The sequence below is a fragment of the Ictidomys tridecemlineatus genome, chromosome 6 (genome assembly GCF_052094955.1).
Source record: "Ictidomys tridecemlineatus isolate mIctTri1 chromosome 6, mIctTri1.hap1, whole genome shotgun sequence".
Classification (NCBI taxonomy): Eukaryota; Metazoa; Chordata; class Mammalia; order Rodentia; family Sciuridae; genus Ictidomys; species Ictidomys tridecemlineatus.
Window position 1 is genome coordinate 154267239 of NC_135482.1, and position 288358 is coordinate 154555596.

General features: G+C 38.1%; 2 long non-coding RNA genes and 1 other non-coding gene across 4 annotated transcripts; 2 read left to right on the forward strand and 1 right to left on the reverse strand.

Moving 5' to 3' along the window:
* Positions 1 to 13644: 13644 nt before the first annotated feature.
* Positions 13645 to 13804, forward strand: LOC120888833 (U1 spliceosomal RNA). The gene has a single exon (XR_005732504.1). It is a non-coding gene; the product is annotated as a U1 spliceosomal RNA (small nuclear RNA).
* A 2425-nt stretch (positions 13805 to 16229) lies between these two features.
* On the reverse strand, positions 16230 to 78570 carry LOC120888432 (uncharacterized). Its single transcript, XR_013423334.1, has 7 exons — positions 78440 to 78570; positions 56840 to 56999; positions 27932 to 28017; positions 26155 to 26245; positions 19032 to 20210; positions 16574 to 16701; positions 16230 to 16483 (listed from the first exon to the last, which is right to left on the reverse strand). It is a non-coding gene; the product is annotated as an uncharacterized LOC120888432 (long non-coding RNA).
* A 13288-nt stretch (positions 78571 to 91858) lies between these two features.
* LOC144378415 (uncharacterized) lies at positions 91859 to 215931 on the forward strand. Of its 2 annotated transcripts, XR_013440070.1 has the most exons (4): positions 91859 to 92062; positions 166914 to 166981; positions 203851 to 203907; positions 215629 to 215931. It is a non-coding gene; the product is annotated as an uncharacterized LOC144378415 (long non-coding RNA). The 2 variants fall into 2 exon arrangements; XR_013440071.1 differs by lacking the exon at positions 166914 to 166981 and having other exon boundaries at positions 91861 to 92062.
* The last annotated feature ends 72427 nt before the right edge of the window (positions 215932 to 288358 follow it).

The following is a 288358-nucleotide window of genomic DNA, read 5'->3' on the forward strand; positions in this document are numbered from 1 at the left end:
AAGAGCATACTATTCAACATCTTTTAAGAGAACCCTTTGCTATTGTCTCTAGGATTTTCTTTCAAGCTACTCATATACATTCTTCAAGATTTCTTGGAAGGTTTTCAGGCTAACAACCTCATATTCCTTTATCAAAGAGTCCTTAAAATGGAGGGTTGAGATATCAATGGATTGCACTTTTCCAGTTATAGCTCTAAGTTCAAGAATACACAAACTATGACAACCATGGCAAAACTGTTTCAAATACTGTTACACTGTTAGCTAGAAGATGGTCTGATTTCAGAGAAGTTAAATTATGGGGGTAGGTGATGACACACTCATCTTAGAATTGATGAAATATGACAATGGCAATGAAGAGCCAGTGAAGTATGTAAATTATTAACCTGGTACTTTATAGCAGCTGTACTAATTAAATTAACCATGGCTGAGAACATACACCCATGGGCCATCAATCTTTCTCTTTCTCTACCCTTCTCTCTCTTTCTTTCCCTCTCTCTTGTTCCCCTTCATATCCCTCTTCCTCTTTCTTACCTGAGTGCAAACATGCTTTAAATAGTCCAAGCATTAGAATATATGCAAGCAATATTATCAATATTGGAAGACACTTTTCTCAAACTAGGTAGTTTATTTCCTCAGTTTATTAATGTTTGTAATTATATATCAAATCATTCAACATCAGTTATGCTCTGTTGCAAAGAAAAATTTGGAAGGACAATCAAAATATACATCATGGCTGGTGTGCACACCTCTTATGTGTGTTAAAGTATAAACATTTGAATACATGATTTCTATTTCTCCCATCACACTGATATCATACGTTCTCACAAGAATGAGCTACTTTTAATGGCAAATTTGTCTCTTGATTTCTGGTTCACAGTGGTCTCTGAGTTTTGCCTAGCCAACGGGGTTTAATCATATCTCATTGCTTGAATGGATGTTGGTTCCTCTTAGGAGGCAATAAGGCCTGTTTCCTCTAAGAATTAGAAAAGCAAAGTATCACAGGGTCATTAGTAGTATTATTGGGGGGGCAGGCTATAAATAAGAAATAAATATACATGGCTCCACATTACACTTACTGAAAATGAATACTCAGGAAAAAAATGCCCAACTGATCAGTAAGAAAATATGTATTTACTTTTGCTTGCTCAAGCTTGGGAATGAGTGCAGAAGCAAGCTAGCTCTGGGACCAATTTCTCTCTGTCCTTGCTGCCCTGCAAATGACATTCTTACCAGACCATTAAGAAAACTGTTATAACTTCTAGTGAGACCACCTGCTAGGTCTCAGTGCTGGGACGATTACATCTATCGGAAATAATGACCCATAACTAGAATAAAACACATTAATAACATCACATTTACCCAGGATAATGCATTTCACCATTTTATATTGCAAAGACCAAGTTAATCAGTAAAAGCATTACCAAAAAAACGAAGCAACTAACAGGCACAGAGTAGATAATGAATATAAAAGCTGAATGTTCAGGCGATTTTTTTTTTTCCTTTAGAACTAAGTGGATGTGTAATGGGCAGTAATGGATGGAACACTGAGTAAAAAAAAGGTGATCCTGTCTTCTGGCTGTGGCTTGATATGCTAAGGAAGAGCTGCCTGTGTCTTCCTCTGAACATAAGAGAAATGGATAAGGCTGAGAGGTGTTATAGAAAGAGTCCTGGATTAAGAGTTGGGAGACCATGGGTCTTATTCCAGCTGTGCTGTTAATGAACTGTGTGACCCTGGGCAATTCACTTCACCCTTCTGGGTCTCCATTTCTTATCTGAAAAAATGAACAGCTTAGACTAGGTGATCTCTGTAATCCCTTTCAATTCTTATATGTTGTGATTCAAAGCAGAATGTCAGCCTGGCATGGGAATGCTGTGGAATGTAATAAAAATGCCTATAAAACCTTGGAGCTCCATGGTGCTTAGAACTGAAGGCAGAAAAGATCAGATCACAATGGCATCTGACTCAGTAGACTGAAGCCCTGGTAAAACATGGGGACTTTATAGAAGAGCTGCATATGGATCAGAATAGGACAGGTTTATATTTCTATTACTCGCTTTTTTAGGCAAGAGCATGAGTTGATTTTAGTTCATTTCAGGAATTCCCATATCTAGCATAACAAGACAGAATTAGTCAGAAATAAACCTGAGCAAATACGACCTAAACAGACCCCAAACTGTTACTATATATAGCCCACCCGAAATTTAACAATTCAAGGATGCTAGAGGTTAAGGGAACACAAGAATGGAAATTAGTTAAGGATCTTACAGTCCAAAATCTCTTTTCCACCTTTCCACTTTATTTCTGGAACTGAGCACTTTGATCTTAGAAGAAAAAATATTTCCTCATTCAAACCAACAGCGTTTCCACTGAGATTGAGGAGAAATATATATGATGAAATCAGATATATAAAGATTCCCAAGACCAATGCCTAGTGTATGCCTAATTTTATTCATCTTGGTTTGTAGATAGTGTGTTCTTATGACTGTTATCAATATTATGGAGGAAAAAAATTCATAATAACCTTTTACTTTTAACCAAGTTGCAAAATATTGAGCTGATGTTAGGGAAAGGACATAAGTAAGTACACTATGTGGACATTTTACCCCCCAGAGCCACACTGACACCTTCCCACAATTATCTGGGACACAAAAATCCAAATCTTGCTACATAATACTATTCATTTTAGCTTCACATTTTTTTACTCAAATGAAATTTTAAATTAGTCTACTTAAAGACCAAATTACTAAAAGTTTAATTTTTTTATTCCATCAAATTCCACTATAAGCACAAGTCATCTGAAACCAAGTGAATTATATTTTTTGTCCAAATGAAAGTGAAATAAAATATCAAACACAAATTCTCCCTCAGAAGAAATGTGCAACCTTTTAATACTAACAATCCTTGGTTGAGTCATTATTTTAGCCAAAAATAATCAGAAATAATCCTTAAATCAAACACTCTTCTTCTCACTCCTAAATAGAATATTGAAGATGGTAGAAAGGCTGATAGTTTCTTATCATTATAAGGGGAAAAGTATTGGAAAAAAGACAGGAAAGTTAATGATATCTAGCTAACATCATTTCAATAGACAATGGCTCTATCAAGAAGAAGAAGCCCTAACAAATGTGTTTCATGACAGAAATATATTAACCACTTTTCGTCATCTGGAACTTTCATAAATCAATAAGAGATAATATTTACTCTATCCTGCTGGGGTGACTTTTTGTATTTCTAACAGAATTCATGTATTTCTGGTCACCATAGTTACAACAGAATTTCAGAATGAATTTGTTTCATCATAATTGCCACATGTTAGTATATAAACAGCTGACCTCTACCTTCAACCAGCAGCACTCATTTGTGAATAAAGAAAATCTCTCATCACAAAGTAATTGAACCAGAATTCAAAATATACCATTGAGCGCTTGCCCTCTTCACAGAGTTCAAAAGTATTTCTTAAACTTTTTTTTTTTAGCATAGCTATCTCTGAAAAACACACCAATAGTACATGAAGAATTTAGAGGAAGATTAAAAATGTGTAGAGTGATGTGGAGATTTGTAGAATTTGAAACAATTTACTCTTGGCTTGTACTATAAGGCACAATACAATTTTTGAACTTTAGGCTAATGGGCAAACTGGAATCTATCTTTATTACCAGGTACCCATCAGATATTAAATTTGAAATATATTCTTTATCAGCCAATTCAGTGTCAATCACTTCAATATCATTTTATCTATTTAAAAAGCACACCAGACAGAGAAATTATATTAAATCTGATATCTTTTTAGCATTAGTTTAAAAGGTCACAAGTAAAGAAAAGGAAAATCATAGTTTTCCTTGATAATTCTTTAAGGCAACAAACATCCAGAAAATATAGAATCAAAGGGAATAAGGACATCCTGCAATTTGAGAAGCAGGGTATTTATAAATCCTAAAAAAACTGAAACAACATTTTCATAGACAAACAAATCTATGGCCAAAGCAATTAAAATGTCAGTTAAGTTAAAGATATAACCCTCTTTTTTTAAAAAAAAAACAAAAATCTTCTCATTACCATTAAATCTTTTAAATTTATTGTCCACCTGTAAAATTCTACAAAGCTGCCTCTTAAATACAAAAAGAATATGTCATGAGAATATGGAAGGATGAGAAACTTCAACTAAAATCATCTTTTCACATATGGCAGCACAAAACAAATAGTCCTAAGTATGCTAATTTGAGAGGTTATACAATTTTTAAATAACTGCAGAAACCTCAAGCTATTCTATAAATGAAAATAGAAGTATTTTAGCTAATTCATCTTACACTTATGCTCTTTAGTTAGAAGTTGACTTTCAATATGTTCCATCTGAAACTATTTTATATTTTTAGTATTTATTGGTTTTTGATGAAACCAGTTTCCCGTGTGTGTTAGATTTGAGTCATGGACATTTGCATGAAATTCTATTAAAATGTATGGTTTTGAGCAGGAACAGAACAAGACAATGTGTTAATAATTCAAGAGATACAGAGATAAATAAGACAGTACTTGCCTAAAGGAACATGTATTAGAAGAATGCAGCAGAAGGATGGGGAGAGATGTTAAAATAAGTAACACTGTATAGTGATATAATATGAGCTGGTATGTGAATGTGATAAAGAAAGAGGACCCATGCAATGAAAATTAACACATAAAACATAACAGCTCTTTGAAGCATCAGAAAAGGTTTCAAGAAGTGGTAATATTTGAGCTGTTTGTTCTGTTTAAGGGAAACTCAAAAGTCTAAGATTAGTAAACTAGTCCATTTTGTTACTAGAAAAAAATATCTGAAATTGGGTATCTATGAAGAAAGAAGTTTACTTAGCTCACATTTGAGAGGCTGAAAGTCCAACATTAGCCCAATTGGTTTAGTCTTTGGTGAGGGCTTAAGGGTAAATGTCATCATAGTAGAAATGCTTTACAAAAGGAAGAGATGGCATGATGAGACTGGAAACCAGAGCAAGAGTAAAGGTTCAGGTTATTCTTTTTATAAAAACCTTCTCATAAGAACTAATTCAGGGTCCCATAAAAACTACCTTAATGCTTTTCAGGGGCATGCTTGCGATGACCTAATGACCTCTCAGTAGGCCTCATCTAAAGATCCCCTCTGCTCTTAACATAGGCACACAGAGGACCAAGTTTCCAACACATAAGACGTTGGGCGACACATTCAAACCATATCCAAATCAGCAGATAGGGGATATTCTGAAAGGAGAACCTTGACAAACTTTTAGTAGATGTTAATATAAGCAAGTACAGATTATTGGAATAAACATTGTGATTTTCAAATACTCATACAACATTTGAAATTTTCTATTTAATTTTTTTTTAAATTGAAGGTAAACCTTATTCCATTGTGTAGGAAACTCAGGAAAGAAATAGCAATGTCTGACAGATCCCATGTAGTAGTTGGAGAGGTGGGAAAAGGGCTTCAGGGAAAACCTGCTTCTGTGGTGAACACTTGCTCTGGGTGAACTAGAATGTTGCTTAACCTCTTGGCTATAGTTTGAATGTGTCCCCAAAAGTTTACATATTGGCTACTTAAACCTCAATTAAACAGTGTTGAGGGGTAGACCTTCACTACATGATTAAGTCACAAGGACTCTGCCCTGATGAATGGATGAATGCCACTGTCATGGGGGTGGTTTAGTTATTTTAGTCTAGATCTTCACAAAAAGATGAACTTTGCCCCTTCCTTTCTCTCACCCTCACTTTCTCATTTACCTGTTCTCTTGCCCTTCTGCCTTCTTCCATGGGATGAAACAGAAAGAAACCCTTGATAGATACAGGCATGGACTTGACAGCCCCCAAATCTGTAAGATGTACAGTTCTGCTCTTTATAAATTACCCTATCTCAGAATCAGCAGGAAGTATGATTATAAAAAGGGGATTTATTAGATTGTCATAAAGCCACCAGAAACTGGAAAGTCCCCAATGGCTGTCTGCACTCTTGGAGAGCTGGGAGAACCAGTAGCTGCACAGTGCCAGAGGCTGAAGTACCAGAACAAGAGGGATCAGCCCTGCTACCCTCCTCCAAGACTGAAGGCTTCTAGAAACTCCCTGGAGAATCACTGGCACAGTCCTCTTTGAAGAGTGAAGAAGTGAGAGTTCAAAATCCTTAGATGAGCACAGCAGCAATTAAGAACTCATTCAAGAGGAATCCAGCTGCTGTTGCTTCCTTGTCCTTCCAACTTTTATTCCATCCAAGCTACCTATTAGATGGTGCTGCCCACCTGGAGGGAGCGTCTCCTCTTCGGTTTGGTCTTCCACATGCCAATCATTCCTAGACACACCCTCCACTGACATACCCAAAAGCCTTTTAATCTCTGGTATGTCTTAATCCAATCAAGATGGCAATTCAAATTGACCATTACACTCAGATATTCTGTTATAGTAGCACAAAATGGATTAATGCACCCTTTGCATATTTCTAATATAAAGTAGGACTATTAATAGTGCTTACCTTCTAAATCAACACTGAATATTAAATATTAAATAAATATTAAATAAAAATACATGCAAAACACTAAGACTAAAGCCTGGCAAGTGGTAAGCATATGTTGTTAAGTAGAGCAAGGCTAAAAATATGTGATTTCACATATAAATTTTTTAAAGCATTTATGTAAGTAATTTTATCCTGAGTTGGAATATCTAAGAATTTAAGCAATGGAGGAAAAATAAACTAAACTGGCCAATTAAAGTTAATGCCCAATTTAAAAGTCTCCTTCAAGTTTCTTTGTCTTCATTGCAGTGGAACTGAGATCCTACTGCACTTTTTAATCATGTGAAGAACTCTTAAAAACACGAATGCCAGAATCCCACCTCCAGAAGTTAATTGGTCTTGGACTTAAGGAATTTTAAGTGTCCCAGGTGATTGCAATGTGGAAAAAAAAAAAAAACTTAAAACCACTGATCCAATGGGTAATTATCTGCCAATTTGAAATTCAAAGTCCCTGTAAGAGCTAGTTTACCCTTTTTCATCTGGTTTTATTCTTCCTATACTCCTTATTCCTCACATGGTATGGGGAAAATTGTGACTCCTCATAGTGACAGATCTCTGACTTGGGTCTTAACTAGTCTCCTTTATAATAGGGTTGGTCTACTTTTACTCCTATGAAGCCTGCACTGATGTCTACCACTGTCTAGATATGGTATGAGCCCAGGCTGCTCTGCCCTACTAGTAGCCCAGGTAAACCCACCTGGATTTTATAAATTGTTTGCTGAGCCTGCTATTGAGGCCCATAGCCATACACAATGCCACTGGCTGTGAAATAAACTTTCTAGCCTGTTTATTCTAACACCTAGACTGTCTCTTGAATCCCTGGTCCTCTTAATTCCTCCCCCAACTTCACGATGAGAGGCAGGCATGAAAGGATCCCAGGTGTCTTGTAAACCAAGTACAGATCTTGGGGGTTTGGAGTCCTTTTATAGACATTTAAATAGACTTTTCTTCCCCTCTTCTCTTGCTCTTCTGTAGTTCCTGGGACATCATGGATGCAAAGAACTGAATAGTCTGAGACTTTGGTCAGATTTGCATAATTTTGTGACTGAGACCAATAAATAGGGACTCAGATGCATCTCATTCTAGTCAGTCTTCCTCTAGTGTATGTCTTTCTTCTTTATCCTTACTCTTATTACATTTGCTTTAGTTACATTCTTGATCCTTTTTATACTACAGTTTAAAGAAAATTCTGTGATCCCAGTCTCCTAGGATTGATTCTGAATGTGGAAAGAACAAATTTTTGGATTTCAGAAAAGTCTCTTTTCAGTAAATCCTGGCATATTTTCTCACCCCAGACTCAATCACTTCATTTATAGCCAAAATTAAATAGTAAATTTTTAATCTTTTTTTCAAGCTCTAACATTCCTGACTAGATCCTTCCTGAGGCAATGGACATATCTGGATAAATCAGGGGACAGTCTCACACAAGGAAGTATAAATAAGAAAAGAACAGAAATATACTTTATACTATATTATTCACATAATATTCACAGCTGAAAATAATTCCAGTATGAATTTTCCACTTATCTTGAAGTACTTACCTTCAAGTTTACTGGACAAGATATACATACACATAGAAGAATCTAAACATATTTTTTCACTACTGATAATCTATCAAGATATCTGAAGTTTTGGAACTTAGTTTAAAAAATAAATTTCCTTTCCCTTTGGCTTCCTTCAATAGTTCATGGAACGTATCAAATACACTAAAACTCTGATACCTTTCTCGTTAAGAATCACTTTCTAGAGAACTAAATTTCATACTCTCTCACTTCTGAAACATAGAGGAAACTGACTTTACAGCATACCTCATCAAAATTGCCACTCCCTTGGCTTTAGACCCTTGTTCCTTTGTTCCTCCCTAGAATATTATGGTAAGGGCTGGTCTTTCACCTTAATGTCCCATTGAAATTACTCAGGGATTTTTAGAATGGGAAAGAAATTTTTCTGTTTAAGAAAACCTAAAAATTGAGAAAAGAACAAACAAGCAAAAATATAAATAAATAAATATCCAGTGGTTACCAATGTTATCATTTTGGTATATTTCCTTTCATGAGTCCTGAAAAATTGCAATCAAATATATAGCTGCTTTTTTTTTTTACTTTAGAATATATTTTGAAGATTTACTCGGATTATAAATTTTTCTTTGAAAGTGTTTGTTTCCACTAATTTTACTCTTACCAATAAAACTATAATGAAAACAACAGCAACAATATGAAAAAAAAAGTCACTTAAATTTATAATTGCTATACACAGGCTAACTCTTTAATGTGCATTATGCACATAATCCTCACAGAAACTTTGCCAATCAGTTGAGAAACCAGCCTCTACCTCAGAGCAAAGCCTGTCTAAGGAAGGGGGTGTGATCCTTGTCCTTGGAAAGACCCACAGAGCACTTCTAGGCACATACCCACCCTGCTGAGTTGTTTATCTACAAATAACAGGAAAGGTCTGCAGCGCCAGGTGTCCCTGACTCAGTCAGGCTAGGTGAGGACCCATAGCAACCCCCTAGCAACCACCAATCAGCATGAGACAGGGAAAAATACCTGGGATGCCAGATGACCCCCAGTATTTTATGGTGGTTGATAACATGTTAGGGACCATGTAGTTCAGCACATACAACCCTCGTGGCTTAAACCAATCACTTCAAAGGAATCCCCTTCTTGTACTAACCAATCACCCTTACCCGACTTGTTCCCGCCAGTGAATATGCTAATCATGTTTTAGAGTTGTTTTATGATATTCCGGCGGTGTGTGATGATTTGCTAAGAGATGCTATGATGTATGTGAAGTCCCTGCCTTCCCCAAAGAGTGTGTAAAACTGCTGCAAACCCTGGACTCAGGGGCCTCTCAGCGTCACCAGTTGCTGTGTGTGCACGTGGAGGACAGAGCTAGCTTACAATAAACATCTCTTTGTGCTTACATCGATCTTGGTCTCTGGTGGTCTTTTGGGGGTTCCGAATTCAAGCATAACAAGTAATAGTATCATTTGCAATTTATAAATGAGGAAACTGAGAGTTGGATTGATTAAAATAATTTGGCCTTTTACACATGACAAATATAAATAAATGGATTTTGTACTAAAATATAGTTCTACCTGATATCCCATCACCTAGTACATAATCTTCTTTTCATAGGAAAAATATCCCCAGAAGTGACATCAACTATTCAAAACATTTGCGCTCCTTTGTACTCTTGATAGCCATTGCTAAACCACTTTCCAGAAAAGCTTTTAAAAATATTTACAAGCCTAGGAGCAGTACATGAAAACTCCTGTTGAACAGTATTTTGTCCTCAAATTGTTGCCAATCTAGAAAGTGAAAAATTGCTACTCATGGTGTTTGAATATATTTTCATACTTACTCTCCATTTGCTTTTTATCTAAAATGTCTTTTCTTTCTAGTTTTCTAATAAGATTTTACTCTTGGTTTTCAGAGTTTACAATATTTTAAGGCTCATAATCTTTTGACTGCCATGCATATTCCAAATTTTTTTTCTGTTGCCAAATTTGCTTTAAATTTGGAATTACATATTTTAGATATTTCTATGTTGTACTTGATTTTATATTATATTTTATTCTTTGGTTTTTCAGTGACTTTATGCCTACAAAAATTCTTTCCTATCACAAGAGTGCTATTTGATAACTTAATTTCATCCTTTTCTATGCTTCAATAGGGGAAGGACAATAAGGCGCAGGCTATTTCTGTTCTTCACTAAGATGGTCTGAGTGGAATCCTAGACCTGCTCCTTATTCACTAAGTCAGGCCAACTCCTATTCTGAGACACAGTTTGTCTTTATTCTTAAGTTGGGATAATACCTACTTCTAAAAGTTGTTGTAAATATTAAAAATATGCACAGGACGCCAAGTAAACATTTAAGCTAATGGCAGTGATTATTTAATTCCCTTGAAATTAATTTTTGGTATAGTGACTAACATAGATAACAGTATTTAGTGGACTCAGTGACATATGCCTGAAATCTTGGCTACAAGGGAGGATGAGGTTGGGGGAATTGTGAGTTCAAGCTCAGCCTGGGAAATACAGCAATACCCATCTCCAAAAAGAAAAACAACAAAAAGAAACTAATTTTTGCTCCAAATATTTGATCAGCTTAGCAGTATTATATATTTTTAAATCTTTCCTTCTAGAGACCAGCCGAATAGATCAAGAAGATCAGGAGGATGGAGAAGTGAAAGGAAATGAATAGAAAATTATATTGATCAAATTGTATTATGTGCATGTACAAATATAGCATAATGAAACCCACTAATGTATACTTACAATGCACCAATTAAAATAATAAAAATAAATAAGCAAAGGACAAAATGTCTGAAAACTATTTTTCCTTCTGTGACTGTAAAATGACAGTAACATTTTATAGTTATTAAATTTCTATTTGAGTCTGCAGTGGAAAAGAGGGTCCCTATTTTAAATGATTTTTGCCCGTGTTCTCTGGTTCATTCTAATGTGTATGTGGGCTCTTCTTCACAGAATTTCAGATAAAATAGCCTGGCAATTCTACCCAAGGGAAGGGTGAATAGAGCCAAGGGCAGCCATAGATCCTGTCTATTGGCAGCACCATAAGTGAATACACCTTTCTTCACTCCAATATGCTCAGAAGGCACGACCAACCTGAAAGAGTAGCCATACCAAGTGCCACATGAATGGCTGCAACATCAGCTGCCCCACCTATTCTGCCCACAACACTGCCAGAGAAATCTTGATACAACACTTCATCCTCAGTTTTCTGATAAAACTTGAGTAACAAGGATAAGGCAGTACCAAGGATAAAGCAGAAAATTATTCTACACAATAGGCTGCTGCTTTTCCTACCACATCTATTCTCACCTCATCCAAAACATATCTTGAATACTTTTTTTTTCCCAAATGGAAGTAAGCCCACTGCAGATGGTCCTTCTAAGTAATCAAGTTTCCTCTCCATGAAAGCCTAACTTGTAGATTTTTGAAAAATATTTTCCTACAGATATTTAATTTAGCTCCTATCCAACAAAAGGAAAAGGAAAGAAAATCTCCACTAAACAATATGAACAACTGTAGGTAGAATTTTTACATTTGCTTCCAAATCTAAAAGAAAATAAGATTTGAAGGCAATTTGCAATGATATAGCACTGTATCTTCAGACTAAGATCTGAGTCACTGTGAACACCCAATTTGAGCACAATTTGAGCAACCCTGGATTGTTGACAACTTAGGTTAGATAACGTCTAACATTCTCTGCTTCAATTTCTATTCACCAAGGATTACCATAAATTTTTTATTCCCAGAATTCTGCGGCTGATTTCTGTGCCCTGGCCTCTGACTTAAACCTGCCACTGTGAGGTTTGTCTTGGTTCATTAATTCCCACGTAGGTTTCTGACTTCCCTCCAAGTCTCAGAGAGGATTTGTGGCTCTGTAAGGCTCATTAGAGCACCTACTCTGTGAGGGCCCTTGGCTGTGCTGTAGACACCTCCACTGGGGCATTGTTGACTTGGGTTTCCTCTTGGGTCTCAAGGCCAGTCACTGAATGAGGCCCAAGACCTTCAGGCTGAGTAAGAAACTCAACTCCTCTGGGATGAAGAAAAGCCTATCAGCCGTTTTACCTCATTTCTCAGTTCTTTGGAGGTAGTAAGAGGTCCAGCAAAGAAAGACCATTTATCTCTCCTCTTGGTAGGGTTTCTTGACTAATAGTAAAGCTGTCTCAAATATAGCAGCTTTACCCAATCCTATTTCTGTACTCATGGCTAGTGGCTATGCTCTCCCACAGTTAGCACAGACCTGTCCAGTCTGCTAGTACATGCCACTTCCTTTTTTCATTCTTAAGTCTTGCCTGCCAACAGACTCAAGGATTTCTATAAAATGTCACTCAGATTTCTCTTATTCCTTTCTCACATATGTAATTTGTTGAAAAGAAAACCAACTTTCAACATTGAAATAGTTACGGGAAAAAATAAAAAAACTATAGTCAGACAATAGAGATGATATCATTACCATCATCTCTAACAATTGCACCATCTTACAATGTGCCTAGTGCTGATATAGCCACTTTACGGCCTATGAAATTTATTTAATCCCTCTAACAACCTAATAAGGAAGATAATCATATCATCCTCAATTTAAAGATAAGGTATCTGCGGCACCGAGAGAGTAAATAAATTCTGCAAAGTCACAGAAATAGTAAATCACAGAGGCGTTTCCAAAGCTGACTCCAGACCCCCTGCTCTGACCCCTGACACCTTCCTACACTGTCAGATCTCCAGTGGTTTCCGGAAACACTATTATCTAGTGTACTCAAACATCTGCTTCTATGCAGTTCACTTCTGTGTCTACTATGGTAAAGGTACCACTGAAGACTGACCTAGAGAGAGAACACAGGTAACTATAAAAACAGACCATATGGAAATTAAAGTTGAACTTCTACAATAAAAGAGGAATTTTGATGATTGTACCACCAATATGTACACTAGATCAGAAACTTTTAAATAACAGTATTGTCCCATTTTATGAAAGAGGAAACTGAAGCTCAGGGAAGTCAAGGATCTTCACCATCATCACACAGGCAGTAGTAGAGATATTTTAGTGTAATACCCATAATTATATACTCCAAAAATCTTAACCTTAATTCTAGGGGATTGAGGCTTAATCCTAGAAGAAATTCTCTTCAACTATCAACATGTCATGTTCTAGAAAAGAAGTCCCAACACCTAAATGGCATTCTTCACTGAATTCAGATGACCCAGCTGAGCCATTTGAATGAGGGAAGTAGCCTAAGATGGAGATGCGGACAGGGGTCCAGCTACCGTTATACAGAGACAGCCTACTCTTGCATATCTTGCAGCCAACCTCTTAATGTTTTCTGCAATTCCACAAACAACTTAAATTCTTTTCTTCAATTCTAGTTAGCTCATTCAATGACAGAACACCGAAATTAACATCTCTGCTAGGTGATAACTAATTAGTTTATCCAGAAATCACTTGTAAAGAGCAAAGTTTAACTATTTCCACTCTTTAAAGTTATTATACTGTGAAGTACTAAAAGAGATCAAGAAACAATTAGATTCAAATCCAAATTAGGTCATTTGCTGAAAATATCCAGGTTTCAGTAATTCATTAAAAAAAGATATACTTACCTGGCAAGGGAGGTACTATGATCACGAAGGTGGATTTCCCAGGGCAAGGCTTATCCATAGCACTCAGGATGTGCTGACCCCTGCAATTTCATCAAATGTGAGAAACTTGACTGCATAATTTATGGTAATAGGGACTGCATTCATAATCTTTTATTATGGTATATTGTTAAAACTATTTTATTAGTAGTAGAATTATTGTTAATTTCATTCTGTGTTTAATTTATAAATTAAACATATATATATATATATGAAAAGTCTTATTACATATAGGATTTGGTTTGATCCATAGTTTCAGGCATCTTCTGAGGGTCTTGGAACAGATCCCCTAAGATAAACAGGGACTATTTACATTTAATGTTCTATATAAAATGAACAATTCCCTTATAATCAGAAAATACCAAATTTAACTCAAAAAATAGGAAGACCTGAATCCTCTATATCGATCAAAGATTGAATTTTTAATTTAAAAATCTTCCCACAGAGGTATCTCCAGGACTGAATGGCTCCACTGGTGGATGCTATAACACATTTTTAAAAAATCATACTAATTCTATGCACATGTTTTCAGAAAATAATGTAGGAAAGACTAATTCCCAAATCCCTTTAGATCTTAGTTTTACAAATTCAAGGACCATTCAGATAACAAAATTAGACAAAAACATCACAAGAGAATGTAACTATAAATCAACATCCATTCTGAAAAATGAATGCAAAAATTTGAACAGAATTTAACAAACCAAATACAATATATAAAAATATATTGAATAATATATGTGTATATATATATATATATATATGTGTGTGTGTGTGTGTGTATCCCCAAGAGTGAGTCATTCCAGGAATGGCTAGGTTGGTTTAACATTTAAAAATCAATCAATATATTTCACTATATAAAGATGATGTTGTTGGCCTTTGAAACAAGTTATGATTAAAAAACTCTGAAAACTAGGAATAGGAGAAAAGTTTCTACACTTGTTCAAAGATATTTATGAAAATATGCAGCTAATATCATATTCAAATGTGTAAGGATCAGTGATTATTAGCCAAGATCAGGGACAAACAAGATGTCTATTCTTCCCTACTTTTTGATAATATTGAACCAAAATCCCTAGCCAACTCAATAAGTTCATAAAAAAATTAATAAAACTAATAAAACGCATAAAGATTGGAAAGAATGAAATAAAACTGTAGAGTGGACATGGTCATCTTAAAAGAAAACCTAAAGGAATCTACAAAATAAAATGTACCAAAACTAATAAGTGGTCTTGGGATACAGGCTCAACATAGCAAAAATCAGCTTAAGTTTTACATATGAGAAGTGATACATTAGAAATGAACTTCAAAAAAAAAACTCCATTGAAATAGCATTAAAAATAATTAGTGATAACTTTAACAGAAATATGCAAGAACTGGGCACCCAAAACTACAAAACACTATAAATGAAAATTAAAGAAGATCAAAATAAAATGAGAGAGATTCCATGTTCATGGTTCAGAAGATTAATATGGTCATTCACAAGTTGGATACATAGATTGAATGTAAATTGATAAGAAATTTTAAATTTTATACAAAAATGGAAATGACCTAAAATAAACCAAACAATCATAAACTCTTGAATAAGACTAAAACACTTACTTTATTTACTTTCAAAACTTTTTACCACAGTGGGTCATTTTTTACCAGCTGCAATATGGCAAATGTGGCATTTGTATAAGTAGAGAATGAAACATAAATAAATACATTCATGGTCAACAGATTTTTTAAAAAGTGTCAAGGCAATTCAGTAAATAAAAAAATATATTCTTTTCAACAAATGGCTCTTACATACCTGTATATCTGTAGGAAAAAAAAAATCCTTAGTCCTTACATCCTTACACATATTTTAACTCCAAAAGGATAACCTACAAAAACACAAAAGCTAAAACTGTTCAACTTTCAAAATAAAACAAAAAAGAAAACTTTTGTGACCTTGGGTTATGCGAATATTTCTCACAAAACCACTAAAATAATGATATGATAAACTGGACTTCATCCAAGTTTAAACCATTACTCCTTTAAAGATAGGAAAAGATCATAATACTAGTGAATGGTAAACTGAAATTCCATTTCAGGCAAAATAGTTCCTAAATCCCAAACGGTTACTATTACTTCTTGTGGTCTCTGGTACTTATTCTGGAATATTCTGCTCAGAAACACAACATAAATCGGCATGCATATCTAAAGAAGCCTAAGAACATTCTTAAAAAAGTAGACCAAAGGTCAAGGAGAGTAGCCACCATAAACATTCTTCTCAGACTGGAGTATGAAGCCAAAAGTTTCCAAAAAGTGGATACCTTTTTCCTTAGCATGTTCCACATGAATTCAGGAAAACACTTAATAAAGTGAAGAATGACTTGGAATGGAAGATCATGACCAGGGACCTGGGCCCTAGTCTTAATTCCTCACTGAGGAATATATAACCTTGAATTTCTGCACCTGAGAGAGTCCCTCTGTCTAAAATACAAAGGCCTTGACTTGGGTGATCCCTCATGCCTTTTTTTGGACTTATGACATTAATGATAAAAGATTCTCCAGTCCTTTAGTCAACAACGTTTATTGCCAAGTTCTAATGGTGCGCAGTTCCTGAGGGTGAGTGAGGCCTGGCTAGAACAAACAGAATCCATGCGCCAGATCTGAAGTCAGGAACATCATGATGGCGCTCCCGGTTGGCAGCTGAGCTGAGCAGACCCTGCTGGGACACCGTCTGTCACAGCTGTGTGAAGTCAGAGGAAAAGAGGTAGGGAAATGTTCACCAGCTGTAGTGGGTCATTTTTCACCAGCTGCAGATGGTTCTGTGGGAAAAATATAGAGGAGGGGGGTCTCAGTGACTAGCAAATTATCTCCAACAGCGTCACCAGAGATGAATGAGATCTCTGTCTAACCTGGGAACTAAGCCTGCAGATTCACTTTGGGGAGAGTCCAGCCTCCTCTGTGTTTTCTGACAGTCTCCATCCAAATTCCCCGCAAGCCTGCAGTGTCTGGTACTGCACAATCTCACAGCTCCTAGGTACTTAAGGCATAGTAATTAATGATGCAAGGCAGTGACTAAGACTCATCCACCCATTTTAGAAGTCCCTAAAAAATAACAATGTGTACCTGACCCACAGTGGGTGCTTGAAGATACTTATCAAAATACATTTCAATGAGAAGTCATTCACACCTAACATGGAAAATTACACATGAAGCTTATTCTTTCACATCTATACAATATTTTATGGGGGGCAGGAGGGAGGGGGACATAAAATATAAAAGCCTAAACCTGATTCAATCTTGTGTCTCTGTTGTTCCAAAACCCCTTCCATTTTCCCAAATTCCTGTTTTAATTTTAAGCTAACTGAAATGGATCTCTTGTATTTCCAGCACAGCTAAGGTAATGGGAAGGTCTAGAATTAACCACAGAATTTAGGCTTTGGTATGATTAAATGATGATATTTGTTTGGGACATCAAAGTATCTCCTTTCTGCTTCAGCCACAAATACCATCAATGATTCTCTCTCACCTCTTGATAAACAAACCAACAAAAAACCTAGCTTTTAGGAAAGGTTCTGATATTTCTCATCTATAACCCAGAGTTAAGTTTTCAATGTGATGGTATTCTAAGAAAATTTACAACCTAAGGCATTATTCTAATTGTTTCAGAGAAAGCTCAGCCACCTGTACAAGCAATTCAGTAACTAGGGAATGCAAGGGGAGGGCCTGGGCTGTAATGCAGAGGATGCATTATCTAAAAGTAAAATTAGCCTTAACTTTTTCGTGCACTTTTCACTACTACTTCTTTTGACCTTTAGCTCATCACACACCTGACTTACTGTATTACTGCTTTTGCTGCTAAAATGTGAAGTGGATAACTAATGACTTAAAAGAGCTACTGCCAAGGAGTGATTAACAGTCCAGGAAGAGGCAGACAGAAAGCACCAGGAAATACACCTGTGCATGCAAAGAGTTAATGTATTTCCAAAGGTTTCCTCACTTGGAAGGATATTCCTCACTTTGAAGTATTAAAAAAAAAAAAATCCAGGTGTGCCTGAGGAATGCCAAAAGAAAAGAGACTGCTTTTAGGAGATAGTGAACTCCAGACCTTAAATGATTTAAATGCATTCCCCATGTGCAGCTGCTAAACCAAAGCACCTCACCCCAGGGAAGAGATGAGAAATTTTGAGGGCGATTGAGCACTGAGAATTCTCATCGTGGCTTAGCAAAAAGTGACTTAGCACATGTGTTTCAGTAATTACGAAGCGTCAGGGTGCTCACTGGCTCTGAAACGCAGAGTCACCCGTGTGACAACTCTGATGCTGGCGTAAGAGGCAATCAGATGAGGCAAGAATGAACACCTTTTGCCTGTGCAATCTGCTAATGCTCAAGGCACCTTTTCTTCCAGGAATGGATGTCTGAGTTGGGCATTCACACTAAGATTATTCATTGCTTTTTCAGATTAGGTGTGCAGAGCTAATCAGGGGAAAAAGAAGGAGATGGAATGCTTATTAGGCAGCTACCATGTATGCAGCACTTACTCAGGGGCCTGGAATTTTACATACACTTCTGAAAAGCAAAAGAAAAAGAAGTTTTCATTCTGAAATCTCACATACATTACAGAAAGGTATAGATAATGGCAAACTCCTCTCCAACTCAGTCCACATCATAAAACAACATTGCCAGGACTTCAGAAGGCCTCTGCAGTTCTGTCCCTCAAAACCGCCTACTCTCCCCTGAACATTAACCTCACATGTGACAATCCTTTTCTTACTTTGCTTTGAGGATGTTTCATGTAAGCAAACATTTATAAATTCTATTGTTGGTTGTACTTCTTTCTGATCTTTATATAAATGGAATCAAGCACCATGGATTTTCTGGTATCTGTTTTCTATCATTCAACACCACAGTGATGATGGTCTTGTCTTTGTAATTGTAGTTTGTTCATCTCTTGGCTATCATATTATACTACATGACTATACCACAATTTTCCTTTCTATTGTTAATGAGATTTAAATAGGAACTACTATGAGTAATATGCTAAGAGCATTTTTATACACCTCTTTTGAGGCAAAGGGACATGTATTTCTTTTAGATACCTACCTAAAAGAAGGTATCTTTTAGGTAGGTATCTAAAAGAGAGAGTCATGATAGACTAGGGGCCTAAATGGTCAAGTCATATAAAAGGAAGAGTCATTATGTTAATGATACCCATAGAATATTTATAAAAAACTATACACAAGCTATTTGGAGTCAGGAGTTAATCAACAAGTATTTGAACCTTCTCTATGTTATGCACCATGTTAGACCTGCAGATGGAAATTCACAAAAGGTAATCAAATCTCACAAAAAAGATTGTTAGTCATTTACCTGTTTTTTTCATTGAATGTCAACCGTGGACTAGGTCCTACATTGTCCTCTGTAGTAGAATATTCTAATAAGAAATAAGAATTGGAAAATCACAACAGTTTATAACTGAATAGACAGAATAGAGTTGAGATCATTTATTAAATAGATGAAAAGCATAACCACAAATAAGTAAAGGAGTTTATTCAATATCTACAGAGCTCTGTAGAATCTAGATTTCCTGACTATTGGATCTAGAGAAATCTTTTCTGAGGGAGAAAAGTAGAATCAAGGAAAAGGAAGCTGTGAGCTCATATTATTTAAATTCTATTTCTTCCAAGATTCTATTTTCTTTTCTTCTCTATCCCAAAGCAACAGAGTCAAAATCAGAAAATAGGAAATTGACCAAGTAATAAAGATTGGTTCTTTTCGTGGTCTACAAAGACTTTGCTCTTAAATATTTGACATCTTCCTCCCCAAGGACCTATTCTAGTAACTGGGAGGTGCTTAAGAAACTTCATCTCACTTTCCTAAAATACCGTTGGTTTTGTTAACTCTCCAAAAATCCCAGCCTTCTCAGCTTCACCCACCATGTTGACATGGGAACCGTGGCATAAAAGAACTACAACTGGAAGCAAGATGTACGGTTCTCAGCTCAGATACCCTTTTTATGGCATATGAAATTTACAGTCACTTTAGCCTCATTAAAGCTACTTCAGGCCTTACCCCTTCATACCTTTCTCAAAACCTTTCAACAGTAACAATTCAGTGATTCTAGAAGATATTTTGACCCATTTTCTTTTTCTTTCTTTTTTTAATAGGACAACTCTATTTTCTTCCAAGACGCCATTAGTGCTTTTGAGTTTCATCTCAATAAGAATTAGAAAGTTCAGTGTGCCAGGTAGAAAGAGCATGGGATTTGGGAGCAGAAAATAGGATGCAAATCCAGGCTTCCAGGTGAACCATCACCTCTGGGTCAAGGTTGTTTCTATATATAACTTATATGAAAAGTGTTTCATGGTAAGTGCTTAAAAATGCTACCCCCTTTATGTCTTTTTTTTTTCTTTTGTGTGGATTGAATTCTGGGGAAAGTACTACTTCAACTCATTGGAATAAAATGGCTTCAAGTTCTGATCAAGTTCTGAAGAGTGCTGTGCATCATTCTCATGACAGATCCAGTTCCTAAGCTGAATGTACCAGCATCTGAAAGGAAAGATCAAGCCAAGTTTAGCTTCTTCATGACAAATTGCCACCTTTGTGATTCACTTCTTAAAACATTTATGTATTTCTCATATTTATATCTTCCTATACCTCCCCAACATGTCTTACTTTAACTATGAAGGTGTGAAAAGGTACAAGACAGTCTTTTAAAATTCCTGTATCATGAGTGTAATGACCTTACACTCTCATAGGCTAAACCCCACACAGCATTAATTGAAAGACAAACAAACAAAAAAACATGACATACTTAGGTAGGCTATAATTTTACCTTTGGGTTAAAAAAAAAAAATCAATGATGGAAAGCACTGGAACATGGCTTGTCCTTCTGTGAAAGAACTCAATCAGGACTCAACCCACAGCGGAGTTAAATTAGTAGAATGCTTATCTTTGAAAGTGTTCAATTGGGAGTGCTCAAATTTTGATGCATTTTAGTTGAGTACTAATTAGCAACTAGCTGACTGTTAAATGGACTGTCACCTTTCCTTTTGACAATTTACTGAAAATTAGCCCCTCAATGTTATTTGAACATGGGGGAAAATGGGTTGGGAGGGCTGAAGCTAAAGATGGGATTTCATTTGGTGCATTTATGCGAGAACTTTCAGTGTGCTGCTGATATTTAAGGACTTCAGTAAATGCACAAGAGGGGAAAAGGTTGGGGATGACAGACAGTGAGTTCTGCTCAGCTGGCGTTGACGCTATAGTCAAAGTATAAATGGATCCAGTTCTTTTTAAATGTTAATAAGTTTTTTCACTGGGGACCTATTTCATATGTATTTGCTGTAATATCAGACATTGGCCTATTCTGTGGTTACACTGTGGATTGGGTGTTTAAATTGATTCCAATACTAGTTGAGAGCAAATCCAAGAGAAGTGTTTAAATGTGAATAGAAAAAAATCTGAGATTTGAAAAATAAATAAAATATGGTGTTTACTTCATCCATATTGGTTTCTTAATCAGTCTTATTTTATATAGGATTGAATTTCACTCCGTCATGACAAGTTTTACCCTAGTCATAGAAAATGCGTGAAGGGTGAGCATGAGCATGTGATGAGGTAAGCGCATACTCCGTTTTGTGGTGCTTACACAAAAGGGCTTTTCTAAGTATCGGTGATATTTCAGGGTTTGGATCTCAAAGCTTCACACTCTTCCCTGACTTCCTAGTTAGCAAATGTGGAAGGAACAAAGTGACATGAGATGAGACAGAGTAATATTAATTTGGACCTCACAAAAATTAAAATAATATTTGTCTCAGTTTCATTTAAAAAAAAAAGTCAAATCCATTAAATGGAGTACCCAGGACAAAAAAAAAAAAAAATGGTCCTTATCAAGTTGTTTTAGTCAGCTTTTGTATTGCTGTGACCAAAATACCCAACAAGAATAACTTAGAGGAGGAGAAGTTTAATTGGGGCTCATGGTTTCAGAGGTCCCAGTCCATAGATGACCCACACCATTGCTCTGGGCCCAAGGTAAAATAGCACATCTTGGGGGAAGAGCATTGTAGAGGGAAGCTGCTACCCTCATGGCATCCAGAAAGGAAGGAGAGAAAGTGAGGAGGAAGGGCCCATAGGGAACCCTTCTGGGGCTAACTCCCAGAAACTCACCTTCTGCAGCCTTGACCTACATGCAATTACCACCTAGTTAATCCATTCAGCCTAGGATGGACTGACTAAGTCACAGTCTCATAGTCCAATCATTTTATTTCTGAATAGTCCTGCAATAACAGGAATTTTAGAGAGACAGCTCATATCCAAAATATAACAGGGCCTTATGGGAAACCAATCAACACAGTTGCAGAAGAAACACTTGCTAGCTACCCACACTGATCATAGTATGAATGGACAAACGATGAGTACCAGATAGTTGAGGAAAATCAACAGCATGAAAGAGAAGTAGCAAGATTAATAAGAACTGCTTGGAGGGAAAAAAGGCAATTCAGGAAACAGAAAAGAAGAAAAGAAAAAAACTGAAGAAAGAACTTTCATTAAAGCAACAATAAAAATGGGAGGCTCTAAAAAGCTTAGAACCAGAGAGTCAGAAATAATTCTATAACATTTAACGTCTGATATGAAAACCAAACAAGAAGACTGAATAAAAGCATAGGCCAAATGAATGATCTAGAAGATAAGGCTCAGGAAGTCTATCAGAATTTGGAGGCAATGGAGATGGAAATATTGACTTATTTCCAGGACAATTCTATCCTCCAACCACAAATGTGGGTGAGTCCATTGTCTTAAAATGAGGCTACAGCTCTCATAATCTAATCATTTCACCTCTGAACATTCTTACATAATGTTTTCAAAACATTAACTTTTCACTGGACATGATGACATATGCCTGCAATCTCAGTACCTCTGGGGGTTGACGCAAAAGGATCTCAAATTTGAAGCTAGCCTCAACAACTTAATAAGACCCTGTCTCAAAAAATAAAAAGGGCTGGTGAAACTATATATTCCTGATGTCTACTGTGCTGGAGAAATTCAAGAAGGGACGAGTTACCTATATCACAGTAATCTGAGTATAGATACTCAAGGTAATCACATGAAATAACGGAGTACCTTTTTCTTCCCCCACTAGCTCCACACAGTGGCTGCTAGAAAAGATGACCAAAAGAACTGGATCAAAGGCTAAATCACCTTCTCCAGCCTTGCCCCACATGCAATTACCATCTAGTTAATTCATTCAAACTAGGATGAACTAAATAGGTAAGAGTGAGACAACAACCATTGTAAATGAAAATTGGTCCCAAGACACTTGATTTCTCTTTCCTCTCCTGAGGAAGAAGTTGGTTGAAAAGAAAAAGAGGAGAGTCAGGGTTTGTGGAAATATCGCCACTCCTGTTGCGTCTAGCTCTACAAGATTTGGTAGCTCCCAAAGGCAGAGAAAACTAACAGTGCTTCTTGTTTGCTTCTCCATAAATGAAGAAGACATGGGATATGATAGATTTGGAGACAACAGTCAGGGAGACGACAGACAGTGTCAAGGGAAGATTCAGGAAGATAATTCTTTCTACCCTATACCTTCCCCCTAAAACAAGGACCCAGATTTTCCTGTACCTGTGGTATGCATCCAAAGTGAGACAGCAGAGCTGGTTGAGCTCATAAGGTATAAATTAGCCACCACTGTTTTTCCTATCCAAAAGTTCTCTGGTGTAGCAGCAAGATTCCAGCAGTACAATTAAGAGAAGGTGTGCTTGCTGGGAGTGAGAGGCACCATTATGTGCAGAAAGCTGTGCAGGCAGCCACTTAAAGGGTCACCACTAGGAGCCAACCTAGGCGGTAACTTGCGATGGTCACAGGGAACAAGGAAACCCTGTACTCTTGAAAAATGGATGCTACTAAGCAGAAAATGAGCAAATAAATAAGCAACTACCTTACCCAAAACTCTGCTCATGTATTTTCTGATATGCAGATACTTATCTGCTTAAAAATAATAAACAGTGACCTAATAATAGCTAACTAGTTATAACGAACTGCCCCATTGGAAGAATGAGACAAACATTACTTATCGGAAGAAAGGAACTGGAATTACATTCTGTCCTCACCAGGCCAGCCTGCTGCCCACATATCACTGCTGCCCATATATTCAGAGTGACCACAGAATTCATTTGGAACCTTTTGAGAGTAAAGAATGTGCTACTAGTGATTTTGCTAGAACCTGGTATAAATAACTTCTGTCCAGAGCAACAAGGATTACATGGTTACTTTAGTAATACCTGAGCTCTTTCCACTTGAACCTGGAAAGGCTTTGTAATAATAAAAGCTGCCATGAAGCAGTGCCAGCCAACAATGCCAGCCAGGTGCTTTACTATGTCATGTCATAGAATCCACACAGCTATTGTATATAGTAAGTATTGTTTTCAGTCTTATAGAAGAGGAATATGAAACTCAGAAAGGTTAAATAACTTGCCTAGGATCACACAGCTAACAAGGAAAGATTTCATAAAAGAAACAAGAGAAGATTTCATCAAGCTGTTAATATAAGTCTTTTGCTAGCTATTTCCGCATTTGATGTGTTCTGTTAATTCTTAACCTTTGAGATGGAGATAAGGATATTTCTTTGCAGATAAAGGAATAGACTTTCAGGGGAGTTATTAAGTTATTCAAAGTCAGCCAAGCCAGGAAGTGCGGAAATCCATGTTGAACATAGGGTTTTCTGAATCTGTCCTATGGGGTTTTCTGCTTCCTATTCTACTCTTTAAGAAGCTAATAGAGGAAGTTCTGAGTCCTTGGTTACTGAATTTGTTTTGTTAAAAACAGGGTAAACAGACAGCCAAAGATAACATTCATCTTTTTCATTACTTCTTTTTACTGGAGCTTTGTACCTGTCCTTAAATATATTTTTAAAAAACTCCTGAGGGCGGGGGGGAAACTGATGAATTTAAAGCAGCAACATACACAAGTATGCTGCTACAGCTTTTAGAACCAGGACAAATCTCAGCGCTACCAAAATGAGAGAATATGTGATCATGTGCCACATTCCCACAAGGCTTCCTGCAAGGCACACCACGGCAAATGACTCACAACCAACCCCTTCTAATTAATGGCTTCCATGAAACCAGGACAAGCACACAGCCCATCTCTCCAGCATTGGTCATGTGGCCGTAAACCCTTTTAGAACCCCAGGTCAGTTAATAATGAGTATTGAAGCCTTCTTAGTTTGTGGGTAGCCAAAAGGGATTCAAGGTGGTTGAGCAGTGAGCCAAGAGTGCAGAACAGTGCTTCAGGCTGCCTCCCAAGGTGACCCAAGGGAAACCAGTACAGTTGATGTTGCAATCTATCCCATTGCTGCATGGGTTAAGGTAAAGTTCTGCATCCCATCAAAGCCTGACAGGACAGGTGAGGCAGTCCTAAGGGAAAGGCCACAAAGGATCTAGCAGTGGGTAAATTGATGAAGGGAAACAGAGATTCCCCAGGACAGCTTTGAAGGTGTACGTTCCACTCTGAAAATCAGTTCACCCTTCAGTTTCCCAAATCATCTGCCTGAACAAGAGAGTAGAAGAACCATGAGCTTTGCTTTCAGGCAAAGTTGTGTTTTAAAAGCTGAATTCTATCACTGAGTGGCTTCTCTTACCTTGTGCCATTTCTTTTACCATCTCTGAGACTCAGTTGCTTCCCCTTTAAAATATGATCCGAATGCTGACTTCTTACAATATCACAACCGTGTGTCCAAGACAGAGAACATAATGTGGAGCCACAGAGTGGAGACTCTGTGAAAGTTAATTTTATTTCCTAACCTTGCTGCAAATGTTTGAAATTCTGTGAGTTGCTTAATTTCTCAATGTCTGCGTTTCCTCAATTGCAAAATATGGATAATAAAAGCTATTGTATTAGCTAAGAAAATATATAAAATACCTATCACAGTTCCAGGCACGGGATAAGTACACAGTAAATATTAGTGTATGTTCGTCATGTGCTGTTTCCTAATGCAGACTTTATTTCTCTTCAGCTGCACTGTTTTATTTTATATTATGTTTGCACACAGTTTGCATACAAGTAGGGAAGTTAAAATAGTGCTGCTATTCACAAAAAGTAAAGAAATCCCTGGGTTTAGTTATCACACCATTTGAACCAACCTAGAATCTGTGGACTTTGCAGTACTCTGAGCCATACTGTCTACTCCAACCATGCAGCAACTGAGCCCAGTGACCCACCAACTGCCTGGGCTCATTATCATAGAGATAATGATTCAGCATGCTGGGCCTTGCTAGTAGTTTTCCAGCCATTCAATTCATGCTTCTTGTGGCAAATAATATTTGACTTTCAATTTAAAATCCAGGATACTGTAAAGCAAAACCTCTGTGTAATCATAGTGATAAATCAGGAACACATGTAGTTTTGACAGGCTGGATTTTTCTAGTTTGTCATGAAGAATTCTTCCCTGGTGCTTATCCACGCCCAAGCCCTTTCTCCACCTTCACCCACATACCTGAATATGATAGAAATTTCACCCATCCATTCCATCTTGGACTCGTAAGATCACAGCCAGCCCTGGGAAGCTGCTTCAGAGTGTTATGGTCCTATTGAAAGTCAGGGAGTCTTGGTTAGGCTTGATTGACTGAGTGTGAAATGAATAAAATTAGAAATAGAAAAAAAAAAGTTGTATCTCAGCAATAAAGTTTTCATCTTATTTAATCAAACACAAATTTGCATATTTCTTTGGCAAAGACATTCTGCCATTGATGAGCTAAAGCAAAATCTGCCAAAGGGAATTGTTTTGGTTCTCCCTCTTGAATAGGAAACATTGACTACAATTTTTCAACATGAACCTTTGGTGGCTATTGGAGATATTTTCAAATCCATTTGGGTGTCATTTGGTTATTTATAGTTAGTTCCAGAAGTACAATCTAAGATTATTGTAAGTTCCAGAAGAACAATCTAAGATTCAGAGTATTTAGAGGAGGGATCATTTCAATAGCACTTTCAATTGCATGACAGTTTGAAAAGCTTGAACAACTGTGAGTGGACAATCCAAAAGTGTTTACATTAGGCCCAAGACTACAATGGGTACTTACATTTGAGTGAGGATGTTGGACTTGAATGAAGATGTTGGAACTGTATCACAGAAAGTCCTTGATGCTTTTCGCATCTGGGAATTGGGAACCTTAAAATCAGCTACAAATAAGGGAATTGTTTAAACCTAACTCTTCCAAGTTTTCTTCATGATGTTTCTTCATACATAATGTTACTATACTGATTCATATATTATTTTCTCTTGTAATGTTTTCTAGTTGGAAAGTAAACTGTCAAAACAATCCAAAATAAATTCGGATGCTGGAAACAAAGTGCCAAAAACATAAAACCCTCTATATGTGTAATAAGAATTGGAGTGCATTCCGCTGTCATATATAAATAAAACTATATAAATCAGCTTACTATTAGAGGTATGTAAATTTTAATTAAAATTTAGTCTAACAGATATATTGCAAAGAAAGCTTTCAAATACATAGAAAATTGGCATTTGTAAATATTCGACCTCATCCCCATGCCATAAATTTAAATAGTAGACAAAAACACTTGTTTGCCCCAGTGACATTATAACCTAGAGAAAAAAGCTGTGTGTCTCATCTCCAGAAGAATTAGTCAGTCAGGGACTCCTTCCCCATATAGTCTTCTCCCAATTGCCACTGATTTCAAGGGCCCCTCGCTTCCTCACACCTTCTGGTGTCTCTTGGCCATGATAATTTTTATGACTTGAGAAGAAGAAATACTGTCTTGACACACAAGAGGTTCCCAACTTTAGACCTTCAGAAGCTGCCCCAGGAAAGGAGAGTAGGGATGAAATAAAAAATTACAGACTTCCCAGATGTGAGCAGCACTACTTAGTGCCTTCCCCAACTTCCGGAGACCAGGGGAAGTCTGTTTCATACACTTTGATCAGAAAGCAGGGCTGTGCTCAAACAGCTTCTTATCTCATCCATTCATCTTGAGACTTCACAACTGAAACTCAACAAGTGGTTGTTTCTTAAAGGTTAGTTGTAATATGGAGTCTGAAATTGTGTCCGTGAACTTTTTATACTGTTACATTAAACATCCACTGTTCTCCCTTGCAATTTGAATAGAACCTTTACCAATGTGTGACTTTCTAATACCATATATTAGTCATCTGGAAAATCTTGAATGAATTCATTGTACTGAATCAAAAAGAGCATCCATTATTATTACTACATCTCCTGGGAAAGTCTTAAGTACTGGAAAAAACTCACCATATTAGAAACGCATTTTCCAATATTCTCATTCTTGCGTGACAGCTCCTTTTTGTCACTGGCAACAAATGCTGTCAATTGTTTTCCTTCAAGAGACAGGCACATTTCACTCAGTTTTGATAAAATGTCAGCCAATACAAGTCTGAATAATCATAATTTATCTGCTAGTAATTCAAAGTTTTGAGTAAAAATTGCTTCATGAAAAAAAAAAAAAGACGACTAGTTCAGCTTGTAACTCAAACCACTGTACAAGTACTTTCTCTGGAGACAGCCATTGTCCTTCAGTACACAGAAGTGCTTCATGCAAGCAAGCCATTCTGCCGTGCAGAATATTAAAAAGGCATACACAAGGGTTGAGATTTAATCAAATTGATAATTTATTTTTCTGCTTCTTCAAGGATATTTTAAAATAAAACTGGTAGTCTTGTCTTTAACTGAAAATATGTGACTGTGAAGAGCATAACACCTAGTATCATCTGGTGCCACCCGCCTTAATCTGTGCTAAGACACCATCAATTTCCTCTCTCATTGCTTTTGTACCATTAGTTCTCATTTCAACACACGTAATACTAAATTGCTGAGGGCCATTACCAAGTAGGAATGACGCATCGAAATTTCCTTGCCAAGCATCCCCCATGCTGCTTAGAGGACATTGGATGGGACATTGCATGCATGCTTTAATAAGGTGACCTTGCTCAAGGACCAAGGCGGATCCAGGTTTAGAGCTGATCAGGTTTGAGGAAGAAACCGGCTCCTTGAGTTTAAGGCGTTGCCAGTTTAAGACAAAGGGTTTTAGGGAAGTTAGAGTTGAAGATTATTGCTGGGATTAGGGTGTTCCTGCTGCTTGTTCCCGGCTTGTTCCCGTTGAGTTCTCGTGAGATTAAAATGGTATTTGGAGATAGCCTCGTGGAGTAGGTGAATTGTGCGGGAGACGGCAGAACGCGATTGCCCCTGGACCTGTGTGGAGGCGGTGTGAGAGCGGGAATAAAGAATTGCTGTTTGAATCTACAAAGTGTGGGTGCCTCCTGAATCTTGTGCCAAGCCCAGACATTGGCACTAAATGACATTATGAGTATAAAAATAGTTTGGACCTCATGGACCCTCTAAAATAGTCAAGTAGTCTCAGGAATATCCAGGGCTCCTTAGACCACACTATGAAAAGTGCTGACTACTTCTCACAGGGAAAGGTTTAACCAAGCCCCAGAGAATAGAAAACAAAAGTGACACACTTGCTCCTCCCTCCCCTTCCCAACACACACACACACACACACACACACACACACACACACTCATACTTATACAATTGGCTTCTGTTAAATGAGTCAGATTTGGTTTTTCAATTACAGTTCTGAGCTATGCTTTATAATCTTTCCATAAGATGTCACCACCTTTCTCTTCCCTTTGCCTGTGTGAAGGCCCTTCTCCTCAGTCTTGGGCACTCTACTGTGAATCACCAGTACATTTCTTACTTCCTATTTCTGTCTTTCCCTGTGTCCTAACACTTTGAAAATCTGACGACTTTAATTTTAGGTTCATAGGTAGACAATTTTCTTCTAGAAACACTGTTTGAAAATAATCTCAAACTGAGCATTGGACACAAAAGTGATTCCCAAGTGAAAACGGCTGCCCATCGGGTCCTCCCATCCCTTGCTCTTGGAAATCACCATGGTGGGAAAGAAACTACTACGGAGAATTTAGAAAATCTGTATTTTCAGAATTTGAGGAAGAAAGGTAAATATTTGAATAAACATGATTTGAGCACTTAAATGTTTGTTTGAATTGATTTATTAATGAAAATAATAATAATTTCATGGTTTGAAGTTCTACTAATCCATCTTTTCTGTGTTAAGGGCCTAAATATGCAAACACATCTAAGTTGATTGAAGGTCTCTCTACTATTTGTGGAGGGTTGGGAGAGGAAGAAGTGAGGAGGCGTAATAACTTTGGAATGTGAAAAGAGGGACTATACAAAGAAATGAAAGTAATAGGAATTTGGGCAAACAACATGCAAAAAAGATGAAAGGAAAAGATGCCAAAAACATTCCATCTACTTAAAAGCCTTGCCTTAAGTTCAGATCTGATGTTTAAAAGATATGGGTATAAGGACATCTCTCTGCTCCTGACTTTGAACTGCATGGCCTTAACTGCAGGTGACAAAACTTAGGTCTCTGTCACCATCCTTCATTATAAGTAAGGATTAAAGATTCTTTGGGTGCCAAATGAAGAACCAAATTAACTTACACCAATATGTCTGCAAGCAATTGGTTCTATAAGACATAGATTTGGAGAAGAGATTCTCAAAGCATGCAAATTGACAAAGGATCAGTGTTCCCAATGAAGTGGATTCTAAACTGACTTACTCAGATTTTGCATGTAACTCTCATGTTCATTGAAGATTTTTTTTTTCTTTTAGGATGACTTTGATTTTGTTTTTCTGTTCCCTGTTTTGTTTTGTTTTGTTTTTGTTGTTGTTGTTGTTGTTTTTAATTTATTTAAGGAGCCAGTGTGTGTTGGGTGCCACATCAGAAGCTCACTATCCATGGATAAGTAAAACAGAAAGTCCTCAGAGTATAGCCAAGTCATTCATTGTTGAGACAAAAATGACGGCATTTAAAGAAAGAGAAAAATATAAAAAGATGATAAAGAACAAGAATTTGGTCGAGTGTATTTTCTTTCAGATAGTGTATTTCGGTGTTTCTCATTACTTTCTAATGTAATTCTGATTGCATTTTAAAAGTCCTCAAGTAATGTCTAAGTCAATCAGATACAAAAGAAATTTTTCAAAGAAGTTATTCTAGAGTTATTTCTTCTCCCAATTCTCCTCTTGTCATGCACAGCAGTCAGTCAGTCAGCTGACTTGTTCATATTTATGCATTTGCAGGGTTTAACCTCTTCACTGCACCAGGAAGCCAGGCACAACCATCAAAGTGTCATTGTTCTGCCCACAATCTGTACGATCTGTATTGTCCTCAGAGATGGCACTGTTGGCGGTTGAAAATGGTCGATGTTGCGTAATACTCACTATGCGAAAAGTACTCAGTCCCCCGCGCCGCCTGCCTGCCATTCTCCAGAGGTTACACTTTGTGAAGCTCATGCCAGAACGTTCTGCTTCTGCTGAGTGCTTAAATGCTCTTAGCAGGAAGAAAGGATAGGATCTGTTCCCCATTGAGATTCTGGAAATAAGTAGTTTGCAGAAAGTGAAACCTCTCCAGTCAGCAATCTGTGCTGGGGAGTGAGTCCTTGACCCACTGGAATTTGTTAAAATTACTTTCAAACTCTTCATTTTTTAAAAGTTTTCCTCTTGTGGTTGTAGAGAGTTATTTCATTTGATGCATCACTAGCCATCTCCCCTGCGTTTTTTTATTTTTTATTTTTTTACCCAGGGCGGCAAACTGCACTTTGTCTTCCAAATACAGACTGTCATAGCCACAGCCTTTGCCGCCAACCCACCCAGCAGGGCCCAAAGCATTTGCTCCTTCTGGTGAACCTGATCCAGTTCATCTTCCATCAACTCAGTTCCGAACTCAGCCCCTAAATTAAATTTAAAAAGCAAGTTTCTGCAGGCCTGGGCCTAACACGGCTTCTTCCTTTGTGTAGTTTCAGTCCTGATGTTAGACAACATTTGAAAATGACCCTTGATCAATTTCTCTCTTTGGATTCATTTCCAGGCTCTTCAATTCTGGCTGCCTTCCTGCAGCTTCCTCTCTGGCCCCTTGGAACAACAACTGACATTTACATACCAGCATTTACAAAGTGTTTCCACCCGCAACAGGAGGGAAAATAGACAAATCACTTGCTATGAGCCAGGCCTGGGCAAGACACTTCACAAGAATTATGACAGCTGATCTTCAAAACTCTCTGTGGGTTTTACTATTCCCATTTTACACGTGAAAAGAAAATGAACTATGCATCTCCTAAATGGAATTTTGTCTCATGATTTTTGCACGAGCTTTATCAAAATGCATCATTCCCACTATCTGTTTCCTAAGAAGATTTGTGATGGTTGGAATCCATCTAGGTATTTATGATTCTTTCTCTTTTGTAATTGTCTTGTTCATAACTAATTCAACAAGTTTTTTATAAAAAAAATTATTGAGTCTATTCGAAGCATTCAACTTCATATTTATGAAAACATCATTCTTTCTTTTTGAGCACATATTTCAAGGGGCTACATAATGATAACTTAAGACATGCAAATGCTGGAATAGCAAGTGTAAGTGGCATAAATAGGCTCAGCTGACTTTTCATAAGACAAATTTCAACCAGTGGGTGCAGGAGAGTGGGTGCATACTAGAGGGTACCTTTGAGTCCTCAAGTCTCAATATGAACATTTCAAAAAGCAGAGATTAGAGGTTGTACTGCTAATTAACGTGTATGGTATGATAATGCCCTTTTCTCGTGCATATGCCTCTATTATTATGAACAAAGCAACTTCCCTACACAGAGAGTTTATTTTTAAAATTTTTACAGATTGACCTGGGTTTGTTCTTTTAGCTTAATTCATCCCAGGCTAATATGGGGGTACAGTTAGCCCTCCGTATCTGTGGGTTCTGCATCCATGAGTTCAACTCTACACAAACAGAAAATATTCAGGGAAAAAAAAATGTGTCCGTACTGAATATGTACAGACTTGTTTTTCTTGTCATTATTCTCTCAACAATAATATAACAATTTACATAGCTTTTACATTGTAATGGGTGATACACATAATCTAGTGATGGTTTAATCTGTATGGGAGAGTGTACAAACACTATTACTGCTGTTTTACATAAGAGATTTGAGCATCTATAGATTTTGCTCTCTAAGGGGTTCCTGGAACCAATCTATCACAGATTCTGAGGCAAGACTGTGAAATGGAGGAACACTGGTAGGGATAAGGTCCCTGGAAAAGGCTGAGTGGTACATGTCCTTTTTTTTGTTTTGTTTGTTTGTTTAGTGTTAAGCATAGACTGTGGCAGAATTCAGTTTGTACAGAAGCAAGAGCCAAAGGTACTAAGCTATTTCCTAGTAGATGAAGTACAAACACTGAGAGTACTCTGTGGCCTGGGTGCTTTGTGAATGAAATGCCTTCATTCTTCCTTTCATTCAACAATATTTACAGAACACCTTTTTATCTTTTAAGCGAGTTTACTATTGTATCCACAATAGTAAACAAAACCAGACATGGTCTCTCTCTCCTGATCAGACCTTTAATGGGCTCCTCAGAGAAACAAAAAAAATAAATTGTCACTACAACTAGTGCTGTGCTGGAGAGCTACTTGGGTGCTTCAATTTTATGTAGTCAGGAAGGTCAGCGGAGGCATTCCTGAGGAAATGGCACTTAAGATGATAAGATGGCATAGAAGCCAGCTAGGTTACCAGAGAAAGACACAGGTTCAAGAAGAGGGAACGATGTAGAAAAAGACGCTGCTGTAGATGTGACAGCAGTTTCAAAGCAAAGGCGTTATCAATAAAGACAATAAAGCATCTTTAGTCCGAAGGGATATCCCCAGAAGAATACTGGGTTTGGAAATCGGCACCTGACAAGTTGTAAGAGGCTTGCAGACCTTCCTTTGATGATGTCTGGCACGTCAAAACAAAGTAATAGCATTGCATGCCTTCAAGAGGGATGTGTGAGAAGAATTTGACTCAGAGGATCAAATTCCTAAGGCACCAAGGTAAGATAGGTGGTGTGTAGGGAATGAGAATAATCACACAGGTCCATGGGAAGATTGCTAGGCTGCATGTCAAGGATCCTGGGTCATAGCTAGTTCTGCTAAATGGCAATTGTGTGACATTTGAGGAGTCACTACTCACCCTGGATCCATAGATACTGATTCAAAGTGCTGATCTGAATTGTGACTCTGCCCCTCACTGGTATATAACCTTGAGAAAAAGGCACAATTAATATGAACCTCAGTTTTTCTCTTTATACAGGCATAAGAACCCCTTCCTCGTAGAACTGTCAGGATTAAATGAGATACTATATGTAAAGTGCTTAGTTCCAGCAGATGCTATTGGTACTCTACTCATTATCTCATAGCTGATAGATTCCAAATGCCAGTACCTATATTTTGTACTTAGGAAACTTTCTCCAAAAATCTCAAAAAATCACTTTGCCCTTGCAAAATCAACATCTGCCTGCCTTCTACAGCAGCCGTTAGGCAATGGCTCAGGAATTGCACATAAGTGCTTCAGTCTCCTCAACCTTTACATAAAGTAATTACAAAGTTCAGGTTTTATTTCTTTTCCCAGATTTTCCCATTGGATGAAGCTCCAAATGAAATATACCACTTGTATTCAAATCTTTATCTCATATCTCAAGGCTTGCTCCCAGCCTAAACTAAGACATTATACAACATGTATTATATAGTAATCACTTAGTGAGGATTTGATAAATTAACAATTTATTATTATACTACTATTACTATTATACCTACTTAAAAATAATTTTTCTGGTAGAACTCTAAAGATTGTTCTAGCACAAAACTTGAAATAGAAAAGATTCACTGTTATTCCCTTATATATATAGAAAAATAGCAACATGGGTTAAGGTAACTGGATCCAAAGGAAAAGTCATCTGGACTATTAAGAAAGCCCAACAAAGACCTGAAGATTGTAGCAGATATTGTCCATAAATTATCTGAAGGAGCTTAAAGGAGCTGCAAATAGCAAAATGGTAGTGCTTCCCCTAGGAGACAGCCAGATTCCTGTTACTACTCCAGACTTGGTAGGAATTGGCCCCTCTTCCTGTCTTCCAATATTTCAGATTAGTCAACTATATAAAACTGCAATATATTGAATTTATATAGAATTTAGGTGAACCCATGGAAGTGCTGTCAAAACATGGCTTAACTAATCAAGAAGAAGAAACTATGAGTTTCTGAGGATTTGTCACACTTATAAGAAACTTACATTCACAGCCAGCTACCTTGCATTGTCAAGCCTATCTTGGGGATAGGGATAGCTGGTAATGGTGGCAAACTCTAGACATGAACAAAAGCGAGTGACCCATGCAACCCTGCACCCAGTGGGTCGTGTTACTTCAGAACATTCATCATGAGCTTAAGCCACTGAATAGACCATAGAATAGAATGTATTTCACAGGTATTTTTGTGCAAATTAAAGTCAAAAGAATAAAACTAACTCTCAGACCTTAACTTAATCTTCAAAAATAAAAATTTTCATCACCACTTAATAGGAAATAGATGGTGCAAAAAAAAAAAACCATGTCATCAGTGCCACAGGTATGCAATCAGCAAAATAACAGATTATGGGAATCTCTGCTAGAAAGACAATCAAGTTTGTTCTGAAAAATAGAAGAAAGAGAGGAGGAATGTGTACGTGGGTGGAAGAGGGAACCTATAGATTAGAGGATACTTAAGGAAACATATGAGAAAATAATCATTTTCACTGTTTCCAGTGTGGTAGACCCTGGTAGAATATTTTGTGTGAAATATTTTATTTATTCTTGCAAACATCCTCTGATGTTAACAATGACTGTACAACAAATCACTTCAAAACTTAGTATCTTAGCATAATAACCATTTTTTTATATTCCATGAGTCCGGGGCCTAGCTATTCTGGACTGCCTTATTTCTGTGGGGCTTGCTCACATGCCTAGGGCCTCGGCTAGGACACCTGGACTGACTTGGCTTGGCGCTGCTGCACCTGGTATCTCATTCTCCAGGAGGCTAGCTCAGGCTTGATCTCATGGTGCAAGCAGGGATTCCAAGAGAATGGAAGATGGGCTTTTAACTGGCACATCTTTTGTTCTACCACAATGTGTTGCCAAATCAAGACAAAAGATTAACCCTGATTTGGGAAGTAGAGGGAAAAGATTTCATCTCCCAATGGGAAAGGCTACAAAGCCATATTGCGGAGGGCAGAGATACTGGGAAGAGCGAATAATTGTGGTCATTTTTCAATCAGTGCACTTCTGGTAGCAGATGTGATAGAAAAAAAAAATTTCTGTGGAAATTTCAAGCTCTGCAGGCCTTTGCATGCAGTCAGGGCAGAGATAGGGTTAGAATTTCATAAGACTCTCCTCTTCGTGCAACTTTTTATTTAACTAATGAGATTTTTTCTTTGTTTCTCTGGTAAGTGTCCACTTAGCCCCTGAAGGCTCTTCTATATTCCTATAACACTCTCAAATTCTTCATCCATTGCTCTTATCATATAGTACCGTATTTATTTGTTTAACTTCCCAAATTCCTTCCAAAGGGATCCTTCTGAGGACATCAGGTGTCTTCTTCCATACTATACCAAACACACCTTTATTGGCAGTGTCTGGCAGAGTTGCCACGTAATAGACATGATATTATTTGCCTGATGAATGAAAATCAAGGAAAATGCAAATGAAAATAATAATGAAAGTCACTGTGTGACTGAGAATACACAGGCACAGCATGACTGTCATGATAATTCAAGAGAAGAGATGGGAATTCCCTGTGACAGAGAAATCCCTGCACTAAATTCTGGGTAGCACTTAGCCAATCCAATTCTTGCTCTTTTCCCTTGGGAGTCTCTCTACTACCTAGAGAACCATAGCATTTTAACACCATTAAAAAAAAAAGGCAGTCATTTGTCTGCAGGCTTCTGTACAATTGAAAGCTAAAAGTCTATCACAGGGTTCTAAACAAGGGTGCATTTCTTGATTGGATTTCTGTCTACCACAGAGCTTGGAAATAAATTGTCCCCAATTTTTGGTGAGGAATACAGATCTGCCCAGCCATTTTCTTTTCAGCCATGTTTCCAATCACTACCTAATTATTTTCTCCAATTCCTACCTAATAAAACTTTATTTGGATCAAAATTAGATAGCTGCAGTTATTGGAACTAGATCTGAAAAATATTGGATTGTTAGAGAATATATTAGAAGATATCAGGGTTGCCTTGTTATATATGACTAGTCTACACAATTAACTTCAACTTAAAATACAATAAAAGTTAAGACCATGACCATTTTGTTAAAAAATAAAATCATGTGATATAGTTGTTTTTTCTGCAGCCATTTTTACTGCAGTATTTTAAGATTGAGCAAAAAGTATATTGAGTAACAAGTGATTCATTAAAAGTTTTAAACTTGCTGATTACACATTTATAAAATAAAAATTGATGTAAACTTTAAGACACTCAGAAATTTAGCAAATGTATTAAGCCATTCAACTCTGAGAAATTAGTAATGATTCCACAGGAACAAAAAATGAATAAAAACACATTACATTTGACCAGCAACACAGGAATTTATAGATGTCCTTTCAGATGTTCAAAAAGGTGCACATTGAAGAATACTTGTTGTAGTATTTATAATAAAATATTAGGAAAAAAATAAACACTCAATTAAAGGCTAGTTTAAAAGTCCAGTGTATATAAACAATGGAATATTATGTTATAGTAGTTAAACACAGCAACACACACAAACTCATATGTTAATTAAGTATAAAAATAAAAAGAAAAGAAAAAAGCAATGAACAGCATATTTCATATTAAAACCAGTATCACTTTAATTAGTTCAGATATTTGTGTTTTCTAGAAGGGTATACCAGAAAATAAGGATGAATATTTCCCTGGGTAAGAATCAGGTCTATGGAACACAGCAAGAGAGTTACTGTTCACTTTATTTTATGTCTTTTAAATTATTTATCTTTTCTTGCATTAGCTAGTTCAGAGCAAACTAATAATGCTCAAAACAAAAACAAAAGCAAAATGTATATCTGTAAAGAAAAATATTAATGCAAAGGCTTAATTATAGTCAATATTTCAAATAGAGACAAACCAGAAGTTAAAAAGAATGAATAGCCCTTCAACATATGTATACAAGTTACAAGGACAATTCTTAGTGTATCTAAGATAACTAGTTATAACTCAAGAACTAGTTTCAGTGAAAAGTCACACTTTCATTAAGGCCAAGTATATGATTTGCATCTTACCCTAAAAGAAATCTTATATACTAATCAAGAACAGAAAAGGACACACACACACACACACACACACACACACACACACACACACACGAAAGTCAAAATGTGTCACATGCTTAATAAAATGAAGGTATTCCTTGCCTATTTTAGAGCAAAAGAAATATTCAAGATTCTTAAGTGGAGATTCTGTGGTTTGAAGAAGAGAGACTAAAAACAATAAGTGCTATGTTAAGTAAAACAACTAATTTTGAATAAAAATATTAGTTTGCCCTTCAGAGTAAATGAAACAGTTCATCTGAAAAATATTCAGGACAGGATTTCCATTTCTCACAAGATAGATTAGAGTGTGACTCGTCAATTCTCCTGGTGATATCAACTATAAAAGCTGAATAAAATACAAAACAACAACAAAAACCACTTTAAAGGCATCAACGAACAGACAAAAAGAAAAGGTGCTGTGATCCCCAAAAGAAGGGAAAATAGACTGAGCTGAGCCCAATTTCTTTGCCACTCTTTCTCCTAGATTTTCTTAGAGACACAGATAAGGCTTCTATGCAGAAAGCAATGGCTCAGAGTTTTAGCTTTTCTCTTGTAATGGGGGGAAGTTGAAGTCCAAAGTTCTTAAAACAATCAGGATGGAGGAACTAAGGCCTTAGAAAAAAGATGGCCTCAGAGAAGTCCTCACTTTCATTCTTTTCCTCTCTGATCATGCTACTACTGACTAACTAGTACCACTAAACTAAGCAGATAAAAACCAGCTTGGAAGCTCAAAACTTAAACCAGAGCTTTCTCAGGAGTCTCCTGGTGGCAGGCAAATAAAAATTGGAGATCAGAGCCCACTATTGATAAGATGCCTCCATAACTACCCCACTTTAAATTAAGCATGTAATAGCTGGGCCTGGGAGAAAAGGTGCATAGGAAATAGACAAGCTCTCACAAAGGCTGACACCTTGCCTCAGATCACTGCAGTCCCTATTATAATAGCTATTTAATTTTAATGGAAATTAAATACTCTATGGAGAAAAATAACATCCTGCACCTCTAAAATTCTTAGTCACTATTACTAAGATTTGTTTTTTTAAAAAAATAATACCAGAAATGTCAAGAGACAAAGACAAGACTGACCATAGTTTTTCAAAAATGCCAATGAGAGGAAATAGAAAAATCTGTATAATCATCTATTAAAGAAATTAAATATGTGATATCGCATCTTGCAAAAAAAAAAGCATGAGCTTTGATATCTATAATTAGCATCCTCACGTTTGGTCAGTTTTAAAACCTGGATGAGACTATGATCTCTGATTTGCAAACCCAGTTCCTTGGAGAATTTCCAAGGGAATGAGCATTTGTTGGAGCTTTCTGGCTGCCACTCTACCTTTCTCAGGCAATATATCTCATTTCATTGCCACAACCTGCACAGTTTCTTTAAAACAATACACTTGAAAAATGGCACTATTTTATTTTCTTTGATATAATTTTGAGTGTACTGACACACATTGTAGTGGCTAAAATTTAAGAGACAGACAATACTAAGGATCAACATGGATGACAAGAATGGGAAACAACTAGAATTCTCATGCTCTGCTGGTGGAAATGGAAATAGACAAAATCTCTTTGGAAAATGTTGTACAAGATAAACTGAAGCTGGACTAATCTATACTGATCTCATATTTGCATTTCTTTTACAAACAAGATAAAGAGTCTTTATATGCACCAAAACACAGATATGAGAATGTTCAGAGAAGAATTGCATTTTTTCCAAATCACAAACTGAAAACAATCCAAATACCTTTCAATGTAAAATAAATAAATAGAGCGAGGTACACTTGTATAATGGAATCTGTGTACAGAATACAGAAGATATTACTGCTAAATATAATATAGAGTATTGTTTTTAAGTCAGAAAATCAAAGTGGACATGCTGTATGATCCCATTTAAATAAAGTTCAAAAAATAAATCTATAGTTTCAGTGAGTTAGGGAAACTGGGCTGGTAAAGAGTTCCCACAAGACAGCTCTCTCTTTAGTCTTCAGCCACAATTTCAGGGGAACCAGGGATACCCTAACTTTGGACCAGTTAGCTGCAAATTCATGAGTCTCCACAGCTAACCTCAGATTTTGCAATTTGCTAGGACACACAGAACTCAAGAAAGAGCACATGTTTATATTTTTATTAAAAGAAGGGGCACAAATTAGAATGGGCAAAGGAAGAGTAACCTGGGGAGGAATCTGGAAGGGAATGAGAAGCCTCCATATCCACAGGAACTCTTTGCTGTCCTAGAATAGATGCATCAGAATGTATGGCATGTGGCCAGCCAGAGAGCTTTGATGTTTAGAGTATTTATTAGGACAAGACATATATGGCCTATATGGTTGACCTTTAATCTCAGCTACTCCTGCAGGTTTGGTTTGATTCCTTTAGTCCCCAGAAATCAAAACTGTCTCTAAACCTCATGTCTCTAATCATTTTCTGACTGTCCTATGGCCAAAATCCAAGGGCCAGCCACACCCCTGCTCCCAAGCAAATTATCAAAGACTCCAGAGAAAAGCTAGGTAAGTAGCCAAAATAAATTTCAGACCTCTTTTTGGGTGACCTTAGTTCTTCACTACCTAACATTGATGGCAGTCAGAATAGCAGTTACTGTTAAGGGCATGTAATAGCCAGGAAGATGCAGCATGCTGATTCTAGATTCTGGAAATGTTCTATTTGTTGACCTGGCAGTAGTTACACAGGTCTGTTTATCTTGCAATATTCATGGAACTGTACTTTTATAATTTGTGTGTTTTTCTGTATGTGACTTATATGCCAAGAAAAATATATACTTAGTGGGGGGAAAAAATTTAAACCAGAGATGCTACTCAGCCAAAGTAGATATTTAATAGTAGGAAACAGGGAGTGTTATGCAATTCATGGCTTCTACCCAGTAGGGAAGCACTTTTCAGGTTGAACTCAACATAGAAGCTGCACTCTTCCTGCCAAAGAAACAGCTGCAGTGAAACCTTTCCTGCTGCTAAGGTGCTGAAAGACCATTGCAACCCCAAATTGTGTAGGTCATAAGTGCTGTGTGGCCCAGAAAACATCAATGAAGGAAAGAAAGTTAGAGTGAGGAAGGAAGAGAAGTGGGAAGAAAGGAAAGGAGGGGGAAAAGGAAGAAACAGAAGGAATAAGTAGAAATATTTCTTTAACTGAATATTCACTGATGTCTTAGTTTCCCAGAACAGTCTCTGATACAAGGATATGTGTGCAAATGTATCAAGGAAAGGTTTCTTAGAGGAATGGTAAGAGAATGTGGACATGGGACAGGGAAGAAACGCAAGAAGCCAAGCCAAGCTGTGAGTTTTAGGCAACATACCAGGCTCAGACTGAGCCCACAGGAGAGCTCTAAAGGGTAAATTATACCTTAGCATTTGTCTGCATTTGTGATAAAGCAGCTGGGTTTCAATACTCCTGGTAACTGCCCTTTGCTAGGGGCCACATTAAGGGACATGTAAACTCCTAGGCATTTCTAACATCACAAGTGCTAGCAAAAAAAAAAAAAAAAAAACTCTAGACTTTCTGGGCATGGTGGTTCACACCTTTAATCCTAGCAACTCCAGAGCTGGAGCAGGAGGAACACAAAAAAACAGACAAACTTCAGCAACTTAGAACCTGTTTCAATAAAATAAAATAAAATAAAAAGAGCTGGGCAAGGATGTAGATCAATGGTAAAGCATCCTTGGATTCAATCCCTGATACCTCCCCCCCAAAAAAAAGGTGGGAGTAGGAGGTCTTTAGTATTTTGAGGAAAGTCCTCCAAAGAGAATTTCCAATGTGAATTGTTAGAAAGTAAAGTATGTGGAAGTCAAGAGAGGAGCCTACAAATGGTGGAAAGATTCCAAGGCAATCTGTGAAGTAGTAGCTACTCATTATGCCTGGATTAGAAATTAATACAAAAACTATGCTATACATTTTTACATTTCTGTATAGATCTCCTTGGTTGTTAAACCTTTAGTATTCCACATTCAGTTATCCTTCCCAGTATAATAGGTCTCATTTTCAGTCAACATTTTATAATGTTCCAAGTTAGAAACTTTTATATTATTGCTAAAAATGTTTTACTCATATTTTAAAACCCAAATTCCACCCAAGAATTGCAATCACTAGTTTTCAGGGCTCAGAGAACAGAAAAAGAGGGATATAAAATGCTTCTGACCTGAATGTAAACTAGTACAGCCATTATGGAAAACAGTATGAAGGTTGTTCACAAAAATAAAAATGGAAAGATTAGATGATTCAGGGATCTATTTTACTACCTAATTCTTTAAGAAAGTGTCATCAAACATTTTATTAAACAGTTAAATAGTAAATATTTTACACTTTTCAGGTCATATGGTCTCTGTTACATATATCTCAGTCTCTGCCCTGGTAACAGGAAAGAAGCCACAGACAACTATAAACCAATGTGCTTGACCACATTCCAATAAAACTTTATTTACAAAAGTAGTCACTGGGCTGTATTTGAACTGTGGTTTGACCTGTGGTTGTTGACTTCTGTGGTATTGTGTAATATGTTCTGCTTAGAACTGAAAAGATTAAAATATTGCTTTTGAGTAGTTTCTGTTGTATCAGGTATAAGCATACAGTTTAACCATCCGTGAGTGGTTTGAGTATTGCATTCCCCACAACTTCAGTTTCTTCATTTGTAAATGGAACTACTCCTTACCTTTAACTATATAGTCACATAAAAGACATTCACCTGCACTGAGTAGATGAAGAAAATGTTTGATGAACTTGCTTTGTAAAGTTCTGCTCAAATGTACTACATTTCTACAGAGTGGGTTTTTCATGTTATTATAACATTTACCACATTGTCTTATAAGTTATAATTTGACTTTCTTCTTTAGAATATAAGTTCTTTAAGGGTAAAGACCCTTGTATCACTAGAACTTAGCATAACTTCCTTGCTCACCACCTTTTAAATGAATGATTATGTAGCTCATAGCCCACTTTGACAGGTCTAAGGCTTTTCCAAGCACCATAAAATGAGGGGTACTCTCTGCCAAGATTTATTAAGGTATACTTGACAAATAACAATTGTGTGTTTTTATGGTGTACAACATGATGATTTGATATATGTACATACTGTGAAATGATTGAATCAAATGAACAGATCTATCACCTCATATTTAATGTTTTTTCTAGTAAGAGCATTTAAGATCTAATCTCTGAGCAATTTTCAAGAATGTAAAAATACATTATTTTCAGTTACTGTCAGTTATATACATGTTGTATAACTGATTCCCAGAACTTCTTGATCCTAATTTAAACTATTTAACCTTTGACCAATATCTATGCATGCCCTACTCTATCCCCAGCAATGCCTGATAATCACCCTTCTACTCTCTGCTTCTGAGTTTAACATTTTTAGATTCCACTTATCTTTTTGTACTTATCTTACTGTGCTTGGTTTATTTCACTTAACACAATGTCCTTCAATATCATTCATTTTGTGGCATAGAACAATATTTCATTCTTTTTGAAGGCTGACTAGTATTCTGTCACTTTTTTTTTTCTTTATTTATCCATTGATAAACACTTAGCTTGATTCCATACCTTGGCTACTTTGAGAAGTGTTGCAGTGAATATGGGAGTGTAGCTATCTCTTTGACATAACCAAATTCATTTCTTTTGGATATACGAGGTATAAAGTATGAAAATAGAGAACACTGCCCAGAATTCACTTGTAGCTTTAAAAGAATTCCACTATGCCTCTATATTTTGAGGAGCTAGGTATGTGTGTCATTTCCTGTCTAATATGCTAAAATTCCCAGAGGCAGAGGTTATGCCTATTTATATTCTTTTCACTCACTACTCTTAACAGAGAAATGTGAAATCCAGTCCCTTAAGAAAAATTCTTGTGATGACTCCTTCGTCAGCGTATTAACAGTAAATTCAGTAAATGCTCAACAATTGCTCACTGGATAAACTGCCACCATGCATTTCTGTAGACCTGCTAGATTTTTAAAGGTTTCTTAAAGAAACCTTTAGACAAACATACAGCACTCAGGCTCAACATTCATGTATACAGCAAAGGCCTTCTGTTGCCTTCAACAGATGGTTGAAGATTATCGGTCAATCTGAAGGCAGTGAAATACCACCTCATAAAATGAAGGAGATTGCTAATTGAATATTTGAGAATGATGGTTAGAATTAGAAAAACAAAAAAAAACAGTAAGATAATTTTGATGCAGTCCGATATGCTAATTGGGTCTGCATTTATAAAAGACAGAGTTGGAAGAAAATATCACAGCCTTCAAAAGAATCCATGAAAAAAAATGAAAGGGAGTTAAATGTATTCGAAGTAAACCCCAAATTTTGGAGGTCGGAAAATCTGTATGTATTTCACAAACATGCCAACAAATTTAAAGGCATTAGTTCCCATTTTATATGGAAGAGAATGGATTTAAAAATTCTGGTGAATAAAGTTCTTTAAACAGAAAAAAATAAGAAGAGTAGGTTGATAGTAATTAATAACCAGACTGATAAAAATTTTACTCTTGTTTATACAATTAAAAACTCATTCAAATATTTCAGAGTCAGTTTGTCTTTAAAAAAGAAATACTGCAATCTATATTTATCATTTACATCTCTGAAGGGCTCTATAGTTCATGTGGCATGTGAATATCATGTCCAGTTTCTCTAAAATTCTACAATTTATTTCCATGTGAATTTCTCCATAATTTTGTTTAGTTTAGCAGCATGTCTGTCCTTATTGAAAATTGATTTATACATAGGTCTTTGGCTCTCCATTATCAGGTAAGAGAACGTATACGCTCCAAGAATAATTAAAGTCTTAAATACGTTCTTTACTTTAGAAAAGTGTCAAAACTCTTTGCGATTTTGCTTTCTTAAATTCAGCTACTATTTGTACTATGTAACTCAATTGCTAATAATTTAAAAATGTACACATTTTGCATTTTAGTTGAGGTTTAGTGGGAACTTTTGACTTCCAAGATAGCATCATGGTCTCACCTCCTCATGAATATGCTTCCTGAGTTGCTCAACATTCCTTCTTCATTTTCTGTTTATTCAGATACAGAATTTCGTTTTAAGAAACTAAACTTTTCCATTAAGTTTTGCTTTATTTAGTTTTCTTTTGAACCTAACAAATAGCCTTCAGCATGGAGCATATGGACTCCTGCTCTTTTTATGAACCACTACCAAGAGTCTTGGGAAGTCTCCTTAGGCCTTGATAATGAAAGCAAATCCTTGAAAGCTTTGACCCCATTCATTAGCATAAATCCAAACCCCCTACAATTAGCAGCAGGGCCAGCCCTCAGCTGACTCCCTTTCCAGTCAATATCTAAATAAGTAGGAGGTCTGTACCTACAGAATTTGAATTATTACAGCAGGGAACTGAGTTCAACCCATAAGCAAATAGCTTGCTCCCCATAAAGTTGGTCCTAGGTAGGAAATCAATTTTCCTCTCTGCAGAAAATGACCAGTCTTCCAACACCTGGAAGGTTTGTTTGGAATAGTGCCAGTTGAATAATGGGTGCTTGATAAATACATTTAGGATTGTTCCAGTCAAATCCATTATAGGTTTTTCAGGATAAGTCAACATATCAGCATGACCTTTGACTTTATTCTCTTGGGATCTATCTTGCTTCCATAATGCAAGGACTTCTCTAAAATCACCCAGAATTTTGGCCTAGTGCTTTCTTCTGACTTGGCAGTTCATCCCCAAAATCATTTCAATAATTAACAGGTTCTGCTCAGGGTATTTTTTATAACTGGACAGGGAATCCCATCTGACCAAAACAATTAGGTGCTATCTTTACTACAGGTCAGAGACCTAAAGTAACTATATTTTCATTGCCCTTCCTTATGGCCCCATGATTTTCTGATTTAAAATCTAGACATGAAGTTAATGTTCTAGGAAGAAATTTTTCTAAGCAGGCTCTTCAATAGGCCTGTCATAGTCACTCTGTACAGAGTTTATGGTTTATATATTAAGAAGTACCCATTACCAAAAAAAAGTCAAGTAATAAAATTATTTATTCTTTTGACATCAATCTTTTGTTCTCTCTTTGCAACAGAAATCTAAAAATCTTTTGAAGCAGTAAGATAAAAATGTTCTGTCTCAATTTCCATAAATGGAATAATTTAATTCCTGTATTCTTATCTGTCATTCACAACTTTTTATATTCTTCTTCTCATCTCTGACCTTATAAGCCCTCCAATATGGTATCAGTTTTACAGATAAGAATTTTAAGTACTTTGAGGCCATGGACCAGGTTTTATGGATAATATTTTCCCTATTCCCCTCCCCCACTCAACTTTTTCCACTTAGAAATGTTTTCACTAATTATCCCATTTTCTCTTAGAACTCTCATTATCATTACCTTCATTTTAAAGATAAGAAAACTCAAATGTATATGCTTATCCAAAGTAACACAGTAATTCATTCATTCATTTAGTAAACACTGAACTCAGACAAAGGTCTAGTCTTCCTTCTGCTTAAAATTCCTTGATGTCTTCTAGTTACTCTTAGGACAAAGCCCAACATCAATGACTTGGATGTCAAGGCCTTGACCATTTGGCCCATAACGCAATCTCCCACCTCCCTCACATAACTCTCTACTTCTTCCCATTCTGGAACTGCAGAGAATTGGCAATCCCTGGGCTCCAAGTCTCTCTTCCAAGGCACTCTGCATCTCCTGTTGAGGACAACTATCTCCCACTACCTAATAAGTGTCTCTTACACTTTATTTTTGACTTAAATTTTACTTCCTCTGGGAATCTTTTCTCTGATCCCCATCAAACTACAAAGGTCTCCTTCATATATATTTTTATAGCACCTAGCATTTCTCCTTATACATTAATCAAAAGTGTTCTCTAATAATTATTTGCTTAATAACAAGCTCCTTGAAGGCAAGCAAGTTCAGATATTTTACACAATTATATCTGAACGTGTGTGAATAAATAACTATGAAGTGAATGGAATGCACGAAAAATTAGGATCCACCCACTAGAGTAATAATCTTCTAATAACATGACTCAATAACTGAAAAACATTTTTAAAACTTAAAGACTCTGTTCTTTTCATTGAATTTCCTAATTTGGCTCCTAATCATTATTTTCCATGTTTAATAACCATGGATTAAATTATACCATCATGTATATCACCTGTTCTCATTTTACTCTTATCTGCTTTTTTTTTCATTTGTATACATCCTTAGAGATTATCTAAGAAAATATGAAAATTCATTATATTTTGTGTATATTATATATATATAATATAATAATACATGATTATTATATGAATTTTACATAATGAGCAAGCTATTGTTTAGATTTCCCCAAGGAAAAACAGACACAGTATCTGGGAGGCTTTGAGTATAAAGTCCATGTTCTTAATCATGATATTGAACCCTCTTCTCAAAATGTTTCCCAAACATTTATTTAGCTGTTATTAAATATCTTGATATGTGATATGAGAAAAGTGCAAATATACTCTTAAAAATCTTAATAATTGTGCTATGCATTATTCATCATTATTGTATGATTATCTAGGTTTTTTTGGTCTAATGAAACCTTATAGCAATTGTCATGAGTTAATATTTTTATAATTGTATATTATTATAATCAGATACTATCATAATTGAATACATGTTTTGCTTTTTAATTCAATTCACAATTTGTTTATTGAACATGACCTTACATATCATTGTAATTCAAATTAAGCATGTTTTATAAAACATGTAATATGAGATAGTCAATAATTATATATAAGTAAAAAATCAGAGAGTCTATTTTGGATAGGAAGAATATTAATGGAGCAAATGGTTTGCATTTAGTTCTCCTTCAAATCACATCATAATTTTCATTTGAATCTTTTACTTGGCCCTTATATTTTTCATACAATTTTCTTTTATGTTTTTTTCTAAATTTCCTGAACTAGACTTTACTCCCCTGAAATCATAGTATATGTTCTGTACGGCTTTTATATCCCAAGTAAGAAATGGCAAAAATTAATATTCAATTAGTATTTGTCCACTCTCTGTATAGAAACAGCTTAATACCAGTTGCAAGGCAAAACCTCTGAGTGCTTTTGAGTAAAAGAAATTTTTCATGACTATAATGTTTCAGTAAGATTTAATTGAGGGCAGTGAAAGAGTAGACAAGGGCAAGAAAGACTAGATTCAGGAAAATAGGTTTAGAAGCTTTCATAATAACTCAGAAGAAGGTAGTAGTCTGAGTAGAAAGAGAAATGGAGCAAAGAGAAATTTGCAGGGAGACCTAAAGGACTTAGTGACTGATTTGTGAGATGGAGCTGAAGATAGCTCCTCAGTCAAAGAGAACTTCAAGGTTCCACACCTAGGGAATGCAGACCAAGGCTTGATCACTTCTAGCAATGGAACATTAGGGAAGGACATCAGTTTGTAATGTCAGATAGATAATGAGTATGCTTGAGACAAGAGAAATAGCAGTTAAAAATTAGGTAGTTATAGTTGGAACTTGAACCTGACTCTTGAAAGGAAAACCAGATTAGAGATGCAGATTTGGTAGTGAGCCAGACACAGCTGATAACTAAAGCCATGATTCAGTTGAATAAATAATAATCCTCAGCATAAATGCAATACACATTTTCTTTTAGGTAACTATTTCTAGTTTCTTAATAATTTGATAATGTTCCATTACCTACACAATATAAATTAAGAAAAAATTTTAAAAATTTCTTCTTGTTCTCTCATTTAAACATGCAAGTTTATGTTCCTTAAAATGAACTCAAGTGTTAAAACATTAAATTTGGAAGAATTTTACAGTTTTTTTTCCCTGTGCTGGAAATTATTTACAGTATATTAGTCTTACCCTCTAGTCTAGAAAACCTAAGTGCTACACTGGGTCAATTGGAACTGAGTTTTGCTTTGTCCTGTGTTTTCCCTAAACATTGCTAAAATGATTAATGAACTGAACCAGAAAATTTAAGTGCTGTTTTTTTTTCCATTTTCCTCCCACTGTGTATGGATGAAAATGCAAAAGTCACTTTAAAAGACATTTTCTATCCCGATCTTTTCACCCTACCGAAGAAATGTACATTTCTCGAAGTTACACATTTTCTCTGGTGTCATACTTACTCCCAAAGAATTTTCCACTCCAGAAAAAATATGTTTTCTATGCAAATCTCCATAACCAATATAAATTTTAATAGCTTCAATATTGTGCCATTTAACATGTCTACTACAATATAGAAGTGCAAGGGTAACCTTTAAAGATTCTTACATTTTTGGTGGAACGAACTCCTCTCTCGTTGTGAAAAACTATAACCTTTTTTTTAGATATATTTAAATGATTTTTCTTGACTTCCTCTGACTTTTATGATAGCTTCAGAAGCTGTTCACCTTTTGTTCTGCCTTTGTTAAATCCATTCATCAAGCACTGGCTACTCAGCTGTGACCAAATGCAACCAAGAATTTTATGTGGTACTCTTAGTTTTTAAATCAAACATTATGATTGGTAGTGATTAAAATAGATCAGAAAGAAAGACAAAAATATAGCTAGAGTGGTCACACCTGTAATCCCAGTGACTCAGGAGGCTGAGACAGGAGGACCCAAATTTTCAAGGCCAGACTCAACAACTTAACATGACCCTAAGCAATTTAGCAAGACCCTATGTCAAATTTTTAAAAATTAAAAAGGACTGGGAATGTGGTCTAGTAATAAAGCACCCCTGGTTTCAAACCCCAATACCAAAAAAAAAAAAAGGAAAAGAGAAGAAGAAGAAAAAGGAGGAAGAGGTGAGGAGAGAGAGAGGGGAAGGAAAAGAGATGGAGAAGACAAAGGATGGGAGGAAGGGAGGAAGGGAGGGAGGAAGGAAGGAAGGAAGGAGGGAGGAAAACATGAGCCTAGGATACATCTACACTTCATGTTATACTTAAAAGACAAAGTTTGGAGGGAGTTTGTGCATATATTTGGAGTTTGAGCTATTTGGAAGAAAATGATGCATCTTACTGGGCAAGAACTGTGGCAAAAGAGTTGGTCTAAAATGGGATTATCATTTGAGAATAAACAGATTGTGCTAATTGATTCACACAACCAATTCTTAGAAGATAATTATTGATTAATCAGATATTAACCTACAGAGTATTGATCAAGAGGATATAAACCTAAAGTAGAACTGAAGCAATTAAGCCTAACATCCAGGCATCTGCAAATAGTGTCAAAGAATGTGGAAAGGCAATTTAGCAAACTAAAGGTATTTTTGTTAAATCAAGAATCAAAAATAAAGAAAGCTGGGTGGTGATATAGGGTATATAAATTCTATTATATTTGAAGTTTAAAAAAAAGAGTTTCCCCTTCTAGCCGTTTTTTTTTTTTTTCTCTAAATAATGTCTCCCTTACTTTTGAATAATTTAAGGGTAATTTCTGTTGTGGTCTCACCCCTCAGTTCTCATTATAGTATGTACCATTAAAAAAGACTGACTTTTCCTTCATTTCTCATAATGTGATAATTCTAAGTTCACAGATGGCGTGGAACTTATTATATTTTAAGTTAGTTGTTTTCTGGTAATATAAATAAGAAAAATCTTTAATTTGTCCAGAAGATATTGCATTTTGCAATGGAAGTTTCTGGTGTTCTGCTGAAAACTTGTTCATTCAACTTGACTTGCAAGGTGAGGCAGCTCTCTTTATTAGGCTGTCCATAGGTAATTGCTTTTTCATTTTAATTTTCTCTGATAATTTTAGGAATCTATTCACTTATTACAATTCACGGAATGAATCTGATTTACAGATGGGCTCCCCAATGTATTATTGACCCAATTCAGAGAGAGAAAAGCCACAGGGGACCACCTGACACTGTCAGTCACTTAGTCAGCGCATACTTGTTGATGGCCTATAAACATGTACAAAAGTTTAAAAATCTTCTGGCCACAGAAAATTTGCAAAATAGAATGTGAGAGCAATACACAGAAAGCTAATATACAAGGTGCTGTCATAGAGGAAATGTCAGAGAAGCACAATGTGCCGTAGAGGACTTAGGGAATGAGAAAAACTTCTCTGAAGACACAGACTTTGAAGAGCATGATTTTGACTGGCACAATTGGGCAAAGGCACATTTCAGATATAATTACTTTTTCTTCTGGCTTCAGGCAGAAAATAATTCTGTGTCTTTTCATTTATCAAAGTCAAATTCTCAAATGTCTTACCAATATTTTTATATATTTTTATTCATTCTATTTACTTGATTGATCGAAACTGCCAGTGATATTTGCATATTCATCATTTATAGCTTTCAAAGTGTATTGACCCAATTGACCACACTATCCTTTTCAGTGTCAAAATTTTTAAATATTTTTGTTTTAAAGTTGGTCAATGCTTATCTTCAAATTGTCAGTTTTCTGAATATAAGACATAGTTTATAGAATGCCACCTTAGAGCGAAGGGAGCAATTGTGGAGACAGATGGTAAGAGTTCTCAAGAGAAAGCAAAAGGAAAATTCTTTCATGTAAATATTAGCTGCTGTGAAGCTGCTTTGGATATTGTAGGCAAATTCATTTGTTCCTTTGTAAAGCTCTTTTTCACTTCCTGGAGATAAATATAATACTTATTCTGAAAGATTGGACTTTAGAAGGCAACCTTAAATTTGAACTTTGAAATTTGAACTTTCCTAGTTCAAATTTCCAACTCCTGTACTTATAATATCTGAACCCTGGGGGGTTATCTAACATCTCTTAGTTGCCCCCATCAATGAAATGGGGACACTACGGATAGCAGCATCACAAGTGGATTAATGAGTCAGGCATGATCAACACTCGCAACAGTGTACCTAACACATTGTAAACCATCAGTGAAAATTCTGAAACTCAAGCATCATCCAAATAATACTCCTACAGTAATCATCATCATCATCTTCTTCTTCTTCATCATCATCATCATCATCATCATCCTACAGTAAGCATCATATGATAGTTTTCTCTTAGAATTACTATTGCTACAAATGTTAGATATTTTTAAGAAAAGAGAATTCCAACTGTCCATAGCCCAAATTGATATGGCAGAAGGGTTAATAGGATGAAAGAATGCAATTTATTATCAGCTTGTCAGGTGAAGACATTTCCAGGAGAATAAAACTTTAAATGTGGTTGATTCTGTAAGTCAGAAATTTACAAGTGGTCTATGGCTCATTAATGAAACACTAAATTGGACAATCAGCACTAATGGGGATTGCACAGTAAAAGCACTGCACATCAAGTTGAGGCTCTGGACTAAATGCATAATCACACACTTCAGCAATTCAGTTCCAAGCACTCTCAGTGTCATCCTTCAGACTAGATGGATAGACAGATAATCTTTATTTGTATGGGACATCTTATTTGTCATATATTAATTACATTTTACCTTCTTCAAAGGAAGAATTATGATTAAAAGCTAAGACAGTTAAAATAGATGGGAAAACATTAAATTCAGTAGTAAGACAGAATAAAATTAATCAAAGAATTAGACTAATAGAGTTATTGTGTTTGAATGTAAAATTGAGTTGAAAACTTCCTGGTCATCAAGGATAAGAGTGAGTGTTTCATATTATTGGTAACTCCTTTAGCAAGAAATATTGTAAGACCTACTTCTCTTGTATAGCTGACGTTTTTATCTTTGAAATATGCAGGAAACACTCTGTAAATGACATGCTTTATCTACAAAATATTCAGGAAACTCTCTCTAGCTGCCTCCACATTCATTCTCTCACTGCTTTCAAGTTTTGTTTTCCTTTTATTTAACATGAGGAACTGGCCATTTGTTGCAGAGGTTTCTTTATCACATCTCCTAGGAAACCTAGCTAATCCTCAAGCAAATAAGCCTATTTGTACAACTCCTAGAGTCCCCTACAGAGAGATGAAGAGTAGCAGTCTGCACACTACCCTGCCTCGAGGAGCTAACCTTTTGCTTGTGAGATTAGGCATCTGAAATACATCTCACTTTCCTTTTACAGCTTCTATTTCCGGGACGCATGATTGACATGACACCTCACAGTTTAACATCATGGAACAGTCAAATCCAACTCCATTACCTGTCGAATTTAGTTTCTTAATCCCAAACACAATATGCACACAACTTAGCCCTATCCAGCTTTTATTTAAAGCTCATGTCACGGTGCTTTATGTGGAGTCAAGCAGTATTAAATGGTGTGGACTGGTGCAAATGGAAAGATTAATTTTGCAATGTGACACTAAAAGGACACTTTAAAACAGGGATTAAGGGCTGGGTCTGCTCAGGGAAAATGCTGAAATATATCTATTATAAGCACGGATACTTCTGTGTACTACCATGAGAAAACCTAGTTTTATAAACATAACTTCTGTATTCACAGGGAAAAACATACCTAGACTGAAACTAAAAGCTCAACCTTTTTGGCTTGAAGTAGTCTGGTATCTTTCAGATTTATATTCCCTTCCCTATTCCTTTAATCAAAAGTTATTTGAACAAAACTAAAATATAATTTTTAAAGAAAAAGAAAGAGAGAAATAGCAATGAGTGTACTTCCAAAAAAATCCAAGCTCCCAGAGCTTTCAATCAAGTCACTACCTTCAGAAACAATCACTACAACCATTTTTGAGAATATACATATGTCATGTCTCTTCTTTGAGCAATACAAAAGAAGTAGAATAATAATTTAGTTTTGATTTTGTTTCATTGCTTATGTTTCCTCTGATGTTAATTCTTTTGAACACAATTAAATGGAAAACATTCATTTTCTAAAAAAAAATTAATCTATAATGATAGCTGGAAGGCCCATTATGTTGTCTTGAGGAACCGCTGAAGGAGGACATAAAACTTCCTTGTGTATGAAGGGCTATCACAAAGAACATTTGAAAGACTCAGTGAAGAGAGTAAATGGCACCAACTATTCAGATAAGAAGCAAGGGCAATTTCCTGACAGGTAATGTTGATAAACCTGAGGATGTGTTACCAAGGGAGGCAGAGAAATCTCATTTTTTCAGAAGTATTTAAAAACATGATAGATTCTCATCTCCCTGAACAACAAAATTTATTGGATTTCTATTCTATGTAGAGCACTATACTAGAAAGTCTGGGGAGGATTCAAAAGAAACAGAAAGCATTCTCTAGCTTTGAAGAACTCTGAGATAGGAGAAATAAAAACACAACTATAAAATGATTTTTAAAAAAATAAACCAAAGTAAAGTTGCTGCACTGTTAAAGTTGGGTATTAGATAGTCATGGCAGGTATCTCTTCTTAATTAGCCAATAAAAATACACACAGATTGACGGCCTTCCAAGCCAAAGGGATCTTATGGGAAGGATAGAGAGAGCCTCAATGACTGTGAAAATATAAACAAACCCCATAAGAACAACATCTGTGTTTTCTGTTTCCTCCTCTGAAGAATAGTAATAATTGCACATGGTTGTAAAAGTACATAATATATATAACATATATTATGTATATATATTATATATATAAAACATATATATATAAAGCAATATATAGAGAGAAGAAAAAGAATAGTAATAATTGCACGTGGTTGTAAAAGTACATAATATATATAATATGTATATATATTATACATAACATATATAAAGCAATATATATATAAAACATTGATTAAGAGCTCAACAAATAAAACTATTCCTAATAACCATCATCATCATCATCACCTACTTTTATTTTCATGCTGCATTCTCTACCACCTGTATCAGAGTTGAACTTCGTAGAAGCAGTCCCTAGGGTTTCACTTCTACTATGATATGCATAGAAGTTGTTTCTCCTAGTCAGCTCCCTCCCTTGCTGGTTAACAGACCTAAACTTTGTGATTCCTGCAGTGTTAAGCAGCACCTGACAAACTCTAAATTAGATTCTCTCCTTTCAGTCTGTGTTTAATGGGAGTCACCTTTGTCTGCACCCAGGAAAAGTAATGCCTCAAATTTCAACTCCTGGTTAGACACATCAACCAGAAGTCACACTCACGTTCAAGATTAATTTTTACCTGGCATTTCCTCAAAGAAGAGCCTACATTTATGTGAAGAATATTTTTTCAGGTTTTTTTAGATTCATATTTATCATTTTCATGTGGGTGGTGAATGATTTTATTAGTAGTATTCATTCAGCCCTATAATTTGGAAACTTTCAGCAGATATACTCACTAATTTATCATTGTGAGTTCCATCTTCAATCAGAAGCAAAAAGTTCATTACTGCATTCAAAATAGTCCTTAATGAATGTGCTAATTGGGAGCACATTAGCACATTTCATTTGCTTCTATGTTTATTTCTAAAGAAACGTAGTAAATTTGCTTTCCTGTGTATGTTTAATGCTAAGTGAGTTTCTACTGTAAGAAAACCATTTTCAAGTTCCTCACCTCAGAAGCAAAGAATTGGAAGGTAAGAAAAATTCCTCACCAAGATATTTTTAAATGTGATATTAATCAAAGGAAAATTGTTATGACTTTCAATTAAAATGGCTGAGGACACTATAGGTGTCTTCTACCTTGTTCCAAAGAGGAGGTGTTCACAATGTTGGCCAACAGAGAAGCCTCCTGAACCCTGAAACTCAGCAAAATCCCACACAGTCTCAAAATGCCTAACGAAAACTCATGGGTTCAATGCACTAATATTTACTTAGATGTTTACTGAAGGACATTTCACAAAGAAAGAAAGGATACTTTTGAGAGAATTCATTCATTTAAGTCTCTGTCCAGTTCTCAACCCCAACCTACAGATTACAGGCATTGTTTTGGGGGCACAGATGTCTGATAAAATGACTTCCACTGTTGAAACAAAAAATCCTGATTCATTCCTTTTCCCACAGACTTATTTTTATTTTGGACCTGAATAGTTGGGGTGGACTTAAGTGGTCAGTGAGAAATAGGACACTCCTAATGGCGTTGAATTACAGATTTTATCCCCATCCTCCCTTAGGATCTAGTAATCATTCCATCTAATGATGACTTGGAATTTTATTACAATTCAAGAAAATGAGGATGAGAAAAACAAACCAAACAGTATTAGTCTGGAAAACAGAACCAGTAGTACATGTATGTATATGTGTGTGTGTGCGTGTGTGTGCGCGTGTGTGTGTGTGTGTGTGTGTGTGTGTTTGTGTATATGTGTATGTGTATCCCACAGTTGATGAACTACAAATTGGAGAACCAGGGAAGCCACTGGTATGACTCAGTCCAAGACCAAAGACCTGAGGACCAGGGATACTGAAGTAAATCTCAGTCTGAATCCAAAGGCCAACGACTAGGAGGGTGCAGAGCCAGCCAAGCCCTAGAATTCTAAGGCCAGAGAACCTGAAAGGTCTGAAGTCCAAGGGTAGAAGAAGATGAGTACTATCTCAGCTCCAGAAGAAGAGGGATCAAGAGGGGTGGAGAAATCACCTTTCCTCCACTTTCTTCCTCTATCTGGGCCCTTAGGCAATTGGTTGGTGCTCACCTACTGTGGATGAGAGAGAATCTTCTTTAATCGATCAACTTCCATACTTGATCCACTGGAAACATCCCACAAACAAATCCAGAAATAATGCTTTGTAATCTAGCTAGGGATCTCTTAATTCAGTCAAATTACTGCCTAAAATCAATCATCACAAATAACAATAAAAAACCAGTGATGTTCTGAATTTTAAAGGGATACTTTGGTTTAGTGTAGTGAGCAGGGACCTCTTGTTAAAGTTCATGAGATTGAATCTCTTCTGTCTCTAGCTATTAAAACCATGGGTAAATCTCTTAACTTCTTTGATTCAGTTTGCCTTTATTTGTTAAAGTACAAAAAAATAATAATTCACCTCAAAATGTTACTTGAGGACCCACGAGATAACATATGAAAGACCTTAACAAACTACCAAGCAAGGAATGAATTTCAGTAATGGTATGATTAGTCATAACAATATCATCAAAAAATGAGATCCTCTTTATGATTTCAAAGCAACAGAAAGCCTACCCTATTTGGGTGACCCATGAGAGAAAATAGCCGTAGAATATAAACTGAGATTCAGATCTATTTTTTTTCTTACCGTTCATCTCTATCCATCCAAATATTACCAGCCTTCTCTTTTCTCTTCTCCTCTTCTCTCTTTATTTTTTTCCCACATCTCCATACATGTATTTTGTATAGTGATGAGGGTCTCCTTTCACCAAACATGCTATTCCTCTTCTTCTCTCTTTAAAGCAACCCTAAGGATGAATAACAAAAGGTGTACTAATTGGTCTTTTAATAATATTTTTAAGAGGGAATCAAGTCAGCTTCTACCAAAATCACTAAACCTCAACTCTATCATTCAAAACCTATTTTTAAAATATATCACACCTACCACTTAAGAGCATCATATGTATATACAATATATTTCTAGCCTCGACTGAGTATACTGCAATCCAACTCAGTTCTGTTTCTAATTACCTGTAATTATCACAGCCCCCAACATGTTAAGGACTCGTATTTTTACACTGACTGCATTTACTTCAGATGACAGTCATACTTGGGGATCCCCCAAACCACCTTCACAACGGAACAACTGCCCGTAAAGTCAAGGATCTCCACACCCCTGTTGGTTCCCATAATTTACCAGAACTCCAGAATTCAGGAAAGTCCTATGCCTGTGATGATAATTTTATTATAAAGGACACACAGAGAGGTGAGGCCCATGAGAGAATATAGGGCGTTCATACCCTTCCCGCGTGGAATCGGGGGCCATTACCTTGTGTATCACTGTGTCCACTGTCTTCCACCAAGCCTTAACGTACAGAGTTTTTATTAGACTTTCATTATATAAGCAAAATTAATTAAGTCATTGACTGCACGACTGAAACCAATTTCCCACTCCCCATCTTTCCCTGAAGACTGGACTGACCCAGAGTTCCAATCCCTTCATCACCTGGTAGGATCTCTTGTCACTAGTCCCCATCCTAAAGCTATCTCCTGGCCCTCCATTAGACACCTCATTATCATAACAAGAATACTCCTAAAAAGCTCCATGGGTTTTTGAAGTTCTATTCTAGAGAGGGATAGAAGATATTTATCTTCTATCTATAAAAATGTAAGTTCCATGAGGTCAGAGACCTCATGTCTTATTTACCTTTGCACTCTGGTACTCACAGGTAGCACATGGTAGATATTCAGTAGGAGTGAATGAATGGATGAATGGATGGATGAATTAATCTCTATAGCTTTTTTTAATATTTATTTTTTTAGTTATAGGTGGACACAATATATTTTATTTTTTTTTATGTGGTGCTGAGGATCAAACCCAGGGCATCAGGCATGCTAGGCAAGCACTCTACCACTGAGCCACAACCCCAACCCCTTCTATAGCTTTGAATCTCATCTGTCTCATCTGTCTTTCAATCTTAACAGATTTAGTAGTCTTCTGGCCTTTCCTATTAAAATATCATGTCTGTGATGATGATTGTTTATAAACTATGAACAAATAACACATGGACTTGGACAGACTCATGATGGGCAAAAAATTCAATTCAACACACATTTCTTGAGTACTTACTGTGTTCCAGATGCTATTCCAGGCACTACATGTTTGACAGTTGGCCCAGGTGAAGTTTTCAAACTTTAGCAAGCTTGAAAGACACTGTGTTCTTTCAGTCTGCTTATGTAGCCTATTACCATCTCATGTAGGACTTGAGGTTTAATCCTCTCAAACTCCACTGTTGTTATATTTCTAGATCAAATAGATGGCTAATGGATCAAGTTTAAAATCTATCACATACCAACCAAATTAATCCCTCCCATTCTCACCACTCCCTGAGATGAATGCTCTATTTTTCATGACATCAGAATACATCTTACTAACTCCCACCAACAAGCTCTTGCTCCTTTATCAAGTCCTCCAGAAATGCTCCTCTCTACCTTCTCTATTAGCCTGTATCTGGTTTATCTGTTCAACACAATCCAACAGAAAGTCCCTTTTTTTTTCATGGCTTCCTCAATCTTTCTGACCACAAAAACTCACAATTTTCACATATTCGTACCGTTAGCATTCATTTGGCACTTGTGCTACTAATTATATAAATTTCATGAATGAACTATAAAATATTATTACTAATGTATTTTGAACTTGAGTCAAATGTTAACTGATTCCTTTAAATTGCATTCTCTGTGTCTGAAAAAGAGCTATGAGATGTTGAACTCTTGTTTTGCATTTTCCTGAACTATTCTTTTAAGTACTTAGATACCTAGAATTTATTATCTGAACCTAACTTTTACTATTCTGTAAAACCAACTAAATAAAGAGGAAAATATCCATAGACACTACCACTTATAACCATTATTATAGATTTTCTGTTAATTCTTTCCTCCAGAATTTAACTTAATAAGGGAAATCATATTCTTTTTTTCTAATTTTTAATACTTTGAAATAGATACAGAAACAGTATCTATAGTCTGCAGTTTTAAAATATATAGAGCCTTGTCTTGGTTTCTTTGAGGCTATTCCAAAGCAAGTGGAGTTATGATAGAACTGCACAATTGTCACCCACAATAGAAAATTATGTGGGCAGCTTTCATTAGAGCTGGATAAATTTAAATAAATGAAGGATGTCAACTTAGTAATTACTAAATGTTATATATAAAGCAATTAAAACATGAATACTTTTAGACACTGCTGTATCTGCAGGTTATTTTTTTGTGAATTGTGATTCTAAATAATAAAACCTGGATTTAAAGTGACTCAGAGGAAGAACAAAGATGAAGATACCCCAGAAACCATTTCTGTTTTCTTGATTATCTTTTGGTAATCAAGGAAAAACTATAAGATGACATTTTATCATGACATTCTCTTCCTTTGTCATTAAAAAAAGTAATATATAATAATACTTTTAATATTCCTAAGAGCATAACTGAGGCAAAGATATTGTACTTTTATAGATTGAACTATATGATTCCACACTAAGATAAGAACTCAGAACACATACATTACATATTAAAACATATCCTCCTGACACCCCAATATTAGACTATTTCTCAAAACCAGCAAAGTTTTGAGAAATTCCCTTACAATAAACAAAATAATACAAAGTCTGAATTCCCCTATAATGAACAAAATACAGCACACACAAACTTGTTGGCAATAAGGCTATTTCAAACAATAGTAATTTACAGATGGTGTCCTAAAGTGAGTTGATCAATACTCTCTTTTCCTTGTAAATATGTTGGAGTAAGATCAAGCCATGCATTCATTTTGTTAAGCTCTGTGAATTCTCATCAGTTCTGGGAACTACCAATTTTACCTATATTGATATTTGGCTCTAACTTAAAATGAAAAATCAATATTTTAGAGAAAGTATGCCTTGCTCTTTAAATATTCCTTAATAGAGAAGTCACCAAAAACTCTTACCTTCTTTCTCCTTCTTCTCCCTCTCCCTCACTGCCCTTCCCTCTCCTGTCCTGTCCAAAACAAAATGATAATTAACATCTGTTGGTGACTATTTTAAAATCACTCAGTGAAAGGTATCCAGTTTCTAAAGATCTGTCAGTTATGCCTGCCATTTGATTGTTCCTTTTCAATGCTATCTCTACTCAGGTATATAGCTCCAGAGTTAAGGCTATATGGAAATTGGTGACAGAAATTATAGGTTTTTCCCCAACCCCTGATTTCTAAACTGGGCACAAGGCTGCCCAGATAAAGCAACATTTCCCAGCGTACATTCTGTCAAATGGAATGTAAGCATAAGTCAAAAGTACAAAAAAAATAAATAAATAAAACAAAACAAAAAAACCCTCCAAGATATTTCTTAAGTGGACATTTATTCCTCTTTTCAAAACATTTGTGCTTCGCACACTCTCAAATGAGAATATGGCAGCTGGCTGGGAAGCAGCCATCTTGGATCACAGAGGAAGGGACATGCATTGCTGATGAGGCAAGAAGAAATAAAGAAACTGACTCTCCAGTGACTGTGGGAGCACCATCCAAGAATCTGGCTGATTAGCCCTGCCTTCATTTCCATGAAATAAAAATCAACCACTACACTAATTAAACAATTGTTACTTGGGAGTTGTGCCCAAACTTATCCTAACATACAAATGTAAAAGAACAGTGGATCTTTGTCTTTTGTTTGGATGCTGTATTTCCAGTATCCAAATGATGGGTATTCTTGAGAAAAGAATGCAAATTCCATTGTGCTTGCTATTTGATTAAATTGATCCTTTCTGGTCACCTCTTCTGAATTCTAATATTTTAAAATATGTGTCTAAAATAATCAAAGGCAAAAAAAAGTTCCTTTCTTTTTTTTTGGAAGAAAAAGAAATCTGTGTGATGCTGATAACACTAAACCTATATACTCATGCATTTTAGGACCACATTGTAATGTCCTGATTTTATTTATCATTCTTTACAACACCCAATTCATTAAGCATATTTACTTACAAATACCTATTAAAATTCTAAGCAATTCTTAGTAATCCAAATATCTATCATCTGAACTTCTTCAAGAACTCTTGTCATCCTGAGACACCTTTTCCTTGAATGTGCAAATAAAATAGCTGTGTTTCTATCCAACCCAGCATCAGCAGGAAGTCTGAGGAGTGAAGAGTACTTAGATTCCTCTTCATCTAACACTCTCTAGTTTCTTGTTTCCATGGACTCTGGACTCTCCCTCATCTCGCTTTTTGAGCACCCTCCCAACCAACCAGCTTTTCTTTCTTCCCTTCTGTACACTGGGTACCAAACCTATTGAAGCCAGATTTAAAGTTAGGTAGTCAGTGTAGTTAGGTAAATCGGGTCTAATACCGAGTGAAATCTAAAATGGAGGCCATGCTGGGAATGACTCAGGGAAAACACAGGACAACTCATGGAATGTTAATGAAGTCCCAAAGAGGCCCTAGGCCAAAGTCCACTTGGAAGAAGCATTAATGAATAGCCCCCAGCAGATTTGAAGATAGCCCATCACAAAGAAGTGGTAATGAAGTCCTTCCTGCTCAGACTACTTCTTTGGCCCAGCTGGGTCCCACCCCTCGGGCCTTCCCACCTACATTCCATCACCAAAACTATAAAAAGGGGAAACAACCGCACTTCCATGGATTCCACCTTTTGGGTCCCCTTCTTCCTCCAGGAGAAGTCTTTTCCGCTGTCCTTTAATAAACTTCTAATTTCTACTCTGACCTTGCCTCGGCGTTCTTCTTTGGTGTTATTCTTCAACACTGGGGAAGCAAGAACTCATCACCGGTCAACAGCGGCAACACTATTCTTTATTTTAAGAACTTCACACACAAGGCATGAGTTTCAGGTCAAATTTTTAGTCTCACACCACCTAGAAGTTTTTCAATCCCCAGCCCATCATTTGCATTCTGACTTCCCTTCTCTGCAGATTCTTCTTTATCTTTCTTCTCTTTTCCTCATCTTCCTGTCCCTGGGAAACCATCTCTTTCTCCAGTTCTCAAAAGACTCTCCAATTCCTATTACTTAGTTTGAAAATCAGTGTGGTCTTCTTTGATGTATTCTTTATTGTGGAGTAAGAAGTGGGGAGTTCTTTTTCTTCATATAAAATTATTATTAAGGTAAAGAAGAAAGCTAGGGATATAGCTCAGTTGGTACAGTGCTTGCCTAGTATGCACAAGGTCCTGAGTTCAATCCCCAGAACCAAGCAAAAGTAAGAAAGAAAGAAAGCAATGATGGCGAAATGTGATTGGACATCATTATCCAAAGTACATGTATGAAGACATGAATTGGTGTGAACATACTTTATATACAACCAGAGATATGAAAAATTGTGTTCTATATGTATAATAAGAATTGTGATGCATTCTGCTGTCATGTATTTAAAAAAATAAAAGTGACTAAAATAAATAAATAAATAGATAGATAGAAAGTTTATATTGGGAAGCATTTTTTTTTCCCTTGGTGAGAAAAATCTCTTGTGAATGAAAGGGGTGACTGTAGGGCATCTATACTCCTGTCCTTCAGTCACGACCCACACTGCAGATTGTTCTTTTCACTATTTCATGTGCTCATTCCATAGCCAAGTAGGAATGATGCATGGCATTTTTGGTTGGAAGGTGACCCCAGCAAGCCTTTGAGATGATAATGATTATGTTAAGATGTGCATTCAATTGGAGATTAGACCCCTGCTGTCTGCCTAGGCCTGCTACTTTGGAGCTCTCCTGCGGGACTCCAGGAGAGTTCCCATTGGTGGGGAAGTGCGGTAGGAGGGAATTCCAGAGGAGGGATTTCCTGTTGGAGTAGGGTGTCCCAGGAGGAGCCAGGTGGCATGGGTCAGCATTTTTTCCCGGGAGTGTATGTGGAGTGTGCTGGTGGAGTTCAGAAATAAAGTTTGTTCCTGCTTCAGTGGCTCGTGATTTGTGCCCAGCCAGACTGCGGCACTCATTGTCCACTACAAACACCATCCAGGTCTTCTAGGTGATTTCTAGGGCACTGCTCTTTAATGAGAAGCCTGTCTCATTCCTTTGAGTAAGAGCATAGCCAGACTGCATCTGCTTTTACCGCATAAAGGCAGTTTCTCATCATCACCTCTACCTCCAATAATCCTCCTACACAGAGCTGAAATTCTTTCTTACCCAAAAATCCTAAGGTCAGATTCCTACAGAAGATTCAATCCCAGAATTTTGAGAATCGTTTTAGTTTTTTTTAATAATCATCTATTGAAAACCTTTTATCACCCTGGTTATAGAGCTATTAAAAGACAACTAAGATTTGATTAGAGGAAGAAGAAAGTGGAAGAAATATGATAAAGGCATGATAAGGAGCTATTTGAGTGCAAAGAAGGTGACTTTACCCTGGTCAAAGGTATCACATAAAGCTTTACAAGGCAGGTGATATCTAAACTGAATCTCCAAAGACAAAAGGAAATTAAAGTTAGCTAGAAAAATGAGGAATCAAAAGAATTTTATGTACAATGAACAATATGAGCAAAGATTTGGAGAAATCAAATCTCGGGTGCAAGTACTTTAGAATTGCTGTAGTATTAACTGCTAAGTGATAGATGGGATGACAAACTGCTATTTACTTTTATATTTATTTTCTTACTTGTGTTTTATCCATCTCATCCATTAGCTTTATGAGAGTAAATTGTTTTGTCTGGTTTTTTTTAATACCTATAGCAGTTTTGGCCACACAGTAGGTACTCAATAAATATTTTTGAATGACTGAATGACCCTAATGTCACCAGAGAGAAAGTGATATCGCTTGAGGATGAAGAATATGAAGAACTCTGCTCCAAGGACATTTGTGTGCACATGCATAGGAAACATATACACAGTAGCACTGTTCACAGTGACTAAGTCCTGGCTACAATCCAAAGCCCATTCATGGAAGAATAGATCAACAAAATGTAGTAATATTTGCACGATTGTTTGCTTTGTAATGATCAGACTATGGTAATAAAGATCAATCTTCACAATATGTCCCAAAATATTACATAAATTGTGATAGCTTTTTTGAAGTAAAATGCATCTAAAATAGAAATATATATGTTTTAGGGAGACATATGATAGCAATAAGACTGTTTTTAAAAGTAAATTCAAAATGATGGTTACTTCAGGGAACTAAAAGAAAGAAAATAAAGTGGATGGATCATATTTTTAGGTTCAGAATATTGTCAAGGGCTTAAGTTGTACATTAGATAGCATTTTAGAGTATTTATTATATTATTAAAAATAATAATATCCATGCATGACAATATTACATGTGTCGTAAAACTAACACTAAACCAATTTTGTGCAACTGTGGCCCAAAAAAGAAAAGGAGGGGATAAATGTGCTCCTAAGCATTTTCTTTCTCCTGGTAGTGGGGAACAGGGGCAAAGAATATTCTGTGTTCTGAAATCAAACCATGCAGGTTCATATTCCAAATATATAGTTCCCAGCTGTTTGATCTTGGACAGTTTCCTAAAGGCTTTGTACCTCAGTTTCCTAAATTATAAATGGCAGTAAAAATGGTATCATAAATTTAGGGAAGTTTTGGTATGACATTAAATATTTGTAAGTGCAAGTCCATGGCAAATAGTGCTAAAGAAATGTGGTGATAAGTCCAGAGGATAAATAATGTCTGCCAGTTATATAAGACCAGAATGTGGAATAGTTTCTATTTTATTTTCAAGGGCTATGAGAACCCCAGAAAAAAAGTTTACATGGAAAATTAACATGATTTTTGGTCTCATTTTTGACAAGTCCCTCTAACTCCAATATTGAGAAGAGGGTTAAAACTTTCATCAGGGAGGCCAACTGGTATATTATAACAATAATCATGATAAAAGATGATAAAAACCTGTCTAAGGTGTTGATAGTAAAGCAGGGGGACATAAAGAATGAAATATTAAGGAAATAGAATCTTGGTGCACATTTGTATATTGAATAAGGAGCGTGGAATGGTCTCAGAAATTAGATCATGGAGTGAGTGAATGTTAGCACAGAAATAATGGAGATTTCTCAGCCCTAGCACAATTGACATGTTGGTCACAGTAAGCCCTGTAAGTACAAAGAGAAAGTATTTACCTGAAAGATAATGAGTGAGCTGTTGGATATGTTAGATACGTTGGTTTTGAGATACCTACAGGGCATGCAGCAAGAGCTTTCCAATAAAAACTGGATGTTAAGAGTGTGCAATTTTGAAGAAAAGTCAGAATTTCCGGTATAGATGTGGGCTCTTAATTCATACACTCTTAAGTCATAGGAGGCAATGAATTCACTTAGATGGACTTTTATCATCCATTTCTTTATGAGACAGAACTAGCACAGGCATCTCAAAAGCCAACGTATCCAACACTGTACCACTATCTTTCCCAGTACACATGCTCCTTCTACGTGAATCACATAGAATAAGAAGGTAAAGTATGGAGGACATAAACCTGGAGAACTCTAATTTGAGGATGAGAAGAAAATAACCAAGTAAATAGACTTTTTTTTTCTTCCTGCACTCTCTAGGACCTCACCATGGAGTTATACTGTAATTGTGTTACCAAGCTCTATGTGCTATTTCCTAATATGTACAATGAGAATGCTTCTAAAAGTTTCACCATGTAGAATGGTGCTTATGGAGAATTTTCACAGATACCAAGGAGAGACTGTTAAAAAGCTTATTTCTGTGGAGATTAAAAAAAATAGATGAGTACCAAGAACATAGGTGGAAAGACCCACTGGAAAGAAGGAGAGTAGAAGAGGGTGTAGCTCTTTCAGAAAGAATGGAGAAAGTGATGGTTCTTGGCATTTTTCTAATAATTATTTATTTTTTTATTTAAAAATATCTTTAGCTTATTTAGTCTAATTTTCGTGCCCATTCTACCAATAAAACCAGACCAATATATTCCCCTGTTAACTTACAGGTTGAGGGAATGGAGAACAGTTTCTACCTAATAGTCTCCAGGTATTTTGTAAAGTAGTAGGTTATTGGATGCAAGGGCTAGAAACTCAAAGCTTTATTCTTATGGTGCTGTGAACAAGGCTGATTCCATTTAGAGAAAACAACCCTTAAATGTGATTTTCCTCCATGTTTAAGTTAAATTCCATTGTTGCTAAAAAAAAAAAAACTCCAAAAATATTTGGAAATTCTCTTCAGATTGAAATGAAATATCCTCTCAGAGAAAATGGAAGATGGCAAAATACATAATCTGGATGGGAGAGATTGGAGGTTGTTAAAGTATAGCCCACAAGCCAAATTCTCCCATTTCTCTAGAGCCTGTAGGCACCCCTTGAGCAGTCTGGCACAATGAGCCATGTGAAGACCAAGAAGGGTGTCCACACAGTGCCCCATGCTCCACACTTAGCATTTGCTTCTCCATCAGGCAGCTGAGCCTTTTTGTCCTGGACTCCTCACCCCATGAGTATTAAGGGTTTCGCTGTTAACATGGAGTATTGGAATCAGTCCAGGAGTCAATTTTGAAAGCCCCACCTTCTTGAGCCCGATGCACTTTCTCCAGAGAATGCTTCCACAGAACCACAGCTCCCTGGAGGAACTGTGCATTTCAGGCAAACTTAAGGGATGTGACAGGAGTTTTCTCTCTTGTTATATAAACATCTTTAATTTCACATCTTAGCCCCAAAACACCTGAAACAATTACTCTCTGGCACAGAAAAAGTTTGCTGATCTTCAGTATATAGGTCATTTCTTAGAAATTGAGTAAGGGGAGGAGCCAAGTACAAAAAAATATGTTCTAAAGAAAAAATACAGCCATTTTTCTAGCTATGGAAAACACACTCTTTTCTTCCTAGGTGAACTGGATTACTAAATGTGAACAACTGGGCTTTGTTATGGTTAAGGTAGTTCAGAGTTTCTCATCTGTGGCATGATCAACACTCGATAAATCCTGACAAATGCATTGAACAACATTTGGAGATTTTCCTGACCTCTACTGACAAGTATAGATAGCAAACTTCTGCTTTTCCCCAATACAGTTATGGCGACCAAAAATTCCCCTAGATATATTACCAACTGTCCCTTATGAAAAAGGGAAAAATCACTCCAAGTTGAAGAATACTGGAGTAATGAAAAGATAATGAACTCCCCTAGATGTGACACCTTCTATTCTATCAGTATTTTAGTTTTGTAAAAATTATTTCCTTATTTCTTGGAAATTATTTCAGCAGTATTCTTTCCTTAATCAGTACAAGAACTGGAACATCCATAGCAGAATGCTCATATTATGGTTTGCTTCTTAGATGTACCCCAGAGGCACATGTGCTAAAGGCTTGGTGGCCAGCCACCGGAGGTACTGGAAAGTGGTGAAACCTGTAGTAGGTGGGATCTAATGAGAGGTGGTTAGGTCTTTGGGGGAGTGCCCTTGGAGGGGATATTGAAACTCAAACCCCTTTCTCTCTCTCCTTCTCTCTGTCTCTCTCTCTGCTTCCCAGCCACCATGAGATAAGCAACTTTGCTCCACCACGTGCTCCCTGCCATGATGTTCTGCTTTGCCATAGGCTCCAAAGCAATGGAGTCAATCAAGAAAGGAACAAAACCTCTGAATGCATGAGCCAAAATGAAGCTTTTTTCCCATTAAGCTGATTTTTTTCCTCAAGGATTTAGTCACATCAATAGAAAGCTAACAGACCTCCTTTGATGATGTATAGGGGGTAGGCAAGAGGGAATTGGTGCAAGAAAGGAAGTCAAGGAAAGAACCCAGCCAATGATGGTGCTACCCCCTCCCTCCTATGCTGGAAACATGGAAACCAAGCATGGAAGTAGAGTTAGTTGCTATTGTCTAATAATCTAAAGGAGTCCAGAAGTTTCCCCAAAACACAAAGGACAGAAGCACAGATTACAGCTGGACCACAGAGCCAAGAAGATGATAGCAAGCATAGAACAAAACCCACAATTGAGGAAACATCCAAAACAGTAGCATTGAAAGACTTCATTGCCTATTTATTTATTAGCTGCCAAATGACATTTGAACTGCCTAGCAAATTTGGAAGGGCCAGAGAAAGTGCTAGCATATTGCTATGATCTTACTGGCATGTAAGATAAGGGAAGTAAGATTCTTCATTTAGATGTCACTTCATGAGACAGAAGACACAGTGATGCACCTGTGCTTAGATGAAAGCAATCTTTGTTTCCTAAAGCTTCAAGTTTTCTGGCATTCACAGAAAAGGGGCTTACTTTGCCAAAATGTCCATACCTAGCTAAGATGGAACATGTATTGGAAGGGGTCTCAGAGTAGCTGGGGCAAGAAAATCCAGGAGCAATGAGGTTCTTCCTGTAGCTTTCTCCCTCACTACTGCAGCCCACTGAACATCTAGTTTAGTCTCTTTTCTACTAGATGTAAATTTGTCCAGATATTCAAGATCTGCTTCCCTACGAGGCAGACTATCCTCTGCAGACTCTGGTTGTTTCGGTCACTGTAGCAACCTCCACAGTGCTGAGGTAGCAATGTACTGCATTACAGATGTCTCTAAATTTTACTGTGTATTTTCAGTACTTTCTGATCTGTTCCTCTTATTTTTATTAGAAAGGCTTGTTCCTATGTAATTCCCTACTGTGACTGGGACAGTTGTCTGCAGCACTGTAGGCCCTCAGTAAATGCTGACCACCTGCCTGACCACTCAGACAAGGACTCCCATGCCTGGCATATTAATGGCAGGACTTCTTCTGAGATGACATAGTTGTTGTGTTATATCTATGCGGGAGATTCTTTGAGTCTCTGTTGGTCTCTGCCTCATTATCTCTTTTTCTAAAGGCTTTATCAGTCATACACACAAGAATTCTAGCCATGTCTTTCCCCTAGGAATGAGGACATGGACCAGAATAGCAAAATGAGAGTGAACTTAGAAAAGTACATAGAATTTTTCCTAAGAGAGCCAAGAAATAAGGGGAAAAAATTCAATGGATTGGAGAGAAATACATTTAAAAGAAAGAGAGTAGGAGACAAATAGCAGAACAATAGCACCTCTTATAATGGTATGCCCTTGAACGCTCTGGATGGATCGATTTGTGCTCATCTTAATGACAGACCATGGTCTCCTTGTCTCCTCAACAGCAAAGGTTACTGTTGCGTTCCGTGTGTCATAACTATGGTATACATATCTCTGCATATACATATAATGTACACTACCTCTGCATATATATTTAATAAACAGCAATGGCCATTCTATTTCCTTACTGTTCCCCTAGAATAACAGTGTTGGGAGATTCAAGGACCATTTCCTGTAGGTGCCTCCCACCCAATAGCATTGTTTAACTCTGTTTACACAGCATGCCCCTACTTTGCTCCAACCTGAATCTTTAATCTTATCACTCCTGTTCTACTCCCTTGCCAAGCTGAGAACACAGCTTAAATTGCAGGGTGAGGTAGAAAAGGAACTATAGCAGCAGCCAGAGACTGCTATCCAAAATGTACCTCCCCTCCAGTCCTGTAATCTTACCAGGGAACAAGAGAGCACCAGCCAGGACAGCTTCTTTCTCCCCTCAAAGCAGAAAGCTTTCATTAGTGGACACAGTGAGGGACAGAGAGGATGAAACACACTCGCTTGCTTCCCTGTGACTTTCCAGAAAGCCTTCCAGAAGACTCCAGAAGGCAGCCTGAGGCCAGCAGCAGGGCCATGTCCAGTATTGACCCAGGCAGATATCTACTGGGATCTGGATGGGGCTTGACAGCCAAATGGCTGTGTCAGTCAAAAGAGAATCTTTAAAAGAAAAGGCAGGGAGAGGAACCCTGGGTCACTGTCTTTTCCAGTAAAAACAATGACTACAACAAACTAGCATGACCTACCCAGCCAGGCCACTCACTGGGCTTCCTTTTGGCTCTTTTTATTCTGTTTGGAACCCATGAGTGACAGTTTCAGGATGAAAAAAGGAAAAGACAAGTCATGACATCTGTTCTTTTTCTTCCTTCTGTAATATAAGCTTCAAATCCTGCAGAAAGGCCAGAAGTTATACTATGACTCTCTGTACTGTCTGCTGTTAATGAGGCCTCCAGTGACATTTCCCCACTAGACATCGAAACAGGTAACGATATTGGTTCTGAGAAAGGGTCACACCTGAGGCATCCTTGATTGTTTCCAGCAGCCGACCCTCACCTTGGGAGGACCCTGGCCCTGACAGGTACACTAATCATGGCAGTGTGGCTGGGATCAAAGGCCCCAGGTTACTGGCGTGGTGGCCATGCCAGCCTGCAGAGCTTTGTGTCGACACTCACCTCAGGGATTCTTGGAGTGAGTTACCTGTGCAGTGAGAAGCCCTGGCATCTGGGAGCCTCTGCATTCTTTGCAGCACTTTGGCCACTTGCGGGGAAGAAAGTGACTCAAAGATTTGCCTCAGGAATTTGTTGACACTCAGTCATGCCACAGGTGGGCTAACCTGACTTCATCTAGTATCTAAGCTGTGTGCAAAACAAAACAACCTTGTTACCAAGACTGATTTGTTTGGTTTCCAACCGCTGTCACCAGCTGAAAGCCTGCAAGAAGAATGTACTCAGAAAATGCTCCCTAAGATGGCGGTGTTCATAGCTGCACCCTGAGTGGGGTTGATGTGCGTGGGTAGGCAGCATGTACCTTTCATCTTTCTCTCCATCCTACAAAAGGTATCATCTCTACAAGCTAACACACGCAGCTGGGTCCCAGCACAAAAGTTCCCATTTGTGTTATCCACAAACTGGTTCTTTCACCCACTCCATTTTACACTCACACTTTTTTTTTTCCCCTCTAGCTCAGTGTATCATTACATTCAGAGCGATTGCCACTTCCCTGACTATGATTGATCCCCACTTATTTCATCCTGCATGCAAAGTATTTGATTTCAAGTGTGGTTCATTCTGCTCGGTGAACTCATTATAAAGTCAAGCTGAACATCTCACAGATGTGAAGCACCTTGTCTTTGAGGTTCAGCAATCTAATTTGGAATCTCATTATAGACCTTCTACTGGTGGTAGGCACAGGGGCAACTACCTGGCTGGCGTGTTCCTGCCCATCTTCTATCCCATAAAGAAACTGTCATTTCAATACAAGCACACCGGAATATTTCCCATTTTGGAAAATAGCTTTATTTATCTCTCCACAAATGCCTGTTGGCACTGATGAGAGAGTAATACTTTATAGGCTATTTTGTTAAGCATCTCAGGAGGTCAGGTGCTGAAAGAGACAGCTCGCAGCTGTTTGCCTCCCATCCATTTAGTGGGCTTCTCTGTGGATCTTATGTTACATTTTCTACAGTTTGCAGTGTGGTTGCCATTTTGCTGGGAATTTATATACCAAGAATCTTTGCTCGGCACTATACTGCAGTTTAACTCAGGGAGGGCTGGTTTCTGGTATCTCTTTGGTGGATGAGGAGAGAAAGGGGTTGAAATTGAAAGTTAGCTTTATTTGCAGAGAGATGCATCGATTCTGAAAGATTGATGTATTCATTTTTTTTTCGCCTATTTGGTGCTTTCAAAATCAATGAGCATCTCAGGCTCAGTTCTGGCTGCTAATGAAGTTTTTATTTCTCCACTTTTCTATCTTAAAAGTTTGGTAAGAGAGAATATTTGTTTTTCCCATTGCAATTGCTTTCATTCCCCTACAAAGCTGACTGACCCTTCATGAGAACTGAAACTTTGTTTCTTAGCTATAGAAGGATAAAAAGATTTCTGAAATCACACGGAAAGAGAATTGAGCTGACAGTATTACATAGATTAATGAAATTGAGATAGATTAATGTCGCTATGTCCAGCCACATACACAGATCTTTCTCTTGCTTTTAAATTCAGCAAAATCACACGTCTGGGGTTTGATTTAGAAAAGGGATCCACAAACCACAGTCAGTGAGCCAAATCCATCCCACTGCCTATTTTTGTAAATGATGTTTAGAGCAGAGTCACATCATTCATTTATGTCCATTGCTGCTTTGGAATTGCCAATGTAGAGTTAAATAGTTGAAAGACACCATATGGCTCTCAAACCTAAAGCATTTACTGTTTGGCCCTGCTCAGGGAAAGTTTGGTGATGTCTAACTAGGAAGAGAGATCTTATGTTTCTACTTAATTCATTTTTAACAAAGCATGTGTTTTGAAAATAATTTTCAGTAGGATAACTGAGATGGGGATTATAATGAGCACAGAATAAGAATATGACCCCGGTGAACTTTCAAGAAGGTTTTAAGAAGGCTTTTAAAAACTCTTTTCTTTCTACCCAAGAGAGGTCTTTGGATGGAATGGTTAATTAATAGCAAAACTCTGTTATAATTTATTCATATTTTCAATGATATTTCTTTACTTGGAAAACTCCCTGTCCACTGGCTTTTGATTTCCACTTGTGGACTGGGGAATTAATTATTTCATTTTATTTTTATTGCATTACATTTGGGTCAGACACATTACTTGGGCAAGGTAGAATTAGGAATAAGTGATAGTAAAGTTTTATAATATATCCATCCCATAAAATTGTCTCATTGCCATATTTCTCCCCTTTTGGCCCTCCCATCTGATAGTTTCTCTTTGGTTTTAGAAAGTACTGACAGCTTCAGAGCTGGTAGACTACAAGGAACAGCTCATATCACACACCACTATGTGGTTGGAGAGATATCAACCATCCCTGACTATTGCCTCCTGGATTCTATTCTCAGACCAAGAATTACAACATCATTTCAAAGGGTACAGTGAGGCAGTGATGGACAGCTGAGTGACAGAGAGAGAGAAAGAGAGAGAGAGAGAGAGAGAGAGAGATGATAGATAGATAGATAGATACATACATACATACATAGAGCAGAGAGACAGGGGAAAAATCTTAGGGCTAGAAATGAAAAAACCCAATGCTACTGTTTGGATCTTGAATCTCCCCCCAAGGCCCATGTGTTAAAGACTTGGTCCCTGGGGTGTTGATGTTGGGAGGTTGTGGAATCTTTAAGAATTGGGGACTTATTGGGAGATCTTTAAATCAGTGGGGATTAGCCCTTGAAATGGCAGAGAGACCCTGCCCTTTTTTCTCTGTCTGCTTGCTGACCATGAAGTGATCACTTATGTTTTACCATGTCCTAATTGCCACAGCCCAAAACAACTGAGTCTATTGGTTGTAGACTGAATTGAGACCATGAGCCAAAGTCTGGCACAGTGGCACACACCTGTAATCCCAGAGGCTTAGAAGGCAGAGGCAGGAGGGTCACAAGTTCAAATCCAGCCTCAGCAAGTTACCAAGGACCTATGCAACTTAGTAAGACCCTGTCTTAAAATTAAAAAATGAAAAGGACTGAGGATATGGCTCAGTGGCTATTCACCCCTGGGTTCAAGGTCTCCCTCTATGCTTCTCTTAGACAAGTTAGAAACCTCTTTGGAGACTCAGTCTCGGAAATATAATGATGTATTATAAGATTCTTACAGGATGTTTTAAAGAGAAAATATGATATGTAATAATATATCTGAAGTTATAAATTTATAATCATAAAGTTATTAATATTGTGACAGAACTAAAAATTAATCTTTACATGAACATTCACAACCTCTCCCCTAGTCCAAGGAAGGGAATTCTGGCATTGCCTAGGCTAACCCTCTCCTCCCTACGGCTTTCTTGGTTTGGTACCAAGGGCTGAACTCAGGGGTGCTTCACCACTGAGCCACATCCTTAGTCTTTTATCTTTTATTTTGGGACTGGATCTCAATAAGTGGCTTTGGGTCTCACTAAGTTTCTGAGTCTGGCTTTGAACTTGTGATCCTTCTGCCTCAGGCTCCAGAGACTCTGAGATTACAAGCATATGTCACCCTGCTCCCACCTCCCTATAGCTTTTGAACAGAAGGAGGTTTATGCAGCTGGATAGGACAGGTCAATGTGAATTGTGAAGGAACACAGTAGATAGAGACAGGAGGAATTACTCTGGGTTCAGAAATTGAAGTCTGTGAGCTACAGAGAATTCTCCAGAGCAATTTCAAGTGTGTGGTGGAAACAGAGAAGAGAAAAGTGGGGATTTTCCTAAGTGCTGCTCAGTGATATATCCTACTACCCTTAGAGGATAAGCAATGAGTTAGAGATTTATTTCCAAATTCATTGGCTGCTGGAATTTGTTTCTTTTAACTGGAAAATACCAATGAGACTGAATAGTAGAGTTCATCTAGATTTTAAGGGTGTTTTATTATTATTTATGGGCCCCTGACCTTTTTCATATAGTATTGCTTTTAGTCAGGCCAAATTTTTATGCAAATGTGTGATCTTTCAGGTGCATTATAGGTATACACAAAAAGTTTTCTCATTTATAAAGCTCTTCCCCCAACTCATAGATAAACTGTCATTCCATTTGCCAGACAATGTCAGGGCATGGTTTCTAGTGAGTCAATGTTAGAATATTAGTCCACAGATTTTCAAATTGGGAGATATATGAGGTGTTCTGAGTGTATAGCTTGAAAGAATATACACATAGCCAACTGCCAGTGTCTCGGCTTGGCACTGAATCACGAGCCACTCACAGCTTTGTAGATTCAAACAGCAATTCTTTATTCCCCAAACTCACACGGGCCTCCACACACGTTCAGGGGAAATCCAAAATCTCCCAGCCCAATTCATCTACTCCACGAGGCTTTTTTTCCAAATCCCATTTGAACAAGCAGCAGGAACACCCTAATCCCAGCAGCATTAATCTTCAACCTCCAACTTCCCTAAAACCCCTATTGTCTTAAACCGGGAACACCTTAAACTCAAGGAGTGGGATACTTCCTCAAACCTGATCATCTCTAAACCCGGATCCGCCCTGGTCCTTGAGCAAGGTCACCTTACATGCAATGTCAACAGCGAAATTCCAAGGCAAGTCCATTTAACATGGGGTACGCTGGCAAGGAAATTTCGATGCGTCATTCCTACTTGGCAATGGCCCTCAGCAGCCAACCTATTATTTTCTTAAAATTAATGAAAGGAAACATAATACATATCCTCTAGTCATTCAGTGATATGAAAACGACAGAGCCAGAAAGTTCACTGAGGATGAAAATATTCAAAAATGGAAATTTTTAAAAAGAGATTGAGAATACTGTGTGTCCGTAATTAGGAAAGTCTCTGGGATTGAGAAACATAAAAAACTGAAGGAACTGAGGCAAAAGTTAAAGTTTAGTGGAGGAAGAAAAAAGCATTTATGAGAACCAACTACCTGCAAAAAACCAAAAATGTATTTTACGTATATTATTCCATTTAACCCACTCAGTGTCTTCTAGAGAATGTGTAATGATCTTAACAGAATGGAAACAAGGCTGAGATTTACCAGCCTGCTTTTGATTTCATATCTACTAAGGGGAAGAGGTAAGATTTGTACCCACAAGCTTTGGTTTCAAAACCTTCATTCCATCAAACCGTCTTTACTCCAGGGTAAATAGTGGTGCTAAGCCAACTGGCCTTCAGGTGAGGAAGTGCACAGTCTAACTGGAAGTGTACCAGCTTCATCCAGGAGATTCTGAGGGGCTCGGCAACTTTCTCAGGGTCACATAATTAATTAGCAGATGTCCTAGGCTGCTAATCTCCTGAATCACATTCACACTTTTTATATTTCAGGGGAAAGAAAACAGGCCAATAGGAGCATCAGAAAAGACTTGTTGGCTTCCACTAATAGTTTTGCTTCTTAATCTTTTTCAATCAGTATCTTTTGGTTATCTTGCCATTTTTTTTTCCTGTTTTCTGTATCAAACAAATGTACTTCAAATTCTGGTTTTGGTATATTATTCTTTTCATGGTTTCTAAAGAGAGTCCAGCTATATTAGTTTCCTAGGCTGTCACTAAAAAAAAATTAGCACAAATTTGGTGACTTAAAAAACAGTAAATTAATCTCTCACAGCTCTAGACACCAGAAGTACAAAATCAAAATCAAGGTGTTGAGTTGGCTTAGTTGATTCCCTCTGGAGGTTCTGAGGGAGAATATATTGCATGTTTTTCTCCTGTCTTCTGGTGTCTCTGACTAATTCTTGGTGTTCCTTGGCCATCTTTATGTGGCTACTGTTTGTTTGCCTTCTTTATTTTTATTTCGTATAAAGATACTTGACTTTGGATTCAGAGCTCAACCTAAATTCAGGGTGATCTCATCTCAAGGTCTTTAACTTAATTACATTTGCAAAGATTATTGCCAAATAAAATCACATTCAAGGATAATGGTTTAGGACCAGGCATGCCTTTAGGAGAACACAACCCACACACTACACCTACAAGACATCATGACCCATGAGGAGCTTCAGGCCTGAACACTCTGTGCCACTCTTAAACATAAAGAGAGTCATCATCCTCAGCTCTCAGAATCATGAACCTATGTGCCTCCATTTAGGTCTCCAAGAATTCAGTATCTCACACTTGACTGTGATGAAATGGGAAGAGGCAGAGACTGTGGTCTGAGTTCCTGTGGTTTTACCACTGACCTGGGGTGAGTTGTCCTTAGGCTTTTGTTTTCTCATTTACATAATGAGACAATAATAACATCTATATTCGATTTTGATTGTTACTTGAAAAAGTGCTTTGTAAATTACACAAAAGTGTGTCTTATTATTAACTTGTTCAGTGTCCCAGTAAATGATTTCCTTTCTTTTTCTATTTCACTTACTTTTTTCTTCTATTCTTTAAGGATAAGCATTAGTCCTCAGAATATTTTATGAAGTCTTTAATGTCTGTCAGACCCTTGGCACAAACTAAAATTTTTTTCTGTGTTTTATATTTATGCTGAAATGATTACATGCAGGTGTATATATGAAAGCAGAGGTGATATTAACAACAGTTAATTTGTGAAATCAAGTATTTCATAAAAAGGAGATATATCTAAATATTTCACTACATTTATGACTCACAATATGGCTTATGCCAATCGAAGATAAATAAGAAAAATGTAGGGAAAAGTTAAATGTCTTTGGCAAATACCATGTAAACTTGTCCTTCTGAAAGCATTTTCAAGAAAATGAATAATAAAATTCAAAAAAATATAAATAGATGATCATATTGGACTGCAATGAGAGCAGATGTTTTAAGTTATGTAAAAATCTTACCCCATCTGGTAAACAGTAAAAATGTCTCAACAACAACCCACAGATGAAATGTTGCCAATAAAGTGGGTACAGTGAGCTTGGGTAAAAGTCAATTTTACTGGGTTACTTCATAAAATGCTTAAAGGCTACTAATATGCATCTAATAATTTTACCTCTTTCAGTGATTGTCACCACAAAAATTATTTTCAAAAATTTTAGAAATTTTAGCAAGCTAATTTCATGATAAATTTTGTCATTAATCATACTTGTTAAACCGTTTCTCCCAGAGGACCTTGATCCTAGAAACACATCCTGGAGTGATTATGTTTAAGTTAATTGAAATATTTATTCTATCTTCAAACTAATCAAGATGTGTACCAATAAGAATAAAATTAGAGATGGACTAGACTCCCACTGTTGCAGTTCCCGTTCTATTTATGACATGTAGGTGGATCTATCATGAGCATTTGGTTTATGTCAGTTTGCCTTAGAATTAGGTTTCATTGTGTGAACTATTTTCAGCCTTTTCAGCTACAAATATGTGGCCTTCAATATAAGCTTGCTGCATTATTACCAGAAAATTTTTCTAAAAGTAATAGAATTGAATTTCTTTAAGCATAAAGTCTGTTCTTTTGACTCTCCCTAATTTTTACATCTAAAAGTTGTTATTCCTATCACATTTCTTGTCCATTCTTTTCATCTGCTTTAAATAATAAGTGCCACTTCACTTATTTATTGTTAGTGGAAGAAAGATCAGCAAAGGTCTCTGAGACTACAAAAAAATCTGAAAACGTTAAATTAATTATTTCCAGGTATGAGCAGACTCCTGCTTTGAACAATAAAATATATATATATTTTTCCATTTATGAGGGGTAACCCTGGATGAAGCAAGAAACAAAGTAAAGGGAGGAGATTTTTAATTACAAGGACAAGTTATTGTGCTATTGTATTTTAAAACATATGTTCTATGAATTCAGTAAAAGGAGTACCCGCACTCACATAAACTCCTATCGTCCTTATTCTCCAATGTTCTATTTATACTTGAAGATAGCTTGGCAAAACCTGTTTCATATATTAGTAGAACTGAGACAATTAAAACTAAACCAGACGAGATAATAAACATAAAAGTATTCTTCTGTTTTTTTAATATCTGCTTGTTTTACTCTATGAGTCCTTGAACTCTGCAGATATTTCACGTGAAGAAAGATCATTAAAAATCAACCACAGTAAATAAGCCTTAGTCTTTTGAAGAGATAGTTTAATGCAACAAATACCAACATTACCTTTGAAAAACATGAATCACACGATAGCTTCCCCAACGGCTCCCCACTGCAGTTGAAATAGAGTCTCAGCTTCTTGTCCTGATCACCTGGCACCTGCCTATCTATCTAGCTCCAACTCCTGCCTTTCCTCTCCTTCCCACAAAAATGATTTCTCATCTTGCAAACAACAAGCTGTATCCTGCCTCAAGATTTTGTTGATCTTACTCCCCAGAATGCTCCATTGGGCCTGCCCCTCTGGCCATTTCCTATTCCCTTGGCCACCACTACAAAGACACCTGCTCCTAAACCTTATTTAATGGAATTTCCTTTCTCCTAGAGACTCTCTTATCTCAAAACCTTTTGTTCGCCTATGCGTCCTATTTATTTTGTCTCCTACCAGAATATAAACTCCATGAGAACAGAGATTATGAATGTCTTCTCTAGTTTTCTCTAGTAACTTATTAGGATGATTCAATAAATGTTCTTTGGATGTTCTAGTTTCTGAAAAAAGACATAGGACTGAAAATGGTTCGTTTTCTTCCAGAAACTTAAAAGTGTGAAGAAGAGCGGGTATAGAAACACAACCAGAATGCAGAAAGGAATGTGGAAATGTTAAAACAAGGGAACGGAAGCCAAATATCTAGGAACAGAAAATAAGTGGTAATGATCTGAAAAGGGTTATGAAGAAGATAACAATTGTCTTGGGTCATTGAAGGTGATAAGAGTATCAGGAACAGAGGCAAGTGGAAGAGGTAAGTGGAGGAGAGTCTTCAGGTCAATGGAACATTTGGGATGGATATGACACTGGGCACGAGTGGAGAACTCAGATAGAACAATGCTGAGAAATGGATTGGGTGAGCAAGGCAGAGAACATGAAGGCTTTGCAAAAGACCAAGCTTTGAGGCCTCTCAGGGAATTGTCACCTGAGGTTGTCCATCTGGAAGTGTGTGTTTTAGGAGAGCCAGAGCTCAGGAAAGCCAGTGGAAGGCTTCGCCAGCAGAGTGTGCTTTGGTGCCTTGATGAAACCCTTTCTTCATCGCTTAATCTCTGCTTGCTTCAGCAGCTCGGGCTCTTGATTGAATAAGCCCTCCAGAGATAATGCTTCTATCAACCATGCCTCAAAAATGGAATCTAACATCTCCCTCTCTTTAAGTGCATTTCATTACAAGCAGTTACCCACCCCCTTCCAATTCTCAAAGGCTCTAGCGAATGATAAAGGAAGAGAAGTAAGGACTTAGGTATTTGAGGTTTATGTTTTTAAGTGATGTTTTTAAACTCATGTCTAGTTTTATCAAGAAAAGGAATCAGGCAATTTTTGCAGGGCGAAGATAGTGGCTTATGCCTGTGGCAGCCAAAGGATCTCTGGTGCCCTCTCTCTTTTTCTGGTTTTAGTGTCGACTGCAGCAGCTCGAAGCCCGGTTAGACAAAGGGTGATACTGTCAGCAGACTGTTTCACCAAGATAAGAGCCAGGGTGAGAATAAGTCTTTATGCCTAAGGCACATATGTTTTACTCTATGATAGCAGGAAGCCCATCCGTTAGCATTCTAGAAAGCGAGTTTCTAGTTGACGTAAAGGAAAGAGATTTTTTAAGTCATCAAAAATAACAAGAAAAATCCCTTGAGGAAGACCTATGATCCTCCCAGATTCCTCTTTAAATCTGCCAGTAGTTTAACTCTTTACTGTTATATAATTTTAACATGGAAAGTTTGAATTATCCTGTCTCTCTCTGCTGACATAACATATGTCACAGATGATCACAGCATATTTGAACATTATTGGTGAAGTAAAGCACTCATAGGTGAAAAAGACTGTTATAAGTTGATCAAGCTATAGTGCCAGGGCTGTCCCTTAATGAAATGAGCTGAGCTTCAAACACACGTGTGCAGGGGCCCATACACACACGCACACACATAAGATGCATAATAACCTCCACAATTGTTACATGGGACTTTTGTAGCCAGGCCTCTAAACTGCTTAAATATTAAAATATGCTGCCAATCTAGAATCCTGGAGATGGAGAGTTCTTTAAGGAAATTCTCATGACTCTCAGAGTCAAAGAATTGCTTCCCCATTGAACACCTAGAATCTCTGAACTCCAGGTTAAAAGAACATGGGTCATAAATACGAAGATTTCTGGTTTTGTGTGGTAGGCCCTCCAAAAACCAGTAAGCTTCTGTATTCTTTATGAGTCCATAGTTACTACATAGAAAATATAGTAGATACTCAATAAATATTAGATTGAGTAGTATGAGAAGAAGAAAATTTGAAATCTTAGAAGAGCTTTGATTTTGTCAAGACTCCAAATCATATCAATACGCTGAGTATTTTTAGAAATGCAGAGGAAATACGCTTTCTAAGATCCTAGTCTGAGCATATCTTCCCCTACTTAAAAACTTTCAGTAGCTGAGAAGTGCATTTAGCATAAATTCACACATCTTCGCATGACTATGGAGTCCCTAGGTCCATCTCACATTGCCCATGCCTTCTCTCCTGCAAGGTCTAGTTGCTCAGTATATCTCTGGTGCTTAGAACATACCTTAGTCTTTCTTACCCCCAGTTGTGCCATTCCCTTTGCTTGGTAAGCTCTCACCTTTCCACCCCAGTATTCTCATGACTAGCACCTCTTATTTCACATCTCAACAAAAAGGTCACATCTACATCAAGACTTTCTCTTATTGCCTAAATTAAGTCAAACAATATGTTAGTTTGATGACTTCCTTGTTTTATAATCTCAGTCTCTTGCTGGTTTCCTCCATGAGCCTTAAATACAACTTGCCTGAATTTCCTCCTGTCAGCCCTGACTGTGTGCGTTTCCTATCCACCATGTCTGAACCCTCCATAAACACAGCGCCCCTTTCTGTCCTGCTCACCATTACATTCCTGGCAACTAGCTCAGTGCTGGAGGATGTCTGCTGATTTTAGCATTGAAGAGTAGGTCCCAGGCAACTTGAATACTACCATCTCCGCCTAAGCCTCCATCTCTAGGGGAACATTTTTAAGTAAAATTATTGTAAAGCATCTTCTGACCCATGTTTTTCACACTGTTCTTGGAGCAGTGAGTCATTAACAACTCTAGTCTGAGGATCAAGTGATTGGCACTTGGACGGTTGCACCATTTAAGTACAAGCCATTTGTAAGTCATTCTGGTGAATATAAAATTGCATACTTAAAGGGAACGTTCCCTTTTGGAAATCTGGCTCATTAATAACATGGAGGAGTAATGGAGTGTGATCAGAGCATCAGTACTTCTCTCAGAGCCAGTGGTGCCTGGTCCCCTATCTAATAACCAATCCTGACTGGCTAGCACCAATGCCCCCTACACCCACACACCTTGGGTCCCCAAAAAATCCTGCCTGAGGGCAACAGCCACATGCCTTGCTCCTGGCCTGCCTCATTCGAAGACTCACAGATCATTCTTCCAACTTCTGAAGCACACTGTTGCTTATTTGGATAATAAAGAGCAATCTAAGTATTAACCACATAAAATGTTCAGAGTTAAATGCATGCTCTTAGCTGTCAGAACACACACAAAAAAACTACCTCTTTATTATTAATAGCTCTCCCCCACCCAACCTTCTACATTTATGTCTCAGTTTTGTGTAAGTTGATAAATTTGGTTAGGGTTCATTTTCACTTCTTGACAGTTGCTTTGCTTGTTTAAAATTCTCAGAAGCACATACCGTATGGAGATGAAATGCAGAAAGTCCCTAGGAAATTTAACTGGAAAGGCAATGGCTCTGTCTGTCAGTTTTTATCAGAAATCTCAGTTCTTCTTCCTAGCTCTGTATGTCTTGCTTTGAGAAGTGCACGAAAGGTCAGCTGGCATTCAAGTCTCATCAAGTTACCCCTAATCGTAAAGAAGGCACACTTTAGATTTTGAACCACTAACAAGTGTTTTGGCACTTCTCGTGTTGCTAGCAAGGCAGGTCATGTTTGTTGACAGTGTAATAACCGCATAAAGCTACTTCAGTTGTCCAATTGAAACTTTATCGAATTGATGAATTTTTGAGTATACTCATGCTCTCAGAAAAGTTCGACATTCTAAAGCTGAAATAAAGAGTTAGTATAATTACAGCATTGAAAGGGCATCCACACAGCATTTTCAACACCATTAGCAGCATCAACAGAGAAGCAACACTAAACATCAAACTTCTAGTTAGAGGGAAAGACATGCGCATTAAAAGTTAAAAGACAAAGTAAGGGAAGAACTTATAAGAACACGAAAGTACATTCTTCCCATTCTTTAAACTCTGCAATGGTATCCCACTGCATCTAGGAAAACAAAAAAATCAAAGCTCATTACCAGGACCTAAACAACCCCATGTTATCAGTCAATACCACTTCTGTATCTTGTTGTCCTCCCACTGTTTCCTCACCCGCTCCATGCCAAGCTTGTTTCTGTCCCAGGACCCTTGCACTAGCTGTTCTGACTGAAAATTCCTTAACCCGATGGTAGAGAACATCTCAGCTGCCAGGATATCCCCCTTTTCTCACCACCCCTACCCCTGCTTTGTTTCCTTCATAGTGTTTATAGTTTTACAATAATCTGAAATTTTCTCACTTACTACTTTGTTTACTTGTTTCTTATTTGTCTTTGTACTCTAGAATGTAATTTCCATGAGGGAAGGGACTTTTTATATTTTACTTCCTGATGCATACAGTCCTGTCTCTCAGGATCCATGGGGGTTTGTTTATAGGACCTGCGTGAATACCAGAGTCCACAAATGCTCAAGCCCTTTATATAAGATGGTCTAGTATTTGCATACAACTTATCCACTTTAATACCTAATATAATGAAAATGCTATGTGAATAATTGTTATACTGTATTATTTAGGCAAGAAAAAAATCTATAAACATTTATGCAGATGCAAGTTTTGAATATAGTATTTTTTTAAACCATGGTCTCACTATATTGTTCAGGCTAATCTCATACTCTTAGGCTTAAGCCATCTTCTTGCCTCAGTCACCCAGTAGCGGGGACTACAGATGCATGTCACTGCACTCTGGTCCAATGCAATATATTTTGATCGGTAGTTGGTTGAATCTGCAGATACAGAACCTATTGATCAGAGAGAGCTAACCATATAGAGAATTTACATCTGCCACAACATGTGTTTGGTAGATTTTCATTGAAAAGAGAAATTCATAATGAGCAAAATATTAATAATAGTAGCAAACAGTTTAAGACTTTTGATATTAAGGCATTCAATAGTGCTTTGAGGACAGCACTAGATGGGTGCCTGGAGAACGTGTGCTGATTGAAATATGAGTAGAATAGATACAAGGACTATAGCAGTTCAGGGGAGATGGAGCTAAAGAAAACCCATCAGAAAAGCACCCCTATGTAGGTGGCTGCAAAGAAAAGTTGAATTTGCGTACAGGAGGCTAAGAGGAAGGAGTTCACTGAAACAAATAGGAAAGAAGAAGTAATGCATATAGTATATTGGGGTTGTAAAAATCAAGTCGAAATCATAGGACCAGGTTCAAGTAGGAAAAGGATGGGAAATGAGATCAGAACCTGGACTGCAAAAGGCAGTGAATGCAAGGTAAAGGCAAGATGGTGTGAGAGAGAGAGAGCATGCATGGTTGATAGCTAGAAACGTAGATGATAAAGCTATAGATGAACAAGGATTGGTCACCATGATTATCAGAAAGTCTGCCTGTAGGTAAGGAGGTGCTGTCAGAAGGTATGTGATCATAGGGGCAGCACAGGAAGCTTCTAGAGTCCTGTAACCTTCTGTCTGTTTGTTGAAGACTGGTGTTTACATTATATATAAACATGTATGTATATGTTTATATTATATGTGTACATAAATAATACCTTGTGAATGCAGTCTTTCAGAATAAAATATTAGCTTTTTAAAGAGTTTGGGAGCATAGGCACTGTAATCAGACTACCTGTATATTAATGTAAGCTTTGCCACCGACCACAGTTGTGTATTCTACAGCATGGTTCTCAATTCTTCTGAGCCTCAGCTCTCCTCTTGGTAAAAATGGAGGTAAAGTGCTATCAACTTTAATATGGGTTTTCATGTGAATTAAATGAAGCAAAACAGGTAAATCATTTAGTAGAGTACCTGGCAGACAGTTAACACACATTATTGGTATCTATTCATACTAATTTTTTTTCTTTTTTTATTATTAGTCGTTCAAAACATTACATAGTTCTTGATATATCATATTTCACAGTTTGATTCAAGTGGGTTATTAACTCCCATTTTTACCCCGTATACAGATTGCTGAATCACATCAGTTACACTTCCATTGATTTACATATTGCAATTCTAGTGTCTGTTGTATTCTGCTGCCTTTCCTAACCTCTACTATCCCCCCTCCCCTCCCCTCCCCTCCTCTCATCTCTCTCTACCCCCTCTACTGTAAGTCATTTCTTCCACTTGTATTATTCTTCCCTTACCCCTCATTTCCTCTTGTATGTAATTTTGTATAACCCTGAGGATCACCTTCCATTTCCATGCAATTTCCCTTCTCTCTCCCTTTCCTTCCCACTTCTCATCCTTGTTTAATGTTAATCTTCTTCTCATGCTCTTCTTCCCTACTCTGTCCTTCGTTGCTCCCCTTATATCAAAGAAGACATTTGGCATTTGTTTTTTAGGGATTGGCTAGCTTCACTTAGCATAATCTGCTCTAATGCCATCCATTTCCCTCCAAATTCTATGATTTTGTCATTTTTTAATGCAGAGTAATACTCCATTGTGTATAAATGCCACATTTTTTTTTTATCCATTCATCTATTGAAGGGCATCTAGGTTGGTTCCACAATCTTGCTATTGTGAATTGTGCTGCTATGAACATTGATGTAGCAGTGTCCCTGTAGCATGCTCTTATTAGGTCTTTAGGGAATAGACCAAGAAGGGCAATAGCTGGGTCAAATGGTGGTTCCATTCCCAGCTTTCCAAGAAATCTCCATACTGCTTTCCAAATTGGCTGCACCAATTTGCAGTCCCACCAACAATGAACAAGTGTACCCTTTTCCCCACATCCTCGCCAGCACTTGTTGTTGTTTGACTTCATAATGGCTGCCAATCTTACTGGAGTGAGATGGTATCTTAGGGTGGTTTTGATTTGCATTTCTCTGACTGCTAGCGATGGTGAGCATTTTTTCATGTACTTATTGATTGATTGTATGTCCTCCTCTGAGAAGTATCTGTTCAGGTCCTTGGCCCATTTGTTGATTGGGTTATTTGTTATCTTATTGTCTAATTTTTTGAGTTGTTTGTATACTCTGGATATTAGGGCTCTATCTGAAGTGTGAGGAGTAAAGATTTGTTCCCAGGATGTAGGCTCCCTGTTTACCTCTCTTATTGTTTCTTTTGCTGAGAAAAATTCAATGAGATTTTGGATCCCAGTTTGTATTTATTTGAATCACATATTCACTATGTTGTCCATCCATAAACCAAAGAGCATGTCGTGTTACAGCTGAAAATGCACTGATAACTAAGGATACTCAGTTGACAAAACTCCTTCCCAGTGATCTGCATTGTAGGTGCTCTCTTGTATGCCTCCACTGTATGACAGAAGACCCAGTGACTAAAGTTTTAAAGATTCGTGCACATGCTTAGGCCTTCAAGATGCAGTTTTTTTGTAAAATGAATTACTACTGCACTACTGATCTTAATCTCAAGCTCAGTCATAGAAACTATAGGATAATCTCAAGTTCAGTCATACAAACTATAGGATTCATATGCCAATTATAATATTATTAAGAATTTTCTTTCATATCCATTCCATGTAAAAATCATATCAAGTCATACACATAAACCCATAACACTGCTCTTAGCAATAAGTAGCTTTTTAAATTTAAAAACTACTTATTCTGTTTACATGAAGGCATTAAATAATGCTTTGAGGAAAACATAAAATGCATGGAATAGATATAGGACTTGGTACTTCTATGTACCAAGCTTAGATTTAAGCATTTAACAAATATCATAATTACCCCGAGAGGTATTAAAAGTTAGAATATAGGGAAGTGACAAGAGTACAGTTTGAAGATCAGCATATCAGAATCACCTAGTATATTATTTTTCTAAGGCAGCTGTAGCAAAGCACCACAAACTAAGTTACTTGAAACAACATAAATATGTTGTTGCATAGTTCTGGAGCCTGTTGAAAAATAAGTGTAATTTTACATGCCAATGTTTTTGCATGGCAGCATCAAATTAGTTATTTGAAAAGGGGTTTTAGTCAGAGAGCAGACACATAAAAATATGCATTTTCCATTATTCCCAGAAAAATGGAAATTTCATCTTGGTCCTTCAAACTCCTTAAACAACAAAACAAATAAGTGAACTGAAACATACATTCATAACAAGTTCCCACTGTTTAAAGTCTTTGCTACAAGCGTATTTCTCTATACATTTACTTGAATGCTTAATAATAATGTTAGCTTTCCATCACCTGGACAAAATACCCGAGATAAGTCAACTTGTGCAGAGAAAAGTTTTGTTCTGGCTCACAATTTCAGAGGTTTCGGTCCATGGTCACTTGCCCCTGTTGCTTTGGGTCTGTGGCAAGGCAGAATATCAATGGCAGGAGCACGTGGTGGAGGAAAGTTGTTCATCTCATGACAGCTGGGATGTGAAAAGAGAGAGGGGAAAGGACCAGGATCCCACAATCCCCTTCAAGGACCTAACACCTCCCTCTGGGCCCCACCTCTTAAAGGTAATACTACCTCCCAATAGTGCCACCATGGGCAGGGGGACCAAGTCTTCAACACCTGAGCCTATGGGGGAAAGGTAAGATCCAAACCACAGTAATAATAAGTGAAGATAAAATATTTTTAGGTAAACTCTCCTGCTTTCCTGGCACAGGAAGGTGAAGTCTGTGAAACTAGATGTATTGACTCAATGTTAATCATATAACATGTTTTATCCTTTGCTTGTCATTTTCTCCCACTCCTCCCTAAAATAGATGTGGCAACTCAGCCTTGTATATTTTGTCACATTTTCTATGAAATCAAGGTCCATTTGAAGTGGCACCCCCTTTCTCCACAGAAAAGTCTTATAACTGTGTTTCTCCAAACATCTTCACCGTGGCTGATTTTAGGACCGTGAGCAAAAGAGTCTCTACAAAAGAGTTCAGTGTAGATAAACTTCCAGTTTTCGTGTTGCCCTATCTTACTTGGCCACTGGCCAGGAAGAAATCGGCACTCCAGGTGCTGGACACCCCCTTACTAGTTTTTCACAGACATGTATCCAGTATAGTAGTTTGTGGAAATGTGTAAACAAGGCCTCTGGCCTTAAGCTGGGGCTTCACAGAGATGTCTACATTTCTAAGATAAGAGAAGTTACCAATTGGGCTCCATGGTCACACCTGGCAGGGGAGGGAAGAAAGGGGAGAAGAAGCTCTCCCTTTCTCAGGTATTGACTTTAAAGGATTAATTTGCCCAGAAGAGTAAAAGAAAAGCTGCTTTTATGTGAACTTCTACAGAAGTGAACTTTTGAGCTCCTCCCCTAACATGCTGGGTATAAAATTCTGAAACTACCTGAACTCGAGGTTCAGGGGATTGATTGATTACAGCAAAAGCTGGGCCCTCTGAACCTGGCTGCAGCTAAATAAAACTGTTTCTTGCTATCTTCAGTGCCTTGCCTGGTCTGTCCCTATAGCACATTGATATCTCCATATCCCATGAGTTACCAGGTATCCTTGCACAGTTGTAGATAAGATAAACAGTCCAATGATACTTATTTTCATCTTGTTTTAGTCTGCAGAATAATTGACTGTATAAAAAAAACCACAGTAAATAATTTCCAACCGTGTAATATGAGATTTCCCCCACAAATCAATGATCATAATAAACAGTAATAATAAATAGAGTTTAAAAATTTCTCCCAACTCTGTCTTATACCACATGAGGAAGCAGTAAATGTTCTCACCACTTCCAAACGTTTCTGTTTTTAACAACCTCTGTAATCTCAAGGAAAGAACCATTTTTCTTATGCACTTTTAAAACTTAATAGTCTGTAATACATTCCCTTTCTGAGTGTGAGAGAATGAAATACAAAAACAAATGCTTATTTGTTCACTCTGCTGAAAATGTCTAACGTTAGAAGAAACTTTGGTTTCCACAGAAAATATTGGCTTCCCCATTAGCCATCTGCTAGATGGCGGAATGTTCTGTGTGGCTTTCTCAGCTGGAACATTTGGGAAATGAATACATTGTTGCAAAAAAAAACTCACATTGTTGGCCATAATGTTTGTGATAATGTTGTTGACTTACCAGATGTCCTGGAAATTCCTGGGGTGGAAGTATTTCTAGTTGCTCCAAGCTCCAAGCTCCTGAGTCGGTAGTAGAGTGGTGTTTGGTCTATGAGACTCTAGCTATTTCTCATGATTTACGGTGGAATTTTTCGTTCAGTCAGTCATTCTGCAGACTAAAACAAGATGGAAATAGTTTCCATTGAGCTGCTCAGCTTATCCCCAATTGTACATAAATACCCAATACAGAAAAAGATCTACTATTTGCCATTTCTCAAAATAATTCCTTCTCCAACCGAATCTATGTGCATCTATTCTTATGTAAAATTAAATAGCATGACCTTCCCTACACTTGTCTCCAGCTGGTGAAGAAGCAACAGAGTCTAACAGTTGAATGCTTTGCTCACTCATTATGCTTATGGAGTTTGTTTGAAATGTGAATAACTTGTTTTCAGCCTGAATCTTCCCTTTTGAAATTAGATTAATGGAGTGACAATAAAGTGAAAAGTACTACACACTTTGGCATGCAAATAGATTAGAATTCTTCTCTTGCAAATGGAATTATCTCTTACCAGTCTGCTTCTCTACCTGTTTTCATTTAAAGCAACAGAATTCTCTGTGCAGAGTGAACACTTGTTCTAAATGGGAATCCATTTTATTACTCCATAGACTTCTGACAGTTGTACCAATCAGAAGGGACTATATGTATGTGGGATTTTTTTTTTATCTTTTACTCCTATCAGAATGAAATAATATAATAATATCATATCTCAATGATATTTAATGGATGCTTTAATTTATATTCCACCATGCAATTGCAGTACATTTGTTCCTTAGAGTTTACATAGTATCAGGGCAAGGTATGGACAATCCAGTCTATGTCACTCATCTTTATAAGCATGTCCTGGCCTGGGGCTTCTGCCATCAACTTGCACAATTGCTATTGAGACAATCCTGCCCCAGAGACTCCTCCAGGTTTGAAGATTCTTGCTGTTGCTTAGATACATGGGAATATCTGACAAGCTACCTATGCCATGTGTTCTTAGGCCTTATAGCCGTCCTTCTCTGGGATTTTCTACTGTGGGGTTCTCCATCTAGAAAAGGCATTTAATCACTGTTTCCCTTAGGCTTCACACATCTCTTTTAGGTTGTGCTCCTTCCTTGTCACTCCCCATCACTTTTTGTATAAAGCAAGCCCAAATTCCCATCTCCTGGGCCCTCCAAAGTCTGTGTTCTCATTTGCCCTTAATTTCTCTTCATTCTATTCTTCACTCACTTTCATTCTCCTTAAAGGAACCAGGTTTAAGGGACTCAAACTTGTGTATGCCTTTTTCTTTTTTTCTATCCTTGCCCAAAAGTGCCAATTATGAAGCCAATTGCCTGCCTGAATATAGGAAGGAGGGTGAGGAAGGAAACACAGAAGGAACTTCAAATCATCCGTTAATATTTGAAAATATTAAGCCACCATCTAACTAATCAAAACAGAGAGATAAACAGGAGAAAATGCTGAAATAGAGCACGCAGGATTGGTAATTCTATCAGCAATTTTTTGTTCAAAGAACTCTTCTCCAACTACCATTCTTAGAGGGTGATATCCATGTGACACTTCAGAGTCATGGTCCTCAACTATGCTTTGTCCCAGTAAACCTGACCGACTCTGAATTTGATAAAAATTGCAAAAGTTATTCCAATGTAGAATCAAATAAATACAAAATGGTGGCAGAAAAAAATATTGACCATTGTATCATCATCCATCAATACCATGTGTTCTGATGGAAAGTTTTTCTTATTAATTCAGTGTCTTCTATCTTAGGAATATCTCTATAAGAAAAAAAAACATGAAAATTTAGAGTGGAAGACACTTAGAAATTATCTCATTCACTGGCTTTCAATCTTGACTATATATGTCACAACTATATGCATGCCCGGTCCTATCTTGAACTTATTGGATCAGAATATGTATAGGTGAATGCCAGCCACTGGTATGTTTTAAAGCTCCCAGGAGGTCCTAACACACACGGGAGGTTAAACTTATCATTCCCACCTGCCTTTCCTATTTAGGCAGGTAGGGTTCTGATTTCTCCAAGGTATATCATCCTAAGTAGAAAAGCAATGGCTTAAAACTGCTCCTTCCAAACCTTTATTATCCATTCTTTTCACCATACCCCACTGAATCTCAACTGCCCCAGGAGTCTTTGCAAAAAGGTTCTGCTCCAGTTTATTTAAATGATGAAGAGAACATGTAGAAGTGAATCACATTTTATTGACATGGTTTTCCCATTCCCCAAGCTCTAACTTTTCTTCTTTCCCTAAAGAATGTCTCCACATCTCCCCAGCCCCACTCTGTCCACTTGTTTGATAAATGTTAAACAACACATTTATGAGAGAGCATTCCATTCCAGATTGACATTTTAAAGCCCTGAAGTTTAATTGCTGTGGATAACCATCGATCATCACTGGGATGCCCCTGGGATGGTGGACTTTGAGGGATGCCATCCATCTCGTGGCAATATTGTGGCTGGCTGCCTTCCCCTCTTCATCACTGGTTGATGGGACTGATGGAGATCGGCTGCTGCACTTTCAAAGTGCCTCCCTGTTCTCTCACCTGCTCTGCATGACTACTGAACTGAGCCGTGTTGTGACAGTCTGCTTGCTCTTCCCTGTTCAGATTAATGAATACAGCTTTAGCTGTTAATTCAAAGCTAGTCAAGCTTATATCCAACAATTACAGACCAATTTTCATATTCAGCTTGAGTGTATATGTGGAAGGGTGTGGGAGAGGAATGCAATTTGGAGTGATTCTTTTATATCTAGGGGGAACACAAAGAAGGAAGAGTAAGGGATCCTGAAGACAGTACCTGAAACTCTCATCGGGCCTAGCTACAATAAAATGTTTCAAGCCTCAACATCTTTGCGAGCTACAACAACGTGACCCTGGGGGTTTGAGCTTCCTGCCCTGCAGCTAGACTGCAATCCATCAAAAATAACAAGCACATGGCAGGCCCCAGTGCACTTCTGCCTTCCAGGAGGGCCAGCAGCTAAGCCAGCATTTGAAGAGGCTCCAGAGCCAGAACTCTGACTCTCCTCCTTTTCCTTTCTTCCTTCCTCAATAAGAAATGAAATGTTTACTTCTACACAGAATTATGTAAGTGACCTCATATGCCCCCTTTCAGGATCATCCAGGGCAATGGAAACTGAAAGCTTTGGTCTCAACTCTGGCCTGCCCTCCCTGATAAAGCTACAGGGACAAATGCCCTGTCTTGCATGGAAAAGCTGTGCACGGACCTCAGATGCCAAATACTGTCAAAATGTACTCTTACCGGAAATCTTATTTACAGAAAGGGGGAAACAAGCCTGGCCAGAGGATTCCTTCCCCTGTTTACCTATGGTAGAGGTCCTTCAGTGGAACACATGTCTAGCCAAGGTATGTAATCTTAGCCCTGGGATTCGAAATTTCTTCTTAGTCATTTTGACTGGTCTTATTTTTGAAGCATGTAGCCCATAGTTGAAACACAATGACCAGCAATGGGTGGTAGTTTTGGTAGTGGCAATCACTCTAGTTAATTTTCTTTCTGAATTTCTTTTTGTTCTGCCTTAGTATTTAGCAATTGGCTTTGATATAAGCCTAGCTCTGATGTACAAGGAAGGATCAATACAGAAAGGGTCATCATTATTTGGGCAGTGTACCTACAGGGAACATGTAGATGGTAGTGATAATCACGGTTGGAACATCTGCCTTCAGGGGATAAAACTTAGGCAAAGAGTCAGAGGTAACACATGCAAGATTCATTTTCTGTATCTCCATTTTGCTCTAATGCTTGGATTCACTGATGCTTTTAAAGGATGACTATTAATCTGCCTATAAACTAGTGCTAAAAAGATGTAACTTTCACAGTTGATGCTAGGAATAAACAGGATAAGTATAAAGTATGTGGAACAGTGTCTAGTTCATAGGTAAAATTTAATAAATGGTAGAGTGGAAAATATATCAACAATAGTTGCTATCTTCCTAATTAGGGACATATACTTTAAAGTTTATATCTAATCAGGGACATATATTTTAAAAAATGGAATAAATGGGTATTGGTTGAGTAAAGGATAGCTATGATAGAAGTTGAAATAATACTTTATTAAAAGTACTTTAATAAAAAAATAATCAGGAACAAGAGACTCTGAATAAGGTAGTCAGAGAAGCCACTGAGGAGGTGATATTTGCACCAGAGAAGGAGACAGGATGTGAGAATGCCTCTGGGTACAACAAGCAGAAATCATAAGATCTATGAGGTGGGAAAGAGATGAGAGTAGCTGGAATGTGGACAGGCAAAGCTAGGAACCAGGTGAGGTGAAGCCAGATAGTTTTGATCTGACTCAAAATTCATGCTACTCAAAATATGGTCTGGACATTGCCCAGAAGCTCACTGTAATGCAAAAAAATTCAGATCTTTCCCCAGAAACTGCATTTTGACAAGCTCTCTGGGCAATCCCTTTGTGTTTTTAAGATTAATAAGCACTGGTTTAGGAAGCCACTGAAAAGTTGGAACAATAAAATGGTATGATCCACTTAACATTTTTAAAAGATTGTTCTGGATGCCATGGTGAGCATGGATTAGAAGACTATGTTTTTATTGTTATTTTATTATTATATATGATGCTTCTGCCTAGTTTACTGCCCCATCTCCTTCCAAGGCAGTCCTGCTGTAATTTGGCCATTTTCTACCTGAAGGCTCACCCCAGGCCTCCAGCATTAACTAGTCTTTTTCTGATTTGTGTTGTGCTCAGTGCCACTGCCCACCTGCCTTGTACTTTCAAGTGTCATCTGCTCCTGTATTCCTCAGAGCCCAGCTCTGATCGCCACATCAGGAAGCTGCACCCTGTTACATCTTGATGGTCTCCTCTGTAGCTAGAGACAGCACCTGCCTTTGATATTGTACCCCACGCCTTAAGCTGGTTCTTCCAGACCCAGCCTCTGCCTCAGCGGTGGTTTTCATGCTATGGCCATCTGTTCCCACTGTGTGCCCCTTCCATGCCCCAAGAAGGACCAAGTTAAAAATGATCATTTCCAAGTGACTATGATTAGATTCCAAAGATGAGAAAGGAGTTCATATGTAAATGCCAGCCATCTTCACATGAAAAATAAAACTTTTTAATCGATTGTTGGGGGGAGCTGTTAATGAGCTAACCACTTTTAATTCAATATTTGACAGTAATTGCAACAAAATTATATTTAACAAGACAGGAACCTCTATGGGTTTTTAGCAGGCAAATGAGGTAACAGAATAGTGTCTGTTAAGGAAAAGAAAGATAATCAAAGGAGCCTTCATGCCTGTTGCTGAGTCTGAGTGACAAGACTACCAACAGTAACCCCCAAAGACAGATGATACTGGCTGTCTGGAATAAGAAATAGAATAGACAATTTCCCTGTGCTTAGCATAGAACAGTCTAAACGCCAGGCCTGATGGAGCACGTTGGTTGTTGGGAATGGCTGGAGATCTTGCTCAGTTAAAGCTGTCAAGGAGGCTGCGAGCCAAGGGGAAAGAGCTTAATGACTTCTAATAGAAGTTAACAGGTAACTTTTTCAGTGAGGCTACAAGTAGCTACAATCCCTCTTCATTATGTGGCAATGGCAAGGAATACTTTTTTTCTCATTCTGTGTTCTGCTCTGCGGAGAAATCAGTTCTTGGTGCCGCTCAGCATCCTTTTGGAATGGCATCATGAAACTTAGTCCTTCTATTAGCAGGGCTCAATCAGACCCACGAAATGAGGGCAGCATTAAAGAGAGGTGTTGAGACTCGGGACGGAGGAGGGTCAGAGGGAGCGTTGTGAGGTTTTAATCAGGTCACCATGCATTTCATCCTCGGGCTGCTCTGGAGATCTGAGTTAGGCAGCTGGGAGTACCACAGAGGCATGGCACCAAAATTGTCTTCATTATGCACTTTCTTGAAACCCTCTGAAGAAGCGCACCTTTGTCACCTCAAATGGCTATGTCATCACCTTTATTTCTGTTCTAACTCTGGCTTTAATGGATTTTCTGAGCTTCTAACTTTGAAACCATATAGAAAGAACAACCTCAACTGAGCACCATCGCTGTTAGGCAGATCAAATGTCATCAGTCCTTGGGGACAGCTTTAACATCAGAATGATGTTCAAATTTGGGTGATTTAAAGTCAAGCAAATAGAGTCTATATATTTTCAATGGTTTCTAAAACAGTCTTCAGGAAGAAGACTCATTTTCCCTCAGTTTAACACTGTATCCTTTCTAAAACAAAGGAAGACAAAATGCCATTTTTATACAAATTTGGGGTGAGGGAAAGAATGTGAAAGGGAAGGAAAATAGCTAACAAAACATTCACATTGCTATATAAGGAAAAAGAACCTTTGGATACAAAGTTCATATTTGACAGGTAATGTGACAATAAAAGGGGAAAAACATGAATTAAAATGCAATGAAAAGTTCATACTCTCCGTGCACAGAGAAACAAGTGAATGTCTTAAAATTGATCAGCTCTCTGGCTATAAGAAGGGCTTCACATGATTGATGAATGCATGGTGCTCTTTCTTTCAGGTGCATGTTAAACATAGTGATGAGATTAATTTGAGTCCCTCTTTTTAAAAGAATATGCAAAAATGCATGTTTTGGACTGTATTTTGCATATAGTGGAAAATTAAAAGTACTTTTAGACAAACTCAAAATCAAGTCTAGGTTTGTGGTAGATTAAAGACTCTAACTATTTAATATAAAGATCAAATGCTCTAAATATTGAAATTCACTTGAGAGTTAAACCTATGGATAGAGTCAGACTGAGAAACATGGAAGGGAGATCCAGTAACAGTTCTCATAGTCACAATCCACCAGGCAAGGCCTCAAGTTATCTTCAGTAAAACCTAGTAGGTATATATATATATATATATATATATATATATATATATATATATATATATATAATGCTCTCAAAAAATGTAGTTGCTCTGTTGGATTAGAAGACTTTTATCTTGTAGAATCATTTTGAAGAAAAATGCATTTTATGCTTGTGTTAAATAAAACTGCTTTAAAACAAAAACATAAACTAGTAGGCCAACCACTAAGCATACATGACAAGAAATGGGTTTTAAAAACGTTGGAACAGAAACAGGTTGTGTGCAAAAAGTGTAGTTCTCCAAATTGACTGTTCATGAAAATCATATAGGAAGTTTCTGGAGAAAAGAGACTCTGAGATCCACTTTAAAATCTCTGAATCAGAATCATTGTATGGACCTCAGATTGTTTCCTATAGTTAGAGTCTCTGCTTCTTTTTCACACTGAGTTAGCATGCTTTTGAACAGAGTTTGAGAATGAGGCCTCCAATTTAATGCCAAAAAGTTTGGAAGCCTCCATACTTACAGTTATAACAGCTGCTGAATGAGGAATGTAGCAAATGTAAATGGACCAGGGCTCAACTATTGGGAATCATTGATATAGAACATAAGCTTCATGAAGACAGGAACTATCTTCTCCCCACTGTTTAACTAAACCCTTACAAGATGCATCACAGGTGATCACCAAACATTCTTGGACTAATTAGGGAACTGGGAGATCTCTATCAATTTTTCATTCTCCTTCTCTCACTCACTCACTCTCTCTCTCTATCTGAATCTCTCAAAAATGGAAAATTTAATAATGCCACATCTCATGGTAATACAAAAGAGTCTGTTATGGTTTGGATCTGGAGAAGTCCCCAAAGGTTCAAGTGCTTAAGGACTGGTCCCCAAAACAGCAGTGTTCAGAGGGTCTCTTGGGAAATGATTGGATGTGAGGGCTCTGGCCTCAACAGTGGATTAATCCATTGATGGGTTCATGGTTTTGTGACATTATTTGGAGGTGCTAGAAACTATAAGAGATGGGACCTAGTTGTACGTATTGCATCCTTGGGGGCATGCTCTTAGAGACTACATCTTGTGCCCAGCACCTTTTTCTCTCCCTCCTTCTCTCTGTCTCCCACTTTTCTTTCCCATGCCATGAGCTGAGCAGTTTTCTTCTGCCATGTCCTTCTGCCATAATATTCTGTCCCATCTCAGACCCAAACCAGTGGAACGGGCCAACCATGAACTGGAACTTCTGAAACCATGGCCAAAATAAATCTTTCCTCTTTTGTTTTTCTTTTCTCATTTATTTTGTCACAGTGACAAAAAGCTGACTAACACAGGATTGGAGTGAAAGTCCTTCACTGGGATATAAAATCCCCTAATTTTATAATGTCTTGGAACATCTGGATCAAACAACTTTGCCTACATTGACTTTTGAGACCTATGAAATTGCTCAGCCATATATCTTCCTTTGTGCTAATCACAATGATAGGCTCACAGGAGGTGTTCAATACATAGCATTCATTGAACTAATCAATGCATTCTCTTTTACAGTCATTAAGATAATTCAGATTCATTAGTTACAAGGACAAACTTTATAGTGTGCCTCTTATATTTTTTTTCAAAATAAATGGACACTAAAACGAACCTATGAACTATAACTAAGCTATGTGAAAGTCACATTAATTCACCCAATTCATAGATCAAGAGAAAGCTGTTTCATATTTCTTAAATTACAGATAAAATTTTATCAATCTTTTATTAAGTCCATAATACCCATTTCTGTGGATTTGCCAGCTAGTCAGAGTGAGAGGTAGAATCATATTTTTGGATTTCTGGCAGCCTATGCTATTGGACCTCTCCACCAATTGACAGAGTTCTGTCCGATGGGAGTGAACCCAGTGTGGCCAACTGCTGCACTGCCTTACAAGTGAAACTGTCTGTCCTTGCCTCTCTCTGCCTTTTCCACTGGATGGCATCTGGACTTAACAGTGACCCAGCATCAACTAAACAGATATGGAAAATAGCCCAGAGAATGACGGAGCCACAAGACTGAAGGAACCTGGGTTTCCAAATGATTGCCCTGAGCTGTGGCTTTTCCTGTTCTGAACTGCTCACCTGTGGTCTTTTATATAAGAAAGAAATAATTTTCTCCTTGACTAAATTCCTGCATTTATGTGTTTTTGTTTTAGTAGCTTACCCCCAAATATTATATTTCCTTCTTCAAGGTTCTGTGATTCCATTTTTATCCAAAGGGGCAAGCATCTAATATTTATCTGCAAGGAGTATACTGTTTACCAGTTTTCCCCAAAGGGGATAGCATGGGTTAAAGCAAGTATTCTACTTTGTTATCCTACACAGCTGACAACCACCAATAGAGAATGTTCTCAGGACAATTGTGCCAAATAATGAAAAAAGGTGAGACCAAGAAGCTAAAAATATTATGATACATAGTTGTTTTTGACCTGGATATATCATCTGAAGGTGCATTTGGTTTGGCGTATTGTAAACACATTCTCAGTGACAGAAACAATATTTTTTAGTCTATTTCTGGGCATGTGCATAGAGTTAATTAGCAAACTCCCAACTTACTGTGCATGCAAATTCCAAAGTTCAAGAAGTGGCAATTTGCCCACATAAACCTTATGCAGTTTTTATTGTTTTGTCAGATCTGCTTACTTAAATGCATAAATTAAGTACTATGTGTTGCACCTACTTAAAAATATGGCAGGATTCCTTGGGAGAAGTGAAAATTAAAATGTCAGTAAGAAAAAAGCTTTGCCATCTCACTCTCAAAACCATGCCATGGGAGGAAAGTCAGTTTTGGAGATATGTTGGCTGCCAGGCCAAATGTAGCAAAAAAGTCTGGTGCCACTCCTAGGTCCACCCCACCCCAACACCCTCACATTCTCTTGATACCAGAGAGACCACATGCAGATCATTGAGTAGACATGAGCTTCAGCAATAACAACTAAGCCCACCTCTCCTTTATCAAGTATTTCATTCAACACTTCATATCCAACCAATCTTTGCTCATGGGGTTCAGAATATCCTTTTTAATTGTTCTATACAAAATGACCCACTTTGTTCTTATTTTTGTCTGAACTGTCTATGCATTCCTGCTGAAAGACTACATTTGCCTTTGCCCTGCCTCCTTCATGACAGGGACTATCCCTCACTAAAAAAAAAAAAAAAAAAAGAAAGAAAGAAAAGGTTTTCTCCCATAGAACTCTGCAAAATTGCTTTATGCCATAGTTATACACTCAATATTTTTTAAATATTTGGCTTAGGACTACTTTGAAATACATATTCCTTGTTCTTATTCAATGGTTTATAGCATGGATTTTAAGTCACTTAGATATTCTTGAAGGCATTGAAGATGCTCTGCCAGTTATAGTTGGCATTTCAAAAACACACAAACATACAAACATATGCACACTCATATTTACTCTTGATAAGACAGCACAGGTTAGCAGGTACACATTGCTTTGCTTTAGGCTGGAATTATTTTAATTCAGCGTGGCAGTACTGGTTATCTTGTTACAAGCTGGGCAGGAGCTCTATCAACAAATAATGATATTTATATGTGTGTATACATATATATGAATGAATTCTTAATGCTGTTTTTGGTAGACGTATTTTTTCAAAACTATGGGACTCCTGGAGAGTGAAAAATAATAAAGCTTAGAGTTGCTTAAAATTAAGATGAACCTATCATTTCCTCTGGAGATTTAAAAATTCTCTCCCAAGGTGACTTAAACAATTTCTACATAATACTGTCAAGCTATCAAATAGGATAATCACGCAAAATTTTGCTATCTTCCACCCATCCCTACTTGATTTTGTTGCTAGAGCAGGTGACGCTCCCTTATCATCAGTTGCCAAAGAGAAAAGCAATCCCTCCTATTTCATCATTTACTACTCAGAAAAGTAATCAAAATAGAACTCATGTCAATTTGTTCTCCTGACACTTTTCTATGTATAAAAATAAGGGGGAAATCCTCATTATTGCCTAGTCCATTCTCCCTTCTTCCTTATTTTCATTTTAAAATTTCAAAGTACATTTCTGACTGAATAATTCCTACCCCATCCACATTTCCAGAGGCAGTTTAATAGAACATAAAAAGAGAGGATGCAGCATCATATTCTATTGTCACTGTGGCTCTCTGCTCCAAGCTCAGCCATCTGAAAGATATCCACATCTCTGGGTCTCACGTTGAGTGTTTACTTTTTATCATTTCAAAGTGTTTCTCTCTGATAGCACTCCTGTCAAATTTATGAATAAGTCTGGAAATTTTCAAGATAAGCTGAAATCGGTCTTATTTGTTGGCTTCTGACTCACATTCCCTCTACCTCGTCAGGGAAGAAGTTTCTGATTTTAGAATCCAACTGCTGTATGTTTCTTTGCCCCAACTCTAGCTGTAAATCACACTTGGTTTCACAGATTTGATAAAGCCTGTGAGCTTATAATGTCCCTGCCAGAACTAGCCAAGAGTTACTTCCTGGGGAATGAAGCCAGGCGGCAGCCCTTCCAGCCACATAAATATGACCCTATTAGGTGGAAGTCAGTGGGCCTGTCTAACGGTGGGGATTTGCCCAAACAACTCCACAAAGTAGCATGATCAAAGTGATAAAAGAAATTTTCTAAAATGACAGGAGGAAAAGAAAAACAACAGAAGCTTCTGTTTTGATTTTTGTCCTCTGCCCTCCAACTCTGCTTGGATTCCACAGCAAGCAGGATTTCCTACCAATACATGACCCGTTTCTATGTAAGAACGCAAGCTTATCCGCTAATACAGACCATCTCTCACACCTCAGCTCCTACATCACATCACAAGCTGCTGCTTTGAAAAGCAAGAGCACAGAGACTTAAATAGGTTTTGACAGTGGTGGAAGAAGGGGCAGAAGTTATAAAAATGCAGATATCAAGCTCACACAATTCATGTCTTTCCAATTTTAAAATATACCCTTTGATGGTGCTAGTGAAGACCAATGGTAATGGCAGAGAAGAACTATGCTGTCACAATGTCATATATTTTATCCATGAATAAAAAGGCTATCTATGATACAGTTGATAATGCTTTGTTATCACAAGAGCTGCATTGCTCTGTTGGCTCTTATTTGACTATCAAAGACCATCTGCTAGCATGGAAATATGTGGTGTGAGTATTCACTCAAAATTTCTCTCTCTCAGTATATACAGAGCATCTACTACATATACATACTACATACTACATGCATTTGCCTTACATATTATTGATACACAGAATGTACATGTATGGTTTTGAGGAGGAGAGGGAAAGTAAAAATAAAGACTTCAGAATTCCAGAGAAGTTTGATTATTTTACCTAATGTATATGCACATTATTCCAGTTTATTGTGTTTCACTCTATGCATGAGCTAAGGAACTCTATACTTTGAGTAGTAACTTATGATATTAATGTTAGCAAAACTATTCTACATAAATAATAATGATAGCATTGTTTTTATTCCCTAGTATTATCTTTAACAAAACAATTTGAAAAGAAAAATGCAGAGGAAATAACAATCTGAGAGGAATTTTAAAGATTAAGTAGTCCCCAATTTTCATCTTATAGATGGGCAAACAGACTTTATGGTTTGAATTTGTTAGCATTGCATAAATAGTTGCTGTGGGATATGGAAATTACTAATTGGCTCTGGGGATTGAGATTGCACCCAGTTTGACTTGTTGCTATCAGAAAAAGAATGATTGTTCAGACTCATGCATGTGTTATGGGTCTTCTTTGTTCAGGTGCTTTGGGAAAATTGAATATATGATTAAGATAGATTTTTCTTTGAGGCTTTGAAATGGTTTTCCTGACAGGGGGAACTTACTTTCAAATTTCTCTCTCAATATGGTCTTGACAAATTAATGGATGAAACTAAGATTAAAATATCTCAAATTAGACACTAAATTCTATGAATTGTTTTCACTATGTAATTAGAATAAAAATCAAAATTGGGAAACTGCCAGTTCCCAGAGCTTTTCAGGTCTCTACAAAGGGGGAGCTCACTGTCTCTTCATCTTTGTAGTAGAGACAAAAGTCACTGGAGAAGCATCGCCAGCCTTGGATAGACAGTAATGGGTTGTATTTCATCATGTGCAAGGACCCTCCAAAGAGAACAATCACCTGGCCGCTATAAGGAGACAACATAAAAAAAAAATTAAGTAGGCATTAGTGGACCGAAGGCCACTCATCTCGTCCTTGGGAAGCTGATGGATATGACTATGTCACTCAATAGCCAGCTTTGTGCCAAGTTGCTTGACACAGAAAAGGCCATTCTGAAGCTGTCATTTAAAGTAGATCTCCTCTGGCAGACCCTCATATAAGGCATCTGCTTCATAAAAAGACTCCTGTAGTACAAAATATAAACCCACTGCAAAAGAAAATGACCATGTCAGTCCAAAGAATAAATAAAAGTGGTAACATAGTATGTTCCCATTTTCTTCCCATCACCCATGCCAAATAAAAAAAAATGACTTGGAGAACAAAAGGCACAGTGAAGAATTTTCATGGAGATAACTAGTATAATCTCAGGAGAATACACCAAGAGAACTGTTCCCAGGATGCTCCTGTGGAGATTCCATCTTCCAGGAGCAGTGGTTGAAATAGGTCAGCACGTCCTGAAATGACTCAATTTATTTACATTCTGAATCCAGTTTCAAATATTTACTCCACGGGCTGCACTGAAGAGAGTGGTGACACTTCTCCAACTGCCTTCTATTTAATAACTGGCGAAGGTGAAGGGATAATCCATTTTTTCACTCAGCCTACAAAATCAATTAATAGAATCCACAAACCTGGGAGAATTGCTCTAGTATCTCATGTTCAGAGACAGCTGAGAGCGAACCAAATAATATGGTTCTAAAATGGTCAGTTTGAGATACCATTTTCAGGTCTGTGAATGTAAGTTTATTCCTAAGATTAGATTAGAGAAATATCTGTCTTGGTTAACCATTATTTCTACATTTTTGTAGCACTTTCTAGTTTTCAAATCATTTCTACACTTATCACTTCATTGAATCTTCATAATATCATGACTTACCCATTTTCATATAGAGAATGAGGCTCAGAAAAGTGGTTCCCACAAGCCACACAGCGGGGCAACAAGGGACATGCTCCAATCCACATGCAGCAGACTTGTCACGTTTTGCTCACCAGCATTTAAAGGACATCTCTAAATGGGGGGGTGGAGTGCAGTGGGAATTTGCTTTTGTGTGTCCCTTGGGAGAAGGCATCAATTCTCCAACTTTGTCAAACATAGTGGAGTCAAAAAAAAATTTTATACTTATAAATGCACCATAAATAACCAAACCCTTTGGAGAGCCTATACAAATTCTCATCAGCCATTGCCTCTCATTGTTGCCAATGGAAGTTATCAACTTCTTCATGCACTAATTGTCAGGGAAGCAGAAGAATGTTGATCTCCTCTCAGCTCTCTGGTAGGTGCAAGCCCACAACACAGAATCAGTCAATCACAAGTTTCTTCCCTAGTCCCTAAAACTTGAAGAAAGAATGCAAGGAAAGGGGGGTTTCACAAAGTCCCCACAGCAGTGGCAGAAACAATCAAGATGCCTGGAACAGAGCTGATGAGTGCTTGGCAGAAATGGCTCCAAGCTCAGAGATCTAAGTTCCCAGCTCCCTGGTAGCCCAGGTTCCCTTGGCATGTGTTTGTTCTGTTTTGGCTTGAGGATTTTTATCTGTTCTCTAACTCCTGCAAATTTCTTTTTTGGTAAATTGAACAGGGTCAGTTTCTATTGTTTGCAATCAGGAACCCTGTATAGCACACCCAATTGTCTAACTTTAATATGAACAGTTTTCCAATATCATTGGCCTCTTAAAATAATTAAATTTGGTATTTGAGAAGATTCTAATACCTAATGTCCCCGTTTTTGACAATCAAAAAAAGAACTATGATGTCTTATATTCAGAATGCTGAACCAGAATATATATACGTTAATATTCTCAGCATTATATTATATGGAGTTAAGCTAAGGTGAGGCATAAGGACCAGTAATTATTTTTTTTTTACTAAAATTTTCTAAGAGCATTCCAGCATGCAGTAAGTACTTCCTCCCTGGAACCCATAATATTAAATGTGTAGCATCATTGGTCAAGAAATCACCCAATGCCTTAAAACTATTCTCGTATTAGTGTTATATCTTAATTATATTCTTAAGTCTGGCTCTTAAGTTTTTTATATAATGTGATCTAATTTTCCTAATTATAATTATGATAAACTAGAAGAGCAAAAACTGAATACATTTTTTTTTTGTTTTCCCTATCAATCCCACTAGAGATCGAATGCCTATAAAAGGGACCTACTCTTTTGTAAACGCTATGCAAAAATGCTTCTAATTTGAACTTAGTTAACAATTCTGTTTATTTACATGCCTTGAAACTTTCTTTATCCCCCAACTCTGCTATTACAGTGACTTACACATAGTAGATAAATAATAATAAATATTTGAAAATCAATGGTTGAATGGTTGACTCAGAAAAAAAAAATCTTGTTATCTATGGCTGCCCAATATTATTAACCATTAGTTGACATAAAATGACCAAAGAAGTGTAGAAAGAGGATGACAATAATTTTAAGTAAATACACACACAGTGTGTTTATACATTCAAAATACTCAGTAATTTCATATTCTTCATGAAGAGACCCTTTCCTTCTTGTCTCCTTTTCCCTGCCCGAAAACAAATGGACCACATACAAAAAGGAGATGTTGGTAATTGTCATTTTTTTTTTTTTTGCCTTACACTGTCTTGTCTAGTCATAGCCATTTCTAACAAAATAAAACAGAAAAGTCTTTGGTAAACTTAGTAAAAGATAAGGAGAACTTCTAGTAGGAAATTGTTCATGGTACATGCATATTTTAAAAACATCTTTTTCAACTGCCAGTCGCCTTGTCTAATCAGGGCACCTCTATTCTGAAGGAGCAAATATCAAAGTCAAGATGGAATGTAAATGCAGCATTATAATATATGGCATGTAGAATGAAGATATGGCAAAGGTTGACATTGATGATGATTAAACCGTTTGGGATTTGGTCTTAGAGACATGAGGACAGAATCCATAATCACCAGCCCTCCTCTCATCTTTATACAGTACCTGCTAATAATATACACCAGCTTCATAATTGCCTACTAAAAGATAGGTGGGGAGTTCATTAACCACGCTAATTACAAGAACAATTTATGCTAAATCATCAGCAGGAATGTTTAAAACACTCCTTGAAAGCCAAAACAATGTAAAACCGACCTTAGTGGATGCAGAACATCTGTTCTCTGGGGCTGAATAAAAGAGAAAATCATAAGAAAACAGAATGGATAGAAGCAGAAAAAATATTTTCTTTGTCATTCCCAGCTGAATGACAGGTGCAAGCCTATTGTGTGAAGAAAACGGTGTGTATGAGAGATGATGACCTCACAGGGAAAGGGGATGGCTGGCAGCTGCTGGCTCCTCTGGGCCTCACCACTTGTCACCCAGAAGTCCAATTTGTTATTGTTCAGAGGGATTCCATCTCCGGCTTCCTCCTCTCTGAAGTGTGAGTCAGATGGAAAAGAGCAATATTCCAAAAGATTTTTTGAGATGTGTTTTAAATGTCATGTCCATTTTTACCAGATGTTCAGAAGTTACAGAACAAAAGACGATGGCTGACTAATGACTTGATGGTGCATTATCGAGAAGTTTAATTGTGAAATTAACAGGAAAAAAAATCATCGCAAAATTTATTTTAAGACCTCATTTAGTAAGTACATATAAGCATCAGGAGATAAATTTTACTGAAGGGTTTCTTTGAACCTTAGAGTTTTAGGACTATTATTATTTCATAATTATGAAATAATTCCTTATGATTAGGCAGTGTCAACTAAGGATTTTTTTTTTAACAAAAGTCAACCATATCTAAATGCATATAATTACCTTTTCCCCTGTAGGAATAGAATTTTTAAAGGGGGAAGTGATTCAGGTAATGTTTTAAGATCTCTTTAAAATGGAAATGCTTCTTTGGAAATTTTCCACACATTCGGCATCAGAAGTCTCCTCTGTTCAAGCTTCACTAATTAGGGGCATGCACATGGAGTCTGCCATGTAAGGTGAAGGGAGAGGAACATTAATGACCCAGGCTATGATATCATTTGTGAAGAAGTTCTTTCCACTGATCCGACACCAATTGAAGTTCAGCTTTCAATTCTGTCTTTGAAGCCAGATCCAGCAGTGTCACGGACACATGTCTTTTGTGTTAGACTCATAATATTTTTTCCTAAACTATAATGGACTGCCTAAGAAAGGAAGCATCCACCCCAACAACTGGCCCTAGGCATTGTTTCAAACTCAGTTTTCATTTGACATAAATACTACCAGGGCAACTTTTGTGACTTGGGACAAGGCTACATTATGAGAAAATGATAAACAATGACCAGAAAATTCATTTTCTATCCAACTCACTTCTCTTTCCCCAGTTCCTGGCATGCTTGTGGAAATGGCCAGTAGATGAACTCAAGAGTGCTATGCAATCGGTGTGATTCCAAGGATGGCAGGTCATTACGAAATTTCTCTTGGGCATTGAGTTACTGCTACTCTTTTCACTGTACAAAACATAATTAGTCAGTCTTGAGAGAAATAAAGTAGTAGGTTATTGGCAATATTCTGCCTCCTTAGTTGGCACCACTTATCAACAATTGAACATGCACCTGATACCTAGGCCCTTCTAACAGCCTTTTCCACCTGTCTCTGCTTATTACAGTAAATGACCATTGATGTACAGCAGATGTTCCCAAACACCTCAGGTGGGAGATATTTAACAATACTACTGCCTGGGCATTGGCCTTCTTCTTATTCTTTTTTTAAGATGTATCCATAATATTTTAATGTTCACAGAAAATTTAAGAATCACTGGAATATTGCTATTCAAAGTATGGACCCCAGACCCACAATACGGACATTACCTGAGAGCTTGTTAGAAATGCAGAATCTCGGGCACTTGTCAGACTTATTGAATCTGGATCTGCCTTTTAGCAAGAAGCGCTACTCTAGAGCCAAGGATCTTATTAAACTTAGTTACATGCAAGACTTCAAAGAAACCTGTGATCAGAATACTATATGTTTGTGTTCTCGCAGTTTTTTTTTCTTTCTTTTTTTTTTTTTGCTGGGGAAATGTCCAGTATTTTTTATGATATTCTTCAAAGGCTTTGTGACCCAAATAAGATGAAAAACCAGCAGTAGAGACGAGACCAGACCTCATAACCTCACTTCCAGGAGACAGACAAATGAAATAAATGAGTGAAGGGAATGAGAAATTGCCAAATAAGTTTGTAGAAATAATTCTGCACAGAACAGTTTCCTTTCTTATTCTGAACAAAATACATTGCCTTACTTCTTCCTCTTTAGTTTTAACTCTTTTGATAGAAGCATGCATTCAAAACAATTTTTCTTTACCGTAAAAATGGAAATGCACCTGTTTGGTGGTACATGACAGATGACACAGCCTGAGAAGGCGGGAGGACAGGATGAGAACGCTGGAGCTATGGCTTGGCTCCAGCCAACTGCTGGTGTGGAAGAATACAAGACCAGCATTGTCAGATCTTCTGATTTCTAAAGACAGTCCAACACTTTAGATTTTTGATGTAAAATAAAACCTTTAAATGTGGCATCAGTATTTTTTTTTTGAGACTGAATAGGACAAATGACTCTTACAGAAGCATATCTAAATAGTTATTCACCAGTATAAAACTATTCCCTATGTCTTACTTCCTGGGAAACATCTTTCTAGAGCACATTCTGGTGAGAATCAATACTCCACAGAACAGGTCCTACAATTATAAGTTTGCATTCTATGAATGAGAAGCCAGAGGGCTGGAGTTGTAGCTCAGTGGTAGAGCACTTGCCTAGCATGTGTGGGGCACTGGGTTGAATCTCAGCACTGCAAATAAATAAATAAATAAATAAATAAATAAATAAATAAATAAATAAACAAATAAATAAATAAATAAACCAACAGGCCCATTAACAGCTAAAAAAAAAAAAATTAAGGAAAGAAAGAAAGAATGAATCAGAAGCCAGAAAGTTGAGCTGTCTTGAGGAAGTTCAAAGTGAATTAATCTTGGTTAATATTAGTGTAGCAGTGAGAGTCAAGTCAGCAAAGACAAAGGTAATTTAAGCTTCTCAAGCAAGTCAAGATTTAATACAGGAAAGTGTGTGATAAAAAGGATGAAAGAGTGGGGTGTGGGAAATCTTCTTCTAGTTCTCAGACTTGTTGATAGGCTTCAGAGTCAGGAAACTGCCTGGCACTTGAGAAACTGCAAGCAAGAATAGCAGCTGCCTGCAGCAGTCAGGTAAGTACTTCACAGGGAAATGCCCAGAGGCATTTTCTGAATCCTGCCACCCTCCCTCTACTAACTTAGGAGTGGTAGGATGTTTTCCGCCTCTTTCTCACTTTTTGAACTCCTGCATTGATGCCTCTTATGGGCAAATCTAAGCTAGAATCCTTTTGACAAGGGATTGTGAAAAAACACAGTTCACAGGCTTTCAACCCCTGAAATCAGAAGCCGGCCCAGAAGAGGAGCAGGGACAGTGCTGAGTTAACCATAGATAACTAGGCACAGCCAACTTATTTAATACTTTACCTTTGCTGATGTCTGGTTTAGTCTAAATTTTACACAAATTGTGACCTAGACTTTTTTGGGGGCTCACATGCATGAGAGAACTAACAAATCTGTTGTCTAAAACAAACTTTATTCTACTGAGATAATGGTTTCGGGAAGCAAGCCAAAATAACAAAAAAGGAAAACCTTTATTAGAAATTCACTCCTAAATAAGAAAGGACAGATCAATAAAAGATCATAAGAATAAATTTATGTATATGAAAAACCTGAGCATCAGAACTATTTCTACCTTAATGTTAACCTTTTTACTAAGCTGCACCTTATTGACAGCATGTATTTTATATCAAGGGAATAAATAAAAACATATGTGCATATTAATGTCAAGGAGATACAAATAAGAGCACAGGTGTTTGGACCCAAGTCAAGCTCAAAACAGTCAAAACACAGAAGTAGAATTTGAATTTCTTAATGAGTTGTCTCTTTTCTTCATAACTTACATCTCTTGCATAAGTAGATATTTTCCTTTATTGCATTCCTTTAAAAACTGCAACAACGGTATAGTGAGATGATAGTTGATAAATGGATAGATTGGTTGATGTTTGATGGATGCATTACAGACTCCTCTAACAGATGTTCAACTCAATTATATTGAAAGGCACTAAAAATAACAGGAAGAGAGAAAGTGTAAAGATAGACATTTGTTGAAGGTCACCATATTGAAGGGACCTCTGAACTCTATTCAGTTCCTTTCTCAATTGCGGTACTATTTCACTTCGCATTCTGAACTTTAGTTCCCCACAGGTAAAATGAAGACTTCATCATAGCTTGATTATGATATTATAAAGCATGTCTGTTTAATGAAGCGATAATAGGAATAAAGACATTCATAAGAATCCCGTTGAGCCTAAGCCAGGAGAAATCAATGCTGTCAAGAGAGCTGCATTTTGTCTTATGCCAAAAAAGTGCTTTGCTGAGTTGTACACATTTGGGAGAAGGTAACATCAGTAACTGCTTCAAAACACAATGTGGTACATAAATGGCTTCTCAATGTTCTTGTCAGTCAGTCCTTCTTGACTGAATGACCAGAGAGTGAGTGAGGATAGAGAATATTTCCACCTAATGTCATGCAGACAAGGTACAGTCAGGCCATGGAATAATAATAGTAACAATCTTCTGCACTTTGAGGGCTCTGAACATTGTTCAAAAGAGTTCAAGTGCAGGTATTCATCCATTTAAACCTCGTAACAACCTTGTTAAGGAGAGTCTACCATGACCTCCATTTTAAAGGCAAGCAAACCCAGACACCAGAAGGTCAAGTAAACCACCAAGTCACACAAAGACAAGGACAGGACCAGGTTTGGGAATAAGTCTTTCTATATTCTTAACCACTTCAGCCATATGATTTTCAATAGCGTTGTATTAGTTTGGCTATTAGTAGAATTTTCCCCCAAGGTTTTGGCAAATGTGAGTCTTAGTTCTTAATGGGACTGTGGAGTTCGCCTTTCCAAATATAAGGATAGCAATTTTAATGAGAATTTTGGAGAAACTACTAGCCAGAAATCATTTAAAACAGGAAATCACTGTTTTAAATGTTTCTTTATATTCCAAGCCACAACTTTGGCCATCTCCCATTCCCTTCAGTGATTTAGACCCACCCCTACAGCAACAAATATCTTTCAAAGAGGAACAGCCACAGACTCAGACATGGAATACAATAATGTTGAAAATATGTCCCAGAGATTTCATGTCCCAGAGGCGAATGTTCCTTTGTTTTCAGAAACAATAATTAGGTGTCATACAAATCCCAACAGAAGAAGATAATGAACAGTTTGGGAGTATAAGTTCCTTTGTCAGTAAAGAGGGCAAAAGAGCACACAGAAAGAAATATAAATATAAAGGGATTGGAAACCTTAGGGACCTTGATTCTGGATACTCTGATCAACTTATCCACAAGCACGTTCAAAGTGGGAAGGTAAGAACTCTTGACTATTTTGTCATCTTCTTTCTAGTTTAAAGTCATCAAGATTTTCAGACTGTGCCATGAACATGAAAATGCTTTAAGTCAAAGTTCTTAAAGATATTCGACTACTTATTCAAAGTTAATTTTTAAAAATAGTAGGAATATATATACTTATATATATATGAACATTATATACATATATATAAACATTAGTATTTTTACATATGCTTAGCATGTATTTTAATGGAAGTCCTTTATTCACATACCTAAAAGCCCAAGGGAGTCCAATTCCCAAAGTTCAGCAACCCCTTTCAACCAGCTTTTGAAGTGCTGCCCCTGTTTTCTCAGAGTTCTGGCTGAGGTATTCAAGAAACTACAGTCACTCGTACAAAACTATTCCTTTGCTCTATGAAGTGGGAATCGTTAAAATCAGAGGTATATCACAAGGTAAGAGGGATATTTTTTTTTATCCATATGCCATGTATTTATTTCCCAGAAAACACTTCACCAAGCTGACAGTTATCTGCATGACCCCTTTCATCAGCACCAAATTCACATTTCGAGGAAAAAAGGAAAGTGATTTGGGTTTGGAAGGCTCTTTCCCCAAAACCACACAAGTAAAAGCCACTTCAGTCTTTTCACCTGCTTTCAAACCCTTCTGCTAAAAATCATTAGGGAAGGCTGAGAGAGAGAGCATATATAAAACCAACACTCCCAGCTGAAAGAGTCCTACTTTGAACGACATTTTTCTCTCCCAGCTTCCAAAACCAGTAATCCAAACAACAGAGAAATTGGTCCTGAGTAAAAAGATTGGATTTAAATTATAAAGTTCAAAATTTACTAAGCCCTGTGGATACCAGTCCTGATAATACTGAAAACAAGTAGAAAAGCAGTTATATAAAGACTATTTGGGCAATATTGCTGCCAAGGAATTCCCTGTTTTCATTTTCACAAGTCGAAAGAAAAGATTGTTTTTTATTTAGCAAAAACTAAAGTACATAGAACACCTCATACTTGTATAAATGAATAAATATCAAAATAACAAAAAAGATGATTTTTAAAGTTTTTCTGAAACATAAGGAAAAGTAAAGGGGAAAAGTAGTAAATATTCACTATAGAATCTCAAAAGAAACAAAAGATAAACCTCTTTTAAGATTTGAGTACCCTAGAATATTGATTACATTTTGAGAGAGATTCTACAAAAAAAATTAAGTTCAATATATAATTATATGTATGCATATATATGCATGTACATATATTCCTTTAAGTTGCCTGAATTAACAAGAAGAAAAAAAATAAAAGAAAATCTGTTTGAATGCCTGAGCAATCCTCTCTCTAATATTACATCTGTGCAGCATAGAGAAAACAGGAAAGTATGTTAGCTACCTGATTTATTTAAGTTATGCTAACAGCCCAACCAAATATTTAAATTACAAAATTAAAAAGCCCCAAACTTTATGTGAATCAAATTATTTAGATTACCTATTTACAACTATCAAAAATCAAAAGGACTACATTCCATCACCACATTCAGTTTGTAAGATGTGCTAGAGAAGAGGAACTAACTGGAAAAAAAAACTGAGATGCTCAGATTGGCACATACAAATCTAAAGCTCTGCTAATGCATACACACACACACAAGCATGGAAATGTAGGCATTATATTCTTTAGGAGAATCCAGAAGCAAGTCTGGATCTTCTTCATAGACTCCATGAAAGAAGTCCTCAGGTACTCCACTGAAGGGTCATGCCAATGCTATAATATTATTTTGCTTCACATAACCAATGTTAAGGGGAAAAGATATATATATATATATAGTTTTTTTTGTTTTCGTTTTTGTTTTTGTTGTTTTTTTTTTTTTTTTGCATAGTGCCTCATTCTGGTTTTCTTTGAGATCCCAGATACTGGTGATGGAGGGTGGGGGAATCCTTAAAGAAAGAGTATATGAAACTATTCTGCAGAAATATATTATTTTTGAAGGTAGTTGAGCATCTTGGCAGTGGTCATTATTCTTATGAAGAGCTAGAAAATGTTTGCTTTTCTTCATTTTTGTGTTCCAATTCTAGTTTAAGAGATAGGAAAAATAGCTTATTGATCGATTATTAATGAATATTCATCACAGGCTGAATGATTACATATCTGATTCAAGCAGAATGATTAAAATCCTACTCTCCTCTATTGACTCTGATTCCTTTGTTTAGAACTGTTGGTTTCTTTTGTGAAAGCAAAAGCATTTGTTTGAGAGAAATTTCCTGGATTTTTAGAGAAACATTTACATATTGGCCTTTTCTATGACAAAGTAATGTCTTGAATGTATTAATAATACCAAAGTATCCATTTATTTCCATATTGTAGCCACTCATTGGCACACAATCCCAAGCATAGCTGCCTCTTAACATTATTTGAATGATTTGTGTTGCTTCCAAGAAATGCAAAATTAATTCCATAAAAAGGTTTTCAAAAATACAAAAGAAATATCTTCTTTTCCATTGCCTAAGTCTCAAAGTAGATGCCGATCTATTCCTGGGAAGAGACTACCGGCCAGCTGTGCAGGCACACTTAAGGAAATTTCCCTTATGTCCTTTTATCTGGAAATGCCCTTTCTTGTTGCTGCTTTCCAGGGAGAGGCCTTTCTCTGGACTGATGGAAATTTCCTTAGTGGACCACAGCTGCAACTCAGTCCTGGGTCAGTTAGCTCCCTTGTAGGGAAACCTCCCACTAATAAGGAACAGCTCTGTACTCCAGGGGACAATTTTCAGACTATTCTTGGTTTGTTAGGGGTCCTCAGTAAACTGAGTCCCATTTGCCTTCAGAATTAAATTACTCTTTAACAAATATTTTACTGCTTTTCTCTTTTCCCTGTTTCACTTTCTCACAGTCTTGCTCTCAGGATCAGCACTCGGAGGAACCCACCTAAATGACTGTTGCTTGCACTTTAACCAAACTCTATCTGTACAGCTTGGCCAAGAAGAGCACCAATGTGGTTATACAAATTCCAGAGCCAATGTAGCTGAATTCAAGAATCCCAGTTAAGGAGCAATTAGAAATGGATGCAAAGGGTTTGGTTATTAGAGGCTTGATCTAGGAGCCAAGGGGACTAGATGATGTCTTTGGGAATCTTACACCATCCTTGGTCAAGTTCAAACTTAGTTCCTAGACAGTTCTTGACAATAAATAACCCAAACAGAAGGGAACCAGGTCTAAATGACCTTTGACCTTCTCTTCTGTAGAAACCATCACATCCCCTCAAATAAATTCGACTCATTGAACTCACTCAATTCACCAGACTTTGTTGTGCATAATAACAGAATTTTATCTGCCAACCAAGCAGAAAGGGATCTATAACTCTCATTATGGCCTAAAGGAATATTCTACACAATGGCAATGTTCGGATGGAAATTGGGGGAAATCTATCTAGATTTTCCAAATAAATTGAACTTTAATTCAGTAATTTTATGGTGAAACATTGTAATGCATTTCTATAATCAAACTGACTCAATCATAAATTTTCTTCAACATTAAGGCTCACTTTTTTATACTTTGGCTGATATTTTTTGACATAGGCAAAAGGTTTTCAAAGAAAAATGCTGTTCTGAATCTGGTGATTCATTGGAACATCATTCTGAGTATTAGTTCTTTCAAAATTGGGTCTTTCAAGGAAATATATGTTTTTCAAAATAATTGTCTTTGGATCACTAAACGTGAGTATGTAACATCCTCCTTGTCACAAGGCTGCAAAGATTTTAATGTTGTGGAAGGAACTGGTGACAGTGGCAAACTTAATAGGATACTACTTAAGAAATAACTGGACATTTCTCTTGTTTTATGAGGCAATAACTTTACTCCCTAGTGAGTAAAGACTGGAAAAAAATTGGATCCTTGCCAAAGACATAACCTATACTATATTAAATACTCCCATTACATTTCTCTTAACTGCCTCCTGGAGGTTGTATGGCTGCTTATAGGGAAAGCTTTTCTGATAACTTTTTCTGAAAAATCACATTAAACAAATACCAGACTAACAATGCAAAGATTCAGCATTCTGTCTTCCATATATGACTTATATAGCTAACTTCCTAGGTTCCAAAATTCATTATCCTCATTATAACCATGCTATATCATTGCCTCTTATGTAAATAACCCAGGCAGCATTTAAGTCATTTGTACCACTGTGTGTACACTGCAATATGGGAGAAGTTCTGGATTCTTGAACTGAAAAATCCCATTTAAAAGAAGGGAATTACTTTGCATTTGTTTTGTGTTGCTCAAAATGAATAAGCATTAAAAAGAAATATTTTGAAAGACAGTAAGTCAAGTTTTTAGCAAATACATTGCCTACCCAGATTTAAATCCTAAGAGAACCCTTCTTGAAAAGCAGCTATTGGATGTATTCCTTCTAATCCAATACAACAGTGAACTTGACTATACATTAACAAGCTTATGATACATAAACTGGCCTTACAAAAGTATACAGGAAAGTGACACCATCTAATAAAGCCACTAGCCGCATCAATCCCCTAGAAGAGCAGTCTTTCATGTTCTCCATTAAACAAGTGGCACCTTGGAGACCTCTCCAAGTCACTGATTTAAATTTTCTAATTGTAGTTGTTGACCATGATCTAACAAATATTGGCACCAAACAGCAGAAAATTTCATCTCTAAAGTGAGTCTACCTTACACATGGTTTGCCCACCGGGCTCAGAATAAAGAAATCAACTCATTTGAACTAGGCTATATCTGAGATTAATATAAGTGCCAAAATTTTTCAATATGCGTTAATTTTGCCCACAAGGATATTTTACCGGGTAATCATGAGTTTCTAATTATAGTGCTGTGCTTTGAATTTGCTGATTGACGTAGATTTAAAATCTTATCATAGTTTTAACTCATTTGCCCTATTTAATAGGTTGGGGGTTGATATTATTATCCTCCTACATGTCTAAATACTTAGTGCAGCTGAAAGGTTAAGCAACTTTACCACCAACACAGGAGGAACTCTTCTGCTTCATTCAAACCCATTCCCTTCCTGCTCCTAGAGACTGCTTCTCCAATGCCCATTCTCAATTTGAACTCAGTAAGGACCCTGGTCGAGATCTACAGTGCTACCCTGAAGAAGGATCTGGGCATTTCTTGGGACCTATGGAGGATACTCCCAGAGAATCACCATGGGCCTTACTTCACCCAGCCTATAAGACCCCCACTTTGTAAAATGGAAGTATATTCAGGGAGCCCATCTCTTCTCTGCTGTCCTCCTGTCATTAAAACTGTGAAGTCATAGCCAGCAGAATTAGGCCAACCTAGGAAGGCAGAAGCTGCGGCTTTGTGGTGTTTTCATCTCTCCTTCTGCCTTCCTTACTTTCCAAATGATCACAAAACCTTCTTTTCTTTCTCTTATTCAAAATTGCACTGGGGGATTTGGGTGTAGCTCGATAGTAGAGTGCTTGCCTAGCATGCATCTGACCCTAGGTTGGATTCCCAGCACAGGAGAAAAAAACAAACAAACAAAAAACCCCACTGCATTGTATCACTGTATCCTGCTTGTGAAATTTCTGCTTCTACTTCTTGCTGTGTTTACTAAGTGGATTCAGTCAGTTCACAAAACTGAGTTGAGGAAAAATCCTTTTTTTCCTTTTTTGGTATCAAGAGTTGAGTCCAGGGATGCATAACCATTGAGCAACATCTCCAGCCCAGTTTTATCTATCTATCTATCTATCTATCTATCTATCTATCTATCTATCTATCTATCTATCTATCATCTATCTATTTATTTTGAGATCAGGTCTCACTAAATTGCTTAGGTCCTCACTAAGTTTCTGAGGCTGGCTTTGAACTTGCAATCCTTCTGGCTCAGCCTCCCAAGCCACTGGGATTATAGGTGTGTGCCCACACATTCTACAAGACCTTTTCCCTTTTACATGCAGGAAAGAAGGAGTGTAAAAGGAAGATATGGTAACTAATTATAAGCATAAACTTGGCTGGGCTATGATGCTGGGTATTTGATTCAACTTTAGGCTAAATATTGCTGTGAAGATATTTTGTATATGTAACTAACCTCTAAAGTCAGTTGATTTTAGGTAAAGGAACTGTCCTTTTATAAATTGAACGGTTTCACCTAATCAACTGAAGGCATGGAGAGCAAAACCTGAGATTTTCTAAGGTAAAGGAATCTTCCATGGGACAGAAATATAGAAATCCTACCTGTTTCAAACCTGAGTCATACTCTAGAGATTTCAGACTCAATACTGCCACATGAATTCTTATCTGAGAATCTAGCCTGCTGGCCCACCTGACAAATTTCAAACATGTCCCTCCACAGCTGCTGCAGTCAATTCCCAATTTGTTAAATCTCATGTGTACACATACATGTACAGAATCCTAATGGTTCTGTTTCTTTGGAGAACCCTGATACAAAAGATAACTACCATCTTTGTGACATTCTGACCATGTATCAGGAGCTATTTTAAGCAAGTTACATATATTCATTCATTTGAGGAATGATACTTTCCATAACCAAACCTACAAAAGGGTCTGATATGTATTTTTCAGTTGTCACTTTCAATGACTGTTCCAAATATCTGAGTCATCTCCCACCTTTCCTTAGTGAAAGCCACATGATAAAATGGCCAATCATAAACATTACTCCTGCCCTAGGGGAAGAATCTAAATTCAGCCACAAACCCACAAGAGTTTGAGTCCTACTATAAAAAATGAAAAAGAAAACTCTCTGATAGTCTTCTATAAAACACAATATTCAAGAATGAAACATAAAAAGTAAACAGTGTGTACTGCTAAATATTTAAAAAGATAAAAAACTGCTACACAGATTCCATTTTAAGATACATAATTTCACACTTTCTAGAGGGAGAAAAATAGGAATAATGTAAAATGTTATATAAAAAAAAGGAGGCACTTTGCAATTTATGTATTCTCTGAGGTCAATTTCACATAATTTCCAAGAAACGAAAGAATCCCAGTACCTAGTTAGAGAGAAAACTAAAGAGGTGGAGTGGTTTGCATGCCATTAAACATTTGCCTGAAGCAGAAACCACATTTTACTTTATTCCAGGGAGAATAGAGTCTGGCAAAAGGATGCAGATAAAAGATTTAAAAATCAACAGCATAATTGGGATTTGCTTTGGTGCATTTTTTCCCAAAGAAATATAGAGACATTTTACCTTCTGATCATCCTAACATGTGTTATGGGACCCCAGGCAGAGTCAACTTTGTAGTTTCCTCTTAAGGAAAGACAGCACCTAGTAGCAGACTCCAGAATATCAACAACCACAACAAAACAAACAATGACAATATCAATAATTGTAAAACAGTTTACTGAGAAAGTCTGTGTACTCTGTTTTATATTTTGTAAAAACTTCTACAAACCAATAAAATATAAACTACAATTAAAAGGTAGGGAGAGCATATTAAAGTTGCATAAAAAAATAACTGACAAATAAAATGTAGGGTGGGGAGTTCAAATTCACTAGTAATTAAAACAGGGTTCCATTCATATTGTGTTTGTTTATGAAAATATCCAGGTATGTGAGAGTGGGAAGGATAGGTACATTCATCCATCAGCAAGTTCTGGACGTTGGTGAGACTCCCCCCAAGAGGACAATTTGGCAACTGCAATGAAAACCTTCATAATCTGAATCTTTTGATCCAGAAAACTCTTTTCTTCAAAATGATCCTCAAGAATGATCATCATTTGTATAGATATTTTTGTATAAGGATATTTAGTATAGAGTTTATAAAAATGAAAGCATGAATATAACTTAAATGCACCAAATGGATATTCAGTTAAACTATTCTGGCCCATGCATATGATGGAATATTGTACAGGCTGAAACAAACAAACAAAAACATTTAGAAATAAAGAAAAATACTGAAATATCTTCCAGTAAAAAAAAATAAGTTCAAAAAGATAGGTTATTCTTCCGGTGAATATGGCTTTGCACAGCATGATTAGTTTTCCCTAGTCCTCTATTTTATTATCTTTGAAATAAGAAAGATGGGCTGAGTGATAACTGAGATCTCATCCCAATCCATAGTTCCAAGGTTCACAATGTTTTGGTTTTGGCTTAGAAAGTTTCTCCTTATATTTAAGTGATAACCAATGGCTTCTGACACTTTCAGCTCTTGATTAGATCTATGGTAACTCCATCAATAGATGCCCTACTTTTAGTTATAAGAAATAGTATAAATAGATGGGAATATGGAGCATCACCCTTGGAGCTTCACATGAAGGCAAACTTAAGTTTCTCTTGAAAATGTTTATTACTTTTTCACAAATAGTGTTTAATCTTAGCTTAAATTTAGAAGTTAGCCAATCACACTACCAATGGTAAATTTGAAAGAGTTTAGGTCAGTCAGGACTCTCCAGAAACACAGAGCCAATAAGAGATAGAGGATAGATATATACATATATAAACAGGTAGAAAAACAGATGATTGATTGTTAGATAGGTAGATAGATTGATATGAAGTGATTAGCTTATGCATGTGGGAACTGGCAAACTCTAAATCTGTTGAGCATGCCAGCAGCCTGGAAACTCTTCATCAGGAGCTGAGTTTACAATCTTGAAGCAGGATTTCTTCCTCTTCCAGGAAACCTGAGTTTTTGCTCTTAAGGACTTCCAACTGATTACAGGAGGCCTACCCACATTACCTATGGTAATCTCCTTTACTTAAAGCAAGCTGATTGTAAATGGTAACCACATCTACAAAATATCCCATAGTAACACCTAGATTAGTGTTTGATTAAATAATTATGTGCTGCAGCCTTACCAAATGAAGATATATATATATATATATATATATATATATATATATATATATATATATATATATTTTTTTTTTTCCCTCCCAATACCAGGCTACAATCAGTCCCTCTTTAAATTTTTCCCCCTTTAGGTCTGCAAGTAAGTGACAAAAAAAATTGGAGAAAAAAATAGCAATTTTCAAAACTCAGTAGCTCCTAAGGAAGGCAGATTTAGTCATAATGGTACAGTGGAACATATGGGACTGAGGGTTTAAGGGTAGGAGGGACTGGGTTGTACTTTAGAAAACGTGTAGAAACAGAAGGCAATGTGTATGCCTAGGAAATGAAGACGCATCATGTGGAAAGATAGAGACTGGACAGGGGGGAAAAAAAGACAAACAGGCTGCTGAAATTTTGTGTGATGGTGTAATAGTAGCCATCAGCCCTAAGAACCATCTCCTGCTGCCTGGGCTTGCCCCTACAGGTTGCCTGGCTGACCTTTTCACAGGGCTAGAAGGAGTTTCTTTCAAAATAAACTTATCAGGCTTAGGGATGCAGCTCAGTGGTAGAGCACTTTCCTAGTATGGCAAGGCCCTGGGTTTGATCCCCAGCACTGCCTAAGTAAATAAAAATAAACTTATCAGTTTTGTAGAAAAGAGAATTATCTTTCACCAATTAGGTTTCAGGCATGCAGAGAGTCATTTGAGTTTGAATCCTAGGGACTGATTAGAACTATGCCTTCTTTTATACTGTCAGTATTAAGGGATTCATCGTATTCTTTCAGCATCGACATATTCCCTTCCTGTACGTTTAATATTCTGCCTATAGAACTCTTTCTTCCTCTATCTAACCAGCCTTTCAGACGCATTAACTGAGTGCCTACCATTTCACTAGCAGTAGAAAAACTTAAAATCTCAAAATCATTCCTCGCTTTCTCCTCCTGCCTATCCCATCCCCTATATCATCAGATTTCCTATTCACTACAAAGTGACTGATTATTGATTAGCATGTTTTCTCTTTTAAAAGAAACTATATCTTCCCTTTCTAAATCCTGCTTCATGTAACAGGAAACATCAGAAAGCACATCTCATACATTTCACTGCCCTGCTCAAAACTTTCTGCTGTTCTTCTTTTTCTATAGAATAAAATTCACATTCCTTAGGAAATTCAAAGCACTCCCTCCCTCTCCAGATCCACTTCCTATTTTTCCATTTGATGTACACTCTAGCTTGAAAAAAAATTCTAGAATTTTCTACCCAGATGCCTTTGCTCAAGCTGCCTCCTATCAGGATGTCTCTGAACCTCAATCTTATAATCCACATCCCATGCACAAGTCAGCCATTTTTCCAATGCAAATGGAAGAAATACAATGAATTCCATCCTAAACAATAGGAAAATTATTGCCTCATGTAATGGAAAATTCCAGAAGTATAAAATAGCTTCATGTCTTAGCATGGATCTGGACCTAGGTATGGTTGTTAGTTAGCTGATCAGGAATCACTCTCCATTTCTTACCTTTGATTTCTTTAGGTGAGCGTTACTTTCTGGCATATTCTTCATACATTTGCAAGTGGAAACTTTGCTTATGTCAATAGACATTTTACAAGATGTAAAGTCTGTATTCCACTATGCTTTTATTACCAATAATCTTGCCTTTATCTTAAGAGCTCTCCCTGACTGTGCCACATCAGACCTGTACATTTTCTCTGGCCTTGCCTTGTCTTGCTAAATCCATACACTCAAATGCATGAATCAGTGTGCTTTCTGGAGGATATAGAAGTTAAAAATGAAGATTAGAGCAATGAGAATAGTTTGAATTCTTGGAAACATGTCGTACCAAGACAATTGCTATCACTTATTACTATTGTTTTTTAATTCGACTGATAGAAAATTATTCAGCTTTGGAAAAATTTATTTTGTAGTTTGATTACCTTGCCACTTGGTAAAAGGCATTTATATGTATCAATGTAGAGTATAAAACATAAGCCCTAGATGTATTTCATTGATATCTTTAAAAAGAGTCTTGGAACTTGAACTTTCAAGTTAGTAATTAAATGTTTTCCCTTGTGTGTCTGTGTATGTATGTATATGTAGGTGTATATAGATAAATTTCACATGCATAAATATTTTTCTATTTATAATTTCATACATACACATATTGGTTTACCTCAAGTAATCACTAAATGACCAATAAATTTTAAAAAAATAAAATCAGGGGATCCGAGATTTGATCGTTTTCTCACCATTTCTTACCTGCCTTTGAATTCTTGGATTGGAGCCTAAATTCATCCTCAGCAGTTCATCCTTAATATCTCTCCTAGCTCAGCACCAGTGTCCCTCAGCTGCTTATCTCTCCATTGCTGGATTATGTCTCCCCAGCCACATAGCCTATGTTACCTGCCTGGCCAGTACAAGATAATCAAAGGAGAAGGATTATTTTGCCTTCTCATTAAGTCACATAATGTTTCATTTGGCAGGTCTCTTGAAGTTTTCCTAATCCAACTCCTTATTTTATGATTGATAAAGTTAGGCCTGGAGAGGTCAAGGAATTAATCTATCAACACTCAACTAGCTAGAGGCAGGGAAGAGAATAGGATAATCACGCTGGGAAACCAAGTTACATAGAGCTTAAGCTGAAAGTCCAATAACCAATGGAGAGGAAACTGAAAACAGTAAAGAGAAAAGTTGACATCATACTGAATAAAGGAAATCAACCCCCCACCACCCCCACCCGGCACTACCACTAGATTACCATTCAATTGTTTCACCCACCTTCTTCTTCTCTCCTTGGTAAGGGGAGGCTCTTGGTAAAATTGTGCTCTTGTTTTCCCTGTGATTGGTAGGCCAAGTGACTGGTAGTCCTCATAGGGCTGGGAATAGAAGTGACATGCAGCTTATCACCTGGTCCATAGTGAGTTCACACTATGGACCACAATACTTGTTCTTCCTACTTAGTTCCCATTGAGTTGGAAGAGACATTTAGCCCATCCATCTGAGTTCCTGAGAAGGACTATGGAGACATGGAGTGAAAAATCTCAGCTGATCCATGTTACAACTGTAGGGTATAAATAAATGTCTTTGTTATTTGAAATATTGCTATTTAGGAGTGCCTGTCAATTCCATTACAACTTAGCTTACTCTGATTAACGCAACCATCATTCTACTAAAGGGTTATTTTAGTTCATTTCTTAAATTCAGGAATCTGCAAAGAAAGGAAATAAGAACAATAAGAGCAGAGAGTTTGAGTCAAAGCAGCATTCTGAATCTGAATTATAGTCCCATCACTTACTACTGTGTGGTTTTAACAAAGTTACTGAACCTTCCTAGGCCTCAGTTTCCTACAAATTAGAGATACTAATACCATTTGAAAGGACATTATGAAGATTAAATGACTTGAGATATAGCAAGCCTGAGACTGTTGAAGACATCAAAGTAATGTTGTTTCTTACTATTAGCATTAGAAATTGGTTCTTCAGATTCCCAAGCCATTGCTCTCTCCATGAAACCAACCTTACCTCACATTCTCTATCTTCACATCTCTGCTTCTTTTCTAATTATGCAACAGATAGGGAAGAATAATATCATACTACTAAGACCTAACACCATGACACCCCCCTTCCACCCCGGACAGATTTTTAATCTGTAAACTAAAGTCTTCAATTTTCCTCTTTCCTTAGCTATTATATATAGGCCAGTTGCATATAAAAATTATATATATATATATATATATATATATATATATATATATATATATATATAGGCAAGTCTTACATATTACTACTAATAGCTTCAGTAGGCTAATAGGGTAACCAATGTTTCTTAGAAAACCTGTTTTTAGTGAACAATGTTTCTTTTATATAGAAGAATACCACTTGAATGAGGTTTTAACCAGAAACTTAATTTAAACAGAACTAAGCCGACAGAGAGATATCAAACAAGGTGGATTTTCTTGATTAGAAAAGAGAGACTGACAGAGAAGATTCCCAGTTAATAAATCTTCCCAGGAGAGGAGAATGGGATCAAATGATTAACTTAATGATGAAAGAAATCATGAACTTGGCCTTCTCGAGATGTCAGGAGTTTAAATTACCTTGCGAATGATTACCCAAACTGTTTCAGCCCACTTACTTCTCTGGGTCACAGAATTTGCATTGACTGGACACTTTCCCATCAATATGAAGTATGGCATCTCCACACAATAGAGTAGGGTACCTTCTTTCAATGAATAGTTTCCTGTGAACAGATGGTACTGGGTGATCCAATTCCATGTCTGTCTCTTGATAAGTCCACCCTGAATGGCTTAGGCACTGGATTCAATGTTTATTTTCATGACTAATTTGGATTATAACTTTACACATTAGCTGTTTTAAAACTGAATTGTATTATATTGGGTTTTCCCCAGTCCTTTCAACTTTTTATTTATTTAGAGGTAAGGTAATGTTTAATATGATTTAAAGGAGACTCTGATTGGAAATGACTAAGTGACTAATAAGATGTCACATGAAAAATTTCTTTCACTAGAGCAGAATTTCCCTAGAATATTTTTTTTTCTGTTTTTCCTGGGAATATAGGTAGGAAATAATTTATTCACACTCTAACCAAAATGGTCAGGAATAATAAGCTGTCTGCAAAACCTAAAATTCTTATGACCTCAGAGAGAGTTCAACTCTTTCATATTAAATTAAATTTTCCCCAAGGATTTAACCTCTGTCCAACACAGAAACATACTCAGATTTCTCCCTGGTCATAGGACATAGCCATTTACCTCATTTACGTAACTTCTTGTGATATTGCGTGAGCACCCAGAAGATGAGCCTATAGTAGAGATGAGCTAGTGTCTCAGCTTAACTTGCTTGTGCTTCAAATTGGGACTTTTGGTGCTTTTCCTTCAACAACAGCAAGATCATAAATATGCTGTAATCATTTTCTTCTCCTTACTGTGTATGTTTCTTCACAAGTGCTAACTGACTGACACTTTTCTAGAAGTTTACTCACTTGACTCAGTTTGTTCCTACCAAAGGTGACCAATAATTTCTGTTCATTCAACTTAGTGTTTTCATTTATATTGATGTTCAACATGTGAAAACATAGTGATAATAGACAATTCTCTAAATAAAATATTCTGGAAATGTTCAATATATTCTGGGAGGAGAGAGGGATTGCTTAGTTTTACAAAGTTTGGGAAATGTTGGGTTAAAGATTTTTTAACTGTCTTTACTACAGGTCTTTTCATAGTCTTTAAACTGTTATGTACAGTGTAAAACCCATAAAGGGCAATATAAAACATAATTCAAGACACCCTGCAAAGATGGTTCTCTTTCCTTAGTTTACTATTATAGAATAACAATTCTATATATGGAAAAAAGTAAAGTAGCAGTCACTTCAAGATTACTAAGTAATATTCCCTAAAATAGCCTTACTAATGACCGATAGTCTTTTGGCTATAATAATTATATTTGTTTATGTCATTCTTAAGACCAAAAGAGATTTATTATGTAAAATACTACAAGATCATTAGCCCAGCATGCTTGCACATGCCTATAATCCCAGTGGCCTGAGTGGCTGAGGCAGGAGAATGGCAAGTTCAAGGACTGCCTAGGAATTTAGCAAGACCCTGTCTCAAATAAATAAAAGATACAGGGGGGCGGGCGGGGGGGGGGGGGGCCGGCTGGGTATGTGGCTCAGTGGTTAAGCACCCCTGGGTTCAATCCTTGGTACTAAAAAATAAAACAATACTATAATATCAAAATTAAATGAAAACAGACATCAGAGTTTAAAAAAAAAAGAAAAAGAAAAAGATGAGAGCAATGCAAAAGTAAAGCCAGAGGGCTTTAAAAAACAGGTAAAATATAGTCTAGAAAATCCAATTCTATGCAAAAGTCAATGGGATGAATACTGTATCTGAGATTAATAATAGTCAAATCAAAAAAGGAAAAATAGTTATATAAAATTTATAATGTCCAAAAATAGTTATAAGATTTATAAGTTCAAAAGGTAGCAGATGCTTTGGAGAAACCTAATATTATTTCCTGATTCCATAGGCTGAAAATTTTACTCTTCTGAATCTTCATAGAGGAAACAATATGTGATTTTCACAAAGGCTCCCAAACCCAGCTACATATTAAAAACCACCTGGAAAGAGGTATAAAATGCATTCATTCTTGGGCTGGGGCTGGGGCTCAGTGGCAGAGCACTTGCTTAGCATGTGTGAGGCATTGGGTTCAATCCTTAGCTCCACATACAAAAATAAAATAAATAAAGGCATGCTGTCCATCTACAACTATGAGAAAAATACATTCATTTTTCTTTTTTTATTATTTTTTTGTAGTTGTAGATGGACACAATGCCTTTATTTTATTTGTTTATTTATTTTTATTGGTTGTTCAAAACATTACATAGCTCTTGACATATCATATTTCATACTTTAGATTCAAGTGGGTTATGATAGTAGAGGATAGGAAAGGCAGCAGAATACAACAGTTACTAATATGGCATTATGTAAAAATGTGGATGTGTAACCGATGTGATTTTGCAATCTGTATATGGGGTAAAAATGGGAGTTCATAACCCACTTGAATCTATTTGTTTATTTTTATATGGTGCTGAGGATCAAACCCAGTGCCTCATGCATTCTAGGCAAACACTCTGCCACTGAGCTACAGCCCCAGCCCTCATTCATTCTTCTTAGCCCTATCACATAGCTACTAAAATATTTTGAACACACTCCATAGGTGATTCTTCAACCAAATGGGAAAATCAGAAATCAGAAACTCCTACTTTGATGGACAATTTGTTTTAAAATGTCCTTACCTCAGTGGTTCACCTTCACAAGAAAACATACACTTAGTCAATTACTTGAAGATATTCCTTTAATGTATTTCAATTGCCCCACTCTTCAACAGCACAGGAATTTTTTTTTTTTACAAATAAAATTATATTCAAGCACTAGCACTCTGAAAGCCTGTGATTCCATTATCCAACTGAAGTATTCAATAAAGTCAGTGACTATTTCTTGGAAAACACTCAGCTACGATAAAACACAACTTAGAAACAAAAACTTTCATTTGTAAGCATACTCTCTTCTCTCTAACTCAAAGCCATCAACATTAATTGGTGACAGAATTCTCCACTTCTGAAAGCTATATAAACAAACACAGATGTCAAAGAAGAAACAAATTGATAGGGTACACAAAATTATCTCAGTTGCCTTACAAGGTGACACTGAATATATTAAACAAAAGTTGGAAAGAAAATTTAATTTACAAATCTCACAAGAATCTTGGTTTCATAGTATAACAGCTAGTTCTTACATGATGAATTTTCCCTCAGCAAGGAAAACACCAATGGAGAATAATCTCTAGAAGTTTTCACACTCTTGCACAAAACAATAAACAGATAAGAAATCATCTAATCAATGTCAGAAGAAATGTCAAAATAAAAGCACAAATTTGCATTCTTTACAGGGCTGCTTATAACTTCCTAGTTTTGAAAGAGGAGAAATGGAGAGTTTTTTTAAGGATAAACTCAACAAACAGGAGTTAAGGATGGCCTCAAAGAAGGGCAAAAGTGTTTGGGGGGCAGGACTCTCTTCACAAATGGCTGCTATTAGGTGAAAACCTAAGAATCACAAGGATATTGTTTTTCTTAGTTATCTCAAGTTTGCAAAAAGAGTCGAGAAAGAAAAGCCATCAATGGTGAAAGGGAAAGGAAAAATAAAATGTGGCTCAAATCAAAAGCAAACTCTAAAATAATTAGACACGAGATGGAGTTTACTGACACTAGGCAAGCTCAGAAAGGAGGCGATGGACCATTTGACTGTGACATGTATAGCGGTGGTTCTCAAGATTTAGTGTGTGTCCCCAAATCACTGAGGAGGTTTAAGAAAATAGTCTGCTAAGCCAAATTTCTAGAGTTTCTGATTCAATAAGTCCAGGGTGACAACCTAGAATTTACATTTCTAACAAATTCTGAAACAATGCTAACTCCTAACTCCATTGGCTTTGGGCCAAACTTGGAAAGCCGTGGTTGCAGAGCATGATGACAAATTTACATGGCTTCAGGATTTAGACAAGGTTACTAAGCTGAAACTGCTGCACTGGGGATATGCAAGTTAAACATAAATCAGAATTCCAAGTTTTTAAGTGAAATCACTAGAGTTTTAAGTATTAGCAACAGATTTTTTTTTTCAAAAAATGTAAGCACTGAATGAGAAAAATTTAAATACTGAATGAGATTCATGGTCTTGATGAGTCCTGGGGCTCAAAGCCTCCAGTCTTTGTTGTAGGATTCATGAATCAGGGTAGAGAGTTTTGTCTCCAGACTTCGTTTTCAAAAGACCCTCTAAACAAAAGGTTGAGTTCCAAAGCTCAAATTATCAAAAATTATATGTATATGGAAGTGACAAATAATAAAAAACATATATCAGTATCTTGCTTTTATTTCCATTTATTAAGTACATTTTACACACCCTAATTTTATCTTTGAATTTCAAAATCTTAAAATTCTATTATGAAAACTTGTGCTGTATTTCTGTAGAAACAACTTTATATACTTTTTCAGATTTTTTCACAGTCATATCTAAAATATCTACTTATAACAACTGGGAAAATAAATATTTTAAAATTCTAACAAATGTCAATATGAGTTGGGGTTCAATTTGACCCAAGAGCAGATGGACTGGGCAATCACAAAAATAATCATCAGCAATGACATGTAGTCACTGAGTAGCACTAAATTCAAAACACGGGGCTTACTAAAATAAAATCTCTTGTAGAATTTGGAGAATATATAAATGGCCAGGCTCTTCTCCTGAGGATTCTCACTCTACAAGGTCAGGAGACAATGGGAAGAGACGGTTTTTGCCTCTATTATTTTTTATTTTTGCTTAAGAATGCCCAAAGAGACTGAATTTTGATGAAAATTTTTGGTTCCACTCTTTTCAAGTTGTTCACAAATTGTGACCACAAACAGAAAAAAACAAGTTTATTAGAGAGAGCTATTCGTGGTATCTCTTTCTGTGCCCAGAAGATGCCAGTGGCAGTCCCCTACACACAGTTGTGACATCCCAAGATGTCTCTAGACATTGCAAAGTATCCCCTGGAGGAACTGAGGGGAAATCTTCCTCAGATGGAACCTATACACCAGCGCTAGTGGTAAGAAATGCACTTGACTTTTCTTGCAATTCTGACTACTCATCTGAGAAGAAAAAAATAAAGAGATTGGCCTTAAATCTCTGTCTTTAAGTCTTAGTCATACAGGGCATGAAGTGGTATCCTCAAAGAAATGGATGACCCAGTCTCTCAGGTGGTATACATTTGTAAAACACAAAGACAGAAACAAAAGAGCAAGTCACATCTCTGAAATGCTTTCATCTTCAAGCAGACTTAGAGATTATAACTTCATTAAAAAGTCATTGTCTCTCTGTCTCCCTCACTCCTTCCCCTTTCTTCTTTCCTCCCTGTCTCTCCAACATCAAGCATTCTTTTGGCTCATTAAATTACTTTGGGCCTCAGTAAATAAGTTCATAAAAAAATACTAAAAGGTACAGCTTCATTGAGAGCATTTCTGATGAACAGCATCGAAGAGAAATTATCTTGAATAAATAGATTGTTGTTTTAAACTGAATTCATGATACTATTACGTTTTCCACCTCATAGTCTGTAGAGGGGGCATTTCAAAGATAAACTATCTTGATATTTTCATTTTGAAGACAGGTAATAAGTGGAATACAACAATTTCCAGAGAACTCCAGACAGGCATAATCTACTTTATGCAACCAGTCACCATTCTGAGGCTTCTGAAAGAGGTTTACTTTATAGTCATTCTGAGAAGCTGCAGGATTTGTGGTGACGGCTCTGCCTACACAGTAAAGATGGATGACCTGATTAATAAATTCAGAGAGAAGCAGATAAGAGGGGAGGACAAGGTGAAGTGCAGAACTAAAATGAAAAGATAAAATAGGTAAGGGAAAACACCGTCAGGTGGGAAGGGAAAAGAAAAAGCAGAGATGATGGTCCCTTTTCACGTATTGAATATTTGGATACACTTTATTTCTGAGAAAATGTGATTGTGAAAATAGGAAATATGCTCTTCTACCTGGGATATATTGTTCCTCCCTCTCCTAACTTATTTTATAGGCAACAAATGTCCTCAAAGATATATAACACTGATCTACCCCGACTACTGTCTGTGAGACACATGTCTGTTCAGAGCCAGCAACAAGGAAGTGTCCCTGTGCCAAGGGAACCCAGAATAATGGGAAGGGAGAAAAGTATTTGCATCACTCCTGTATGGATAAGAAAATTGAAGATTAAACAGAGCACTGCTCGCGCTCTGGACCTTGTGGTTAATTTAATCAGACACTCCTGTGGTTCAGGGTCTTAATGAGAAAAAAGCAAATTCCCTTGATAGCTGAACTTACTTTTTTATTTTATTTTTTTTTTAAGTTAGATAATTGTAGGCCTGGAAAATGCAGAGGAAAATGCACTTCATAGGAGGATAAAATGCTGCATGAAAAGGTAGCAGCAGCATTTCAAGAATATTTAAGAGCTTCACAGAGTTGGTGAGGATTGAGCACCTTCTTAACAATGTTAAAAAATATGCATGCAGTGTTCTGGCTTGAAAGACAGCTGGACATGCCCTTGTAAAACCCTCTATCTGCGTGACCAGGAAGGACAGGAGTCTCCTCCTTCATTGGCCTTAGAGATAGAAAAGGTATCTGTTTACCCAGTCAAGCCAGTGCTGCTCAGTGTTCCAGAAAAGGAGCAGTAAATGAGCAAAGGTGACTCACAGGCCCTGAGGCACATAGCTTGAATGTAGAGATTAGGGAAAGGAGGGTGAGAGCAAGCTCCTTCCACTCTGAGCTGCCTCTGCCTGAGCTGCAGCTTCCCTCCCTAGTGTCTTTCATTGTCCTCCCCCTTGTCTTCCCTCCTGGCTTGGGCCTCTGCCCTGTCAATCAAGTCCTCCCAAAGTTTGACCCATCACCTCCTGTCATGTACATGAGGAATGGCATCTCAGTTAGAGAACTATTTAGGAGCAAAGAGCCAATGCCTCAGTCACAGCCTTGCCTCAGGACCCTGTAATAAACAGATCTCCCCTGGCCTCATTTCGCTCGGGACTCTCCCTGCCCTCTACCCTCTAGTCAAGCCTTATAGAATCCCACATGGAAAAGTATTGTTAACAACCAAGTTTGCCAGTGTTAACATCTTCACCCAATGAAAAAGACAACTGATTTGATATTCACAACAAACAAGGAGTCCTGAGTAAAGTGCCTGGAGTCAGTGCCCTTTGCTCAGTTCCTGATCTCTCTGGTTCTTTGGTAAACAATGAAATGCAGATTCATACTGCCTTAATACATCTCAGACAATCCCAGTGGTCAGAACTGCTTTGATTTGCTGTCTGCTGAAATAGAGGCCATACCAAATGCAGATTTTCCTTAAATCACTAGCTAAGTTAGAGACTGTATTTAAAATGCCTTCCATGTCTTCAACTATGGATTACAATATGGAATGTCTTTTTAGACTCTCAAAGCCCTAATAGTATAGCCCAAATCCCTGTACTCATGAAATATATAAAGTAACAGAAGTGGTTAGCTACTTTTCCCAAGATCACCCAAGTTGTGTTATCTTTATTTTATCAGTGGCAAGAACTTTGAAGGATCTGACATTTTAACCTACTTGAAAGCTAACAAGTTAGCCTGCTACATTATCATGAATGCTGACAGAAGACATAAGACTCCTGGGTCAGAGGCAAAGGTCTTTATTATTCATAGCAATAACAGTGTCCAGAGTATCAGTATTTTCTTGTTCCAGTTCCCTAAGGTCCAGTTTCCACAGGGAGATTTGGAGAGGACAAATTAATACCAGCAGACATAGTTGATTGAATTATAGGAGTGGCACCCTGAGTTTAGGGAATCAGATTATTATATAATAGACACTAAACATGACTGCACTTTTCTCCTGAAAGATAGCTATGATCATCAGGAAAGGTAGGCATGACAGAGATAGGCCAGAAGGATGGTCATTACTACCTCTGATTGCAAGTTGTGCAGAAATATCAGAGATTGGAGAGAACTATCTTCCAAAAATACTCTCTTTTTCACATCATCTCTTCTGGTAAATTTTTCTATGACTATCCCAACTAATCAGTCTCTATGATAAATCATACCAATGGAGGCTGAGAACAAATCTGTCAATTTGTCTCATACAATGTTTAATGAAGGTAATATCAACAGGACTCTAGGTAGTAGGATGAGGCCAACCTGTAGTATTGACCTTAGCCATGCCTATGTACCTATGATCGTGATCTAAGTAGCTTGAACGAAGCCCATAAACCATCAGGGTGCATTTTAAGAAACAAGGTTAATTTCTTTTTCTTATGTTTTGGTGTGATTCTCCATCTGGTTTTAAGTATTAATCCAGGAACAGCACAATTTACTTGTGATGACACAGACTCTGCCTTAGACCATAGGAGGAAACCTAGGGCAGTTTTGTCATCCATAATAATTCAGGCCAGTGTATGAAGGTTGACCTGAAAGTGAGGGGTTAAAGACAACCTCTACTCTGTAGGGTTCCCAAAGCAAGGATAATTGCCCAAAGAGCAAGCATAAATAATGAATCAGTTATCTCTCTGGAAAGACTAGAAGTGGTTAATACCAATTCTAACCTAGAGCTTTTAGAAGGGTGAATTTGTCTCCTTCATGTTGTCTTTCCACTTCTTAGCTGCACCCAGACTGTGAAAAGCACTGATGAAGACAGGAGCATGGTTAAAACAAGACTGAGTCCCTGATTCACCTCACTGTGTAGAAGCACACTGTATTACCCATGATTCTCCAGAAAAACAAAGGCATAGAGTATACATTTTAGAAGCGAATGAGAAAGAGATAAAGAGGGAGATATTGGAAAGTATTGGCTCATGTGACTATGATTCTTCATAGTTAAGAAGTCTCCTGATCTGCCATTTGCAAGCTGGAGAGTTGGGAAAGCCAGTGGTATAATTTGAATGCCTGAGAGCTGGAGAGCCAATGGTATAAATTCCAGCCCCAATATGAAGGCATGGAAATCAGAAGCTCAAAGGGATAGAGAAGACATTCCCCAACTCAAGCAGTCAAACAGAGAATCATCAAATCCTCCCTTCCTCCATCTTTTTGTTCTGTTCAGGCTTGGATGAGGCCCACCCACAGTGGGAGGGCCATCTGCTTTACTTAGTTCACCTATTCAAATGATAATATCTTTCAGATTCATCCTCAGGGACACACCCAAAATAATGTTTACTAGCTATCTGGGAATCCTGTGACCTAGTCAAGTTGACACATACCCATTGACATGCACACATTCTTTAGATTCTTATGTGTGCAAAAACTTCTTTGTGCCATCACAGATTAGCTGACTTTCAGCAGTGGAGTCTATGCTAAATCATGACACAGCAAATCCCCTTTTATGTGTTCACTCCAAAGAAACACGTGCATGTACAAAAGAAATCCCAGTGATGAGAACTAACAAAAAGAGTTAAAATAGACCATGATTGATTCAGACAAATATTATATAATAGTTAAAGTATGTTAGATTTAGGTGCATCAAAATGCTTCAGTCTCAAAAACAATACTGACTGTGAAATGCAACATACAGACAAATTTGATGTCACTTATAAACCATAAATAACATTATTTTTTAATTTCTTGATATCTACACAGCAAGCAAAAGTTTAAGCATTCGTGTAAGTGACATGGGTCAACCAACTTCAGAATAGAAACTACTTCTGGAGACAGGGAGGTGGATGTGACGCAAAGAAGCATTAACTGGATGAATAATTATTTTATTTCTTTAAAAGGACATAAAGACTAAGAAATCTGATGCAAAATAATATGACATAAAGTTAATGTCTATTAAATATAGGTTTGGGGTCAATGGTTTGTATTATATTATTTTCTATGATTTTCTCAATGGTTGAAATATTCCATAATTAAAAATAATCTTTAAAGCAATATAGGGATATTTATCTGTTCCCAGAGGTTTCTCACTATGAACTCCTACAGTTTATCTAATCCACTTGCATGCGAAAATCTTTGGGGAGAAAGAGGCATAATTTGACTAAAATCAGGATGTTATAGAATTCTTTCTCTCTAGGGAAATAACACACAGTAGCTGCCTCAGATGCATAGTCAACAGGGAGTCATCCAATTTTACTCATCTTCAGCAAATGCAGAGAATCAAATGCAAAAATTTAACACTCTAGGGCCATGTTGTGAAGCCACGGAATTCCCTAGAGGTCTGCAGGTACATAAAATAATTAATGGACTAAGCTCACCCATAACTAATTTTCTCATCTCTGAAACAACTTATGGGAAATTGTCTTAGCTTAATAACTAATCAAAGTAAAACTCACTACAAGTTAAAAATATTCTTTACATTTTTTACTATCTCAGATCACTGTTCAAATAGTATTTTAGATAAAATGAAATTGTTTATGGCTGATCAGACATGGGAATAAAGTAGTAGATGTCATATCAGCAGAGGCTAATTCCCACCAGCTCTTTCACAGAAAATAGAAAGCTCCCACTCTACTGGCCTGTTAAATACTATATTAAGTAAATCTATCAGTAGTTTCTATTTATGTGATTAGCAAACACTTACTACATTTTTTAATCAACTGCATGTACCTTGTCTCAAATATGTTTGTATCTCCATAGCATTTAGTACAATCCTTACACAGGTTAGATGTGAAAAATGTTTTGCTGATATCTGCAATACAAAGTTTGATTTTAAGAGTAAATGATGTGTCCCTTGGATTGAACCTTACCTTCCAATCCAGTATCCAGCCTGTGACATATGGCCATTTTTTTCCTGACAAATCATTCAAATAAATCTATAAATTAATCCAAATGCCTTACACAGTTCAGAATAAGGAAACACACTTTTTGATTTTAAATGATGAGGTCAAAGGTGGAAATTGATCATTTCTGCATTTAATCTTTTCCCTTTCCTTCCACTGCTTCTATAATGAATATAAATCATTTGCTAACTATGCTATAGCACAAATAATCACCTCTGAGCTGTGTACTATGGCAGAATATTTTTTAAAAACTTGCCTGGAAGAGAAAATTAAGAGTTAACTGTTCATGTAGCATCCTTTACCTGAAAAATAAATAAATAAATAAATAGAAGATGTAGTTAGAACATATCTTAGTAACAAGTATAGGTTCACAAGAAGGGTAGACTGTATATCATCTAGAAAGTTAGGTCACCATAAACTGTAGCAGATAAGTATTCCTCAGGAAGTTGTAATATAGTTACTCTGACATGTCCATTATTATCCAACCACAAAATAACAAAACACTTATGAAAGAAATTGAAGAACTAGTACCTCTGGGCTAATGAGCAGAACATCTACAGGGGGTATCCAAACATGGCCTAAGTCTGAATCTCTACTCTGTCTCAAACCCACAGGTGAGACAACTTTGCTCATGTTATTTGAAAATGGTGATGAAGAACAATGCACTTGAAAAATAGAAATAATATGATTGTGAATCTTAGCCCCAAATCTTGCTCTCTACAGATCACATGCCAAAATTACCAAAGGTGTTGATTTGAGTTTGGACAGCGACATACCCCTCTTCAGAAGTCATCAGTGGTTCCCTTTTGCCTCAGAATAATGTTCTGCCTTCTAAGAAAGACATTAGTTATTTTTCAGGTTCAGGTCTTGATTTATATTTTGAGACCAATATCCTACTATATCTCTCCATTACCCCTGTAATTTTAACACTCCAACCCAGTTTCCAACCAATAGTAGAAAACATTTTTTTTTCTACCTATCGTTCTGCTTACACAGTATCTTCAACCTGAAAGGCTCTTCCATATCTTCTTTGCCACTCAAAGAATCATTCTCTAAGAACCAATTCATATGGAACCTTCTGTGGAACCTTTCTGATTTCCTCCATGCAAATTAAATGTTCTCTGTGGAAATACAGCAAATCAAAAGATTCAACTCTATTAACAATACATAAAAATACATCTTGTGTAACCAAAGACTATGTTACTGTTTTTTTTTCTTTTCCTATGATTTGCTTCTTGTGGCTCCCAACCACAAGAAGAGAAATATAGTGCTTACTGTATTCTTCTATACTTACAGGGCCAATGAATATTTGTTCTATGATTAAATGAACACATGAGAGTGTAGAGCTGTTTAGTTTGCAATTTTAACTTTTGATTTCATAATATATGTAGCCCAATAAGCTATAAAATCAATAAAACCAAAGGTAGCAGGATGACTAGAAACCTACAGAGCAGATATTAAACAAGAAAGAACAGAATAGAGACTTGAGAGCCAAACCTTAGTGTAAAATTCATACTTTAGTGCAGTGTCAAGGGAAGAACATTCATTTGGGGGCTGTTAGACCAGAATTCATATTTTTCCCACCACTTAACTCATTTGGATCTATTTTCTCATCTACCAAGTGGAAGCAGAAATCTTTACCTGGCAGTGCTATAGTATAGACTAAATGAGATAATGGGTAGGGACAGGGGCAAGAGGTACTATTATGAGATTATTTACCCATGTGTTTTCTCTGCATTAATATAAACTCTGGTCAAGGGATTCATGAAACAAAAAGAAGAAGAAGGAGGAGAAGGAGGAGAAACAAGAGGAGGAGGAGAAGGAGGAGAAGGAGGAGGAGGAGAAGTCAATCCTTGAGTTTTCAATTTCAGGAGACTAAACTTCCATAAGGAACACAAAGAAGTCATGTGTATCTGCCATAAATTTGGAAGAATATATGGCGACTAGGAGCAAACTTCCCTTTTTCCCCCGACTCCTGAGGCTTCAATTCCTGGTTAGACAAAAAGCTTTAAGCTAAACAATGAAAGAGAGCTATAGAGGAACACAAACTAATGAGATGCCACAGTTCAGAAAATGTAGATGCTTCTACAGGAGCCTGTGGCCAACCAAGCTTTGGGAAGAGTGAAGAGGAGTACTGGATAGAGTCATAGGTTTGGAGACCATTCAGTGGCCTGTGTCTCATTTCTTAGGAGTCAGTGAGATCCCTGTGAAGAAATGATATGAGTCTAGAACAGAAAAGAGAGAGTTTCACTATATTCCCTGGCTCAGTGTAACCAAGAAGCAGTAGAATGCTGCATGTACCTATAGGGACTCTGAAGCAGATGAGGCCCCCCACACGTTAAATCCCCAATAGGAGATATATTACATTTTCTGTAAACCCCAGAAGGACAACAGAAAAGATACAAAGACACGCATGCCAAAAGGGGCCTTCAGAATAGGAACAAGACCCAAGGTAGCAAGACCTTCCTGGGTGAGTGAAAATGACCTAGAGGGAGTGAAGTTGATGATATTGATCAGATGCAGCACAGCCTACGCAAAATCTTGGTACTGCATACTGATTCTCATCCAGAGGACAAATAAAACCTCAAGAAAAGAAGAGATAGTAAAATTGAATTGACTGAGATTAAATATTTTATATCTAAGAGAATGAGATTTTGTTAAAAGAAATTATGAGTAAAATTATCTTATATTTTAAGTTTCAAAAAGCAACATAAGAAACCGCACTGCTTATTCTTCTGAATATGTAGACCTGGGTTTTATTTATGTGCAGTGTCCAGTCCAGAGCTATAAGAAGTGCTCAATGACTCTCATTTCTTTCCTTCCATCCATTATCTCTCAGATTGACATAATCTGGGTTTTGAACAGATATTTTGTATCATATGTAAAACACTGTTGTTGACAAACTTTTTCTGTACCGATCCTATATACTTCAGGTTTTGCAGGCCACAGACTCTGTTGTAACTACTCCCTTTAACCCTTGTAGTGCAATCGCTGCCATAGACAATGCATAAACAAGGGTATGATCGTGTTCAAATAAAATTTTATGTATAGGCTGGGTGAGGTGGTGCACACCTGTAATCCCAGCAGCTTGGGAGACTGAGGCAGGAGGATCACGAGTTCAAAGTCAGCAAGCCAGCCTCAGCAATTTAGTGAGACCCTAATAAATTCAGCGAGAACTTGTCTCAGAGGCTATTAAAAGTGCCCCTGGGTTTAAACCCCAGTACCTAAATAAATAAATATTTATTTATTTATAAACACAGACAATATCTTTGATTTGGCTTGCAAGCCTTCATTTGCTGACTATAGGAGGGAAAAGAGGCTTAAAGAGGCTATTAAAATAATTATGTGCTAATAAAGCCCTGCACTAAGATGGCAGTTGTAGGAATGGAAGGCAGAAATAAATTAGGGAAGAGGAGGCAAGAGGTTACAGGATGAGGGATAGGTGAACAATGCAAAGATGATTTTGGAAGAATAAGGGGTTCCTGATGAAAATGGAGCAGTTGAAGAAAGTTTGGAATCCCTTAAGAGAATATAAATATCTCCCTTATTATAAGGGGTCTTAACACCTCCACACATATGTAGAATTCAAAGGCAGAAACAGGTTCCTTAAGGTTGAAGCTCTGATACTTCGGCAGTCCTAACAGTGTCATTTAATATTTCACAAAAGCTCTCTTGACTCATTGTTGAAATCACAGAGAAGAACTCTCGATCCTCCTTGCAAGTTATTTGTTAAACCCTAACTCCCACCACTTTGCTTGTCTCATCTCCACTCTCTAAGGTCCTAGGCAACACCCCTATCTCCTCAGGCCAGTTACCAGATAACTAGAGACAGCATCTGCACTGCAAAAAGGAATTGCTGAAATTAGCCAATCTCCAGGAAGCCTGTTTAACTTGCTACCCCAACCCTCTTTGCCAGACACAAACCACCTTCTACATTTCCAATGTACTGATGCCCTGTTCCCATGTACAAACCCTGCAGCTTTCTCTCCTTGGGAGCTGTAAGTAACACAGAGTTCTGTCTCTCGTTTATCCAGGTGTCATTGTGCTGTGTTCCACCATCAAAACTATCTTTAAATCTGGTAGCACGAACAGTTGCCTTAACATTTTGATGGGAGTGGTAAGGGGAGGAGAAAATTTCAAGTCTGATTTCCATCCAATACCTATTTCAATCGAACAGTGGGTACCAACGCGTACACATAACGGTGCTTGCCCAAACATTTTTTTTTTTTAAAGAGAGAGAGAGAGAATTTTTAATATTTATCTTTTTAGTTTTCGGCAGACACAACATCTTTGTTTGTATGTGGTGCTGAGGATCGAACTCGGGCCGAACGCATGCCAGGCGAGCGCGCTACCGCTTGAGCCACATCCCCAGCCCTGCCCAAACATTTTTAAACAGGTTTCTAATGCAGAAGCAAACATTTGGGTAGAAAATTTGAGGAAAGGGGTTTGCCATTAGACTATCACACTACATCTGTGTTTTAAGTCCTTGCCACAATGTTCCTATCAGGAGGTTATTGTGCTTCTCCCAAAATATAATCAGCAAATCATGCCAAATGAGTCAACAGATTCTTACTGGAAACTTCGTTAGCAGGTGCTTTCTGCCCATGACTGTCACATGTAAATCACCTTCGAGGGTCACGAAGCCCCCTGGAAGTGAGAGCTGTCCCTGCAGGATGTCCATTCCACAGACATTGGTGATTTGCTGTCTGTAAACCTTGTTTCTTGCCATCTGTTTTGAATTTGTCACCCTTGGTTTACATTACCTAAAACTGTAAACTAGATTGACATCAAGCATGAGATTTAAACCCTTATTTCTATGAATAAATTCTCTCCTAACCACAAGTTCAGGTTTCACATGGCTCCTCCTGATTTTCCTCTTTAAATAACACAATGGCTGTTCCCTCACCTCTCCTGTTTCCTAAACATTCCGTGACCTCCCCTTCACACTCTGTCCAGCCTTAAACCACTGACTTGTTGCTTTCCTATTTATCCTTCTGGATCTTTGGCTTCATTTTCTGGGCCTTGTCTCTTCTGCAGCCATCCTAGCATTTTCTTAATTTCATATTTAGCATCTCTTGGTGTTTGACCTCTTCGTTAAAATAAATCCTCGCATCTTTGTTCTATTAAAAAAAATTATGGAAGATTCCATCTCCAGAATTAACATAAAAATTATGAAGTTCAGAGTCTAGGCCATAATATTCATCAACTGAATGGCCTTCGCCAAGTTGCTTACACTTTCTGCTTTGGTCTCATGTTGGTGTCCCATCCCAAATTCACATATTGGAACTTTAACCCTTATTACCACCCTTTAGCAGATAATAAGGTCACGAGTCCCTATGTTCTTGAATGGAATTAATGCCCCTGAGAAGGGATGGAAGAGAGCTGACTTCCATGTCTGCCATGTACGAACAAAGTGAAAAGAACCATATTTGAAGGAGAGGAGGACTTTACCAGATGCCAAACCTACTATTGACTTGATCTTGAACTTTGAAGCCTCAGAATTATGAGTAATAATGTCCGTTGTTTATAAATTACCTAAGGTATTTTTATGGCATCAAGAACAAATCAAGGGCTGGGGATGTGGCTCAAGCGGTAGCGTGCTCGCCTGGCATGCGTGCGGCCCGGGTTCGATCCTCAGCACCACATACCAACAAAAGATGTTGTGTCGCCGAGAACTAAAAAATAAATATTAAAAATTCTCTCTATCTCTCTCTCTCCTCTCTCACTCTCTCTTTAAAAAAAAAAAAAAAAAGAACAAATCAAGATGCTCTCTAAACCTAAGTTTTCTCATCTATGAAAAGGAGATAAGGAAAGTTACCTACTACACAGAATTAACAAGAGGATTAAGTGAGAGGAAAAGCATCTAACATAAGACCAGGTACAAAATGGTGCCCAAGAAGTATTATCAATTTTTTTTAATCAATAATTCTTACTCTAATCCCTGTTCTAATTGAATCTAAATTATGATTTATTTACCACTTACAAATAGAAATTTCAACACTGCTTTTTAAACTGTTATTTTATTAATCTATCATATTCTTTTACACTCATGTGTATGTTTTGAATATATGTTAAAAATTTTTTTAATTATAAGACCAGGGTAGAAAAAGAGGTGGAGTCTTCAAAGTGAAGAGAAAAGCCACTCTTTGGACCATAAATGGGGTCTTCATTTAAAAACCACCAGTTAAAAGTTAATTTGGGGGAAAAACTTAATTTTGGAAATATTAGAAAATTATGTTTAAAAAATTTACATAAAAAATTATATTGCATTTTGACACTCATGGAACTCTGATATAAGCTCAGAGAATTCCAATCCTCCAACAATGAAGGTAATATATTCAGTCTGGAGAGGATAAAACAACGCCATTTCTGGAATTATTGGTACAATTGTGCAAGGCAGTTTGGGGAGAAATAGTATTTAATTTGGAGTAGTTTATTCCTTTTGCCCTTTTCCCATAATCTGTCTTCAAGTACTGCCCCAAGTGAGGAGAGTTATCACTGAGGACCCGGAATGGGGTCTTCATCTAGGATTATCCTGCCTTTACTCAAAGCAGCCAGCCTACAGTACATGTTATTATGGTTTGAATGTGAGGTGTCCCCTAAAAGCTCACACATGAAATAATGTAAGAAGGTTCAAAGGGGGAAATGATCTGATTGGGAGAGTCTTAATCTAATCAGTGAATTGATCCCTTGATGGGATTAACTGGGTGGTGATTTAGGTAGGTAAGGTGTAGCTGGAGGAGGTGAACATAAGAGAGTGGCTTTGAGGTATTTTGCCGCAGTCTTGGCTGGGCACAGAATCAAGAGCCACTCACACTTTGTAGATTCAAACAGCAATTCTTTGTTCCCGAACTCACACCGGCCTCTACACACCTTCTGGGGAAATCCAAATTCTACCCGCCGCCAATTCCCGTACTCCACAAGGCTTTTTATCCCTATTCCCAGCAGGAATAACCTTCAACCTGGAACTTCCCTAAAACCCAGATTGTCTTAAACCGGAACGCCTTAAACCCAAATTATCCTAAACCGGGATACTTCCTAAAACCTGCAGGATACATCCTAAACCTGGATCCACCCTGGTCCTTGAGCAGGGTCACCTTTCTCAAAGACACATGCAATGTCACAGCAAATTTCCAAGGCAAGTCCATTTAACATGGAGTACACTGGCAAGGAAATTTCGATGAGTCATTCATACTTGGCAATGGCCCTCAGCAGTATATATTTTGTATCTGGTGAGTGCAGTCTCTCTCTCTCTCTGATGCCTAATCATTATTGGAGCAGCTTCCCTCCACCACACTCTTCTGCCATGATGTCCTGCCTCACTTTGAGCCTCAAGGAATGGAGCCTACTATCTATGGATTGAGACCTTTGACACCATGAGCCCCCAAATAAACTTTTCTTCCTCTAAAATTGTTCTGATCAGGTCCTTTAGACATAGCAATAAAAAATCTGATTAAAACATATGTTTTTCATGAATCTTCTTTAGGGGACCAAGGAGAAATTTGTTTTTATCCAAAGGCCTTTTATTGTCTAGATTCACTTTAGTGTTTCTTTTTTTTTTTTTTTTTTTTAAGGAAGAGAATCAAAGCCTTTAAAAAATATATAATATACACATACATTCATATATATAACAAAATAATTATCATAGTAATAAGCATTCCAATGTAGAAAATACTATTAAAATTCTACAAAGTATATAAAAATGACTCCAAACAGACTACTCCTTAATAATGATTAATTATGATAATTTTAGTACATTTCTCTATAAAGCTTAGTGCACACACACACAACAGCATACTGTGAATTGAATCATTCATGCATTTAAGCATTTAACTTGTGCACGGATTTTAGAACCTATTTATTGCCTTCCATAAGATAAATCTCCCTACTTCATTAAATTCTCGGAACAGCAAAGTGTTCTATTTAATTGAATTAATGTTTAGAGGCTTAATAATTCAAAGAGAGGAAAAGGGCTTGAAGATAAGCAGGTACATTTTACAATTCTTGATCCAACTATCTCCAATTGATTTCTAGATACCTGGTAGTCATTTTAAAGAAAGAATGGTTCATATTCCCAAATATACACATATAATCCTTTCTTTTAATCCAAAGGCTCTCAAATTTCAGATTGTGTAAGAATGAATTACTGAGTAGCTTGCATATATATAAAATTATGTGTATTATTATTTATGGATGAATTAAAGTACTTCTACTCATAATTTTGACTACATATGATCCAGATTAATAGATTAAAAGATGACTTAATCTTTTATAATAAAACTTCATTGTATGTACACATAAATTTCTTCTTATACAATATATATTCTTAAATAACCCAATTTAATATAATACAGACATTCTTCTGTATTATTAAATGCTTATCTACAGCATTCTTTTTAATGTCTGGGTAGTATTCAAATCTATGTATATACCATATTATCCAATACTCTATTCTTGAACTTCTTATGTTGTCTTTAAGTATTAACTCCTCCTTTTGTTAAGTAGACCAAAATATGATTTTAGGTCAGAGAGAGAGAGCAAAAATACTCAAAATCATTCTAAAAGAATTAGGACAGCTACACAGATCTCCTTCTCCATCTTATAACAAGAAATAAAATGGAGACTCCAATCCCAGGAAAACACAGATCAATTATGTTTGAGGTAATTTCATGTTCTTGACAGAGGTACTTTCTCTTCTCTACAGTGTGTGTGTGTGTGTGTGTGTGTGTGTGTGTGTGTGTGTGTGCATGTGTAGTATAATCTTTCTTTCTTGGGGGAAAGCAGAAAGAACTGCCTTATTCCTGATTTTAGAGGAAAAGTTTCCAACTCCATTGCTCTGGGCCTAAGGTGAGCCAGCATGTCAGGACTGAAGGGCGTGGTAGAGGAAGGCTGCTTAGCTCATGGTGGGATCAAGAAGCAGAGAGAGAGTTAAGGGTCCACAAGGAAGATGCCCCCTTCCCAGGCACACTCCCAGTGACCTACTTCCTCCAGTCATGCCCCACCTGCCTGCAGTTACACTCAATCAACCCATTGAAACTAGAATGGACTAATTAGGTTATAGCACTCAAAATCGAATCATTTCATCTCTGAACATCCCCTACATTAATACAGGAACTTTTGGGGACACTTCATATCCAAATTATAATACTTCCTAACTTTAAAACATACTACAAAGATACAGTAATTGATGGTACAGTATGATACTAGCATAAAGACATACAGCAATGAAACAAAAAAAAGGAAACTCAGAAATAAATCTATATGTGGTCAGCTTGTCTTCAACAAGGGTGTCAATAACACACAATGTGAAAATGATAGTCTCTTCAACTCATGGTGTTGGGGAAACTGAATATCCTCGTGCAAAACCATAAAAGTGAACCCTTATTTTACACAATACAAAAAATCAACACAAAATAGATTAAAAACTTTCATACAATACCTGAAATGATAAAACCCCTAGAAGAAAATAGAAGGGGAACGGCTTCATGACATTGGAGTGGGTAGTGATTCCGTATATGTGATACCAAAAGCACAGGAAATAAAATTTAAAAATAGATGCCAAGGTCTCGGCTTGGCACCAGAATCACGAGCCACCACACACCTTTGTAGGTTCAAACAGCAATTCTTTATTCCAGACTCACACCGCCTCCACACAGGTCCAGGGACAATCGCATTCTGCCGTCTACCCGCACAATTCACCTACTCCATGAGGCTATCTCCAAATCCCATTTTTATCTCACGAGAACTCAACGGGAACAAGCAGCAGGAACACCCTAATCCCAGCAATAATCTTCAACCTCCAACTTCCCTAAAACCCATTATCTTAAACTGGCAACGCCTTAAACTCAAGGAGCCGGTTACTTCCTCAAACCTGATCAGCTCTAAACCCGGATCCGCCTTGGTCCTTGAGCAAGGTCACCTTATTAAAGCATGCATGCAATATCCCATCGAATGTCCTCTAAGCAGCATGGGGTACGCTTGGCAAGGAAATTTCGATGCGTCATTCCTACTTGGTAATGGCCCTCAGCAAATAGACATGTGGAATTACAACAAACCAAAACGTTTCTGCACACACAAAAAAGGAAACAATGAACAGGTGCAAAAGCAATCTACGGATTGGGAGAAAAATATCTGCCAGCCATATATCTGATACGGAATCAATATTCAAAATAAATAAAGAACTCATCCAACTCAATAGCAAAAAACAAGCTGACTTGAAAATAAGCAAAGGATTACAAAAGGCAATCCTCCAAAGAAGATACGCAAATGACCAATGAGTATTTGAAAATAAGTTTAATATTATTAATCACCAGGGAAATGCAACTCAAAATCACAATGAGATAACATTTTACTCCTATTAGAACATCTCTTATCAAAAGGCAAATGATAAGTCCTGGTGAGGATGTGGAGGAAAGGAACCTACACAAACTATTGGTGGGAATGTAAATTAGTACAACCATTGTGGAAACCAGAACATATTTCTCAAAAAATAAAAAGTAGAACAATCCAAAGTCAAGTTTTTAATCCAAGAGAACTGAAAACAGGATCTGCATTCCATATTTCTTGAAGCCTTATTCATGATAGCCAACAGGTCAAAATAATCCAAATGCTCACGGATGGATGAATGGATAAAGAAAACATGGTATATACATACAAACAATATAATATTAGTCTTAAAATAAGAAGGAAATTCTGTCATCTGCCACAACATGGATGAACCTTGAGGACATTGTGCTATGTGAAATAAGCCAGTCACAGGAGGACAAATACTGCATGATTCCACTTACATAAAGTATCTAAAGTAGTCAAGTTCATGGAAGGAGAAGGTACAGTGTGACTGCCAAAATCCAGGAGAAAGGGAAAAATACCAAGTTGCTGTACAATGGGTATCAGGAGTCAGTTACACACGATGAAAAAGTTCTTGAGTTCTGCTGTACAACAATGTGAGCATAATTAGCAATACTGTGCTGTATACTTCAAAGTTTAAGAGGGTGTGGCTAGGGATACAGCCCAGGGGTAGAGTGCTGGGTTAGCAAGGATGAAGCTCTGGGTTTGATCCCCAACACATACTAAACAACAACAACAACAACAACAACAACAATGTAGATCACATGTTATATGTTTTTAACCACAATTTTTTTTTAAAAAAGAAGTAGACAAGATCTTTGTCTCACTTATTACTTTTTGTCTAATATTTAATTAACCATAAAATCTCAGTGGCATATGACAAATAAATCCTTACTTTTTGCTTACACATCTGCAGACTAGCTGGGGGTTCTGCTGATCTAGGCAAGACTTGGCTACAAGCTGGGGTTTGATTTCAGGACAGGTCTATATATCATTCAATTTTCTGAGATCTAAGAATTTTTTTCTCATGTTAATGGCAGAAGCTCAAAAGGACAAGCCCAACAGCTCATGACATACCTGCTAACACCCGTCTGGCCTCAGCAAGTCATGCAGTGAAGCTCAAAGACTTAGGTTGGAAATAAGCTCTTCTGAGGAATGTTAGAGATGATAAGTTATATACCAGTCATCTTTGCAATGCTCCTGTGAAACAGAGGTCACACTTGATTCTAATCATGAATAAGCAATCAGACAAATCCCAAATAAACAATATTCTTCAAGTTAACTGGCCCAGATTCTTGAGAAAAGACTTTGACATAGAAAACAAAGAAAAGCTATGAGAAATTTTGTAAATTAAAGAACACTAAATGCACAACCTGAAATTTGATTAGATCCTAGAACTTTTAAAGATGGCTATTAATGACAATTTTAGAGAGCTAGGGAAGTTGGAAAATTGGCTATATATTAAGTAATAGCATATGATTCTTACTAATGGTGATTAATAACGAAGTATCTTTATTCTTAGGAGATCAGTGCTAAATATTTATGAGTGAAACACATTAATGTCTGTAATTTATTTTCAAGTAGTTCATAAAAATAAATGTAGTTCTATATAGATGGAAAAGTAAACAAAAGTATGGTAAAAAATTGATTAATGTTAACAATTGCTTGGTGCAGGCAAAAGACGTGAATAGTTATTATACTATTCTTTCTTTCTTTCTTGCAGTATCCTAAAATTTTAACATTAAAAGAAAAATAATGAAAGGATTGAATTAAGTACCTGGAGAATTCAGGACAATTTTAAATCACATTGAGGAAAACCTGGGGGTGTTCCACTCATTAAGCAGGCTAGGGGGGCTATAGGGATTATGTTTTCAGAGATTGCTTAGTGAACTGTTTTAGTTAGTCCCACACTCGTTGTAAGGTTTGCCATAAACCTAAAAACACTGAGGCTTGACGCAGAGCTTGGCCAATTAAAGCAGTTATTTTGATTTGGTGAAGTAATTAATAATGAGAGAGATAAGTAAAGATTAGGGAAATATTCGCAGTTAGATACTAAGAACCCCACTAAGGGATGAAAATAACTTCTAGGTCAAAAGAAGGCAGGGCTGCCAGAGGCACGGTGTTCCCCCACCAACTGGTAATTTTGACACCACATATGCTCTAAAGAGCCCACTTATATGGTCATTAATCACCCCACACTACACTTTCTGGAAATAAAATATGCTCTGAATTCTGCTAGTTACTTCTCAGAACAAATGCATCCTTGAGCCAACTTGGAGTTCTTCACCAGGTCCCCAAGATCCACAGCTCATGTTTCTTGTAAATAAGTTTGATAAGGCTCATTAAGAATTTGATCCTTTTCTAGCATCAGATTCTCACTCTGCTTCTGATCCCAAAAGAATTCCTCTTGTGGCCCTGGGTCCCTGCTCAGGGAGGAGCAGGTGCAAAACAAGAGAGAACAAGAACAAATTTGAACTTGGCTGTTATTATGCATATCCCTGGAGTGACTATTTTCTAATCTACATACAATAAATTCAGCAAGCATTTTCTGTTCTGCATCCTCTTTGGGGACCAGCAGTCCATCCTGATGAGGAGTCTGCTCATTAATAGGAAGAAAAGTCTAAAGATTTTTGTATTGTTTAATTCCCATTTTTCTACAAAACAGAGAAAGCTGGTTTTCTAAATAAGGCAGAAAATAAAGTTTATCTCAAAGACTCACCATATTTTTATTTATTGAAGTTCTAGTAGCAATATTGCTTTAGTCATTCTTTAGCACTTATTTAACATAGTTTTTGATTCCAGAGGCAACTGCATTGTACAACCAATCTCTGAGAAATATTCATGTGGTCAGAGATGGCTTTATCTATAAGGTGAAGTTGGGAGACTTCTGGGGTTTTTTGTTCCTTTATCCTACCATTGCCTTATTAATTCATCCCTTTATTGTACATCTTTTCCATTTCAATTCTTTTATGAGCTTCTAGTTGCCTCCTAAAGTAATTCCTAAAACCATAACTTTCAAAAGTAAATCAAGATTTTGCTCTCAGAGGAGAGCACAATCAACAAAATCCCTAATTTCCCACCCACACCCACATTCTTACACATCTACACCTCTCTCTCTCTCTCTCTCTCTCTCTCTCTCTCTCTCTCTCTCTCTCACACACACACACACACACACACACACACACACACACACACACACTCCGAGGCACTCTGTCACTCTACACAGACTTTCTAGGGCCAAACATATTTTTTCAGACCAGTCCCAACCTTGACCCCAAATTTCAAGTTTTCAGGGCCTTCACCACTATCTGTGGTCCAGGGAAACAGGACTAGGCAATTTTACCTGTAATGGGAAGTATACTTATCCTGGCATTATTTAACTTCTGCTGAGAAAGGCTCCCAAGCCTCCTATGCAAGACCCAAGTGTCACTCCATCCATACCTTAGATAAAAATCTTTGTATATGTTTGCTTTTGGGACAAAATAAGCCTTACTTCCCAAGACCAAGAATAGACAAACTAAATCTAGGTGGACTTACAAAAATCCTGGAAATACAGACAGTCTTGCCTCTAAATATGCTACCTTCAACGGCCCTCTAGTGCCCCATCAAAGGGGAAACTATAGCCAGAGGAGACCCTGGGCAAGGGAATTGAGCATAAAACAACCCGAAGAAAGCTATATTTGGACTTATTTGTTCTTAAATTACAGAGGAGAAAGGCCCAAGGGGCTTCTATTCACAAAATTATTGGATAGTAGAGTTCAAGATAGAATTTAAAGTTCATAGTCCTGCTCCATCATTCCATGCTGCCTTCTCCTTCTACTTCTTCTGACTTTATTGTCCATTTTAAGTATACAGTTTTATATGACAAAATCTGAAAAGAAACCTAGCATCCATCAATATGCAAGAGTTTGACCTGCCCACATCAATATTTTTATTCCTCTATAATTGCTTTTTAAATGATGAAAACTGCCTTAAACATCTATAAATAAAAGGCTTTATTTGCTCTCTTCTGATTTCTATAATAAACTATTGTCGTCTACCTCTAAATCAAACATTGCCCAGCTTCTTCAGAACAAGTACTGATATATTGTTCCTCCTTAGTCAATACTATCAACATGGTTGGTCACATGAAAAAATACTTTTCTTAGAGCTTCAACTTTAGGAGGATCTGAGATTTCATGAGACTGAACTTCCTTATTATAACACTATTACTATTTTTTCTTAATAAGCATAATAAAAAAGGAACCTGGGTATGTGTGAGATATATATATATATATATATATATATATATATTTTCACTATAAGTCCATAACATACACACTATACAAAAACATATTTGATAAGCTCTATGGATAAAAATATGCATCTTAAAGACAAAGAGGATATTATATAATGGCTGTCTTACAAGTTCAGCAGTCAGAGAACCACAAAAAAATTAACATTGGATTAAAATATTAAGAGTTTTAAATCTTACTAATTTCTATATAGTAACACATATTTGTAAGTTATCTATGTATATAAAAACTGTCCTTAATATAAAAATGTACTATAATTCATAAAATTGCTGCATAATTTCAGCCCAATTAGAAAAATAGTATTTTGAGACTCTGAGCTTCCTGGTTAAAAACTGTAGGTGTTAAAGTCATAAGCTGTATTGAAAATCCTAAAAAGTAACTGTATGTGTGAAAGAGGGCAAAGGGCTGTTTCCAAAACAAAAGAGACCTTCAGAAAAATAACTCTCCAAAACTATATGAAAAGTATTCCAGGCTCACACACAGACAATGCAATGCTGATTTGGAAAATATAAGTGTAAGCACGGACAATGACAGATTAAAACTCATTAAAATTAAATCAGCTCATTGTGTATCCTTAGCTAAAAGGAAAATGATTCTTTTGTAAAAACATGTATGCTCCTTCTTTCCCCTTTATATGCAATAATCCAGCCAGACATTTCTCAGGTATTTTAATATTTATTCCTCTTCCTACAGTGTTGTATTCTACAGGAAAAAAAAAAAAAAAGCGCAAGGCATCCAGCCATCCAGGACATATGAGAAACTTTTTAGAAGAAACTTTATTTGACCATCAGCCACTGGGCTGAAACAAAAAGCAGACAATACTGTCATCATGGTCTCTTTGGGGGTTTTATGTGGAATTCTAATTAACCAACCCTCATTTTCTTTTCAGATATCGAAAAAACCCAATCTGACTAAAGTTCCTAAGGAATTTGGAAAGAAAATATGAATTTATATGTGGCATACATTAGAGGGGGCTCCCTGCAGATTCTTCAGGAAGACTATTCGAGCATTGCTTAAAAACATTTCTTTAAGTCTTGAAATTGAAATGCCACTCACCAGAAATCGAGCCCTCTAGAATATATCGACTTACAAAACAGAAACTGTGCATTTCTTTGTCTTGTGGGTTGATGAGAACAAAGTCTGGATGATAAATTCTTGAAGCACAAATCCCCTTTGTAAGTCCATATTTAATGGCCAACCCCTCTTGGATTCTGAAGCTGAATGAAGGACATGATAAGGTTAATTTGTTCGTTGCTCTATCCCAAGAATTAGTACAGTGGCTAGCACATAGAAGGTAATCAACAAATATTTTAAGTTTTTTCTACTAACTTCTTTCTAGACACAGAAAGAATCTGAGAAATCTGCTTCAAGATCAGCAAACCTCGGGCTGGGGTTGTGGATCAGTGATAGAGTGCTTGCCTCACATGTGTGAGACACTAGACACTGGGTTCAATCCTCAGCACCACATAAAAATAAATAAATAAGAAATTGTGTCCATCTACAACTAAAAACTGAATTATTTTTAAAAAGGATTAGCAAACCTCAACAGAGGACTAGGAGGCTTTTAACAGAGGAGCAGGAAGAGAATTCAGAGCAGTAAACTCTCACCTCTGTTCCTGCTCATTAGACTTTACCTCCTACTTTTTGCAAGGAAAACTCACAATAATAACAGTAGTAACAGTGGCATGAGAGGGTGCACAGATAAGTTTACCAGGTTTCCTTTGATTCTTAATGAAACATCACATTTGTCTGTTTTGGTCCAGAAGTCAATAATCTGCTGGGAAATCAGTGAATCACTTACTTATGTATTTTTGAAAGATTCTTAAGTCATCAATCAACACAGTGTTGAACATCAGAATTCAGTGTTTGTTGTTAAATTGTCTGTCATGCTCACATTTTAAACAGCACAAAGTCTGCTTAGAAATTTGAAACTGGTACAGATGTGCATACACATGATGAGAATCATGCAATGTAAAACCCAACTTAGCCTATATAATGTTTTGGTTTCATGCACCTGCTCATTTGGAAAACATCTGTGGCATGTTTGACAACCAACACGGGTGAAATACAGAAGCCTTATAGACTCCCAGACAGGCTGGTGTCTGTTCCTGCCTGCAATTATTCTGAGACACTATTTTGATGTTAACATGCTTTCTCTTGCTTTGGTAATTATTCCACTAGGCTTCATAAAGCCTGTTTTCACTTGGGACACAATTACCATAGGTAATTACGTGTAGGCAAATATCCGCCCTTCCATTGGGTAGTCACAGCATCGTCCATGTTCCAAAACACAAAATTCCCTTTTCAGGGATACACTTGACATGTCATCACTGAAGTAATTAGCATGCTGGGCTTTTTTTTTTTTTCCATACACAAAAGCATCAAATTTCCATCAGAGATTTTTTTGTTCTTGTGAAACTCTCCACCATAACAACATGGGAATTACAATAGAAGGTAATTGGAACATAGTGTGCCATAGGAACCTGTTGAAACATGGAGCTCCTTCTCTCGGCAACATTAGCAAGGGAGACAGGTGCAAGTATTTCCAAGCTCTGTGTCTTTCTGTTCACACTGTAACTAAACAATTTCAAGTGCATGAGCCTGAGCTAGTCACAATGGAATGATGGTACAAGCACACTGAAACAAGGAGCATTCTGCGTAATTCAAAGCAATTCAAAGCACAATACAGAATACAGAGGTTTTCAGTGCTCACTTATCTGCACTGATAGCAGCAGCAACAGCCATATCTCCTTTATGTATTTGTTTGTGTCTTTATCCAAAAGCTGTGACTGTACCTTAAAAAATACAAATAATAAAATAGGACTTTTTAAAAAGCAGAACTCAGCAGTTCCCTCAGAACTCCAGCAAAAAAAAAAAAAAAAAAAGAAAGAAAGAAAGAAAGAAAGAAAGAAAAGAAAAGAAAATGAAGTCAGAGGTGAAATTACACAAAATGCATGCTAGGAAATCCAGATGTGACACTGAACTTGATAAAAACATAAAGAAAAACATGACCAAATTCAAGATATCCTTGTTCAGGAGCAGCACAAAAATTTCTGGTATGCCAGATGACAATTCCCAAATTAATTCTATTTTTGTTTAGAAAGGTGCCTTGTGGTTTATATTTTCCACTGGATTTACTTTCCTACATAGTCTTGATTTTTCGTTACAATATAAATAGTTTTATCTATGAACATACATCTCCTAGATGATTGTTATTCAAATTTTGGATCATCTAATAGCAGGTTAAAAATATCAATAATTTTTGGTCATAACTAATAACATTTTTAAAAAATGATTAAGGGCTGGGGTTGTGGCTCAGTGGCAGAGACTCTTGCATAGCGCGTGCAGAGCACCGGGTTCAATTCTCAGCCCCACATTTGAATAAATAAAATAAAGGTCCATTTACAACTGAAAAAAAATTTTAAAACAGAAATGATAAGAATGTATCACACATAGGATAATTAGTTTCATTACATTTTTAAATTACTTGTATATATATATTATATATATTTCTACATATAATGTGAAAGTTAAAATACATTTCTTATCTTAGATTATCGTCAAACATTTTTGAAAGGCCCTGAGCTATCCTGATGAAGTCTCTGCTTGCTTATATTGGTCAGCCACTGGAAAGCAGACATGGAAAAACCCACTAGACAGAGCTGAGACAGTGGTCCCTGCATCTGTGCTTTGCTGAGTGAGGACAACAGGTGTCAGTAGCTCAGGCAGATTCTCTGGAGGATTCTGAGATTTCATAGTTGCAGCAAATCCCAAAAGACAATGATCTTCAACTGCTCTCTTGCTATTAGTTTTGATGATGAATTTTAATTGGTAGTATTAAGAAGAGAAGACAATAGATATTCCAGTTATCTTTAAATAACAATTCAAATGATAATACTGACACTGCTTCAGGACCCAGCGTGGGAACCTGGAGCTGTATGACCTCTCCATCCCAAACCTCCCAGGCAGAATTAATGGTTCCTCCATGATATCCTACATGCCTTGGATGGAGCCTTGATGGCATCTTCATATGCACAGCCATCTCTCTCATTGGACTGAGAACCTTCAAAAATACAGATTGTGCTTTTCTAGGAGCAATTGCACTGCGATTTTCTAAAGCAATCAAAATGTGTTCTTAAAATGATGAACACTAGACATTCCAAGATTCTACAAGATTTTAAGAATTAAGAGAGAGAAGAGGCTTTCCTGATAACTTCATCTAATCTGATTTTTTAGATTAGTCATTTAAACTGATCAAGGATATCAAATCAGCTTTAATTCATATGCTGACACTTAGGGACTGGCAGTAGCTCTCTGAGGCACCACATGAGATATGCCAAAGCTGTCTCTGGGCTGAATGGGCAGAAGTGAACACCACAATTAATGAAGGGTGTACAAAAGGAGATGACAATGGCCACATGTCTGCCATCTTTGAATAACTAATCAGAGGACCAGAATACCCATCTGCACTGGGTAATGAAAATTGATTTTGTTTACAGTAGCACTTCCATTGTCTAGCTTCCTCCTTAGAAATAGTTATGTGTAAGAATTTTAGGAATGAGCAAGGTAATGGTCATGTTCCTGTTTCACTCGTTTCCTTGTTGATACTAACAAATTGGGCAGCCATTAGTTCCCAAGTGGGAGAGATGGCAATGGAATTTATTAACAGAGTCACTTCTTCCCAGGATAGTGCAGAGAAAGAATAGCCACATAAAAGTGTCGTTCCTAAAACAGGTACTTCATAATTACTACTTAACAGCAATTTAAAGGAAAGAAAAATGAAGTGAACAGCTGTGGTAATTATAGTCAACTTGTCAAAACTTTTCAGTGTTTGTTAATTTTTGATAGGCAGTCATTCCTTTATTTCCTCCAGGACCCGAAGGGTTGGAATAGGGTAAGCAGTTGTCTTAAAGGCTACACGAGATATACATTTCAAAGAGGGTCTTTTGTTTTGCTTCATCTTTCTTAGATCCATGTTTATATCCACGATTGCTGTGAAGTAGAAAGCAATGCACTCTAGAGGAAATTGTTTGCAAACCAAAGAGAGAATTCAAAATTACAGGTCAGAGCCATTTGCTTGCAGTTATAATAAAAATTCATGGTTAGATTTCAGAGCACTGCTTGATCATGAAAGCATTGTTTGTGGTGCCTTACCTGAAAAATTAGATAATGGGCTCTTAAATCTCACATCTCCAAGCTGTTCTGAAGACAAGTGAGTCAGTAACATTCAGAAGAGTCCTACGAATGTCCTCTAGGTGGAGAAGCTCCTTGATGGAGAGCAGGCGCCAGTGGAAGATACAGCATCCCACTCTAAACTCAGCCATGTCAAAGAGAGCAGAATCCCAGAGCAGGTGTGCTAAGTAGGAGACACTGCCGAAGCCCACAAGGTGTGCTGCACCCTGATCTGGGCAGAGAGGGGCTGTGTACAAAGCATTTAATGAAACCTAAGGGGATAATATGCAGGGCTCACTCAGGGAGGCATTTAGTCTTGAGAGAGCTCTCCATTGTTCAACTCCCATGTCCTTGGACTGCAGACAATGTGTGGAAAGCAGCACTCAGACATCAAATTGTAACTGAAAAGAGAGACTAAGTGGTTCTGGGAAGGAGATTGTGGAGAAATAAAACATGTGGTTAGAGTTAAAATGAGCGGGAGAGAAAGGGAACGACATGGGAACTATATAAATACACCATAATCAAATGAAAAAAAAAGGAAAAGAAGAAAATGCTAAAAGAAAAACTGACCATGGCACACAAAGACAAAGAACCCAAATTGGCAGGATGGAGGGAAAAAAAATAAAGTACTGAACACAGAAGGAGTTAAGACATGCATCATTTAAAAATTAATAAGAACAGGATGTATGCAAAATAAGTGTCCAAATTAAGTGATAAATGGCAATGACAGAATGAAATGAAAGAAAATATGATAAACTAGGAGGAGGCAAAAATAAAATGCATATGATTAACACTTAAATGATTCATTTAAAGCAGGGGGTCTTCAATTTTCTGTAAATGACCTGATTATGAATATTTTAAACTTTGCAAGCCACAGAGTCTCTGTCACAATACTCATCTTTTGCTCATGTGACCAGAAAGCAACCATAGACAACATGTAAATGAATTAGTATGGCTATGTGCTATGTTCCAATAAAACTTCTTTTATATGTTCCAATATAACTTCTTTTTTTTTTTTTTTTGGTATCAAGGATTGAACTCAAGGTACTTGACCACTGAATCGCATCCCCCAGCCCTATTTTTTGTATTTTATTTTGAGACAGGGTCTCACTGAGTTGCTTAGCACCTCGCCATTGCTGGGGCTGGCTTTGAACTTGAAATCCTCCTGTCTCAGCCTCTGGAGCTCTGGGATTATAGGTGTATGCCACTGCACCTGGCAAAACTTCAGTTATAAAAACTGGTGGTGGCCAGGCACGACAGTGCATGCCTGTAATCCCCCAGCTCCGGAGGCTGAGGCAGGAAAATCATGAGTCAAAGGTCAACCTTAATAACTTAAAGGGCTGGAGATGTGATTCAGTGGTTAAGCGCCCCTAGATTCAATCCACAGTACAAAAAAAAATAGTAGTGGAACAGATTTGGTCTGTGGGCTATAGTTTGACAATTCCTAATACTGAGAACTAAGCATGTATAAATTTGGGAAAAGATTCAGATATAAAATTCAGGGAAATTTCATGGTAATAAATAAAGAAGCAAATTTCCAGGTAAAGAAAAAAATGCTAGACACCACTGATTGATGTGTAAACATTATACAGGTCATCAGAATGACACTGTTTAATACTACAGATACAGAAGTATGTAGAAATCATGGCCACACTTTGGAGTCATAAGACTTGGGTCTAAATCCTGGCTTTGCCACTCACCACCAAGATCTGCCGTCTTCTATGTGAATTACTTCACTCATCAAATAAACACAAATCATACTACTTGCAACCTCAATAAAATGGCACGAGGGGTTAAACATATATAAAATGCTTAGAATAGAACCTAGACACACTAATTGGCTATTAGTATCAAAAGCAAGACACATCTAATTGAAATTATAAAACTTCAAATTAAAGAGGAAAAAAAATACCCATTCAGGTATCTGAGCAGAAATGATACCCAGATGGGAGAATAAGGTTGGCTTCATGCTTTTCCACAGCAATAGTCCATTCCAGAAGACAATAGGAAAATGTCTATAACATACTAAGAATGCATAACCCGAACTGTACAGCAAGTCAAGTGCTGTACCAAGACAAAAGGCTAACATTCTCAAAATACAAAAGAACTTGGAGATGAAGAATTTACAATCCCCTTTCTAAAAAAGTAAAGTAAATAAAAATTTCTAAACTACAGGACAATAAAATCCAACCAACCAAGTGATAAATTAAAAAGTAAACTTAGTAATGGAAAAGTCATGGTAAAAGGACTAGCACCGAGCCACGCTTCCATTTAAATAGAGAACTCATAATGATCAGCAGAGGGAATTATGTTTGCAGAATAAAATGTAACGCTACAACGCTGACAAGGAAAAATAATTTGAAACAAAAATGAGGAGGGACAAGGAAGGAGGAAAAGAGAAAAGAAGATTTCTAATCACAGCATCTTTTCTAGCAGATTTCCTATCCAATTATTTGTGTTGAAATATGTAATTAAAAATTCTTCTGACAATGATCTCATAAAAGTCTTTATGCCATTAGTGGGATGGCATAAGAATTACTGACTCCTATTAATGAAGCAGCATTGATCCCCTAAATATCACCTCAGCTTCTTTTTCTTCTGAAATTTAAATGAGCTTAAATAAAATTTAACTGAGATAAAACTGAAGGAATTTCTAGGCATGGAATCATTGCATTATTTCAATATTAGTTTTCACTTATCTATTTAACCATTTTCAATTTTCTCTGTATCTGTCCAGGAAAAAATGTACAGAAAAATGTTCATGTATTATTTTTAGGTAGAAGAATTTAGGGCAATTTCTTGCTTTTTTACTTTGGACTTAATTGTGGTTTTTGAGAAGCAATGGATGCTATTCCTGCTGCCCCTAAATCCTTTCTTCCTTCTGGCCACACTCAGGGTTAAACCATGTTTCCAAGCCTCTCTTACAGCTATATGTGACCACTTGACAAGTTTTTTTTCAACAGAAGGCAAACAGAAGAAAGGTTCGACTCAACCTGGCATGATCCTTGATGACTATTTTTGTTCCTTCCTGCCTGATGACCAGAGGCAACTTAGGAAGTTTATATTATAGATGGCAGATGGCAGGCCACATGTCTGTGTGGGGGACAGAGCCACTCGACAGCTACAAACACTCACTTTGGTTGTGTTACATGGGAAAAGAATAAAGGTTGAATTATTTATACTATGTTATTATGTTTCCTTATAGAGCATCCTGTTCTTTTAGTAGAACAAATATAAGCATGCTTTAGTTTATGAGAAAAAAATAAATAGTAAGCCAGTATCTAAAAGTAGAATCAAATCAGTCTAAATATATATATATATATATATATATATATATATATATATATATATATATATATATATATATTTAAATCCAGGAGAAACTCCAGAGTGCATAAGTCACAGATTCTGCTTGATTTGGCAATAAAGTAAGAACAAATGCAGTCACCATCATCCTGACTGACAAACTGAAGAGCGGTGTTCACAGGCTGAGAGGGTCAGTAGTAATTAGTACTTAAACCATGCTCTCGTGGATCATCTGCATTAAGTTCACCTTTGAGACAGAGCAGTTTTATTTTAATAATTTTTGGAAAAATCTAATTTTAATATTTTAGATTCTATAAGACAAAATGCATCATCCTCTGAATTCAGAAGGACACTGATGTCATTACCCTACTATCCCACCAAACATTTCACTTCGTTCTAGGGAAGTCTGTTGGATCTAGACCAAGCTGTCTTCTCTAAACACTCTTTCATAGCAATTCGAAAATTAGTTTTGACACAGTACCCTTTTTATATAGATGAACTCCTTTGTCCAGAACACAGTCCAGGAAACATCACAAATATACAGCTCATTGGGGTTTTGACATGTAATAAGAGATTATGAGCCAGGTGCGGTGGCACACACCTGTAATTCCAGTGGCTCAGGAGGCTGAGAGTTCAAAGCCAGCCTCAACAAAGGCAAGGCACTAAGCAACTCTCTGAATAAAATACAAAATAGGGTTGGGAATGTGGCTCAGTGGTTAAGTACCCTTGGATTCAGTCCCCGGTCCCTCCCTATAAAAAGAGAGAGAGAGAGAGAGAGAGAGAGAGAGAGAGAGATTATGAATCTATACTAGTGTAGGGCTATTGAAAGCTACAGCCATCACTTGGTTCACTTGGGTACTCAACCTGGAAGCTAAATATTTATTTTAAAAAATTATCTGAAAGCAGGAAGGGGCATCGAGAGACCATTTGGCCCAGGTTCTTCTGAGTTAGGTATCAAACATTTTTCTTAAACTTTTTAATTACACTGAAAGATGACAGGTTTCCAGATTTTATTTATCACCACTGAGATAAATGGTTTACAAATAATCACTGAGGAGGGGAGCGTGGGAGGTTAAAATAAAAACTCTTGTTTAGTTCTCTTCACACATCTGCCCCTGGAAAATCTTTTTTGAACTCCAAAAATTATTTTTAATTTTATGAAAGAACGAATTGGAATATGAAAGGCATGAGAACACTAAATGTCTGGCTCACATCCTCTCGACAAATAAAAAATCTTTCAACAATGTGTTTACAAGTTAGTAGCCAGACATAAACACTAATTTTTCAGTCCAGAGATATCCAATTTCCATTATAATGCATTTAAATTTCTGCAAACTAGAATGTTTTTAGAAACCATGCCAGTCAAAGATGTCTTAAACAATGTTGCTTGATTCTTTTCCTAAGTTAGCTTAATACCAATTAGCTGTTATTTCTAGTGAGTACTCAGCCCCCTCAAAGATAACCATTCCACTCTCTTTATTCTTGACTATCTTATTAATTTTGACATTTTTCCTTTTATACATTAAGGTAGCAATAGCAGCACTATCAAGATCATCAAGTAGAGAGAGACACTTCCAACTTGAAATCTAATTAATTTTTCATGTTCATTATCTTTTAAAAGTGTTTCTTACAAAAGGACATTATCAGCTCTCTTTTTGTTGTAATTGATGTATTTCTTCCCCAACCTTTTAGGTTTTTTTTCCTAATAGGTGAGGAAAGTCCTTTAATGCTTATACTTACAATGACTTTTTAAAGGATAAGTATTAAATATGTCATTCAAGACGCATAATGAGTTACAAAAATCAGATTCATTAGAATAAGAAACTCATTAGAGAGTAAGTTTAAATAGTTTACAGAAGTACACTGAATTGTTAAGATGAAATGTACTAATGTGCATTACCATTTCTTTTTTAAATAATTTTTTTACTTGTAGTTGGACATAATACCTTTATTTTATTTTTTTATTTTTATTTGGTGCTGAGGATTGAACCCAGCGCCTCGCATGTGCAAGGCAAGCGCTTAACCGCTAAGCCACAACCTCAGCCCCACCAATAAGTTTTTAAAGAAATCATATAAATAAGAAAACTATTTTGGTGAAAAAATAACAAGTCACATATTGAATATTTTTCAACACTGGCTCCCAATTGCATACCATAAACTAGCCTAAAGGAAAAAATAAATATTAGAAGAAAAGGAATGAGTGTGTGTATGAGTCGGTATGTGTGCATATGTGTCTGTTCATTTGTGTTTTAAGGAAGAAAAGGAAAACAATCTGGATAGTTAAAGCTTCTTTATTCACCTAAAGAACTAGCTGTGCATTGAAGATATATGAATAATAAATCTATATTTTGTATAAAATTCTAATCATTTTTAATGCTAGTATTTAACAATTTGAAGTGAGTGAAAGTTACCCTTTGGCACTGGAAAACTATGATATACTTTGTGAGTCTGCCTTCGGAATGTCTGAGACCATGAAGAGAGTCTGCATCCACTCCCAGATGATCTACTCTGATGGACCAGAAAGCCAATAGTCACCAGTAATTCAAGGAGAGTCATCAATTGTCAATTAAAAGAAAATAGAAAGATGCTTTCCTAAATCCAGAGAAAAGTAGAGATAAGCAGCTGAAATGAATTGAACTCCAACCATGGGGTTGCCAGGTCCCTTAAAACTTTGCCTAGGTTTAAAGGAGAAAAGAAAAACAAAGTGGGGTTGGGGGAGCAAACATCAGAAGGCAACTTCTTTCAAACATGAATTCATGAAAGTATTTTTCTCTTTAGAGACATGGATTAATTTGAATCCCAGAGAACTATTAATTCAGATCAATCCAGTTGGCCTAATAAGTCAAAAATGAAGAGACTGTCTCATACAAAGCTACTAAGACTTGCTAGTACTCAACTTTTCACACTCACTCTCTAATTAACTAGCTGTGGTATGCAGGTACTAATCCTTCCTCCTGTGGAATAGGTTGCCTCCAGTTGTCTCCTCAAGATGGAAGCGAACTCTCCCACATTTGAGAATCAACAGAACATATGAGCACACTGAAACCATAGCTTTTGTGTAATGAGGGACATTTTTCTCTGAAAATTTAGCTAGTTCATTAAGTAGGATCGAAACCATATACTCAGCTTCATTAGGCACACGTCTATTCAACTGAGCTATCCAGCCCAAAAAGATATTGAAATGCATGCAGTATGGGCAGAACAATTCCGAGGATTCAAATAAACATATGACTTTGATTTAAAATATTAAAAAGAAGAAAACTGAAGGGAAGAAGAAAACATCTAACAAGAAGAAAAAGTGAACCGGTCAAAAGGAAATTAGAAAATTTGAAATCTTTACCTGAATTAATCCAAGTCTCGTCACAGCAGGAGGACAAGGTTCCACAATGTTCTGCAGAAGGTCCATGGCAAAGCTCCTGATGGATGATCATAGTCCTATGCCCAAGAATTCACACTGAAAATAAAACAGCCACTCAGCAGCCATAAAAACTTTTTAAAGCTGACTTAGAACATAATTTTAAGGCTTTCCGAAATTATAGGGGGTTTTATGCATTTGTCCTACCTCTAGCTACTTATATCTCAATTGTTTTTCTCTATCTTATAAAAAAAAGTAAGCAAATTTTAGAAAAAGAGGCTAAAAGGTGAGCTGTTTTATAGGAATGAATAAGCTAACATTCCCTTGGTCATGACTTCCTGTGCTATACAATTTGAGGAGAGAATAAAATGAGTCTCATCTTCAACAGATGAATCTTCAATTACATTCTGAATAAACCCAATCACGACACCATCATCTTCTCCATTTAGTCTTCAATTAGATATGCAGAGCTTAAATGATCACCTTTCCTTAGGAATATGCATACTCTCTCCCTGTAAGAAATACTATTTCCTGTCTACATTTTGTTGATACTTCCTTCAGGGGAGATCATTTCTGTGTCCTACAAAAGTGGTTCTGCTTGCATGATCATTATCATCATTAAGCATTTATGAAGCACTTTAGACTTATTTACTAGAACTCATGATGATCCTATAAGATAGGTTGATATAATGGACTTCTTATAAATGAGAAAATGGAGGTTAAGTAACTTAGCCAAGGTCACATAGATAATTTGGATAAAAGACTCAAAGTCCCTGACTTCCCGTTTAGTACCTCAATGAAAACTCTTAAGTGGCATAAAAAGTTATCTCTTCAAAACTTTATACTTCCACTGATCCTGGATATAGTAACAAGAGATTTGATTTTGTGTGTGTGTGTGCTAACCCTGTGGCTGACAGCATTGTTTCTGTGGATCTGTGATGACAGGGCCAGTGTCTCCACAGTTCTCTTGGTCTTCCTTCTTGGTCTGAAAATTACAGGCAATCTATCTGTATTCAAGACAGTAAGAAGGGAAGAAAGTATGTTACCAGCCATGTAGAGCCCCATCAGAAAAGCAAAATCTTTTCTAGAAAATCTTCAGCTCAAATCTACTTATAAAACTTTATCAAGAAAGGTTGATAATTTGAACATTTAAGCTTCTATTGTCTGAAGTATAGAGGGTAACAACAAAGGAAATCAAGGCAATTGTGCAAGCCAACTAATGATGTCTGCCACAGTTACTTGAAGAATTTTCTGTTGAATATTCATTTGCTGAGCATTCCTTGGTTACATTATATGCTAGCATTTTTACCAAAACAGCACCATTCAGATCCTAAATATTTGTTTAAAATTTTAGACTGAGATAAAACTAAGTTGAGAAAATTTTATCTCTATACTTAATTTTGTGAGAAGAGGAGAAGAGTACAATGATATCCACGTGTCGATTTTGGTGAATTAAATCCAAGGTCTAGTTTATTGTGTTCCCAGAAGGTATAGCTTGAAAATTGCTATTTTAGTATAAGTGAGTAGACATTTTCCAGCATCCATGCCCTTCCTTTCTTTGTATTAATCCCTCACACATATATCTCCTTCTCCTCCTCTTCTCCTAGATTTCAGTGTTTGATTTGACCCCAAGTTCTTTTGTGTATACCCTCTATACATTTAGCCCAAGGCTATATCACCTATGTACGTGACAATTTTATTGAGATACAATTCATATTCCATACAATACAAGCATTTTAAGTACCTAATTCAATGACTTTTTAGTATTGAATTACTAAAGTAGTGGGCAACTTCAATCATTTGACATTGAATTTATTTGACATTCTGCACAACTTTATCTTTCTGGAACATGGACTTCCTGCTATGAGAGCATTTACCAATTATGAAAAGTTATGAAATAATTTTTCATTTATGTTTGCCTTACATCCTTAAGGAGAGTGACTTCTCTTTTGTATCTATGTGGTGCAACAAACATTTCTTTGGCACTCAATATGTGTCAGTTAAATGATTTACACATATTATCTTAATGCTTGTAACTCATGGAACCAGTAAGAGGTAATTCAAATTCAGAGAGGTTAAGCAACTCACTCAAAGACACACATGGTAAGGTGATAAACACAGATGTAAATCCATGCAATCACTTTTAATCACTATGTTTTTAATTATTCTGCAATGGAACAAAAGAAGGAGGGGAAAAAGTAAAAAGGAAGGAAAAAATGAAGACTTAGAGGAATGTAAGGAGGCAAACAGGTAAGTAGGGAGGCAGCACAGATGTGTATTTACCATAAGACTAATAAAACTTATGCTTCAGGGCTCCTCAATTGCTTAGGTCTTCCCAAGACCTTAAGAGGACACAAGTTCAAACAATCTATTATATTTTTCAAAATGACTACAAAAGAAGAATATAAAATTCCTAACCCATAAGATGATCACTGTTTGAAGAGATGGAAATTCTTATTACTCTGATTAGATTGTTATGCATCGTACATATGTATCACATGATCATAATGTACTCTGAAAAGATGAATGAATAACACGTCACCAAGAAAAGAAGCTCTCTAGCAATGATTTGTAATTATGAGAAAATTTCAGAAGCTATTGTAACTGCAATCAGCTAAGACCTGTCTCTCTTCACTCTGACTGCCTTCTCTTACATGTGTCCTCGTGGGGAGTAGCATTGTGGTGGCTGTTGGTAATTTCACATCCACCCAAGATTAAGTCAAGTTTAGGATTTATTTGTTTGGACTTTGCAGAATATATTTAAATAATATGAAATCATTTGCATGTATAGTTGTTATATATACCATCCTCATATAGGAATGACTTTTAGGAAAATTCCTTCTGCCCTTTGTGTCAACTCCCCAGCCTCATTGTAGAAAGGTCTCATATACCAGATAATGTCACCATATGAATGTGGCCTACAGTGCCTGGCTCAATAAAGAATTTTAATAGTGAGTGAGAAAGAGGTTGAAATGTATGGAGGCAGAGCTACTCTTTGAAAAAGTCTTTCAAGCATCAGATACATAAAATTGTAAGCAGAGAGTATGTTTAATACCTAGTCAAAATGTAAGTTCTCTCTTCTCAGGAATATTTTATTGAATGCAGACTATGCCATTACAAAGCATCTTATATATATTTTTTTCTTTTAATGAGAATTGTACCAAATAAAATTTATCAGCATCCCTATGTTTATAGGGAAAAACCTATAACAGTGCTATAAACAGTAAATATTTCTGTGAGTGGATCCAAATGTTTTATGCATTCTACTGTGCCTTATCACGACACTGCTGATAACAAAAAGTATAGCAAAAAGAAATTTTCTAAAGTGTTGATAGATACAAATTTTCATCAATTGTGCAAGGGGAAAGGATGAATTTAGTTTTCCTCTCAACAAATATAGAAAGTTACATGATTTTTTTCCCATAAAGAGGCAGTTAAGGAACATGTAAGCAAAAATGTAAATAAAAATAAATATTACCAAGAAATAAGTTAATAAAGAGATATGTTATTTTTCTAAATCAATGATTGTGATTTTGTCCAATTTTAAAAATTGGAACTCGCTGACATTTCTCTTTTCATTTTAGATAAATATTAACTTAGTATTTATTTATTTATTTTGAATTCTTTTTTTTAAAGAAGTCTCAAATATTGCCTAAGCTTTAGGATTCCTTATAATGTGGTTCTGACCCTGAAAGAGGGAAGAAAAAAAATAACATTGAATCAGTACCTAAACATTTCCTTAAGCCATAAACAACACATTGTGTGACACACTACAGGTGTGGCCAGTGAGAATGTCAATCACAGTGATGAGAAAGGCACCTTTTCCCCAGAATGGTCACTGTGGAAGCCTCTGACGGAAGCCTCCAGTAGAACTCAGGGTTATCCAGATCCTTCATGAAGGAAGCTGGGTAGGAAAGAGTGAGAACAGATTATTTAGCAATTTAACTTTTAAAGATATTCAATATTTGTCAATCTACAACTTTTAGTGCAGAATCAAGCATACCAACCTTAGTGCAGTAATGGAAATGTGCAGAAGAAGCAACAAAATTTTTAAACCAGCTAATGAAGAGTTCAACATTTGCAGCTGAGACGATAGAGACAGATCGTGGATGCTTTCAGCAAGACAAAGTTGTCCCGGTGACTAGAAAAGAAAGCACTCTGTAAAGATAAGAAACAAAAAGATAAATGACAAGAAGGTGAGCAAGGAGTGGTCAAAAAGATTATAAAGGAATGACAGCCTAGCAGCGATGTGGCACAGCTCAGTTAAGCATTGCTTCTATGCACACTTCTTCTATTGGAGGGTTTATGGAGCTAGACAAAAGAATGGCAACGTTGCAGGGTAAATGGCCCGGTTGGACTAAGTTCATTGTCACTCCAGCTGGCACAAGATACAACTAGAAAAGAAGGGAGAAAGAAAAAGAACTGTGCTTTTATCAGAGGATGTTGACTGAGTGGAGAAGAATGTTCATGAAGTGAATTTCCTGGCTCTAGCCCAGGGGCAACCAGTGATTTTCTAGAAGAAGGCAGAACAAAAGGAACCAAGGTATCTTGGAAGGACAGGCCACCTGCCTTTTACTAGATATGCTCAAATAGAAAGAATGATAGTAAACACTGGTACTGCATGCGTGTGTGTCCCGGACCAGGTGTTAGGCTAAGCACTTTAAAAACATGTAATGCCCACAATAATACTTTGAAGTAGGTGTATTATTGCAATTTTATAAGTTGAAAAAATGCAGATCTAGAAAAGGTTTTTTAAAAAATGCTCCTGATCACAGAAATGGCATTGGTGAAATTTTAAGGTAGTCTTTGTGCCTACAGAATTCAGATTCTTTTAAACAAAACCAAATGGTCACCCTGACTTACATAACTTTGTACAATTAAAATAATAATTGCTAAATGAAAAAAATTTCAAACTTTGTCATAGTACCTATTGCTAAAAAAAAAAAAATCCTTAACTCCTACATTAGAAGCAAATAACCTTTATTTATGGTTTTGCTCACTTAAAGCTGCAGATAAGATGGCATTCCCACTCTCCATTTTCCTGTCTTTTAATTCACCCACGGACATCTGTGTCTACAGGGAAGGCATTTCACCGCCTCACTTCCTCAAGCAGAAAACATTGTAACAGTCTATTTTGAATCTCTCTTCTTTCCTATTTCTTATTAGAAAGAAACATCCAGTCTTGATGCCAATCTCCTAGTAAGTGCTCCAGCCAAAACTAGACTCAGATTCGTGGCCCTGTTTTGTATCCCACCACAGAGGGCAAGGACCTCAGGTTTCATTGATGAATACCCAATGGCTTTTAGCATTCCATAGAATCTATGTGTACGGAGTGTTCATTGAAGACAGCTGTTCTGCATGCAGACTGGAGATAACTGTGCTGTGGTTTAAATCTCTGTATCTTGCCGGTTTAGTGCATTTATACACTTATAAAAAAATAGCTAAGGCACTAATTTCCATTAAGAACTAATAGCCCACAAAATTTCTTGTTTTAGCTTGAAACTGTGTTTGAGTTAGAAGCTATTAGATTTCTCTTCACTCCTCTATATCTTAAAATATCCAAAATTGAAATTATATTGTTTTTACCATACAATGTGTAGATTATTTCATTGAAACTGTGTTTGGGTCAGAAGACATTAGAGTCCTGTTTACCCTTCTGTAACTAAAAACACCCAAAGTTGGTATTAAATCATTTTTAGCATTCAATATATAGATTCTTATATTTACAAGCAGAAAACATTAACAAGTTTTAATTTTTAAAGAAATCTACCAACTCTGGCCATATTATAAACCCTCAAAGCAGAGAGTTCTCCAATGTTCTGGTGAGTTCTGACTTGATATTAAGGTCATTTCAAATGTATTTAAAACCTTGCTGAAAGGCAAGCCCTAACCCAGGTCTGACAGATAGCCATCCTAGGAACTAATGTTATTTTAAACACTAATAGCCTGTGGCTCATGTTCAGGGTATGAAATACAAGGTTACACATCAGGACCAATGCAGAGAATTCATGTTCTGAGTGAAGGGCAGTGGCCCCTTGGCTGCTTTAGCAATCTGTGAGAAAGTGACTAGAACCATTTTGGGTGCTTGGATTTGGAATCATATATATCAAATATTGACCTTGAGCTTCAGTATACCACTTAATCTCTGTGGATTTCAGTTCCTTGTCTGTCAAATGGGGGTACATGATGCCTGCTTGCATTGTTAGTTGAAAACTAAACACACTGTGTATAAAGCATAATGGCTCATGCCATAATTCATCTCCTTTTAAATATCTTTTGGGCACTTCAAACCTAACACATCCCAAAAGTGAATGTATCAACTCGTCTTCCTCTACTACCACCCTTTCCCTATTCCAGTAACTCATATCCAAATCACAGGAACCATTACTAACTCCCCCTTATCACTGAGTTTTTATATCTAATTGGACCTCAAAATGCTGTCAAACTGTCTCCCTAATATGTCTAGTCTCTGTCCCCTCTTCTCCTAGTTTGGGTCTTGCTATAGTTTGGAAATGGTTGGAGTGTGTTTCCCAAAATGTTATGTTGCTGGAAGCTTGGTCCTTGTATGATGGTGTTCAGGTGGTGGAACATTTAAAAAGTGGTTTCTAAAAGAAAATAATTACATCATGGGGGCATGGTCCTTGGGAGGCATTAAGGGTGGTCTCTCAGGTGAGTTAGTGCTCAGGTAATAAGGTTATTATAAAGCCAGGACATCTCACACACTTGATCCTTTCTGCCTGTGACTATTTCTCCTTTTCCATTTCTACCATGTTGTGGCATAGCCAGGGAGGTTTTCATTCAAGGATGAACAGACAGATCTCCCAGTTGTGGACTTTCAACCTCCAAAACAGTAAGTTAAATAAACTTTTTCTTTATAAAGTTACTAGTCTCAGGGTTTTTGTTAAAACAACAGAAAATGACTAATATGGGACTTCATGCTTTCTTAACTGAGTAACAGTAAGAATGACTAATCTTTCTACTTTCTGAATTTTCCCCTTGAAGTTAATTCTCCCTTCCACTGGTAGGGGGTTATTTCTAGGTTGAAAATCTGATACTGCTACTCTCCTACATAATCTCCAATACTCTTATGACTCCAGCATCAAGTCCAGGCTCCCAAGACAGAATAAGGCCTTTGATGGCCTTGTGTACATGACTGTGGTTTTCTCTTTCCTTCTAACACTCCTCACTCTGTACAGATTAGCAATATTGGACCCCTTACAGATCCTTACCTGTACTCCCTACTCAGAACATCCCTACCCTAGTTCTCTTCTTCACGTAGGTCAGTGCCACTTCATCTAGATCTAGAGCAGTCCACAGCAGTATCTTAGAAGAAATGCAAATGCACATTCCCCTTCCCACATAGACAAATTAGATTTTAACATATTTTAATATGTTCTATATGTAATTCTGGTACATGCTACAGTTTGGAAAACACTGGCCTAGGTGGTTTATTTATCATTTAAAATCCAAACCTGGTCCCATCTCCTCCAGAAAGCCCTCTCTGAGGTCCATAGCATGAATTAGGTAAATGCAAAGCCTTCTTATGAAATCCCACCATGTCCTATTCATTATGCTTAATATGTCAGGGACAATATGTATTACTTATTTTCTTCTATGAATTGTGAATTTCTTCAGGGCAAAGTATATATCTCAGTTAACTTTGATTCCCCAACACCTAGTATCTCACTTTTAATACTAGTAAGTAATACTTGTATGGTGCTTATTTTGTGACTCTTTCTCTTCTAGCTCTTTCCATACATGAATTCATTTTATTATTACAATAACCCTAGAAGATAGATACTATTATTATCAAGTCCATTTTGCAGATGAGAAAACTAAAACAAGATAGAACAAATAAATTTTATCCAAAATAATCCAGGGAATGAATGTCAGAACTAGGATTCAAAGTCAGTCAGGGCCAATTCTGGAGTTCCCAGTCCATGTTCTCAACCACTATAAGACACTGCCTCTGCAGAATTGCAAATGAATAAGTACTTGGATTGCCTGGCACATGATTGCTCAGTAAATGGAGCAACCATTCTCATTATCATCACCGTCAGACTCCCACAAACGAAATTACTTGCCTAAATCTCTGCAATAAACTCTTCTCACTCCTGCCTCCTCTTTGGCTCAAACACTCTCCTTGTAGTTCTCATATCAAGATACATCAGGGTCTCATCTGATGCCAAGGGCTTCCTGGGGGAAAATGTAGCATCAGCTCCATCTCTTGCCCCCCTTTTCTCACTTCTTAAAAGATATGGAATCTCATAGAGCCTAGGGTCTGCCACTTCCAATCACATCCTAGTCTAAAACTTCACCAATAGAATTATTTCCTTAGAATGTCCCCAGAGTGACAATGTAAGAAAATGATGAAAACTTCCAATTCCATTTAAAGCCATCAAAATCAATCATCCAAAGAGTATTGACAGCACTCTCACTCCATCCTAATGTGCAAATATAACATTATGAGATAGCAAGAATATTTCAAATACTTACTGGTATATTTTCCCTTCTTGGTAATTGTTTTAGATTGAATTGTGTATATACCTCTGAAAAAGTTTGTACACTGAAGTCCTAACTTCTAGAACCTCAGAATGTGGCCTTTCTTGGAGACTGGGCCTTTACAGGGGTAATCAAGTTAAAACTGAAACCAGAATGAGACTGGCAGTCAGTACAGGTAAGTAAATCGAGTCAGGCCAATTTTGAGTGAGTCCCCAAGTTGAAGACTGTGCCCTGAGGGATTGAAACGTTAATTCCTTCAGAGCCCTTCCTCCACCCTTAATCAAGAACCTGCCCCTGCTCCAACCTGTTGCCAAGATAACCTGTCCCAGGAATTGCCCCTTCCTACAGGGAGCTGTAAGGTGGTTAACGTGTCCTGGGCTACTCCATCCTGCCCTTTCCCCTTCAGCCCACATGTTTCCCACCTTTGGGCCATCCCACCAAGCATTCCTGAACATTCCTGGGCCTAGTCACATACACATGAAAGAGAAAGATAAGGGGGGAAAGGCAGGAGAACAAAGGAAGACTAGGACATATAAAAAGGGCAGAACACCTTGCTTCTCTCTTCTTGGGATACCAGGATAGCAGCTATGGCTCCCTTCTCCATCCCAGGAGAAGTCTATGTTTATTATATTTATTTAAAAAGTCTACTCCTTTTTAAATAAACTTTGCTTTACATGCTTGCCTCAGCATGCTTCTCTAATGTTCAAACTTCAACATTTGAGGGAGCAGAACTCATCACTGATAACTGAGTGGTAACAAAATGAAATCACTAAAGTGGACCCTAAGGCACTTTCACCTGTGTTCTTATAAGGAAAAGAAATTTGAACATAGCCACATGGAAAGGGAAGACAATGTAAAATACAGGAAAAGATGACCATCTACAGTATATAAAGAACAGCCTAGGACAAATTCTCCCTCACAACCCTCAGAAGGAGCCAACCCTACCAACACCTTGATTTCAGACTTCTGACCACCAGAACTATAAGACAATAAAATTCTATTGTAAAATCTATTCAGTTAGTGACACAATTGTTTTCCTTATCCTTAACCTTATTCACTTTTTATGATTTTAGTTACTAGCAGTCAACTATGGTCCCAAAATATTAAAAAAATTGAATAATTTGTGTTAAGGTGCACACCATCCTGAGCAGTGTAATAAAATCTTGCACCATTCCATGCCATCCCACCAAAGACTTGAATCATCCTTCTCTCCAGTGTATCCATGCTGTATACACTACCTTCCCACTAGTCAGATTGGCAGTTGTAGTATCACAGTGCCATGTTTGATAACCATTATTTTACTCGATAATGGCCTTCAAGGCACAAAAGTAGTGATTCAAAGGAACCACCAAGGCATAAAAGATGAAAGAGCAGATTTACTCTGGTACTATTTGGCAATGTTGCAGGATATAAAGTTACGGAGAATTTGGTACTGTGCAGTCTCAGACATCCTCTGGAGGTCTTGGAACATATCACCATGAATAATAGGGTGCTACTGTACTTAGTTATAAGAGTCCAGGCAAACTAAAACAGGAAGCCAGCTTTCTTCCCTAGGCTCTTTCACCATTCCTATAGTAGGTGAAAGGATAGAGGAGGACCTTCCAAGGAAAGAGAGAAGAGACTGAAAGGGAGCCATGAGCCCATCAAAAGTCAAGGGAAAGAGCTGAGTTGGGGGACAGATGGGGGAGAAAAGAAGAGAGAAGAAAGAAGAATCAGGAATATCTTCATTTTCTATCATCCTTAACTTTAGAGTTGAACTTCTGAGGAGTCTAATAGAATGGTCCCTTACAGGTGTTGCTCTTCAATTCTCTGTAAGTTTTCGAGTTCCTTAAGGAAGCCTTGGGTCGCTCAGAGCAACATGTCTTCTGGGATGGGGGTAGAAGTGGGACTGGCGGGGAGGGGGATAGTACCCCTGATTCCTCACAACCCAGGAATACAGAAACACACATGCTCCAGCAGGGAATATTAGACTGTGGGGCAAGTCATGGACTAAGAGAGACCTGGGCAAGGACAGAGGCCACAGAGTAGAGTAAGAGGCACAATGATCAGAATGGATCATGTCCTTGACTCCAACAGGTACTGCCAACACAACCCAAAGCACAGGAGGGGCAGTCTACATCAGTAGACAGCCTCTTGCCTTCTCAATGATCATATGGAATGAGGTGTCTCTGAGTACACAGGCAGGCAAAATACCAGAAGACAGTAAGTCAAACAATGGTCCCGCCCCTTCCCTCTTGTGAACACTCAAGCATCTCCTTGCACTCAAATGGCACCTTTTGGGGAAAGTCCTTTGGTGGGAGAAACATACAAGCATTTCAACTTTGAATGGGCTATGGTTACTACAACATAAATTCCACTGTGTATCAGATGGAACTCTGACTGGAAAATCGAAATTTTTACAGAGCTATTACTAAGAAGGAGGCTCCCAGGTAAAGCAAATTTGGTTATTGTTACTAAATTGTACTGAGTAAAAACCCTAAAACCACTTCTCATTCATTCATTTGATGTAGCGCTACAGTATGCAAGAAGGTGCCACTCTGGGTTCTACAGGGATTGACAGATGCCTCATAAAGGAGATCTGCAAGGCCAGCCACCCCCTAGTTGTTACTGTTCATGGGGCACCTGAGGCAAAATTTCCTACTGTACAGTGACAACGTTCATCATCTAATTTGCCCTTCTGGTGTACATATACAGCTAATCAGAGGGCCAAATCCTTACAAAGCTTTGAAAAAATGAACTGGAAAGAGAAATATTACATACGTGGGGCCAAGGGTGAGCAGGGTAGGGTAAGTCATACATGAGATAATCTCTACTTTTGGAATCAATGAAGTTTGTGGTTTACAACCCTGTTTTAGCTCCCTGTGCAGCCATCCCACATCTCCTAATCTGTATTCAGGTAGTGATTTTGAGTATTACGTAGCTTGAAAACTTGAAGTGAATTTTCTGGGTGGTTAATAAGCTATCTGTACAAGTATTAATGAACAGTGACCTTGCACTGAAACAAACGCTCCCTAAGTGTTTGTCTCTTCATTGCTTTCTCTAATACCGTAGCATCTCGCCTTCCTTACTTTCCTGGCTGATTACTGTGTGCTGAGGTTTCTGCCTTACAAAATCAGACATGCTAAGTGGGTACACATACCCACCCACCCCTCCAAAGCCACACCTGAAGGATGTGACCAAACCACGGAGATGTTTTCTTTAACTTCCTTCACTGTCCAATATGTACTCATACAGTGTGGAATATTCTTAATAGTTATGGAGATTTTAAAATAGATCAATCTTACTGTTTTATTGAGAGGTCAATATGTGCCATATGCTACCCTAAATGTCAATAAGATGAGAAATGATGGAGAATATAGTCCCTATCCTTAAAAATTATTTACAGAAATTCTGATTATTTTACATCTAAATGAGATTGATATTTAATAAAAACATTTAGAATGGAAGATATATAGATTGATGGATAGATATCTATATCTATATATATCTATATCTATATATATATATATATATATATATATATATATATGAGAGAGAGAGAGAGAGATTACCACACATTTTTAACAATTGATTCCTACAGCCATTAATTAATAAAATTAACTCCATTTTGCAGATGAAGCAAATCACCTAACATCATGTTGCTGTTGAAGTGTGATGAACCTCTATTCAACAAAGGATAATCTAACCAGATCCAAAGAAATACTATTTCACATACATTTCTATTTTTTAAAACACTACACACACACAAAAATTGTAATGTAGTGTAACATAGTCTCTGAGCCAGCCAGTTATCAAAATGGTCTGAGAAACTTTTCTAACACATACATACCCATATACCTGAGTTTCATTCCTGCAGATTCTATTGGGTAGACCTGGACTGGCTTACAAATATCTATTTTTATAAAGCTACCAACCCAATTTCAGTGACCATTTGGGTTCAGGAGTTATTGCTATAAAATCTATAAAGGCAGCATCTACGCAGACCAAAGAGAAGAAGTTCTAGAAAATATCCAAATTATTAAGGATATTTTTAACCATTAACTCAGAACAAAAATAGAAATTAAAAAGAACCAGGAATTCCAAAATATTTTGATTAGTGAAATTTGTTAGAGGAAAAAGTCATATAGACAATTCTATATGCAGCAACCAGAGTGTCACAAAGAAACACTTTGGCTTGCGGAACTTGAAAATAGTTAACCTCTTATCCCTTGAACAGTAAAAGGAATGGGCTCACCAGATGGGCTTTTCCTAAATTGGTTTCCCCTGAGATTTTCCTGCTGGGATTGGGTATCCATAGACTGAGATTAACTTTAAGATAGTCAATAAGGGCAAGACCCTGCCTTGAGTTATAGTTGCACAGCTACCTGTGTGGTGTGTGGAGCCTGCAGAGAGAGGAGGAATTGCCTTCTGTATGCTTCTGCTTCCCTCCGGCGGCCCAGGTCATGCCCTGCTTATGGCGAGTACTGCAAAATATTTGTGAATTTAGAGTGTCTTCCTCCTTTTCCTCTCTTGGAATTTATTTCTCTGAATTCATAACTTCTATTATCAAAGAGATCACTGAGCCACATGAAAAAAAAAGGATAATTGATTAGTAACAATTAAGGCAACACGATTATTTTCTAGTCTTAATGCTAAGTAGATGGAGTCCAATTCCCACCCACATTCTTGCCCTTCAATCCAGGGGTAACTTGCTGTGGATTCAAATCATTTCAAGAGTGGGAGGCAATCTTCAGTTGCTTAATTATGTATGTAGAAAAGATACCAAAAGTTCTTCAGTGTTGTCTATCATGTGCATTAAAGTTAGAAAATGAAATGAGTTTGTTGTCATAGACACTGCCACCAAGAAGAGATTTCTCTTAGTCTGTCCCTAGAAAACAAGATAAAAACCAAAATGTATAAAAGTATTTGGAGTCTTCAGTTGAACTTAACTTGAACACTATTGTTTCTCTGCTCAAATACCTCATTAACTAAAGCCCCATAAGCCTCAAATGTCAATTCTGAAAACTATTATACAAGCACCAGTTATTGTTGCTTTAACTTTACCTCTGCCTGTCAAACTCTGAAACTCTCTCACTTACTCATATTTTCTTTCTGCTTCATTTGTAATTTCTTGGCTAAGGTAGATGAGTAACTATGATGAAGTAAACTCCCAAGTGTCAGAAAGAGACTAGAAAGAAAGCTAGCCTGCACACACAAATCACTTTTATACAGTGCAACTTGTCATGATGAAGGACCTCTCTTCCCTGTCCCCTCTAGATACACAGACTTTCAGTTCTGCCCCCACTGCCTCCTCCCAGTAAGACTGCAGAGGTCAGGGAGAGAGAATGCAGAGTCTTTTCCAACAGAAAGTGAATGTGCTGAGACTAGGTAGCTCAGGAGAGAGGTAATGGGTTGTAGATGCAGGTGCCTCAGGTCACTAGGTCTGTTCAGGCCCAATAGAGGAGTCTGCACCTGCTCATAATGCGATGCCAAGATTTGGAGTAACTTTCTGGATAATGTAGTTTCCCTTTTGAGGAAAAAAAAAACTTTTTATTATGTTGAGAAAAATAACATATTAGTTTTAGCTGGATTACCAACCTGTTCTTTTATTTCACAAAGCAAGAATCTCTACTGAGGGTGTTACCTTGGGGTGACTCTATGTTAATCGCTCCTGTTAAGACATGCTATGCGTAAATATATCAGTGGACTTGATTCACTCTCCTAGGTTTTATGTGGCGTGATAGAAATTAAGCATAGTTTCAGCAGTTATAATTCCACTGGAAGAGAGAAGAGCTCTAATTATTGTTTCTTGCCCTGAGAGGATTTTAAGATTCACACCAAACTTTATTCATTCAACAAACATTTTTGGGGTACCTAATACAGCCAGGAAATGTGCTAGGTCCTGGGGCTACTGCAGTGATTAGTGCATAGTAGATGTGTTCCCCATCCTTCTGGAGCCCATGATCCAGCAGTGGAGAAAGACAGTTACACGGATAATAGTAATCAGGTGTGATGTGTGCTGTGATGAAAAGGTTGAGGGAGCTACAGGCACAAATGGCAAGAAGAGCTAACCAAGGCCTGAGGCAAGTGAAGTCTCTCAGCACAAAGACCTGAAATCAGAGTTTTCTGGACGTAGAGCAAAACATCTGTGAAGGTGAGAGGTGAAAGAGAGATTAGTGTGCCTGTGGAGCCAGAAAAAGCTTGGCTGGAAGTGGAGGCAGAAATGGACAGATGAGAGGCTGGTCTAGCCACAGGGCCAAGCTGTGGAGGATGGAACCACCCACAGGACTGGCAGACCTCCTGCAAGTCCAGGTCTGGTTGAAACTCTCCATTATTTTCCATCCAGAGTATTCCACACCCTCATTCCTTGCCTCCTCTCTTGCTGTACTGAAGTGATTCCTCTTGCACAACTCCAAGGGTTGTGTGTGTTTATTCAAGAATACACAGAAGTGGAAGGTAGAGTTAAACTGAGAAGCCCAGATGGAGCATCCGTGGGGTTTAAAACTCGGCGCTAGGAAGTGAGTGGATACAATTATGGGAGACAACTTCAACCATCAGAGCTAAGATAAATAGCCACTAATAGCTCTCACTCACCCAGAGGTGTTGGGGCATGAAGTTGGAAGGGCGGGGAGTTTGGGGGAAGAAATGAGTGAGTGAAGGGATATGAACCTGGATTTAGAGAGAGAAAGGCTCTGCTGGAGATGTGGTTGGCACCTGTTTCTTCCTTTTCCATTTTTCCTTCTTTCTCATTCTGAAGTAAAGTGAGAAGATGGGAAAATAATGTGAGAGGAGGTGTTTTTTGTTTGTTTGTTTTTTTCTGTGTAAAAAGCAACAAAACAGAAGAGGACGAGAGTGAGGCTGAGGACAAAAGGCAAGAGGGTGACTTCGCTCTGGGCTCTGAGAATGAGTATAAAAGGAAGCCCCAAGGTCTCTTCTGCCCAGAATACCAGAGTCAGGAGCAAACCGGAGTCCAGGGAACAACAAAAACAATTGCCAAAAGAAAAGATGAAAAGAACCAGGTTGATTGGTTAGTGCTTCAGGATTGTGAGATAGTGACAGAAGAAAATTAGACTTAGTCACAGAATCAAGGAAGCAAGGAAGCAAGGCAGACACAAGGAATTGAAAGGAAACATGACTAGCTGTGGTACCAATTATGAACCTTTCATTACAATTGACTGATAAGCTAACTCCAATTCACTTCAGCAAATCAAGAGATACTGTTGAGAGTCAGTATTTCTCCATCTTTCAGTCCAATTCTCCTCCACCTGGCTTTATTTTCAGGTTTCACGTGGTGATAAGATGGCCCCCAACAGCTCCAAAACCATAATATCTTGGCCCTCAGATTCAACTGAATAGTACACTTCTTTTTCTTCACGAGATGAAAATAACTGGCATAGCTCTTACCCTGTGATCAATGCTGGTCTAAGAGTTTACTCTGTGTTAACTCCTCTTATCTTCACAAAAATCCTATATTATACCAAGACACAGAGGAAAGAGGTAACTTGCCCAAGTCACTCTTCTAGCTATTGACGGAGGTAACATGAAGATCTGGACTCAGATGTGGATTCCTCATCACTGCCTTCAGCCTGATGTCAGCAGGTAGAAGTGGACCAGTTGTGTACGGCTGCACCATTCACCTTGAACTCAACACTTTAGCCATATCTGAATCACAGGCCACATGTTGCCAGAAGCAGACTTAATGATCATTTGAACCCCATGCTGACAGTGGGCAGGGTACTTACCCAGAAGGAAACCAAGGTGCCACCTGCAGAAAAGGGGAGAACAGATGGGCAAGAAACAACATGCTGCCCAAGCCTCTGGCCTCATTCCCACCATTTTCTTCTCTCCCTTTTTTTCCTTCTTCCCCTCTGCATCTGAGACACAGCAGCACTGTGTGTACTAAGTGCCAGACACATGGATAGAACAGTAAGTAAAACAAAGTCCTTGCTCTCACAGAGCTTAGGCCCTAAAGGGGGGAGTAACATACACAGTTAATCACATAATATTCAAAGCAAAGTTAGGATATAAAAATGGTAGAGAGAGGAAGGAGGAACCCTTTCCTGTCTACACAGGGTCATCAGTGGAAGCCTCTGGATGAGGGGACATTTGAGCAAATATCTGAATAAAGTGAGAGGCATCCATTCTGGAGGAAGGAAGATCTAAGGCCAGGAAGAGCAAGCACAAGGCTCTGACGGATGAATGTGCTCAGTGACTTTCTGGAATGGCAGGGAGTAAACTGAATAAAAGGAAGTAATACCAGGACAGCATCCTGAGCCTGCTTCTCCAGGACCACTTCAGCCCTACTCAGCTGCCCTCTGTAAGGAGAGGGCTGGAATCTGGATCTCTCTCCAATGGGATAGTCACTATTTTCAACCACCTCATTTGAAGAGTCCCAACAGCATCTCAAACTCAACATGTTGAAATTAAAATCATCCTCTTTGACTCAGACTTAACTCTTCTCCCTACTGACTGGGGTCTACACAAGCTCCTCGCTGTCCAGACGTCACCACCTTGAACCTCAGGCCACTTTTCTCTCTCCTTCACCCAACAAAACCCATCCAAAGGGCTTTTATTCTTATTTTCTTCCTGCAATGTCTTTCAATCCACTCCTATTTCCATCCTGGGGATATACTCATTGCTTCTGATTACAGACAATTGTGATGATTCCTACTGATTCTCACATCTCCCACCAAGCTCCTTTCTAAGATGGAGGACAGTACAGAGCTGGCAGACTCATCTTTTGAACACAACCCTAATCACTTCTGGTAAAGTCCAACACAATTAATGCCTTTATGATAAAAATATAAACTCTCAATGTGGACCTAGTTAATGTCCAAGATCTTTGATTAGGATGATCCCAGTATGCATTTACCGTCTTAGCTCCTATTTCTAATCAGCCTAGCCAAATCACTTGTCATGCTGGTCTTCTCTCCATGCTGCCTTGTTTACCATTTTCTTCTGTTAGCACGTATAATCCCAACACGACTAGTCATGAAAATCTTCTCAGCTCTCTGAGGCTCCATCGACACGCCTCCCATAATGTGAGCCTGTCTTTGTTCCCTCAACTGGAAGTGATTTCTCCACCATCAATTCTCAAGACCACTTATTCCTTCTCACCTTGTTTCACAATGCCAGTTTTTATCTCTCTAAATCCTCTTCTTAATTTCCTTCATCAAAACCACTCCTCCTCTACTTCTCCCCGTCTCAGTAAATGACACTGGTGGAAAACAGCACTCTTGGTCCTCCAGGGAGCCTCAAGTCAGCATTGCCAGCATTAGTGGCATTGCCCTGATAGTGGCAATTGCATCACTGAAGGGCCCTGGGTTTAAGTTAGGCTGAATTGATCCTTTTGCTGTGCCACAGGTGTGTCATGGATATTTTGTTCATTTGGGCTTTTTCTATTGCTGAGGATTAGGCCCTTTGTGGTGATCCAGCCATCCACAGCACATTGGTGCCTCGGGAATGCCAGGTCCACAGCCTAGAAGCTGGTGAAAGGAAACCCTCCTCTGCCTTTTCCTGCAGGGCAGCCACCCTGCCCCTAACTCTTTTTTCTCCCCCCACCCCTTGGTACAAATTCCCTCTCTGTGTTTTGATCTCTAGCTGCATAAAATCCTAGCTTTCAGTTTCTGTGTTCGTCTCATCACTCATAGTATGGACCTTCCAGCCCTATAAAAAAAAAAAAAAAAAAAAAAAAACAGTTTGTTATCAAAGAACAAATAACTAACACTGACAGGAAGCCCTTGCTTGTGGCTAGGCCATGCTGTTTTGGACACGTTATTCTGAACATCTCTCGTTCACCTCATTTTGGTAGTGATCTGTTTTCTTAAACAGCATGAGATGGCCAAACACACCTCCCAGCTTTGGAAATTGGCATAATATTACTGAAATGTACCCACGGTCCAGGGTAGATGCAGGTCATGAAGGGCCACTTGGAGGACAGGTTTTTGTAGCAACAAGTAGGCGCAGTGACCCCTTGGCTCCCATGAGAAGATGTAACAGGTTTGCTGAATGATGTCACAGGCAGGGATGTGGAGCCTGTTGGGTTGAGGGTTGGAGGTGGTGATCAGCTGGTCCAATCCATGAAGGAATTACCAGGCTGGGAAGCCCTCACAGGCAGGTAGAAAGGATATCTGGCAGCTGAGGGACTCAGGCCTTTGGACACTGAGAAGCTTAACAAGGTCAAAGTAACACTTGCATCTTAATTTTGGCCTTACCCAAAAGCTCTCTCTCCCAAATCTATTGTGACTCTCATCCACTTCTTATACCCCCATCTCAACCACCTGAAAGCCAGTGCTTACTCCACCCATTCACCTGTACTTCTCCAGTAGCCTCTGATGCAATTTCTCCAGCTTCATTTCTCTCCAATGCCCCTCACCACCACAGAACATGATTTACCTACCCAGCATCTACAATTAACATCTGCATTGCTTACACAAAATGCATTAGAATACAATTGGCCCTCCATACGTGTAGATTCTGCATTCATGGATTCAACCAACCATGGATCCAAATGTTCAGGAAAATAATAGTATCTGGTCTAAACAAGTGCAGACGTTTTTGCTTTGTCATCATTTCCTGAACCATACCGGATAACAACTATTTATATAGCACTTACATTGTATTAGGCATTATAAATACTGTCGAGACAATTTGATATGTATAAGTTATATGCAAATATTTTATATAAGGAATTGAGCATTCTCAGATTTGGGTATTTGTGAGGATTTCTGGAACCAATTCTGTGCGAACACTAGGGGATGAATTTATTCCCATCACCCTCCTCCTCCTCCTCCTCCTCCTCCTCCTCCTCCTCCTCCTCCTCCTTGTCCTTCTTCTCCTCATGACCTAGAAGGCCCTATAATATATGTACTCCACTTCCTTTCCTATCCATTTCCTGATGCTTTTCCCATTGTTCACTCTACAGCAATAGTGGGCTTCTTCCTTTCCTTCCAATGTGTCAAGCTTATCCTGATCTAAGAGTACTGACTCTTCACATTCTCTCCACCTACAGTCACTGACCCTCTCCAAGGTGTTTGTAAAGCTACTGCTTCTTATGATTCAGGTCTCAGCCCAGACATCACTGACTGTCCTTGACAATTCTTGCCAGGCCTTATCTTTCTCCATAGAATATATCCCTACTTGGTAATATATTGCACTTTTATTGTAATTTGTGTAATTTGCAGTTTCTACTAGAATACATATTACAAGGTGACAAGAACCTCTTCTAATTTTATATTATGTCCTCAGCATCTAACTGTGCATATCTAACAGGCACCCAATGAATGTTAAGTAAAATAACAAATGAATAAAGGATGAATGTTAAAAAAAAATGAACAATGGAATTGTCAGTACCGATAGCAGAGAAATATTATCTATTCTCATGAGCATTAATTAGCATTAGAGGCCAACCTTTTCTTAATTATGAGAATGTACCAGGGTCACATTCTAGGTAAATTTATTTGTGATTATGCTTTACAGTCCTCTGAGAAATGGCATTCTGCTTAATGTCAGGCATCTCATCTTTATTCTTATTTCTCTCCAGCAGATACAATAAGCAAACAATAGGTGATTAATAATGAGGAAAAACACTTACTATGTGCCATTCCCCACCCGAGGACCAAACATTCATTAACTCACTTCATCCTTACCACAGTTTGTGATACTGATGGATATTATTGATATCCGTATTTTCCAGATGAAGAAACTGAGGCATAGGAAGGGTGATATATTTTCCCAAGGTCAGCTCAATGCACAGATTTATTAATTAGCCAATATTCTATCAGAGAAATAAAACAAAATCCGAGAGAGAGGGAAAGAGAGTATAAGGAATTGGCTCACATTGTGGACAAATCTGAAATTTTCAGGGCAAACTCATAGCAGAAGAAACACTCAGGCAGTTGCAGCCCATGGAGGAATTATTTTTCCTCAGGGAAACCTCAGTTTTGCTCTTTTGGCCTTTCAAATGCCTAGAAGCAGCCCACCCAGATTATTGAGGATAATCTCCTTTACTTAAAGTCAGCTGAATGTGGATGTGAACCACATCCATCAAATGCCGTCACAATAACACCTAGCTGGTGTTAAATTGAATAACTTGACCTAGACAAGGTGACACATAAAACTAGTCATCACAATAAGTAACCCACAGGATTTGAACCCAGCCTTCTGACTCCAAGCATAAATTCTTCACATTGTGATATTCTGCCTTCCAACCAAGATTTGTTGAATGGATAAAAAATGAAAGAAAGACTCTACCATGACAGCACACAACTCTTACTCCCTCTGAAATAACTGCCTGCTCTCCCTCTCACCTGTCCCCAGCCTTGTGGAATACCTCAATGTGTGACTTGTTTCCAGGATTCTTTGAGCAGAGCTGTTTAAAACATATTTGAAAAGAGATTTGATGTGTGAAGCTCACTTGCTTTCTAGCCAGAGGTCTCTTTCTATATTTGGGATTTGTAGTGGAAAACCCACAAATGGAATTTCAGCAAATCTGAATTCAAATGTCCTGGTTGCCTGACAATAGGATTGGCAGCCTAACAGCTTTCAGGATGACACTGGCTTGCTTTCCTGGGGAGAATGACTAAAAGCAATTTACACATTACAGAGGGTTTAGAGTGTCTTTTCTTTATCTGCTATATGGAGCACAGTAACCAATACCACTACAGACGTGCAGCAAGCTTCCTCTAAGTCCTCCTTTCACTGACTGGAAAGCTGGATTTTGAGCATCACAGGATCTTCTTTTCCTCCCACTTCTTCTTCACCTGCTTCAAGGCTGCCATCTTGCTTCCTAGCACCTCTAGTCCATGCCCATTCCTAGGTACTGTCAGGAATCCATGACACAGAGAAAGTACTAATTAAAACCTTTGCTCATCTACTTGCCTGTCCTACTCCATTTCCTTTTGAGCCAATCAACTGTTGGCAGGTTGTGTAGAGTAGATTCTTGAATAGGGAAGTCCAGAACTAGAGTAGATGTGAGAATCTGCATCTGAAAATGAATACACTGTGTTGTCACTGTTTGAGCCTGTTGCTCTTTCTAAATCCCTCGGATACTATAGAGTGCTACTTAAGTTTGTCACTCAATTTTCTTTAATGAAGAATATAAATGAATTCAGCAAATATTTACTCAGTGTTTACCTCATGAAAAGTCTTCTGAGGGATAAAATGTTGAGCAGAGTTCAGGCCCTTGAAAAGCTTCAAATCTAACAGGGAAAGAAAATGAACAAATCTAGGCTTGGTGCCAGAAGCTGTGAGCATTCATGAAGGAGGGAGCATTCCAGATTCTTCCCTTCAAGCAATCAATAGCTATAGGCCGGCCTTGAGCAGGCACTGGGGATCCAGTGAGCAGTTAACAAAACAAAACAATATCCTTCCGTAGGTGGAGGAAACCAGACAATAAATAAATAATAAGTAAATAAGAACTTCAGCAACACAAGACAGACTGATGGATACAGAGTGGCTGGGCATGGTGATTAAGGAAGTCCTTTCTGCAGAGGTAACATTACTTACTCCTGAGTTTTTCAAAGCAGAGATTTGGGGCTAATTAGATTCCCACACAATGGAACTACAAATATTAAATCTTGAGTATAAGCTCCAATTGTTCAGGGTCTATAAAAGAAGATCCAGGCACAGTAATAAAAGGAGCAAGGAAATAGGAGCCGGAGGTGGAGTCAAAGAGGCACCAGGGATCAGATCGCCCAGAGCCACTGGAAGCCTCTGTAAGGTGTTAAACCAGGATTGTTCTCATGGCTGCTGAAAGGAGGATGTTCCATGTGGGTCACAGATGGAAGCAGAGAGACAGAGAGGGGCTGGCTTCTCTGGCCACCCAGGCCAGGTGATGCCTTGGATGAAGCTGGTCACTGGGGAGATGGGGAGAAATTTTTGGAACATGAGAAAAATATTTGCCAGTAGAATTGACATGAGTCACTGATGGATGGTGGAGAAATGAAAAAAGAAGGAATCAAAGATACCCTCTATGTTTTCATCTAAGGCACCTTGATGAGGGATGATGCCTGAATTGGGAAGTCTCCCAGGATATACTGACATGGTGCAAACTTGAATCACATTTTGGAAGGAAAGGAACACAGGGAAGGGCCTGGATACATGAAATAGAGCAAAACCCTCAGCACACAATTGATGAGCATTTGGCTGCAAAAAACAATGTGCATGTCAGGAAGCCAGGGGAAGCCAGGCTGGTAAGCTGGAGGTCATATATGGAGGCTATAAAATATTGAAGGCCATGAATGCCTGGACAGGGTGGAGAGAACGGGTATGAAACAATGGAGCCACAAATAATCAAAAATTAAGAAAAAAAGAGAAACTAGAAAATTCTCACTCTATACCTTTGATGCCTTAGGAAATCCAGAAACAAAAGGGGCCCAAGGTAGCAATTCATAAACCACATAGGCCAAGTACAGGATGTACCTATAAACCATCAAAAACTACCAGAGTCTTGTTAGACTCCTTGGAGGTGCCTTTTATGTACCCATTTGCTCTGAACAATGATCTTCATAGTATGTGGATCAGAAACTACTTATTTAAGATTGATAAAGCAAAGAGTCCCTTCCCTATCATCTTGTTGTAATCCAAAATCTTAGTTCACATCCTTGACAACAAGGGTAGCTATCAGGAATAAGCTACTTGAACTCAATAACTTTTAAAAAATGCACTTCAAATGTTTAAATTTAAGGATACCCGTGGGGGGGGGGTGATCTAATGCTTTTGCCGACATGATTTTCTCCACCTAAAACAGGACAATGATTTTCAAATATAGAAGGAGAAACCACACCCTCTTCTCACCATGAGGTTATATCAAAATGACCTGAGAAGCTGTTCAAAGCTCTGCCTTCCAGAATTGCAGAGTTACTGACCTACCTCAGGACCCCACTAGTGGTGTATGGGGGTCCCCACTTCTAGAGGAAACCCCTCAGAAAGTAGAAGACTGAGGATCTCTGGGTTAAGGGTTCTCATAGGCGTTTGTTTTTAATCTCTTTAAGTCACTGATATGCAATTTCATATCAGGTAGCAGAGTCTGGGGAAAAGAAAAAGGATCAGACAGCTTTTTGAAACCAAATTATTGCCTCTCTGACAGATATCACTGTGCTGCTTACAAGTATTTTTCCTATTAAGTTTTAGCGAGTGCAAGGGCTATGGTAAATAACCTTTCATCTGCAGAAGCTTTTCAAGGAACAAATAAGGAGTAATGCAAAGTAATCCTGGGGAAGTTTAAAGAGAGATTGTATCAACTGAATTTAAAGTAATAGAATAGAGAGAAAAGGAGAAAACGATACAATTGCTTTCTGGGGGTATCCTTCTTTCTAATGTATAATTTATATGCAAATTTTGTTATTGTAAAAATAATTAAGCTGATTTAGACTGAAAAAAATGTGTGTGAATATGCATGTATGTATGTATGTATGTATATGTATATATGTGTGTACACACACACACAATTTCGTTTAAAGACAGGAGACACAAAAAGGCCCTGAGATTACACAAATCTATTAGAGACATTTAAAATGATTTTGGTATCAAACAGTTAATGAAGAATTTAGTTTTCACTTTTTTGAGTTTTTCTTTTTTTTTTTTTTTTGTCTGAGCTAGATGAGAGACAGATAATTTCTTTGGCATCGATGGTAGGCTTGTTGTGAGGTGATAGTTTCATTTTTTTTTTTAAGGCTTAACTAAACTTTTTTATGCAGTAATAACCACATTTCCAGGAGAAGTTAGGAGAGCTTATAATATTGCACATGAAAAAGAAACAAAAACCGAGAGAATGCTGTAGTTTGCACTGGTTTGAAACAAGCCGTGCATAGCTAATCAGTCAGAAAACCCTGGATTACAACCAAACCACAACAGAAGAATATAAATGAACACAGGGCATGTGAATGATTCTTGCTGGGGAGGGGGAACACCTTGAATTATCAAGTAGTTTTCTGAAAATTGGAAACTAGAAGACACTCCATTATTGGCAGCTCACGTCCTCAATTAGGCAGATCTGTGTGTCAGTCAACCAGAATATACAATAGAATAATTTTGGTTCATTCTCTCTCAATCTACAAACATAATCATTTTCACATGGAAACTTGGCAATGTCACACCTCATTTCTCAGCAGACTTAAGAACAGCATGCAGTCTTGAGATGTTTTGGATCACCTTTACAGAAAGAATCCCAGTACATTTCCACTCCCCTTACAGATTGTTATCACGTACAATTAAAGTTAAACTGCACTTGTCAAAACAAGATAACAAATCACATTCTGCAGTAGCCTTAGATTTCTTTTTAATCATCCTTTGTCACTTCCTCAAGAAGTTTACCAATTGAACCCTTTGCAATGCAACCCCAACGTTAATCAGGGAAGTAGTCATTATTATAGCCAAAATTATAACTTTAAAACTTTAACAAATAATTAGTACTTAACAGCTTTATAGGATATTTAACAAAGCATTAATAACTTACCAGAAACAAAAATAAAAATTTTGAAAAGTGAAAATCTTATGATGCATTTTTTATTACCCTTAAGCCCCTATAGGAGATTGGATAAAATACTAATATTCATTGAGAATTGAACCAAAAGGTTGGGATATAGGTCAGTGGTAGAGTGTTTGCCTAGAATAGCCAAGGCCCTGCATTCAATCTCCAGTGACAAAGATGGGGGGGGGAGAGAGAGAGAGAGAGAGAGAAAATGTGTGTGTGTCTTGGACCAAAAATTAACAAAATAATTTCACAATTACTGCACCAAGAATTTGAGAGCAGCTTTCTTGGGTATTTAAGGAGGATTTTTATTTTTACCTTCTGTTTCAAGACCTCATCCACAGCAATTTGGTCTTTCCCTCTTTTGTAATTTCTATGTCCTTTCTCCCTTCCACATTGGTCTTTATAAATTCTATCAACTAGTTTCCAAATGAAGATGCTCCTTTCTAAGTTCTGTTTATATGATTGACAGATGCCTTCATCTAGGACAACTAATTGTCTGGGTTGTACACACAGACAGGTCAGATGTCCAGATCTGATCTTACTCATCCTGACATCCAGTCATTTTTGTCCTTCTGGAGAATCCCAAATCTCTCCATGTTCTACTCTACTTATTAGATTAAAATTAAACCCACTGTCTGCAGCCATTTAAATTATTTGAATGAGTTGCATACCAAAAATAGAAAAATATAATGAAAGCGAACATCTCTAAGTGCTATGCCAGGCACTGTTCATAGAACTTACATGTATTAACTCTTTCATCTTCACAACCCTATGAATTAGGCTTGGTAAGTATCCCCATTCTCTGAAGCATGAAGAAATGGCACTAGTAAGAGGCATCACTAGTACTAAGCCCAGCACCAGTCTTTTACATGTCACAGAGTCATTTCTCTACTTTGAGCCCAGGTCTCCAGGATCATATGCTTAGTTGGGACCACCACTGCCCAATGACAAAATCCAAATTCTAGACTTCCTGGTGGCACCAAAAGGAGAAAATATGGAGTTTAAGAAACATTTATTTTTTTATTCCTACATTTCATAAATTATGTTCCCCCAAAGATATTTATCACTGTCTCATATTAGAAATGGAAAGATTGATTCTGGTGCACATTAAATTTGAGAATCACCAAGCTAGAGTCTGGGAGCTGTGAGGGTAGGGAACAGATTATCAGGGTGATGGGAAAATGAATGCACAAAGGCATTGAGCATGGAAAAACAACCAACACTTTGAGGAAATAGGAAGGAATATTCCTTGAAGAGTCCAGAGAGGCAGGGAGAACCAGCTTCGCCAAGACTGGGGAGGCAGGCAGGGGCCAAGCCAGTGCAAGCTTTAGTAAGAGAAGCTTTATCCCACCAGCTATAGGAAGCTACTTCAGGCCTCTACATAGGAATGAAAGAATATCAGGTTTGCATTGTGCAAACATAGCTGCAGCTGTGTGGAGAATGGATTTGAAAGAGAAAGGATAGTATGAGGAGACCCATCAAGGGAATATTGCAGTAGAAAAGGTAAGATGAGACCAAAGCGGGGATCCAGAGGTGGCAGAGAAAAAGATAGAAATGAGCACATCCAAGAGCTCAGTTGAAGGGGGAACCCTCAGTACATCTTCCACACAGCATCAAAATTGGAAGGGTACATTAGATCCTGTCAGTCCTCAACTTGATTGCTGCAGAAGCTTCCTAGTGTCTTGGGATGGAGTCTAGAATCCTCCACATCAAAACTGTCCCCTGCTTTTCTCTTTGTGTCTACACATGAGCCTCAGACACTCTCTTTGTTCCCACCTGAGAGTTTTCCACCTGCTAGTCCCTCTGCCTGAAGCACCTCTTTGGTAACTTTCACATAAAGACTCCTCCTCATTTTTTAAGACGGAGCTTAGATACCTATTTCTCTGAGGAGACTTCCTGCATCACCCAGTTGAAGTACGTGCCCACACTCTTATCCACCTCAGTACTTCACTTGCACCATCGGTAGGCTTTACATCATTGTGTTATTATCTGGTTTTCATTGACTGCCTTTGTTTGTCTTGAGGAATGCAAGATCCATGAGACCAAGAACCCCATCTGCTTGGTTATCTAGCACAGTGCCTGCCCTTACATGTGCCACCAATTCACAGTAAATACATATGGGCAGTTTGACAAACTCTAGGTTTCACCATAGGCTAGGTGATGGTGTGTGTGTGTGTGTGTGTGTGTGTGTGTGTGTGTGTGTGTGTGTGTATGTGTGAGTGTGTGTGGTTTAAATTAGTGTTCTTTTTTTTTTCACATTCTGGAGTAATTTCTATTTGCAATGCCCCTTCCAATGACTAAATTTTATCATTCACCATAGAAGCCAAGGTTTAGAAAATTGTATAATCCCTATATTCTAAATCAGGAAATTGAAGCAGAGAGAGATTACCTTTGCCAAGAAAGAGAGTGGTTTTGTGGCTGAGTCGGTTTCAAATTCAGAGTCTATCCCAGGCTTTCAACACTCTGCTAATGAACTGTGTACTATTTTCATTTCTGTTTGCTTACGTGAGTATTCACCAAGCCACCGGCACCATATGAGATCAGTATCCAAGTTATAAAGGCTTTTCAAATTGCTAACACTAGACATAGTTCAGACTTTAAGTACCAGGAAGCAACTGGGAACAGCTGCTTTTGAATCAGACATAAATCTAAGCAATGTTACAATATAGCAAAAGGGGGAAAAAAAGACCTTGTCTCATTAAATAGCTAACAGGAGAGTGTATCTGATAGTAAAATCTTGGCAGAACATAAAATACCTGTTTACTGCCAAATTCTAGTCACACAACATTAAGGTTACCTATTTAAGCACGGAGCACTGGCTTCTCATCATATATAATTCTATCAAGGAGTTTCCCTCATGAATCTTAGTTGCCTTTAGAGTGAGTAGAAACACTATTGCCAAGATTGCTGGGACCTAACCTCACAGGGATTTGTAGATAGAAAATTAATCCCTCGAATTGTGCCCAGAAGCAAGTCAGTGACTAATGGAGACCAGCAAGCAAAGGCATAGCCAAACCCTCAGAGCCTGTAGCAGCCAAAGCTTTTTGAATATTTTTTCAGGGTAGCTCCTTAATAGAGCACATAGACAAAATCCCATCTGGGCATTAGAAATAGGAATTATACAGGCATAGTCTGTTTATTTTCCCTTCATCCTTTGTTATGGCTCTTCTCCAATTAGATTGTATTCAAGTGTCTGGAGTTTGTTATAGGGTGACCACCTCATGCCCAGTAAAAAGATTTTTTTTTCTTTCTTTTTTTTCTTTTTTCTTTCTTTTTTTTTTTTTTTTAACTTTTGCACAGCCAAATGGTAATGTCAAAAAAAAATCCTGGGGGAAAATGTCCCATGGGATACTTTTAATCAAGTAACACACATTTCCCATATAAATGTTGCATAGAGACGGCCATGAAAATAACCCATTAAGTAAAATATTCCAAAATCGAATCTAATAAAGCTCGATAGAAAAATCCATTCTTCTACTTTGAAATAGAATGTATAATAAAATCAGGGAAATGTTCTTATGGCATTAAACTCTACAAGCTTAGTGTAATCCAGAGGCTTCACAGAAAAGCAGAAAGTAAGAAATGGGAAAATAAAAGGGTGATCGCATTCTAACACAGCCACAATTAATAGATCTACCTTCAAATAAAAGAAAAAGAAAATCAATTCAGTTGGAAAGATGTCAGGATGGAGCAATTACTCATGGCTAATTACTTTTTAAAAGAAGATGACAATGGGTTAGTTTTCACTGATATTGATGAAGGAAAACCTTTGGGGAAAGCATTTGTAAAGGTTAGTAAGGATATGAATTATCCTCCAGTATGTTGAAAGGCAAAGAAGAGGGAAGAATAAGTAAAATACTAGTACAGTCTAGTGAAGGTCATCAAGACAACTGAGCTGATACTATAAATTACCATTTTCTAAAATCCGAACCTGTCATCAACATGTCTCACAGTGAATTATTTCCTAGAAAAGATGATTTGTTATGAAATGTTCAGTAACTCACCAGACAAATGACTTTTAAATAGTTTTATTCAGTAGTACATTGTGAAAGGCAAAATGAGATGTAGTTGTTCTACCTATGAATTAAGAATCCTTTTGAAACAATTACTGCAGAATTGCTGGAATGTGTGGTCCTGGTATTGGCCTTAGAAAAACCAGTGGTTTTTAGTGATACCTGATCACTGAGTTCATCCACAAAACCAAAAATACAAGAAAACCTTCATGGTTTTCACAAGCAATCTTTGAATATGTTAATTATTATAGCCTACAGTTGTCATCAAAGACCATGCATATTTGTAAGAAATGAACACACTGGTTCATTCATTTTCATCAACAAAAATATCTGTGAACAATAAGAAGAAATGCATATCAATAAAAATCCTTCCCCTGCTATGGCAGATCAAGGGCTGTATACCATACACCAAGATTTTTACCAACCCCCTTTAAAACACATATACATGTATACACACACTCTACAGGTGCACATGTACATATATGGGTTCATCTATAAAGCCATGTCCTCCCCCCCACAAACACACAAAGAGATCCCACTGAAAACCATTAACAATGGCTGATGCATAGACACATTTCAAACAGAAAATATGTTTATTTGCTCTCATCAAAAGCGTGGTGAACAAAATAAAATCTATTAGCTAGTACTGTTTAGTCATCTAGTCTTTGATACTGAGACTTGAATCAATTACTAAGACATCAGGGTTAATTCCCACTTGTACAAGAACATATTTATTCTGACTTGCCAAAACCACAGCTGAAAATCCTAGTGTGAATGATTTCACTGGCACTTCAATAAATGCGTCGTCTTTCTTCTGTGATTTCCCACCACCCCAGGTTGACCGAACTCTTCCCTGCCCTTCCCACCCAACTCCAACACCCTTCTCAGTGTTCTGCTGATGTAGTTTCAATTGTGCCAATCTCTCTGCCTGCAGAGTTTTCTTTCCCTCATCACTCATTTATAGAAGGCCCTACCCATACCTGTGCCTCAGAGTTATTATAGTTCATTCATACCTCATTTATCAAGCACAACCCAGGAAGCCTTGTCTGACTGCAGCAGCCCACAGTGAGCTCACCATCCTCTGGCAGTTTGTACTGTCAGACTTGACATCCTCTTGCTACCTCATGTGAGTATTTGCCTTTAATAATTATGTCAGTTATAAACTGCTTGCAGCAGGCCAATACTTAGCAAATCTCTGTGCCCTTAAAAATGATAACATCATATCTTCTTTATAGTAGGTGATCAAACAATGCATTTTGGTTCATGAATGGGTTGATTTTTAAATGGCTTTAAATGTTTCTGCAGATTTTATGTAGGCAAATTAGCTGAGAAGCAGATGGCATTCATGTAAGCAACTAGGTGAATTTCTCTTAATCATAATGCATACACTGGAAATCTACATCATGATGTCACTGGGTAACAGAATTCATCAAGTCCACAGTGTAAAAGACAAAATGTAGAAAATGATTGTCATTATCTTGGCTCAAATTTGCCTTTATTTGGGTTATTATTTTGAGTTAAGAAATTTGATGGTCAAGAAAAATCATACCGATAAGTTAATTATCCTTCCACGTTTTTAGGAATATTCTTTCATTCCTTTATAGGAAAGCCTAAGAAAGGGAAGTTAAAGACAAAAGCCAAATCAAGAAGGCCTTCAAAGGAATGTAGTTGCCCTGAGGCGACACAGTATTGAAGTGCCAAGATTGCCTTCTTCCTGAAAAACATACCTAGAAATGGGGTAGGGAAAGAAGAAGAAGCAGAGGGAGGAGGTGGCAGAACCTAACTCCCCCACATCTGAGTACAGAGGATAATGAAATGACAAAGTGCACCTGGTCAGTCTCAGCAGACCTTTCTGGAAACATCTTTTAGTCACTTCTTTCCTTAAACATGTGACTGTTCTGCAAGTGTTGCTTCATAGCAGGACATTTTAATTCAGTAAAGAAAAGAAAGGCAAAGGTAACCCTCCTTTTACCATCTTAACAGAATTAAGGCATTAATAAAAATCGAATTGTCATGGTCCAGAGGGATTCCCAGAACTGACATTCTATGCTCAGTTCCATCAGGGAATTTCACCATATCTATTTGTTAGTACATATTATAGACACGCTCAATATCTTCTGTGAAAATATCATTCTAACCAGCTAAGGGCATTGGTTTTCAAACATTTGGAAGTGTTAAGAAGAGCTCAGGTGGCCTCTCTTTTGAATAAAGGAGCGATTACTCTGATTGTTCTTCCTAAAGAATACTTTCAGATTATAAATGCATTGGATCACGTGTGTTGTAACTCAACTCGACTATCTTTCATAGGTATCTAGAGGGCTCTTAAAAACACAATAACATTTGAACTAAAATTCCGCAAAAACTCAGATAAGATAAAATTACCTATCTGAGAATCCTCTTTGGAGAGTGTTTTAGAGGGTTTGAAAAGGGACATTGATGGATTCCTGCGGACAAAAGTTTAAAAAGTAATAATATCTAAGCTGGGTGGAAAACAAAAAACAAAAAACAGAAAAGATGCTGAAGTGTTCCCAGTGTATTCTGCTGATACTTTAAGTTCTGCACTGCAGTAATTGGAATGGGATTTCATTACAAGAAGTTTTTACCCAGTCACATCTACAGCATCCTTGTAAGAGAGTGATAGAGACCAAGTGTACCTGTTATGATCATTACCACCATGTCTCCAAGGAAACAACTCCAGAAAGTTATCAAAGACGCAAAAGTGGAGGGGAAAAACATAAGGTACTGCCAGACAAACTCAACACTCCAGAATACTTGAAGCTTTAACATAAATAAATAAATAAATAAACAGTTCCTAGCGTTCCTCTTAAACGATGGGAGAGAGGTGCCCTACTTCCTTTTATATTTCAGTTTTAACACAAAGAACAACACATTTTCCTTGAAAAAAAATAGTTTTGATGTTTCTTACTTCTTCAAAGAACATAGAGGCTCAATACGATTGTCAAGTGCCAAGCAGTTAAAAGTGTAGGTAAAGTTAAAATTAGCCGTGGACACAGGTAATTTCTTCAAATTAAGTCCTTTAAAAATAATTGTTATTCGTGCCTCTTTCCCATTTCTACATTACCTTAGAGAAGTATGTGCTAAATCCTAGTTGGAAAGACATGTTATAGAAATATGTTACCTATGATGACAAAATTCCCATGCTCCATCTCTGTACTGGGATGCACATTTCCCTTCTCATCCAGGGCTGCCTTTGAAATTCATGGGCTCTCATCAAGGTGTGATAATTCTCAACCCATATCCTGTCTCCATCCAGGAAGCTGAAACACCGATGATCTCTGAAGGCGGGGAAAGAAGAAATCCTCTGATCCTGGAGCTCATTTCTTTTCCATTTTAAGAGTATTCTTCTTCTTTATACATCTATGTGTTTAGATTCTACCCTCAGTCCATTCTCTTCTCACTCCACTAACTCTCCTAACAAAAGCTCCAAACAATTGGCTCCAACATCCAGGGTGGACTCAAGTTTTATAAGGGCAGAACTTCATACAATTAAAAAAGAATATAAATTTGAAAATAGAAAATTAGATATAAAAGTAACGGTTTATGAAGAATGAGACAACACAACACCTTAGGGATGTCATAGCTAGTCTCAGGCACCACCCAATCAGGACCCCCTCCACTGTCATAGGTTATAGATCTAAGCTGTCACTGCCAACAAAGCTATGATTCGGACCTTACTCCCACTCAGTCCATTTTCATGTAATCGTGCTTTAGAAAAATTACTTCTTTCACAAATAAGATGCCTGGTCAGTTGGGAGAATTCACCAATGCTTGTGAGTCTTTTGTGCAATATTTCATTAAGCATTTGCAATATTCTGGTTGATAACTAAAGGAAGAAATGAACACAGTTATGTCTAGCAATGATTATAAAAACACAATAAAAATTAAAATCCTCTGGACAAATCTTCAGTCTTTTTCCAAGTTTTTGTTTTGCTCTGTGTATGTTTCTTAATCACAACCATATATTAAAATTAATTTTATTTTATTTTATCTACTCTTTAAAATGCACATAGATTTGCAAGCTAGGCAAAATATAGACTACAAATACTCTTGGTGGTTAAAATTCAATTGTGCTGATGAAATTAAAGGAAAAGGTTCATTTTCTGATGCCGTCTTTGGGTTTTCTGAAATCCTGGTTGCTGGCTTACTCACTAATTTGGTAATTTGCAATAGGTTTCCAGTCATTAGAGCAAATTAGCAAGGTTTAGCCATAATGTGAATATTAATATCTTCATTTAGAACCATTCCACGTGCCCTCTCTTGGTTTCTAAGGACAAGTTGCTTTTTTCAGTCTTGGAGAATGGCTATATGAAATACATGAATATGATGCTTATGAAAAGGCATTTGATAACCAATGCATTATTTTTCATCTTCTATGAATAAAATGTCAGTGACTTTGCTAATATTGTATTTCAAAAGCCCCAAAGACTGACAGACAGCCTCAAGCACATATTGTGCTATATTAAAGAAATATTGGTCCTGGGCTAGAAAGGATTTTCCAGCCCAGACTGAGCAATAACCACTTGATCACACATCTCTCCTGCATCTAAGCTCTGAATGGCAAAGCATGTGCCTCTCATTGGCTGGTCCTGAGCCCTCTACTCAGCATCCCGAAGTCACTGGGGCTGTGTGCCTCCAGCTACATGACTTCTGGGGCACACAGCAGAAATGTTACCTTCTGTCCGTGACCCTTTTAAGACCCTTTAATGTCTACCAATGTTGTCACCATGGCACTCACTTGCTTTCATAATTCTCCCTGACAACCACTCCCCCTCAATCCCTGCTCTCACCACAGTGCTATAATTTAAGTGCATGCTAGAGACCTCCACTGTCAGTGTCTTTGTTCCTAACAGAAGCAACATTGGAATTTTTCCTGTGAATACACCAAAACTACCCACATAGTAACTCCTGCAGGATAGCCCTCCCAGGTTTCGTATCTAATCTGTGCTATGCCTGACTCAGGCTTCAGAGAATTCCACAGATTTCTCTCTACTTCTTTCCTAACTGTAGCATTATTTAAATTGAACACTTGTCATCAATCAGCTTGGAGGCAAGAATAATCACATGAAATAGTATCCTCATGAAAAAGGAAGATAAATTTGCCAGCTGAGACCTCCAAACAAGAGGCCGAGATGGATGGTGGCGTAAGAAATCAGAGTTCTTTATTTCTCTGAATTATTTCACTTTCCACTTATGATTCTACTATTCCAAAAATAATCCTGAACTTTGGATTTTTATCCATGCTTTCACCAATGTGGATAAACAAAATATGGATTTTAATATTGCCTCTAGTAAGCACTAGAAAGTAATATGTAAAATAACTAGCACAGAGTCTGCCATTTATTTGGGCCTAAATTGATAGGAAAGTTATTGTCATAATAGAAGTCATCGTTAAAGGGGCATACAGCCAAGCATCCATCTAGGTTCTTTCTGGGGCCCTGGAGTTCACAAACAATGAAACAGACATTTACAAGCTTTGGACTCCTAATCCAAGTGGAATTCTGATCATAAGCAGCATAGCATATAAGAAGCCAAGGGAAAGTTGACTCTGGGCTCTTCAGGAAATTTTGAGACTCAAAAAAGAAGATGATTGCCAAGCGTAGTGGCACACACCTGTAATCCCAGCCACTGTAGAGGCTGAGATAGGAGGACTGTGAGTTCAACGCCAGCCTGGGCAAAAGTGAGATGCTAAGCAACTCAGTGAAACCCTGTCACTAAATAAAATACTAAATAGGGCTGGGGATGTGGCTCAGTGGGTTGAGTGCCCCGAGTTCAATCCTCTGTACACAAAAATAAATAAATAAAAATAAAAATAAGATGATTATCCACACTGAATCCAAAGGATCAGACTCAGAAAAATATTGGCAGGGCCAATATTTTAGAATCGTGATAGAGACAAAATCAGAACAAGAGCAGATGGCAGCCATCTTGGACTTCAAATACAGGTGCCCATCCAGCTCTCCCTTCTGAGCCAGTGGACATGCCCTGGGTAAGGAGGGCAGGTGTTAGGTTCTGAAATGGAACAGAGAGCATAAGTGATATGAGATATGAATGTTTTCAGCCCCTTTGCATTACTTATAAAGTTGCATAAATACCGCTCTAATACTACCACCTTTGGAAAACACCTACCTTCAAAGCCTGCCTACCTGAGACACCACATTTTTCTGAACAAGAGTCCTATTTCCTGAAAATCAAGCACCCGATACCAGAAGGGAAGCCACACTCCCAGCTGTGCAGAGGCAGCCATCAGATCCAACAGCTGCGTGCACTTGAACTGTGCAGCAAAACAGCCCTACAGGGGCAGCAGGGCTCTGTTGAGTGATCCTTGGAATCACCTCCGCATGCCCTCTCCAGCTGCAGCCAATCTGTCAGCAGCTTTTATTGGGCACTTGTCTAATAGAGAGCTTGTCCTCAGGACTGTAGGCAATTGTGGAAACCCATGTGGGGCTCTTTCCAGAAGAGAATGAGATGTTGTGTTCTCTATGCAAATATGTAAGGGAAGCTCCTCACAAAGTTAAAGGACTTTCTTCCCACCCAATCTCTTTTTTTTAAAAAAAAATTGTTTTTCGATATACATGATAGTACAGTGTGTTTTGACATATTATGCATACATGGAGTACAACCCATTCCAATTAGGTTCCCATTCTTGTGGTTGTACATAACACAGAGTTACATTGATCGTGTATTCATATATGAGCATAGGAAAATTATGTCTGATTCACCCTAATGTCTTTCCTATTCCCATTTCCCCCTCCCTTCCCTTCATTCCCTTTTGTTTAAACTAATGAACTTCTATTCTTCTCCCTGTTGTAGGTTGTCATCTACATATCAAAGAGAACAATTCAGCCTTTGGGTTTTGGAGATTGGCTTATTCCACTTAGCAGGATATTCTCTAGTTCCATCCAATTACTGGCAAATGCCATAATCGCATTTTTCTTTATGGCTGAGTAATAATCCCATTGTGTATATATACCACATTTTCTTTGTCCATTCATTTGTTGAAGGGCACCTAGGTTTGATCAATACTTGGCTATTGTGAATTGAGCTGCTATAAACATTGATGCTTGCATTGCTGTAGTATGCTGATTTTAAGTCTTTGGGGTATAGACCAGGGAGTGGGATAACTGGGAGATTCCTTAGAAAACTTGGAATGGAACCACCATTTGTCTCAGTTATCCTACCCAATCTCTTTTATATTTCATAACTTCCCTCCAGCCACCATTCCAGTTCGTCTGTAAATTTTTGATACTTTCATGGAACATCTTTCCTCTTTAGACTCCTCATACCTACTCTTGGAATCCATTGAACTCCTTCCCTTAGAGTTATCACATACTTTCTGCAGGTCAATGTGCACCCACTTCAAAATTTCATTTCCAGAGTAGGGCTTAAGAGCTTAGCCTAGGAAAGAAAAATAAATAAATAAAAGTAAAGAGAGAAAGAAGTGAAAGTGTGAGCCTTATGAAAAGGGAAAATCAGAACAGATTGCAATGAAGCTAAACTGTCTATTCATTTGAATCAAATGCTATAAATTTCTAAGCATAATGTTTGACAGTAAACTGTCATCAAAGCAACAGACTCATTATAAAAATGCTAAGGGTATATAAATCTCATTGACTGCTTATCATTAACTGCACAGGGTGCTGATAGGAAATGCCTGGTTATAATTTATATTTCACTAATAAGGTCCATTTTAGAGTATAGCTGTCAAATCTATTACTCACCTTTCCCCAGTCTTATAGTTACTCTGGACAGCACTGAAATTGAATGTTAAAAGTGTGGTTTCAAGCGTTATCTTTTTCTTTAATATCTCATCCATGCATATGGAAGCATGCCTCACCTTTAATCAGAACTCAACAGCCAACAGCCAGATTGTTTTCCAGAAAGTAAAGAAGGGGAAAGAGAGAGAGAAAATATTCTCCACTTTTGAAATTTTAAAAGTAAACATTAATGATTCAGGGGAGGCCTTCGGGGTTTGTTTTGACTTTCGTTTTTGTCATGATGAAGAAACCTGCCAATGAGTCACTATTCTGTGACATGTAGCATGTGGCATGTGGCAGACATGAAACCAAGCATTTCTACTTGGATCGGCTCATTTATCCTTAGACCAATTTAAGGTACTCCAAGCAGTTTAATCAAGTATCGTGTCATATCTCCACAATCTCCTAGCAAACCAGGAAAAAAAATGGAATTGGTTGAAGGAAAATATTAGTACAAACACTAAAACAAAGCAACACTTTGATGAGCTTCCAGCATATGTTAGTGTCCATAGCCTTGATATGCAGAACACTGGGAAAGTCTCAGGAAACTTTGAGAGAAATGTTTTACTATTCGGGGCATAAATTGAATGATATGCCATATTACCAATGCACCAGTTCTTGCTCACTAGAGGCTTCCAGGGTATTAAGGAACATAAAGAAGTTTCCAGAATGTGCTAAGCTGTGTTAGACAAGGATATAAGAAGGTGGTAAAGGACGAGCTTTGTCAAAACATTGAACAAATGAACAATAGGTTCATAGACATCATATCAGAGAACTACCGAGAGTCAAGACTAGCTCTGAATGGAGGAGCCCATGTGTGATAGGTCTAAGGTAAAATCCACAGAGCATTGAGTTGCTGTCCTTGGCCAGGTGGTTTGGTCTGTGAAATGCTGCCTCTTGATGGCCATGTCCCCTGTGTGTTTTAAAGCAGTAGTACTTATGAGTGATCCCTGGCAAAGGAATGTGCAGGATAGGAATAAAATCACTGAACTGCGGCACCTTTCCAAAACATCCCCATTCTCAGAGTCAGTGCCCTTGGACCTTCTGGCATATCTAAAAACAAATGCCATGGTTAAGAGGACCAGTGGGAACTGTGTTCCACCGAATTCTGCCATAAGGGCTCTGAGTTCCCACTTGCCCAGCTAGATCATTCAGATCAAACTCCACATGATAGACGATGGAGAAATTAGCTGTGAGTGTCCATTAAGGCTTAATGCTACCATCCTAAGACCACTTCCTTTGAACTGTGCTGCAACACTCTAGAAAACTTCCCCTTAGGCAACAGCTCTTAAACCAGAAAGTTTAGGACTTTAAAACCAGGAGTCTTAAGACTCCTACCAGACTTCTGTCTTAAGTTTTTCTCTAGTATTTCAAGGGTTCTTTATTTTCCCTCCAGATCTGCCCAACTGCTCCCGTTCCATCCTGTGAAATCACCCAGCACTCAGCTTGTCACTTCTCTGTCTGCTATAAATCCTTATCTGCCCTGTCCCTTTTAGTCTTCTTTGCAGCCTTTTAGTGAGATGAAAAGAGCACTAGTGCATTTAGTCAACCTCAAACATCACTAGAGATTGAACCTGGGGGGTGGGAGAGTCACTTAACCTCTCGGAGCCTTTTTTTCTCATTAGTAAAATGAACATGTAAATCTGATCCAGTATGCCCCTTCTCAGATGCATTCAGCACTTCATAACTGCCTGAGCAGTAATCTCAGCTCTTTTCCACTTATATTTGACATATTCTCAAGGGCACATGGAGCTTTTATAGTCACTCGGGAGGTTGCAGCTAGGCTGTTGGAGACATGTAATTGCTACCCTCCAAATGCCATTTGTTACAATCTCTACCTTGATGAAAATCTCCCATAGTGCACAAAAGCTAAATTCCTTTGCTTGGCATCCAAAGCCCTTCATAATCTAGCTGACCCGGCCTGCTGTCCCACCTCATGCACAGCGTCCCTCCAGCAAACCCCCCCCCCCCCGCCCCCGAAGCACGCACACACAAACCATGATGTTCTGCCTGGCCACAGGCCCAAAATAATGGGGCCCAGTGACCTTAGGCTGAAACCGCTGAAGCTGTGAGTCAAAATAAGCCTTTTCTCCTTTTAAGTTGATGTTTTCAGGTATTTTTTCTCACAACGACAAAAAGCTCACCAACACAAGCAGTTATAATTAGCAAGTGTTTATTTGCAAGTCTGGCAGCACTTAGATGTTAAACTCCTTAAGGGGTTAGGCTCCTGATCTCAACTCTAGGAAACACCACAGTGCCCAGCACGGGATAGCTGCTCAATAAATATTAGGGGAATAATGTATGTTACCAATCTCTTTTATAAAATCCTCTCCAGAAACTTCAAAAAGAATCGTCACTTATTCAATTTGTGACTACATAAGTATGGCAAGGGTCTCATATATATTTTTCTGGCAGTGCAAGTATAATGAGAATGGAATAACAATTTTCTCAAATCATCCCATGCCAAATGTAACTTCATCTGGAAACTTATCAAAATTGACCACCTCTGAGAAGTCACATAACCCTTCAGAGTCGGGGCGGGTCAAACTGTGCAACCATTTAATTCACATTCATTGGAGTCACGGACTCCATTGAGTAGGGAATGAAGGTAAAAGATGAAGATAGCAATTCAGTGGCCCTGGGGATCAATGAGCATTACATGAGGAAAAACTCAGCTGCTTAATGTCTGGCCACATTCCTAATTTCAGCCAGATATTTCACCAAGGTGAGATAGCACATACCATAAATTCATCCCTATGAGTCAAAAAAAATTCAATGCATATATATCATGGATGGAGGAGTAATTAATTATATGACTTCCTAAATGGAACCTAAAAGAAACACACACACACACACACACACAGAGAGAGAGAGAGAGAGAGAGAGAGAGAGAGAGAGAGAGAGAGAGAGAACAACTAAATGCTCCTAGATAGTCTAATATAGTCAGAATACAGTCAGAATAAAGCCCAGTTATGAAAAGCAGTGCAAATATCAGAAATAAGACAATCTTCCTCTTAGTTTAAACCCACATCCATATTATTACAAACTAATGATAGTATGCAGTTCTATCAATAGCCCCACAAAGATAACAACAGCCCAGCAAAGTACTCCTGAATCTCCAAATGTTCTCAGCAAAGAAAAGCAATTTTTATTTGTTGCTGATAAATGGTTTAATCAAACCTAACAGATGAGGCAATATATTTTGAGAACATTTTGTTGCTCAGATCATGAGGTCAGTAATTTTCTTTGGTACAAACACATTACAGTGTAACCGAGTATGTGTTGTGGGAGTGAGCTGGTGAGGAGGAATGACATAGATTTTCTGCAATAGGTAGTATATAATGTTCTATCTAGAAAATATATTCTTATAATTCAAAAATGCTCTAAGAGGAGAAAAGCATCAGAATTGGTAGGTTTCATGTTATCTGGCAGAAAGAGAATAAAATTGCAATGCAACGTTACGCTTCACAAAAATAAATAAATAAATAAAAATTATAGTAATGAAGGAGTAAAAGTTAAATTTCATTGTAGCTGTCAAAATTCAATTCATCTTGTAGACAGTACAAAGCCAACTTTGGCAAATGTCACTAAAAGTAATGATCACATAGTCAGATTACTGTAATATAATTGAACAATTCAATTCTGCAAAAGAGAAGATCCCAGGCTATATCTTAAAAAGATACTACTTTTCATGGCCAGCTAGCTCTGTGTCACAGCTGGGAGCCTCCAACATTTGCAGCTGTGTATCATGGGCTTGTGGATTTGCTCCATATTTCTGCACAGTCCTTTTTATGTGCTTGAAAACAGACACTTCTAGAACCATATTGACTATAACTTTTGGTGGAAAAAAAACTCAGCCTGTGGTCATATAACATTACTGTGGGATAATGATGGTTCCTCACATTTGCAGAGTACTTGTGGCTTTCAGATCACTCTCTCCTGCACAATTTTTTTGAACTCCCAACTATCCTGACACATATGAGAATGTGCTATCTCATTTTACAGATGAAGAGACTGAGGCTCCGAGAGGTTGAACAGCTGGCCCAAGGTCAACTAACTTGGGATAATCTCTAACTAGGTTTTCCAACTCCCAGTTCGTGATCCTTGCCATCTTCACAGGTGCTAGGAAAGACAGCTTTGCAGGTACCCTGTCATGGATTTGAGTTTCAGACTCACCAGTTACCTCACAGAACCGCTTAGACTTAGCTACATCCTCCTCACAGTGGAGTATGCTTTAGGAATGGGGAGGAAGGAGTGGACATTCCAGGAAGGAATTTTAAATGAAGAGATGTTTTAGCTGGAGGAGCTTAGTCAAGTATATATAGAGAGGGAAAGGGCTAGAACAGAAAGTTAGGAGGCAAGACAGTGTATGGTGCATTCTGGGTATCAGAGAAGGGTATTCAAGAGAGAATCCTTGGGAGATGGCGCTAGAGATGTGAACATGGCAGACTTTGTACCCCGTGCTAATGCATTAAGACCTAATGCTGTGAGCAAGAAGGAGCCATCAGAGGGTCCTAAGTAAGGGGAATGCATAACCAGATGCACTTTAAGGAGATATCCTCGCTTCAATGTGAAAAATAGATTTGGGAGAAGGAGGAAGACTGGAATCTAGCAAGACTGAAACAGAGCTGTAAACCAAGTGAAAAACGATGGTGGCTTGAATTAAAGTAGTAACAGTGAGGATGAAGAAAAGTACACAGATTTTAACTCTATTAAGGTGGCAAAATAAATATGATATAGGGGTGCATTTAATGTAGTTTATAACGTAAAGGAAGGAATCCAGGATGCCAATATATATATAGCGTATCTGTGAGCTTATATTTCTCATTCTGAAAGAAGTTGTATACCATACACACAAATTTCACATTTTGCCTGAGTCATAAATAGGAAAGCTTGAGATTCTATGGCCATCCCCAGCTATTACCTTTTAAAACTATCCAGGCACACCATGGAGTTATATGCACAGATCAAAACTATGCCTTGAACAGCTAAGTTCATAGCCAAAATAATATATCCCCACCCATTCATCCATCCACAGACATTTACCATTAGCTTCTCAATGCCAGTGGCTGGTCTAGACACTGGGAACAAAAAGATGAATGAAACAGAGACCTTGCCCTCAAGAAGTCCACAGCATAGAGGGGGAGATTGACAATAAAAAGGAAATTACAACACAATGTGATTAGGTAACTGCAGAGCCAAGTGGGAGCACACAAAGAGAGCAGTGTTCCCAGTCTGGGGGATCATGCTTCATGAGGGCTTCTGAAGATTTCTCCAGGCCTCTCAGAGTAGGTTATATATGTCCATCTCATTCCATCTCCCTCTTCCAGTGAGTTCTTCACAGGAAAAAAAAAAAAAGACTGTCTTATTTATCACAGAACCTTGCACAGTAGGTGCTCAATAAGACTGATGGATGGATGAATGTCCAGATAGATGGTGGATGAAATGAGTAGGATATAAATGGATATTGACCTGACCTCAAAGGATGGAGAAAGAATGCCCATCAATTCATGGAAAATACCAGGTAAATAGTGCCTTATGGTGAAAAAGGATTTATTGAGAAGGTACTGGATTAAATGGGCCATTGGTTCAATTTTGTTTTGTGGAGTTTGACCCTTATCAGTAGATTCTTGTTGTTTAGTATTTATTGAGCCAGATTTTCTCTGTACTTAAGCTACTCCCTAGGAGGAGGTTAGACACTTCTGGAAACTGCATTAACTCTTTCAAGCCACCAGGGTGCTATTCAGTGAATTACTTTTCAGTAATTAAAGATGCTGCAACACAAAAACACAATGTGCTGAGAAATAGAGAGCTAATCTCTCTGCCTGCCTTCCCCAGTCGCCTATTTCTGATCACTGAAAAGATAGGGTGCAAATATGTGGGGATTACACAATGACAGTCAGCCCTGTTCCATATAAGAACCTACAGTAGTCTCTTCCTAAAGCCCATGAATTTTTCACATTAGAGAACAAAGATTAGCAGGATCAAGTGACTAAAGCACTTAACGGCTTTAATCCTCATTCCTGCACAAATTCACTCTGTGGCTTTGTACTTATCTCCTTCAAACTCTTTCCTTTATTTGCCCCTCTCTGTGCATCTGCAGGATGATAAGAGCAGTTATGGGATCTGGACAACCAATATCTCTAATCTTTCTTCTAACATGTGAGGAAAAAAAAATAGAGATGAATTTGAATGACTGCCTGTCTCTTTTTGGTATCTGTATACATACCTAAATCAACTCATTAAATAGAAAATGGACTGCCCTTACACCCTATCCCCACCTCTTTAAAGCTAGCAATATTCACCTTCCATTTTCAAAAATCTTGTGCTATTGGTTTGCATCTTTAATTACCCAGGGCACTGATCTTGTTTTATATGACTTACAACAGGCAGTTTTGCCCTTAGTTCATTTAAGCAAAATCATCCCTAGTTTGAGCCAAGACATACTCAATATACAATTACCTGGTGGGTCAGGGCTCTGCCGTTTTGTCATTTTTACTGGCATTTTCTCCATTATTGCTAAGTACTGAGCAGTATAAGCTGTCAGAGCCACATGGCTGGCCTGAAACTTAATTTTTCTAAATTGCACAATTCTTCAGAAACAGCTTACCCCCCAAGCACAGTCCCCTTGACAAAGGGCAAATAGGGTTAAACTTCAAACTGAGTTATACAGAACATACCCAGAGCAACCGTAGGAAGGAAGCAATTAAGCAGAATTTGGGTTTGCAGGGCAAATAAGACTTTTAGACAATGCAGAATTCTGTGTCAAAGTGGCCGCTCCAAAGCCTTTGAGTAGCAAGAGGTTTTAGATCAGGAAGCACTTTTGTGGAAAGAAACAGTAAAGGCTAGGGAAAGACATGCCTGCTGAATACCCAATATGTCAAATACAGTGTGCCAGGTATTTTTATATGCATGTTTTTTTTATAAATTCTTATAATAATCCTTTAAGATTGACATTTTTATTCCCGTTCTACAGATGGGAAAACAGAGGTGGAAAGTTCAGTGGACTCACCAAGGACAACACGACCTATAAGTAAGTTAGTTTCATTCAAACCATGTCTTCTGAATCCATGCATGACATTCCTTGCATTAACCCACCCTGGAGATGGTTTGAAAACAGTTTTCTTGTAGCAAAGGACTAGTAATCTAGTATTATAGTCTCCCTGATTCAAAGTCCTGAGACGTAACAGAGAAATACAAAATGCCGAGAATTAATCCTTCCCTACTTTCACCCCATTATCCTCTGTGCTACTCATCTGCCTCCTGTCTTGGCTCCAGGTGATCTTAGAGAAGCCTCTGCTTGGTCTATCCCTATTCTGTGTAGCATATTAATTCCCTGCACTCGCTTCTCATGAAGAGAAGCCCTTTGAAGTCCAATAAGCTACCCGGTCCCTATCACCTGGAGAATTTAAGAAAACACAAATCAGCTTAGCCTCTTGCTGTGCATTAGCCTCAAAGACAAACTGACTGTTTCAGCTTTTATGGAAGAACCGCACAAGATTACTGACTGTCCTCTAAGTCAGATTGTATTGGTGAGCAAATGCAGACCTCCGAGGATATTAAAATGCAAATACTAATTATTTGAAGGTAACCTGACAATTTTTCCAACTCAAAATCTCTCCCTCTCTCTCCTCCCCGACCACCACCACACACATGACTGCACTGGAAAGGATTGAGTAATATGAGTTTGTTTCAGCAGCATTTATTACTCTGACACCAGCATTTATTATTCTGGTTTGGGTTAACAGCAAAGAGAAACTTAAGGCTATGGATTCACAGCCATTAGTAACTTGCTTGGGTGTCAAAGCTGACCAAATGCACTCAAAGCTTCATTCCTATTCAGGTAACAGCTCTCACGGGGCTCTAGGTAACACACGGTTCAGCACATGCAGGTCCAGATCCTGGCAGGTGGCCAGGTTCCCTCCCAGTGTCACGCCCTGTCACAGCCTGACTTCACACAGGGTTTCCATATCGACCCATACTGCCAAATGCTTAGAGAAGAACAAACCACACCCACACAGATCTGGCCTTTATCCAGCTTCTCAGAAGTAACCTCCAGACAGTTGGAACTGCCCAGCAATAGGGGTGACTTTGTTAATCACAGGGGTCCCTCACACCTCACATGATCGTTTCTAACAAAGAGATGATGCAGAGTGGGGCCAGTCAGTGGATAGGTTTAGGGAGAAGCCTGGCCATGCTAGAAAAATCAACCTTGTGATTAGACTTAGAGATTTGGGCCATGTGAGATCAACCTGACCTCTGGGGAGGAAAGAAGGGCCAGAGGTTGAGTTTAATCATGTGAGCAACAATTCAATCAAAATCATGCCCACCAAATGAAACCTTGGTGAGACTACATACTGAAGCAAGGATAAGCTTCCTGACTTGGAATATTCCCTAGGTTTCCTATTGTCGCACATCTGTGCCAGTAAGGTGACATGTCCCTAAGAACATGGAAGCTTCCTGTTTGGAACCCTCCCAATCCAAATACTGCCCTAAGTGTCTGTTCATTTGGCTGCTTCTGATTTGTATTCTTTTTGTTATAATAAAACTGTAGCTATAAATTTCTTGAGGTTTCTAGTTGCTACGGCAAATTATCAAACCTAAGGGATTTTATGGAGAACCCCCAATCTGTAGCTGATTGATCAGGTCTGAAAGGTGGCCCGTGTCAGAAGTGTTGGGCAGCCATGGCAGTAGGATGGACCATGTCCTTGACCTCAAGGCTAGCTGATGCTGGTTTAAGACCTGACTTTCTGCAAGCCATTCAAATCCAGTTCCACATGCATCTTCTCCTGGCCCTGAATCAAGCCTCATATCTTCCTCATTTTCCCACTCAGTCTTATCACAATACTCCATTTAGTGTCTGGGGATGTGCCGTTCCCAGGCCTATCCTAGAAGTCAAAGATAAAAACCTTTTATTTATGACCACTACTCCCTCTGTCAAAAGAAAATTGTTTAAATGACTCAAATAGAGATTAATAGCTTTCTTCAGCCAACATGCATCCAAAAGCCTCTGTTGACCAGAGAGCTGTCTGAGTGGAAGAGAAGCCGGGTTGTTGTTGTACAGGGTAAGGAGATGAGAGGGGAAGATGTCTTTGTGGTCTGGCTCAGGTAGCAGTTTTTATCTTTAACTGCTCTGAAACTCAAAATTGCAATGTTGCTCAGCCATTGGTACAGTCCCACTTCCTGAAGTGACAGAAGAGTGTTCTCCAAAGATGTTTTTGCCAGCTTTGAAGTTTGTAGGATAGTTAAGGCTCAGGGGTATGGAAGGTAGCATAAAGGAAACAGGAGAAAGGAAAAGGAGGCAAGGTTAAAGGTAAGGGTAACTTAGGACTCTCTGTGTGTCTGTTCTAATCTTTGGAAACTTCCTGCACCAGGCTCTCAACACCTAGGCTGAAGTCCTCTTGGTATCACCCTTTATACCTCCTGCCTCCTTAGAGCAGGTAGCTACTCATTGATATCAGAGCTAGAACTTTCCTTCATGAGACTGAAGGCACCCTCCCTGTAGACCTGTGTGCAACATAAACACATGCTTGGCTTGTCTCCTGGGATCTCTGATGTGACACACGGTGCCTTTTGGCATTTGTTTAGAGCCTTAGGAATGAGTGTTGTTGGCTGCCAGGCTCTTCTGAGCTTTAGGAATGATGATTTTGCTTTTTTGTACTTTCTGGAAAAACAGACCTATCACAGCGCCAAGAACACTAGCCACTCACTCGCTGCAACACTGCTTCTCCTACCGTCCCCAGTGCTCCAAAGGCAACTTCCTCCTGCTTCTTCCACTCCCTGGACAATCAGGGCAGGGATGTTTACTGAGCTGTCGGAAGCTTGGAGCACTAAGGACCCTTGAGACCCTCCAATGCTTGTACTACTTTCTTTCCACTCTTTGTTTTGTGGGAAACAGTCAATTCTCTGCAGAAGATGTCAGATTAATCTTCCATATAAGAAAATGGGAGGACTGGGAAATTAACAAAAAAAAAAAAAAGAAAGAAAGAAAGAAAGAAATCTTTGTAAAACAAGAGAGGAAAAAAAACTGAAAAGAAAGTCTTGCTATTTTAAAATGCCACATGGAGTCTCTAATGCCTTCATCGCCACTGCTCCTCTCCACACCTGATAGAAAAGTCTCTGGAGCAGAGGTCAAAAGACCCAGAGTCCAGGTCCAGCCCTCTCCTAATTAACTGTGTGACCTCAAGTGGGTTGCATGACCTCTCCAGCCCTTGGCTTCTCTTCTATGAAATGTACAGATGAACTCTGAGGTCCCTTTCAGCTCTGCGTTTTCATGACAAAGAACTCGCAGAGGAACGCATGCTCCCCCAGGGAGGAGGACCAAGGACCAGAAGTCAAACATGAGAGAGTGAGCAATGGGAAGGAGGCCCTTTATGTATGACTGGTGCGAAAAGAGAATCCGATCCCTCCCCTCTTTTTTTTTCATAAGGGACTGTCATGTCTGGAATGACCCTGAACACCTCAGCTCTGAGAAATATATTAAATATCTGAGCACTGCTATTATTCTAAGTGGTAAAATAACCACTGAGACTAGAGTGCAGGTTAAATTGAAACCAACCCATCTGGTTATGCTGTCCTTGACAGTGGACATTTGAACAACCGCCTGAATGGGCCTAACAGGCCCAGATATTTTAAAGTAGCGATAGTTTTTATTTAATAGTGAAATAAACCATTATAAATCTAGAGAGGTCATTCTGATAGTGGGAGGCAAGGTAGTTTGAGACGATTGTATTAAAATTAATTATCCTTTTTCATTTACATTTTAAAGTATACTCTTCGGATATTAAAGTTACATGAGATATATAATTTGATATGTCAGCTGCAAGTATCACTCAGGCATTGAAAACCCCAAACAAGGTTTGGAAACATTCTCTTTAGTGTCCTGGTTGTAGTTAAGGGTGTATCATAAGCTTTGTGGCTAGGAAAAAAAAAAAAAAAAAAAAAACCCTTCTAAGGGCTGGGGTTATGGCTCAGTGCTAGAGCACTTGCCTTGCACATGTGAGATATTGGGTTCAATTCTCAGCACCATTTAAAAACAAATAAATAAAATAAAGGTTAAATTCTTTAAAAAAAGAAAAAAAAAGCCCTTCTGAATTGAATCTATATATTTTTCATGCATTCTGAACTGCAATGAGAACATAAGATATTCAAAACATAAAGAATAAAACAAATTAAATTAATGATCTATGCCAAAGATGCCCTGAACTTTTACAATTAAAAGGATCCTTGAGATCCAACTTCCACCTTTCAAGTGGGAAACAGCAGTCAGAGACATGTCCATGGTAGAAGTGTGCCTGTCTTTCTTCTTGGCATCCCCAGCACCATTTTTCTTTACTTTCTTAAGAAAATAAACACTATTTCTGAGTTCCTTTCACTTGAGCATCATGTAGATTCGGTTCTAATTCAATGTTCACATTAGCAAATACTCTGTATTTGAGATTTTGTGGGATTTCAACAGATTTTAGTCTTTAAGCCTCAAGTAGGATGGCAGTGACTTAACAAACCCAACCATCTACTATGTTCCAGATGCTAGGCTAGACACTGGAATGGGAGAAAAGATGATAGGAATTCCCGCCTTCCTTAAGAATACAAACGTACAAACAAACAGAGAAATACTGGAAGGCAACAGCAGTGCAGAGGGGAAACTAAAGGAACTGGGAGAGAATTTCTCTGCACAACTCGATACTTTTATGGAAACAGTATACATCATATATTCAGTTCCTAACTACAGCAAACATATAGCTAGCTGCAAAGGGTCTCTTTAAAAATATGCTGCCCAGGTGTACTGCACACAGCCCTTCTGACCTCTTGAAATGGTAAGGCTGCAAAATTAGAAAAGCTCCCATTCTGAGAAGTGGTTCATGAGTAAAAGATCACAAGAGCACATGGTGAATTAGAGGAGGCTCGGGAGGATGCATTGTGCACCTACCAATCTTTCTGCCAGTTAATAGCTCACACGGAAGGAAAACACACTAAGAACTTCCATTTTGCAGACACACTTCTTCCTACCTCCCAGTGGTGCAACTTGCCAGGTATCAAAGGTCCTGCCAATAACAGAGGCACAGCATACCTACAAGGAAGAAAACAAAGAGCAAGAATAAAACATGATGTTTCTGTGAGCCAGACAGCACAGCTTTCCCTGGAACCCACATGACTGCTGAGAGCTACTGGGGAACTTTAAAAAGCAGGTTGACACTTGCTATTTAGGATTGCAATAGAAGGCCCATTATATTAGTTGTTAACATTCTGAATAATACTTAAAAACAGTAATCTATATATAATTTATCTTCTAATATAGCACTATTATTTCTGGAAAGCTTGCAGCTAGATGAAAATGGCCTTATTCCAACCACCAAAATCAATTCTTTTCTACAAATTTGATATAGGCAGCCTGTGTACCATTTGAAAAAGCTCACTGACCTGTGAAGCCTGCCATTTGCACCATAAAATTTAGACCTTCTTTGATGAAGTTATTGAACACTGTACTTACTTCATTGGAGGTTTGAAAGCAGTTGTACATAACTTCCACTTTTTGTCTTTAGGAAAAAGTTTGGGATAAGCAGCAAATCAAATTGCTTATGCTTTGGAAATGAGAAAAGACACAGTCTAGACTGCACTTAATGAAAACTATAAGTTAATTTTGAGTGTGATGCTGGAGGTTCATTGCCAAGTTAAAATGATGGAGATTATTTTTAAAAGGCTTTAGAAGTGAGGGAAAAATACATAATGCAAGATCTGAATATGAGTCTATTTTTTCACTAGATTGCTAATTAAAAGTTTATTTTTATATACTCTAATCTTAAAAGTCAGGGGAAATGAATGATGCACAAAATCTATCTGCTGTGTTAAATGGAGATAATAAAGAATAAGAATATCCACCCTTCTTAATAATCGGTTTTAACATTATCCATCCACAAATGGATGTCCTGATTTTTCTCTGCTAAATTGCAGCCAACTGTGGACATTGACTCTTAACAGTAAAACAAAAGCAGTCCAAAATCTGCTTGAACCACTTTCTCCATTAAAAGAGCAGACTTAGCTGGAACCATATTTCAGTGTTTAGCAAGATCATTAAAATACTAGTACATAACTGACTGAACCATGGGTAAGAAATGTCATGCACAGCTCTAATCTCACCATAGGTTCCTGTCATTGCTGAGGGCTCCCAGCATCTAACTCAGGCAACTTCAGAGAAGATGGTATATCATCATAAGCCTTCAAGGCTCAAATTTTGGCTGCAATGTGGCAAAAGAATCAAATTTTTCAAGAATATCCTGATATTCCTTGTAAAATGGGCATAATCTTTTTTCTTTCTCTTTTTTTTTTTTTTGAAACTGGGGATTGAACTAAGGGACACTCAACTACTGAGCCACATCCTCAGCCCTTTTTTATATTTTATTTAAAGACAGGGTCTCAATGAGTAGCTTAGTGCCCCCACAAAGTTGCTGAGACTGGCTTTGAACTCATGATCCTCCTGCCTCAGTCTCCTGAGCGGCTGGGATTATAGATGTACTACATAATGCCCAGTGGGCATGATTTTCTTTAAGTTCAATCTATCAGCTTGAAGAAATCTTGCCAAACCAATAAAGCAGATACTTAATATTTTAGATAAATCCTAAGGTTTCAACTCGATAAGCAACTTCAGAAGTATAATTATAGTCAATAAAATTCATGTCATTTCTGAAATTGTGACTGTTTCTACAAATCTTCACACTGAGTGACTGATTCCTGTAAGTACCAGTTGGTTGCTAATAGAATTATTCATCTTCACTACTCAATTCACAGATATTCTTTGAGTCTGAATATATGCATATCTCATATGGTATGTGTGTAGTTGGGAACAACTGTAATATGACCTCTGTAAGCATGAAAATAAGGTAGCCTTCTAAGACTTATGCTATAAACTCAGCACACAGAGGGGGACAATTTTTTTATTATTACACTTTAACACATAAGCATGCAGAGTCACCATAAAGAGGCAGAATATCTCTTGGGCCAGCAATTCTGGCCCATAACCCACTGTGGGGTTGTTAGCCAGCTGTGTGCTTGAACCTGACAGGATGCATCATGTAGTCATAGACTGGTGCTATGAAGCATAAAGACAGAAGTACCTCTTCCAACACCATGATTACCAGGCAGGTGCTAATAATTTGGCTTCCTATGTAGCCTGTCTACAGGTGAGAAAAACTAATCAAGCCAATATGAATGTGTAGTTCATTTAACATTGCAACTACCAAAGTAAATTAAATAGCTGACCATCATTGTTTACTCCACACCAGACAACATTCTAATTACTTTATATATATTATTTAATTCAATCTTTGCCATAGTACTGAGGCTAAGTCACTTATCCAATGTTATACAGTTAGTGGAGAAGTTAAGATTTAATTCTGTCATGGTGGCACATGCCTATAATCCCAGAGACTCAGGAGGCTAAGGCAAGAGGATCTCAAGTTCAAGGCCAGCCTTAGCAACTTTGCAAGACCCTCAGCAATTTAGTTAAATTCTCTCAAAATAAAAAATAAAAATCAGGGGGATGCAATGCTGATTGTAGCTCAATGGGATCAATTTTCAGTATAAAGAAGTTAATTTGAAGATAGGAAAACTGCATCTAGAGTAAGTACTCTTCACTGTTATGCTTTCAGCAATCCGAGTTTAATCTCAGGGTTGTTGGGAGCTTTGATATCACTGATCAGCATCCAAACACATGCTCATTTGTAAAGTTTCCAACACTGAAAGGTTACATTAAAACCCAGGAACCAAGAAAATTTCTCAAGGAAATGCCATCTTTTTGAGTGAATTGCCAAACCATGGTCCCCGGGAAATACCACATACACTGCTATCCCATGCATCTTATTTTTAAGTACAACAAATGAAATTCTAACTATATACTATATTTTCTGTTTATTTTTTGTTTATTTGTTTGGTTTGTTTCTTTTTTTCTGTTTTCTTTTGTTTGTTTGTTTGTTTGTTTTGTTTCGTTTTTCTGCAGCAGTTTCAGTTTGTGTTCAAATCTGTGGAATTCGAGGAAGAAAGTACAGTCCCCTATTAAGAAAGTGCACTTCCCACTGGGAGTCCAAAAGGGATTTCTTATATGCATTTAATGCAGGATGTCAGTGGCTTGGCCTGTTTGTATAGAACAAATCTCCCAAGTCCACTTTGAGGTTTTCCAAATATTACCCAAATTGTGGACAGCTGAAAACACAGTCATGAGAATCATGAGAATTCACAGCATGATCAGTGGCTCCAACATATATGGAAAGAGGCCTCAGGATCCTTCTATTTTTGACATGAATAAATAATCAAAATCATCTCCTCCCATCGCTTTTTTTCCTGATCCCTTATCTGAAATGAAAATAGCTCATCCTTAATGGATCAACTCTCTAAAACACCTTAATGATATATAAGTAGGTAATTCTGCTGTTTATATCCTAATAGTTAAAACATACATTTCTAATGTGCAATATGGCATCAATTTAGATGCCTGGTTTACCTACTAACTCCATTTTGAATAGGTTTTTAATAAGGTAATATGTTATGATTTTGAAACATAAAGTGTGATATAAATATTGCTTGTCATAATTTCCCAAAATGTATTCTGTAGAACTTTAATTGCATAGACTATTAATAGAGCTAACCCAAAAGGAAAAAAAGACTTCTGAGGCCTAGGTAGAATTGAAAACACACAGTTAAATAGGTCTCTTCCCTATGCAAGTTCTTAGGGTCTCTGGTTTATTATATATCATGTATTATGAATCTCTAAAGAACAATAGTAATACATCAGTACTTTTCTACCTATGAGGCAGGATCACTATTGGATTTTTCTCCTCAATTCATCCAGGAGCATTGTTTCAGTAAAATGTAATAAATGTGCCTGGCATAGCGGCACACACCTGTAATCCTAGTGGCTCAGGAGGCTGAGGCAGGAGGATTGCAAGTTCAAAGCCAGCCTCAGCAACTCAGCAAGGCCCTAAGCAACTCAGTGATACCCTGTTTAAAGCAATTCAGTGATATCTTGTGTGTGTGTGTGTGTGTATATATATATATATATATATATATATATATATATATATATATATATATATATATGGCTTGGGATGTGGGTCTTTTTGTTTAAGTGCCTCTGGGTTTAATCCCTGATACCAAATAAATAAGTAAATTCAATTTAGTAGAAAACTGAAATAAAAACAACACATGCACACAAAATACAACAAAGTCCTCAATTTTTTATTTTAAGATTTAACAGATGTAAAATTATTATGTTAAATTTCTATTCAGGTCTCTAACACCTATCCTCAGGTTTTGTATATATCACATCACAACAGGAAACAGTTTGAGGACTGGCATCAGATCACAGGCCACACAGAGTAGCACCGGATATAGCATTTACCACACATATAATATAAGGAAGCAAGTGTTCAAGAAAACATGTTAGGAAATGCTGCTTTTTTTTTTTTTCAAAATCTGCTTTATTGCTTTTCCAAGTTTAATTGCCATAAGAGGTTGAATTCTATTTGTTTTAAGACCAGGTGGTGAGCTGATGATGTAGCTGGGTGTTAGAGCTCTTGCCTAGCATGTATGAGGCCCTGGGTTCAGTCCCCACATCCACACACACCTCTCTCTCTCTCTCTCTCTCTCTCTCTCTCACACACACACACACACACACACACACACACACACACACACAACCAAGCGGTTAGCATGGGTCAAAGTGAAAAACACCTGGAATTAATGGTTGCGATTCACAAGTGAAGGTATAGTCCCCGTGGCAAGTTAGGAAGGAATGAAAAGATATTTACCTGGTCATTGTTCTCCACTGATATCCATAAAGCCCAAACAAAATTAAAGCTAGAAAGAAGAAAAGAAAAAATGTGCCACAGTTGCCTGTATTAAGGTTTATTGAAATAAATTTCCATGGTAAAGAGATTCTCCCATCCTAAGTCTACTGTTCAAATCCACAGGAGTTCTGCAGATTTCAACCAGCCTGATTACAGTTTCTTTTCTAATCATTTTGGATCAATCAATCACAGGTTTAGTTAACTACTCTATACCTAATAATGTGTCAGATTTTATGACTTTACAGATTCGGAACCTGTTTCCTTATATGAAAGTCAAATAAAAGATTTCAGAAGAGCTGTCGGTGTTTTGCCTAAGGTTCTGTTCCTCGTCAGAAATGCTCAATTATAAAACCATAAAACACAGTGTTAAGAAATGTGCCCTTGTCTAGGGAAAAAAGATTAATTATGAAATTCAACTCAGAGTTTGAGCCATTGAAAGAGTTCTAGAAAACAAAAGGATATAAATTCTGCCGAATTCATGGTTTGACACTGTTGTTAAAACCCAAACCAAATTGCTTGAATATAGTTTCAGGTGTTAAAAATGAACCTTTTCAACAGCAAAATGTTTTCACCCGATCTTAAAAAGTAAAGGAAGCATGTTTGCAGTTGCCTCAACCTCTTCACAATGGTTTTTAAGAAAAGTGGGAACCTGTGTTATACATAAGGATAAATAGCACTTCAGTGATGATAATTACGACAATTGCAATGTGTATCACAATAGCTGAAATGGATTATGCAGCTTTAGAAACCTCTTAAAAACAGAAAACATTATTGCAAACAACATGAATGAATCTAAGACTGCAAAGCACTGCCAATATCTGAGGTTAGAATTATCACTTATCATCCTTTTACCAAAGACTGTCTTAGTAGGCTGGAAACTCAGAACCAATAGCAGAGTCAGGTGGTGGTGGGGGTACTATTATTGAGACCTTCTCTACTAATCCAGGGAACTCATAAGTAAAATGTTGTTGGTTTCAGCTGACCTTTTCTCTCCTGTACCCTTCTTACTTTTGCTAATGTCCCATTTTAACACCTGAAAAGGTCATTTTCTTATTGCAGTCAGACACACGAGAATTGATAATGATTTCTGACCCATAGGGTCAAAAGATGCCATAGGTTGCCAGACATCATGATGTAAGCAGCGTAAGTCCTGTAGAAAGGTATTACAAACAGTGTCAACTGAGAAGTACCAAAATGTCCACTTTGTCCTCTAAAATTTTCTCTCACTGAATGCTAAAGTGCCCGGAAATCTTAGCCTTGGAACTGCTATTTTAACTAAAACAGAATGTCTCATAGTATCAGTATTTTTATTAATTTTTAAACAGGGATGGCACTTTTAAGATACCTTAGACTGGATGCTACGGCATGAGATGCAGAAGGTGTAGAAATGAAAAGGAGGTGAGAAATCTTGCATCCCCTGAGCACAGTTGAGAGAAGAGCAAGAGAGTCCTGAGGGGTGACAAAGGGCAAATGGAAAAGAAGCCCACAGAAGCTCCAAGAGATCCTAAGGGGAGTCAGGAACCAAAGGCAAGATGCATCTACATATAGCTTTGCCTTGAAATCACTCACATTGAGTGCCTCACTCATGTCAGTATACAACAGATGCTCAATAAAGAGTCCCCTCTCTCCCTTCTCTTCTCTTGGGGAAGGCACTGGTGCGAGGGACTGGTTTATATCACAGTGAAACTGAATTGAACATCCCTGTTTCTTAGATCAACGTGCACTTCATAAATCTCACCCTTGAAATCTCAAAACCAGAACAGGGAGAGATTTGAGATGCGGCGATACATTTCAGTCGTTTTCTCATTTCATCTGTTGATTTACATTTGCAAACAGCATGTGTTGACAGTGCTACTTTGAGCTTATTTAATGTACTGTTCATGTGAGCATTACTTCCCTTTGTCCATCCAACACAGGATTTCAGCAAGAAAATATAGGAGGCATGGTTTCCATTTAAGATGTGAGGAACCTAGGGGTTGAATGAGGAAGAAAGACCGGGATCAAGAATTAGAATGAAGAACTCCTGGATTCCATCCATCCCCACCCATTGTTCTACGAAGTCAAAATTTCAAACTTCAACATAATGCAAAATGCTTGGAAGCCACTTAAGGAATACTGGGTCAGGCCCTGAAAGTTTTGATGCTCTGGGAAGGGCTGGGACTGGGTCTTCAATTTCTGTATCAAAAAACCCATCATTAAAATATCCTATGTGCTCAATATTTATTTGCTAAATCTTTGAGTCTATAAAATGAAAGCTATTGAAAAAGAATTGTGGACAAATGTGAAAAAATATGTAACTTAGCAAGATATTTTTAAATTTTTTTTTAATGAAAGCTGAGGTTCTCAGTGCCAGTGTATCATATAAAGGTACCTCTTATGCCCCATGTCAGTTTCCTCCTACCAGGGACTTCAGTGGTAGCTTAGTGGACAGTTGTACATAGTGTGAACCCACCTCACGTGCGTGTGGGTCATTGTTCTGCCTCCTGCCCCAGGACCTTTTCTGATGCTGCCAAGCCCCTCTGTGCTCAAGGTTGCCCATGTGCACACACACACACAAATACACACTCTGAAAATGCAGGAGAGTTCATATTTCCATCAGAAATCCTCAATCCAAGGGACATGCCCCAACCTCCTCTCCTAGAGAAGACAATTCAGGGAGAAATTTTGCTCACTACCAAGGAGATGAATCAGAATTAAGGCCCTCTTCCCTATAGTAATGCCTTAGAAACACCAGCTCTACATGGGATTTTCTTCATTCCCCCCTCACTCACTCTACTTCTTAACTCCTGTGTCCTAGGATCAATTCTTCAAGAAACTACTTGCACTGTCTGAGTTCTTGACTCAGACTCCACTTTCAGGGGAACTTAATCGAAGACTATTTTTAAAAGGATGTGATGATTAGAACTTATGTTTGGCAGGAAATATGTATAAGGAAATAGATCATTAGAATTATGGTAAGTGCTTTCCCAGTAGAAGGACGATGGATCACAACCAAGACAGATCTTCAGCTGATAAAAACTGCCACCGTGCCACCTGTTAATTCAGTATACTAAGTCCATACTACCCGGCACATACAGCTGCTCGGAGTTTACAGGGGAGCTCTCCGTGTCAGTCTGGCTCCCTTCACCTCTCTGTACCTCAAGAGTGCCTCACCACCAGTAACTAAAGGAAGGACACCAGAGGTTACCAAGACGTTACTGCTACAGCCCTCAAAAGATCTTATTGATTATGTGCATGCTACATTGATTTTTGAACATTTTTTTGATATCATCCTGGGCTTCAGCAACTCATGGGAAATACATCTAATTTTAGAGGGTAGAGAAGTAATTAGCAGAAAAGATATTCTTGAAGAAACGATGTTAAGGTTGGATAAATGTAATACACAGAGGAATAGCTTGCATGAAAGCTTAAGATGAGAGAAACTATGGCGCTGGAGAATTCAACATGGCTGGTCAGAAATAGAAATGAAGACCAGATCATAAAGTTCTGCTGGACCACGTTAGATGTTGAAGATTTTCCCAAACCAGTGAAGGGAGAAAGGCTCCAATGACAAGGATCATGGTGGTTCCTGCCATAGCTAACTCTGAGGTATGAAGTCATTGTTAAGGACTAAATAAGGCCCTAAATAAGCTTCTTTCCAATAGCTTTCCCTCAATAATAGCCACAAATATTTATTGTCCACTTACCTCTAACATGACAGACACTATTCTAATTAATTTATTTACATTAAATCATCTAACCCTCACAAGATACTTGTAAATTAGGTATTATTACCCCCACTTCATAGGTGAGGAAGCTGAATCAGAAAGAGGGTAAGTAATTTGACCAAGGTTATGGTGCCAGCAAGTGGCAGAGCTGGCTGCTTAATTCCCATATTTTACACGTTAGAGAAACTAATCCAATTTCAAATTAAGCACATGCAATTCAGAAACTGCTCCAGTGTTTTTCTCAGAGCTGGAACTAGGTTTCAGTATAGTGTATCTATCCAGATTAATAATGAGTGAACAGAAACCCCAGGGTCAATTATAGGAGTCTGAGTCAAAAAAAAAAAAACACATCGTGTTGGGTCAGCAAATCCCGATGCTAGTGATAAGTTTCACCACATCATAAATATATCATGTACAGAAAATAGAAGAAAACTCGATGGCCAGCTAATGATTGACATTATAAAGAACATATCTGGGATTTGGAGAGTAAGTGTAGAAGAAAAGGGTGAAATATTTATAGATTTCAACTTCTCATTTACCAGTAAACACCAAGAAAGAGTGATTCAAACATCCTCAGGAGGTAGCCACAATTGTGGAAGATAGAAAAATGTAGGAATCCAGCTTCCAATACATGAAAGGCACACTTCCCACTCTCCAGGAATTTGCAATTTGTAATAGAAAGTCAAGATAATACCTAGATATCTACAACCCAAGAGGATGCGGTAAATGCTCTGAGAACATCCATATGAAGTCCAGAGACCCACCCACTCCCCCCAGATGTTAAGGTTGTTCTAGACCAGAATCAGGAAAGGCAGGATGCTGGACAAAGACTTTGAGATGGGTCTTCAAGGAGGCCACAGAAAAAATGGAACTATATCAAGGAGAGAGAAAAGTAGAATCCAAAAGGAGGGGGTAGAAAATACTGTCTTATAATTGAGAAAACTGTAGATAATTCCCACTGACTCAGTGTAAAATTTCAGAAAGATGTAAGGAACATTATTTATTCAATATATTTTTATCCAAGACTTCCTATATCTCAAACACTCTCTGGGTATTCGGAATAGATACATCAGCTGACATGGTAGAACATGTCTTGCCCTTACGGGGCTTCTTTCCAGAGGAATAGCAAACAACAAAGATAAAGCAGACAGTGATTAAGTTGAAATAAATGGCCTGAAGCCTGGGTGGAGAACCTGCTATGGCAAAGACACTTACACTGCCCTCTACAGGCAGCCAAGAATCTCTGAGGGTGCTGATTGGAAGTGTGAAAGAGGAGTGAGGTTCAACATGGATTTTTGAGATACTTGATCCCAGGAGAGAATGTAAGAGGAAAAACTGGAGAAAATAATCTAGACAGTGATGAAGTTAAACATTAAAACACACATATGAGAGAAAAGACCAAAGAAATGAACATAGATCTTGGCCCAAAAAGGGATTGTTGAAGAAATGACAGGAAAGGGTCCACAGTTAGCCTCTCCGCTCAGCTGAGGAGCAGAGGGGTGCTACTAACAACCTGTGAAGCCAAGGTTGGATGGCTTGGAGTGTGACATGCACTTTCAGTTTTGATATAATATCAATTTGGAAATGACTCTAAAAATCTATCAGGATCAATATCTGCATACTATTATGTCCTAGGTACTGTTGTAAGTGCTATCAATACTTAGATGAAAGCCTGCAATTTGGATAACAAATATGACCTGAAAAGAGAGCTCTGTGGGAGTAATTAATATAGACATGAAAGCTGAAGCTATCAGAAAATATGATAACATGGAGACACATGTGACACTATATATATCAGTGGGATGGATCTCTTTTTAATTTTAGATATAAAATATTTTCTAGACCAGAGAAGAAGGGTATAGGAATGCCAGTTGCCTTCAGGAACATTGTCTATCAGGATGTTATGGTATAGATGTGGTGTCCCCCAAAAGCTCACATGTGAGACAATGCAAGAAGGTTTGAAGGAGAAATGATTTAATTTTAAAGAGTCTTAACCCAATCAGCAAATTAATCCCCTTATAGAGATTAGCTGAGTGGTAACTGAAGTGGTAGGGTGTGCCTGGAGGAGTTGGAAATCAGGGGTGTGGCTTTGGAGTATATATTTGTATCTGTCAAGAGGAAATCTCTCTCTACTTTCTGATCATCATGTGAGCTGCTTCCTCTGCCACACTCTTCCATCATGATGTTCAGCCTCACCTTGAGCCCCAAGGAATGGAGCCTGCTGTCTGTAGATTGAGACCTCAGAAACCGTGAGCCCCTAAACAAACTTTTCCTAAATAAACTATTGTGGTGGTGGAGTCTTTTAGTCACAGCAGTGAAAAAAGCTGACCAAAACATAGGGCCACACCTAGTTTTTCACAGGAATCCAAACACACTTGCTTCAGACGCCTTCAGCTAGCACTGAGCTTTCCCATCCTCCTCCCACAGAAAGTTCAGAAACCCAGAAGGGAAAAGTATGAGAGTCAAATAACGTTCTGCATCCACAGAATAAGAAGCAGCTTCACTAATCTTTTTAAAGCTAGTATATGCTACTTAACCATTTCTTGGTATTTATAAGTGTTAATTGAGTAACTTAACCTTTCATAGAAGAAAATTATAAATGGGAAAAACCAATTCTCAGCTATCCACATTACCGGTGTGATCTACCTAGGCCATGGGAGCATTTCAGACCTCAACAGCCTGCTGAGCTCATTCACCTAAAAGCAGACACAACAAGGACAAAAACAGCATCATAGTCTGGCTTGAAAATCTCTTCCCATACTGCTAGCTTTTATTTCAGTTTGATGTCTAGGATTTTCTTCAAAGTAATTCCATGAAGGAAACGTGAGTAAAGTTGAAGAAGATATGAGATTGCTCATGAGGTCCTTGTCGAAGCTGGGTAATGACCACATGGATATTCATCATACTATTATTTTGAGGGTAGGTACTGGTTATTGAAGCAAGGAGCATTTTACTAGCAAGTTACATTCCCAGCCCTTTTTATATTTTTGAGATGGTCTCACTATATTTCTTTTTTTTTTTTTTAAAGAGAGAGTGAGAGAGAGAGGGGGGGATAGAGAGAGAGAGAATTTTTTTTAATATTTATTTATTTTTTCTTAGTTCTCGGCGGACACAACATCTTTGTTTGTATGTGGTGCTGAGGATCGAACCCGGGCCGCACGCACGCCAGGTGAGCGCGCTACCGCTTGAGCCACATCCCCAGCCCTCACTATATTTCTTAAAGCCTCCTTAAGTTGATGAGGCTGGCCTTAGCCTCCTGAGTTGTTGGGAATATAAGCATATGCCACTATGCTCAGCTCATCATACTATTCTCTTGAGTTTCATGTATTCTCAATTTTCCATAATAAAAGAGTACATTTGTTATTTTTAAATTAATTTATTCATTTTAATTAGTATACATTACAGCAGAATGCATTTTGATTCATTGTACACAATTGCAACACAACTTTACATTTCTATGGTTGTACACGATGTAGTGTCCACAACATATGCAGTATACATGGACCTAGGGTAATGATGTCCATCTCATTCCACCATCTTACCTGCCCCCATGTATCTTCCCTACCCTTCCTCCTCCTCTTTGCTCAAAGTTCCTCCATTTTCCTCCATGCCTCCCCCGTCCCCATTATAGATCAGTATCCACTTATCAAAGAGAACATTCAGCCTTTGGTTTTGGGGATTGGTTTACTTCACTTAGCATAATATTCTCCAACTCCATCCATTTACCTGTATATTCCTCTCAGTAGAGCTGGGCTTCAACACTACTCCCCTCTGAAGGAAAAAAAGAAAAAAACATAGAAAAACCAGTATTCCCAAAAGATGCATCCTGAGCTGGTCAGACAGTATATCTATCTCACAGGGGATTTCTAAGGATACCCTGAGCACACACTTCTATCCTCATCCCCCTTTACCCCACCTTCTCAAAAAGAATCACAATGAAATAACAGGAATGTTGCCCAAAAGGAAAATAAATCCTGAAGTACATTGTAAACAGAAGGTCAGCTTCATTAGTTAAGAGACATTGCTTAATTTCTGAAAAATGGGAATAAATAGAAGTTGTTGAAGTCCAGCCTGAACAAAGGAAGAGTCAGGACGAAGCTTAAATGAAGTGGGAGTCACTATCTTTCCCAGAGAACCTTGAGGTGACTTAACTTTGAGCACTGTGTGCCAAGAAGTTGTGCAACATTGTGCAGAGTAAAGTCTGTATAGCACACCTGTCTCCAAGGTGCTACCAGTCATGGGTTCAGGGTAAGGTAGGACAGGAGATCATCTCTCTGAAGGAGCTGAACAGGTCATTAGAGAAGGTGCAGGCAGACATGCCTGGCTCATAGACACTGAATTTTCAGTCACCCTTTAAAAAGAACAAGCCCTTGGGGGAAGCACATCCCCACAATGACAGAGGAAGCACACGACACTCCCTGGGACCTAAGACATCAATACTGGCAAGTGAGGGCCTCCAGATGTAGAAAAGCACAAAGATAAACCAGATGGAAAAATTATCCCCAAGGATATAAAAATGATTTAGGAAATGCAAGATAACCTTTAAATATAACTAGCAAATTCAGAGAGGTTTGGAAAAGATAATCCCATCATAAATTAAAATAGGATGCTACAAAAAAATATAAAATAAGAGAAAGCTTGAAATTCAATCATCAGTCCTCACTATGAAAAATACAGTGGAAGAATTGGAAGATAAAAAGTAGGGCCATCTCCCAAAACACAGAATATGACAAAAAGGTGAAAAGCTTCACTCCAAAGTTTCAAAGGAAAAAAAAAACTAGAAAAAAATAAAAGACAGAAACTAATTTCTAGAAAATAAAAACAGAAGAAAAAATCCCAGTGCTGAGATTAAAAGTCCAGTTCAAAGCAATCCACTGAACTTAAAAAAAAAACAAAAAAACAAAAACAAAAAAAAACACCCTACTCCTAATTTCAACCCCATAAAGCTTAAATGTTGTAACTACATAATGTAAAAACAATGGCCTCGCTGATAGAAGTTGGGAAAAGAAACCACAAATCTCATCTTATGTAATAAGGAATCAATAGACATTGTTCACATTTGACATATCAAGAAATAGATGGCTACGTTATTTTTTGAAATCATATAGGGAGCCGTTAGAAGACCTAAAAATAATAAGAAATTGGTAGAAGCGAAAAGGGAGAAAGACACAGACTGGTGTTAAGTATGTGATATTCCTCATCTTTCACAGGGGATAGCAATAAACACCTGTATAAAATCAGAACGTCAAGGAGCTGGAATAAAGGAGCATTGTATTCAGAGTCATACAGACAACTACCAGAAGAACCTAGAAGAGCCAGAGGAATTATTAATAGAGACAGAACTGGTTGGTGTGTGAGTCTCAGGTCTTGTCTTCGCCAGTGCCATCAGGGAGCTGTTCTTTTGCTCAGGTGTCAACACCACTACAGATAGTGTCCCTGCCTCAAGTTGTGGGGAAATGGTGGGGTGTAGTTACCCCTGGAAAACCACCTACCTAGGATGTTGGAGGGGGCAGGGCAGTGCACTGGGAAAGGGGGAGAGAGCACAAGGTTTTACTTTATAATCAGATTTTCGGTGCTTGAACTATAAAACACATTTTTTCATTTAAATTGAAGTCTCTCACCACTGGATCAAAAATATCTGTGCTCATGAATCTTTTCCAATAAAAAAAAACATATCACAGACATAGACTGCACCAAGCATAGTGAGAAGGATATAAGTCAATATTGCTATGATTAAAGAAAATGCTAAAACCCATGACCACAATGGCTATAACCAAGTCATGATAAGCAAGGATCTCAGAGTGGAGACTAGTATTCTAGCATTGCCAATGGCTGTGGGCTGGTATATAAGTAGCTCAGTGGAATATTTGCTAGAGATTTTTGGTTGGTTGTTTCATGAATAAATGTTTCATGTATTAAATGCATAAAAATAAATTTCACTTAGAAAATAAAATGTGTTCATTTTAACTAATAGCAAACATCACCATAAAATTTATAAATATATAAAATGCAGTGACAGCCTATTAGTGAGCACAGAAAAATATACATATGCAAATAGAAACAGATTAATACATTAAAATACACTGACCTCCTATTACTGAGAAGAAATACATGCATATGCAAACAAACATAAATGCTAAATGAAATTATATACCATATGCAAACACAACAATTAACAGCTTATAAAATACAAATGCAGAATTACTAGACACATCTGAAATAAGATTGCTAACCTTGAACAATAAATGCTTTAGAGGCACAATCTAAAATGTTAGTGAGAAGAAGAGAACATAGTAATATTAATGTCAACATATTTGATTTTCCAACACTAGAGCTATTGATTATTTCCTCCGGCACATTGGTTGGAAACAACCATTTGTCTGATATAATTTTATTTCAGTTATTATTCCCAACAGCTACTTCTTCAAATAGCAAGTGCAAAATAAACCAGATTTGAAAAGTTTGGGGAGGTTTTTTTTTTTTTTTCTTGTGTGGGTTATAGTAGACAAAAACCTCAAAATAGAAACACAAAGAAACCTCAATTTGGTCAAGTCAGGCCACTGATTTCAGAAAATCATACTTCAAAATTGGGAGGGTATTTATCTCTAAGCCAATCTCAAATTGGCAACCCCAAGTCCATAAAAACAGCTCCTGGCAACCATAAGAGGTTGCACGCTGAGAATTATGACAAGCCCCGAAAAGGCATTCCATTTGTCTGGGTTCGCTAGGTTTCACAGGAGTCTGAGCAATTTTTTGGAAGATAAACGCCTTATTTGAGATAGGGAGGCTGGCTGATAGAGGCTGATAGAGACGACAGATCTGGACTAGCCATCATTCCAGCGTGAGGACATCAGAGCCTCGCTAATCCCAAAGCTTTGAACGACCCAACTTCTGCCTCTCTTCTCCCACATCAGAGTGGAGTTTCTAGCAGCCAATAGCCTGCCACATGAATTAACAAGATAGATCTTCTCAGTGGATACCCTTCTCTTCAAATGAATAATGGAGAACAACTTACCAATTGCATATTCTTGAGATCGTGTTATTTTAGAGCTTCTTGAAGGCTAATATTCCCTCACCTATTAAAATGAACGCTGGTCTCAGTAATGCCAGCTTGCAGCCAGGCAGCCCACACTGCTTATTTGCTGCCGATTTTAATAATAGAATCACACCATAATGAAACCTTTTTAACGTATGGTAATTTAATTGCGGAAACCCTGTCTGTTTCAACAAAAGCCTTCCATAAGTAGCTTTAAAGATTAAGTTATGGGAGGCGACTCTCATGCCATCTCCCAGTGGATGTGTATTACACTGCATTACAAGCCTGCCATTCTACAGTGGTACAAAGGCAGGCTCGGCTCTCCTGAAATCAGCTCTGAAATTAAAACTTAGGTTTATAAACCTATGAATCATTCTGCACAGTTGAGGGAGTTAGTTTTCAACCAACTTTAGGACTTAATAATCTGACTGTGTTGAGAACCACAGAAGAGGGAATAGGAGGGAATCTTCAAACACATATAATGATAGGCATAGTAATTATGCAATCACAACAGCCAACATGTATTAAGCTTCAAATATTTGTTATGAACTGTACCGAGTAATTGACTTTATCCCTCAAAACAGCTCTGGAGTAGGAGGTCTTTATTGTCCCAGTTACTGAAGCTTGGCGTAGGTAACCCATCTTCAGTTTCCAGGTCTATCGGAACAAAGTGCCAAGACCAGGTGGCCTCAACAACAGGAATTTCTTATCTCACAGTTCTGGAAGCTAAACATCTGAGATCAAGGTGCTGGCAGGGTTGGTTTGTCCTAAGGGCTGTGAGGAAGAATCTGCTCTCTGCTTCCCCTCTAGCTTCTGCTAGTTTGCTGGCAGTCTTTAGAGCTCCTTGGATGGTATCTGTATCTCCTGGATCTCTGCCTTTCTGTTCACCTGGCATTCTCTCCATGTGCAGATCTGAGTCCAAATTTCCACTTTTATAAGGATATTAGTTATATTGGACTGGAGTCCACCCTAATGACCTCAGCTCAGTGAATTACATCTACAACAACCCTATTTCCAAGTAAGGTCAAATCTGTAGATACTGGGAGTTAGGACTTCAGCATATTAAATTTTCCCAGACACAATTCAACCCTTAGGCCAGTTCTGTTCCAGGCGTGGCGTGACAATCTCCTTCCAAGTTCCCATCATCTTCTTAATGTGCTTTCCTTAGGGCCTGTCCTTGCTATATTTTGAAACTTGACAAATACCCTATTTCATACCTATAATGGAGGCCTGTCAATGCCAGGTGAAGGAAGTCCTTGTTGGTTCTGAGTGATCCAGCTCTAACTCACCAAACTATGATTTTTTTGCAGTCAGCATAGATGTCATCTTTGAATCTCTGATAGAAGCATGTAGCTCATCAAAGATTCTGGGAATCTCAATTCCAGCAAATATCAATTTTGTCATGTACCATCCCTAGCGTGGGGTGTGTGATCTGGTATTCTAGATCTCTCCTGGGAAGTCCGGTTATAAATTAAGTATGTGTTAGTGGTTCCTTGTGGTGACAGCATGCCATAAGAGATCTTTAAGATCCAACATAGACTACCCGAAGTATAACTCCCAAGGGGAATCACAGATAAGAGACTAAGGATCGGAAAACAGATGTGGATCAGCAGGGGAAATTGAAAGAGAAAATAAGCAAGGGAAGTAACCTGTAAGGATGATTTAAACATGCATTTATTGCCTTTCCCCATCTGGTAGCTATTTAATAATTGCATCATACTTTGAAAACAGTGGAACCTCATTTTTCCTTCATTTGCAGAGATTGAAATGGAATTGTACTTCTGAATACATCAATGTTTGTGCCTTCCACAGCAAGCATCCTCTCAGTAGATTTTGCCAAATTATTAACTGGATTAGCAATCTTCAAAATCTCTGCAACAATCTTCACAATCTCCTTTATGGTATGGTAGACTTCCATAGGATGCTTTAAGAAAAAAGAAATCTATGATCTCATTCTTATTTCCAACACATCTCCTCAAAACAGTAAGTGTGTGCCACATTGCTTTTTGTTGCCTTTCAAAATCACCAGAACTGGTGAGAGGAAGCATTTCTCGTAATTATCCATCTCTCTCTTCTACTCGATGTATCATGGCATGCCATGAGTCTTTCTCAGTACCCCCAAAAGGAAAATTATCAGCATTTAATAGGACTATTTCAGGAATGACGAAATTGATTCCTCCAGACTTAGTATGCCTAAATGGTTTGCTCCAGATTGTCCAAACGACTGTGATCTTTGGAAAGGCTCAGAGTCATTGATTCTCAGGCCACTGCTGGAAACATTAACCCAAGCCCTCCATCACCCTGTCAGGACTTGGTGCGCCTGCCCTCCGTTGTGTGTTGTGTCTCCCTTGTGTGTTCCCTGGGTTCAGTTCCACTTGCTAATTTTTAAGAACAGATTGTTGAAATGGCTGATACCTTATGATTTTAATTCAACAGGGCACTGCTACCTTATTAATTAGGTGAGCACTGTGTAATTCATTAGTGCAGGTGCACTGGGTGTTTTCTTTACTTATAATTGCTCTGAGCACACCCAGGGAATCTAAAATTGGAGGGGCTGGGGAACCACTAGTACTGTCCAAGGGGAGGGAATGTAATCATCCCTTTTTGCTTATTCAGAACAATCCTCTAGATAGAGCAGGAAGAATGGAGAAGGGTAGAAACTGACCCAGCATCCAGCCCTACCTGAGTGCCACCCTTCCCCCCATCCACCCCAACAGACAGGGACTCAGAAAGCTCTACTGTTTGGAAGTAATTGTCTTTACAGCTCTATTGACTTTGCAATATCCCTGAGACACTGAGGTAAAACAAGTTTCCTTGTAACTTCCACAGTTTATCTCACGGGGAAAGGGGCTAAGTATATTCAGATTCTGAAAATCCTATGTAAGTTTTGACCTTGGGTATTCAAGAGGAGACTGCTGATGGCAAAAACTCTACCCAAAAACCTGGAGTGGGAGAGGTGGTGCTTGCCCTCTGTCTCTGGCCTTAGGCTTGTGGTCATAGAGGACACAAGATGACTTAGCAGAAAGGAAGGCTGGGAGGAGAGGGCAGCCAGCTGCCGTGAGGAGCTTATGGGAGGGCAAAGGGTGGAAGGAGGATGCTGGGAGAAATCCTGGGGGTTTAAGAGATTAAGATAGAGATTATTTTTTTTTAACTTGACTGAATTCAAATGTATTTCCCACACTGCCAGCTTTGCCAATATCTCTAGTTTCTAGACTTACTGACCTGGAAGAATATCTGCTTTTAACTGTAGGAAATGAATTCAGGCCACACAGTATCTGCTTGACCTAAGACAATTTCTTAGCTTCCATACTTGGTTGTTCTCTAGAAAGCTATTGAAAATCTGCTTTTAAGGTTCTCAGCATGAGGGCAAATCTTATTTTCATAATAAGAATCTCCTTAAACATTTCAATGGACCAAACCCTATACTAAGTGCTTTTATTGATAGCCACACAAAGATCTCTATTGGGTAGAGGTTAAAGTCTTGGGTTTTGTAGTCAGACCAGAACAAGTTGAGGTCAGTATCTTACTGTGTGAACTTGAGCAAATAGGGATTGTAATGAGTTCTACTCCCTGGAATTCAAAAAGGATAATATGAATTAGTAGTGCAGTGGTTTGACACACAGGAACGAATCCTGGGGCTAGGGACAGCCCTTGTGTCAGAAGCCAAAAGGTACTGGACAAAGCCGAGGACTGATTGAAGATACAGAATTCCAACCTTGTCCATGAATTCAATAGCTTTTTTGTCTAACACTCGTTTCTCCAATACAAACCTGGAGAAGTAAATGAGTCCTGGGAATAAAAGCAAAGCAATAAGTCTGCCCCTATCACTGGGACAGAGGAGAAGGATATACAACTCTAATAAATCTTTCCCAGCCAGTTGTTGAAGATCTTTCAAGATGGGCTGCTCACCTGTGTGGTCTAAGGAGCACTGTGGTGATCTCTGCCCCTCTTGGCTCCTAGGTTACAGCATTGACATTTTCCAATGTTTCCAGTGTTCTGATCCTATGTGTTCTCCCAATGCTCCCTGTACTGAATTATAATACCCCTTCACCTCGCTCAACCTGCCACTCCCGTGCCTTGGAATTTTATTATCACTCTTCCAAGCCCAGTTCAAAGAGGAGTTGAGTCTTCAGGTCTTCTGGACGCTCCAAATATACTCACTTATGATGACTACCTCTCTCTTTAGAACCTGACACAGGAGACAATTCAAGAGGTGTTCCTAGTTACCAAAAAATCGACCATTCATTGTTTGCAGACCAATCTCATGCTTTTGACTCTGTCTCCACTTAATGTAAATTCTTCCTTCCTCAGATACTCTACCTGCAAGTTTATACAGTGGCATTTGTCTTCCCAAAGAGAAGAGTGGCCCTTGTCTCCCCAAGTAAGATAATAGCATTTATTGCCTCCAAATGCTTGAAAATCACAGTGATAAGAAGCAAGAAGTTGGCCTTATTATGTTCTTCTTACCAGACTGCAAAAGCCTCAACTGGTCTATCCACCTGACCTTTAGACTTGTCCAATTAATTTGTTTCTATTCTGTTACTTTAGTGGTGTTGTTGTCATGACTCTTCATTTTCCTAAATTCCAATTAAAGTATCCTTTTGAATGTCTTAATTTAAGATCAGAAAAAGTCAAGCTAAGGAGATCAACACAATCCCTGAGACGAGAATCTGAGTGATAGAAGTTATTCCTGCCTCAAATTCTCTAGCAGAAAAGGGAGAGGGGGAAAGGACCATTAATCAGGGAAAATCAGAAAAAAAAAAAAAGAGGATGTGGATCTCTTCCCAGCAGAGTTTCCTTCCCAACCTTGTCTTGATATATTTGTCAGAAATGATTTGGAAGAATTATCCGAAGGGAGTACCTCATTTCACATTATGTTCCATATTTTCTAATGTTTGCCAGAAACTCTGCTCTCCAAACCCATTACAGAATTCATGCAGTTTGAGTTTATTTGATAATTTCTAAATTAATACTAGCTCACAAAATTCTGTGACTTTTTAAATCTTTTATCCATTGCTTAATTGTGTCACTGTCCCCTACCTCCAGAAACCTCCACTGTCTGATGCATGGATGTGTTCTGGGTGATGGAGTTACAGAGTATTGAGAGGCACTGGAGATTAAGGAGCAGGATACAATGAGATTTCAGATGAGATTGGAAATCAGATAGAAAGCTGGTGGAAGAGTTGATGAAAGGAAGCCACGGGCCAAAGAAGGGGGCCTGGCCAAGAGGTATTAGTGGGGAAAGCTAGAGGGACATTTTAGCAGATGCAGAGACAAGAACTAGAAAAAGTAGAAGTGCTTCAGTCTCATTTTTTAAATTGCCTCCTAACTTTGTGACATTTTCAAAACAACTTAATATGCAAACCTTCATGTCCTTTTATTTATTCAAAGCATTTCTATTGAATACCTGCCATGTGCCAGTCAGTTCTTAGGGCTAGGAATACAGGACAGTGGCTAAACTAGACAAAATCTCATCCCATGGCGTTTAAAATTCTAGAGAAAAGGCAGATAACAATAAATAAATATAAAGAAGAGTAATGACAAGCACTGAGATGAAAAACAAAGCAGGGTAAGAGGTTATGATATGATGAATGGTAATGATTTAAATAAATGTCAAAGGAAGTCCTTCAGGGGGAATCTACAACTAAGGAGGGACCCAAAAGAAGGAAACATTTGGGGGAAAAGCAAAAGCTCTGAGGTCAAAACTCTATTGCATATGGGATTAGCACTGAGGAGACGCTGTAAAAAAAAAAAAAAAAAAAAAAAAAGAGGATGTGGAACCAAACAAGAAGATACGACTTGAGATCAGAGATCACAGAAGCATGACATATGGGGCCTCCCAGCTGCAGGAAAGACTGAATGTCACTCATAATGGACAATAAGATACCCCTATGAGACAGGCAGAATAGCTTTATCCGTCTTTTATAACTGAAAACCCAGAAATTCAACTTGAACTCAAGGCTCCTTTATACTCCAAGTCCAGGAGAGTTAGTAGACTGGAAGAAAGGAAGAGGCGGTGGTTGAGTATGCCTCCAGGTGAACTTGAACAGATATGTAAAGTTCAGGAATATATTGTAATTCTTGAGAGAAGAACGGGGTCATTCCCCATCGCTAAACATTATGCATGAAATTCTATCATTAGTAATTTATTCCTTTAGATGTTTCAAGTTTTTCTATAAATATAGTATCTGATATGACTTATCAATAAATTGAGAAAGTTTGTGCTAAGATGGTACGCATAATAGTAAAACATCAAGGCATAGGACAGTTATGAAAATAAAATGGACAAGAAGCAAGCATTTAGCAACACAATATTTTGAGCATTTTTTCTTGCAGATAACAGGGTTGCTCGTGAAATAATTACCAAGTTAGTTCTTGCCCTCCTCATGAAAGAGAGATCTTATCACAGTAACTATCAATAATAGTAACTAATGTTAATAATGTATGATGCCGACTAAATGCCAGTGTTCTGAGCATCAATGTTACTAATTCATTTAATCATGTTAAGGACTCAACAGTTTAACTCCATTTTTATTTTACTGATTTTATTTTTTAAAAATACAAGACAGTGGAATGTATTACAACACTTATTACACATAGAGCACAACTTTTCATATTTTTGTATATAAAGTATGTTCATGCCAATTCATATCTTTATACGTGTACTTTTTTGCATTACAATTCTTATTACACATATATACTACAGTTTTTCATATCTCTATTTGAATATAAAGTATGTTGACACCCAATTCAAGTCTTCATACATGTACTTTGGATAATGATGTCCATCACATTCCGTCATCCTTACTAATCCCCTGCCCCCTCCCTTTCCCTCCCACCCCTCTTCCCTATCTAGAGTTTATCTATTCCTCCCATGTTCCCCCTCCCTATCCTACTATATGAGTCAGCCTCCTTATATCAGAGAAAACATTTGACATTTGTGTTTTGGGGATTGGCTAACTTCATTTAGCATTATCTTCTCTAACGCCATCCATTTACCTGCAAATGCCATGATTTTATTCTCTTTTAATGCTGAGTAAATATCCATTGTGTATACCTTCCACATTTTTTATCCATTCATCCACTGAAGGGCATCTAGGTTGGCTCCACAATTTAGCCATTGTGAATTGTGCTGCTAGAAACTGAGGCACAATTCACAGTGAGGTGATTTGTCATCCAACTAGTGAATGGTAAAGTCAAGTTTAAAACCAGCAGTTTCTCTGGTTCCATAGCCCAGGCTATTAACTACTATAGTATGTTGCTGCCTGTATATTTATTGGCTTATATAGATTTATAATTAAGTGCATTTTCCCTTGGAAAGAAGACATTGTATTAATGCTAATTTGGCTGACTGGCAATATCAATCAGAAGTCATCATAGCATATTTTTTTCTATAAAATACCATATAGTAAATATTTAAAGTTTTGATACCGTACTATCTCTGTTGCAAATGTTCACCTCCCCCCCCCAATGGTGTGAAACAGTCATAAATAATATGAATAAATAAATAAATAAGCATGACTGGGAGCCAATAAAACTTTTTTAACAAAATAGGCAGGGGAAGATTTGGCCCATGGGTCAGTTTGTGCCCCTTGACATAAATTATTTCTATAGGAAATACACAGGAAATAATCATATTACAGTTACGGCTGTGTTGTCCCTTGACTACTAAGTTTAGAAATGAAGTATCGGAAATGTCTGTGAATTGAACGACCCAGTTATACCTGAATGTCCTGCATCTTTTCACTGGAACTTCCATTCAGAGTTCTAGAACAATTTCATCAGATAGCTCAGTAGGAGACCATAAGTATGCTGATCCAAATGTGTTACAGAAATACATGTTTAAAATAAACACTGTATTCAACAGTAAGATAGCAAAACTCTAAAGAGTTTCAGTATTTTAAATGACTTTTTCTAAATTTACATATGGTCCTCTGAAAGTCATCCCAGCAAATCTCTAATGTCCCCAACTCCACAGTGCTCACTACTCCACTGATGAGGTCAGGCTATTCCACATTCTCTTAGCCTCATTCAGGATCTTCTCCTGATACAAATCAAAAAAATTCACTGGACACTTGTTATAACATTAGCAGAAAGGTTGGTCTTGTCATTAGGTCAACGTGTTTGGCTAATTGCTAACCAAAGTTAGGTTCCTACCTTCCCATAGAGACTGAAAGATAGGGACACTATTCTTCTTGGTTGGATTTCAGAGTAGGAACTCCTAGATCCTTAAGGAAGGCAGTCAGGGTATGCAGAAGATTTCCATCTCAAAGGGGAAGAGAAAGGATTTATAATGGCCTTCTTGGGGCTTTGGCCAGGAAGAAAACTCTACAGTTGAGCAAACTGAAGGAAAGCTTCAGGCAGACTTGGGTACTGGATACTCAGGAAATTGCAAAGAAGCCTCAGACTCATCCAGTAAGTCTTCAAAACTCCCAAACAGACACACACTAGGGGGTCCCTTTTTAAGGCATAATTATCCCCTTAGATGGCAGCACATCTGCTAAGAGAGAATGACTAGGTCACCAAGGGCTTTTGGTAGACTCCCTCCACCCTTATTCCCCTGAAGCTGAGTCCCTGGAGCAGGCCGAAACCGGCACACTTGCTGGATCCTCAGCTCTCTCAGATGGTGAAGTATAAACTCAGAATTTTTTCCTTGGGCTAAGTCCATAATCATATTCCATATCAATAGTTGGGCTAAATGGTATTAAAGAAATCCTTGTAGTTATTTTTCTGACATGTAATAGCTATACCATTTATTTCCCCTCCTCTCACACCACTTCATTTATAATTGTATCTTACCAACTCTGTATTTCACATCCTGGCTCACCTACTTATCTTACTCTTTAATAATTTTTCATATTCTAGAAAAGTTTTTGATTTACAAAAACAGTACTAACAATTCCCCAATACACCCCTCCCCTATTGTTAATATCTTACATTAGTATGGTACATTTCTCCAAGGAACAAATCAATATTGTTAGAGTGTGACTGTTATTATTGCAGATTTTCTTAGTTTTAAACTGAAGTTCTTTCTCTGTTGTAGGATCTCATCTGTCTTCTAAATTTGCATACAGCCCTCTGAAAGTCACCCAGAGGAACCTCTAATGCCCCAACCTCCACAGTTACTACTCCACCGACGAGGTCAGGCTATTTATTCCACACTCTCTAGCCTTTGTAATAAAACAAAAATTTCTTATGCTGGTAAAAAAAAAAAAAAAAAAAAAAACACTAGACGCTTGCTGTAAATATTAAGGAAGACATGGCATAAAACTATTGAAGTTAGGGTCAAGACTATTGCAATAGAGAGAGGCTGAACTATAGGATGCTGTAAAAAAAAAACTTCCTATTCTGGGTACCTCAAACAACAGAAATGTTTTCCTTACACTTATGGAGACTGGGGTATCCAATCAAAGTGCCAACATGTGGGTTTCTCACGGGGACTGCTTCCTGATTTGCCAATGGCTGCTTTCTCCTTTCACCTTCGCATGACAGAGAGCAAAGAGAGACAGACCATCCTTCTGTGTCTCTTCTTTTAAGGGCACGAATGTCATTCATGAAGTTTCTACCTCCATGACCTAATCCCCTCCTAAAGACCCCACCTTCTAATGCCATCAAATGGAGGGTTAGAATTTCATCATATGAACTTCGGCAATATGAGAAGGTACATGAACACAGCACCCACTGAAGATACCACATCACATTTTTTCACCATGTTATGGTTTTATAAATATAAGAATTTTTTTTAAGAGCCAATGGAATGAGAAACTACAGTATATGTTTAGAAAACTTTTACTTTCTAGTTTCCAGACTGGTTGGAATCTAGTGTTGGTATGGTAACTATTGAAAGTCTAAGTGGAAAACTTTAGAGCACTTCTAATGCCAGCTTCAACAGTTTGAAACCTCATTCTGCAGAAAATTGAAAACCATTGAAGATTTTTAAGCAAAAAAAAAATGACATAAAGTGATCCTTTAGCAAAATTAACTTGTCAGTGATATGCCAAATGGGATGGATTAGGAAAATTCTGGAGGCAGGGAGATTGCAGGGGTGACCACAGCCACAGTCTCTGTGTATCAGGATAACTTGCTGGCCATAGAGATCAAATAGCAGATACCAATATAATTTTGAAAGGCAAAATTGCTAGTAATTGTCAAATAATCAGAGGTAAAGAACAAAGAAGAAAAGAGAAGATATTAAATATTAATTCAATGTTTCATTCCTCAAAAGTACAGGGAAAGTGGTGCTATATTAGGAAATAGTGAAGTTAAGAGGAATAGTTGAATTCTAGGAAACAGCAGTAGACGTGGGCATGACTAATTTGGCACATCAATTAAATAAAACCTTCTCTGTCTCCCCAGTGGCAGGACTATAAAGCACCATAAAGCACAATTCTATATATCTTCTTCATCCTAGCTTCAGATTGCTTATCCTTGTCTAAAACTCCAGAAATTGCCACATCAAACAATCAGTTGAAGGAGCAATCATTTCTGCTATGGTGAAAATTGAAGGGATCTTCACCAACATGTCAGACTGCTCATGTTTTAATCTGGTAAGTGACCATGCTGGACATTGGATGCTTGGCATTGTCATCAAGAGTTCATATCAAAAACAAAACAAAACAACAACAACAACAAAAAAAAAAACACCCATGTCACTTTTGTGTCTTTTCCAAGAAGTGGCAATACTGTTAACAGTTTCTGGAATAATGCTATGCATTACTTAATGTCAGTCTATCATTTTGTAAAAAAAAAAAAAAAACAGTCTATATAAAAGGAAATGTGTTCTTTTTTTCTTTGTGAGGTATAGTTCCATCATCCATGAATCAGAATTATCTGATCAGAATCTCATGGATTCTGAAGATAAGCTGTCTATCAGTATTATGATTTTCAACTAAAGATAACAGTAAAATTAAGGAGCATTAGTACCTCTGAGGTTAATGAATTTGGAGATCAAAAGCCAAAGTCCCAGTGATAAGACTACACAAGTGATGCTTATTGCTTCTTTCCGCAGATAGGTTACAGCATTCACTACAATCTTTAAAGCAGGATGCTGTATCTAAAAAATGCATTTGCCTAGAGCCACAGCCTGGCAAAGTTTTACCAAGTGTCTTGTTTCTATTTCCTTTCCCATCACTGCTGATTACCTAGACACATGTGTATAAATAGGAATGTTCTTATTTGTAATTATCTTGCTCCTTCTGCCTAATTCGGTTGGATGCATCCATTCGTGTTTTGTGACATCACGATTTCACCAGAATGAAAGGAAATGTCATATCTCAAGCTGTGGTTATAACATCACTGAATGAATCAGACAACACAGGAAGGCTTAATTTTAAAAGGAGTTTTTATTTAAACCAAAGAGGGGAAAAAAGGAAATAGAATGGGAAAGAAAAGCCAGAAAAAGTACAGGCTATTGTGAAAGCGTTTAGGATCACCACAAAATCTAACCATTGTTTACTTGAATCTTCTGGAAATTCATACAGTTTTGTCAGGGACCTTTTTATATTTCCATTTGAAGAATTATAAACTAATAAAATCATAGAAGCAGAACAGAATTTAGAGGTCATCTAAATCTACGATTTATATTCAATATAAACCTACGAGTATATGCATGAGAGAGTGAGACCTCTAGGGACTCAAAGCCCACAGGAAAGAGGATCAAACCAAAGTCCAGCGCTCCTACTAGTACATTCCAGTAGTATTTGCAAACTTCTGCTTCACCTGCATGTGCAAGTTTCTCTCTGTACCAGAAAGTCTGGGTCACCCTGGTAACTTAACAGAAGGGCTAATAAAATCCATACTAAATAAAGGACAAACTGTTGTTGCATTTTTTTAAGGTAAAGATGTTTTCACACCTGTTTTCTCCACATGTTCTGCAATACATTTTCATAGTTACAAATTTGCATTTCTGTATGACAGTATCCCTTTATATAAAATGCATTATGTCTGTGAGTGACAGGTAATTTTTTCAAAAGACTAGTTTTTCTAATTCAACCCTCATTTCCCAGAATTAAGTTCTGTTCCACTATAGAGCTGGATTTTAATAAACATACTTCAATGTATTCTAATGATTGAAATGATGTTTCTGAAAACTTGGAGATCTTCAGGGGCAAAGGGGGCTCTCATCGTGGTCCCTTACTAGTTAGTATTTTTCTTGGGAGATGGGAGGAGACTACAAAAATGGATGACACTAGATACCCTGATAGATTCCTTTTTCCTCTCTTGGGATGAAGCAGATAACTTTGGTACACCTATCATTTTTCTCCTGATGTGTGCAAATATCACATCCCTGATTTGAAAAAAGACACCATAAGTCAACTTTCAACTCCTTTTCCTTTCTATATTTTCACACTGAATAGATAACCCAATTCTGTTTTGTCCCAAAGTAAAACACCCATCTTTCTATAGGCTACTTCACCAATCCACAGAATAGGCATGTTCAGGATTCAAGGAGAACATTATGATCCTAAACTTCTTTTCTCCCTACAGACACCATGCTCTAAAAGTCAATATCTACAGATTTAGAAGCTCCAAAGGACCACAGGCATCTAAAGGTTAAGTGACTTGTCCAAGCATTTGGATATCACAGTACTACTATAGCGCCACCCTGCCCATGGTTGGTTGGTCAATGCCGCCTCCAGCCACATTTCATGATGGCAGCTCACTAAGTGAAAGAATTAGAGGCATATGCCATTGATCCCTCCAAATCCTCACTTTTCTACTACTTCCCAAGTTGTCTTCTCCACACATAGTTTTGAAAAGTCCCCAAACTAGGCTTTTAACTGAGGCTTCCAACATCCCAGGTTGACACTTGCCCCTCCTTTCCTACTGGATTATAACTTGGCCTGTTCAATCAGTCCTTCTCCAACTCGCTTTCTGAGACGGTAATTCATTTTTAATCTCTCAACCTGCCAAGCTAGCTTCTATTTTCAAAATTAGTAAAACTTTGCATCCAATCGTACACTTCATTTGTTTATTTACTATTTCAACCCCTGTGTATATACCTTATACATGTGATTCATGTTAATTGTCAGCCAGCATTGTGACTTCTCAGAAGTTCTCAAGAATCAACAGTAAGCCATAGAAAAAGTAACAGCAATGTTGGGAGTTGTGCAGAAACATAGATGGAACTGAAGAACTAACCTTTGTTTGAGGGTCTACACTTCCCACGCTTCCTGAATTTTCACAATTCTATAATTTCTAAATTTTCTTTAACAAAATGATGACAGATAGTTAACAAAATAAATGACATGCAACCATATGAGAACCACATATCCTCCAAATTTAAAAAAAGAAAAAAGTCTGTGAAGTCTAAAACTTTGGAAATTATTGTTTTAGAAGACATAGAATAAATCTGTAATTCTCTCTAGCTATGCTCAGGAAAGAGCTACTATGAACATTCAGAAATAAAATTAGATAATTTAAGAAAGTATTAATAGTCGTTATTGCTGCTAAACAAATGTTGTTGTCTATTCTCTCTAGGCACATATATGAACAGATTCTATTTTCATTATCATCAATATTTCATGTGCCCATGTGGCTTTCTTCAGCTAATAAAATGTTAGTAGAGGGAATCTGTATCTCCTCTGAATGGAAGCTGGAGGAGCTGTGGCATGAATTTGCCACTTCTTCCTTCCCTCTTCTGTAAGATCTGGCCACACTCTAAGGTTTGCCCAGAGTGAGGATGACAGAGATCAGATGCCCGGGACAATCTTTGTAGTGTCAGCAAGAAGTAAACCTTGTTGGTCAGTTGCTTAGATCTTGACAAAATGCAAATGCACTTTAAATGAGTTAGAAAAAGCATATCTGTTCCTGGGATTATTATTATTATCTTTCTTAAAACTGAAGGCTAGAAAATAGACCCAAAAGAAAATTAGAAGGATGTAGATGGTTCATCTTAGGCGAGAGCCTTCATTTCATATATTTTCACAGGTGGGAGATGTGACTGACTATTGGCAGATCAATTAACACTACAACAGGGGTGGACATTATGGACAGACAGGGAGAAATTATACCATACATATCAGGGCTGTTTGATCTATTCGAAATGAGATGTTATCTAGACATCCGTCTCTCTGAGTCTAAGAAAACTAAATAAGAAAATAGCTTTATGTGCTCGAATGGCTAAGACCGAAGTGACATGCAACACTGGATTATTGGCACAAAGATTTGCATTGCCCCGAGTTTCCATCTAAACAGAAAAATCCTGACTTCATCCTCTTATCTACTGGCCAGGATGCCAAAAAGGTATTCCTCTAACTTGATAGAATGAAAACATTTTCATGCTGTTAAAATTTTCTTTATACAGCAAGCTCCATGTAGAGCTAGAAATAGTTATTGTGGAGCAGGAAAGGTGAAGACAACAAAGAGAAATCTCTTTGGCCATTGTCTACTATAGTGCCACCCTGCCCATGGTGGTGTGGTCAATGCCACCTCCAGCCCACATTTCAAGATGGCAGCTCACTAAGTGAAAGATGCTTATCTTTTACAAACAGGCTGCTTCAAAAACAGCTCTAACCAAACAACTGTCTCAGGTGTCCTCCCAAAGGTAAGTCTGTAAACAGGAGACCGTCGTCCAAGGCCACTGCATTAGTTTCTGCTCTGCTTTTAAGTATTCATGAATACCTAATGCTAATTTTGCTGAAACTTGAACAATGACTTCCTCATTATGAACTGCTCAAAAATCCTCATGTACTTTTCACCAGAATGAGCTTAGCACAATTATCAGATGAGTGGATTGCTAAAGCCCAACAACACAGAGTTAATGAAATTGTCATCGGTGTGAGCAGTGAGTGGCAGTTCCATCTTCTACTCCGTGGTTAGCATGTGAAGAGCAAAAGCAAAGGAAATCTGTTGTATTTTAAGTGCCGAGCAATGGTCTGTCCAGCCTGAGCAGGCACATCAATCCACGCTCCCAGGGAGATAAATGGAAATCCAGGCAAGTATAAATCATCACGAGAAAGTGGGGCCTAGGACTTGAGCGGCATGGAAGGTCTGGTTACAGGCACAGCTCTGCTACTGAGCAGCTCTGTGACCTTTACAAGGTCACACGCTTTTTCGGAATTGGCTTCCTTTTAAGGAAAATAAGGAGATTGGGCTAGATGATCCCCAGCCTCTTCCCTTACTAACACTTTGTGATTCTCTATTTTTAAAACATTTATTAAGTAAAGGCTGTATGAAGAAATATTCAAACAACTATTGCTCTGGATTAACTGAAAGTCCCACCCTTATGAATCTAGGACATTCATATAAACAGAGGCCCCATTTGCCATGCATGCCCTGGGGAGGTTGGTTTAGAGGGAGTCGGGGTTAGAATCCAGAGCTAGAGTGAAAATTCAAGTCACTCTTGACTGGGTCTCCTGGCTTTAGGCATTATTCTTGATCTAAGAGATTACCTCCAGTCTTCTCATTCACTCTCATGGTCAGGATCATCCAGCATGTATCTCTGACTCAATGTCATTAGCATAACCTTGATAGTTCTTGAAACTCTTACTTCTCTCTACTGCTCTGATATCACAGTCAGCCCTATCTGTACCACCTGGAGTCCTAGCTCTTTTGTTCCCAAGTTATGAACTCTCCCTTGGAGCATGACAGCTTTTTGTAGTTCCCAGAGCCTACTGTTCATAGCTTATTCTGGTAGCCAGCAGATTTCTCTCTAGTACCCGTAAGGCTAAGGACTATATCTAGATCTAGAATCAGTGAGAGCTAGCCTGAACTGTGCCAAGGGGGCAGTCCTCTTAGCTGTGGTATTATTTCTCATTAATAGGTCTTTGCCCTAACTATGCATTGAAATGGAGTTTATATCTTTAGTCTTCTCCTATATTTACTTTTTACCCAGTGTTCATTCTCGATCTTTCCAAAAACCTCCTCTAAAGATTTCAGGGCAGTTTTTCCTCTCCCAACTTTGGTTTAAGACTTTCATTCCCCAAATCCAAATTCTGTCTTACATTTCATGCAATTATAATTTCAGGTGGCCTGAGGTGACATCTCAGAGTTCCTGGGTTGGGTAAGCCAATTACACATTGCCAAAGCCTTCACTTAAAAACATAAACAGAAAACTAACAAAGCAATTTAGGCAATACAAAGAGTCAGGTGTGTGACATAGATTATAAACATCATTATCATTTTGGCAAATAAAAAAAAACAACTTGAAAGCTTAAGTAGCCTGTGTTATCTTCCCAATGAGATCACTGAAGGGGAAGCTAAGGAAACTTGTTTATTACATTTCTAGAATGTTTCAGAAACTATACTAGTTTTTGTCTCATTTAATTCTTTAAAAAATCCTATAAGGTAGGCATTATTGTTATAATTCTATAAATGAATAAACAAAGGTTGCTCCAAATCACTCCCTAAGTAAGTACAGAGTGAGTCTCAGAATAACAAGTCTTTCCCACTAATAACAATGTTAACTCCAGTCTGCTCCAGTGTCTTTTAAAGTCTGAGTCATGGGCCACCTAAGCCATATTCACCTGGTTTTCCTCTTAACATGCAGATTCAAGGGTCTCGTGCTGGAACTCTGAAATCAGAATCTCCAGGCATGGTTCCTGTTTGACAATCTCGGCAGGAGACTCATATACACTAAAGTTTATTTCCCAGCTTTCTATAGCAGGCTGGCTCCCTCTAAAGTCAAAGGCTGTGCCTCATAAATCTTCTACATGATCCTGGCAGCATCGAGCACAGAATTGGGCACCTGGTAGGTGCCTAATTAAACCCATGTAGAAACAAATTCGTTCAGAGGCAGTGTGTTTCTTCAACTGAGCAACAGTGTCTGTGCAGAGGTTAAGGTGACAGGAGCCTTCCCACCACAAACACCGCGAATGAAAGCGAATAGAGAATGAGACGCCTGGAAGGAAAATATTCAAGGCAAGTCCCCGGCCTGTCTCACTTTGGTTCCTTCCACCCTCCCATCCTGGTCCCTGAGGATGGGGGTTGCTTCCTGAGCCTCAGTTTGTGCCAATGCAGTTCTTGTTAGCTCACCTGCACTCCAGACGCTTGCTCAAAATTCCAGAAAAAGCTACCAAATACTTACACAGGAGTACACACACACAAAAAAAAAATGTTTACAAAAAAATAAAAATGAAATGAAAAAAGACCTATACCTAGGATACATATCTTATGACCTCAGGCTCTTGAGACTTCACAAAAATCAGTGACAGCAAAGAGTTTACTGAGCCAAATCCTCTCTGCAAAAGTAACCACAGCTCTGTCTCAAAGGACTGGTTGGTATAACATCAAAGAATACCACCTTCCTCTCTGTTCTTTGTTTCTATATGAATTTAAGGCTTAAATAAGATTTTCCAAAATAAATACTTACTCCTTTATGCAGAAAAGAAGAAAGATAGGAACTTGTTTTGACACTGGCCTCCTATTCAGGCAAAAAAAAAAAAAAAAACAGAGAATATGAGATCTGCTAAGGAAAGGACGTAAAAGCCATTGTTTGTCTCATCTCCTGAAACCAAAGTATCGCAAAGGGAAAACGCTGATTTTCTCTAGTGAGTAGTTTTTAAACGTACATGTCAGCACGGCCTTAGTAATATATTCAATTAAAATTCAGCCTGATTATTTATTGATTTCACATTTTCCTGCCCTGCTACTATCCAGGCAATTTTCTAACCATTCTCAAAATACCTCTCTGGCTTCCTGGGAAAAGGCTGATACAAACCAAGAATTCCCAAACAAGAGCTGAAATATAAAGCTAATTATTTCAAGAATGCCTCTGCTTCTACAGTAGGTCTTTATGGGTTCAAGAGAAGTCTTAGGTCTGCTACGGAGGCCAGATTTCAATTTGGGTAATTAGACTTTGCCCTTCCCTTGAGAGTTGCCCTGACATAGTTTCCTTGCTTTTCTTCCTGAGTCTCTACACATCTGTTTTTTAATATTCTCAGTTCCTCCACTCTCTACTAACCCTGTTTAAGTAGATGGCTCTGACTGCATATTCCTGGGTTTTTCCTCATCCACAGGATCAAGAAAAAGTGCCTTGAATCCTTCAGGACCAGCTCTATTGTTGCCTGCCCCCAAAAAACCTTTCCAGTCCACTCCCCAATAGAATTAATCATAGCTTTTCCTACATCCTTCTATACCTCTGTCTTATTAACACACTTATTTCATTCCAACCCATACTACAATTGGTCATGTGCCTGTCTTTCTTCCCCTTTGGAATGCAAACCTCTTAAGTTCCCAAACCCATCTTACTTCTCTCGGCAGCCCCCATGATCCCTAAATAGAGGAAAGGTAAAAGAGCTAACACTGATCAAAAGTTTTTATGTACAATGCAATGCAAATAATATGTTCTCACTAAATCTTGAAAATAACAATTGATGCTAATTTTAGAGACTGAAAGAAAAAAAAAGATGCTAAGTAGGAAGCATTTTCCTACTCAAAGTGGCAGTGCTGAGAAGTAATAGAGCAGGGATGGTTTCTCAGGAAGTTTGGATCCTAAAGCTCATTCCACAGCCCAGCAGCACTTTTCTAACCCAGGGCCTTACCTACCATGGTACCAGGGATACTGAAGGCAGTTGATGAATCGGCCATTGAAAACTTCAATACAGTCCCTTTCCGCACCTCCTTTTGTGCTGATGACCCAGTTCACTATCCATCTGTAGACTCCAGAGTCCCTTCTTGTAGGTACCACCCCCTATTCATTGAGGTTTGGGCCCAATCCTATCTATCTCCACTGCAGTCATTTGAGGGATCCCCACATAACAATGTGATACTGCTCCTTCACTTTCTGACAGCATCACTATTGGTTTTGACATATATATAGGTAGCAGAACAATTTTCAGAGAAACTTCTGGATCATGTAGATTGATCTTTCCCCTGATTTTTAAGGTTTTTTCCAGAGCAAAAGTCACAATCTAAGTCAGTGTAAACAAAAGAGAATCCATTGTACGAGAAATAGTGGATATTCTTGCAACAGGAATGGCATATCCATCTGCCCAGTCATGAATATGAATGAGCCTCCCAAACACAGCACCTTCTCCCATTGTTCTGGGAACAAGGTTCTGCCGAAACAGAACTTCACTCTCAGAACTCTGGAGGTGGCTTCTGAGGCAGCAAAGCTTCTGTCCCTATCAGATTAGGAATCTCCCTACACATTAATCATCCAGCAAGTAAGGAATTGATAGACTGACACAAGCTACATAAAAATAAATAAATAAAATGAAAGAGATTTAGCCACTTATCTTGTCTATACCTAGAGCAAGAAGGAAAATAACACACACCAACCACAGGCAGGAGCAAATGGGAAGCCATAGCACTCAGGGCAAGAACTTTTCCAACAGTCATTAATTCATGCCCTTGATTAGAAGGTAACCTGAAGCTTTTGTTTCACATGACCCAGAGGCCAGAGGCATGATTAAAATTCCTGATTTCTTTTCAGTTCAGGTTTCTTTATTACTTTATTTCTGAAGTCTATAGGTACATTACCTATGTTGATAATATTATAAAGTATTATCCTTGCAATCTTTTCCCTTACTAGCCATAAAATCTATTTCCTTACCCAGTGAAAAGTCAAAGGGTCTCTAAGTAAAGTAACAGAAAGAGAAATTCTCTTAGTCTGTGCCTGGTCCCTCAAATGCCAAAGGCTTACTTGATAATCCCCTTCAGGATTATACTGGAGAGATCTCCTTTGGTGAACAGTCAAAGAGACTAACAATTCCAAGCCACTTCAAGGAGGGGAAAAAATGTGACAAGAAATTAATAGAATGATTCGGCACTACAAAGGATTCGTGTCAGATTATAGCAGGAGTCCTTGACTTTGACTCTCTGCAGATGTTACTTGAGTTTTTGGTTTGTTTTTGCCACCCAGGTTTCAGTGTTTTTGTTGCTGTAGAAGGTATTTAGTCTGCATACATTTGGAGGTATTTAAACCATCACCCAAACCAAGTGGTTCTGAAATTTCTTTCCATAATTGTCTTTTCGTTTTTTCTGTGAGGCATGAGATTTTGACGTTCTTTACTGCATATCATCAGCAATGGGACGAGTCAAAGAATAATTCCCTGTTAGCTAAGACAAGTGGTCAAAAGATAGAAGAAGCAATGAGAAGCCAGGTTACAGATCAGAAGGCAGAATGGGACTTTCTCATCTGAAATAGCTGCTGTCTTCTGTCTTTGGTGTTGGTGGCTGGAAGGAACTTTCTGGGTGAGGGGACTTGGTAATTCCTTGAGAGAAAGAGTGTCTTTCATTCCATGGTAAGCATTTAGAAAGGAGAAAGAGCTGCACATGACCAATTACAGCTGCATCCAAAAGGGCAAATTAAGCAAATTTATACCCTTTCCTTGAAAGAAAAGATTGTCATGGCTAATAAGCATAGTAATAATGGCACAAATGTTGTTATAAATGCACTTATTATCTGGACAAAGTGAGCACCATGTTTCAACTTAATTGTTCTATAAATTGCATGTTTATGTGTTCATTCGTAATAATTCTCGGAGGAGGGAGGAGTTGATTAATTTTGACAAAACTTGGTTCACTCATAAGGGAAACAAATTTATATCACATTAAACCTAAGAGTCAATGCATCAAATGAAACTCAATAAAGGCTTTCCAAAAAGTCTATTTTCTATAATTTGTAATGACTTTCAAAGCCTTCCTTCTCTTACCCTCTTTAACCACAGTACAGAACACCACAAGATAAATCTCCCAATTTCAGGTTATTTCACCATTTTCTCTATGTCACTCTGCTACTTGAAAACCTAGATGGGGTTTCTCCATCTGACTTTTGATTGACTGACTGGTAAGCAATTGTACAGAGTAAGATTCCCAATTCATCGCCTCATAAGCATCCAGGCATTCTTTATAATGCAGAGGAGGGAAATGAAATGTGTAAGTGTGAGGGGTGGGGTGGAAGAAGGTATTATTTCTCTTCAGTTAGTCAAGGAAACTTCACAGAAGTTTTCGGGTCTCTAAGAAGTGTTTGAACGGAAGGAACTAAAGGTGTCCCAGGCAATGGTGCTTCCGGAACACACAGGAGAGGTGTTTAGGAAGCCATCATGAAAAGGAGGAATTTTTCTGTGAGCTCTAGAGAGTAAACCTCAAACTTTTATGTGCCCATGGATCACAGGGGTATGGCTGAAGTTCAAGATCTGACTCAGTAGGTCTAAAGAGTACAGGTGATGCCCATGATACTGATTCCACAGAATACTTTGAGATATGACTTGTTTTAACATTTGAAGCTATCAAATGATGGCGAGGGAAAAGGAATCTGTCAAAGGAGATAGCAAGCTTCTCAGAAAGTCCTAAAAATAGCCTTTAGAATGAGAAAGATCTTTATCCCAACTCCACCATTTAGTAACTCAGTTACTTTATTTAATTAACACTTTAGAGTCAATTTCCTCCAATTTAAAATGGGATAATAAAATCCAGCTCATAGGGATGGTGATAAAAATTAAATGAGCTGAAGGGCCCAATGCTCTTCTCATAGACTGTGCACAAAGTAGACTGGTGGAGAGAGGCAAGCCTCCTGCCTTTGATCTCCACACCCCTTGGTCACTGTAGATGCTCCCCCCAGAGTTTTACTCAGTATCTGTGAAGGAAATTACAAAAAGCGTGTTCACCTCAGAGTGAACACATTGATGACCCTGAGATGCCCCAGTACAGGGCACTAATCATCGGAACTTGAAGGCAGACATTTTGGGGAGATAAGCTCAAGCATTCAGGCATTCAGGCCCATTTTTGCTGTGAACATATCCATTCCACTCTTATGATAGATCAACAGTACAGAATCAGAAGCTAATGACAACTAATAACTTACCAAACACTTCAATAAGGAAGGGCATGTGTGCATAGAGATGCTTCCATGGATATTCTTTAAGAGGGTTTTTTATACTAATACCTTCCACTTATACGGTCTTTTAAGTCTTTTGAGAGCTTTATTTCATTTATCTCATTTGAGCCTTAAAAGAATCATAGGAGTGAGGCTAATAATCCCCATTTAGAAACCAAGAAACTCTTAGAGTGATTTACCGAAGGTCCCCACACCAACAAGGCCCAGGGCTGAGTTCTTTCCTCTGTGCTCTGCTGTCCCTTTGAACAGATGCTAACTCGGTGGAATCCAACAAATATTTATAAAATGCCCTTCATGAACAAACCCTGAAAAAGAAGAAAAGGGCACAAATACAGATTTTTAGAACACACAGGAATATTTGCTTGCATCTACTTCCATTTCTTTCATTTGATCTGGTCATTAAAGTTCAGAGAAACACAGTAACTCGCCCGAGGTCACTGTTTAGTTCTTACCTAAAAAAGAGAAAGTATACTGTAAACATTCTGTTAACCCCAAGTACCAGGTTTTAATATTCCACACCCCAGGACACCCAGGGTTATTATTTTTTGTTCCAGATTCTTTCTGACCTGCTATAATTACCAATTAATCTAGGGCTATCCCATCCTTTTTTTTTTTTTAACAAACATGAATACCTTGGGATTATGTGTAAGCGAGAGAACAACCCTTCAGTAATTTTTGTGACTTGGAAAAGATAAAGTAGATGGCAATGTATCATACCAAGAAGGGGTGCTAGTGAGAAATTTCAGATCTCACATCCACCATCTTCCCAATAATGAATTAGCCATGTCCTGGCCACGTCCTGGCCACTCTTCATCCATTTCTGCCACTTTTTTAATCAAAGCTGAACAGAACAAACTGCAAGTAAAAAAAAAAAATGGGGGGGGGAGAAAATATTAAATATGAAAGGCCAACTTGCTAGCCTATATTTTTAGTTCAAGTGACAGTTTTAAAATTACAAAGGTAAAAACCTTTTGCTAAATCGGGTTTTAAATGTGCTATTTATCAAACTAGTACATTTTTACGATGCTTAAAACTACTGTTTTTATCATGAAAGGTAAAAATACAGAATGGTGGTATTATTCTTCATTTCAAACACCACCCCGCCCCTGTTTGCATTTGCGTGTGGGGAGGGGTTGTTTTTCTATGATAGAAACCGGGCTGTTCTCAGCAAAACTGTCGGAAATACACATTTTCATTCATGTCGCAATACCGTTAGATCATTTTCCAACCCCAGAGCTGTAACTGTTTCACAGGAAGAGGGAAAATGATCCTTGCAGTAATCATAGAATTTCATGGCTGAAAGGGACCCCAGAGGTCATCAGGAACAGCACCTTCTCCTCACAAAGAAGACCAAAGCCAGAAAGGCAAGTTGACTTGCCAACGTGCCCCTTTGCCCCAGCCCCTGAGAGCCTGGCCTAGATTCCAATTCTCTTCACTCCTGATGGGTGATTTTGCATCATGTTATAATGCCTTTTCTGACACCTCTGTACCTATGTAGCTCTCTTAAAAGTCAGTGCTGCTAATTTTACCCCCCTGATCTCTTCTCCCAGCCAGAGTTAGTAACTTGACTTGCAGAATAATTCTAGCTCCAACACTGTAGGTTCTGTTCAGCCAAGAGCTCAGCACCTTTCCTGTAAGGTCCAGAGGAACCAAATCATTGTTTCATTGTAAAAGGGATGTGGTGTTTTAGAATGAGAGGAGAGGAAATAAAATCATGGGCCTCATAATGACATTTCATTGTCTTAGTTGACAACAGACTGCATGTACAATGGTGCTCCCAGGAGATCATAATGGTGGCGAAAAGTTGGGGGGTTCCTATCACCTAATAATGTCATAGATGTTGAAAGGTCACAGCACAAAGCATTGCTCATGTGTTTGTAGTGATGCCGGTGCAAACAAACCTGTGCTTCCATTTGTACAAGTGTAGCAAATAAAATTATGCATAGAACATAATGCTTATTATGATAATAAACAATTATTATTGATTTGTGTATCTAGTATACTATACTAATTATCATTCTTTCAGATGTACTCTGACTTGTTAAGAAAAAGTTTACTGTAACACAGTTTGCCATGTTGTCAGCAGCAACATCATAGACTTTGTTTATTGCAACTCTTGATTGTGACAAGAGGCCTCATGGAGGGACTGGCCCATATCATCTTCTTTTGTATCAGTCCACCCTGTGATGCTCACACCACGCGGAAATCACCTGGCAATGAATTTCTTAGAATATGTACTGCTGTTAATCAATGCGTGGCTGTAATATCTGAAAGAGATGTGGGCACGGTGGAACCTCTCCTAGAGAGAAAACTCTGCCTGTTCTCGAGGATTATCTTCAAAAACAACTTTGTAAATTTTCCTTCAGCAAAAGAGAGAAGAAACTCTGATTTCAGAGGCACTTTCTTTACAGCTGCAGAATCTGTGCCTCTGAATATAAATAGCTATGGCTGATAGGAAGTGGGCTGAAACTATCACCAAGCAGGGAAATAGCATCCAGACGGCTTCTCACACCAGGTTCCACCCAGATATCCTATGGACCTCTGATCAAGCCCCCTGCCTTTCTGCAGGCCTCCCTGGAAACCTGAAACCTGTTGGATATGCCAGAAACTCATTTATAGAGGGTTTCATTTAATCCTATCCACAGATCCCAAAAAGGCTTCCATTTTCACCTTGTCCTCTAATGCTACCATCCCAAGAATCAGACCAAACTCAGCCTGACACCAAAAGATGAACACCAAGCACTGGCTGAATATAAATTGCCACATAATGGAATTGCAGCCCTGGGTCCAAATTTGAAATTTTTATTTTGCTAAAAATTGACTATCACCATGTGATTCATATTAATGAAAGAAAAAGCATATATTCACATTTGCTAATTATTTTTACTCATTTATGGTTTAAAGAGAGAGAGTGAGCTTTAAACCCTATAATTTGGTCACCAATTAGTCTTTGATTTACCCTGATATACTTGGAAGGTTTTTTTTTTTAATTTAAAAAAGGCTTGCAGCTGAAAATTTACATTTAAAAAGCAATTAATGCCAATTCAATAAAGAAAATCTCAGTTTTCCTACAGAATCATATTGAACTTTGAGCCCTTTGTAAATTTAGCAAGAACTGACCATCAGGAAGAGGTGCATCTTGGGTGTTCTGCTGGACAAAATGCATAGGGCTCCTTACCGCAGGTAATTGATATCAAACCTCTTTCCACTTTTCTACTCAACTTTATGGCCTTCACTCTTCATACCTATGTGCGTTGTTACTCAGAAGAGAGAATTTGACTAACGGTTACCTGTCAAGTTCTATTCCTTCTTGTTCCAACTGGGTGCCTCTCAGGCACAGATCATCTCTGTTACAGAGAAATCCCAGGACCAAGACAACTGATTCAGGCAGAGCTAACTGCTTGGCTCCTGTTGTCAGCTGAATTCCCTCATTGCCTTTCTCCCCTCCCAGGCTTCTTGCACCCCCAAAACAAGAGCCCCGCTTTAGTGTAAGAGGGTGTGGTGATCAGAAGCAGCAGTTCTCCACAGAGCAGCCATTGGCTTACAGTTATCTTTCTCCTATTATAAAAGTCTCAATGACTAGAAAATTAACCTTTGCAAGATTTTCTAAGCTGGATAGTAAAGGATAACTGGTGGTCTTTCTGTTATTGAACCAAAGAAAGTTGTGTCTTTCCTTTGGAATAGGCTCCTTCTGGCTTCTGTGTCAGTATAAACTTGAACAAAATGCAATTTACTGAACTTTTTCTTTAACAAGAAAACAACTGGGGATATAGTATCTCTTGGTGTTTCCGGCATATGCAGTACATGTCAGTGATACTTGAACTCTCTCTTTCCATCCCTACACTGTTCTCCTTTCACCAGAGACCCCAACTGAGGGTAAAAGGACTAGCTGAGAGGTGAGAATCACTACTGCATATATTCAATACATATTCAAGATATGTTAAATAAATGCAAGATATTTAATATATGTAATATGTTCAAAAATAAATGCAGACATGTAACAGCGTTGCTATGCAATTTTTGATCAATAGCAAAAGTCAAAAATGAGCTGGGCTTGGTGATGCATGCCTGTAATCCCGGCAGCTCAGGAAGCTGAGTCAGGAGAATCAAGAGTTCAAAGCCAACCTCAGCAAAATCAAGGCCCTAAGCAACTTAGTAAGATCTTGTCTCTAAATAAAACACAAAACAGGGCTGGGGAAGTGGCTCAGTAGTCGAGTGCCCCTGAGTTCAATCCTGAGTACCCCAAAAAAGTCCAAAATGAAGGCAATCCTTTGATCACTGTTTGTGATATCCTTAATTCACTACAAATTTAGTCCAACATATTTATTTATTTATTTATTTTAGTACCAGGGATTGAACCCAGAAGCACTCAACCACCAATGGTGCCTCTCAGGCACAGATCATCTCTGTTACAGAGATGATAAAGCCGCATCCTCAGACTTTTTAATTTCTTATTTTGAGACAGAGTTTCATTAAATTGCTGAGGGCCTTGCTAAATTACTGAGGCTGGTTTTGAACTTACAATCCTCCTGCCTCAGCCTCCCAAGCTGCTGGAATCCAATGCTCTTTGATGAGGCTTTTGAGGCATGCCTGTATATGACATCTCCATTTATTAAGCAGAAACTCTGTGGCAGGCATTTTGCTAATGTGATCTCCAATCTGTCCAACAGGACAATCTTATGCACATTTTGTGGATAAGAAATCTGACATTCACAAAAAAAAATCATTTGCCCAATGTCAACAGCAAGTGAGTAGCAAGGCTCAATTTCAAACCAGTTCTGTCGAACCCCAGATGATACTATGTAGAAACTGGAATACAAAGTTTGTATCTGGAATTGGAACATATGGCTAGTTGCCTCTATATGAATCCTTTATATTTCAAAAATGTGAATGCCTAGCTATGACACATTGCCTGAAGACATTAGAAATGTAAAAGATTAAGGTGTTACTTTGGGCATCTTCATTTTGCAGCTATTTGCTGGGCATTTTGATGGCTATAAAAGCCCTGACACCAGTGGAAGGTACAGGCTTTGGGGGGCATGGAAAGATTGTTCCTAGTAACTGGGCAGCAGTCCTTCTGTCTGCCCACCTTTCTTTTCGCCAGCTGACAGCTCTGGGATCCACCTTCTGGTTCAGTTTTCCTGCTACTGTGCCTGTATTGGCCAAGCTGGGAGGCAGAGCAATGACCTCTACATTGTCATCTCTGAATGGCTTTAGATAAGAGCATAGGTTGCAGATCTGAGTTCTGAAGAAAACCCCTTGCCAGGTTCCCACATTGCACTGCCAACAGATTTCTTTTAAATCCAACAGTCTCAAGATATGAAATTCTTACAGTGAGCTCTGGTTGTTCAGGAGCCCCATTGTACAGTCCTACAATGGACTTCCCACGTTGGACCTCGCCATAATGCTTATGTGATCTCCAATCTGCCCAACAGGGACAATCTTAGGCCCATTTTATGGATAAGAACTCTTGACATTCACAAAAAAAATCACTTGCCCAATGTCAATGACAAGTGAGTAGCAAAGCTCAAATTCAAACCAGTTCCGTCGAACCCCGGACAATAATGCAGACCTTCCTCATTAATTTCCTCTGTCAAATCTAGTCCACACCAACTTCCCAGCCTAGGTCTGGGGATACTTGCTGTCTACAGTGGGCTAATGGGGGACTCCATAGCCCTCTTCCCTAGAAGCTAGAGTCTTTTTCTGCTGGTCAGGGTCACTACAGCCTTATTATGTATGATCAGACTTTCTGACCTCACCTGGCTCATGTTCAGTCCTTGAACTCAGAGTCTTTATTCCACAATTGGATCAACTCAGACACACTGATTGTTGTACAACATCAGACACTGTCCTTAGACAACCCAGCAGCTCTCTTTAGATGATATTGGCTAATCCCCCATTCCCAGCCCTAATAAAATGCTCTCCTCCTAGAGCCAGTTCACACCCCTGAGTTGCTGCACAAGATACCCTTGGCTTCAGAGCTCATGCAATCAATGATGGCTCCTATCTAAAACAACTCTGGTGGCACTACCACCACATCAGCTACCTTTCCCTGACACTATGATAGAAAAAAAAAATCGAAATGGTTGTTTCCCTTGTCTTTAGGCAACCTATCATGCATCAAATAGTCAATTACCATCAAAGCAACTCTGTAACCTGGTCAGTTTTACATAGTCACTCTAGTCTAATATTAACTGGTCCTTCCGCTATCAGGGGAGTATCCAAGTAAACTCAGCAAGTGGCCTGGCCAAGAGCACTCAGGTGAGGAGGTCCAGCAATGATCTCTTGAAACCACAAGACCCTGTGCCCAGGGTAGCAATGTAGAAAGGACTAGAGGGCATGCACCAGCCCTCTTAGCATAGCTTGGGCTCTGAACATGAACCGTTAAAAATGGCATTATTTCTCTAGCCACTTCATCCTCTGCTAGAATAAAAAGCAGCACAGCACCACACACCACCAAAAGTAGATTTTTCAAGCTCTGTATGCCTCAAAGACAGGAGCCTGATTGCTAGGGCTGACTTGCAGATACGCGGTGCACTTGATTCTAATGGCCTCCTTCCCAAGACGAAGGCTGCCTCCCACACAGCCACCCTAATGAGTGATACTAACAGCACTGTTCGCTATGTCACTTCATTAATTGCTCAATCTAAATTAGTCAGATATTCTAAAATTTCTCTTGTTTTTCCAAAAGCTCTCGTTAGAGCCAACTTAAAAAAATCAGGGTCTCTCTTAATGAGAGCAATAACAATATTTCGTTTTTATGTATTGCCCTACTGCCTACTAACTCAAAAAGCTTACAGTGTCCACACAGGCAAAAGGAGTAGGGGACCAAGTAATTACCTGTAAATATAATCACTGTATAGATTCCACCTGGTTCAACCAGACCTAAGCAATCATGTGCCACAAGTAGCAATTTAAAATATGAATTTTATTCATAATGGCCTTGGCTCCCAATGCCTGCCTTACTTCATTATGTCTCAGCACCCCAGAATGATAATGTCAAAGAACCACAATGCTATTTAAAGACCCTTTGCTGCTTCTGTGCCAGCTAGAATCATCATCTTCTGGGAAAATTTCTTCTCCCAAAATGATACCAAGAGGAAAATTCTGAAGTGCAGGGGTTGTCTTCCAGGTTTAAGGAATGCCAAGGGCTGGTTTTAAGAATAGGCAAAACAAATCATCTTTCTTGCACTGTGTTGTGAAGGTGGCCATTTAAGTTGATTTGAAATTATATATTCACTTGTTTGGGGTTTTGTTTTGTGCGTGTGTGTGGTCGTACTAGGGATTAAATACAGGTGTGCTTTACCACTATGCTTAAGGCCCAGTCCTTTTTATTTGAGACAAGATCTCACCAAGGGCCTCACTAAGTTGCTGAGACTGGCCTCAACTTTGCAATCCTCCTGCCTCAGCCTCCAGAGTTGCTGGGAATACAGGCATGCACTGCCACGCCCACTTAGTCACTTGTTTTGTATTGTGAAGCTATTTATTCTCCTGGATATAGAATTTAAGGAGCAATAGCCTAGGGTGGGAACCTAAGAACTTTGACTGATTGAAGTCTCTTCTCTGTTACTGGTTGTGTGACCCTGGCAAGCTGTTTTACCATGCTGAGACTCACTTTCTCATGTACCAAGAGCAATAGCACAGACTTCATGTCAATACGTTGTAAGCATTAAATGACATTGCATTCCTAAAGCCCCTAGCTAAGTTCATAAGTCATAATGAGCAATCTATAAAATGTTAACTCTTTTAATAGTAATGACATCAATGTTATTACAGTTAAGTCAAGGAAGGGTAAGAAGTTAATCCTTGACTCCTCGTCTATAGGTAAAGAGATTAAGAATAAGGAATAAGTTTTCATCAATGTATGCTTATCCTCAGGCTCATTAAGTTATACATATTAAACATGTACAGCTTTTCACACATCCATCATACCTCAATGAAGTGTCTTTTAAACAAGAAAGACATGTGGGGTCCTACAGGCCTCATACACTGCACAACTTCCTGGGTTGGCAGAAGGTCAAGCTCAGAGAACAGAGGTACTAGTTGCAAATACCTTCTATCCCTAAGGTTTCATATGGCCTAAATGGTCAGTACCATTTCAGGAACAGAGTTTAGGCATTTCTACTCCAGGTCCCTTATACTATCCACTCTTATCTCCCTATCACTATGCTAACACACACACACACACACACACACACACACACACACACAATCAATAGGAGGAGGCCCTTGTGGGTAAAGGATCAGTATTCAGGATGCAGGAAGAAAGCCATAACCTGGAGGAATGGGGACCTGGCATAGTAGAGGAAACACATCAGCTCCTAAGTAAAGGACCCAGAGCAGAGATTTGCAGGTGGAAGATCAAAGATGTGATCCATCTGCATCAGGCCATGAATCAATGATGTCCTGGTTGCTGTTTTTCTCCCACCAATACTCTCTCATTGTGACCAATATACAGAAAAGAAACTCAGAGGAACAAAGAGGCTTGGTACAGATGAAAAAAAATCCAGGTTCCGTTCAATCCATCTAGAGTCCTGTTCTATCATTCATGTCTAACTGTGGCGTTTATTATTAGTAGTGCACTAGAGTCACCAGGTGAAAATACAGGAAAATATTATACACATAAGGAAAGAGAAAGAGATACCAGAAAAGGCAATTACAATGCAGCATTTAAATTGCCCAATAAAGGTGCTTGAAAGCATAAAGAAAAGATGATCAAATAGTCAAGGAAGATGTTCCTGTGATAGCCATGACTCAGCCAGCATCTATGTGGTCAGTAGGAGACAGTAGAACAAGATGGAGAATAAGGTGTGCCAGGCAGACACAGCATGTATGAACAGGCCAATAAAAGCTCTCCTTGTCAGAGGAACTGAGAGCATTTCATTATTCAAAGACAAAGAAGTAAGAATAAGAAATAATGAAGACCCCATGATGGAGAGCCCTGTAAAGCAAGCACTGTGCTGCCTATAGCAAATAAATCAGATGCAACTCCCATGTGCAAAGCAGAAGAGTGTTGGTTTTGTAGTAGTATCAAATAACCCCAAAACCTCAGTAGCTTGGTACAACAAAAGTTTATTCTTCATCTCTTCTAAATGTTCAACATGGAGCTGCATGCACAATGTGAATGGGAAGGAGGAGGCTTTGCATAGTGAGATCACTTCAGAGACTCGAGTTGACAAAAGTTTCATATTTCTCCAGAGTGACCTAGCAGGGGAAGAGGGTAGATCCATTCATATCAGGTTTTGTTGTTGTTTTGTTTTTTTGTCTCTGGGGATTGAACACAGGAACACTTTACCACTGAGTTATATCCCCAACCCCTTTTTAATTTTTAATTCTGAGATGGGGACTTGATAAGTTGTTTAGGGCCTTGCTAAAGTGCCAAGGCTAGCCTTGAACTTGAGATTCTCCTGCCTCAGCCTCCTGAGTCAACACCAGAAAGTGACATGTACTTGCTTCCATTTCCTGGGCCAAAGCAAATCATATGACTACACTTAACTTCGATAGGCAGAAAAACAACACATCTACCACAGACTGGAAGGAAAATGGTGTAGAAAATGAGCCTCAATAGTGACATTAACACCCCCTTTCTCTTTTCTAGTCCTTCATTATAAAAGAGCCATCCCACATGGCGGGTATAACAAATTGTTCACATCAAAATGCTTCCCAAATTTACCTTAACCATGAGGTACCCCCAGTGAGGGAGTGAGAACAACATTCTGCCCATATGATCAAGAAGGAAAGTGAAAAGAAAAGAGATGATTTAGAAGCCCCTTTCTTCCCATTTGAAAGTGGTAAACTGGTCCCTATCTGTTGATGTATCCTTTTCAATCCCAGCTCAGAACTACTTAGAGAAAGAAATAAACACAACCTCATAAGGCAAATTCCAACATAGAGGAGGATGCCCCTTTTTTCTGGATCCCTAAGCAATGGCACAGGTAACAGGTGTAGGTACCCTGTACTTTCAGCCTATACTCATGCAAAGATGAAATCCCTAGCTCTGAACCAGCTAATGAGTTGAAGTTCTACAGTGCCACTGGGAAAGTTCTGAATCCTCCAGGAATGAAAGCAGTTAGAAAAGTGGGTTCTTTGTAGATTCATAACTCTGAAAGGAATTCACTGGAATTTTCCTCTCTGCTGACAATTGCAGAGTTTGGAATGGAGCATTTGCAAAGATAACTAAATCACCCCAATTGGATTCCCTATATCCACATTTTGCTAGTGAATACCATCGGCTAACTAAACCAACTGATGGAGCAAGTGAGGTATTTTCCAGACAATTCAAGGAAACTCACAGAACATCAGTTTCAATAGATTGATGAGACACAGAGTATTACTAGGACCATTGCAGATAAAAGACCTCACACTTCACAAATTAGTGACTACCAAAGAACTTTTTGAGTTCCTTTTATTTTCCCACTTCTTTGATCACAGACTCTTTGTGGGGGAAGAACTTTCAAATACCATATGGAGGAATATGCAGTAACTGAATACAGAACACAGAACATCATGTTTTATAGAATGGGTCACTTTCTTTCAAGCACCAAGTTTTAGATTTCATCATCCTGAAATTATGATTGCAAACTATTAAAAAGCCAGTTTCAGTTATAACTAACTTAAAATTTAAAAAGAAAAAAAAAAACAGGTAGCCCCAAAGTAAATAAACTCTCACATATATGAGTGGGCATTTGAAATGTCAGAAAAGACAATGAACATTCTCACACGATTTTCCAAGAAACAAATTAGGCTGTGGCAAATGCCACAATTCCTCCCTCCCCCTTTTGCCTTTTGCAAAGATTTCAGATGATAAGTTCATGTAAAATCCAGCAATATTTCCTAAATTAAAACCGAAATCCAAATGCTTAGCCTAGACCCCAATACTTTTTAACTGAGGTTTCCCATATACCAGCTGGCCCTGAACTCAGGGTGTGACTCCGAGGGAAAAAAAGAAAAGAAAAAGAAGAAGGAAAAATGAGCTCAGCCAGGGGCCTGCACTCTGAAATCTCATGGGTGACTTAGAGCAGTCTTCATTTCCTGCTTTCTTCTAAGGGTGATTTAGCCTTAGCTATTTCTAAAGGCTTGGGAACAGAGATAAAGATTATCTCTCTTCCTGCCCATTTCTCCATCAGTTCTGAGCTATATATCTGGGGTCCAAGACATATGTGTCCTCGTCCTGGATATTGAATTCTGTTCTCACCTTGTATATCACTCACCTGCTGCATTTCCTTACCATTTTTTTCCTTCCCATCCTTTTCCCTTTCTGGCTCCCACCCGGTCCATTTGAGAGAGGCTGCCAGGCCACTTCAGAAAAGGGAAGAAGAAAATGAATCTAACTGGAATACAGAGGCTACTCTCTTTGGAATATTTAAATGAGATAAATGATGCCGGTCTGTGTACCAATTCTCTGACATATTGGAGTGCCGAGAGTCACGTAGTGCTGTCACTCAGAAGAATGACTTCCAGGCTGCCATCCGGCTGTCCTGTCATTCTGCCACCCCGGCACCCTCATAAGAATGACTATTTCTTGCAGGAGGAAAGAAGGCAAACCCCATTCACACTGCCTGCAGCCAAAATCAACTGAGAGCCAGGTACTCCCTTAGAATAAGCTCGCACACACTAACCCAAGGTTGGAGGTGAGGAATTGAAACTGCGGCAGCATCTTTCACAAAATGGATGTGGTCTTCTATTCTTGCAAACGCTCCCCATAGCTTAGCAAAGCTGCACAGGGTACGTGATCCCTCTAAATTGGACTATTGTATTCAAGCTGTCATTTTTCATTTTTTAAACCAGGATCCCTTCAGGTAATCAGTAACCTTGAAAAGAACTGAACTCTACAGCACAGGTCTGCCAAAAGTCCTCTGAGAGACCGGAGAAGTTGGTGGGAAAAATATAAACATCAGTGCCCACACAGCAGCGACCACCACCCCCCTTCAGTGTCCCTCGCTATCTCCTTCTATCTTTGCCTCGAATGTTTCACAAAGTTGAGACAGGTTTAGGTTATCACTCAAACACTATGACTCAAACTCGGGGAAATTGTTCCTGTAATGGAGTTCTCAATTTATTGGTCAATTTCACCTTGATTTTGTGTCACTGTTCGCTTAGCTAGCCCTTCAGCTTGTATTACATGCTCTAAGAATGTGAAACATTTTCAAATATTTTAAATATCACAGATAATTTTATTCAGCTCATAATCTCCTTCTGGAAAGATAAATAAAAATAATTTTTTTTTAAAAAAAGGAGACATTGTTCTGTTCTTGTCTTTTCATAAATAGCTAAAATCTGCCACCTTCTGGATTTTGCAGGATAGCTCAAGCCAACCAGCCCGCTTTTCTTACCAGAAGTTCAAATATTCTTTAGCTATGCAGTGACACTGCCATCTTGTGGAAATTTCCTAGGCTATTAATTCAGCAGAAATAAATGAAAGAATGAGGGCTAATTTTTTTTTTAAGGTGAAGCAAATATTCATTTAGAGCAACATACTCAGATTATCATCACAGAAAAACCTTTGTATACAATGTATTAAGAGTTAAACCTAAAAGTCAGAATTTATGCAATTAGCTTGCAATATGAAAATAAAAGGATATTTATGCTCAAATTGATACAGCCTCATATGAAAAAAAAATGCCTTTTTACTTAAAATGAGAGGAAAAATTGAACAATACCCACATTAACTCCACAGCAACTTTATCCCCCATCTAAAAGAAGATGAAGAAATGGGGCTATTTCTCAGTCTTTCGATGTCCTTTGTCTGAGGAATAGATTAGATCATATTGTAGTTGTCTGATACTCAGATCTAATATTGCAATGAAAATAAGATCGATGCTTTTGCACTTCTAACAATTTCTAGGCTCTGCACTTTAACCCATTCTGGAATTTCCTCAGCGCCTGAGGAGAATCCATTTTGAAGAGCACAGGACACTGGTGACATCTAACTTCATGGTCATTACCCAGTCTCATCCCCAGGAATCCAGCTGCCTTAGAGCTGACAGTAGAATGAGATGGCCGCCACTTATGATGTGTCTGGGATGTAATTTCATTGCTTTCTCCTCTTGTTTTGAAATCTCTCTGGAGTCTCCTTTGGGAAGAAGAAAGAGTGAGGGGTAGCTATTCCCCTAGTGACAGAAACAGCACACTGCATCGTTCCCTTGAGTTGGGGAAGTTGTCAGGAATTTGACAAACTATCTCAGCGGCTGTAAATCTGCTTTGTGCTCGAAACACATTAAAGTCTATGCTATAGCTTCGCAATTTGGTACCAGATTTCATTTCAGAAAATCAAAATCAGCTTAAAGTTTTTACCAACTAAGAGAAATGAGAAGCACACCACTCTCATCCCTCTTCATTTCCACTTTGCCATTCATTCGCCTCATCCCCGCACAGGCTCAGCCCTGAACTATTACCTTGTTCTTCACAGAGGTCATGTGACACTGGCAGCAGGGCACAGATGGACTCACCTTTGTGGGTATACAGGTGACGTCAGGTCAGGGTCAATCCCACACAGGCGGCCAGAGAACAAATCCTTTCCTTTGGTGCCATCTCATCTTTCCTTGCTTCATTTTGTTGGTTGGTTGGTTGGTTGGTTGTTATTTGTTGTGGGAGGAGAAGGGTTGGAGTTTAAGGTAGAAAATAAGTTGATCTGATCATCCGCAGAAAAAGAAATCCTGCTTTTGAAGCCAGATTCCAACCTCAGAGTATTCTAAATTTTGGAAATTCAGGGAGCAGAGGCCTGGTCTGGTTCAACTCCCAATCCATTTGGGAACAAAAGCAAAAAAAAAAATTCAGTAATGCTTCTGGCCAGGGTATGATGAGCAAGGCCCTCTCCAGGCAGATATTGATCACAAAGGTATTAACTCCTCTCTTCTCTCTCCCCTTCACAGATGAGCCACCCTACAGCCATCCCCTGGTTAGTCTTGAAGGGGGATAATAGCACCAGCCGATGGAGGTGGGCAGACGAGAAAGGGGCACTACATTGGCCAGTGGCCCCAGGGCTTCTGCACCTTTTGATTGCACAGAGATGAAGCTTGGGTTTTAGATTCCTTCCCACTGATGCCCTCTCAGAGATGGTTTTTGCTTGCCAGTCTCTGGGGCCAATAAACAGTGTCCTCACAAATTCCCCTATCTTAACTCCTAAAAGGAAAAATAATAAAACAAGTCAGGAAGATTATTTCAGTTTGTTTAATTTGAATGCTTTTTTACCTAACAGCTATTGGATAAATTAGCTGTTGTAACAGACATTAGGAACCCAACCTGCAGGCATCAATATGTTCTGTGGATAAGATATCACAGCACCAGCTACCCAGAGTGGGCAGGCTTGTGGCCAAAAGAAGAGTTGAGAACATAGAAGATATTTTTGTTAGAGAGCAAGCATGAGAGTGAGGGTTATCTATTTCTAATGTATTAGTCATTCCCCCTTTTCTATGGTTTTTATATTTCAATCATCCCTGGGCAAGTAGAAATCTTAAACAGGAAGTTACCGAAAGAAACAATTCATACATTTTAAATTGTTCTCTGTGTTACAAGCTCAGTCCGCCCTGCCTAGGAGGCAAATCATCGTGGGTCTAGCATATCTGTGCTGTATAGGCTACCCTCTCATTAGTCACTGAGTAGCCATCTGGATTATCAAATTGACTTTTTCCCTATCACAGTGCCTGTGTTCAGTTAACCCCAACACAGTAGCCTAACACTGTCACAGTGCTTGTGTCACTCATTTCACTTCATCTCCTCACGTAGGCACTCTGTCATCTCACATCATCACTAGACATGTGAGTACAGCACAATGTATTTTGAGAGAGACTACATTCCCCTAACTCTTACTACAGTCTAATATTATAGTTCTTCTATTTTATTACTCATTGTTGTTGCTAATCTCTTACTGTGCCAGGTTTATAAATTAAACTTCATTATAGGCATGTGTATGCAGAAAAGAAGACAGTAGATACAGGCATTGGTACTATCTATGTGTTCAAGCATCCACTGGGCATCTGGTAATGTATCCCCCATGGATAAAGAGAAATACTGAAATAAATATGCCCTGATAATTCTTCTCTGCCAAACTGTGTGCTAAATACCAAGGATTCAAAACATTTCCTGGATTCAAAGAGCTCTCAGGCTAGAAGGAAAAAGAGCACTTACATAACTGATGGAATGACACAGTAGGTGGAAAGAGCAAAGGAGCATGGGAGTGGAAAGGACTGAGTGATTCATTTCATTGGGAAGGTCAGAGAAAACTGCACAGAGGAAGCGGCTTCAGCAGGGCCTTGAATAACAACAAAAAAGGAGAGACTTGGGTCTGGGAAAAGGGAGATGATAACAATTCAGGAAAAATTGCCTGAGGAAAATCAGGAAATCAGGGCCCTCCTGCAGGCCCAGGGCACTGAAGCAGACAAGCCCAAGTAGATTTGGAACGTGGGGGCTATAGAAGTCAGGTGGTCTGTATCAGCAGGAAATGTCTTACCCAGTCGTGTGGCTCTGGGGAGCTGGCAGAATTTTTCAAGCAAGGAAGTATACTAGAGATTAACTATGGCAGAAGTATGAGAAATAATTGAAGATTAGAGAGGCTAGAGACAGGAAGACTAGATAAGAGCCTACTTCAAAGGTCCAGGTGAAAGATGCTCTGATCCTTCAGTGTGGACAGAGAATTAGAAATGGAGAATAAGAGAGAAGGTTGGAAGACAAAATTTAAGTGAAATTGAAAGAATCTGAATAGAAACAATGGCTACGGGGAAGGATAACTAACTTAGGTAAAACTAAGGGGTAAAGGTACCATACCTGAAGAGGCAGAGAGAACAATTTTGCATTCAACAATCATGATTGGAGTTTAGATACACTGAGTTTGTGGGGCTCTGGGGACATCTTATGGGCAACTGGAATCATTGCTCTACAGATCAGCGACTGTGTACAGAGGTACAGATGCAGTCAAGGGCACCACAACGAGTGACAGTGAACGGATACAATGACAGCTTCAGAGATTGGTGATCATGGGAAGCCATTATGCTCCCCAGGTTTAAAGGGGCAGTTGGAAGAAACAGTATTGCCAGAGCCCAGAGAGAGCTTAAGCTCTGAAGGAGAGGCTGTAGTTGTGAAGCCATTGCCAGACCATAGTTCCAGAACAGGAAATCAGTGGGGGAAAAAAAAAAATCTCATCTTTCTCTTCTTCCATCTTCTCATCTCTTGATGGAAACCAAAGGGCAAGGTAGCGAGCTGATACAAGGTATGGAGCCAGTGTCCTGAGGTGTAGATCAGAAGGGAAAGAAGGGGATCTGATAGGCGGGGGCACATGGACCCCCCACTCCCACCCCCACCCCCAAAAAAAGCCAGGAAATAGAAATTTTTCAGGTGCAAGAATAAGTGGAAATAATTGCTAGAGTATTAGGTGGCAGAACACTGGCTTGTAAGATATTGAGAGGTGGGAAAAAAAAGAATACTGGCTTATAAGGACAGGTAGTTCAAGATAAGGTAGATTCTAATAATCAAGTCCATGACCACCTTGAATGCCCCTTTTCTATATGTTAAAAATAGATGCTGCTTTGCAATCTCCTTTCCTGTCTTCCAGAACAACACTGATGCTGTGAGTTTCCGAGACTTGGATCAACCGGTTCATTCCCGGGCCACCTCCGTGCGTATTCTAAGGGGGGTCTCCTTCCTCCTGATGCTACTACCACCTGCTATCACTCTCTAAAGGTCTCAGGTGCTAAATCACTATAGTAAGACAAGAATTCCGGACCTCCAAAAGTGTTACTACCACCACAGGTCTTGAAGTTGAGTTTTTACTAGCACATCCATCCCAAACAGCTGTTCATGAAAAGCAGCCTGCCAGATATGGAAATAGCTGCAGTTGCTTTAGGTGCCTTCACAAGAACTCTAGGAAGGTGCTATATTGCCCTCCCTCTTCTAGAGATGAGAAAAACGGTGCTTGGGATTGTTAAGAGTATGCTTTAACAATGTGACTCCCAAGTCCATCCTTAGAACCCCTTCTTTTAGACAAAGCATATTCCTTGAGCATTTATTATGTGCCAGGTATAGTTCCAGACACAGGGAACTGAGAAATGAACAAGTCAGACAGATTCCAGCCCTCCTAGAAGCTGCATTGTAGGGGGCTGGAGGGGCCACATGCTCATAAGCAGGCATACATAGATATGATCATCTCCAACAATGATAAGGCCCTTTCCCAGTGCCTTGCTGTCTAGCTTTTGGACTCTCTCCAATGCCGAACTGCAAAAATCCACAATCACTGCACAAAATCCTGATTGTTAAGAAGGCGGCACACCCACGCAGCAGGTCTGTCTGCTGTGTTTGTGCTGCACCTTCCCACCCAGCACTTGAAATGTGTTAAATAATCATGGCCATTCCACTGCAAGTGCATTTCTCTTTTATTTTAATCCTATTATAGAATTTTTTGATGGCAACCTGCTGTTAGAGTACATCTAACTATGTTAAAGCTCCCCAGGCCGTGAGCATGAAAGAACCTCTTCAGAACACACGCTAGGACAGGTCTACCTTGTTAGCATGGAAATGAAAATAAAAAGCACTGCTTTGGGGCAAGGAGGAGGAGGACTGGTGTTCTAATACCAACGCTTAGGAGGTGATCCTTCCTTGATCTCTCCTTCATGCTTCAGGTGGTGGTGGCTTGATGGTGGGAAGGATTCTTTTCTGTATTCTATCTGCTTCTTGGTGCTTAGTGCTTTTAAGCAGTGAGGACTCGGAATATATAACTTGCAACCCTCTTGCTAAAGGTCAGCTCTGCAGCTCTGAATGTTCCACTTGCTTTGGGGGACAAGAGGATCAGTGGTCAGTGAAACATTATAGGTTCACTCCTGAACTTCACTGATGTTTCGTGAACTAAGTGGAGATAAATACCATTTAAACACACAAGTAAACATCTCTCTCTGCTTACAATCATGCCAATGGAGAGCAGCCCTGGAGTGGCACAAATAACACAGTCCCAGAAAATACTGAGCTCATCTTTCTTAAATGAAGTTACATATATAGATTGCCACAAAAATTTATATTTTAATGAATAATATCACTCTGGAAAATAAAAACACACAGGTCATACAGCGTTGAGAGTAAAAATTAGAAAATATCTAAGGCACCTTGGCCTTCTCAGCCTCAATCCAAACACCCAAGAGAATGGATGTTGTGCATAAAGTTATTAATTGAAGCCCAACTGGGGGAAAAACATGCACACTCTTGTTTGTGATGTCGAGGGTGGAATAGGGGAAAATCATTAGCCATCGCTTATGTGTTCTGAAAAGTCAGTTCCAGTGAAAACTGTGCAACAAGCAGGTTCTCCTGTAAGAATTCTACTTCTTCTTGATCTTTTTGATCCATGGTACAATGCTATATTTCAACGAATGTTTAGCAATTGGTATAAAGACCAGAAATTATGAATACTTTCCAAACATTGTTTATGGATTCTTTTCACATGAACCACAGCAAGGATATACAAGCAGATTATTTTAAAGGGAGTTTGGTCAAAGCATTTCCAGATATGAGAGAGAGAGAGAGAGAGAGAGAGAGAGAGAGAGAGAGAGAGAGAGAGAGAGAGAGAGAGAGAGAGCCCAATGGATTTGTTGATGATATGGAAGCATTTACTCCCTTAAATGACAGTATAGAAAACCACACTGAGAGAATTCCTCATCGCAGGGTGATATTTAAAATATAGTATGTAGCAACTAGCTGGGCCTGAAACAATCTGATTGGACTCTGGCTGTACCAACACACTTGTCATGAACATGACCCTGCCCTACCCCACATAAGGCTCTCTTGCAGACAGGATCATCCTTTAATTTGGTTACAAGTTCTTACTAAGTGCATTCTATGAATACCAGAGACCCTGGACTAAATGTTAGTGATTCGTAGAACAAAAAGATATGGCCCCCATCCTCAACAAGCCGCATCTAGATAGAGAGAAATATAAAACTCAATACAGAGTAGAAAGCATTAAACGTCTTAAAAGGGGTTTGCACATGAATAAAGAAGAGGGAAAATTATTGATAACTAGAGGAAATAAGTAACTCTTCTTGGAGAAGGATGGATTTTAAATGGGGCTCAAAGGGTGAATAGTATTTAGACAGGAATAGCAAAGGAAAGGTGCATTTGGAGGAATGAACATCAGGGGCAACTTTAAGACAGGAAAGTATGGGGCAGATTTAGAGAATGTTTCCATGTGTCTGCATTACAGGACTTAAGAACTCTGTTATTAGGAGACAAAACTGGGGAGGTAGATTGGGGTCAGATCATCATAAGCCACAAATGCCAGAGAAAGGAATTTGGACCTGATTTTGCAGGACTTGGAGCACAGTCAAAAGTTATTTCAGCAGGAGAGTCCATGATCAGAGCTTCATCGTCAATCAACTCAACACTATTTTAACCTTAACAGGTAATGATGGCAGCAAGCTGGCCCCAGAATGCCAAGCTCAGCTGCATAAGGTCAAGCACTGGGTTACATGTGCCTCTTGCAACGGAGCCTGGAGAAATAACTGCTTATTCAGGCTGTCAGTCACCGATTCGCTCGAAGCACCCCGTGTGCAGGGACAACGATGAATGCTTCTCCTACTTAGTACTTAGCAGCAGGATTTTGCTCTGCTCCACAGCTGTCTTCCAGGTCCAGGACAAAGAAAAGGCTTAAGAGGATCTGAAAGAGCAGTTCATGGGCACTCCCATTTTTACTGTATATTTCCGTGAGCTTGGCTGAGGAGGCTGGTCAATGTTGATTTTTCTGCATGAGATGGAAAAGCAGAACTCTGTTGATTTTATGTTTTATGGCCGATCGATGGGGTCAGGGGGAGGTCTTTGAGACATGCCGAGTGGAAGGAACTGTGATGCTTTTGATGGCCTCCTTTGTGTTGTTTCTTCTTCTGGGAAAGCAAAAGGTCAAGGTGAATCCCTCTTTCAGATTCACATGGCTCAGGGGATATCACCCCTCAGCTGAAGAGGCAATGATGGGGGCGTTTCCAACCAAGCTGAGCAAGGAGAGGTGACATTTAAGGGCTTTTGAAGAAGTGCTGCACTTTTGGCTAAGGGACCTCAAACTGCACCTGCATTTCTGCAGGCTCCTCACTTGCTTTTTATATCCTTGCAGGCTGCATCTGGAATTGCTGAAAGCAGGAAAATCTGTACACCCTTGAGGTGTTAAGAAAGGCAGTAAGGGTGAGGGAGGATCTGGTAAGAACTTGGGAGACCTGGCTGTCCAGTGATCAGGTGTGTATGTCATTCTAGCCAAACTCATGGTGCCTTTAACTAAGATTCATGATTTTAAATTTCTATAACACTGTCACTAATAATTGCTACAAATCATTAAACCCCTTCAGTCTTAGATGCAATACTCATCCCATCTAATCCTTGTAAAAATCACTATGGAAGTGACTACTGTCCTTGTTTTACAGAAGAAATGGAAGTACTGGAAAGTTAAATTGCAGGCCCAAGTTCACATAGTAATGAATGACAGAACACATTTGAGCCCAAAATCTCATGTTCTTCACAAATTGCCAGGCCAGCTCCTCTGCCTTACTTGCTCATCTGTATTATGGGCACAATCATTGAAAAAAATCAAAACCAAACTATACAATATGATACTCAGACCTTATTCATTTTGTTAGAGCTAGGCAAATAGAAAGCATCACTGCTATGAAATCCTCTCTGCCTCTTTTCAGTTAGGAATATGTAGGATTTAGATGAGAATGCACTTTCAAAAGCCATCAAACTGAAGTGTTATTGTAGGAAAAAAAAAACTTGCTATATCATACAGCACAAACCAGAAAAGTAGAGAAACAGGAGGGGCTACCCTGGGATCTACAGGAAACATTCAAGTAGGGAAGGAGGTTAAATGGCCTCTTGAGCAAAAGCAAAGGAAAGAAACACGTGCAGAGACACATCTGCTCAATTCAACCAAGCAGGAGACTTGGTCCCTGACACAGCATCCCTCTCCTCTCTTCCGCCAATTTAAGCTCTTTTCCATTGTTCTGCTCTCACATGGTTTGCATGTAAAAGCAGCCCAGTGTGGACATCATTAAAAGTATCGTGACTAGAGGCTGAAATGAGACACTGATTGTGCCATTAAGCAACCGATTTCATAAACAAATGCAGTTCATTCTGCCTGCAGCCTGACATCGCCATCTGAGGAGCACTACTGAAAATAATTTATTTGCAAGTGTTCTGCTTCAAGTCTCAGATTCCAGAGAGCCCCCACTAAGTCAAAAAGAAATAGATAGGCAAATGGTTTGCTGCAGGCATGCAGGGGTTAATAAGCATACACACACACACACACACACACACACACACACACACACACACACACAACCCCAGAAAGCCTCAGAGGCTCCCTGTTGCTGTTAAACTGCCATGGCTACAAAGCCACCAGTGCAGCCAACCGGAGCTACGGCCTCCCGAGAAATGACAGATTTAAAGGAAGAAATACTGTGCACTTGCTGGAGGCGAGTTATTTTAATATAATGCAGAGATGACAGCTCTCCACATTTAATCATCAGACTCCTGATTTTTTTGCTACAACATTAGAATTTCTCACAATTGGGGAAAAAATGTTTCTTTTCCATCCATGCCTGACAGTTGCATGTTTGCAAGAAATGTCTGTAAACTTCTCCAATTATTTTTAATAAAATGCAAATGATTGTCTACATAAGCCCTCTCTTTTCCAATGGCCCCTGCCCTCAGCAAAGGGAGGCAGTCACCGTGCCTTGGAGTAAGGACTCTGGGTAAGGTTGCTTGCCTAGTGCTACCACCTTGCCACTCACAAGGGTTGCCTTTCTCTGTGTCACCTGGATTATGACCATTTCCTTTTTAGTAGTGTCTGTGATCAGCAGCTGTCAGAAAAGCTGTGTATTTGATTATCTATGCCTAAATGGGCTAAAGTAACCTGGCCGGCTCCCAATCACAAGCTCAGCCACATCTCAAGGTTTGGCAGCCATCAAAATGGATATTTGCATAATTTTCTAGTTTGCTAATCCATATATGGTCCCCTAAGGTAGGCCTGAACTATTCTCACACTCACTTCTCTTTAACAGATGAGAAGCTAAAATAGAGACACATTATATCCTGATTGAAGATACATAGCACAATGGACCACTGCCAGGAACCACACCTAGTACCCAAGCTACTCCATTCATTTCTTCTTTTTTTATTATTTAGTTGTAGTTGACACAATACCTTTATTTTTTATTTATATGTGGTGCCGAGGATGGAACCCAGGGCCTCACACATGCCAGGTGAGCGCTCTACCGCTGAGCCACGACCTGAGCCCCATTCATTTCTTCTTTGAGGAAACTTTCAGTAAGTATGTACTGTCTTGAGGCCCTGAGCATGCAAAAATAAATAAGACTTGTGTTCTTCTCAAGTGGAGTTCACAAGGTTGTAGATCAGATAGACAAGTGAATAAATAGTAGAGGATAGGAAAGGTAGCAGAATACAACAGTTACTAATAGGGCATTATGTAAAATGTGGATGTGTAATCGATGTGATTCTGCAATCTGTATTTGGGGTAAAAATGGGAGTTCATAACCCACTTCAATCTAATGTATGAAATATGATATGTCAAGAGCTTTGTAATGTTTTGAACAACCAATAAAAAAAAAGAAAAAGAAAATAATGTGAAAGGCAACACAATCCAGGTAAGCTCAAAGTGCTAAGAAAACATTTCCATGACTGAGTCTGCCTGTGGAGTTGGGAAGGGACTCAGAGATGACAACTGCAGAAGCTTAGGAAGGGGAGGGAGGAGGGCCTCTGCCTGCAGACACAATTGCACAAGCAAAGGCATAAGACACACACACACACACACACACAGAGACACACACACACACCCTCTACATTTGAGGGTTTTAAGAACAGGGCCTCCATGAAAAGAAACAAATATAGGCTACTGAATGAAGGACACACTCAGTAAGTAATCTGGAAAGGAAGACTGAGATCAGAAGATGAATGACTTTGGTGGTTAAATAGCTATTGGGGGGTCTAATGTCTGCTTCAAAGTAGGCTGGAAAAAGTTCTTGTGTGACAGCAATGCTTGCCCCTTTAGCTTCAAAATAAGGCAACCCGAAAATGGCCTGTCAGGGCAATGCCAACTCACTGGGTGAAGTTCCCACTACCCATTGGGATAAACCAACCAGGGTGCCTTCCAAAGGCCAAAGCAGCCCTGATACTAAAGCAATCACTCTGGCACCCAAATAAAGAGGAGACAACTTTGCTTTCCTAAAAGGAAACTAGAGAAACTCAGTCTATGCCTGGACTCCTGTTAAATAATTCCTCACCTGCCCATTACTGTTCAGCCCATCTTAATTCACAGCCATCTCTTCTGGGTTTTGCCTAGCTGCACCTTATTAATTGGAGTGTGGGTCTCCCAGAAAGAATAAGAACATCATTAATAGCCCTTCCATGTCACCTGAAAGAGAAGTGCTGATAGGCATTCTCCTGGAGGATTGATGAATCACAACCACAAAACCAGCGTGGGTGTGCCCTGAGAGCCACCACCTCCATCTGATCTCATTTTCACCTATTTCTGAAGTGCAAATCTGGGACTTGAGAAGTGGTGCTCTTGATAATAATGGGAAACATTTTGCAGATCTGGGTTAGCTTTTGGATTTTATTCTGGGTAAATAATTAGTGCTTCTCTCCAGTGGTCTGTGCTCCAGAGCTCCACTCACTAGAGACAACAAGTAGGAGATATTTGAGGCCTACCCAGGGGGCCCCTAGAGATGAGTAGCAACCCTACCCCGCCCCCTACATCCATCCCTGGCTGTGTTTGACACTGGGCACCTCGCCCAGCACCATGGACAGCGCTAATGGGATAACTCCTGTATGCAGTGCTCTCGGAATGCCTGGGCAGGCTGCTGCTTTGTAAATACAAAGTATTGTTCCCAGTGAAGCTGGCGCCTGCTTCTTAGCAATGTGTGAGATCCTGTTCTGCAGCCAGGAGCACCTGCACTATCTTTGCAACCTTGTCTCTCTCTCTTCCAATGCGCTAAATTGAGACACAAATGAAGCTAAAAAGAGCCCAACCTCATTTACAAGCTATACACTTCAAAGGGGAAGGGGAAAAAAAATCTCTTGAGGTGACTATTTATTCTAGCACTGTTCAGTATAACCACCACCACACCACCTCACCACAGGTCCCAAATGAAAAATTTTGAGGGCTATTGAACACACTGCAAGTTTTCAGAGCAGATCCATGAAAAGTTACTTAGCACAGTTGTCTCCGTAGTTGTGACACATTAGGAAAGGGCATAGTATTCGGCAGCCCTTGGCCTCACACTTGCCTGGGTGGTGGGATAGCCAGGGGTTAGGATTCTGCACCACAGCCCATTAACACCAGCAGGGAGATGGCTGCCTAACAACAGTATCCCCAGCTGAGCTTTGCAGCTTAATCCTGTTTGGTTTAATGGATTTGTTTCCTGAATCAGAGGGTCATGAATAGAAAGGGGATAAAAAACAGTGCCATGGTGATGCCTTTGAACTGGCCTGGTGTGCCTATCAAGTGAGCTCTCCTCTTCCCTATATCCACACCTTGAGAGTGCTGGACTACAGGATACATATATTCTGCAGAGCCCTTGGCCTGGAAACAGCTAGTTTCCCCTCTACCATCTCCACTGCCTCCTACCCTCAATTCTGCTCTTGCCCCCTGACACTACAATCCAATTTAGCAAGTTCCTAGGCATAACAGAAATTGAAGGCATTTTATTATGCTTTTTTAAAATTTTTATTTTTTAATCAGCTACATATGTATAAATGAACTTGTGCTTTCTGATTTACTTGGTGAAGGGCATGGCACAGAATAACAATAATGATGCAAAGTTAGCCTGTGTCCCATGCTAACCCTGTGCCAGGAAGACATGAAGTGCACAACTTGTCATTTTTCTTCATAACAACCTCATGAACGTGCTGTGATTATTATGCCCATTTTGTAGATAAGCAAACTCAGACAAGAAGAGGAAATGATTAAGCAGACATTGTTGACTCTAGGACTATGTGTATGACTACAACAGTTCAAAACCAATAATGCAGTAATAACGTGACTCATGGTAGAGACCAGAATAGGACTGGAAATTTCCTTCTGGAACAGCAAAGAGAAGTTAGACAGAGTTGGGATAAAGTCACTACTCACTGTGAAATTTTATACCATTTCTCACTGTATCTGGGCTTAAAGGTAATGACACCTAAGGATGATTTTTGTAAGAAGTGAATTTGACAAAATATGTGATGGACTAAAACAAAAGAGGCCTTCAGTACCCACACCTATCCCTTCCTTTCTCAGCCCACTCACCTTAGATTCATATCTTCTGAACCACAATATTATCTGATGAGCTGCTTGTGGCAACTTGGTGCTACCTTCTAGCTACTGTATCTGTCATTAGCAAGATGCATAAATGAAAGTGGTGGGCAACATGTCTATCCTCATTCCTATACTATCTCCACTGCCATCTCCTAAACCATCTCCACTCCAGGTAGACCAGCAAATAGGCACATAAACTGAAAAAAAAATACTGAGAATGATTATCTGTGTATACAAAATATTTACAGAAGAAAGTCTTAATTAACCAAAACCTACCAATGGAATCGGTTAGCTAGAATTTCTTCTCCCTTAACCTAAAGGAACAACAATCTTAAAATAGAATAAGCTACCTTGCAAAGTAATGAGCTCCCTGTCACTGAAAACATTCAACCAACGCCTAGACAACCAGCTATGAGAGACGTTGATCACAGGGCATAATGCATGGGCCAACAATTTGATGAGATCAATGATTGTAAAACTGTTTTTCGTAGCAGAATGTAAAAGAAATAATAGTGGAATTACTCAGGGCTAAGACAGGTTGGATGCTTAGTTCTCTCCATGTGGCCCAAAGGAATCCATATGAAGTTTTATTACTCTATGAAATTCTTTATAAAAATAACTGACATGGACGATCTCTAAAATTCTATAATCTGTGATTCTAATTCTACCAGGAATTAAGTCAATAAGAATAACCAATATGTGCATAATATCTTGCAGTCTGCAAAGTCTTCCTGTGGGTACATATTATCTACCAGAGTGTTACAATGTGAGTTCAGACCAACGTGCACTGTGGCCTATACTGACATATTCTTGGTAGCCTAAATCAGATAAGCCTGAAAATGATTATATTGTAACCAGCATGATATTATGGAGATAAGGGAGAAGGATGCTGGGGGTCTGAGGGAGGAGGCTGAGGATGGAACATGACAAATATTAACATCCTGTAACTTCCACCAGAAGGAGGAGTATGACTTCAAGAATTAGTCTTTGAGTTCAAGCAAAGACAGCCTTTAAATTCTCTACCAGTCCTGAGGCCCAAGTTAAGAAAGCAACCCAGAAAAAAAAAATTAAGGCAAAATATAGAAGTCACTTTTTGCAATAAACATCTATAACTGGAATATTTCAGTGTGTTCTCTATAGGAGAGTAATGACCTAAGGTCTAACATTGCTCATAAATCTGTACAACAATAAAGCTGAATAGCAAAGTGGCAAGAGTTATAGCAACATGATTCATGGAAATTCATACTTGAGATGCAGATTTGGGGCAATACCAAGAGAAACTGAGATTCTTCTGTGATTTGTAAATTAGCCCTCACTTATATAGGGAATTTATCATTCTTCTAGAAACAGGCCTTGGATTGTGAATTGTATTGATCAAAGTTCTTAATTGAAACTACATAAACTAAAAAGTTTAAAGAAAATAAGTTGGGCTCAATGGTGCATGCCTGTAATCCCAGTGACACAGGAGGATCAAAACTTTGAGCCAGCCTCAGCAACTTAGGCAAAACCCTGCCTCAAAATAAATAATTAATTCATTAATTAATGTGTAATATAGTGTGTGTGCATAAATAAACATGTCTGTGTGTGTTTGTGTGTGTGTGTGTGTGTGTGTGTGTGTGTGTGTATTAAGGAGAGAGAGAAAAAAAAAACATTGGAAGGCTGAAGAAACAGATAAGCAGATGATTCTGGCACAAGTTCCAAGAATTACTCTCAGAAATCACAGCTCAGATAGAGATCACCAAGGACGCTGTAGCCACATCAACTCACTCCAGAACCACATAAGCTCTGCCATGATCTATGACAGAAAAGTGGATCAGTTAAAAATAAAAGCTTCACATGAGCGCACCTGAAAGTATCACCTCCTTGTGTGCAGAGCCCCAGCTGCAAGGGAGTCTAGGAAATATGACTGTTAAGACAAGAAGGTAATTCTAAAAGGGAGTTGGAGCAGATGTAGAATAGGTTAATCCATAGTGTCCTTGACTAAAAACACAAAACAAAACAAAGATCTGGGTTGTTAGCTGTAGCGCAGGCTGAATAAGTTCAAGCAAAAGACAGCCTTTAAATTCTCTACCAGTCCTGAGGCCCAAGTTGCAGGCTGGGCTGAACACTGGACCCCCATCCATCTGGTTCCTTATCACTTGTTTGCCTCAAGGCTGAATACTCACCCCCCACCAGTCTGGTGTAAAGGAAACCCATATCCAACCCCTGCCCCATCTGCTTGAGGGCAGAAGATGAAACCCTTAACAACTTCTGTATGATCCAATTATTGCAGGACAACAAGGCAGCTTGCAGATCCAGAGACCCTGTTAGATTTAAACAGCATAGCAAAAGGGATATAAGACCTTATCCTGCTGTAACACTCTCTCTCTCTCTCTCTCTCTCTCTCTCTCTCTCTCTCTCTCTCTCTCTCTCTCTTTCTCTCTCTCTCTCTCTCTCACTTTTACTCTCTCCCTCTCTCTCTTTTCCCCACTCTCTCTCTCTCTCTCACACACACTTTCTCTCTCTCTCTTCTCTTTCTCCTGTTGATCAGACACCAACACAATAAAGATCTCTTGGTCGCTGGAGTGTTGTGGTCACTTTCCTTTCATGGGTAGAAGTAAAAAGATTATGATTCTCTTAGCCACATTTGGCTAAGAGTTCCACTTGTCAGTGAAAAAGAATTAAAGTTAACACAAAGTCATACTATCAGTGGTATTCAGTTTGTTTAGGTTTTTATTACAAACTAAATTTTTTTTCTCTAGGTTTATCCATTCTCCGGTGCTTCTTGTGCTGCCCTTATAAGATTCTATTTGAATTGTGCCAGACACAGTGAGTGGCACATGCCTGTAATCCCAGCACCTCAGGAGGCTGAGGCAGAAGGATCACTAGTTCTTAGCCAGCCTCAGCAACTTAGCAAGGCCCTAAGCAACTCAGTGAGACCCTGTCTCTAAATAATTTTTTTAAAAAAAGGATAGGGATGTGGTTTAGTGGGCTAGTGCCCTGGGGTTCCATCCCTAGTAGCAAAAAAAAGAAAAAAGAAAAAAAAAAGAAAAAAAAGATTCTGAATTGAAAAATTGAAAGTGCCCATCTAGATGCAGGCAGAATGGTAAATTTGAAAAGATAAGGACCTCCAAGTCAGGAAATCGAAATTCTGAGTCCTGGCTTTAACACTTGTATAACTGGAGGATGGTTTTTTGGTTTTGTTTTTGTTTTTTTAATTAAATCCTTTGAAATTTCTATTCCCTCTTCTGTTAAAATGAAGTTGTTGTTGCCCACATTTCTAAGTCATTGCAATTAATGAGGAAGATCTTGCAAATGTTTTTGTTTTTTTTTTTTTAATAGTCTGGGATACAGCAAGTTCTCATTAAGCATTTGGATGTTTTCCTCCATCCTTGCTTTTATCGGTTTATCAGAGGATTCCCAACTAAGAGTTGTACAAAAGTTCTATAGGCCCAAGTAAACCACCATAGAATTCAGCATCCTTTATGAAATGAAACCTGAATCAAACCTCTCGCTGATCGAAGGTATCCCTAACAGAAAAACAATCCCTTAGGCTCAGGGAATGCCTTAAGATAGTTTGGAGCCAGGTGTGGTGGCTCAAGCCTGTAATCCCAGTGGCCTGGGAGGTTAACGTAAGAGAATCATGAGTTCAAAGCCAGCCTCAGAAAAATCGAGGCACTAAGCAACTCAGTGAGACCCTGTCTCTAAATAAAATACAAAATAATGGAGCTGGGGATGTGGCTCAGTGGTCCAGTGCCCCTGAGTTCAGTCCCCTGTACAAAAAAAAAAAAAAAAAAAACAATAATAATGTAGGATTTTTAGGCAACAAAAAGATTTCGAGTAACTTCTTTCCATCACTCACTCAAGTGGATAAGTGGCCCCGTTAAAATTTAAATTCCAACAAAAGCACAGATCCTCAGGGAAGCAGATAGTAGGACAAAGCTGAAATGCAGGAGGTTTAATTGAGGGATCATGCCTATGAAAGAAAAAAGGCAAGCAAAGCAGGCTATAACAGGGAAAGTCTTCAGCCCATGATACAGATCATTATCACCTGAGAGGGGAAAGGGGTGAAAAACAGTAAGGAGAGGCTCAGACCTAGAGCAAGAATTTCCTGTTAGGGGGATGCTTCTTGTTATGAGTGAACTGCCTCAGAAGTAGACCCTGGTATTCCTACTTAGTTGAAAACCAGAAAAAAAAATGCATTCCTTATTTTAGGTATTTGGAGAGAGATATATGTTTGGAATGGTTTAGGACACCCCACCTCCATCTTTTCTTTATGATCATTTTTATGATGTGAGTCCACATGATGGAAAGCACTGGAGGGTGAAGACTGATGCTTCTACAGTGCATAATATCCAAGAAACTGAATTAAATGGGTAGAGCCTATGGGGAGGAGAAGGAAAAGGCAGGTGTTACAGGTGTGAAGGATGGATGGGAAGAAAAATGCTGTATTTATCTCACTCTAAGAGAATGGCTTGACCAACCTGTTGAAATACAAAACCCCATTAACGAAAAAGTCATGGAAATCTACCTTCATGGCTATCTGGGACCAATTTGACATTATTCACAAAGCCAAATCAATTCAACTGATGACCAGACTTCTACTTGGAACAACGATAGTCCAGGTTCCTTTTCAATTCTTTTCCAAGATGTGAGTTTCTTAAACCTTGGTGTGCTCAGATTACCCATGACAGAGGATTATTAATTCTGATCCCTTTACAATTTGGAACTTCTATGAAGTCTTCCCATTCGTCACCTCTTTAACCTAGCACAGATTTGACGCCTCTCAGATTAATTTTGGTGATGAATCCGATTTCAAAGAACATTCATCCAAAGTTGAACCCTGCACCTGCTAATGTATTTCAGTACTCTTACTAATAGCTTTAGAGAGCTTTTTAATTTATATTTCACTGTATATTAAGATATCCTCCTTCAGTTTGCCTGACTCTCTGTGAGAACATTTTTCATATTTCAGATCAGGCCACCAAACACTAGAACTAAATGGATGAGATCATTTTAAATATTATGCAGATACCCACGCAGGTCAGGTATTTTAATATTTTCTCATCTCTAATTTATTTCTGTACTTGTTGAATGTGGCTTCTCATACGTCCTTTTAAGTACCTTCTTAATTTTAATGACATTTTAGAAAATTATTTCAGTATGTTCTGTATGTAGAAGTTTTTGTATAATGGGAAAAGGCCACAGGGGTAATGAAGTAGAAACTATTCTGGTTTGGAGTTTCTATCACAATAAGAACACTGAATGCTGCTATCAGTATGTTCACTGACCTTGGGCAAATCACTTAACTTCTATGTAAAACGAGTTGGTTGATGCCAATCTTATCGCCTGTCACCAACTCTCCTAAGACGAACCTCACGGCCACCATCTTGTGCTCTCCTGCATCTACCACATTTAACCTATCTCCAACTTCTTGTTGCCACTGTTTTTCAAATTCTGTCCCCATCACTTCATCCCTAACAATCTCTTCCCTAACAACCCCTGCCCCTGTCAATGTTGACCCTGGTAGTTGCTACAACTTCCAATTTGGTCTTCCTACTATAGTTCTCTGCTTCTAAAATCCACAGTTTCCTCTAAGACTCAAGTTTGATCATGCAATTCACCTTCTAACAAACAGATACAGGCTCAATGGCTTTCTTTCCAACTGGAGAGTCGGTTAAGTTCAACAATTATTTCTTGAATGTCTCTCAAATAAATGCCAAGAATTCCTCAACTTGACAATGAGAGACATTCAAAAGCTACTAGATGGACCAGTGTTAAGAATCAGAAACACAGGGTATTGGGGCAAAAACCTTTTGAACAAGTATCTGTTTTTTATTCTGCAGGCATTTGTGGAACTTTTTTTTTTAAATTTACCAAAACAAAGGAAAGAAAATTGTACATTAATAGTGGTGCCTGTGTAATAGCTTAAGAGATAAAGTCAGAGGAAGGAATGGGATAGCAAAGGCATCCCTTTGGGCCTGGGAATCCTAATGAGGGAAGAGTGTTCAAGAGAGTCTGTAAGATTCTGGTCTTGAGAAATACAGACTCATGGATTTTCTCCTTCTCTCTCTCTCCCTCCCCCATCCTCTCTCTCTCATAAAGGAAAGCGTCTAATTTATCCCCACTACCCCATTCCCAGTCACAGACCACAGGACAGATTTGGTCCTTTGGAAGTTGATGGAGACCACTAGCCAAGGTTCCCTGGGCTGGGCAGAGATTGTTCTGGTGGAGGGCACTGTCAGCAGTAACCATCTAAAGGAACCTCACTAAGGACACCAGAGCAGAAGCATAGAAACCAATGCTCTTGATTCCAGGTGAAACAGATCCCTCTGGGGTTGGGGCAGGGAGTACCCCATAAATATCTGGGAGAGACTGAGCATGGGATACTCTGAAGGATTAAACAGTAGTGGAATCAGTACATTAAATGCTAATATGACCTTATATCCTCACCAGCAGTCAAGGCCTGGGGCATTCCCATAACAGGCTCATCTCCATCTACACTTTATCCCCAGCCTTTGTGGAGGACCTTTGTCCCAGGGCTCTGGAGCCCTGCACTTGCATGTTTCCCCTTCCTTCTCTGGGTGGTGTTGTCATCCTCGTCCTACAGGGCTTATCGTCATTGTCAAATCATCCACTAGGCCCTTTCTCCATCCCTAGCATTATTCTTCCCAAATCCCTTTAGGCAGAACCAGTCACTCCCTCTGCTATGCCCAATAGCACTTGGTAGGTACATTGAGGTTTCCAGTTGCTATGTGTGGCTTTTCTCCCACTATTGAAAGGCATAAACTAGGCTACCTCAATTGTATGGCAACAGAGGATAAATTGGGGCTCAGTCCCCCAACCCCTCCAGTTCTTTTCACTCCTCCTGATCCAGCAGGTCTGAGCTAGGAACTTTCCCTGTTAGATCCCATGCACTCTGTAGGGTCATCCCCATCAGAACATTCAGCACAGCACACTGCCTGCCCCCTCAACATAAACGTTATGTCCTCAATGACCATTCAGTTGTCATATGACAGGGCCTCAGTGAATGAAGGAATTCATTGAATGATTCAATGACAGAACAAATTAACAAGAAGTGAGAAAAGAGTATGTGCCATGGTTCTTCCTGGCATGAGCTTCTATGAACATCCATCAATGACCAGGAAAGTTCCAACAAGAGAAAGATGACTCGTTGGAAATAAATCAAGTAGAAATCTAACTCCAACTGTACAGTTTTGTCTGTGTGGTCCTAGGAAAGTTACTTTCCCTTCTGAGGCTCACCTTTATCTGTAAAGCTAGGAAATTCAACCGTTAGCTAGAATTTATTGAAATCACATTCTGCATGGGGAACTTTGTTAAGCATTTTAATTGCATCGTCTCATTAAATCCTCAGTAACCCCATGAGCTGGATACTGTATTTCATATTCCAGATTCTAAATATGTCATCCACTCAAGGACAGACAAACTAATAAAGCTCTAAAGACCTGAGCCTAGATATACTCGATGCCAAAATCCAAATGCTCAAATGCTACCTCTGTGTCCTTTACAGTGCCTTTCATTTGCAAAATTCATAAATTTTAAGAAACCTCTGTGGCCTTGAACACCATATGCTGGGCCAGTTTCAGTCCCTTTACATACCCCACAGTTGTATAAATTCTAGAAGACAAGGTATCCTACCATATTACATTTGTAAAGTAATAAGCAGTTTGCTCCTCTCTAACACTAGGGTCCCCTGTGTAACACTCATGATTCCAATCTTTTGTTTTGAATCACACTTCAGAACTGCCCGTGCACACCCCAAATGGTTAATTACAAAGTGATAGGCTAGAAGCATTTCAAATGTCAATCAATGGATGAATGGGGAAAAATGTGGTCTTAACATACAATAGAATGTTATTCAACCTTAAAAAGAAAGAAAATTCACACTGCAGTGTAGATGAATCTTCAGAACATTATTCTGAATGTGAAGTAAGCCGGTCACCAAAAGACCAATACTATATGATTTCATTCGTTTGAATCTAAAGCAATCAAATTCAGAAAAAGAAGAAGAAAAGAGTGTTTCAGTTTTGCAAAATGAAAAGTGTTCCACAGATGGGTTGCACAACAATGTCAAAGTCCCTAAAGCTATTGAACTGTGTGCTTAAGAGTAGTAATGACATAATAGAAATTATGCCATAATTAAAAACATAAACAAAAATTGAGTGTATGAATCATCAACAGGGAATAAAATCTATCTCTGAAATTCCAATCATTGTCAACTATGTAGCAAAAAAAAAAAAAATCTCTTGATGCCCTGGGAGAGCTGGATGAGGGTCTGGTGTGTTTCAGTAGTCAGGGAGAGGCTCCTGAGTCCTGGCAAATGATTCTGGGCAGATGCAGGGGCAGCAGGAGGCCTCAGGGAGGAGGGACACAACGTCCCCATGTTGTTGTTGTTGTTTTTCTAATTAAGAGTCAATCAATTATTGTGGTATCATGTACACTCACACACAGAGTAAATCTGTTCAAGAACTGGGTGGTAAGGAGGGACGTTTCTGCTTTTCTGAGTAAATATGTAGATGTGTGGTCCTGAGCAAGCCGCTGAACTTCTCTAGATCTCTATTTCTTCAAGTGAAAAGGAGGAGACAGGGTATGATGGCATCTCATTTTCCTCCCACCATAAAATCCTGATTCTATGCCAAATTACATGGTTTCTGCTCTCTCTCACCACCGCAGCCCCCGTCGTACAATATAATTTAACTTTCTTTCCTCCTTTCAGTTCAGTATTTTAAATTTTTCTCAAACAAACTATCTTATTAAATGGGAAATATTTTTCTACATTAGAAGGATTTTTTTTTCCTAGCACATTCTCTTCATTAATACAACCACATACTTTGTTTCAATTTAAATGATAAAGGAAAACACCAAATTATCTCCTTGCTCCTATTCCTCTTGCTCAAAAGTCACCAACTGTTTCATTACTCTGGAGACTTCCTTCAAGAAAACCAGGGAGTGTGATAAGGTGAAATGTTTTCTTTCTAAATTCTTTTTTAACTTGAAAGGAAATAAATTGCACTAAGACAGCCTTTCACTTACAGCAGCTTCTGTTTTGAACATCTTGCAGCGGAAAAAAAGTAAAATAAAACTCTTCAGATAAAGAATAAAAGTAGTCTATTCCATAATAATATGGTCTAGTAGGCAACAGACCTCAAGAGGAGAATTGAGTTTTAGCTTCTTACGTTCTTCCTTTTCCCTGTTTAAAAAAAAAAAACAAAAAAAAAAAAAACATGGCATGAGCAGAGCTAGCATTCAGTAGCTAGGCATAGTCAAATCTGTTGCTCAGGGCTGGCCCCTTTTCTGATTGATTGTGTGGTCTTCCTAATTGGTCAGACATCATTCTTATTAATCAGGCAGCTATTCTGATTGATTGGCACCTGTATAGTGTTGTCATGAAATGTTGTATGATTTCCCCCACCTATCACTCAGCAATAGAAATACTGTGGTTTCTGACTTGTTTATTTGGTCCAAGTACAAAGTAATACACCATGATTAATGGAAATGGAGAGAAGAAGGAAAAGGAAGAAAGGGATCAGGAGAATCATTACTGGCCTATGTAAATTAGTGACTAATTTAACCTTATCACACATAGATTACATGAATTAGATTTTTAAATGAACATGCTCTGGCGTTACCATGCTTAGGAGCCTAGTCCTTAGACAGATAGACTGAACTTAAAAATATCTTGCTCTCATCCTGGCTATACTATGTTTATTGTGTTAATAACATTTCCTAGTTGTCAAAAAAACTAAATGGTAGAGTACCAGGACTAACATAAACATCGCTTTTGTCAGTAAATTGAATATTTGTCCCTGATATTTAAATACCATTTTCTAGGGCATCAGTGAACTGTTTGGGGTCTTGGAAAAAATAATTTATTACCTAGAAAATCAAAGTTATTTACCTCCCATGGATACACAGTTTGCATTTAGGGAGTAGTGTAGATCATTCAACAAAGGATCCTACCAACATTATTCTCATTTTACTTGAAAGATTTCTGATGATTATATAAACATTAAATTTGACACACTGGTTGACCTTTAAGAATGAGTCCTCTGTAATTGCTAAGCTTCTGGTTTTGCCAACTTCCAAATCTGTTAATTTATACACAACTTTACTCCAAATAAAGAATACAGTATAGTGAATGAATAAATGAGGAATCCCCATATGTGAGGCTAAGATTCCTTCACCTCCAGAGGAAAAATTATCTAATAAAATCTTGTATGTTCCCAGTGCAGTGACAAATACACCTATAACTCCAGAAACTCGGGAGGCTGAGGTAGGAGAATTGAGAGTTCAAAGCCAGCCTCAGCAAAAGTGAAGTATTAAGCTACTCAGTGAGACCCTGCCTCTAAATGAAATGCAAAATAGGACTGGGGATGTGGCTCAGTGTTTGAGTGCCCCTCAGTTCAATCTCTGGTACCACCCCCCCTCAAAAAAAAATCTTGTACATGTGTTTTAAATTTTTTAAACATGTGAAGAGACCACAATCGATTATATGCTTTATCTTGTGCATTTGATAAAATGTTCTGGCTCATAAGAAGCACTCTTCTTTTACTGAAGGGAAAGAGAGAAATTTGGGGGTCCTTTAAAAGACAGCACTGAGTAATTGAACAAAGGTTCTTAAAATAAAGATGTGGATTACTTGGACTATGAGGGAGTAGCTTGCATTAGACCAATCTTCCCACTAAGGGCAGTTATAAGATAGAAAAATACAAAAAAAAATATCTGTTTGTAGGCATCAAAAGCAATTGAATCAGACACAACAAGATTCTGGACAAAAGAAAACTGTGGGAAGTGAGCCAACATTTTGTGTCATGGTTCCCCTAAAAGCTTTGCTGATTTTTAAATGTCCCATGAAAAGAAGTCAGCAAACAGAAGCATTTAAGTCAAGCCCAATGTTGATAAGGGTTGTCAAGTACTTTTCCTCTGGTGTAGCCCCTTGAGTATAGTTTCTCTCAATCTTAAGACTTTGAACTAAAGACACAAAGTAGTGCCCCGCCCCACCACACACACACACACACACACACACACACTGCACATAAAATGTTATTACCATGATATTACAATTGAAATAGACTTTGCTTTCAAGGGGATGGGGCTTGGGTGAGGGCAGGAGAGATAAGGAGACAAGAACTACATGGCAGTCACTGATCCAAACAATTCTGAAATCCGTTGATCATGTGTTGCTAGTAGTTCTTTGGTTGGGGCTCAGTTCTGGGGATTGTTTTCTACAGTTCTTATTTCTGCTCTCTGATTGTCTCCTCCTTCTTGGTTATCGATCCCAAATTTCCTTTGCCACAAAACTCATTTTTACTGCTAAGTAGCTGTCTCGGTCTGATTCTTACTCATATGAGATCAGAGACCCAGAAGACTCTTCTCATTTTGCACAGTCCAAGATTATGATGCTTCTGTCAATATAATTCTCTTAAAGAATGTTTCAGTTTCCTATAAATCATCAGACAAAAACTTCACTCAGAAATTTGGTACAGGCCCATTTTGCCTTGTGCTAAGGAATAACACCCTTAAAATTCTTAGGAAAAAAAAATGTACCTAATTCAAACAATCTCTAAGGCTCACCCTTAAATCTTCCTGAAATCTTATATTCCAGTTGTACTCTTGAGATAATCTCTGCAATATAGAAAAGCTGGGAATCAGTTACAGTTTTACTTTTAAACTTAGAAAACCTTATGTCCTTTGTGTCTTCTCTAATTTGTGCTTTAAACTAAAAAACTTACCCCTTAGCACCTCTCTCTCTCCTTTCTCTATGTATAATACATTAATCATACATAGCTAAAAATAACCAATTATACCTTTGACATTCTGTCTAGAAATCTCTTTACCCCAATGACTCCATTGGGGACATTTTCTGTTGTCCATCTTGTCTTAGACAAAAGATTTCTTAAAATTTCTGCCATACATAACATGAGTTTCCTTTCCTTCAGCATCTAATTAATAATAGTCTCCTCCCTGTCATCAGTTCCCATCAACAATACCCTGAGGATCTTCCAGCCTCTTCCTGCCCACTGACCCTAAAGCTGAAGCCATATATATGTCTTAGCATTTTGTTACAACCAACTTTTAGATATTATTTTCTGTTCCATTTTTAAATTACTATGTAACTAACCACACCATAATTTGGTTTCCTAAATAATTTATTATTAGCTTTCATACTTCTGTGGGTTAACTAACTTTAGCTTACTCAGTTCTTGTTGGGGTCTCTCCTGCAGCTGCAGTAAGATATTGGCAAAGCTGTAGTGATCTGAAAATTTCCAGATTTGGAAATCTGGGCTGGATTTCCAAAATGAATTCGGTTTTATACTTAGCTTCAAGTTCCTTCTCTCTCCTCCTGCATCTTTCCTTCTCTCCCTTTCCCCAATGGAAACTTATCTTGGAGAATTTTCCTGGGCTTCTTCTCCATGTTACTTGATCCTCCTATAACACGGTGATCTCAAAGTAATTGCACTCTTAACAGTGAGCTTCCCAAGGGAACATCCAGGGTGAGGGTTCCAAGAGGCCATGCAAACAGCAAGACTTCTTAAACCCAGGCCTCAGGAATCCTGCAGTGTTAAAGATGATGTACTTTATTGCTCAAAGTAAATCACATAGCTTTTTTATATTAAAAGAGAGGGACATGATAAGGGCATAAGCACTAGGAGGCATAAATCACTAGAGGAACATCTTTAGACACCAGAATAGTAAAACCATTGAAAAACAAAGACAAAACTCTGAAAAGCAGCCAAAGGAAATATGACACATTAACTTCAAAGGAGCAACACTAGGATGGACATTAACTTTTCAAAAACAAGATAATGGCAGCCAGAAGATAATGGAATACCGGCTTAAAGTGTAGAAAGAACATACTCCCAACCTAGAAATTTATATATAACAGAAACATCTTGCAAAAAAAATGAAAAATGTGAAAAGATCTTTTACAATGGCATCAAAGAACAACAAATTCCTAGAATTAAATCCAAAGAAATGTTATCAGGACCTCTACACCCATGAGAGATATGTGACAGCAATCAAAACCTATAGGTTCGATGTAGTCAAAATCAAAATTCAAGATAATACTTTTATAAAATTCACTGACTAATCTTATTAAAAATAAAATGAGTAGAAAATATACAGGGTATCAGGTACCATGGCACAATCTGTAATCCCAGGAGCTTGGGAGACTGAGGCAAGAGTACTGAAAGTTCAAAGCCAGCCTCAGCAACTTAGCGAGGCCCTAAGCAACTTAGTGAGATCCTACCTCAAAATAAAAATAAAAGGGGCTAAGATGTGGCTCAGTGGTTAGGCACCCCTGGTTCAATACCTGGTACCAAAATAAAAATGAACAAGGTAATCTAGTAGAAGAACAAGTCTTAGTCTAGGATATATTAAAACCTATTATTGAGTCAGTTTGATAATGATGCAGTAAAAAAACAACTGACCTATAGAACAGAATAAAGACCTCAGAAACTGATCCTTAGGTACATGGTAAACTGTTCCATAATTATAGCAAAAATTCAATTCAGTGAGGACATGTTTACCTTTTCAATAAATTGTTCTGGGTTTGCTGGATACCATTTAGGAAAAAATATAACTTGATCCTGTTATGGACAGAATTATACCCTCCTAAAATTTATATTTTGGCAGCCTAACCCCCAAGTTACTATATTTAGTAATAGGTCACTTAAGGAGATATTAAGGTTAAATTGTAGGGCGGGAGGAGTTTGGCTTGGGGTGAAGCCCTTACCTGATATCCAAGAGAACCTGATCTGGAAAAAAAAATTAAAGATTGAGTGGGGTTGTAAGTATGGGTCCTAATCCAGTAAGATCAAGGTCCTTCTTTAAAAAAAGAGACAGGAGTACACGGAGGAAAGTCCATATAAGGACACAGTGAGAAGGTGGCCCACCTGCAAGCCAAGGAGAGATGCCTCAAGAGAAACCAACCCTCTGGCACATTGATTTTGAATTTCCAGTCTCCAGAATGTAAGTCCACAATTTTTGTATTCTAAGGCATCCATTCCATGGTATTTTGTTTTGGTAGTAATATTCATTTTGGTACTATCACGTGAGATTCTTCTAAAAATATCTAAAAATGCGGAAACAGCTTTGGAAATGAGTAATGGGTAGAGGATGGAAGAGTTTCAAGATTTATCAGGGACATGAGTATTAAAATGACCCTACTGGAGTCTCAGAGGAAATAAATACTTGCTCTTAGACAGTAGAAAACAGGCAATCCTTGTTACAAAGTGGCAAGGAACTTGGATGGATTGTTTTTGTGTGTGTGTGTTTTGTAGAAGGGATAACTTTTCAAACAATAAAACTGAATATTTTTCTGAAGAGACTTTTAAACTAAGAGTTGAAGATGTGGCCTGATTTCTCCTTAGTGCTTATAGTAAAATGTGAGAGGATATGTTGAATGAATTGTTTATCAAAAATAAAAAGAATTTGGAGAGTTCTGGAAAATTCTAAAGCCTGTTCATTTTACAAAACAACTTTAATACTAATGTTCTAAAGACAGCATCAAGAGTGTGGCTGAACAACCACTACGAAAGAGAGAAGAGAGAGAGAGAGAGAGAGAGAGAGAGAGAGAGAGAGAGAGAGAGAGAGAGAGAGAGAGAAAGAAAGAAAGAAAGGGAGGGAGGAAGGAAGGAAGATTATTCACAGAAACACTTATTCACTTGGTATTTTTTAAAATATTGAAAATTAATCTTGATTCCCTTCAGGCTAGATACATGCTTAAAGGATCTATTGGAAAAGAAGTATATAAATATTCGCAATTAGTGAAAAAAAACAGCTTAATGACATAAGAATACTTTGAAGATTGCAAATAACCTTTCATTAAGGAGGTGACATTTTTAAATGTTCACTGTTCAATGTAAATGAAAAAAATCATAATTTTATAAATACTTAAACTTTCAGCTCAATGATAGAAATCTTTCTTAGCTGATCTGACAAATTAAAACTGCCTCTGCTTTAAAAAAAAAAAAGAAAAGAAATTATCCATGACCCAAGCAGTCATTTCAGCAAGCACCAGGAAAGACACTTCCAGCTTGGACTAAAAGGGATAGAGATGCAACCAAATGTAGAAAAAGTATTAAACTTCTTGGATCCCACAGAATGTGATCATGAAGCTACTTGGCTGGAAACATGAATTATCCTTTAAGAAAAATGGTGAATGTCCCCGAAGGCCATTCAGGTCCAGAGCACACAGGTCTTGGGAGTATACTTGTCTCCTCTTTGGTTTCACTGGCCAGACTGCCACCATGCAATGCCTGGAGGTTAAAGGTGCCACCTAGAGTCTTGGGGAAGGGGCTCCTGCCTGTGTTCATGGAGGTGACAGTGCCATTCCTGTACTCATGGAAAGGCAAAGTATCAAGAGGATTTTCTCTAACATTAAAATCTAATGCAACTGTCAGCTAGGTTTTGGACTTGACAGGAACCCATCATTCTTTTCTAAAGTGGTGACTTCACCCCATTAGAATGAGAATATCTGTCTCCTGCCTGTCTTGGCATAGAATTTTGGAAGTACATAATTTGTCTGGCTTAACAAATTCCAAGCTGGAGATGAATTTTGCCTCGTTATAAACCATCCATTGAGTCCCACCCTACCTGATTTAAATATTTTGATGAGACTTTGGACCTGGAGTTGATGCTCAAATGAGCTTTCTTGGGGGGCTACAGGAAGAGGGTGAATATATTTTACATGTGAGAAGGACATGAATTCATACTGAAATATTCATAGCGGTACTGTATATAATCTACCAAAATTGACAACTACCCAAATAGGTATCAGTAATAAAATGAATATTTATATAGCCACATAGTTGAATACTATGCAAATTAGCATAACTCCCTATAACTATATGCACCAACCAATATTAGAGAATCTCACAAATTTAAACCTATAAATCAATCATAAAATATATGATTCCATGTATACATAATGCAGAGACAGGCAAACGTGATCCATGATCTTGAGATGGATACTGGTCACACAGTGTGTTCAGTTAACTGAGCTTCATGTGCGCTTTTCTAGATGTGTATTTTAGTTAGATAAAATTTCATTTCTAAATGAAGAAGAGATAAAGATCTGTTCAGACCAATAAATACAGGGAATTTATAGCCAGCAGGTCCAAAGTAAAAGAATTATTTAATATGAGTTCTTCAAGCAGAAGAAAATGATCCCAGATGGTAGCAAGGAAATGCAGAATATTATTAAGAGTAACAGCGGTGAATGGATTAAACTAAATGAATACTGACTGCATGACACAGTAAATATTCTCTTATGAAGTATAAAGCATATGTAGAGCTAGAGCAGGTGACAGTGGACCAAAGGTGAGAAAGGAGTCCTGTGAACTGCTCCACAGTCTTACATTTCTCAGAAAGTGGTGAAAAGTTCTAATTTACAGTAGATTCTCAAAGTCTAGTGTTCATAATGTTCTATCTAGCCGAAAAGCTAATAGGAGTAGAGTAATCTCTAACCAAAGGCAAATAAGGGAGAAAAATGGAATAGTAATAAATAAAATTCTTGACTAGTTCAAAGGAGGGAATGAAAGAAAAAAATAAAGAAGACAAATAGCAAAATAGGAGATTTAAATATATGAAATGGCAATTAGATAAATGTAATGAACTAAATATTCTTAGGGTAAAATTTTTAGAATAGATTTTTAAAAACCATGCTACTTATAAAAGACATATTCTAATATATGGACACATAAATATTGAAATTTTAAAAATGAAAATAGATATGCCATAAAAAACTGGTGCTATACTCATATCATAAAAAGTAGATTTTACCAAATGAGGATTACTGGAGAATAGCCCATGGAAGTATACTTAACACCACTGAGTTGAACACTAA